At 43.4% G+C, this 288,358-nt stretch overlaps 1 protein-coding gene and 2 long non-coding RNA genes across 10 annotated transcripts; 1 reads left to right on the top strand and 2 right to left on the bottom strand.

Annotated features, from left to right (window-relative positions):
• The first annotated feature begins 49,809 nt into the window (after window positions 1-49,809).
• On the top strand, window positions 49,810-146,820 carry BCAS1 (brain enriched myelin associated protein 1). Of its 8 annotated transcripts, XM_036901927.2 has the most exons (13): window positions 49,811-50,318; window positions 60,293-60,369; window positions 63,036-63,114; window positions 83,786-84,357; window positions 101,988-102,146; window positions 103,096-103,140; window positions 105,714-105,848; window positions 112,133-112,309; window positions 121,336-121,377; window positions 128,452-128,625; window positions 136,176-136,241; window positions 141,370-141,633; window positions 145,684-146,820. In XM_036901927.2, the coding sequence occupies exons 2-13, from the start codon at window positions 60,298-60,300 to the stop codon at window positions 145,756-145,758; spliced, it is 1,860 nt and encodes a 619-aa protein (XP_036757822.2). In that variant the 5' UTR covers window positions 49,811-50,318; window positions 60,293-60,297; the 3' UTR covers window positions 145,759-146,820. The 8 variants fall into 8 exon arrangements, with proteins under 8 accessions (XP_036757823.2, XP_036757822.2, XP_036757825.2 ...); XM_036901928.2 differs by lacking the exon at window positions 121,336-121,377 and having other exon boundaries at window positions 49,810-50,318; XM_036901930.2 differs by lacking the exon at window positions 128,452-128,625.
• Window positions 146,821-146,946: 126 nt separating this feature from the next.
• LOC130683909 (uncharacterized) lies at window positions 146,947-171,701 on the bottom strand. The gene is made up of 4 exons (XR_008998029.1): window positions 171,571-171,701; window positions 158,159-158,264; window positions 149,389-149,570; window positions 146,947-149,009 (listed from the first exon to the last, which is right to left on the bottom strand). It is a non-coding gene; the product is annotated as an uncharacterized LOC130683909 (long non-coding RNA).
• An 87,015-nt stretch (window positions 171,702-258,716) lies between these two features.
• Window positions 258,717-268,063, bottom strand: LOC118920680 (uncharacterized). The gene is made up of 4 exons (XR_005028013.2): window positions 267,973-268,063; window positions 265,204-265,281; window positions 260,534-260,790; window positions 258,717-260,137 (listed from the first exon to the last, which is right to left on the bottom strand). It is a non-coding gene; the product is annotated as an uncharacterized LOC118920680 (long non-coding RNA).
• Between the last annotated feature and the right edge of the window lie 20,295 nt (window positions 268,064-288,358).

Here is a 288,358-nt window from a genome sequence, read left to right as displayed (position 1 = left end):
CTCATCTGAGAATGAATGGTGAGCCTGCCAAATTTTACCATACCAAAGGGGAATTGTTTATTACAGGTCTGAACTTCTGGAATTCTGAATATGCATTACTAGGGCTCATCAAGACCACCAAACTCACTGTTCCTCCCATCTATACTGATTGTCTGCTTGGCTTCCCAGAAGTGTCACCAAACTTTATGAAACTCTTCAAGGAATAGCTGCATTGTGTAGTAATAAAGAAAAGAGTAAAAGCAAAGGCAGTGGCAGATAACAGACTGAGAATTTGTTTGCCAACAAGTATGGCCAAGTTTGTTATTAGCATTACTTCACTTTAATCTTTACATAGATTGTGAGCTGTGAGGTAGGATTACCTCCACCATTGCAATGTGGAGCTAGAAGCTGAGAGAGGTTAAAGACACAGATCACAGAGCTAGTAAGTGATAGACATGGTCTTTGAATCCAATATTCTCTTTGACCCTTGAGCATGGGTCACCAGCACTGTGATTTATGCCCTCAAATAGTATCTGGAAAAAAAAGACCCACATCAAAATAGTAGACACCAGATAAATTTGAGTTCACAACTAAAAGGGATAGAAAGACTAGCTGCCCTTGTGTGCTCCCCACCCCTCACCAAGCAGGGATGACCCATGTGACCAGTGGATATTATGAAACAATGATGTGCACTTTTCAAGCTGAGATAGAAAAAGACATTGTGATTTTCACCTTGTACTCCCTTGGAACGTTCTCTGGAGGAAGCCAGCCACCGTGTCATGAGGACACTCAAGAAGTCCTATGCAGAGGCCCACATGACAAGAAGCTAACGCCCCTGCTAACAACCAGGACTAACTTCCCAGGCATGTGAGTGACTCAACATAGAAGTGAATCCCCAGATCCTGTCAAGACCTTAGATAACTAAAGGGCTGGCTTGACACCTTGACAGCAATCTCATTGGAGACCCTCAGACAGAACCACCCCAGTGAGCCATTATGGATCCTTGTCTACAAATACTATGCGAGATAACAAGTTCTTCCTGTTTTAAGCCACTGCTTTGTGCGTGTATAATTTGTTACACAGCAGTAGATAATGCAAAAGGGGAAGATATTTTCAAGGGAATGTCTGTAACGGTGAACCGTGGAACCTAAGACGAAGAAGAGGGAAGGGAAGAATGTAGGATATACCAAAACAGTTGGATGGGTATCATTGGATTAAAACCTCAGCCTCTCACCATGGCTACATAGCCAGCCCCTGACGCACTCTGACACGACCTCTGACCTCTTATTCTCTTGCTCACTAAGCATCGCCACAGACTGATTCTATTGGTGCTATTGTTATTGTTCCCTCAATAAACCAAGCTCTTTCCAGTTTTAGGAGTTTAGCCAAAAAAAAACAAAATCCCTAATTTGAAAAGATATATGCACCCCTATGTTTAGTGCTGCATTATTTACAATAGCCAAGACATGGAAGCAGACAAAATGTCCATCAATATAGGAATGGATAAAGAAGATGTGCATATACACAATGGAATATTATTCAGCCCCAAAAGAGAAAGAAACCCTGCTATTTCAGACAACATGGACAGACCTAGAGGGTATTATGCTCAGTGAAATTAACCAGGCAGAGAAAGACAAATACCAAATGATTTCACTTATTTGTGGAATCTAAAAAAATAAAACAAAACAAAATGAACAAAATAGCAGCCGACTTGTGGACACTGAGAAGTGACTGGCGGTTACCGTGGGGGAGGGGTTAGGGGGTGGGTGGGTGGGGAGCGTGAGGTGGATAAAGAGGCACAAAAATTCTCAATCATAGTGTAAGCTGGTCACAGGGATGGTAGTGCAGCACGGAGAACACAGCCAATGATTTTGTAGCACCTGCCTGTGCTGATAGACAGTAATCTCATTAGTGGGGGTGAGGATTCAATAATGTGGGTAACCGGTGCACCACTGTGTTGTACTTTTGAAACTTACATAAGATTGTGTATCAACTATACTTCAATAAAATACAAGTAAATCAATAAGCGGGGCTCGTTGCTGCCTGAGGACTTCCTGCTGCCTCCGTTCCTTTGGCCAGCACACCTCCTCCAGATCCTTCCCAGGCTGGCTCCTTAAGTCTCAGCATAAAAACCACTTATTCTAAAAGAACGACATCTAAAGTCGGTATCCTCCACATTCCTACCAAGCTGCTCTATAACACCACCTTGTTTTATTTGCTTCCTATTCCTTAGTGCTACCTACAGTTATTTTATTTGCTTGCTTATTTGTTCAGTTATTTATTTCCTCAATGAGAGTCTAAGAGCACAGGAGACTATCTATCTTGCTCACTGCTGTGTTTGTTCATCTGGGCCTGAAGTAGTGCCTTGGCCATGGTGGGGTCACACTAAACAGTGACTGAATGAATGGATGGATACAAAGAAGCAAAGAGAGCAAAGCCAGAACCCTGACTCACACCGACAGGGCAAAGTACCCACAGCAAGGAAATGCCAGTTAGACAGTAACTGAGAACATGGTGGGAATAGCAACAGGCGCCGCTCAAAGGCACCTTCAGCCTGGGAGGGTTGTAACCATCATTCATGACTCACCTCTGGGAAGGAAGCCAAGCACAACGAATCCAGATCCTGGCTTCTGAGCGGAAATGGCATTTTAGCCACACGAGCAAGGGCTTGGATGTCTCAGGGAAAATGTGGGAGGGAAACTCATATAGGACCGGCCCTCCATCCCTTATACTCCATTCAGTCCTGTGTTGGGAAGCTTTGGGAGCACCCACCCTCAGTTCATCACCATCTCTTCGCCCTCTGAATATGGCCACATGGCAGTCAGTGTTATCCGGGAAGCCATTCCTCCAATTTCATAGAACACATTGAAGCTTTGAAGAAAATCCCACCAGAACGTGAGTGATCTCGTATTCATTCGCTACCACACATTGTTTCATGCTCCACCCTCACCCCACACTCCGATCCTGACATTAACACCTTCCTGGCAACTAGAGCCGCAGTAGCCTTGCCCCAGATGTGAATGTACAAGCTGTTGACACTTCACAACGCGGCATTTTAAATCATTAAAGACAAACCCAGGAAGGGTTTGGGGTTTATGCCCAATTGCCTATTGCTCAATGTCAACAACTGGGCAACTTAAGACTTCAAAGGATGTGAAACCTAATTCTGTGTGTTTATGAATCACTCTCCTTTCGAAGTAGACCTCAGCACATTACAGGGCTGCTAAGTAAGTTTGATGCTTTAACGTGAAAAATAAATTTCTGTTTTAAAAGGGAAAGAGTTTTTCCCTCTTTTTGATGAAAGGCATAAGTCTGTGCTTTGAAAACTGTTACCAGAGCAATCATGAACTCACTTTCATATTTGGGAAGTGGGGTAATGAACAACCAATAATGCTTAATAAGAGGCTGATTTGTGTGGTGTGTGGTACCTTCACCAGCCCATCGGCATTGTGGGGAGCAGGTGGGATGGCTTCATTTCTTCTGACCTGAAATCCAGCTTTGGGATGGGTCCCAAGAGCCGCTCGAGTGCCATAACCAATGCTTAGCATTAGAAACAGGAAACAGCAAACACAGAAATAATGGTTAAAGAAAAGGAAGAAACATGCCAATGATCGTCTTCTGAGAAGAGATTTACAGTGTTTATGAAGTGTCTTTTCTTTGTGGAGGGTATTTTTTTCTCTTACTACCTGATATTAGCAGTACTCACTTATCTAAAAGAACTTTATCAAAAATCTTCTCTCCTTTTGATAATCAAGACCGATGCTCATATCCAGAGAAGAAGTCTCGAGCAATTTTTCCAGTTTCAAAATTGGAACTGTCCTCTTCAGTCTTCCTGCTTTAGATTGGGGAAAAAAAATTCATAGAAGAGCTCTTTGTGGTTTTCAGTGGAAGTTTAGGACCTTGGTGAGGCTGAGAGAGGCTCCAAGAAGAGGAGAGGGGTTCTGCAGGCGGCGAGGAAGCATAGAAAGAACAGAAAAACAGGTGAGAAGAAAGTCAAGAAGAGTACAGATGCTCAGCAGAAGAGGAGACTCTCTGGGCCAAAGCAAAACAAAGCTGAAGAGGTTCACGTGTAGACGGCGTGGCTCCACTGACTGTGAGAAGCTGTGTAGCCGTAGCTGGGTTACAGGCTCAGGGAAAGGTACCCTGGGTGGAGGGGCTTTTCTGAGGTCACATCACCCTTAGCCATCTGTTTGCCTCCCCAACCAGACCCACCTCCACCCTCCTCTGTTCCTGAGGGGCTGACCTCTGTGGACCACACCACTTGGACCCCAGATCCTTGGCCAGTGGCTGGTTGGGTTCAGCCAGTGAGAGGCAGGCAAGAGCAGGGTATCAGAGGACGAAGGCGAGAGAGGACAGAGGATTGCTTCTGTCACTGCTCCCGCCACGTACCCAGCACTCACTTCATCCCACTGGACCACAGCTCCTTCCAGGTGGCCTCTCCTCCCCTGATCAGCTCTCCCTGGGCACCTGCAGGAAATATTTCCTCTTCTAGCCCTTCCAGGCTATAACCTTGTCCTGAGCACAGGTAGCGTTTCAAAAAGATCTCTCAAATGAATAAAAGAAAAGAAAGCAACAAACGTTCATTTCTGAATAACCAATGGGAGAGCATCCTATCATGTGCTCCCAACCTGTGCTCATTTCCCCCTGGATGAAAAACAAAGAATGGATGCCCATTTCCTACAGTGGCAGATAAACGGCATCATCATTATACAGTAGCTGCAAGTTAGCAAACTAATTCCCTTGTTTGAGTAAAGACAAAGCATTCTAGCAGACGAAAGCACTTTAAGCCCTAATACCCTTTCTAGAAATGACTTCTAAGAAAAAAGAAATGATTTTTGATGGGGGGAAAAAAAAGAAAACAACACTTAGAAATAAAGCAAAGGAGAAAACTGGAGCCCCAAACCAGAAGGTGTCGACTAGAAGCACTGCTCCACGGAGCTTCGGTGGGATCCCAGGCCGTCCTCTGAACCGACATACCAACTCATTGCTCACGCAGAGAAGCAATAGAAAGGGAAACAAAAAGACTTCTGAATTCCTCTGCTGAGCATTTTATCACCAAAGTATACGGGCCAAGGGTCGTCAAGCATACTGATTAGATATTTTCTCCCACACATTTTGGCCCATAGCCCAGTAACAAAACCCCTGAGTTCAATTATGGCCTAGGAATCATCGTCCCCAGCAGGGGTTATGATAAAATTGCTGGGTGAGCTCAGCAGGAGCTTTGTGTACACACACACACAAAACAAAATGAAGAAAACGATGTCCTTTTGTGGATGGGGCCAAAATTCCTTCTTCTGAGCACTTTATCACTGGATATATTACCTACTTTCCCCTCAACCACACCCTCAACTAATTCTGGATTTGAATACTGAGACTGACCACATAGATTTAGGGAATAGTTCATTACCCCATGCTGGCAATTTTGTGGAGAAATGAAACTAACCAATTAAAAAAAAAAACAGCCAATTGGCCAACAAGTTGAGAAAATGGAAGCGAAAGGGAAGGGAATAAATTGTTTCCTACTTTGGGAAACAATTTTGTGAAGTCCAAATGTGCCTTTAAGCTGATGACTCTTATATGTCAGAATAAACATCTGAAGGCTTGCAAAGACTGATTTGACAGTGATAATATTTCTCTTGAAGAAAAGGCTAATCAGAAACTGCTACAGGCAGGAATCTTTGAGGCTCACTTCCCAAAGACAGTTACCATCTGCAGTAAACTGAGATTGTGGGGTAACGTCATGTTGTTTCTATGCTATTTCTTAAGCACAGATTGGGATCATTACACAATATTACCCTGAAACACCTCAAGTAAGGAATGTGCTACACATGAAACTGGCTGCTCCGAGGAAATCCATGTAAGTACACTGTGTCCAGTCTCCAGAACATTCAGATTCCTTCTCAGTCTACCTGGGCCAACTCTATACTGTTTGTGTGGGGAGAGGAATTCATTCCTGACCTAAAGATGATCGGAAATATATGAGATGAACATTCCTGAGGTGTCTCATTCTCCTTAGCTACCAGCTTTGTACACAGACACAGATGATGCAGCTCTTTTCAAAACGTGCCCCCCAAGCACTGACCTCCATGACCTTCTGCTAAACTGCTTTCACAGGTACCATTTTTTCCCCTCTGAGCGTTCTTTGACTTCAGACACATATCGGCAATAATTAAAATGCACACAAGTTTCCTGTGGCTGAGAAATTAAAGGTACTAGTTTGGGCCCTCATTTCTTTCTCCTCTCTTCTGAAAGTGTCATAATCTTTCCAAAATCCCATGCTGCTAAAAACATTGCCAAGATACAATTTCTAAGATGAAATGTGACCCTGTTTCTACAATCTAACAACGCGCGGGCCACAAATAGTTAAAGACTGGCTTGACACAGCTTACCATCAACTTTTTAAAAATCACACATACACACGCACACGTGCACACACACATATGCATTCTCCTTTTCCTTGATAATGAATTTCTGGGCTGCTTATTTGTTGGGAAGAAAACAGCCAAAATCACCAGTCATACATTTTGACACTGAAAATACAGTTTAGTGCATTAAAAATAGCTAAAAGCATCAAGTCAACGAGAATCCAGAGAGGATGATGTATTGGAAAATGGGTGCATATAAAGGAAACACCTCCCCATGAAGCAGGTGCTTTCCGTAGCCTCATTTTACAGATGAGGGAATCAAGCCACAGCAGAAGGAATCTTCTGGAAGATAAGCAGCCGAGCTGGGGCCCAAACCCCACAGGCAATGCCCACATGATAATGCCTGCTCCAACCAAACAGCCCTAAGAGAGTTTAGGGCCATATACTACAGACCTGGCACTGTGTATGGTTATAAGACAGGTGCAAAAGCAGACACAGATGCTGCCTCCATGAAGCTTCCAGTCTGGTGGGAGAGAAGGACATTGATCAGACATCACCTGATCACGGGGGGCGCGTGGAGCCGCAAGTGCCTTGAACGGTGGCTTGGTTCCAGCTAGGAACGAGGGTCTTTGGTCATTAAGAGCTGCTCCTACAGAGACCCTCTGACCTGCTGCCCTCCTCTGAGGATGACGTTTCTAAGAACATCTTGCCCAAATTCACATATCATCTGAAGCTCACACTTCTCAGTTCAAAACTTCCCTTTCTGAGTCTCAGCGCACACACTGGGTCTTTCCATTTCTTCTGTGGTGTTTGGAGCAGGAGAAATTACTTCCCTCCCTTCACAAAGTCAGAAACAGCGTAGTATCCAGTCAGCCAGTTACGGAAGGGAACCACCTAAGTTTATCAAGTATATAACCTCAAGTACATAAACTCTGAAAATCTTGGGGGTTGCTGAGCTGTAGAGGAAACTGAGGGAGACGTTCAGCTATCAAAGGGGCCATAAAATGTACATGCCCATGAAGGTTATTCATCTGAGCTGCACGAGGACTGTGTGAATTAGGGTCACTGCTGTGTTTTTCACGGGGTCTACAAAAATGGCCGAGATTTGGAAAAAATCATTTCTAACATGTAAAAGCAACATCTAAAATCACATATAATAGATGTTGAATTAAATAGCTACAAAACACAAAACTATGTCAATAATAAACTGTTGCTCAAATTAGTGCATGCATATATACATATCTATGTGTGTATACATGTGAGTGTGCATGTACATATAAAGATATGATTTAGTGTGGGATACATTTGAGGTAAATCTGTTAGGATTTGTGGTAGAATATTCCAGAATATTCCAGAAACTTGATTTTGAGGAAAAGGAAATTATGAAGAATAGTTGGAGAGTAGTAAAGATTTAACTTCATTTTGGACTAGGCTCCTGCCATGCAACCCCAAGCAATTATGTTCTGTTTGCTATGCCTAAGAATTTTTTTTTTTCTTTTAATTAACTGTCTGAATCGAGTGGGCCATTTTTCATGTCAGTGGGTCCCTTGTATTCATGGCCCAGGTATTTATTGAGTGCCTACACTGTTGAATGATAGTCACATTCCTCTTCAAGATTTAGGCCAAATTCACATCTTCAAAGCACTCCTGGGTTCTGCTCTGGCACCAAGAGACAGAGACAAAATCAACAGTGTCTTCTTGCCTGACTCTGGCAAGAGACGACATGACTCCCTTCCTGGTAGGGGTGAGAAATGCTGTCCGATGAACCTGTTGACCTCAGCTCCCTGCATCTGGCCTGAGTGATTCAGAGGGAGATCTGCCCTGTCAGTTCTCCTAACTGGGTTTGGCGAGCCCGACAAACAGGCAGTTTGCCTTTTGATGTGTCTAGACACAGAAATGATTCAGAAGGTCCTTCTCATGCGTTCCTATAAGGAGTCCTGGAAACCCCAGGACAGGGGAAAGAGGGCTCTGGCTGGGATAAATGCTTTTCAGCTTCTCACCCTTTCTTTCCCTGAAGGAAATAAATGGTGAATCACCCTCTTGAGAGATCCTGTTCTTTCCTTCCTAATAAACAAAAATAAAACGTTCAAATGCCATTACCCAGTTCCCTCTAACAATACCTATTTCCCTATTTATGATGCCATGGGCCAGACATGTTTTACCATATCCTAAGAATAAATAAAGTGGTTTGCATAAGTACTCACACTTTTCCATGTCTTTTCTAGGTGTTTTCTAGACAGAGGTTCTTGAACTGGGTGGTGGTTAGGAGGTGGGCGCAGGGGAGATCTGTGAACCCCTGAAAGACCACCAAAATTCAGGTGCATATGCGCATGAGCATTTTCAGGCTAGGGTCCATAGCTGGGAGCTCAGAAGTTAAGAATCTGCTGGCTCTCTCAACTGGCTGAGCTGGTATTGCTCATACTTCTTGAATTTGCACTTGGGGCCAGGCATTGTTTAAGTATTCATTTAATCATCCCAATCAAGTGATGAGTTGCCACGGTTCTTTTCATCATCCCCATCTGACCAACCCCAAATTAACCAGCTGATAAAAGTGGCACCGCCAGACCTCAGACCCAGCCACTCTGGGTCTAGTATCCATGCTCCTGAGCCATGCACGGAGCTGCCTCATGGATCTGAGACACGTAAAGTGGCAAATTTATTCCGATTTCAGCTGCACCTCATCAGAGTGGGAAACAATGAAGAAAAAGGCAATCCAACAAAAAAAAACACTGAGTTATTTGGATTGGTTGTTGATTATCCTACCAGGATATTTAGCAAACTTTCCTGTGCATTATAGGCACGGCTTATGTAAAAACTCATGAGCTACAGTCACCTCCGAAATTCACCTCATACCTCCAGGAACTGTTTCTTCCCGTGGGTCTTCCACGCTCCCAGAGATTCTGTGTTTCCCCACCAAGTCCTTTCACAGAGAATATTCACAAGGATGCACACAACTAGTGACCTGGGGCCTTTATAGTCACACACACATTCACATTTAATGAGATCAACATTAATCAACATTGACCACTTTTCTTTCCCAATGTGATGCAGGAAGTAGACTCAGACTGTGAATTCTGTCCTATTTTTCCTAGTCACACTGTGCTGTGAGAGCTCCCTGTTTTTATTTTCACAACACCTTTCTGAGGGAGGTGCTTTATTAACCTATGTTTTGCAGTGAGGAACAGAGACAAATGAAATTGAGTAAGATGTCTAGAACCACACAGATAGGAAACCTCAAAGCCGAGAAATGAACTGGCCACATTAAATATTTGCTTACTATCTTGTGCCTTGGAATTACATGTGTGTGGTACAAGTGGAGCACGTTTGTGTGAGCAATTTGTAAGCCCAGATGTTTACAAGGAAAACTCAGATTTCTATTCCCAACTATTTGATAATAATGTGTTTTCTTATTCTAAAGTGTTCGAAACAAGGTAACTATTTTGGCATTTCTTTGAAAGATGATGACATCTGTTTAATGAGATCATTGGTTAGTATTTTTAAAGGAAATACATTTGTTTACTAAAGAGGAAAAATAGTCACTTGGGGAAATTCTTTTGTTTTAAATGAACGGCTTAACCCCAAACTGAAGTTCATGGGGTTTCTGACCCCTTTTCTGGATTTGCATGAAATCCAGGAGAAAGACTTACAATAATTGGGTGCTATGCTACTGTTTTTCTTGTTGTTGCCTTAAAGATGATCAAGTAGAGTCAAGAAACAGAATCAAGGCCACCAAAAAAATGGAATTAGTCTCCTGGTCAGTGTCTCATTCCAAGAGCAGAGGTGGAGATCGTTCCAGTGGCTGCTCAGTTAGGGGAAGGAATAGTATCAGAGCATTAAAGATTTACCAAATTGTAATTTTGTGTTTCTATTTTGGGGCTCTGCTGTGCAAAAAACCGTGTACTTTATTAACCTGGACTTTGAACATCCTCTCTCTAGTTTACTATAAAAAGAAGACTCTTTAATAAAAAATAGAGCTGGGATGGGAGTTTTAAAAGTTCTCTAGTTCTTAATAATTTTCCTTGTGGCTCCTGAATTTCTGGCTGAATGAGCATAAACCAGTAAATGGTAGGAAGGAAACAAAAGTGAACTATTATCTTTATTTAAGGTCCTTACTGAGAATGAAGAGGCAAGGAAATGATCACACCAAGGGCTTCTGACTAGAGAAAACAGTGCCTGCTTGGAAGAAAAATCATTTGATACGAAGTAAAGTGAGAACTATGTTGTCAGCAAATGGGCGAGGTGCTGGAAAATTCTTTAACAAAAAAGTCACAAACTGGCAGGTTTTGACCCAAATGTGGGCCTCAGAAATGCTTTGTTTGGCTTGCATGGCGTGTTACAAACTTTGAATTACTCAACAACTTTTTTCAATTGGGTAATTTCATCCTCAAATTTGGGATTTTTTACTTCTCTTCAAAAGTTATATCTGTCTACCATGGGCCTGCTTCCTGCCTGGCACAGTTGGCTACAGCTGGGTAACAAAAGTCCCTTTGGGCAGGCCAGGCCCACTCTAGTCTGCCCTAGTCTCTTCCATTCCCTGTTACACCCCACTGGGTCCAACTCACTCATTTAAATCCCCTGCCTTACCATCTATGCATTTGGGGACTTAGCATGTGCCATGGGCAAGTCCTTTATTTATTCCAGTCTCCATTTTATTTGCCTTTAAAAAAAATGTTGAAAAAGTAAAGGTCTCTTTAGTTCTCTTCAGCTGCAAAATTCTCTAAGGGAAGCACCTCCCTAACCCCCAGCCACATGGTATTTGAAAGTGGGCCTTTGGGAGATGATTAGGGTTAGGTGAGGTCATGCATGAGGATGTGATGGGATTGGCGCCTTTATGAGCAGAGGCTAGAGATTTTGTTCTCTCACCCTCCCTCTCTGCCATGTGAGCACATGGAAAGAAGGTGGCCGTCTGCAAGCTCCAAGGAGGGTCCTCACTGGCACCAGACCATGCAGACCCCTGATCTCAGACCTGCAGCCTCCAGAACTGTGAGAAATAAATGTCTGTTGTTCAAGCCACCCAGTTTATGATTTTTTTTTACAGCAGCCTGAGCAGACCAAGACTTATGTTCAAACACAGAAGAGTTTTCTTTGGTTATTAGCATTTGGTGCCCACTGCCTGGCATTTACCTAACTCGGGACTTCTCAGCCTTGACACTGTTGACGTCTGTAAGTTGACATATTTGTGCTGTAGTTACAGGGTCTGTCCTCTGCAGTGAGGGGTGTTTAGCCACCTCCCTGGCCTCTACCTGTTCAATACCAGAAGCATCCCCTCACATCCCCAGCGGTGACAAACAAAAATGTGTCTCCAGACATTGAGGCATGTGGTCTGGGGAGGGGGTGGGGGGAGCAGGGTTGCCCCTGTTTGAGAACCATTCATCCAACACAGTTCACGCCACAAAATACTCAACCTCAACAATCAACACAGCTCAGTGCCAGCAGCCATCTGTTTGTTCTTCACTTACCAGGAGGCCAAAGAGAAAAACTACTGTCCTGGGTAGACTGTGTTTCATTTTCCCACCTATTAGCACCAAGCATTCTCTCTGACATGTATTTTTAATTGAATCCTCTAGGAAGAAGCTCCCCTGACTTTGTAATTTTCCATGATTAGAAAGCAGTTATTCATTAAGATCTTGATTTGTGAATACAAAAGAGTCTCTTGTTTTTGCCTGGAGAGGCCCCCGTGTCCCCACCATCAGTGTAGAGTAATGACCCTGGGAGGAGCGCGTAGATCAGCCGGCCTCCCCGACATGCCCCCCACCCCATACAAGGACATCTCCCTGTCTTGTATGACTTTTAAACATGTCCTAGGATATAACACACCATCCCCACACTGCAGGCACTCAAACCCAGGTTGCTCCAGAGACAGTTTTTAAAAATCTTAAAAAATTACTGGAGGCACCTACACTGCTGGTGGGAATGTAAATTAGTTCAACCATTGTGGAAAGCAGTATGGAGGTTCCTCAAAATGCTCAAAATAGACTTACCATTTGACCCAGGAATTCCACTGCTAGGAATTTACCCTAAGAAAGCAGCACTCAAGTTTGAAAAAGACAGATGCACCCCTATGTTTATTGCAGCACTATTTACAATAGCCAAGAACTGGAAGCAACCTAAGTGTCCATCAGTAGATGAATGGATAAAGAAGAGGTGGTACATATACACAATGAAATATTATTCAGCCATAAGAAGAAAACAAATCCTACCATTTGCAACAACATGGATGGAGCTAGAGGGTATTATGCTCAGTGAAATAAGCCAGGCGGAGAAAGACAAGTACCAAATGATTTCACTCATCTGTGGAGTATAAGAACAAAGGAAAAACTGAAGGAACAAAACAGCAGCGGAATCACAGAACCCAAGAATGGACTAACAGTTACCAAAGGGAAAGGGACTGGGGAGGATGGGTGGGTAGGGAGGGATAAGGGGGGGGAGAAGAAAGGGGGTATTATGATTAGCATGCATAATGGGGGGGTGGGAGAAAGGGGAGGGCTGTACAACACAGAGAAGACAGGTAGTGATTCTACAACATTTTGCTATGCTGATGGACAGTGACTGTAAAGGAGTTTTTGGGGGGGACCTGGTATAGGGGAGAGCCTAGTAAACATAATATTCTTCATGTAATTGTAGATTAATGATAACAAAAAAAATAAAAATAAAATAAAACAAAATTTAAAAAAAAGAAAGAAAAGGGGGATTACTCCCTGATAGGATAAAACTAACTACAAATCACCAATTAATGCATGCTTTAAATATCCTTAATTTTGATCATTTAAAGGGTGTCAGATGATCAGCTATGGAAGTACATTTTTCTGATAATATTCCTTTCTCTTAAAAAAAAAAAAGCAGTTCCTGTGTGGTGATCTCCAATAAGTTCTTCACAATGGTATAAAGGGCATATCAAAGGCTGGGCAAAGGGTTTGTTTGTGATTACACAGAGGATCAAAGCCTAATTTGGCTACACAGAAAACGAATTAAGATATGATATGAAGAAGAACTTCCAACATCAACATCCTCTGGAAGAGTCATTCCAGAAGATGAACATCAAAAAACTTCAACAAAGATCCTGGCGCTGTTGCAGTTGTAGCTGCATTCATCCCACCAGTTCCTGGAGTTGCCATTGGAATGAGGAAGGAGATATCTAAGCTGGCCTGTGCATACAGTAAAACAACAAATTTGACTGGATCTATACTGTCAGAACTCAACCAAGAATTAGGAGAAGTGCAAGTTGCAGTGCTCCAAAATCTTGTGACTATAGACTATCTACTGTTAAAAGAACATATGGGATGTGAACAGTTCCCAGGAATGTGTTGTTTTAATATGTCTGATTTTTCTCAAACTATTCAAATTCAGTTAGACAATATTCATCATATCATTGATAAGTTTTCACAAATGCCTAGGATGCCTAACTGGTTTTCTTGGTTTCACTGGAGATGGTGGGTAATTGTAGGTCTGCTTTGGTTATGTAGCTATACTCCTATTATGTTAATGTGTGCATGCAATTTAATTAGTAGTTTAAAACCTATACATGCTTATGTTACTCTACAAGAAGATATGTCAAAGAAATAATCAATCTTCCCATGTTTTCTTCCATCTGCTACTTCTATAGCTTTTCTTCTTCCTTCCTAATTACAACCCTTAAGTAGAATTCGTGCCTCATATCGAAATTACCGAGTATCATAATTCTTCCAAGTGGTAAAGACACCTCAAGACAAATGCTGGGCATAGAAGCTACAGGGCATAAATCTGCAAAGAAGTAAAAAGCTAACCTTTTCAAACAATATTGCTTCTCTCTCACTTACCAACTTTACATTTCCCTGTATGGCCCTGGAAGATGACTGGTTAGCCAGAGACGGGTAAGATTCCTCAAGGGAGGAACAACCTAAGACAGGCACAGTCGCAGGGGGGCCATCAGGTGAGAAAATGGGGAGCAGCAGAGGTGAGGCTTAGAACCTCACCCCCCCTGTTCTGAGAGAAATCTTCTGCATCCGTGGACGTTTTGTTGCCCTTGTCTAGCTTGGATAAATACTTAGTCTATAGGCACACACCTGATCATCTACATTTGCCCTCTTACAGCACTAAACTATGTTTTCTACCTTTATCTTGCATCTACCTATCACTTCAGCATTTTATTAAAAATAACAATAATAATAACAATAATAGTAATAATAATAATAAGGGAGAAATGTGGGATTCACATATAAATCAAATATAAAAATCAAACGAATAATCATATTTGACCTGATTGTTTATAGTTCATGATGCATGATCAAAACTGAAAGTTTCTGTGATGACTGCCCTTGCACTGTTCACCATGTAAGAACTTATTCGCCATGTAAGAACTTGTTCGTTATGCTTCAGAAGATTGGGAACTGTTGAGAACTAGTCTTGGGGTTGATTAATGATTGTGCATTGAGTCCCCTATACAGAATTTTATTGTTAACAATCATATGATCAATAAACATGAGAGATGCCCTCTCAAAAAAAAAAAAAGTGAAAAAAATAACTGGAGGCAGTATAGCAGAGCAGTTGGGGGCTCACCTCCCTGGTTGAAAAGATGAACAAACAGGGAGATAGCCTTGACCTCTGCTCTCAACCTTCCAGTGGCTTCCCCATCAAATGAGAACAGTGAAGTACTTACTCAGCAGGATGGTTTAAGTGCTAAATTAGGCATGCAATGCAGTTAGCAAGACCTTTGAATATGGGCTAATCATGATAAGGGGAGCAATAATAACAACCCCTATTTACTGAGTACTTCCTATGCGCTAAACTCTATGACCTGCTTTACGTGCATGACAATGTGTAACTCTCACAACAGCACTATGCAGTGGCTACTGTTATTACCGTGCTCATTGTATGAGAGCCAGAAAGACTCAGAGACATTAGGAATTTTCCCAAGGTCACACAGTAGCTAAGTGTTGGAGCCAGAATTCGAATCTAACACAGTTCTACATTAGATAAAAATTAGATAAACATTAGATAAAAATCTAATGTTTGCCATCCTAACCACAACTGCTGCTGACTCACTCAAAGTTCATGAAAACCTTCTCAAGTGGATGCTATTTAGAGCCCCATTTTACAGAGAAAACCGAGAATGGAAAATTTCATCAACTCATCCCTGCTTGCCTAAGTCAGGCAGTCACCTATCCAGGGTGCCAGGAACTATGCAGAGTCCTCTGTGCTTGGTCCCACTAGATGATCACTCCACAGTATCAATCAGGACACCAAGACTTGAAGCCACACCATGATCAATTGCTTCTGGTTTCACAGAAATTGCACAGTGTCATTGAGAGTCAACTCTGGTCCCAGCCAACCACAGAGCCCGGGCCCTTCCCTGTCACAGAACCCTGGAGGCTTCCTTCCCTGTCCCAACGGCCTCTTCTCAAGTGACACTTCCCCACCTCTTTCATGTCTCTTCTTCCCATAAATCCAAAAAATTAGGAGCCTCTTAGGTCTAGCCTCAAACTGGGACTAAACTTTAATCTCAAGAACCCATTTAAAGGTCACAGCTGCCAAACAGAGAAGCTGGGGGTCTGGCAATGATTGCCCGCTGAGCTTCCTCACGCCACGACTCGCTGCCAAGTCATTCAGTTCACATGTTGCAAAATCAAATCAGAGACATTTTCTTCTATCCCTTCTGGGCAAACAATTAAAAAAGTGCTCTCGCACTAAGTATCTATAGAACTCAAAAAGAACTGTGCTCATTCTTTTGAAAAGTCCTGTGCATTTAGATGAGAGGTATTGGTACCAGTAGAGCTAAGGGATCAGTCAGTTAGTTATATTTACAAATTCATCTGTAAACATTTAATAGTTTTTCCCTAAAACAGAAAAGTTCAAGGCACTCCAAGGTTGATCATCAAATTTAATCTGTATCATTTAGTGTCTATTCGAGGCAGCAGAACCATGATGAGTGAGGTAGAAAAGGGATTTATTATGGGATTAGAACTTATAGAATTGTGGGATCTCAGTAAGGACTCTCAGTTCGGTTGCTCCTGGTGTTGGCACGGGTCCTGAAGTAGCAGATCTGGCAGTTGGCAAGAGGGGCATGAAGTAGGGGAGGCGACGGACAGCCTGAAATGCCCAAAATATACTAGAACTTTGTCTTGTCCCACTGTCTCTGATCTCAGTGACATGTGTGACCTGCAGGAGCCGTTGTCCCATCTCACCGTGGAGTTACGCACATGCCTGGACCAGGCTGTCCGACTAGAATGAGCTGACGGGCAGGGCTGGAGGAGACGCTGTCCCAGGCCAGGGTAAGCCAGCAGACCAGTGACAGCTCGTGTGAGCTGCAAACGTGTCGGCACTACACTGACCTTCAGTGTTTAAAAATGCTGCTCCTTCACTTCCATCTTCTAAATCATGTCCAAAGACCTCTTGTCGGCAGCTCTGCTCTGGAAATACACAGGCAAGCAAGTCTGGGGAACTGTCCTATGTAAGTTAAATTGACACAGTGAGAATCCACCATCCATCTGATGAATTTCTGTATTTGAAAATTAAAAATAATGGGAGCCGATGTGTCATCTCATCCAATCATCCATTCACTCATGCAACAAATACTGAGCATCCCTTAATAGGCATGGAGGAGGCACGGGAACAGAACGAGGCTGCAGTTCTCCTGAGCCCAATTCTTCCACCTGGAGGCTGGTCCCCAGCCTGGAAAGCTTCTGTGGTCTGGTCCCGGCCACCTCTGGGCCCCTCCTCCGGCCAGCACCTTCTGTTCCACATCACCAGCGGCCTCCGTGCTTCTCAGACGCACCCAGCAGGGCCCTACCTCCGGGTCTGTGTGCCCGCTGTCCCCTCTGCCTGGACCACTCTCCCCGGGGCCCCACGGCACTGGGCCTCCCTGGGTTTTAACCTCTACCCAGACAGCACCCCCTGAACACAGTCTTCTGTGTCCCCCTACCTGGGGCCCCCAGGACACTCTCCCTGCTGACCAGCTTCATGTCGCATCGTGGCATTATCACAATCTGACTCACTATAAATCTGTTCATTTGCTTTCTCTTGGTCTCCCCCATGGTGAATGACACTCCAGGAGGGCAGGGACCCGGTTTTATCTAGAGTGACTTTGTTCCTGCCGGACTCTGTTCCATTTCCTTGTTCTATTTCCTGCACAGCACTTACCATGAACTGAATCGACTTAATACTCACAGCATTTACTTAGCTGCTGCCTGTCTGTCCCCACTAGAAGGAGAGACTGGCCTGGAGGGTGGGGGGTGGGGGCAGAGCATGGGGGGTGAGGGGTAAGGGCCAGGGTTTGGCTTTCTAGGTTCTAAGGCAGAGGCTGGCCAACACTCTACGGAAGAAGGGCCCTCGCTGAGACAGGGGGTCTCTGAAGCAAGCTTTGTGCTCAAGGAATTGCACCTTAAAAATGTCAAAGACCCACTTAACCAAGCAATCAAAATTCACATCTCCAATCAGGGGACAATCATACATCACGTGCTTTCTGGTATGATGCATTGATAGAAACACACCACTTACTGGGTGTTTCTGTCAAAATGTTTAATCCAATCAGGAGGCAGCAATCAGGAAAACACACCCAAAATGAGTTGTTCTACAAACAGCTGGCTTATGCTCTTCAAAACTGTCAGGGTCTGAAAAGACTAAGTAGGGCCTCTTACAAGTAGAGAGTTGTTCTAGCATACAGGGAACTAAAGAGACATGACAAGACAATAAGTGACTCTGGATCCTAGATCAGAAATGATAGCATTTGGAGTTGGGGGCAACTGGGAAGATCTGAATATGGACGGTACTGATGATAACATTGTATCACTGTTATATTTTCCAAATTTGGTAATTGCATGTGCCTATGTAAGAGAATGACCTTATTCTCAGTTGACTCTTGCTGAGGCTTTAGGAGAAAAAGGGCATGCTGTGTGCAATTTGCTCTCAAATAGTTCAGCAGGAAAAAAATAAATGTATATATTTATTATGTATTGTACATATTACATAATCTATAGCATGTTTCATAAAGAGAGAGAAGGCATATGTGGCATAACATTAACCATGTGAAAAATGTGGGTGAAAGTAAAAAGATATTTTTGGTGCTATTCTTCCAGTGTTTCTGTCATTTGAGATTTTCAAAATGAAAAGTTTAAAAATTTTTTCAAAGCACCAAGGTGGATGGATGGATAAAGAATATGTGGTAGATGCATGAATTGAAACATCATTCACCCTTAAAAAAGGAGGAAATCTTGCAGTATGCCACAACATGTACGGAACTTGAGGATGTTTTACTAAGTGAAATAGGCCAGTCACAGAAGGACAGATACTGCAGGACCCACTTACATAAGGTATCTAAACCAGCCCAACTCATAGAAGCAAAGAAGACAGTGGTGGCAGCCAGGTGCTGGGGGAGGGGAAATGCAGGGTTGCTAATCAACTGGCATAAAATTCCAGACATGTTTGATGATAAGGTCTAAAGATCTGCTGTACCACACTGTGCCCAGAGATAATACCGTATTATACGTTTAACATATTAAGAGGGTGGCTCTCTTCCTAAGTGTTCTTATCACAATAAAATTAAAAAAAAATTTTACAGCCGACCCACCACAAACCCATCTACCCAGCAAATTGTTTGTGTTTCCACCTGGCTTCCCTGGAATACAGGCTCTCTGAGGGACACACAGCCCTCACTGTCTCTGCTGAGCCATTTCACTCTTATCCATGGTTAGACATGTCACATTTCAGGGTCCTGACTTGGAAACTTACAAGATATTATATGCCAAGTTGTTTACTGTAGATTTAATGCATTTATTTTAATGCAATGCTGCACTTGTTCACACACACACACACAGGCACAGTTGACCCACAGGATTTGCCCAGGTTGACACCATGTCATCCATGAACTCGATGCCTTGCCTGCCCCCATTGTCCACCTCACCTTCCCTTGGTGAAGTCATACTTCAACCAGAAAGTCACCAACCACCTTGCCTCCGGAGGCCAGTAAGAACTCCGCAAGCACCCGGCTCCCTCAGTGAGTCTTATCTGCAGTGTTGACTAGGTGAGGCGAGCAGCAGCAACGCTGACAGGTGTCAGGGAGGGACGCTGCTCAGCGAGCCTGTTGCTCTTGCCAACCACCACCCCTCCGGGGCCTTCTCCTTCAAGGCCATGGCACGTGGAGGAGCCGCTGCCACAACAGCTCCTGGAGCTTACACAGACCAAGTGCAAGCTGCATGGAATAAAAAGTCAACCCTGACCCCAGCTCGCACTTTTTGACCCTCATCGGAAGGAACACAGGCTGGAGCACTAAGCACTAAAATGCATAAACCCAAAGGCTTTTCACGGAAGGTTCATCGCAGGAAGAAAATGCTCTTCCAAAAAATGCCTATCTAAGAATAAGGTGCTAAGGGCACTGAAGCTCTACAACAGACAAAAAGAAAATGGAATGAGGGCAGATGAAACGTGATAAAATAGAATTATGACATACCTCAAGCATACAGAAAGAAACACCACCCAACTTTGGCAGATTCTAACACTGGTCATTCACGTGCCAATACTTCATAAGAAGTAAAAGATTACAGATCTGGTTGGATTGCTCTGATTTCTTTTCAGCCAATTTGGTCCCATCCTTCCTTTTCCAGAAATAATGGCTATTCTTAATTTCTGACTTTGGTATTCATTATCTCCAAGTATGTCTTACGTGATTGTTATACAGGAACATTCATAATCAATAGGTGGTATTGTGTGTAGGCTTCATTCAGCACATATCTCCCTGTGATTTACTTTTTATTCAATGTTATGCTTCTGCAATCTTACCTTGTTGGAACTAAGAGCTCCGAGTCACTCATTTTTAGCTTAGCCATAATATTCCATGGAATTACTTTGTCCCAATTGATTTGCCCACCATCTTGTTGCTGGACCTTGAGTTTATTTCTGTGTTTTACTCTTTCACATCCTCCTGACATCAGTATCCCCGCCCACAGCTCCTGTGCACGTGCGGAGGGCTCCTCCATGGACACGTGGGACTGGCAGGCCACAGGGATGGGTACCCCCATCCTTAGGAGGGCTGGCCAAGCTGCTCTCCCAGATAGCAGCTGCCCTTTATGGCTCCCACCAGCTCTCAGAAAAAGTTCCCACAGTTGTACAGTCAATGCAATTTTATTCTGAGTTTTTAGTTCACTTAAAATTCTTAACGAACCATCTTAATAATTAATACAAAAACTGTATAAGCTTCACATAACTTTGATCCCTTATCTCACATATACCTAATGATACATACATTTTTTACCAAAAGCACCTGCCTCTGACATAGAATAATAGCCTTCTAACACATATGTCAATATAGTAATAAGAAGTGATTAAAAAATAATAGCTAACATATACTGAATACTGACTATATGTCATGACCTTTCTGATTCCATAAATATAGTTCACAATCATCCTGTTGTTTAGATACTTTTATTACTTTATTCCAGTGTTGCGAGGAGCTAATAAAGCTTAAAGCAGATAAGCAACTTGGCCAGGCCCAGGGCTAGGATTGGGTGACTGCAGGATCTGGACTGACCCCCTGTAAGCTGCGTAACACTGGAAAACTTACTTAGTTACCCTTACTCCTTTCCTCACCTGTAAAAATGGAAAATAATAAGGCTTGTCTTATAAGGATGGGGCTGATGGTACAGTAAGACCAGAACAGTAAGGAGCATGTGGTGAACACTTTAGAAATTATTAGCTACCATTTTTCTGTTTATTTGTTCTATTATTAAGAATATTATGGATAAAGATAATGTTAAAATGAAAGACTAAAATTGGAGACCTTTGCTGTCAAAGATGTCATGTTCTAAGGGTTTCAAATGATGCTGTCGCCGAGTGATCTGTGTTCCTTAATACGCTCAAGACGGTGCTCACGTTGAGATTCGCTTGTAACCGTCTTCACCAGTTTTTCCAAATACCATTCTCACCTGCCCCTTCATTCCAAAGCCAAGCACAATCCTTTAAAATCCGTGGGAGCAAGTGATACACTTGGATGTGTATATTCAGTTTAAAAGAGGGCACATGGCCAAATACTTAGATGTGCCGCCAGAGAGAAAAGGTACATACAGAGGCTTTGCCTCCTCAACAGCCTAAGTCATAAGGAGAAAAACTTTGTTGCTGTCCTCTAAAAAGCAGCCATCCGCATGACCCTAATATTAAAATCATAGAATTTCACCTCTAGAAGAGCTTCAGAGATGACAGAGTAAAATGGTTCCAAAGGGTCTTTCAAATAAGTTTGGGGGATGCAGTCTACCACACCCCATTTGGGAGACCTGCCTCATACATGGGCACCTTAAAGCTCTGAAAAAATCCCATCATGCTGTGAAAATCTGCTTAATTCACTTACCACCTTGTCTGCCTAAATAATTGGGTCACGGCATACTTTCCTTGCTAAGGCCTCTGTTCCCATCCTTAGGAATTGATACCCCACAGCCCTCACTCACCTTAGGGGTCACTGATCTAAGGAATCTTCATTTACACAATGAAAACACGGAGGCCCAGCGGCTAGTGTGCAGACAGTGGACAGGGCTCTCCAGCATGGCGTTTAATGCTTTCTCCATGACCCCCACACGTTTCCCTTTCTTAGAAAGAAGAGCTACCTACCTGACACTCCCCTTCCCACTGCCCAGAAAAAGACAAGCCACATTTCTTACAGAACTCAGCATCTGTGCTTGGAGGCAATAGATGCCTCCTTCCTCTTCTACACTAAGGATGATATTCTAGTCATCATCTGTTGAGTACCTACTAAGCACAGAGCCAAATGACTTCAATCACTACTTTAATTATTACAGTCTACAGGTTATTATCCCCATTTGACAGATGAGACAACTGAGGTTTAATGGGAATACCAGCAGCGCTGGCATCTGCCTCTTTGAAAGCCTGCTCTTTCCATGTATGGCAGTAAATTAACTTAGCCTGCTTATCAGTGATGGTCAGGAAGGTTTACAGCGGGACTCTAGAGGCACAAAGAACTTGACAATTGTTTACTAGTTATTCTGCCAAACAAAAAGAGAATCATCTCGATCTAAAGGTGACATAAAGGCTCAGAGAGAGTAATTCTGAGGTTTCGGGAAAGTAAAGGCACAGTCTGCCTCTTCCTCAAAAGTGCTGCTTTTCCAGCATGACGAGGAGCACCGAAGCTGTAGCGCGGCCATCTGCTTGGCCAGTCCTTAGCGTCATAAAGAAGCAACCGGAGTTTGGTGTTAGGTCTAGACTTACATCCTGGTGCCACTGCGTCCTAGCTGTGTGCCCTCAGGTGAGTCACAGAACCTCTCTGAGATTCAGTTTCATCTGCAAAGGAGCACCCAACACAATGCTTGGCACATAAATGACCTTCAATAAATGGTAGTTGTTTCTATTTTTGTGTCCCTGGTGATCTGTGCCTCACTGTATCATCCACCCATTGGTGCTGCTTGCAGTGCCCCAGCCAGTTGCCATTTCCACCCCAGGATGGGCACATTGGCAGCGAGAATGCTTTCTAATGCGCTTAATCTAGAGCAGTTACCAGCTGTGGTGCTTCACAACCTATGCTCTTGGTTGATCCCAGTGACCCCGAAAAAAATGATTACTCAAAAACCCTCAGGGCCCCTACCTGGGGCTGTGCCACATGCCCTGCTGGAGCATATCCACTATGAGGAAATCCTTGCTGGCCCCCAGCTCCACACCTGCAGGAGGAACACAGACTATCAGCTACCATCCAAAGGTCAAAGGAAAGTTCAGCAGTTGTCAGGTGCTGATCCTGTTGCTTTGGGAGTTGCCTGCCCAGAATTTTCAAAACAAACCTGCTCACTCTCCTTGTTTAGCTTACCCAAGGAATTAATGCCACGAGGTATGATGGGTCTCAGAAGCTCACAGGTCACTCAACTTGCAGCTTGGTACAAATACAATCACACCCATACTGCATCTCTGGGTGAGGCTGCACTCAGTTGAGGGTCTTTTATTTTCTCTTGTTATATAATCCGCAAGGTTCATCTTGCCACTTTGTGTTAATGAGAAGGAAGATGGGGACAGAGGCAAAGGGAAATAGCTACTGAGGGACATCAATGGGTTTTTGTGCTAGGACATATTATACACAGTTAATCATATTAACTCACTGGGGTGGGAATTGTTATCCTAATTTTGCTCAGATCAGTCAAGTAAGGTGCCCAGAGACACAGCTAGTAGTCAAGGTTCTGAGGACTTGGCCCAGGTCCACTTGACACAGAGTCTGAGCTCCTTCACCACCCAGAGCAATCAGAATCTCCAGAAGTAAACTATGGATTGGGTTCTTCCAATCTATGTCACTATGAGGATGCTGATGCTGATGATTGAAACAATACAGTGTAACCCCATTGGACCATTACCTGTAGGCCTCAGTCCCAGAATGGAGTATAGTACAAGAAACACAATCTGCCATCAAAAAACACTTACACTATAACTCAAGATTTTTACATAGGTTTCTCCACAGCAATGAGAGAATTCACAGTCAAAGGGTGGGGAATCAGAAGTAAAGTTGGACTCAGTATCATAAATGCTACAACATGGAGCAGACGAGCCAGTCAAGTACAGGGGTTGGAGAGATTAATCCCATGTAGAGAAAAGCAGGAGACTTTCAAGCAAGACCCTACTTCCTCCACTCTGCCCATCTCCCACCTCACCTACTGAAGTCTTTGCAGTTCTCTTTGCATTGCACTCATAGTCACAAAGTAGCTGCAGAAGTCCAAGAAGTATGTCCTTTCAACAGCATCCCAAGGAGGAAGGGAAAGAGCCTTTCATGGAAGAGCCAGGAAAGGAACTCTTTCTCAGAAGCACCCAGCAGACTTCCCATGTATCTCTTGGCCAGACTGGATCACCTGCCCTCCTCTAGACCAGCAAGCTGGATGTCTTCCATCTGCCCCCCTCCCCGCCCCCTCTCCAGATCTACATTCTACTCTTCAACATCCTGTGCAAGCCAGTAAGGACTTCAGGTTTCCCACATTCCCTGACTTGTTTCAGCCAATGGGGGAGTGGGGGACAATTCCACCAACAGCTGCTCTGGGCACGACCACAGGCTGGCTGTGAACTTCACTCTTCTCAAGAAGTTTCCTCTTCCTTGACTCTCTCTTCCATTCTATAATGACTCCCCGATCCCTTTGGCCTAAGGAAGATAACAGCTCTATTGTTCCTTGTCTGTGGTTACCTTGCTATCCCTTGGGTTCCCACAGATTTACACTTTCATAAATATTCTAGATAAACACCTCCTAAACCACGTTGTGCCATCTGATGCTTCTTAGGACCCTGATTTGCTACAACCAGTCATTGCCAAGGAAGAACCAAGACTGAGCAGAAGGGTCTTCTCTTTCTGAGGGGCTAAACATGCAAGACAAAACAGTGTGTGTTATGAGCTGCAGACCAAGAGAAGGGAAGGACCCTTTGGGGCAGAAAGATCCATGTCTGAAAGCTTCACAGAGAGGGTGGCAGTTGAGCAACGTTTGGAAATCCAAGTAGAAACCTTCCTTTGTTTCTCTCCTTCTCCCTCTGTCATCTGTTGCTCTTTTTCTACTTCACCAGTTTTCACTTGAGGGCAGTTTATTCTTACAACTCAGCATCACAAGGATGATTAGAACCTATGTATCAGTGGTTCTCGAAATGTAGTCCCTGGACCAGCAGCCTCCAGCATCTGCGGACTTGTTACAGATGCAGATCCTCAGGCCCACTCCAGACCTACTGAATCAGAAACTGTTTAACAAGCACCCCCAGCGCCGAAGATTCTGATGCACATTTTGGCTACAGAATCCCACCTTCAGCTGATGGCAGAAACTGCCTTCAGCTGCATAGCATTAGTGATGGCCCTCCTCGCCAGCAGCATCGGATGGTATTCACAGATCAGGAGGGGAATGCTGTTCTCAGTCAAGTTCTTTCCGGCCAGGAAGCTGAAAGTTCTTTTTTCTCCCCTCTTCAGTTCTTTTCCTCCTTTGCACTCAGCACTACAGGGATTCACCGGCAGACTGGTCTTAAGAAAGTACGAAGTATAGACAACAAAGAAAGAGGAGGAGAAAGGAAGAGAGATTGTGCAGGATCCTAGGGATCTGGTTAAAATACAAATTTTGGTCCAGCACATCTGGGAGGGCTCTGAGATTGCATTTCTAACAACCCCCCAAGCCTGTCAAAATTGCTGGTCTGCAGATTTACCAAAGGGCCCTGTTTACTTACTTACATTCCGAGTCAGAACTGAGACCTGGCTGCTGTTCTCGCTCTACCACGGAGGTTCTCCGTCCCAACCACATCAGGGTCACCCGAGGGCTCGTGCAGCGCAGATGGCTGGACCCACCCGCAGAGTTTCTGATTCAGCCCTGCTGCGCTGGGGGCTGGAGGAATTTGCATTTCTAACAAGTTCCCAAGGTGGTGCGAATGATACTGACTCTTTGAGAACCTGGTGTTCTAACTAGCAGAACTTTTTGATATCGCGTAGCACGAAGGACAAAATAGCTTTTATTTATTCCTTATGCTAATGACTCCAGGTATGGATAAATTTAAAAAGACAGTTATGTATCGTTTCACATAAGCCCAGCTGACGAGTAGCAGGTGCTGAGCATCTAAAATACAAGCCAACGCCACCACCTGCTGGCTGTCTCAGGCAGGGCACAGGGCGGCTGCCGGTCCTGGGTGAGACTCTCTGGGAGGGCGGGTCTCTTCCGGGACTCGTGACCGACACTTCTCTTGCTCCAAGAACAAATTGTTGGAGAAACTGCTCAGAATTCATATGGAGAAACCGCTTAGAATTCATTAACTCTTCAGTCTATTCAGGAGTAGAAAATTCCATTTTTATGCCTTTTATGCTACAGACATGAAAATGAGGCAGCGTTCCAACTTAGAGAACCTTATGACCCAGGGCGTTGATATAATTATACACAAACAGAAAAGTCAGAATTATTAAAGGAGATTCAGATTCAAGCTACAAATGTCATTCAGTGGGGGCTATTGTTCTTCTCTCCTTGAGGGAAAGTGGATGATTCCAGACAAAATCAGGAAAGCACACTCCATTTTTGTCTCCCCACAACCAGTTACGCTGTGGAATCACATACTTGTGAGCCAGCTGGGGAAGAGGAAACGATACTGCAATTGAAAGAACGCTGTGTTTTACACACATGCTTGCTTTAATAATATGCTTTGTGCTCCTGCTTGTACATATTAGTTGATCTTCTCTGGTTATAAATTATATAAATTTGCCCCAGCAAATCAACAAAACTGCAATATCAGCTGCCACCAAAATAGAAAGTAATGAGAGCCTGACTTGGCTCCCCGTCTACGGATTCTCACCCTGGACGCCCATTGAAACGACCTGAGTCGCCTTAAATGATTACAAAGTACCTCCGCCCACTCCCACCAGGAACCTGTGGAAACTTAATCCCTAGGAGGGCAGCTCGGGTGGCCGCTGTGCAGCCAGGGCTGAGAACCCCTGAGCTAGCCCACAGGGGAGTGTACTGCACAGCCCTCCATTACCAGGCAAGCTGGCCCTCGCTGTCCTCAGGGATGCACTGTGAGAGGCAGCAGGGCATTGTGGTAAATTCTCAGGCATCAGGAGACTCATTGGTCCAATTCCAGGCTGACTCTGATTGGCTGGATTTCTCCAGGCATCTTTTGTAGCCTGATCGAACCTCTCTAAACTTCTGTGAAATGAGGGTAAGAACTTGATCTACTTATAATTTGTGAAATCAATACTGTGGCTCACCAGAAATAACTTTTAAATGGACCAGGATAGAAAGCAGTAGAATATAACTAAAACAGAATGTAACACATAGAGTAGACATCGCATGTTTTTCAGATGTGTATGTGCATGTGAACGCATGTTTCTATGAACTGTATCCTAATGAAAAAATGTATGACTTTATTGTAAGTCTTAATTGACCATCAAATGTCTTAATTGACCATCAGAAAAGTTGGAAGCCTCTGTTCTAGCCTACAGAGTTTTTGTGAGTATTGAATGAGATAAGGCTATGGTGCATGTCACATATGAAGCACTAGATAGATTAGGTAGACAGACAGATAGATCAATAGACTGAGATATTGAGAGAGACAGGCAATCTAAAGCACATTATGTCTAATTTAGTAGAGACATCAGAAACAGATGGATGAACAGTGACCAGTTCAACTGTGGTACCATTAGGGGTAGAATTGGAAGGTCTGTGCTTCTAAGAGCATGATTTCTGAAGGGGCTTGAACCCTCCATCAATTCCCCAGTGTAATGAATGGGAATTTACTCCACCATATTCAGAGTCAAGAAATGTCACATATCTTCTTTTACTCTTTCTCCAGTGAACCTAACTGCAAACCTTCACCAACTTGATTGCTGAGAAATACAATCTCAGTCCTGGTTATGGGGTCTCTGCTCTTCTTCAAAATCATACAATGTTAGAACACAGTAATAATATTCTAATAGCTATTATTTATGAATTTTGTAATATGCCACACACATGCTAAGCACATAAACACACTGTATGGCTTAATCCTATCTATAAGGTAGATACTACCATAAATCCCCATTTTCCAGGTGGGAAACTAGGGCTTCAGTGACCCCAAGGATTCACTGAAAGGTCACAACTTCTGCTTCTGCTAATCACCTCCATTACTGACCTGTCTTGTTTCATCTGCAGAATCCAGATGCTTCAAGTGGACTCAGATATGTTCCTCTTGACATATATTTTCCCTGACCACAGGCTCAGGGTCCAGACCCTCATTGCTACTCTTAGAACCTCTGCTCTCAGAGGCTGGATTCCACTGGTGTCCCACAGTTACCCCAAAGGGACCACAGAGAGCAAGTGTGGCACTGGTCCCTGGCTTTCACAGAAATACCAGGCCCCTAAAAGAAGTGTTGTCCTGTCTTGATATTGAACATCACCCTCCATCCACCAGGGTGGAATCACTTCCCCTTTTTGACCACCAGCCCCAACTTCCCTTCTCTGACCTTCAGTCACCTCCATCTCCCAAGAAAGTCCTAAATGCTGTCCTTTGCATGTTTAGAAACCTCTCTCTTTGACTTTGAGACATAAAAGCTGTCCCTGAGAACCACAAACACTGAACACAGATAGTTTGGTTAATTTCTTGAGGGACCTCTCTTGATTTCAAAACTCCTCTGTTGAAAGTAAGTATCTCAATATTCGAGATACACCATGGTAACAAATAACGTGCAGCAGACACTGTTGGTTCCCCATTTCTTTGCAGACAGAACCCTGTGTACTTTTCCAGACAATGGTGCATCCACCCCTGGGAAATGGGCCACTGTGGCTTCCAGTCATGACACACGTCAAGCATTACAATTGGCCAGGGAGGAATCTGCAAATGCACAATTTACCCTCTTGCCTCAGGTCTGACCAGTGAAGGAAGGGAAACTGTGCTAGGAGTTCTTGGAAATATGTTCCTCCCTGCATCAGAGAGCCACACGAAGAAGACATCCCATCCTGCTTTAGATGCTTTAGATAAGCCTAAGAACAAAAGCCAGTGTTTCAAGGGTAATTCAAAGGAAAGATGGAAAGTAGCACTTGGTGACATTATTAAACTATGGTATATATTTTCCCTGACCACAGGGAATTCTATGAACTTCTTAAGTAATAAATAAGTGTAATTATGGTTTAAACCACTGTTTGTTGGGCCTTCTGCTATTGTGGCCGAGAGTATTCTCTACAGATACATGAGTCTTCCAGGTAAACAGGAGAAATAAGTCATTAGAAAGAAAATTCTGAACAAACTTTAGGGTGCACTTCCTTGACCTAATGGTGTCTCAATCTTTTCTGCCTTTACTTACTTACTTATTCGGAATTGATCTTCAGCAAGCTCAGCCCCCAACGTTCCTTCAAATTTAAAGAGTCTGGGTAATATGTTATTACCTATAGATGCGAAGTTCTGTCCTTGGGCATCTCTGGCAACACTTCTCAATACTTTTAAAAACTTTTCAGATAATCCCACAGGCATTTACTGACCACTTAGAATGTTCTAAAGGATGCTGAGCAAAGAGAGGAGTTGAATGTCTGAGACATATCCTCAGTCGTCATGGGCTCCTCTGGGTAGCAGAGAGATAGATATGGAAGGAAAAAGTTCTCAAACATAACACAAGTGAAAAAGATTCCAAGTAAGCAGAGACTCACAACATTCTCCATTCCCTCTGGGAATTTTAGTATAAAGCAGAAATGGTCAGAAGCAAGGAGCATGTCCCATCTTAGTAATGTTATAATAAGACCAGTGAAGAAATTTTTCCCGGTGTCCCTGTAGTATAAGAGAAGAAGGAGAATGAGAAAAGTCTTTGGATGAAAAGAAAGGGATGTCAGAGATTCTAGGAAATTACCAAGGCACAGGACCTCAGAGCAGAAACCTCTGCCCTTCTTGAAGAATCCCCCAAGGCCAGAATATTAAAAGCCTGGCCTTTAGCTTGAACTGGAGACAAGCAGAAAATACAGAACTAACAAGCATAAATTATAAACAGATCCTTCTAGATTCTTTGGTTTTTTCTCTATCATTCACTATTGCCTTGTTCACAACTAATTTGACAGCAATTTGTTTTTAAAAGTTGGCCTCTACTGAGTGTTTCTTCTTCCCCTGTAGGAATTTAAGTGAATTTTCACCAAAGCAACAACTCTTTTTATTTTTATCGATAAGTTTTATTTAATTATTTGTTATTTATTTCAGTTATCACCTAAAGATACTACTGGTGTAAGTTAGTGTGGGAATAAACACAACTGAGTCCTGGTAAACATAAAAACCAGCAGGTGGGAACAAAGGGTGCCCAGACCACAGCATGACCAGCTCCGGTGCACAGTTGGCCGCTGAGGGCATCCGCAGTCCTTTACAGGCTACGTGTGTGCCAACAAAGGAATCGCATGTTTACAGAGGGAAGGGAGGAAAAGTTAAGCAGGTGGATAATAAAATCTGTTTTACTTCAATCATTCGGTTGTCTGGGCTTTGCAATGTACTTCCTGGAGAAAGACATGGGAGCTCGTGGATCGGAATGCAGGGTCATGTTCTTGTTGTTGGAAGATTTGCCCAACTTCAACTGGTACCTTGGGTTGGAGCTCCACAGTTGATCAATAACACCACGGGGCTTATAGGACCAGCTTCTCCCTGCCTTCCAGTCCAGGCCACCTGTTAGCTACACATCTCCTGGGCCATTTCTTCTCTGTACCATCCGATCCCCTTTCCACCCCTCTCGACCATGCTCTGCCTCCCAAGGCCGGCCTGTGCGGGCTATGTCAGCACTTGATTGACATAGTGCCATGCCATTGGGCTTGGCAGAAGCAGGGAATTAGAGGAAGGGAGGGGTGTGAGGTGACCTCAGACTGGCATGTCCTTCCATGGAAAGTCACTGTCCTTAATGAAACAGCTGTTCCTGCTTCTTCTGAGTTTGCTGCTAAGCCCTGGGTTCCCACGTTGTCCTTGTCCTTCTGCTAAGCCCTGCCCACACCTTGGTAATCAGTTTCTCAGGCGATAAATGCTCCCTGAATTTTCCTCCTTGACTGTGCCATCTGTTTCGTCTTGATCCTGAAGGATACACCAGTGGGTGGCTCTTATAGATTCTAGCCACTAACTTATGAGCCCTTCATCCCAAGAGGGGAAAACGATGGGGGAAGATGCAGTGACTGAAATTCTGTCCTTGTATAGTAGATACTGTCAAGACTCGAAAGCTGCTCTTCAGGGAGCAAACGGCATACAAGGGTGTGGGATTGTTTGAGGACCTCCTTACAGCACATGTTCTGTGAACAGCTGTTCTTGGCTGTCGAACAAGGCAGTGCCCTTTAATGAAAGTTTACACACTGTATCCTAGACAAGAAAAAATATAATTCTTAGGAAATTGGCAGCAATAAATATGTCATCAGGGATGGCACGGTAGGGCAAGAAAGCTGTGGACCCAGGTTTTCAAAAGCCCTCTTCTGGAATCTCAGAATAGGGTTAAGAATGTGCTAGATCAGAAGGCGGCAAAAATTACAGTAATTATTGCAAACATCCATCAAGTGAGTACTGTACACCCACTCAGTGCACTTGCCCAAGATCACATAGCCTTTCCAATTTCAAACCCACTTTTTAAGTTCACAAATGAAAAAGTGAATTTACAATTTCAGGTACTCTAGCATTTTGGGAGTGACAACCTTGAGTTCCCAGATGTATGGATGTGTACTGACATGCTGTAAAGTCATGTCCTTTGCAAAAGGGTGAAGGACACAGCAACTGGTTTGCACTCTCAGCCTCGCCATAAAAAGCTGGGGGTGGATCATGGCTTCAGTGGAGATGCCAGGAAGGTGGAAAAACTGGTTTAACCTCAGACATACAAGACAACCTCTGCAAATGTCTGCAGGCAAAATAATTCTGCCTTAAATGTCTACCAACAGGCAGCCCTGGGCCAGGAGAAACGAGCTGGAGAAAAGCCCAGTCTCTTGTTGGACTGGGATATGGTGGATATGCTGGTCTGAATACCAAAGGTTAATTACTCTTAGTAATACTGTGGCATTTAATCCTGGTGCCAAATGAACTGAGGCAATATTGACCAAAATTCAGCCGACATCGGCATGCAAACACATAGGAAAATCCAAGTCCTTAGGCAGAGTCCAAGCAAGAATCTGAATACCCAGGAAGACCAACCACGGGTGAGGCAGTCCTTTGGGAACCTAAAATTTGGGGTCTTGCTTGCCAGCACTGTACTAGTAGGAGCATGTGTGTGAAAGGCCTTTGCACAGGTATCTATCTGTGCTAAAAAGGACTTTCTCCACCCTGCCAGACCAATGCCACCTTCCTATTCAACTCTCATGTGCAAGACGTTTCCTTCAGTAAGCCTTTCTCCTCCCCCTGGGCTAAGCTAAAGCACCTCCTCCTCAACCTCAGAACCCCCCTTTTGAGGACTGCTATTTGAACACATGTTTCAGATAGTCACATATGTTTCTCCCTGGCGATCTGTGGCCCAGACAGGAACTAACTTTGAATCCTTTTGTAATCTTAACACTGAGTAGGGGACCTGGCATAGAATAAGTGTTTAATAAATGTCAAAAGGAAAGATGAGTGGATGGATGGATGGTTGGGTACATGGATGGATGGGTACGCAGGTCAGTGAATGGACGGTTGAATGGACAGATGGATAGGTGCCTCTAAGAAGAATTCAAGGAAATTCAGTCTTCTCTCACTATAATTGGCCTGTAAAATTCTGTAAGCCTATCCCCGTGGAGGAAGGCACAGGCCACACTTCTCCTTTCTCAGAATGTATGTTGTCTGATTCTTGGATGCCTGTTCTCCTTCAAGATGGACTAGTTGCTAATTTGAATCATATTTCACCTGGATAAAAATACAGTTCAATGTGGATCTCATCTATGATTGACCCCGTGAGTCTGAAGCCACACCTGCCCTTGTTCCTAAGGAAGAACAGCACTTCTAGGCAGTTTTCTATCTTAGCTCTCTGGTGGGGGAAAGGCACTGGAACACCACTGGTTTCTCAAGTTGTGGGGCTGTGGGGGCTTTAAGGGGAAAAAGTTCAAGTGCAGTTGCCGGTTGGTCTGAAGGGCGAGTAATATTAGATCTGTGTTTGTATTTCAACTCTATCACTTACTAATTATGAGAACTTAGCTAAGTTGCTTCTCTGAGCCTCACTTTCTTTGTCTACACAATGGGGAGTAATAATGATTCAAACAGAATAATTCAAAGAGTTGTCTCAGGGTTCAAGAAAAATAGCAGTTTCTAATTGTTCAATCAATCATCCGTTGACGCAGTAGCTGGTAGTTGAAAGTAACCCAAGTACCAACACAAATATTTTCAATTCAATTAGTAAGTGATAAATAGTACACTGAGATAGAGTTTCACGAATTATGGAATACTTACCAGTGTTGCTAGAGAAGAAAATGTTTATTGTTATGTACAGTGAGCTTTAAATAATGTTAAATCACAAACTAAGATGGAAGGAAATTTATTCCCTTGTACCCTTCTTTCAATTATGAACTAATGCTTCTAAGTGCACCTAGGAGAAAGTCTTAGTTTGATGCCAGAATTTCTTTTAACATCTTTTAACAACGTAAGCAAGATTCAGGAGTGGATTTAGCTAAAATGTAAGAACTTTCTTTAGATTTGTTGCATTATTGTTTAATGTTACCTTTTATTTGTGGGAACCAGTACTGGTTTTCTTTTTGTGGCCATCCCATCCAATTTCCTTTTAAAATACACTACAGTAAAATTTGAGTCAATTTAAAGAAAATAGGTACATAAGAGTTTGGGTGGTATGGGAACATGGCAAAAACCATAAATGGATATAACTGAAGTTTGGGAAACCGCGCACCAGGAGGGAGAAAATACAAACATGGCTATACTGATAATGCTTAAATCCACCTGTGAAAAACTTGCCATTTGTTTTTTTTTTTTTTTTTGCTAAGTTTCTGTTTAAATCCATCAGAGTACCACATATTATTGCTCCATAGAGATAGCTTCTCACTTTCTCAGCAATAGCTCTCTAGAGAGGCTAAGATGACCCAGATGTCTAAACACTATGGAGGGAGTCAGGAAATCTCCCAATGGGAGGAAAAACACAAAGCTCAGCTTAAGACTTCCACCCAGTTACAACTGGAAGATGAATGAACAGCACTTGACATTTCCGTCGGGACTCACAGACTCATGTGTCTAGAGGGGTCAGAAAGACCCAGGGAGCACACAATACACACCTCCGTGGGAACTCTCCATCTAAAAAGAGTCTGATGCCTGGGCATTTTTTCAGAGGCTATGTGTAAGGAAAAAAAAGTTACATATTGGATTTGAAAAATCATGCTTGTTGCTTCAAATACCAAACACTTTGTGCATTAAGTATATGCAACTATATATACATATGATGTATAATGTTATATTAAATACATTGCATTAAGTATGTAACATTAAATTACATTAAATATGTAACATATATGAAATATATTAACACTGCTTTCACAAAGATACTTTCACATTTTCATGGAGACACTACTCCATGGGGGCTTATGGTCCCCTACTCTTCTTTTTTGTACTTTGGATGGACACTTGGACATAAGAAATGTTCGTGATTCTTTTCAGCTTGCCCTAACAAACAAAGCTGCACAAGGATGAGGATAAATGGCGAATGAAGCTAGGGCCAGGGGGCAGAGAGAGGGGGAGTGAGGGGGACCCGGGTGACCTGGGAAGCACGTGTCCCTTTGAAAGGTGCAGCCAATATCCAGTCGCCATCAGCTGTGATGAGGGAATATTGCCAAACCCTTGTATTTTTAATGGGAAGTTAGAACTGTGAACTTTTATGTTGATTCCCTGATTATTAAATGTTCGTGATTATTCCTATTTAAAAAAAAGCACTCTTTTCTCTAGCACCATCATGGAAGGTAATCGCCAAGATGGTGCCCCTCGTGCTATTTATTTTTACCTCTGCCTTGCCTGAGTAATAAAAACTGATCAGTACGGAGCCCAAGTGCCAGAAGATGAAAGGAATTGGGTGTCAAGAGTCAATTGTTTTGTCAATCGACAAGGAATAAAGACAAATGTTCAATGAACACGTGACATTTTCAACCACATGTCACCAAGGGGGGGAAATATTACAAGAAGGAAAACTGAGGAGAGACTCTCTTTTTACTAAACAAATACAAAATAATTTAAGTGCTAATGGCCACTTTAAACCTGGGTACAAAGAAATTGTCCCACTCACACACTGAATCATTCACTCATCCATCTATCCACATGTGAAAATACAGATCAGAGTGATAGAGACAGCTCTTGGCCTCCCAGAGGACATTTAGTAGCAGAGAAGTTTGACTGTGTATGATCAGATGCCTTTAAAACATGACTACCCTTTGATCCAACACTTTAACATCTGGGAAATGCTTCCAGGAGAAAAACCTAGGAAATGACTGCAATAACGCTGCTGCAAAGAAGTTCATCACTGTCGTGTTTGCAACAGCAGAATATGTCAAACACTTATATGTACAACATGGCCAAGAAGTTCATTCATCTGGAGCACAGCCACTCAAAGGAGTTTGCAACCCTATTTTAAATGACACATTGACATTGTATATGATGGTCAAAAAAAGAAAAAGAAAAAGTTATCTTGGCTTCAAACAGTATTTCAGAATAATTAATGTATGTGTGATGTTGATATGGAAGGAGAGAAATACCAAAAAGGAGCATTTCTCAGTGATAGGATTATAGGTTGTTATTCCTTCTTTATGTTGATTCCCTGTAAATTATGTAAGGACCATCTATTCCTTCTAGAATGAGAAATAAAGGAACAATTTTCAAAGTTTTGTTCTCTAGAACACTCTATACTGTTAAAAATTATTGAGGACCCCCAAATGCTTTTATTTATGTAGGCTAGCGCTATCACTATTTACTATATTAGGAATTAAAACTAAGAATATTTTTGAAAAAGTATGAACTCATTTAAATAATCATAATAAACCCATTTCAGGTTAACAAAGATAACATTTTTTATGAGAGATAACTATTTTTCCAAGAATTTCCACCAAAACCATTTAGGTTGTTCCAAAACAGAAAAAAATAAAACAGATTCTGAGACAGAGATGCGCCTGCAGGGAGATGATCAGGGCATGACATGCTCTTTAAGCCACCCCGGAAGGAGGCAGGCTGGGCAGAGAGAGGACGCAGACAGTACAACGCAGTCTCACCAAGGCCTCGTTCATCTAGCAGGGCTGAGAGCTGAGCAGACCCCAGAGCTGTCCCCACTGGTGTGCAATTCCCCTTGAGCTCACACAGGATGTATTCTGGGAAGTGAGGTGACCAGGTCCTTCTATTTCCATGTCAACAAGTCACTGGATGCTGACTCACTTGGGTAGGGGCCTGATCTGGGAGACGACAAGTTCCAGAGAGAGAGAAAAAGCCGTCTATGGCCAACCCTTCCAGAATGGTGGATGAGCAGTGGGTCTTGGAGGCGGTGCGGGCTGCATGCTGAGGCTTCCACGGCAGCCAGTGAGTGATTAGTCAAGGCCAGACCTGGGCTTAGAAACCCTGTCCCTCTGTGTCACTCCAGAGCCTCTGTAAAGGGACCCTCTGACCCCTTTCTTCATCTAACACAGCTTCTTCTCATTGATAAACTGTGGAAGAGCACAGCGCCAGGTCAATCCTGAGGGAACGGCAACAAGAAGCCAGGGTAGGGGCCAGTTCTGCGTGAGCACAGCAGGCGCCCTGCTCTCTGTTCCTCTTGCTGGAGTCTGACCCACTTGCCATCTGCAGATATGATAACCAGCCTCTTGTGCAATTTCCTCTGGACTCTCACAGGATGTATTCTGGGAAGGCAGAAGACTTTCCTTGAAGATTCACACACTTGGCCCAGGGGGAGGGAAATAAACTACATGACCAGAAAGGGGAAAAGGGAACTATAGAAACTATGCCTTGAAAAAAATCATCTTGAATCTGAAGTGCTAATATTAATAAAGTCAAATATTTGCCATAGAGATATCCATGCCATCATGTGAGGCTTCAGGGGTGAGGGGATACCCAGCTACTGGGGCTCCTAACGCCTCTTACACCCACAGAGCCATAGTGAGCACAGTAATGCCCTGTGCCTCTGACACAGTAAGATTTTCTTTATTCTGGAAGCCCCCACATAAAGAAATCCCTAGTTGACTTTGGTCTCATAGTTCACATTTGCTACGGAGAGGAAAAACTGAGGTAGTTTTCTGACATCACTGCTCCTTCCGGGAAGCCCCATCTACCTTCCGGGAAGCAGGCAAAGAAAACAAACCAAACACCCGTCTGTCCTCGCCTCTGTATTTTCTGCCTCTTACTTCTTTTGCTACAAGAAAGAAAACCCCATGGGAATCCCACATGAGGAGGGGAAATTATTAGCACTCCATCATACCATATTTCCAACTCTATTTGCAGAAGTATTTACAGATGCTTCTAATTTAAAACAGCTTTCTAAGTTTCCCTGTAGCAGAGAAGGTTGACAACATTACAATGTGTGTATGGTTTTGTTTTACCCTGTGTTCACTGTAATGAGGTCTTAGAATAAACTCGAAAAATGGCAGAAAATAGATTCCTCTTCTCTTGCCACCCCAAGAACAGAATTTAGCATGGAAGCCATTCATTCTAATGATTAGACTAAAGAACTGAAGACTGAAATTGTCAGTCTAACGTGGTTGATTTCCCCACTGGCTGAGTAGATGAGTCCACTTTCTCAGGCGCCTCTCTGTGGCTGTGCTGCCCTTCGTAGGGATCTCATTTACCTGTAGATTCCGAATAAGCATGGGGGTGGGGAGGCCACCTTGGAGCCGGTATGGGAGCCCAGTCTTCCAAAATCAGGTGTGTTAGACTGGGTGGGCTCCCTGACCCTGTCCTCACTCTGAATCTCTACTAGGTCCATGAAGTCAAAATGTCCCTTCTCATGAGCACTGTCACTTGGAGGCTAACATGGCTCCTCTCTTTTCGAACCCAGAACCCAATGTGGCAGGTATTCTACCTCCAGAGACTGTTGGATCACATGAAAGTGAGCCACACCTAAAAAAAATATTGAACATTTCTTGAGACTCTTTTCTAAGTCTGAAGACAGGGAAGCTTGAAGACACTGTTGAGCTGCTGTGCCCGTAGAGAAAGCACTTCCTGTGGATGGGTTTCCTGTTAGTTAAAGAAATGTCGTGGCATCCAGGCCACCATCAATCAGGTTTCCTGCTCATTGGGGCTAACTGCATCCTCACGGAGTTGCCTACCACTTCCATCCCCCGCCCCAGTCCATTCTCAGGAATGACCCCAAATTAAAGTTGTCAGATTTAGCAAATAAAATACAGGACACCCAGTTAAAATTTGAACTTTTAATAAACAACAAATAATTGTTTAGTGTGAATATGTCTGCAATAGTGCATGGGGCAAATCTTGCTACACCTATGCAATATTTGGGATGTATTTATACTAAAAATAATTATTCATTGTTTAACCTGAAATTCAATTTTAGCAGGCATCCTGTATTTTCTTATTGTCATAAAATACATAGACTATAAAGTTTAACATTTTTAAGTGTATGTCAGTGGTATTGAGTACGTTCATATTGTCGTGCAACCATCACCACCATCCATTCCAGAACCGTTTCATCATCCCAGATTAACTCTGTTGCATTAAACAACTACCCCCTCCCCTCTCCCCACAGTCCCTGGTTCCAACCATTCTATTTTCTGTCTCTATGAATATGACACATTAAATTAAATTAAATTAAAAGTGTAACACATTTAAGTGTCAGACACAAACCTGCCCTTTTGTTTCTGACAGTTCACTTAGCATGAAGTCTTCAGGGTTCAGCATGTTGCAGCACGTGTCACAGGTTCATTATCTTACCTGCCAGCACTGTCCCCAATTCCTCCCCAGTATCAACACCCTTGGTGGTCCTTCGGGATAAAGCCCAGACTGCATGCATGAAAATCAAGCTCTTTCAAAATCTGGCCCTGGTCACATCACAGTTTGTTCCCTGGTATGAGTGGTGATAAGAATAGCTACATATTGGAGGATCACAGGAAGATGGCGGCATGAGTAGTACAGAGGAAATCTCCTCTCCAAAACATATATATTTATGAAAATACAATAAATACAACTATTCCTAAAAGAGACACCAGTGGATGCAGTACAACAGCCAGGATACATCTACATCTGCGAGAACTCAGCATCACATGAAGGGGGTAAGATATAAGCCATGGTCAGGCGGGACCCGAACGCTCCCCCACCCCAAAACCTGGTGGGAAGAAAGGAGTCAGAATGGGGAGGGAGTGAAAGCCCAGGACTGCTAAACAACCAGCTCTAGAAATCCGCACTCAGAACGCAGACACAAGGTGCACGGGGTGCTGGATATTAGAGAAACGGAAAAGCAAAACCTGTGGGCAGGTCCCTGCAACCGGCGCCCCTGAGACAAAAGAAAAGCGAGTGCTTTTTGCAAGTCTTAAAGAGACAGGGACCCCATAGCTGGACGAAGTCGTCCTGGCAGCTGGGAATACCGGGGAAACTTAGGCACCCTAAACCCCGGTGAGGCAGTGCAGCTCTGAAGCCCCTCACAGGACTAGGCAGCTTGCCAGTCATTCCTCCAACTGGCGCAGACGCTGACACACGGGCCCAGTAGCAGGAGAGTGGGAGCACGCGCCAGGGGCAGAAGTGCTAGAAGGAACCGAGAGCAGATCCGTGCGCCACAGGGCTAGCCCGCAGCAGCATGACTGAACAGCCCAGGTGCAGCTCACACACACCGGCGGCAGTGAAGCCAGAGCCCGGTAGAAGCCTGCATGGAAAAGCCCTGCGTGCACCAGCAGCAGAGCCAGAGGGAGCAGGCGCGCTCCCAGGAGCCAACTGGAATCCCAGGCCAATGCACAGCTGCCCGGGCCAGACACAAAGGCCCCTGCTGCCACACAGCTGCCTGGAAGGGTCACCACTAGCACAGAGGAGCACACCTGGGGTGCCTGCCACTCCCCGCAGGGCTCCGCGCTGCTCTGACAGACACCCCGCCCACAGCAGCTTAGGGAACTAACCCGGTGGCTGCTCCAGGAGTGCAGGTAGCCATCACAGGCAGCAGAGAAGGGCAAGGCATCCAGCAAGCAGGAAAGGACTTTCTTCTCCCAGCTGACACACCCGCAACCTGCCTACAGCCACTGCAATCACCATGAAAAGGCAAAAAAATCTGGTCCAGACCAAGACAGTTACACCTGAGAAAGGATCTGCAGAGGCAGACCTAACCAGTCTCCCTGAAACAGAATTCAAAATAAAAATCATAAACATGCTGACAGAGAAGCAGAGAAATATGCAAGAGCTAAGGGATGAAGTCTGGAGGGAGATTACAGAAGTGAAACAAACTCTGGAAGGATTTATAAGCAGAATGGATAAGATGCAAGAGGCCATTGATGGAATAGAAACCAGAGAACAGGAATGCATAGAAGCTGATGCAGAGAGACATAAAAGAATCTCCAGGAATGGAACAATATTAAGAGAACTGTGTGACCAATCCAAAAGGAACAATATCCGCATTATAGGGGTACCAGAAGAAGAGAGAGAAAAAGGGATAGAAAGTGTCTTTGAAGAAATAATTGCTGAGAACTTCCCCAAACCGGGGGTGGAAATAGTTGCTCAGACTATGGAGGCACACAGAACTCCTGAGAGATGAGATCCAAAGAGGTCAACACCAAGACACATAATAATTAAAATGGCAAAGATCAAGGACAAGGACAGAGTATTAAAGGCAGCCAGAGAGAGAAAAAAGGTCAACTACAAAGGAAAACCCATCAGGCTATCATCAGACTTCTCAACAGAAACCTTACAGGCCAGAAGAGAATGGCATGATATATTTAATGCAATGTAACAGAAGGGCCTAGAACCAAGGATACTGTATCCAGCACGATTATCATTTAAATATGATGGTGGGATTAAACAATTCCCAGACAAACAAAAGCTGAGGGAATTTGCTTCCCACAAACCACCTCTACAGGACATCTTACAGGGACTGCTCTAGATGGGAGCACTCCTAGAAACAGCACAGCACAAAACACCCAACATATGAAGAATGGACGAGGAGGAAAAAGAAGGGAAAGAAATAATCATCAGACTGTGTTTATAACAGCTCAATAAGCGAGTGAGGTCAGACAGTAGGTAGTAAACAAGTTAACCTTGAACCTTTGGTAACCACAAATCTAAAGCCTGCAATGGCAATAAGTACATATCTTTCAATAATCACCCTAAATGTAAATGGACTGAATGCACCAATCAAAAGACACAGAGTAATAGAATGGATAAAAAAGCAAGACCCATCTATATGCTGCTTACAAGAGACTCACCTCAAACCCAAAGACATGCACAGATTAAAACTCAAGGGTTGGAGAAAGATATTTCATGCAAACAACAGAGAGAAAAAAGCAGGTGTTGCAATAGTAGTATCAGACAAAATAGACCTCAAAATAAAGAAAGTAACAAGAGATAAAGAAGGACATTACATAATGATAAAGGGCTCAGTCCAACAAGAGGATATAACCATTATAAAGATATATGTACCCAATACAGGAGCACCAATATATGTGAAACAAATACTAACAGAATTAAAGGAGGAAATAGAATGCAATGCATTCATTTTGGGAGACTTTAACACATGACTCATCCCAAAGGACAGATCCACCAGACAGAAAGTAAGGACACAGAGGCACTGAACAACACGCTAGAACAGATGGACCTAATAGACATCTATAGAACTCTACATCCAAAAGCAACAGGATACACATTCTTCTCAAGTGCACATGGAACATTCTCCAGAATAGACCACATACTAGCTCACAAAAAGAGCCTCAGTAAATTCCAAAAGATTGAAATCCTACCAACCAACTTTTCAGACCACAAAGGTATAAAACTAGAAATAAATTGTACAAAGAAAGCAAAAAGGCTCACAAACGCATGGAGGCTTAACAACATTCTCCTAAATAATCAACGGATCAATGACCAAATTAAAATGGAGATCCAGCAATATATGGAAACAAATGACAACAATAACACAAAGCCACAACTTCTGTGGGACGCAGCAAAAGCAGTCTTAAGAGGAAAATATATAGCAATCCAGGCATATTTAAAGAAGGAAGAACAATCCCAAATGAATGGTCTAATGTCACAATTATCGAAATTGGAAAAAGAAGAACAAATGAGGCCTAAGGTCAGCAGAAGGAGGGGCATAATAAAGATCAGAGAAGAAATAAATAAAATTGAGAAGAATAAAACAATAGAAAAATCAATGAAACCAAGAGCTGGTTCTTCAAGAAAATAAACAAAATAGATAAGCCTCTACCCAAACTTATTAAGAGAAAAAGAGAGTCAACACACATCAACAGTATCAGAAACGAGAAAGGAAAAATCACGACGGACCCCACAGAAATACAAAGAATTATTAGAGAATACTATGAAAACCTATATGCTAACAAGCTGGAAAACTTAGGAGAAATGGACAACTTCTTAGAAAAATACAACCTTCCAAGACTGACCCAGAAAGAAACAGAAAATCTAAACAGACCAATTACCAGCAATGAAATCGAATTGGTAATCAAAAAACTACCCAAGAACAAAACCCCCGGGCCAGATGGATTTACCTCGGAATTTTATCAAACATACAGAGAAGACATAACACCCATTCTCCTTAAAGTTTTCCAAAAAATAGAGGAGGAGGGGATACTCCCAAACTCATTCTATGAAGCCAACATCACCCTAATACCAAAACCAGGCAAAGACCCCACCAAAAAAGAAAACTACAGACCAATATCCCTGATGAACGTAGATGCAAAAATACTCAACAAAATATTAGCAAATTGAATTCAAAAATACATCAAGAGAATCATACACCATGACCAAGTGGGATTCATCCCAGGGATGCAAGGATGGTACAACATTCGAAAGCCCATCAACATCATCTACCACATCAACAAAAAGGACAAAAACCACATGATCATCTCCATAGATGCTGAAAAAGCATTCGACAAAATTCAACATCCATTCATGATAAAAACTCTCAACAAAATGGGCATAGAGGGCAAGTACCTCAACATAATGAAGGCCATATATGATAATCCCACAGCTAACATCATACTGAACAGCGAGAGGCTGAAAGTTTTTCCTCTGAGATCGGGAACTAGACAGGGATGCCCACTCTCCCCACTGTTATTTAACATAGTACTGGAGGTCCTAGCCACAGCAATCAGACAAAACAAAGAAATACAAGGCATCCAGATTGGTAAAGAAGAAGTCAAACTGTCACTATTTGCAGATGACATGATATTGTACATAAAAAACCCTAAAGACTTCACTGAAAAACTATTAGAACTAATATCGGAATTCAGCAAAGTTGCAGGATAAAAAATTAACACACAGAAATTTGTAGCTTTCCTATACACTAACAATGAACTAATAGAAAGAGAAATCAGGAAAACAATTCCATTTACAATAGCATCAAAAAGAATAAAATACCTAGGAATAAACCTAACCAAGGAAGTGAAAGACCTATACCCTGAAAAGTACAGGACACTCTTAAGAGAAATTAAAGAGGACACTAACAAATGGAAACTCATCCCATGCTCATGGCTAGGAAGAATTAATATCGTGAAAATGGCCATCCTGCCCAAAGCAATATACCGATTCGGTGCAATCCCTATCAAATTACCAACAGCATTCTTCAATGAACTGGAACAAATAGTTGAAAAATTCATATGGAACTGTCAAAGACCCTGAATAGCCAACGCAATTCTGAGAAAGAAGAATAAAGTGGGGGGGATCTTGCTCCCCAACTTCAAGCTCTACTACAAAGCCACAGTAATCAAAACAATTTGGTACTGGCACAAAAACAGAGCCACAGCCAGTGGAACAGAATAGAGACTCCAGACATTAACCCAAACATATATGGCCAATTAATACACGATAAAGGAGCCATGGACATACAATGGGGAAATGACAGTCTCTTCAACAGATGGTGCTGGCAAAACTGGACAGCTACATGTAAGAGAATGAAACTGGATCACTGTCTAACCCCATACACAAAAGTAAACTCCAAATGGATCAAAGACCTGAATGTAAGTCATGAAACCATAAAACTCTTAGAAAAAAATATAGGCAAAAATCTCATGGACATAAACATGAGTGACTTCTTCATGAACATATCTCCCTGGGCAAGGAAAACAAAGGCAAAAATGAACAAGTAGGACTATATCAAGCTAAAAAGCTTCTGTACAGCAAAGGACATCATCAATAGAACAAAAAGGTATCCTACAGTATGGGAGAATATATTCATAAATGACAGATCCGATAAAGGATTGACACCCAAAATATGTAAAGAGCTCACACACCTCAACAAACAAAAAGCAAATAATCCAATTAAAAAATGGGCAGAGGAGCTGAATAGACAGTTCTCTAAAGAAGAAATCCAGATGGCCAACAGGCACATGAAAAGATGCTCTACATCGCTAATCATCAGAGAAATGCAAATTAAAACCACAATGAGATATCACCTCACACCAGTAAGGATCGCCATCATTGAAAAGACAAACAACAACAAATATTGGCGAGGTTGTGGAGAAAGGGGAACCCTCCTACACTGCTGCTGGGAATGTAAACTAGTTCAATCATTGTGGAAAGCAGTATGGAGGTTCCTCAGAATGCTCAAAATAGAAATACCATTTGACCCAGGAATTCCACTTCTAGGAATTTACCCTAAGAATGCAGCACTCCAGTTTGAAAAAGACAGATGCACCCCTATGTTTATCGCTGCACTGTTTACAATAGCCAAGAAATGGAAGCAACCTAAGTGTCCATCAGTAGATGAATGGATAAAGAAGAGGTGGTACATATACACATGGAATATTATTCAGCCATAAGAAGAAAACAGATCCTACCATTCGCAACAACATGGATGGAGCTAGAGGGTATTATGCTCAGTGAAATAAGCCAGGCGGAGAAAGACAAGTACCAAATGATTTCACTCATCTGTGGAGTATAAGAACAAAGGAAAACTGAAGGAACAAAAAAAACAGCAGCACAATCACAGAACCCAAGAATGGACTAACAGTTACCAAAGGGAAAAGGACTGGGGAGGATGGGTGGGAAGGGAGGGATAAGGGCAGGGAAGAAGTAAGGGGGCATTACGATTAGCATGCATAGTGTTGTGGGGGGGCACGGGGAGGGCTGTGCAACACAGAGAAGACAAGTAGTGATTTTACAGCATCTTACTACTCAGATGGACAGTGACTGTGAAGGGGTATGTGGGGGGGACTTGGTGAAGGGGGGAACCTAGTAAACATAATGTTCTTTCTGTAATTGTAGATTAATGATACCAAAAATAAAAAAAGAATAGCTACATATTAATGTCCTATCTTCCCACTGGGTGACCCGATAACCCCAGAGCCCGCTACCTTGCGATGTGCTTCCCCACCTCTTGCTCCTCTCTGGAATTTCTGTCTTTCATCCTCCAAGCCTCTGATGCTTCTCAATGTTCAGCTTTCCAGAGGCAGTGCACACCCTGCAAGGGGTCCCCAGACTCACCCATCCTTCTACCTCCGTGATTCTCAGATGGGCAGATCTTGCCCCTGTTGGCAATGTCCAGGGGCATTTTGCATTGTCACAACTGAGGTAAGGAGATGCTTCTGGTACCTGTTGAGGCCAGAGGTGCTGCCAAACATGCCAGGGTGCACAGGACAGCAGAGATTTCCAACATATGAGTCTGGTCAAGTGATCAACATTCTTTCCACCTGCATGTGGCTTCTAGACTTTGTAAGCATTTTGTTACTGTTTTTTCCCCCTCATTAATTATATGTATTTGTGGGGTTCTCTTTATTTATGCGTGTACATATACATTACACTTTTATATATGCACACTGAAAATTTGGATTTTGAAAACACGGGTCCTGAAATCAGATACTATGTGTTTAAATCCCAACCCTACCCCTAGGAGCTATATTATTTTATTAAGCATAGTATATGTCAGGCACTGTGTTAAGTATTCCTGTGAATTATCTCACTTAGTGACTTGGGCACTGCCAATAGGCCCATTTTACAGATGATGAAACTGGAGCACAGAGAGGGTAAGCCACCTGCACAAGGTCACCCAGGTCATCAGCAGCTGAAGCCAGGATTCTTCTTTAGACTGTGTGACTCCAGAGCTTTGGTTCCTAACCAAGGCAGGGCCCTGGGTTTAGCCTTGAGAGACTGATTCTGGCTTAAGGCCATGGTTTAATTTGGGGAAATTTTCTTTTGGCCTCTGTTTCCTCTTTTACTCATGTTGTAGGATTATAATAAGGAACATCTCTGGATCACGTCTAAGAGAAGGGTCTGAAAAATACCAGGTGATGGGCGTATACAAAAAGCAAAGGTACATCTTGGGGCTACTCCCTCGGCCAAGGCAGGGTGGGCATGCATGGCTACACCGTACTGACTCGGTTATGCCTGCCTCTGGCTCCGTGGCCAAGAACTTGGCTGGAACTGGCTCAGAGTAGTGAGGAGCCTGAAGGGAGGAGGAAGGAGTGTCTGCAAGGTTGGCTGGGGAGAGGCTTGCAAAGTGGTGCTGAAAAGACTTCAGATTTCAGATTTCCAATGATCCCTCCACATGGCCACCAGCTCCAGCCTGGATCCCAGGGAAGCAGGCTGTTAACAGGAGCTGACAGCTTCATGAGGTTGTCAATATTTGAAACGGGGTGGAGATCGTAAAGTGAGAAGATTAGGAGGCCAGTCAGGAGATAGGATGCTGAACATCACCTAGAGCACATATAGCTGAAGGAACTGTTCTTAGTAGACTCCTGCAGTGTGGACCCTAGGAAGTAAATGCTTCTGCCAAGTTTACACATCTGAGGCCTCCCGGCTGCCTCCAGCCACAACCCTGAGCTTGGTTTCACGCTCTGTGGTCACCTTCTTAAAATTCTTAATAATTTTATTTTTGGATTGTGTTGTCAAAGCAAAATCTGATGGGCAACCTATTAGAATGGCCAAATTTGGAACCCTGACAGCATCAGATGCTGGCAAGGATGTGGACCCGCAGAAGCGCACATTCAGCACCGGTGGGGATGCAAAATGGTACAGACGCTTCGAAAGACAGTTCGGCAATGTCACGTGAAACTAAACATACTCTTCCACACGATCCAGCAATCCCGCTCCCTGGCATTCCCCCCAAGGACTTGAAAACCTATGTCCACGCCAACACCTGGAAGCAAATGTTTATAGCAGCTTTACTCATAACTGCCAAGACACGGAAGCACCTAAGACGCCCTTCAGTAAGTGATGGATAAATAAGCTCGTACATCCAGACAGTGGAGGATTACTCAGTGCTAGAAAGAAACAAGCTCTCCCGCCATGCAAAGATATGGAAGAAGCCTGAGTGCAAATGCCTGAGTGAAAGAAGCCCGTCTGAAAAGGCTCCATACAGTATGAGCCCAACCACATGACATTCTAGAAAAGGCAAACTGTGGATCCAGTAAAAAACGATGACGGGTTTCCAGGGGTTAGGGAGGAAGGAGCAATGAAAAACTGGACCAGAGGATCTTTAGGACAGTAACATTAGTCTGTATGATACTAGGATGGCAGATACGTGTCTTTATACACTTGCTCAAACCCATAGAATGTATAATGACATCAGCTGTAAGCTCTGGACTTTGGGTGATGGTGATGCCAGTGTAAGCTCCTCGACTGTAACTAACGTCCCACTCTGGTGGGCGATGTTGATAAGGGGGAGGTCGTGCATGTGTGGGGGCAGGAGGGATACGGGGAATCTCTGTACCATCTTCTCAACTTTGCTGTGAACCTAAAAAGTTAAGTCTTAAACATATTCTGACAGACAAGGAGGCATGGATGTGAGCAGAGGAGATACATGCAGTACACACGTTTATCACCGCCCTGTGTACAGGTAGCATTTGTGATACCCACAGGCAGAGTTTCAGGGCCCCACGAGGGCTGGGTGTTCAGAGAGCCTCAACGTGAGTATAAGGAACTGTGCTATTTCTACATCTGAGTGTGCAGGGGCACTCACAGCCCCAAGAAGCCATGCTTTCCATTCAAATCAGAAATCATCTCAGATGCAGAAAGAAGGCAACGCCCCCTAAACAGCAAGAACTACTTAAGAACTCCCTCATATCCTTTCCTGCTCACACCGCCTCCCTGCCGTAGCCAATGTGCTGAAAACGACAAGAGAGGGGAAGACAAGACAGGCAACCCAGTTTCTTTTCCTTTCAACCCTTCCTTACTCATCAATGAACTGAAGGCAGAGAGGGTTGGTAGAATGTGTGAGTATCTAGATGTGAAATAAAACCAGTGGCGTCAGTTTGCGTGCCTTTGACTGTTTTAATAAGAATGAAATACGTGTGCACATTTACAAGCTACAAAATAGCAGCTGTGTGATTTCAGAGATTCTGTACATGAATTCATTGTATTTAAAAGTGGCATTGCATAGTACACAGAAGAAGAGCAAAATTAAAATTTTTAATTTTTCCTGTGTAGAATGACTGAGGAATAAGTAAACTGCGTGACAAGTAGGGAGAGAGAGAGACTGGAAGACAGGAGAATGCTTCACAGTTAAGTCCCTCCATCAGCGCTTTTCCCTGTTTTTTAGAACAAGGGGCTCACCATTTCCCTTCTGCCCTGGGTCCTGCAAATCATGCAGCCGCCCTGCCCCCACTGCTATTATTAAGTTAACACTTGCTGGGAGTCTTCGATGTGCCAGACACACCACGCAGCGCCTCCCCTGAATGATGTGCCTTCATGGCCTGAGTCACTCAAATCCCTAAGCCTCATATTCTTCCCCTGTAAAATGGGCACAAAAATCCTAATTACAATGTGGTTCACACTGAGATGGATGGATGCAAAATGCCTTGGAAAGAGTTAAATGCCATCCACATGGCAGCTATTGTCACAGGCAATTAAAAATGAGCTAGTTCAACCGGAAGTGCTGCCCAGCACCTGCCCCACTGCAGGGAGATGCCATCTCATTTCGCAGGCTGCTGGGAGACGGGGACACAAGAGTAAGCATGACCTAAACACAAAGATATTCTCAGCCAAGAGGGGCCAACGGGGACTTAGGAAGGTAAAGCTGCCAGCTCCCAGCCACATCGCCAGTCACTGAGAGTCAAAATCTGAACCCAGGCCCAGGGCCCGAGCTCTTGAACCGCCGGGACAGATTGCTTTTGCACTAGTGTTGATAGGGTGTGTGCACATGACAGCTACTTAATAACTGTGTTTATTACACTCCAGATTTAAAGGTACAGCACTGAGCTGGAATCAGGTTTACAGCCGTAATGAAGGTGCATCCGATTGTGAATTTAGTACTTATTTAAATAGTATTTTTGTCTCTTAAATGTTGCTTCCCGAAAGGGGCCTTCTCTGACTCTATTTCTCTCTCTTAGCAGCCTTGGCATTTGTTTCATAATGAGGATCACACTCTGACTCTATGTTTACTTATAGAACTCTATGTTCAGTTACAATGAGCCCAGGAAGGGGTGAGAGATAGGGCCTTTTTTCCTCCCCTCTCCAAACTCAGTCCTATTTATAGCCTGATGCTCAACAGGTATTCATGATGGGTGCTTGGATGACCATATTAATTAATGAATAAAGCCATAATAATTACTAGTTTGCATTTCTCCTGCATGTCTCCTCAAGAACACTGAGTAGTATAATTTACCATGTTTCCCTTTTTGCCCTGGCTGTTAGGAAGCTCAAAGCCATCCATATCTGTGAAGTGTTCATAAAAGGTCTGTAAATCAACATGCATATTTATTTCTGCTCCTGTTCCCATTGATGTACCCTCTCTTGTTTTCCTAGCTTCTTTTGCTATTTGTAATTGATGCTCTAATACTCTGTTGCTTATGTCCTTGTGAGACACTTGAATAAATATCCTTATTGTACTTAAAGAAATTAAACAGTCTGTCTTGAATTTCTAGCCTGCAGAGAAAAAGAATGCCCTTTCCAATGCCATGGTCTGTCTCCAGCGCAACAAGCTACCCTTAGGTTACCTGCTTTCTGGTGTCCAGAGACCTTGGGGAGTGACGTTCACGTGACTGGAGGTGGTGCGGTGGGTCAATGCCATTTCCTTCCAGTTAGGCGTCTAGGTGGTGGTGGAGGCGGTGTTCTGGGGTAAATGAAGGTGAAAGGCTGACAGAGCTGCAAAATCTTACAGAACATGTTTTCCCTGCTCTGACCATGACCCATGGTTACTGGGGAAGGGGATTAGCTGCCCAGGTCAACCTGAGCGTCAACAGTGGGTGAGGGGGACTAGACAGCATGCTTGGAGCACCCAGGAGGCATTCGCGTGAGAGAAATCAGGTGCTCGGTTTTTACTGGAGAGGCGAGAACAGTCCCCAAATCCAGGAAGAGAACCTGTTCCTACAGGAAGCTCAGGGGAGAGGAGGGCTCCACCCAGACTTGTGTTTGCCCTGCTCTGTGTATTCAGCCAGCAGGCTCCAGAGGAGGAAGCAAAGGGCAGGGAGCTGGGCTCAGCTGATAGCCTGGCACTGGGCAGCACCAGCTGGAGACCGGGTACCGTGAGCAGGAGCAGCTCCGGGAGACACCAGGGGTCAGGAGACAGCCCCCACGCCCACCCCAGGGGCTCAGCAGGTAAGGGCCTCCAGACCCTTTGAGCATGATGCAGAGGTTTGTTGTTTGTAGCAGACAGTGAGATACAGAAGCTGGGGGCAGAGGGGACTGAGTCTGACCCTAGCTGTGCCATCGATTCACTGTGTGGCCTTGGGTATATGTGAGCCTCAGTTTCACCATCTGTGAAATGGACCCAAAGATAGCTTTTCCTAAATGGGTTATGTAAGGATTAAACGACAGGGTGGGCGGTGTCAGGTATAAAGCAACAGAATAACTCTTGTTTGCATGGAAACTTCGTGGGTCATTTCAAGTGCAAAACTGGGGTTAAAAGTCAGCAAATGGAGTGGAGTGCTATGTGATTTAGGGACCACTGTCAGCACAAGAACCCTACAGCAAAGCTGACTTTGAGTCTGCCCTAAGGCACAATCTAAGGAAGGGGTGGGGTGCAAATAGAGAGAAGGACTTCCAGAGTGTCTTTTGTGAATCTGGTTCTTCATACCAACTGTCTTATTTGACATTCAAAGCCCCCCTTTGAGCTGAGTGCTGGATTCAAATTCCAGCCGTAGGCTCCAGAAATTTGCGTCACCTCTGAAACTCCATTGCCTGCCTTGAAGAGTCAAGGTGAATCAAGGGGGGTGCCCTTGACCCAGATTGGATGTCAGTGACTGGCTGGGTGTCCCGGGCAGGTTGCTTCACCCCTCTGGGCTTCAGTACCGAGATCAAAGTGAGGGCCGAGAGGCTGAGACAACCCCCAGCACAATGCATGGGATACACCTCAGCTGTTGTGCCTCCATTTCACCACTAGGAAGACCAGGCTGGGGGACGGGATAGGAGCTCCTTCTGCACAGAAGGGAAGCCATAGAACTGAGATCCAGTCACGGTCAGGACTGGAGAGGACCACTCACCTCTCAGGCAGAAGACTCCAAAAACCTCAGCCATCAAAATAAATCATATTTGAAGGCAATATTTAAAAAATGTAAAAGTAATGCCAAGACATCCATGGTGGACAAAATCACATGTTCAGTAAAGGGAAGATCTGTAACAACACTCATTTTGGTGTTGAAGTGTTGTGTTAAAGCACGTTATTTCTCTTGGTGGCTGAGTGTTTGACGCCCCCTTAAATTCTGAGCCAGGGCCAAATGCCTCCTCCATCCACTCCTCTCAGCACCAGCTTCTGGGCCTGGGGTGAATGTCTTGCCTTTTCTCTAAATAAAAGCCAAGAGAGGGGGCCTGCTAAAGTATCTTCAATGCAAGGGGGAGCTGGGAGCAAGCCAACGTCCCAGACCATGGGGGAGTCTTTCTTCCCAAGACTTCTGAAACTTGGGAAGGATTGTCTTTTTTTTTTTTTATTGAAGGGTAGTTGACACACAGTATTACATTAGTTTCAGGTGTACAACACAGTGATTCAACATTTATATACATGATAATTCTAGCTACCAGCTATCACCATACAAAGTTGTTACAATATTTTGACTATATTCCTTATGCTATACATTACATCCCGGTTACTTATTTATTTTGCCATTGGAAGTCTGTCCTTTTTTTTTTTTTTTTTTTTTTTTTGTGAGGGCATCTCTCATATTTATTGATCAAATGGTTGTTAAAGACAATAAAATTCTGTATAGGGGAGTCAATGCTCAATGCACAATCATTAATCCACCCCAAGCCTAATTTTCGTCAGTCTCCAATCTTCTGAAGCATAACAAACAAGTTCTTACATGGAGAACAAATTCTTACATAATGAATAAGTTACATGGTGAACAGTACAAGGGCAGTCATCACAGAAACTTTCAGTTTTGCTCATGCATTATGAACTATAAACAATCAGTTCAAATATGAATATTCATTTGATTTTTATACTTGATTTATATGTGGATACCACATTTCTCTCTTTATTATTATTATTTTTAATAAAATGCTGAAGTGGTAGGTAGATGCAAGATAAAGGTAGAAAACATAGTTTAGTGTTGTAAGAGAGCAAATGTAGATGATCAGGTGTGTGCCTGTAGACTATGTGTTAATCCAAGCTAGACAAGGGCAATAAAACATCCACGTATGCAGAAGATTTCTCTCAGAACAGGGGGGGTGAGGTTCTAAGCCTCACCTCTGTTGATTCCAAATTTCTCACCTGATGGCCCCCCTATGACTGTGCCTGTCTTAGGTTATTCCTCCCTTGAGGAATCTTACCCGTCTCTGGCTAACCAGTCATCTTCTGGGGCCATACAAGGAAATGTAAAGTTGGTAAGTGAGAGAGAAGCCTTATTGTTTGAAAAGGTTAGCTTTTTACTTCTTTGTGTATTTATGCCCTGTGGCTTCTATGCCCAGCATTTGTCTTGAGGTATCTTTACCACTTGGAAGAATCATGATGCTCGGTAAATTCGATATGAGGCACGAAGGATTGTCTTTTTTAGGAAAAGGCTTTAGGAAAAAGGCATGTGCTTCTGGAGAGGAACAGGCCTGTAAGAGCCCATTGTGTCTGCTTTCCCATGGCAAGAGATGCACAGGAACAGGCTGGAAAAAGCCCAGGGAGGGTGAGTGATCCTGGTCCTGCAGGAGGGAAAGCCATTCACCGAGTGTGTCACTGAGTTGGCTGTTTCTTCTGCTCCCAGAGCTGGGCAGGGATTCGGTTAAGGACTTGAGTGCCTGAGTCACGTGGACCCAGGTTCAAGCCCAGCTCTGCCTCTTCCTAGCCTTCTAATCCGGAATGGTTACTCTTCTTCCTTCACCTAATCACCACGTGTGAATTGGGGATGCTCAACATGCCTGCCCTCACAACCTTTGCGTTCTAGGGGTGGGGACAGCATCACTCTGCCTCAGTTTCTTTATCTCTGTAATGGGGAAATAATAGGCTGCTGCAAGGAGAATGGCAGACAATGTAAGTAGAGTACCTGGCCCCAGGACAGGGCGGGCAGGGTGGAGGTGGGTGGGGGGAGCAAGCAAGCAAGCAAGCGAGGGGCCTGGGAGCACAGAGCAGGAGGCCTGGCCCTGGGTGCTGATTCTGAAGTTGCCCCATCCTGGGAGACGTGCCTTCTTGCATTTTGTACCTGGGCGCCTCTCTTGCTTTACCCTAATCCTGGCTAATACTACCTGCTATCATTATGAGCTTAAAGATGTTTGGTGCAACAGGAAGAATAAGATAGTGAGCTCAAAACCTTCTAGGAACCTGAACCATTTATACAGACATAATTGAGTGTTCCGACAGCAAGACACCAATTACTGAGCATTCCTAGAGCACCAGTATGATTTGGATACAGTGGCTCCCCCTTTACCCTGAGCCCCACACAGTCCCACACCGGGGCGCAAGGCTTGGGGAGTGCAGTGAAGGACGGATTTCAGTCCTCACGTGCCCCCCTGTGAAGAGGGCAGCCAGCATAGTACCCATGGCAGCCCTCACAGGCTCTACCATGCCCCCAGCACTCTGCAGGGGACCACGGGAGGTGCAGGACCAGGGCACCTGGCAGAGCAGGGCTCTTTTCTTCCCTCATAGGGGTCTTGCCTCTGGAGTTGGGGGCAGAGGACTTGTGCAGGGTGTGCCAGCCTGGCCATGTCGGCACTGTCCTCAGCTGGATGGTGGGGACAGCCCACAGTTTGCCTGCATTACATTGCATTGATCGAAGGTGTTTCTGTCTGCTCAGTGACTCATTCTGTCACCATTCCACCCTTCCAGACCTCTCCTTCCATGTGACAGTCATTTAGCTGCCTGCTAGCAAGGCAGCTTAGAATGCACGCATTTTCTCCAGGGCAGTCTGTGCTGTGTCAGTATTCTATCTGTTCCCAGGAGGAAGGCTTAGCATTAACCTGTAACGAAAGTGAGGTGAGATGAACACCCATCATTTGTATAAAAGAAGAGAGATTCATGGGCAACTTGCAGATTGGAACACGGAGCTAATGGGCTGTAACAGTAATAAGAGAAATAAGCAGCATTAGTCTGAACTAACATTTTCTCACCTCACTACTGCTATGCCTTTGTGCCAAATCCTCAAGCGACGACCGATGACTCTTTAATTATACATTCCTCACTTGAGATCAGATGAAAAGTCTTAGGTCTGATTAGTTACAACTTTCATTTCTTATTGCGAGAACAGAATATGCAATGAATATTTTATATTTCATATTATATTACATTACATATAAATAGTTAATAAAATACAGCATAACTTACATAGCAGAGGAAGCATTAGAAGGTAAGAAAACAAAATGAAAGAGTTTGAACTCTGGAACTAGTTGCCACGGGTGAAGTCCTGAGTCACCCACTTCTAGCAGATGGACTGTATTAGCCGGCTTGGGCTGCCGGAACAAAAATACCATACTTTAAGCAACAGATATTTATTTTCTCACAGTTCTAGAAGCTGGAAAATTTGGGGGAAAACACTTCAATTCACAGCGTGATCTCAGGCAAGGAGCTTAATCTCCGTGGGCTCAGGTTCTGCATCTGTAAAATGGGACAACAGAAATACCTGCCTTATGGGGTTCTAATGAGGATGTAATGGCTAAGTACAGGGGGGCTTTGAGAGCAGTGCCTGGCATAGCACAGGCACTGTGGCAATACAGGCATTATCATTACGGAAGCATAGCATGCTGTTTCCTCAGTTCTAACCATAGCTAATCCTTATTCCTCAACTGCCACACACCAGCTCTTGGCCTGAACACCGTGCGCGCTGTACTCTCTTCATCTTCCCATGAGACAGATGTGGAGGGTCCTTTCTCCTCCCCTCACCTTACAGCCCAGGAGCCAGGGCTCAGGCACGGCCGCTGTCAGCAGGATGGGGCCCAGATGGGAGGGTTTGCTAGGTTTCCCTCTGTAGACAAGTCCTCTAGATCACTAGGGGACACGAGGCCATAAGCATGATGAGAAAGTTGTTAAGAGCAGCCACCAAAGCATGTCCCTCAACCTCCCCACTAGTGACATTTGGGGCCAGACCATTTTCTGCAGGGGGCTCTCCCATGCCCAGTAGCTTGTTTAGCAGCACCTCCAGCTTCTATTCACTGAATGTCAATCACAGCCCCCCACCCTGAGTCATGCAATCAAAAATGTCTCTGGACATTTCCCAGTGACCCTGGAGGGAAAAACTACCCCCAGTTGGAGAAACCACTCCAGAAGTTGGGTAGAACCACTCTCAACTTACTATAAGGAGCAAAGAGGAGTAGCTTTTTAGAGAGCATATTTTAATATACTAATGTAACTCATCCAGAAAAAGGACAATATCTAAAATATGAAATATCAATATATGGTCCTGGCTAACTGGGACCACACACCCAGGTGTTGTGTGTATATATGCATCTCGCTCCCACTGGTCACATGCTTACCTCACGCCAGGCATGCACCCACCTCACTGAGGCTTCCCCACCATCCTTCTAAGGACTGTTAGGTACATCTCTGTGCCTCAGTTTCTCATCAGAAAATTGAGAAAATATCACGTGACCCAGATGGTTGTTGCAAGGGCCGAGGGAAGTCAGGACACAGATCAGGAGGGACACTGCACAGAAAACACTCTGAGGTGCTTGTTATTCTCCTCATGAACACTGACATTTCCCACAAGAAAAATGCCTTCAGTGCCTTGCCCAAAACCTCACAATCATGTCTCACTCCAGAGCTTTTTCTCGGGAGGCAAGGGGGCCCAGACAAGGACAGCGATTGCACCGACTCAGGCAGTCTTTCACCCACCTGCCATGGGCATGCACACCTCACTTCTCAACAGCCAACTAGAAAGGTGAGGATACTCTGCACACCCATTTTTGGGAAAGGAAACCTGGAGATCTAGGTTTCTGTTGGTTTACAGGCTGACAAAACAGAAGGCCTCAAACGAGGGCCCTGAAAGGGTTGTAAATGTTTTCAGCTGCCTGTGCCGATCATGATTGCGGGCCCTGCAGGCCAAGGCCCTCCAGCCATCTCAGAATCCCCAGCCTGGTTCTCTGTGGCAGGGTAGGCAGCATCAGGAGAGACCCCTGGCCCCCTGGGACACTCACCCCACAATACCCAAAACTATGGCTGTCAGCCTCAGGTGTCACAGAAATCACATAGAGATCTTGAAAATATACCAATGCCTGGGTTCCACCCTTGGAAATTCTGATGGAATCTGTTTGGGTAGGGCCCGGGAACCCGGATTGGTGACTCTGACGTGCAGCCCAGTTTGAGGACTGGCCTCAAGGACACAGCCGGGAAGCAGAGTAGAGGGATTTTCTCATCTGAATGACCCCCAGCAAAAGACTTGCCCCACATTCTCAAAAGGCTGAGAGCTCACCTGTGAGTCCGATTTCAAAAACAAAACCCACTGATTGCCATATGGCCACTGGTGTTTAATGTCAGATAAAGTCATTGAAAACAAAACAACTAATATTGTCGGTTCATGAAAGAAAGGGCATTTTGACATTGCCTCCAAACATGGTTTTTTTTTTTTCAAAATAAAGTCTAGCTCTTTCAAATGAATATGTTTTTCTTTCCCAAATGCACTTTATCTGATTTATTTTTTTCGTTTGTTTGAGACAGGAGAAACTTCATCACAGACAGGAATTATTGTCTGAACCACTTTGATCCTCAGTGTTGCCATCTGTTAAATGGGGATAAAAAAATGCTTTGCCTTACGGAGTCCTTGAGCAGCTTATAAAGGTGATTAGCTCATCCTGGTTTGCCCAGGACTTTCCTAGTTTTAACATGAAAATCTGGCATCCCAGAACACCCTCATTCCCAGAACAACCAAGACAGACACGCATCATCATGCTACTTTCAGTAAGTGCCTGATTTTGATGGTCACCTGGGCATTTGCTAAAAATACAAATGCAAAGCCCAACCTGAATTTTTGAGAAGATCATGGAAATCAGAAATGCCAGATTCTTCCGTTGATTTTACCAGGCGACTCTTGGGGGAGCTGACTGGAAACAGCAATGATAATAATGATGATAACCCTAGTCTGGCTAACACTGGCATGGTACTTATCATGTGCCAGACCCTGCTCAGGGCACCTTGCATATAGTAATTTATTTAATTCTCACAACCACCTCTTAGGGTGAATGCTACTATTCCCATTTTATACAAGATGAAACTGAGTCCCGGCAAGATTCAGTAAATTTCCCAGGGTCACTTATTTGCTATGTGGCTGATCACGGACTCCTGATCTGAGCAGTTTGTCTCCAGAGCTGGAGCTGTTATCCTGTATGCTAACTGCTCTCAACCCAGGGGGCTCAGCTTTGGATTGGCACAGAGCAAGCTCTCTGTATATGTCAGATGTGATTATCATTATTGTTTTATTCGTTGTATTATCTTTTAGACATTAGAGGACTTGCCATTCTCTTGCCAAGGTTTCATTGCTAAACATTAAAGTGTTCCCTTTGATATTCCCAGGCATCATGAGCTAGTACAGAAGGCTGAATGTATTCATTTCTGCTGTTACAGACATCAGCCAATAGGTGGCAGTAAGCCTTTATCTTTGTGCCATATAAACCCAGCTCTTTACATTAGAAGGAAGACCAGGAGCAATTTCACAACACATACGTTACAACTGCAGGCGAAAAGCAATACTACCTGAATCCAGGCTGTCTCTGCAAAAGATTTGCAGATGGATTTTCCGTCTTTCAGTCCATTTGGCCCTAAGTTTTCCAGGAGGCTACTTAAAAGGTGCAGTGATTGGGAAAATGTAACCCCTACTCCGTGGAATGAAAATGTTTCATGTTTCTCTCCTGCCTGCACACATCACACTTCTTCCAGCACAGAGATTTTTCATAACTTCAAACATCTTTATCAGAAGTATCCCCCACATAGGACTGAATTTAAATTGAAGAATAGAAGCATTAAAAGTTTGTAAACCCATTGGCAAATAACTTAATTTTGCAAAAAGCAGGATTTCGATGGAGACACAGTCTAGTGTGTATATATTCTTGCATGTGGCCTTGGTCAAGGCATTTAACCTATGTACCTCGGTTTTATCATCTATAACATTGGAATGATGGCACCACTGTCTCCTTGGTTTGCTGCAAGTAAATTAGTTTTGTTTAGAACAGCTTCTCACCAGGTGGTAAGCACTCACCCAATTTGTTGTTATTGCAGTTTTTACTATTTTGTCATTACTCTTGTTACATTATTATCCTCACTATTTTTATACACAGTAGGTTCAAATCCTGGTCAATTTTACTACAGGCAACATTTAATCCCTTGGCATGTAGACCGTATATAAATGCTAGAGTGTGGCTGTCTTCCAATAAAATATAATTTATGGGTACCAACATTTGAATTTTGTATAATTTTGATGTGTCATAACTTATGATTCTGCTTTTTTTCCAACCACTTATAAATGTAAAGCCCATTCTTAGCTCACCAGCTGTACTAAAACAGGCAGCCTGCTGGGTCTGTCCTGGAGCTGTTGTTTGCCCACCCTGGTTTTGAGGATTCAGTATTTTATTCAGAATGCCCCATTTATAGATGGAAGTGATGGTCTATCATAAGTATGAATATCATGGGTTTTATAAATAGAAAATATTGCAAAATAACTAGTGTCCTTATGTTTTAGTCCTGCACAGCTTTATTGCATGGTATGTTAGAAAACATAAAATCCCCAGATTCTTTATTTACCAAACTCCCCCCAAGAGAGCAGGTGGTGACATCCATGACCCTTTTTTTGCCTCTGTAATTTCTGATTTCTCAATGTGTCTATTGCTGGGCACTAAAGACTCACACCATGGGGGACTCCTAAAGGGTGCATTGGCTGGTTTCAGCCAGAAACCAAAAGCCTTGGCTTTTATTCTGAAAGCCACCAGAGCAGATGAGCCAGGGGCCAGGTTTTTGGAGATGGGATACATTACCATCCTTTGTGTGTGTGAAAAAGAAACTTTTAAGTAGCAAGGCTACAGGTTTTGGGAGTTACTGGTAGAGCCTTACTCCTGGAACCAGACCTACTCTGGGTCAAATCCTGTCAGCATTTTCTGAATCTGTGTCCTGGGTGAGTGTGGATAAAGTGAAGATTCCTATGGCCAAGATTCTCACCTGGCCCTGATTGGCTGGCTTACTACACATGTGTGGGCAATACGTTGTTATTGACTCTATATAAAAAGCTCCGCCCAGTGCTCTGGGTGGCACGGTGGCTGCACTGCTGCAGGAGAGCAGAGGCTGGAGTGGTGGCAGTGCTGGGGACAGAGACTGAGATGGCTGTGGGGGTGGAGAGGCCCAGAGGCAGAGACCGGCTTGCTGCACGCAGACTCGCTCTGAGTGGACAGGATTCTAGTGATTGACCTGCCACCGTGGGAATAAAGTTGGATATAAACCCTTTCACCCCAAGAACATTCCAGTGTCATTTCTTTGGCCTCATTGAATCCATAGTGAGGTTGTCCGGGGCTGAAACCCATTGGCAAGATAGTGAGTTTGGGAAGCTCAGTTCCTTCCTTTCCAAAGGGAGGTGATAAACAGGTAGGACGGTCCCGTGGTTAGGAGCACAGGCGGCCTCTGCTTGGATCTTGCCTCTGCCATCATTAACCTGCCGAACTTTGGAAAGAAAACATCCTTGTGACTTGAAATCTAAAACGAGATGACGAGGACATCCATTTCTCAAGGGTGCTATGGCTACAAGAGATACAGGAAACATCCTTGGAAAACAGTACAGGGAGCTGAGAACATGTGAAATACCTGTTGACTTGTATCGAGGCCCTTGAGAGGTTCGGTGATGATGTGGGTACCTGCCCAGCTTGGTGCCTGCGCTGAGGGGTAGTTACCCATAGTTATCCCCTCTTTTCAACCACTAAACAATCATTTAACACCTGGTAAACACAAACACAGTGTTGAGCAATGAAATGCAGTTGAAAATTGGGGCTGTGTTGGACTTCCTGTTGAATATACAAGCCCAAAATATCCTCTCATTCCCCCAAATAAGTATAAGCAATCTGTCTAACTGGGGCTTGTGATAACACACCCATGGTAACCTGTCAGGTGTGCGCCTGAACTTCAGAGGCAGGAGTAAGACTTTTGTTTGTCCCACAGTTTAATTTTACTCTCATTTTTTTCTCTATTGCAGGAACAATGGGTAACCAAATGAGTGTTCCACAAAGAACTGAAGATCAAGAGAATGAATCGGAGACAGACACATACAAGGTAATGTGGTTCACAGTCACCGGGTTATTAGCAACTAGCAGGTAGAGTCGGGGTGACAGCCGAGTAAACAGCCTGTTCAGGCTCATCACACAGGTAATACTGAGGATGCTCTGCTGTTCCTATGGGAACCCATTGCATTGCACTCAAACCTCCAGAATTCATCAAGGACCTTGTTAAAATGCAGACTCTAAGGCCCCACCTAAGACAAACTGCAGAGCTGGGAGCCTATGGAATCTGTGTCTGTAAGAACCTCACAGGTGCAGCCTATTGGGCCAACTTGGTACCTGATCCCTGGTGGGTTTGGACCCTCTTTTCTTAGCTGTGAGTGATGTGGCCTGCCGCCGCCCTCCACCTCCCCCCAGGGGACACTTGGCAATGTCTGGAGACATTGTTGGTTGTCACAACTCAGGTGGTGCTACTGGTCTAGTGGGTACACATCAGGATGTTGCTAAATGTGCTACAGTACCCAGGACGGCCCCACAACAAAGCATGATCTGGCCCGAGATGTCAATATTGCCAAGGGTGGGAATCCCAAGTTTAGATCAGTAATTTGCAGCCCTGGCTAGATTAGAATCATCTGGGAAACTGAGAATTCATGAGGCCAGAGTTGTACCCAAGACCCATTAAGTCAGAATCTGTGTGGGAGCAAGGGTGAGGTGGGGAACTACCAGTTCAGGAGCCCCCCTTTTAGCTCTGGAGGGCTGAGGCTGGGACACCCAAATGCTTCTGCCTAGATCTCCAGCTCGTAGCAGAAAGTCTAAAGTTCTATATACCACGTGTGCCTCCGAAATCAGTTCAGTTTAAGACCTGGAGCCCATTTGTGGATAAAGTGAAGGTTCCTGTGGCCAGGATTCTCACCTGGCCCTGGTCGGCTGGCTCACTACACACGTGTGGGCAATCTGTTGTTATTGATGCTATGTAAAGAGCCCTGACCAGTGCTCTGCATGACATGGTGGCACAGCTGCAAGGCTGCAGGAGAGCAGAGCCTGGGGTGGTGGCAGCACCGAGGACAGAGACTGGGATGGCAGCAGGGGCAGAGAGGCCCAGAGGCGGAGATCAGCTTGCTGCGTGCAGACTCGCTCTGAGTGGACAGGATTCTCGTGATTGACCTGTCGCCATGGGAATAAAGTTGGGTAATAAACCCTTGTCTTGCCAGTGGGTTTCAGCCCCAGGCAAGTTTGCTATGGATTCAGTGTGACCAGAGAAACTGACAGCAAAATGTTCTTGGGGTGAAAGGGTTATACCCAACTTTATTTCCAGGTGGCAGGTCAGTCACAAATCCCATTCACTCAGAGCAAGTCTGCATGCAGCAAGCTGGTCTCTGCCTCTGGGCCCCTCTGTCCCCACAGCCATCCTTTAGGCCTCTGTCCTCGGCTCTGCCACCACTCCAGCCTCTGCTCTGCTCTCCTGAAGCCTTGCAGCCCTGCCACCGTGTCGCACGTGAGCACTGGGTGGAGCTCTTTATATAGAGTCAACAGCCATGTATTACCCACAGGTGTGCAGTGAGCTAGTCAACCAGGGCCAGGTGAGAATCCTGACCATAGAAACTCTCATTTTATCCACACCCTTTCACCCCAAGAACATTCCATTGTTATTCCCTGGTCTCACTGAATCCATAGTGAACTTGCCTGGGGCTGAAACCCATTGGCAAGACATCACTAAAACGGTAATCCCTACAGAAGGAAGGTAATACCTGGGAACTAATATTGATCATATCACACAGGGAATTCCTGCTCAGAATAGAAAGCTGAATTTGAAGAAATGGGCTTCAAAACACTCAGGGGCCTACATAGTGGGTGTCTGACTATGTATTAGAACTACCTGGGAAGCTTTGAAAACTCCTGACGCCCAGCCCCAGCTGAGACCAACGAAAACACAACTTTTAGCTGTAGGCCCAAGCAGTGGGAGCTTCTCAAGCACCCCAAATGTTTCCAATACTGGGAGCCTCTGGCCTCCAGGGGCCAGGCAGGAACAAAAATGAGCAAAGCAGAAAGGTGGACCCCATGGAACTATGGCCATCGATGGCCTGTTTGCAGACTGCTGGCTCTGGCGTCATATACCCACAGGATGTTGCAAGAGTCTTATTTTTCATCATGAATTAGAAAATGGTGGTAATGAAATCTGATCTTTAAATGTCCCAAAATACTTTTAAAAACCCTGTGAGCCAAATAAATCAAGCATGCCCCAGTACTGTCCCAGAAATACCAGTTGTGACCTCAAGGCTGAATGGAAACATGGGTTTGATGTATAAATTTTATGATTTCTTGGGAGGGTTAATGATATATTCAAGAACACAGGCTTACTTTAAACAAAACCATTACAAAAATGTAAAGAAAGTCGGTGTCTTCTGTATCCCTCCAGGAGGTTCCCACTTTTAGGAGCTGCTATTCAGTCTTTTTTTTTTTTCTCTTTGCACTTAACACAGGTGGTACTCCTAATAGTATTAGCAAAATACGATATGCTATGCGAGGTACTTAGCACATAATCAGTATTCAGTTAATGTCAAATATTACTCCTGTAATTTAGATTATTTTATTCCCTAAATGAGCTCTTCTTTCGGCGCATGTGTACTTGTATGTGAGTGTGTGTGGGTATCTGTGAGCCCTGAGGTTCTTCCCTGAGTTCAGAGTTTCCCGGAAGCCTTAACTACACGTGTTCTGTTCCAGGTGGCATCTGAGCGTGAGTGTGGTCAAAACGGGATGCCGGTGATCGTATCGACCCGCACGGTTCAGCTGTATGACGAAGGTCAGTGCCATGCTGGCAAGGGGGCTGCTGATCCTATGTATGGAGAAATAAAATGGAACGGTGGAAGCCACAGGCTCACTTTGGAAACATTTGTGTGGGTTTCCCGTATGTGTGTGCTGTAACAGTGTTGCAAACTAGGTGGCGGGAACAACAGAAATTATTGTCTTATTGTGCCGGAGGCCAGAAGCCCTTTTCTTATTAAAACCACAGAAAAAAAAAATTTGAATGCACAGACAACAAGAAAATGAGGAAATGGCCAAGTAGGAGAAAACAGATTAATACAGTGACAGTGCTGGATAGTCCGGCTAGGAGTCCATCCTCATGGCCACAGACAAGCGTCGGCCCCTGTTGGTACCACATTGGCAGGGCTGGTGCCTTCTAAGAACTAAGCAGGGGAACCTGTTCCCTGCCTCCATCTGAGCTTCCTTGGCTCCTAGATACTATTCTCTCTGTCTTTACAACCTCTTCCGTTGGTCTCTGTGTCCAAATTTCCCCTTTTTTAAGGACACAGCCATGTTGGATTGGGGTTCACCCTGAGTGATTGATCTCTTCTCAACCTGGCCATCTGCAAGCACCCTCTTTGCAAATGGAGTCATGGGGACGGGAGGTTAGGACTTCCTCTTTGGTGGGGCCCAGAAGCAGGGGTCTCTATAATTCAGTGCCTGACAATGCTCATCTCTTCTGAGCATGTCTGACAGCTGATGAGACAAAAGCAAGAGTAAAAACACTTTGGAGCTTGGCCTTTGGAGTCAGAAGACCTAGGTTAACGTCGTGCTCTCTGCCTTACTAGCTGTGCGACCTGGAACAAATCATTTGATTGCTTAAGCCTTGGCTTCTCGTCTCTAAAGTGGGGATAAGAGTACCTACAGCCCAGAATTGCTGAGAGGATTAAAGGAGAGCATTCATGGAGCACTTTACATTCTATGTAGCACTTAGGAACTCCCCAGAGAAACTAGTAACGTACACAAGACAGCAGAATCTTCCCTTCACGAGGGCAGTTTTAAAATGGGACAATATATTTACCTATTTTATTTTATCCTGTGGTATAAGACCATAAATTCAGTGCATCAAAAGTGGGTTCTACTTTGTGAAGAATATTCTATTCTATTCTATTCGACGAGGAAATACGGTCTAATGTTTGAGGGTAAGAACTCCACAATCAAACTGCTGGTCTGCCACCTACCAGCTGTATGACCTTGAGCAAGTAATTTAATCTCCCTGAACCTCAGCCTCCTTGTGTACAAAGTGGGATAATCATAGTGACACGTACAGCATAAGTGTCAGATTTAATAAAAGCACATATTTCAGTGTCTGCCACAGAGGTAGCACTCTATTAGCTGTCATCATTATGGCTCTAGTTACTGTCATTTGCACATGAGATTCTGGGCTTCAGTTTCCTCTGCTGAACGAGGAAATGAGTCATATCATTGGTTCCAGAGGTTTTAGAATTTCCTAGTGTAAGGAAAAAACTGTGTTGCCCGTCTCTCTGCTCCTCACAGCACATCTAACGTCAGCTGTGTGGGTTTTCTGTGCCAAGCAATTCTGTGACGCCAGCTGGGTGGCCACAGTTCGGCTCAGTTGGGGCGCTGTCTGCCTGGAGTTGGCATCTGATCCCAGGGGCTCCGGGCTCAGCCTCACAGGACTGCCTCCTGCTTCAGGTGCCAACCTCCACTGGTGGGGCCCCAGGTTACCCACAACTTCTGTCCTACGTGGCTACCAATTAGATAGTCCCATGACTTCCTCCTCACATTCAATCATTTGCTGGAATGGCTCACAAAACATAGGAAAATGGTTTATTCACTAGATCACCAGTTTATGATAAAAGGATACAACTCAGCAGAGTCAGCTAGAAGAGCTCCATAGGTCAAGGTTTGGGGGAGCGTCCATGGCCTCTCTGCAAATCCCCCCCTCCTGGCTCCTCTACATGTTCTCCAACCCAGAAGCCCTCTGAATCCCGCACTTTAGGGATTTTGTGGATTCCTTTTGACATAGGCATGGCTGATTAAATCATTAGCCATTGGTGGTTAACTCAATAGCCAGCCACTCTCTCCTCCCTAGAGATAGGGGGATGGGGGTGAAAGCTCCCTGGCAACCAGGGCCCCCATCCTTAGAGGCTTCCAAAAGTCACTTCATTAACATAAATGCAGATGTGGTTTAAAAGGGCTGGGTTAAGACATCTTCATGGCTCTTATGAGGGATGTTTTAGGAGCCCTGTGCCAGGAACAGGAAAGAAGACCAAACAGAAATTTTTCATTCTATGTCCCAATAATATCATGCCTAAGGAGTTTATTAAATACTTGGGTTTCAGGTCCCATCCCCTAGCCTCTGTCTGGAATAATAGCCTACGGTTGGGGCCTGGGTACCTGAGCTGTTGGAAGCTCCTGAGAGGATTCTGATGCACAGCCAGGATTGGCAACCGCTGGGGGAGGTGATGTCCCCGGCCTCTTCCTGCCTTTAAAGCATGTGGGTCAGACTTACACTTTGATGCACACAAAACCAATCATATGTAGAGCAGCAGCCTTTGACGAGAACAGTGTAAAAGCTGAGCATTGAGATGCACAGGCTTTGAAATGCAGATCATTTCATTTTCTGTAATTTGCAAACTGTAGGTGTGTGTTCTCAATGAATTCAGAGTCATTGAGAATCTAATACACCCTATAGAAATGGTTTTCTTCATCATCCTTATAATTATCAGTATTCCCCTATTTTTAATATAGGATCCAGGGACAAGGAGCCCGTAAAAAGAAAAACATAGGAAAAAAGTTTGGGAATTGAGAAAGCCACTCTCTCTCTCTCTTCGTTCTCCCCTTTTCTCCATTTCTCTCTGTTCATCCTCCACCTCTAACATTTGTATGCATGTATATGAAATATCTTCCTGGAAGAAGGGAAGCAGGTAACAGAAATGATGGAGTCTGGAATGGTACACTGCCCGTGCATGACCAGGGAAAAGAGAATCCTATTGGGTGAGCCGTGGGTAAGGTGGCCCGCAGCCCCAATACCCTGAAGCCTTGCTTGCAACTTACTCAGCAGCTGCTGGAGAATCTCTAGAGTTTCCCTGCGTCCTCTTGAGGTCAGGATTCTGCCTGTCACTCATCGACAGCTCTAGCCCTGTGCAACTCGCGTTGGAGTGAGTGGCCCATTTAATGAGGAAGGCCGCTTGTTATCACCCCATTGCTCTTTTCCCCAGGATGCTGACTAAGTTAGAATTTTCAGTGCAGTTCTTAAGGGGGCATAAAAGATTCTGGGGGGCCTTTTTCAATCCCTGGGACAGAATTCTCTGACCACGTGCTTTGATCACATCTGTATTTGTCTCTGTTGGTCTCTACACATATGTATACACATAAAGAGAACCGTCATTGGAAAAATAGATGAAAGGGGTTCTAGGTGACTATTTTCCTTCTTTTTATCCCTACTTTCCCCACTTGATTTTCTAATCTAGTTGAAGCACTTCCCTGGAATGCAGGAGCAGCTCCTCGGGAGGCTAACTGAGAAGCAGTCGTGGCTTGTGGCTGAACACTCAGCCTAGGAAGCCAGCAGGCTACGTTCGAGTCATGGCTCTGCTGTGTGAGCTCAGGCAAGTTTCTGAGATCGATAGATCTCATCTATAAAGTGGGGGCTATCACAGTGGTAGGACCAAGCTTTTAGGAGCACCGTGAAGCTTAAGTGAACCCATACACCTAAACCACTCAGAGTAGTGTCGGGCATGTGCTAAACACATGAGGAAAGTTGCTTTTTCTGTGTTGGATTTAATGTTCATCATCAAGTCTTTCATTGTAGTTTGAACTTAACTGTATGATCTCTGTTGTCTCACACAACTTTTGCAAATGTAAAATCAGATGTTAAAATGTTGCTTTTCTCCATCCCCTTATACTTTTTGAATTTTTATTTGTCTTCCAGACACCATGAGGGAGATATTAATCAGGCAACAGTCTTCTTTTAAATTGATCCATGAAATTACATCTTGTTTCCTCTTAGAAGTAAACATATTTCATACATTGTTTTTTTCTTTGTCAAAGCAAGAGACCCCAGGGAATTTTGATATCAAATGAACATTTGTTTGTACCTGAGAAGGACTGTCTAAGAAGCTTGGCCATATAATTCATCTTAAATAATAGTATCTTAGAAAATCAAAGTGTCTCATTTTTATTACCATATTCTATTTCTAACTTAATTTGCCAATGTCAGCTGCTTTTCAAAAGTCTTGTTTTGGGGAGGGCTGCTAATGAAGGTCAAAACCACATGCAATGTGATTTCCTGCAATGCCTTCTAGGGCTGCTTATTTTCTCGCAACTTTGGGCTAGAGGCTAATGTGTCTGGTCAGCCAAAACATAATTATTTAAACTCATATCTTCTACTTCTCTCTTTGTTTTCCCAGTAGATGCTTGATTTTAATTCCAAAATAGCTAAGGAAACATTTCTAATAGAGCAAAATGTCCATCTGCAGAACGCTTAAACCAGTTGGGGCATATCTACACGAAGGTATGCTCCACAGTGTAAATAAGAATGACGTACTGCCAGAGGCAGCTATTAGGCTAGGAAATGGAAGCCAGACACAGAATTCAATATACTACATGATTCTAGCTAAATGAAATTTGAGAAAAGGCAAAACCACAGTGACAGAAAGTTGACAAATGTGATTGTATGTAAATCATACCTCCACCAGATAAATCCGATTTTAAAACACTAGCAAGGCACAACGAGGTCTTAAGAAATCAGCATTGTCAAAAGCAAGTCATATTAAGTCAAGACAGAAAAAGTTAAACTCAGTAAAGGGTCCTTTCTATAAAACAAAAAAGGATCATTTGATGGTGTAGTGGGGTGTGTTTTGCTCACCGCATTCCATTGCTTTGCCTGAACTTGACGAGGGAGGGGAGTGCGGAGACAGGAAGGTGTTTGTGAAGGGCAGCGTCTCTTAGCCGGTTTATCCTGCTGTCCCACGGCTCCTGTGCACAGCCCAGGCGAGGGGACCGCAGGAGGCGCTCCCTGACGCCTCTTAGCTTCCTGCCCACGTGTGGGATGTGTGAATGCATTGCTTCTCATTGCATCACAGTCTTTGAGGTGGACCCCGCCTCCCAGCCTCCGGTCCCTACGGCTCCCGGCACATCATGCCTCCCGGGACATGCAAAGATGCCCTGTGTGCTCTGCTTACACCCCGACTTCGGTGAAAAGTGGAGGAGGAACTAAAGCTCTGATGGTTCCACGGCCACGCACTTACAAGGGACAGAGCATGTGGTTCCTCATGCCCACGTGCAGGCCAGACCCAACCAACCATCCTAGAAAGAGAGCACCTCATTCCATTTAGAAATACCTTAGTGGCAGAGAGGCCACACCCCCATCAGTAGCCAGCCATCACCTCTGAACTGTCCAGTGGAATAATGGCAGCCCCTGCTCACCCCCTCCACCCAAAAGGTAAACGGAGAAGGTACAAGCTAAGCCCGGAAGTCCTAGGGAAGAAATGCCAGAAGAGGCTTTTAACCACCTGGGGAGTATAGTTGTTTTCTAGTTTATTTTTTACAAAAAGATCCTAAAGAGATCACAATATGACATGCATTAGCATGTACCCAAGCCCTGTGAGAGCACAGATAATGCTGAGATGATTTACTTAGCACTTTCTTCTTTAATAACAAAAAACACAGGGTAAGAGGCACAGCTGTTACTGAGGGGGAGCCCCAGCCACTCTCTGGCTAAGGACTGGGTGGGAGAAGAGGGCCCCGGGGGTGCGGCGGGGGGTGGACACTGGAGCCCAGAAAGGGAGGTGAGCAGGCAGGACAGCTGATGCTGCAGGTGGCTCCCAGGACCAGATGACAGCGTGGATTAAGAGCTAAATCCAAAGCGGGTTTCACAGGAAGCAGGCCCGAGACGTCTCGGCTGTGTTACTAGATGCAGAAGCACATTCTGAAAGGCGGCTTCTCGGCCCAGCATGCAGGTGGTGTAGAAGTTTCTTTAAAAAGGAGGAAGAGGGAGAGGAGAAAGAGGAGGCATAATGCCTCCTCATTCAGGGCCAGCACCCCTGTCTCCCACCCCTGTGGTTCTCTCTGGGCAGTGGAAATGTGCCCTGATTGTTTTCCCGTGACTCTCCCGTCTGTGAAGTGGAGCAGCAAGAGCCCTCTCACCCATGTAATCCAAAGCTGGAAGTGGGGGTAGACGTTCAGCAGATTTGGGAAAGGACATGTCTATAAACGCTTTTAAATGCCCAAGAACAGTGTTTTTCAACCTATTTTTTAAATCATCACTCCTGCCCGGAGTCCTGATTTCCCTAATCACTCCCCACCCCATGAAACTGTCCTGTCACGGGTCCGTGGGATAGCTGCTGTGTATGACGTGTGTCTGCGCTCTCTTCATCAGTCCCCCGGGACGTTTTTGTGCCATCTGGGGCAGTGTTGCCCCTTTGGGGATGCATGCCCTAAGAAATGAAACTTATTTATACTATTTATTGATTTATTAAGCTCAGAGTAAATAACTGAGTGCCTGTGGTGCACAGAACAGTGGCGCTACCAGACGCCCACATCCTAACCTCCAGAACCTGGGGCACGTCACCTGCCATGGCCAAAGAGACTGCGCAGATATGATCAAGTTAAGGATCTTGAGATGGGGAGATGACCTTGGGTTACCTGGGTGAACCCAATATCATGACAGGGGTCCTTATAAGAGGGCGGCAGGAGGGTCGGAGCCAGAGGAATGCGAGAATAGGCACAGACGTCACGGAGAGCCAGACTTCAGGAGGCTGCAGCGCTGGCCTTGAAGGGGAGGAGAGCCTGTGGGCAGAGAGTGCAGGTGCCTCTAGAAGCTGGAAAATGCCAGGAAGCAGGTTCTGCCCTAGAGTTTCCAGAACTAGACCAGTTGTTGGCTTTTGACCTTCAGAACTGTAAGATAATATATTCATATTGTTTTAAGGCACAGAAACGGTGATTCGCTCGAGCAGCAATAGGAACACACTCAGGCTTTGGAGCGGTACAGACCTGGGCTTAGTCCTGTCTCTGTCACTCGCTGCCTACCTAACCTTGGCAAGGGACTTTGGGTTCTCAGAGACTCGTCTGTGAAACGGGAAGAATCATAACCTAAACCTTGTAGGGGAACTGTAAGAACAGTGGCTGGCACAGACTTAACGTGACAAAATTGCAGAGACAGAGGAAGCTACGCTCAGAGTCCGTTACCATGTGTGTCCTTTGTCAACGGCCTCCTGTCAAATTACCTGACCGGGTTTTCCCACCTGTGTATGTACGGCTAAAACCTCACTGATCTTCAGGGAAATGAAAGTGCCTCATTTTTCTCCTCCTCTGATTCCTGTCTATCAAATTTATAACATTATTTCCCTCTTTAAGGAAAGTGTTCAGTCCTCGCTGCCGATGGATGGCAGGACCTCATGCGTGATTTATCTGCCTGAGTACATCATTTTTCAGAAATGCAAAACTGTCTCTAGTTCACTTGGATTAGAAGTTTCTTAAAAAGTAAATATCTTCCCTTTTTGTTCCTGGTCAATTGTTCATAAAAAGGAAGAATTTTGCTTTTTTTAAAAAAAAACAAGTGGAATCATCTTTTTGGATGAAAATTCTTCCTTGAGCAAAGTGCTCCTGCCCAGGTTCTAATGCCACGAAAGAGGCTAATAGTGATGCCTGGGCAAAGTGTCGGGGGAGACCCAGTGCCAAAACTCACAGCTACCTGATACGGTGAAAAATATGAGACCCAACATGTGTGGCTGGGAGGGGAGCTAATAGATGCGTCCTTTCAGCATCCACCATTCATCCCTGCTTTGTAAATCTGTTTCTCCCCCTCAGATAAAATCCCCTGAGAACAGAGCATTTGCCGTCCTTCATTGATGCAATAGTTCCAGAGCTTGGATAGAAGCCCAAGGTACACAAAGGGCTTGGAAATGGTTGAATGAATTAATGGTGGAATCTCAGACCAGCGATCACTCAGGATCTAGAAAATGAGGCTGATGAGGGAGGTTCTGGATCCCAATGTGGCAGCTGCAAGGATTATAACCCTAAGTCGATGCTCTTTTGGAAGAAAGTACGATCTTTTCCAGAAGCCCTTGCCCCTAAGTAGGCGTCACCTTAAGTCTCACCAGCAGAGCTGGGTCCCTTGGCACCACTAGCTGCACGGGATGCTGGGAAGCCAAGCATCTGTGTGGGCAGCAAGCAAAGAATGCAGGGCCGGAGTGGAGTGGCTGGTGGAGAGGCGGTCGCCAGCGTCTGCCAGGGTGGATGGCAAGGAGTTCCAGCCGAGCAACCCAAAGTAGCACAGATCTCTACTCAGGCCTTTCAAAAGACATAAAAGGGGCCTAGCTCATTCCCTGAACTCCCCTCCTGTCCTCTGGCTGTCAATTTCTCGCCTCACAAGCTCTGAACCCTCAGCTCTGTATGCGGAAGCCCTGCTACACACCCGTCCGGGCAGGCCTTGCCCTTCCTCCTTTGCTCCTTCCCTTCCTGCGCATGGCATCGCCTCTGAACAGAAGGTAGTTACAGAACGTTCTCCAGACCGGCTCTCCAGAGGGCCTACCGGCTCCTTAGGGCCCCTCTGTCTCCCAGGGAGGATGCAAGAATCCCTGGGAAATCTAATCTCCTCAAACTCCTAGCGCTTTTTCTCACCGGAAAACGTAGTGGGGAATTTCTCGTGGATAAAATTATCTTCTCTGTCACACTATTATGGTAGACAGCCTCCAGATATGCACACCCCTGTCCCCTCCCCAAAGAATCCATACGCCTCCCAGTATTCACACCCCTGTGTGGCATTCTCCTCTTGAATGGGACTGGCCTTAATATAAGCAATACTACTAGTGGAAGGGGTGACACACCCCAGGCGAAGCCCTAAAAAGCCTGGCAGCCGCCGCCTTCGTCTCTTGCAGCCCCGGCTCTGGGGGAAGCTGTCCACCATGCAGAAGCCCAGCTGCTCTGAGCCTGCCATGCTGGGAGGGAGCCCAGGCTAGTCACACGAAGAAGCCATGTGGCAAGGGAGTGAGAGATGCCTCTCTAGTCCCCGAACATTCCAGCCGTCTCAGCGCAGGACAAATCCCTGAGCTGCACAAACATTTGCAAATGCCTCCAGTTCAACTGGTGTGTCTTTAATTCACTTTTTTTTTTTTTTTTACCAATTACAGAGTATTGTAAGGTGTCGATATGCTATGACTCATTCAGTTATTGCCCTGATGTTGGACATTCATTTTTTTCCCTCCAAACAATGTTGCAATAAATATTCTGATATATATGTTTTATCTTTTGCATTTCAGTTTCTTCAGGAGGGAAGCTGTATAATAAGGAGGGTAGATTAAGTGTTTTTTTGCACAAACCACTTGGATTTGAGGCCTCACTCCACCTCTTAGCAGCTGTGCGAGCTGAAATGAGGGATTGCACTTCACCTCAGGGTGTGATGAAGAGAAAATAAGATACTACTTGCAAATCCCTTTATTTGGTGCCTGCAACAGTAAATGAGGGCCATTAAAATTTTGTAGACTACTGCAAATAGTGGCTCCCAGTTTTGAATGCACATTTAGTATTACCTGGGGAATTTTTTAAAAATTCCGGTACTTGCCCCACCCCCTCCTGAAATAATTAAATCAGAAATTCCACAGGGTAGGACTCAGGCATAAGTCTTTCTCGAGTTTCCCTGGGCATAAGTATTTTTAAAGCTCCTTATGTCGACAGGCATTTGGAATGCACTGAAATAAAACATTGCTAATTCACATTTTTCAAAAATAAAACAGGGACATTCCTGTTTTAAATTCTTTGAGGTCTTTTTTGTCCCAAATTATGGCCAACACTCTGGACACAACTTTTTGTTCCAGGAGCGTGCAGTCTGATTTCATTAACATCCGCACAGCTGCTGTTGAGAAACACAACCCGCTCCCCGCCTTTCTGTACTGAGAAGAAAGCAGCACACTCCTAAGTATACAAAATCAGCATGGTTTCAAGAACGTGAGCAATATCCACCTGTCCCTCTCTTAAAGGGAAGAACAGGACAGCCAGGGAGAGACCAAGGGAAAACGTGAAAAACAGAATAAAGGGAAACAGTACTGTCTTGTGACAACTGCGTGTTATCTCATGTCTCTTCCCCAGAGTACCTTTTAACCAGACCTTAAAATGGAATAAACACACCCCAGTTTCAGTCTAAGGAGGGGACATTTGTTTCAAAACCTGCCAACACTCTCATTTAACAAAAGTATAAATAATAAATCAGCGAGACCAAAGAAATGGTAAGGGGCCCTACAAGTTTTTGGAAGTTTAACAATGAAAGCAACATAATAGTGGGTGAGCTCGGATATGTGCAAAGCATTTACCTCAAAGACCAAATATTTCCAAGGCTCAGAGATGGAACATCTAAGCAGAGTCCGGCTCCACCTGCAGGCAGAGAGCTGTGATGGGTGACAGGGAAGGGGCCTCTCCCAGACCAGCAGCATCCCTTCACCTCGGACTAGTTAGCCCTGCAGATTCCAGCGCCGCAGCCCAGGCCTCCTAAATTCAAGGGGTGCGCCTTAAACTCTCACAAGCCCTCCAGAAGATTCTGGCACTGCCTAGGCACAAGGACGCTGCAACTGGTACCTGGTGTGGGGCTCTAGGAGATGGTGACATTACGTGGAACTGGATTCCCCCTGTGCAGACGTGGCTGCCCTGTGGGAATTCCTCAGTAGATAATAAGGTATTTCAGTGAAAGCCTGATTTTAGTATTTTCAAATGAAGTTTCCCAATTCAAAAAAAATCTAAACTTTCAGCTGGACAAACACCGTGCTGGTCTCATCAGCAGGCCTCACAGGCAACCTCAGATTCATTGTGTTTTTCTCCCTCCACATCTCTCAAAGATAGCTTGCTTGTTTTTATCTTTTTTCATGGTCATCATTACCATCAGCATTGAAATCTATAGCCAACTCTGAGTGGGCTTGCTTGGCCCCTGGGCTGCCCAGGCGTCCTGTCCTTGGGAATGTGCTCCTGTGTGTTTCCCACAGAGAGGGACCATGTGGGTGGGACGTCACCAGCCATCCTGTCCCCTTTAAAGCTGCCTGTGGGGTTAATTCATGAGTCCTTTTTAAAATGACCTCTGAGAGGTACAGTGACCCCAGGTGACCTAATAGGTCAATGTTCTGAGCTTGCTGAGCAGAGGGTCAGATTCTGGACTCTGGAGGTGCCCCCAGGGTCTTGTTGCTCCCTGCAAGATGCAGCCCATGTGGCCCATGCTTGGTAGTGAGCCTGCCCCCACCCTTGGGTGGCCCCAGGCAAACGGGAGATGAATGAACTGTGCCTTCAGTCAGCCTTCGATGCCTTTTAGACCTCTCCTTGCCTTTGATTTTTTCTTAAACCTCCCCACCCAAACTCTGCTCCTCACCTCTGTCCCCAAATTTCCTTCCTTAGAGGCAAACACCCTACCATCTCTTGTGGCCAGAAGTATTCCAAGTATTCTCAACACCATTTTTTTTTAAACCAATGGGAGCACACCATCCATACAGCTGGACACGGCTTTTTCTCACCATAGGTCTTGGAGAGTGCCCCTGCCTGTGGCGTAGTTCACTGTATGGACAGATGCCAGGAGACCAGGCCCCTGTGGACATGGGGTTAGATCACTTCCGGTCCTCTGCCACAATAGCAGGAGTCCAGCAGTGTGTATGTTCCATACCTTTGTGCCGCTGTGCAGTTATATGTCAAGAATAACCTTCTAGAAGTAGAAACGAGAGCTCACCGAGTTGGTGAATTTCTAACCCTTGGTATGTATTGTAAGTTCTCCTTCAAAGACATTGGCGGTGATGCGCCTGCCAACAGGATATGCAGCTGTTTCTCCTGCTCTCCCCCCACCGCAGTCACTGCATGTCTCCCTTTTTACCAGTTTGGTAACTGGAAAGCTAGGTCTCATTGGAATTTTATTTCTCTTGAAGTTTACAACTCACGAGGTTGACCAGTTATAGTTCCCTGCTGTGAACTGTTTGCGCAGGTTTTGTGTTGGTGTCTCAGGCCTGTGTTGATGTTTGTTTGTAGAATATCTTTTCCCAAATTGACATGTAATGCACATATCATAAAATTCACTTTTGGAAAAAGATACAATTCAGTACTTTTTGGTGTCTTCAAAAGGTGGTACGGCCATCCCCGCTACCTAATTCCAGAATAGTTTTGTCACCCAGAAAGGAGACGGTTGAGCAGTTTGCTTTCTCTCTCACCCCCTCCCCACCCCTGCCCTGCCAGCCCCTGGCCACCACTCTTCTACTTTCTGTGTCTATGGATTCGCCTTTCTGGACATTTCCTGTAATCAGAGTCATACAATATGTGGCGTTCTGTGTCTGGCTCCTTCCACTTAGCGTATTTTCAAGGTTCACCTATGTTGTAGCACACATCACTATTTCATTCTTTTTTATGGCTAAAACTCCATTGTATGATATTTAATTTTTCCACTCATCATCTGATGAACACTTGCGATGTTTCTACTTTTTAGCTATTATGAATAAAGCTGGTGTTTGCATTTGTGTACGAGTTTTTGTGTGGACGTAGTTTTCATTCTCTTTGTTATATACCTAGGAATGGAATTACTGGATCATATAGTGACTCTGTGCATAACGTTTGGAGGGGCTGCTAAATTGCTTTCCCAAGCAACTGGCACCAGTTTACATTCCCACCAACAAGGTGTGAGGGTTCCGATTTCTCCACATGCTCACCAATGTTGGTGACTGTGTCTGTTTGATTAGGGCCATCCTAGCGGGTGTGAAGTGGCTTCGTGTTGTGGTTTTGATGGTCTTTCCCTGCTGACTGATGATGTTAAGCATCTTTTGATGTGCTCATTAATCATTTGTGTCTACTCTGGAGAATATAGTGCCTTCTTGTTTTGACTGCTTTCCCCCATCCTTCTTCCCTGAGCCCCTTGTACCAAAGTACTTTCTGGCTAACTATTCTCAGTGCCCTGGAGTTCCAAGCTAAAAACTGTCACTCATCAGCAGTGTTCTATGTGGCATAAATTCGTCCTACCCCCACCTGCCATGTCCAAAGCTTACCCTCTGTGTGCTAACAGCTGAGGGCACTAACGGAATGATATATGACCTTCCCTGTACATGTTTTACCATTTAAAAGGTGCATTATATTGTATATCTCACCAATGTCCTTGCTTCTTCACGTCGTTGCCACATTCAGGGGAGGGAGGAGAGACACTGTATCACACTGTGTTCGGAAATGTGAATCTCTAGAACTTTTTCAGGGAAGTGTTGATTTTTAATAGTAAATGCTCATTAATTTGGGAAAAACAACCCTACATCTGTGCCTCTATTCTGTAGAAATAAAGCACTAGTTTAGGAATTTTGAATGTGGACATTTATCCTAGCATTGTTTGTAATGGAAATGGAAAAAAACTCTTTGGGAGCTGTGCAAATGTTCATTGATTGGGCAATGGCTTAAATATCTTTTAGTATATCCATATTAAGGAATATTATGCAGCTATTAAAAATTTAGATTTGGGTATACTGACCAGGAGGGATAACTCTGGTTGTCTTAGTCCACTCAGGATGGTCTAATAAAAACACTGTGGACAGGGGGCTTTAACACCAGCCATTTACTTCTCAGAGTTCTGGGGTGAGAAGTCTAAGGTCAAGGTGCTGGCAGACTTCTCCGGTTAGGGCCTTCGTCCCCAGTCATAGGAGGTTGTCTCGTCATTGTGTCCTCATGTGGTAGAAAGAAGGAAACAGCTCTCTGGGGTCTCTTTTATGAGGGTGCTATTCCCATCCATGAGGGCTCCACCCTCCTGACCTAATTACCTCCCAAAGGCCACACCTCCTCACACCATCACTGTGGAGGTCAGAATATCAGCATATGAATGTTGTGGGGATGCAAACATTCAATCTATAGCAATAATATATAAAAGCAATCAAAACCTGTACCTAATATGATGCAAGTGTCATTAAAACCAACAAGGACAAATACAAGCTCTGTGTGGGTGGACCCAGAAAGCTTGCATGTGCTTGTGTGAGCTTGGACAATGTTTGCAGCCGTGCTGAACTGTGGCTGTTAGTTACATGGCAATGAGGATAAAAGGTAGAGGCAGGGAGAGAAAAGGATTGAGAGATTAATCGTTTGGGTAACATTAATCATATTAAATGTGTATTATTATCAAACAGAAAAAAAAAACAAGAACCAACATCAAACATCCTATGTATCTTTGAATGACAATATTTGCCCATGTTGGAGCAAAGCTGATTTTGTTTTTGAATTCTACACTTTTGTAGGCCTATGAATGATAAGAAATATGTGGGTAAAGTGGAGAGTGGCAATCATGAGGGTCATTAGTACAGTCTTGTCCTGTAGTGAGGGACAATTGCCACTGACCTTAGAGGATGCTTTCATGAGCGCACCAGGTAGGCGGGCACCTATTCTGCCTACGTAACATTTGAACCCAGCCTTGTCATCTCAATGTTCAGATGTGTGTATCAAGCTGATATCAAGAACTCTTTCCACATGCCCCCCAAACCTATTCCTTTCTTTCATTTATGCTAGAATTTCATGGCAAAGACATCGTGGCTTTTTAATATTGAGATGGAAAGCATGAAACCTGATCACTCAATGATAGTTTCAAATCTAACATCTTCCTTCAAGCATAAGCATCTGCCACATGAATCCTTATTTCAAGACCTTGAGCACAACAAATGCATTTTCACAACGCAGAAAGCCTTGTAGAAGGGTCATTTTTGCAAAACCTTCTGAGGTCTCCATCAGTTTTCCCAAGGGCCTGTCATAATCCTTTTGGTATTCAGATATAACGCTCTTTTGAGGAACTTAGCATGTCCTAATCTACTTTCCCATCGATTTTTCTCTTCTTCATTGGTGAGCTCCTTTAACTCTCCTGGATCCTCACCTGGGAATAGCCATGTGTGGGATCTGAGCCGTTACTTTACGTGACTCTGATAACTTTTGTATCTTCTGCAAGGTTTGCGATCTCCCTTTGCAATGAGGGCGGACTCTATTTCCACTTGATCCTTTATCCTGGTGAATCAGGGTGTTGACACACAGGGCAGCGTTGCACAAGAAGGGATGTGCCAGTGAGGAGTACCTGTTAGAAGTGGACATTTTGCTTGTGAATAAAATAAGATGGCAATTATGCTTCCTTCTTGAACCTTAAGGACTAGGAGGATTTGGACAATGAATTTTTAGAAGAAAAGAACTCCACCTCTGCCCCCACCATTTATGACAAAGCTTGCTGTTCTCACTGCTATTACCCACGTGGTCGATGAGTGCTTGCTGTGCCCCAGGCTGGGCTGCCTTTCCACGAGCCCAGACTTAACCCTATTGAACACCAGGCACTGCTGGGGGCACTGGAGATGCATCAAAACAGACCAACTCATGGTCCACCTGGGGCCTCCATTCTAGTTGGAGGAAACGAGTAAATATTTCAGAGACCACGCCATGCTCTGCAGAACCCAAGGCATGAATGGGGATGAGGAGGAGGGATTATTTCCTAGAGGATGGTCAACAAAGGCCTGGCCTGGGGCCTGCGAGATGACAAGGGAAGAGCTTAGGGGAAGCATCCCCAAGGAAGGAGCAACCAGTGCCAGGGGATCCGAGTAGGATGCAGGTTGGTGTGTTGAGAGCTGAGAAGCATTCTGCATGAGCTGAGGTTCTCCGGGACGTAGCCCATGGTAAGGTTTGGACTTGATCCTCATTGTGACGAGGTCCTTTTTGGGTAGTTTTATGCAGACGAACGACAAGATCTAATTTTTATTTAAAGAAAACACACAGAAAGTCACATACCAATGCTTCCTAGATGTGAGAAAACACAGGCTTTTTTCTCTTATGCATTTCTTTTTCATCAAGATCCACAAATTCTGTTAACCAAACTCTGCTTTGTTTCTTTCCTCTGTCCCTCTCTCCTGCCCTTGCATCTACCCCACGTCAGGAGTTGGAGCTTTGGAATCTGACAAACGTGGGCTCAGCTCCAGACTCCACCATTTATGAGCAGGGTGATGTTAGAAAAGTGACTTGACTTCTCGGAGTTTCAGTTTTCCTCCCCGTAACTTGGAAGGGATGATGGTACCTAACTTACAGATTTGCTGTGATACAGAACTAACATGCTTCTTACTATATACAGCATTTGTTGTAATGCCTGTCGCTTGGGAAGCCTTCAGTGAATGTTAACAGATTATTGTGTTTACCACTGAACCAAGTGAAACTTTTAGCTTTGGCCCATGAAAAAGGCAAAGCAAAAGTCGATCCGTCCTTCCTCAGGAGTGGTGAATGTTGTAACACAAATGTGTGTGTGTGTGTGTGTGTGTGTGTGTGTGTGTGTTCTTTAAACATACAATAGAGGTCTGATGAAGCAGACTGTCTTGACTAAAGATTCTTTGTACTTAGAAAAATGATAAGCATTCTGGAAAATTCTCTGGCCCAGATATTAGATTTTTTTAAGGTAAATTAATTCATATCATTACTATTTTTAAAAGTCTTTCCAGAACACGGAGCCTTGTAGGTTAAATCATTGGAATGATTGCCTTCCTTATGACTCATTTTTAGGAATATAAAATATCAGTTGTAGTAGTAATATATAAATATAACAAAAAACAATATTTATCAAGTGTCCACCACATACCAGCCTGTGATTAGCACCTTGTAGGGAGAACTGCATTTAATGCTCACAATCACCCTTTGCAGAAGGCACTATTTTCTCACCCATTTGATCAGAAAATTGAAGACTGAGACATAAATGAAATTTCCTACATCACGAAGACAGATCGTTCTTGACTTATGATGGGGCTATGTCCCAACAAACCATAATAGGTTGAAATTATAAGGCAAAAATTCATTTAATGCACCTAACCCACTGGACATCAGAGCTTAGCTTAGCTCATCTTAAACATCATCAGAACACTTACATTAGTCGGCAGTAGGGCAAAATCATCTATCACAGAGCTTATTTGATAATAAAATGGGGACAATCTCATGTGAGTTATTGAATACTGTATTGAAGATGAAAAACAGTAAGATTGTCTGGACAGGATGGTGATCGGGGTATCGGCTGTCCGTCCTTGTGGTCGTGTGTCTGCCTGGAAGCCGCGGGTCGCTGCCCTGCCCCCAGCAGGAGAGAGGGATGGACCACATATTTCAAGTACGGTTTCTTCTAAATGTATATCAGTTTAGCACCATCACAAAGTCAAAAAATCATTAAGTTGAAGCATCATAAGTCAGGAACCATCTGTATTTCATATTGTGGAGTTAAACCCAGGTCTTCTGATCCACAATTTAAGTTCTTAACAATTACACTAAGATGCCACTGGAAATAAGTTCCCAATCACTCAATCACAAAGATTAAATGACTTTCTTTAAAACACACACACACACACACACACACAGTACAAAATATCTTTTCTGAATTAAGGAGATCAAGATTTTCAACTCCTAAATATTTGGGAGCTGTCTTTTGCATTCTTACTTGATTTCTTTTTATCTTTCTTAAAGTCTTACACATTTTTGGTCATGGAAAGTAAAAATCTGTTTGTTTCCTTTGTGAGAAAAATTTTTATTGAAACCAGATTTAAGGTGGCTTCTCCCAATATTTTTCATAGGAACTGAAAGCTTAGTTCCAGCTGTCTAGAAAAATCTTTTTGTTCTTTCCTCCGTAACATGAGGAAGATGTGCAAATGAGCCTCATCTTTTCAAGAGTATAAACCTATAACTCCAATAGGTTGTCTTCCTATTCATTCACATAGAATTGAATTCGTGTGTGTATATGTTTTAGAATATATTTTGTTTTGCTTGTTTATCTGAAGTCTCAAATGACTGTGTTCTCTTTCCCAAAGTGAATATTTTTCCTTTGCTTTTACTGAGAGGACAAGGTGTTGGTGCCTGGTTTTTTAATTTCTATCTAGTTCCCAGAACTCATTTCCTTTTTTTTTTTCATTCTTTTCGTCCTTCTTCCTTCCATACTAAATGCCTCCTAGATAGACTTGAAGGGCCTGGAGACAACTCCCCGAGGAGAGGATTGATTGCTACTCCTTGACAAGTGACATAGGCACTGACCGATTCCCTGAAATTCTTTCCAACACAGCTGGTCCAAATGCTATCACTGGGCATCTGCTCCCTGGACCTCTCGGTTCTGCTTTCAGCCATGTTGGTTCTCAGGCAAACATGATGTGATATGACGGTCAAGACCACTGGTTCCAAATGTATCCCCAACAGGTTCGCCAACCCAAGCACAAAAAGTGTGACTCTTAGGTTGTTCAAAGGCATAGAATTTATGTTTATTAGTTTAGCTTAGGTAATTTGCTCTCAAAGGCAAGCATTTTAGCAAGGGAAATCGAAGCTCCAAATGATGGACTTGAGTAGGCACTCGTCAAGTTTGGGGGGGCAGAGCTTCAAGGTCATGCAATGCCCCATCTAAGAAGTCCTGGTTCTTACAAGTTGTTAAAAACACTTCACCCATTCTCTGCTGTCAAGAGCTGTGCTTTGCATCTGCTGTAATCTCTAAGCGTAACCTAGAGACCTGGATGTAGGAAATGAATCCTTTATCAAAGCAATATATTGGCACTTAAAAAAAAAAGTCTATTCATGGGCAGATTTTTTTTTCAAAGACTTGTCTCTGACTGTAGCACTCTTACTACTAGTTCCTTTGGTTCCCAGGCAGAGAATAATAAGGAAGAGAGGAAAGAGACTGAAAGAGATCAGTCGATACTCTCTGCATTTGGAAAAAGCCCTTCCTTGTTCTGAACCGCTGCATCTCCCTATTTGTCAACAGTCTCCTCTCCTCCTGGCCTGGACCATCCCAGGATTCATTGACATCCGCCCTGATACCTGGGCTGCCTCACTTGCTTCCTTAGAATCCTGACCACCCATCTGCCCTTCCTTATCCCCATTCCCTCCCTCCCTCAGGATAATATTTGCCTAGAAGGTATCTCCCATGTTTGTCCAGGCTGACTCCCCTGAAGTCCAAGTTTAGGAGGGAAGCCTAGTGCTTGTCCCTGGATTCTGTACTGTTTCTTCTCCTCTCCTCGATGCTTAATGAGGAGGCGGTCATTCTGCACAGGAATCCAGCGAGCTTTCTCTCCTTTGTGTTTATTCCTGACTCTAAACACTGGGAGATACAGGAGTTTGGGAAAAACAACTGCTGATGGATGTTGTGTGTGTTTCTCACTCGTTTTTATTAGCAATATAAGCCATATCAGACCAAAAGAAACCCCAGTTTTCCCCTTTCTCTTTCTGTCTGTCTCCCTGCAAACAGATTATTAAGGAGTGGCTGACTACAAATGTATAAGCAAAATGCAGTGTTTGGCAAAGGAATGGACAAACCTTAAAAATAATCATGGTATCTGTCAATTATTAAGCACCTGTTTGGGAAAAGGCAGTGTGCCAGATCCTTTGAAGGAGCTTCTCCTTTAAACAATGAACCTGCAAGGGAGCTACTATTATTTCCATTTTATTGTAAGGAAGTTCAAAGATTTTTATGACTTACCCTGGGTCACACAGCTAATCACTAGAGAGCCCTGACCTTTAATTGTGGTTCCAAAATTTGTGGCATATCTTTTTTCCCAAATATTGCACTGCTTCATAAAAGGGACTTAGAAAAGAAAGCAGTTCAGGTAGGTCAATGCAGAGGTCAAAGCAGAAGCAGGTGAGTGCTGGGAAGAGTGCCCTTCCCTGGAGGAGGCCCAGCCTGTATCCACATGTAGCCTTGGACAGCTAACGCCACCCCACTGATTCCAGGCGGGCCTGGGGCCTGATTTGCCTTCCTGTGTGGACATCTGTTCTGCCAGCCTTCAAATGGGAAACTTTTTGAGTATTACTTTAAAAATCTAGTATTCTTACAGCCTATGCTAATCTAGGTGTTCAAGTAGAGAAAGCGTGAACTTTGGCACCAGATTTCTGCCCATAACCAGACTCTGCTACTTAACCAGCTTACTGGGCTGCGTGGAAAGGTGGGTCAATATCTCTGGCTATCAGTTTTCTCACATGAATGATGACGGTAGCTAACATTCACGATCTTTAGTGAGCACTTACTAAATTCCAGGCATGGTTCTGGGTGCTTTTTGCATATTACCTCATGGAATTAGCATAACAAAATTATGAGCAAAGGCTCTACTCTTTGCTAAATTTTATCAGAAAATTGAGACCCAGAAAAGTGAAGCAACTCAAATTTAAATAGACAGTCTATCTCACTGGTTCTCAAACTTGAGTGATTTTTGTCCCCCATGGGCCACTTAGCAATATCTGGAGACTTTTTGGGTTGTCACATCGTGGGGAACTCCTGGCATCTAATGGGTAGAGTCAGGGATGCTGCTAAACCCTGCAGTGCATAAGGGGGACGCTCCACCCCTTAACAAGAATAATCTCTCCCCAAATGCCAATAGTCCCAAAGCTGAGAAACCTTGTTCTGGCTCTAGAACCCTGGCTCCCAGCCACTGTCCTGCCTCCCAGTGGACGTCCTGACAGTTTGCTTCTCACAGGGTGCCTGTGATGATAGAGGATACTTCACATGAGTGTCACCAGCACAGTGCCTGGTGTGTGTTTTCCAACAGCTGGCCTCCTTCTCGCTAACCTTCTGCTCCTTTATCCCAAGAAAAGCGGGCTCAGAGGTCATCTAGATGACTGGCTCCTGCTTTACAGAGTGACCGGAGGACCACCGAGTCCCAGCTGGCATTAGGGCCTTTGTTTATGAAAGGTTTGGCGTCCATCACCCATCCTTGCATTTCCTCGCCTGGTGGAATAACCACTGTTCGTGTTTGTGTTTGCAGTCGATTTGGGAATAAGCATCAAGGAGGATAATGCAGCCACTTCTTCCCGCAAGACAATGGAGATAAGCGCTGTTGCCGATGCCAACGGAAAGAACCTTGGGAAAGAGGCCAAAGCCGAGGCACCAGCTGCTAAATCTCGCTTTTTCTTGACACTCTCTCGGCCTGTACCAGGACGTACCGGAGACCAAGCCACGGATTCATCCGCCGGACCAGGGAAGCTTGATGTCAGCTCCAGTAAAGCCCCGGGGAACAAAGAGCCGAGTGAGAGCCGCGGACTTCCAGCAGCAGCTGCTCAGGGGCCCGGCCCCGATAAAAGCCCGGGGCCCGCCCAGGCCGCAGACCAAGCCTTCAGGGCCACCTGGGAAGCAGCGCCTCTGGCCCCCGAGTCAGGGGGAGCAGCCCCCTCCAAGCCTAAGGACTCTGGCTTTTTTGACAAACTCTTCAAACTGGACAAGGGACGGGAAGAGGCGCCAGGTGACAGCCACCAGGAAGCCAGGAGCGCAGAGCATCCAGACCTGGCTCACAAAGTCCCTGGATTATCGAGGCAGCCCCAGGATGTCCCTGCAGAGAGGGTAAGTACTGAACAAGGACACCCCACTTTGCTCTTGCTGCCAGCTCCGGGGATGGGGCACGGGTGGGGTGAGCAGTCACACACACGCACACACGGCCCTACAGTCACCCAGGGGCCCTGACAAGGTATCAAGCCGTCGACCCCTCTAGAACAAACAGCACACACAGCATCTCCCATGTTTCTGTGGGCAAAAACATCTGTTGAAGAACAATAACAGCTGTGGCATCTGTTTTATGTAAACGCAAAGAGGAGGTGAGGTACATGCAGATGAATCCGTCCTTCTATTTATCAAAGGTAGAGAAAGACAGGTCATATTTACGATCAACAGAGTCTGGAGGGAAAGGCATTTAGCAGATAAAAATGGTTCCTGAAGACACAGGTACCCTACCCAGCGTCAGTAGCTCCATTTCCGGAAAGTATGTTTAAAGGCTTTTGTTAACACATTACATTTCCTACTTTTCATAGCCTGGATTGATCTCTGTCTTTGGTGTTGAAGTGTGGGTAAAGTATAAAAGAGCTTTTAGTACTCTTTTATGTACTAATTATTTCCCAACAAACTGGAGTAAAACCTTTGTAAAAACTAGATTTTTTTTAAAAGAAGTATCCCAAATCAGTTGCTTTTATTTCCTGTGCAAAGAAAGGCAAGTTCTTTGATTTTAAAAAGGGTGTTTGCTTTTAACCTTGAGAAAGTTTGTATTTCTGGTACAGAACTTCTTGAATGAAGAAGGAAATACAAGTTGACACATTGTAGTGTAAGACATTTGTAACCTTAGTTGTTGAGCTTTAAAGAACAGTGGTTTTCAAAATTTGGGAATAAAGTCAAGTGCCTCTAGTTGAAGTGAGAACCAGGGAAAAATTAGATGGGCTCAATTTTTTATTACATGGTCTCGTGTTGTGGCTGTCAATATATTTGCCTTAATAACAACAATTGCACTGCCAGTTTGCTAATAATAATACTGGTGGTCATTTATTGAACAATATTTCCAGCTCTGTACATATATTATTCTCATGGAGGAAAATGAGTATCATTAATCTGCAGTTTTAATGTATCCCAGGTGGTATCAAGAATTATATCATAAATATTATACCAGCTGAAAATTCTCAACAGTGAAAATTGGGAAAAGGTAGAAAGGCTCATGTGTTTAAACTCTTACTATCAGCATTCTTGCTGTTTCTGTAAAATTGTACTCTAAGAATTGATTTTCAAATCTTCTTTTAAAAGTTCAAAAAAATGTCCTTTAAATGCCACTTCCCCAAATGTATCACCTCAGGAGGCAATTGAATAGCTTTCTGCATAATTCACAATAAGTCTTGAAATGCATCCAGGCACCAGATGTTTTACAGGGAGTGACACTGCCAGGTAAAGGTGAGGCAAGGCCAGTGGACAGGACAGAGTCCCTGGCCTCAGAGAGTGTGCAGTCCAGCAAGAAAAGGGGTACAAAACCCCACAATTATTATGCAGTGTGCCAAGTGCTCTACTGGGGTAGACTGGGTGTTGGAGAAGGTGCCCAGATACAAGGAGAATTAGCCTGACTGGCCCAGGGAACATTCCATCAAATGTATAAACCTGGAGCCTGCAAGTTATTTGTCTTGGGGCTATAAATGGGTCATTAATATTCATGAATATTTGAGAAACTATTTACTACTTTATTCTGAGTGGGGGAAAAAAAACTCTTGTTGAATTCTCAGTATTGGTCATACTGAGGTTGTGATTTTTAAATAGTCACATGTTTGATTTGCATGGGCATTCAAAGCCAGCCCATTGCCTAAGTTAAGAGCAGTTTGAGTTATTTATGGGACCAGAGCGAAGGACTGGGCTCTGCCCATCTTTGTGTCTGGTGACTCATCCAAATCCCCATCCTAACTAAGCAAACCAGTTCAGCATCTGATAACCAACCCTTGAATGTATTTAACTGTAAAACCCTAACACAATCTATTCCTATTCTAAGAAAAGTTTTAGAGTTGTGATTTATCAACTCAGTCTCTTTCTTATGGAAGTCTCTTAGGGACAGTCCCTCAATTTGAGTGGAATGAGTTCCATAATGAGATGTGATTCCGAAGAGAGGGACTTGTGTTGGGAGCACGGCAGGTGTCTAATACGGTCAAGCCCACAGGTGATATTTTGAAGTTAGAGCAACCTCTCAGAAGACTCCAAAATTGTAACTAATCTTCCTTTTGGAATAAGTGAGTTAGCTTCCTTACAGTCACCAGTGAAATTTGCATCTGTTTTTGTTACACTGTAAATTTCCATTTTCTTGATTGGTAGATCATTGGAATTTGAATTATTGAGTGCCCACTTTGCACTATAGGCATATAAAACAGGGAAACGTTATGAAATAGCCATTCATTTTTTTCTTCAGTCTGTGAACTTGTGGATATTCAGATATATATATCTGCAAAGATTTTTAACAAAAAACAGCCCTTTGATTGTTAAGGTTTCTCATCTGATGCCTGGCTTCACAGTTGTACTGGGGGGTAGGGGCATCAATTGTTCTGTAAGTGTAATGAGAGAATCCAGTCCTCAGACAGTAACATGAATACAACTTCTCAATCAATGGCTTTCTTGGTGGGAGTACCACGTTAGGCATAAATGGCTGTCAATGTATTGATTCAGAATTCTTAGGGCAAATTATGTTTTGGGCTCTGCCTGTCAGCTGGCCCTCTCTCCCAGCCACACAAACCTTTCCCCATTTCACTGCTTGCCTCTTACTGAATCGGCATTCCAGCTACAAACTCACAGAGATGTGAATTGGGAAAAAGATGCCACCATTTCATTCTGGGGGAAACACACAAATCTTCTGTGTTTTCAGAACCACAATCTTATTTTTGTGCCTTATAAAACTACATTCAGAGCATAGCATAATTAAAACAAGGCCAGAATTCATGAACAAATGAAGCATTTATGACACGGGCCAAAGAAAAGATAAATTATATGCCTGAAAGGTTTCACTGAGCTGCAGTTCACATAAACCAACTTGTTGGCAGGACTGAGTTTTTTTAGTTTTTATTTTTCTCTCCCCCCAGCAATTGAACCAGAGCTATCAGATACACTTTTAAGAAACTCAATGCAGAAATATTGGTGACATAATCAAAATTTGACTTCCACTAGTTAAAAAAAAAAAAATTCTATTGTCAACTGGTACTTCCAGAAGTGTCTTTGTGAGATGGGTAGGGAGGGTTGCTTCAGTGTTACCAAGCACAGATTCAGAAGATTTAAGCAAAAATATGCCTTTTCGTTGAAAACTTTCATTAAATTCTGCAATTGTTATGTAAACGCCAACGTTGTGCAAAGCATTTAAAAGATAAATCAATGGTCCTAGTCTTCAAAGCATCGTCTGTAAGAGGCATGTTTGTCTAAGAGAGGTTGATAAATGCACTGATTCTCGTTTTCACTCAGGCTACAGATACTAAGAGAAATACTCAGTGTCTTTGCTTTCTCCTCTCTGTTCTCTTTTGCACACACTCCATTCAGGCTTTTGTCCTCCACAAAAACTGCTCTTGTCGAAGTTGCCACCACGCCTCACCCCCCACTCCGCCACCCCTCCCCGCACCTGCCAAATCCGTAAGTCTCAGTCCTTTTCGTACTGGCCTGTCGTCACATCCGACAGCGGCCACCCCTTCCTTCTTGAAACGTCATCGTCACCCGGGCTCCAGCTGCCCCCATCGCCCTGGCCGCTGCTGGTTAATCTTCTCTGCCAGATCTTACCCTCTAAATGTGGTCACTCCCCAGAGGTCAGCTCTCAGCCATCTTCTCTGACTGTACTTCCTTCCATGGAGGGCTTCTCCAGTCCCAAGGGGTTACATAGAACTATCTGCGGACATGCCCCAAATTTCTGTCTCTAGCCTAGCTGGACCCTGACACGTAGCTTTCCTGTTGCTTCTTCTACGTGTCTGCTTGATTTTCAGCACGTCCATTTGAATTTCAACGTCTCCATTTGAACGTTCGCGGAGCATCTCAACCTCAGCCTGTGCAAAACTGACCCCTTCGTGCCCGCCTAACATCAACAGCAGCCACAAAAGGCCCACCTGTTAAATCCACAGGCCTCCTCAGCTCAGCAGTAACTGCATCCTGCCACTGCTGTTTAGGGGCAGAACGGGAATTAAAGAACCCAGATCTCCAGGACCCTTTTCCGCATGGTATAAAGTAGGGAATGAAAGCATAAGTATGGCGATTAAGTAGCCTGAATTTCAACTCTGCCTCTGTCTCCTACTGGCTGTGGGACGTTGGGCAAGTTACTTAACCTCTCTGGGGCTCAGTTTCTTCATCTGTAAAATGGGAATGATGATAGTACTGAGCACATTTTCCCATTCTTCACACTTGGGAAAATTCAATGAGATAAGCCATGTGACATGCTTAGCTTTTGAGAAAAAGGAAATGTGGCCGTAGTCGTGCATTTTCTCCTTACTACTACACATTTTAATCTTTTTTCCCTTCCATAGTCCTAAACCAAACTCCCAGAGATAGCACAGCTAAATCTAATTTTTAAGTCAAATAACCAAAGGCAACTTGGGCTAAAAAAATTAAAAAGGTACTGAGTTATAAAATTGTTTTACAAACAGAGTTTAAACGTCCATGCCCACAAGCTCCATTTCTTAGTCTGACATTCAGGGGTGTCCACAAGCCTTCCCCTGTCTACTTTTCCAACTATGTTTTCCACTGTTCCCTTGAATCTGTCCAGTCTCAATGGCTAGCATATGACCTGGGCAGATGCCATCTGCTTCCCAGTATTCCTCTGCCTGTATCTTTCCCTGAGCTGTTTTGCAAAAATTGACTTCACCTTCAAGTGCCAAGTTCTCTGTGAAGCCAGATGTCCCCATTCCTGGGTGGTTTCTAATGACGTGAATCCCTTCATATTTTCTTCTTCTTCTTCTTCTTCTTTTGTATGCTATGTAGTAGGTCAAATTCTGTGATAAAAGCATTTTGAAGCAACCATCTCACTGAAACATCCAGACTTACAAGGGAATTCCTATCTCTTTACCTTTCAGAGATGAAAAAATGAAAGCTTTAGAGAAACCACTTACTCCAAGCTACACCACTAAACAGGAATTGCCCATCATGAAAACCCAATGTTATGTGTTCACCAATTAGTTGAAACTTGAGCTATAAGATTGCAACCATGCAAAATTAAATATCAGTTAGAGGAAGTGCTATTCAAGAATGTTAGTACGTGCAAAATTGAAAATACCAAGTTAATCTCAAGTGAAAAAATAAAAAAATAGAGTCACCTAATTCCAACATTAGAATTATAAACTGTGCTTTCTATTTTGTTTTGCTCACCACAAGGCTATGCCATTTCAACAAATAAAGAAAACTATGCAGCCAGAAGACTTTGTCAGGACAGAGGGAAAGTCTATCTTAAATTATACATTGTTACAGAGTAAGGAAAGTTTCCAGCTTTAACAGTGATTTTTATGAGCTGTATGAATCTGACATGAAATGTCTGCAGCAGCAGAACTGATGTACAAGTTTTAGGAGCCCGGGTGACCCAGGTATGAGTCTGGATTCTACCATTTGCTAGTTAGGTGGTGGAGTCAAATATGCACAACTGCCCAGTTTTAAAAAGTCATGATTCCAAAGCTGTACGGTACACATTTTGCATACCTGATCTGTTTTGATTCTTTCAACAATGTAACAAGGTAGATGTTTTATTGCCATTCAACAGATGAGGAAACCAGGACTCAGAGAAGTTAAGTTACTTGCCCAAGGCACACAACTAAATTAGTGCCAGAACTGGATCAAGATCCATCAGTTGCCAAACCTGGTTACACTCAGTCATTTCCAAACCTTGTGAAGACATCTATGAAAGAAAGATCCTGCCTGCCTTAGGGGCTGCTGTCAGGGTACAGGATGATATAGGCAGTCTGTAATAATGATGCTAAATAAAACAGCATATTTTCTAAATTGCCAGAAATTTAGAAATGGAGAATTATGAAATAGAGCAAATGGTCTTCCACATGGTGAGTTCAGGGAGTACATCATTTAGGATCCTTGGCTGCAACAATTTCAAAAAGATCAATAATGCTTAGTTAATGAGGAGAATGTAGTCTTGCTTGTACATAATAAGACTTCTGGAGACAGGGGGTTAGGTCAGCTCATCCTTCATTGCCCCAGGATGGGTCAGGCCCCAGTGCCCTCTCTGTATTGGTTCACAGGCTCGGCCCCTTGCGGTTTTCAGATGTCTGCTGTGGTTCCAAGTAGTAAAGTCACAATGTCCGCTCAAACAAAGGAGGATTTTCCCAAGATTTACCCCTTAGTGAAATTGAGTAGCATGTCTGTGTAAAGGTACAAGGCGGGTTTGGAAAGTTTCCTCAGTAGAAAGCAGGCTCTGGTAGCAAAGATGGTATGCCACAGAGAGAAACCAAACACATTTTTTCTGTCTGACATTATATCAGGAAATCAGAGAGTGAACAGAGCTCGTAGAGGCCGCTACAGTTTCCCTTCATGGTAATTTGTTGGAAGGTACTCATTGCACTAGTGTTCTAACATGCCTACAGCAAGTATATGCTTTTACATCTTAACCTGATATACACGCATACATGTGAAACAAAGAATTCACAAACTAATACTGTGCTTACAGCATGTAACATGTGCTAGTATTTTCTATTCTGTTTGGTTTGCTGTTTTCTTAATGTTGGCTCTGACCCACTAAATGATTTTCTAATCCACTAGTTGTCACAATCTGAAGTTTGAAAAACTCTATTGTATCATAATCACCCTTTCCATAGAAGGAAATGGTGGTCTGAAGAGGTGTAACTGTTTCTTAGGCAACTGGATAGCCCCAAACCTGGCACACTGCCTGGCACATGTTGGCATGCAGTGATGTTCGTCAGCTGACCTGACAAGAGTAAAGATGGTACACATCATGTTACAGATTTTCAAAGAATGTTAGAATTGATTATCATGATCTAATTATCAGCTCTGCCTAAACAGAAAATGTTTTCAGAATATATGTATGATATAGATGTTGTCATTTAGATAAACTGTGTAGAATCATGTATTTTATTTTTATTTCAGTCTTTGATGTGCCATTGCGCTGATCATCATGGTTGAATAGCAAGTGAATTGTGTTTTGTAGTGAATTTGCAAAAACTTTTTTTGAGTTAACTTTCCCTTGAGTGTTATCCAGTTTGGTTCACTCCATTCAAGTTTATAAGAACAGCCCTAATGTATTGAGTGCTTACAGACTCACAGAGGTGAAGCAACTTGCATAAGATCATACGGCTTGAAAGAAGCAGGAGCTTTAATTTGTCCCCAGTGCCCACACACTTAGCCATTGCACCTCTAAGTTCAAAAAGAGGGAATACGCCGAACCTTTTGAAACATCATACTTTTATTTAGACTTGCTGAGGCTAGAATTTCTCAAACTAATGTTCTATGGAACACCTGTCCAGTAAGCCAGCCTAGAAACTGGGCTGCACCAACAAAGAGCTTGGTAAATGCTACTTGCTTTATACTCTTTCCCGATGATTCACAATAGACATCAGCCCACTAAAGGCTCTGAGAAGTCCTACGGCACACAGGCCTGCTTCAGTTTAACTGGGTGTTTCTCAGAGTTAATTATCCGTATAACTACCAGCTGTCTGACCAGTTGAGCATAGCTTCCAAGGAGCGGTTCTTCTAGGAAACGCCAAGCTAGGCGTGTAGAGCAAAGTTGAGAAATAGCCTCTTACAGAATGCATCAAACCACAGATTTTATTGGACCTACACAGTATTTTAAATAATATTTTAATAAATTGATAATGCTTTTCATTTGACAGTATTTTAGAACTATGAGATTGCAATTCCATATTTCAGATATTTCTGAAAACTGGGAAGTTTCAACCTACATTCCCAGATGGGATGTGAGTTGGGATGGCCCCTCGAGATGGAACATTCACTCACCAGTTCACCCAAGGCCCCCACCCCTCCCTATTGTTCCCAGCAGTGCAGCATGTGCGTGGTTCATTATAACACTTGGCATTGCTACTTCTTGTGGTGGAGTTGAAAGTAAAAGAAACTGTTTCCATCACAGACCACTTTACTCCCTTCATAGCGCTTAACCATAATTCAAAGCTACTTAGGTGACCAGCTGGTTAATAAACTGCAAATCCAGTCTAAGAGTCAATCTGTTGGCAGGTGTTGAACAATAAATAGGAGGCATGAATACTTTCATTTATTCATTCAACAAACATGCGAGGGCTTTCTTTGCGCCAGGAATGGTTTTAGATTCTGCGGTGGATAGAATGATGTACCTGCAGGGAGCTTTCATTCTATAAACAATAAACAAGAGAATGAATAAACAAACAGCTCTGGGGTATAAAAAGAGCTATGAATAAAATGAATATAGAGTTTTGAGGTAGAAAGGAGAGGGAAGGCTAATAACTGAAACTGAGTAGGGTTGGGGTCAGGAAGGAGTTTGGGCTCATCTAAAAAATCAGGGAAAAGGATATGACTTTTTTTCTTTTTCTGCACAAGTCTAAATCATCCTTAGAAAGTCTGCATCCTCATTTTGGCAGCATTCAAAATCGTTTCCTCACTATTGAATGTACTTCTTAAGCAAGATGACGACCTGTGCTGGGCCAAGGGTTATCAGCTTTTGGATTTTGAAATCGTTTCGTTTCTTTAATGTTGGAGATTTTGTCTCTGATAAATGTGAAATGCTGTTATCTGTCTGGGGGTTGTACATGTTGGAACTAATCATGGAATGGAAGAATCTTCACAAATATCTCTTTTGCATGATGGGACTTGACCCTGGGAATCACTTTCCACCCGCTCTTTGCCCACAGCAACGGATTTTTCTCCATTTTATATCACACACGGAGGACTTTATTTAAGAGTGTGCCAACTTGTATGTTCTTAGGAATTTCCCCCAAGTAATGACTGTTGCCAAAAAAAAAGGCAGAAGAAGCAAGAAAAGAACATTTTATTGCTTAATTCTCTATCCACATTTCACTTGCCATTGGAAATCAAGTTGACAAATTCCCCTGCCTCTCAAGTGGAGGAGCTGCTGAGAGAGAAAATGGAAAACCCTTATTTATAGGAAGCAAGTGTGAGTTGCTTTCTCTGATAGATTTCTTTCCACTCTCCACCTAGGACCACAATGAACAGCTAGTTTATTTAATCTTATAAATATAACATCCCTGCATCAGCCAAAACTGTGGATTAATAAGGTGCTACCATGGAAATGTGCTGTGCTGGACTTCCACTGCTAAGATATGAGATGAGTATTTAATAGCCTGGGATTATGTCCACCAAGTATTAAAAGAGGTGGTGATCTTATGACTGTAATAAAGAACATCATACTGCATAATTGGTCCAGCCTACCTTGATTCAATTAATATGTGCAGATAAAATGAGGAAAGAAAATGGCTAACTGGGACATTTTTAGATCTGTGTCATGAAGGTTAAATTCCCCTCTTAGAAAACATGCCAGAAGACAATGAAAATCTAGGTTTCACCTTTTAATAATTTTATTTTACTTTTACTGCCTTTCTTAATCAACTACCTGGGTCACTAGGAAACTTGTTTCAATCATAGCAGTTTGGCAGAACACAATTTAAAGCCTTAAAACATGCATGCTTTTTTAATGAGAAATTTGACATCTAGGAATTTTTTGAGAAAATGAGCAAATTTTATCCACAAGACTTTTTTTTTTTTTAATTCCAGCACTGTCTACAAAAGATCTAAAAGATCCATTAGGAGGACTTTTATTGATTATGGTGCACTGGCCCTCATAAACAAGGATGCCATAGAAATGGAATTATTGACATGTGAAGACAGTCATAATAAAAATGTTAAATGAGAGGAGCAGGTTTCAAAATAGTATATACAGAAAGATCCCTTTTGGGTAAGAATCATGTTCGCCTGCCTGCCCACACATTTTCACCCTTCCACCCAAGTGAAAAATTGCAAATTGTCAGCAGTAGTTTCTTTCAGTAATGGAATATTGGGTGCATTTTATACCCCTTGAGTATCTATATATATATTTGTAAAAGGAGCAAATAAAGCATGCTGCCTAGCTAAGCAAAAGAAAGAAAATACTAGAATCTAGGTAATTCCTGGACTCCTCCACTAGACAGCGCTATGAAGTTGTGACATCCTGAGTTGTATTAGAGACTGCAGTAGGCTGCTAGTAACAGCTTCAACAAGAGGTTATTTTTTGCTTACAATAATCCCAGAACTATGCAATCCAAAGCTGGCATGGTAATGCCCTGTTCAGAAATAACACTGACTTTTAAACACATTTATAGTTAGTGTAAGATTGGAAAGAGAAATTTTGTTGTGAACGGGCAGTTTTTGAAGCTCTTTCCTTCGTGCCATTTCTTACGGTTGTGCTATTTGTGTTCTTTCCTTATTTTTGCCACAGGCTTAAAGTATGTGAATGCTTTCTTATCAGTTGCTATGAATTGGTGGGAATAGTGGGAAACATAAAAATTAGCTACAGTGATAAACCCTCCTTTTTTATATATGGTTTTGAGCTTGGGGGTAAAACTAAGTTTAAAAAAAATCCTGATTTGCTTTTGCAATTTTGAAGTCACACAAACTGTTTTTAATAGACTGTGGTTTTGGAGTTCCTTCGGCTTGCTTATTATTTTGCTTTTCCTTCTAGGCAAACTGGAAGATAAATTCTGTCTTCAAGAATTAACCAAACCCCATTTTCTTCCTAAATCTGACAGCAGCTGTGTGCAGGTGAAGGTGCTCCCAGAAGAAGAAAAGTACAAACTTAATGACTTGTCTGGAGTCCGTTGTTGCCTGGCAAGCGATGCCTTTTGTGCTGCTGGGGCATCCGAGTGGGAGAGGAAACAGAGCTTTCCCTTTTATTCCGGACAGCATGCAGCTCAAATTTCTAACAGATGGACAGCAGTGGAGTAATGGCTTTCTGTACTGTTCAGTATTTTTCAGACAAATTTTCCTATGTTAAACTGTACCTTAGGCACTGATTCTTGGTGCAAAGGTTCAAAACGAAACCAGCGATGTGCAATCAATGAGGAAATCTAGGTGAGGTAGACATTCATCAGAAACAGTTCCAGACAAGGGTTTGTCAGCCTGGATCGTCCTGCCTTCACTTATATTTTCACTTTGACGATTGTGCTTAAGGAGGCCGAAATCCAGTTGACAGTTGACAGTTGAAAGAAAGTGCCAGAAGCTCCATATGGGTTTTATTATAGACAATCAAATTATGATCAGGCAGCATTCTTTTTCAACATGACAAATTGTGATCATTTAACTAATGTTCCTGTCCGTCTGTCCTTTGAAGCCAACAGAAAGAAAAAATATATAGGCTTCTCCCACACAGATAAAAAAACAAGCTGGCACTATGAACACCTGTTTGTTTAAAGGAAGTTTCCGGATATTTCCTGAAGAACATCTGTGCTTCTGTCTAAAATTTCTTTTGCTGAGAATGATCTGGAGGCCAGATGAGAATAGCAAAGACATGTTTGTAGTTAAGAACAAAGATCATTGTACAAATAACTCTATATTTAAGGCATAGGCCACACGCTTTGTTCTGGGCCATCCTCCTGTGTTTAGTTTGGTCCTCTGGACATTTTTTAAAATTTAGAATTAGTCACCCATGTGTTGTTTTAATTTTAATTTTCTAGTTAATACCTGGCTCAAAATAAGAAACTGTAAAATGGTATACCAGTGCCCCTTCCCAATAGATAATTACTGTTTGTGTTTTTAAATGTATCTTTCTAGGGTTCCTTTGGGCATGTACAAGTAAATACAAGCATAAATTCTTAGTCCTTCTTTTTTACACAAAAGGCAATGTTCTAGTCCTTTCTTTTTTTGAGTTAATACTACTTTCTATGTCTGTAGAGTGTCTTCTTTTGTACACTTGCATACTATTCCATTGCATGGATATACCATTATTTATTTAGCCAGGATCCTATTAATGGACATTTGGCTTGTTTTCAAACATTTGCTGTGACCTCACTGCCGTGAATAACCTCATGTATTTGCTATTTCACAAATGTGTGCATTGAGGTTTAGAATCAACTCTTACAAGTGGAATTTCTGGGTACACGAGTCTACTTAGAAGAAAAAAAAAAAGGTGGCTGATGCCAAATTTCCCTACATCAAGACTGAATTAATGCCTGTTTCAATCAACAATGTATGAGAGTCTCTGCTTTTCCAGTCAGCCTCATAACTTAATATCTTCAAACATTTGGATTCTTGTTTTACTTTCAATCTTCCCATTCATGCTTTTGGATTTGGAGTTATAATTACAAAAGCTTTCTCAATTCAAAATTATAAAATATTTTCCATGTTTTTTTCTAGTATTTTTATCCATTTGGATTTTATCTTGGTAGAGGGCTGAGTTATGACACCAAATTAATTTATTTTCAGATGGCCAACCTGTTGTCCCTATGTCTTTTATTAAGAAGTCCTTTTCTTTGATAGGTTTGAGGTTCATCTTCATCATACACTGAATTCCTACGTCTTTGGGTAAAGTGGCTCATATGAGGATAGTGACAAAAATAGAAAAAGATGTAGCGGGGAACAGGAATAAAGTTGAGGGAAATTAAAATAGGAAAATTCCTGGTGAGATGATATCTGAGTAGACACCAGAAGGAAGGCGGGATCTTCAAGGCAGTACAGCATGGCTCTTAAATGCTTTTTGCTTCTGAAATCATTTGAATCTGGGGTCAAATCCCCATGCCACTTGACCCTAGGCAAGTTATTTATTCTTTTCATGCATTGATTTATTCAACAGTAAAAATGGAATTGCAAACAGTACATATTTCATGGGATCATTGTAAGAATGAAATGGGATCTTTTTAACTAGCCTAGAGTTGACCTGATGCATGGAAGTTGGTCGTTTCTATTATTTCATAGATATGGTTCCCTCTCATTATACAATTCTCAAAGAATTCATGGCTGCAAATGTTCCATCACATACTCACAGATTCATTTCAAATGTTAATACCTCATGCTAATTTATACCAGAATTTTAGGGTTTTTAAGGGCTCTTATTACTCTTCTAGAACTACCCTGGCATGTTTTTTTAAAAAACTTTAAATCTTGAAATTATTGTAGATTCACATGCAGTTGTAAGAGTTAACACAAATAAATCCCTTTATCCATTGTTCCACATTGGTACCATATTGCAAAACTGTAGCACAAAATCACAACCAGGATGTTGACACTGATTCAGTCCAATAGAGAACAATTTAACCAGGGCAGGGACACCTCACGTTACCCTTTTATAGGCACTTCTACCTCCCTGCCACCTCCACCCCTTTGGTAACTTCTTCCCTCATCTGTTCTCCTTGTTCATCCAACTTGTATGGTTGGATCATTTCAGGAATGTTACATAAATGGACACATAGCGTCTGTACCCTTTTTAGTCATCCTTTTTCCTTCAGCATAATTCTCTGGAGACTCACAGAGGTCTGAGAGTATCAGTACATATCATTCCTTTCCTTCTTTTCTTTTTTACTGCTGAGTACTATTCTATACAATAGGTGTTCTACATTTTGTTTAACCATCCATCCACTGGAACACATTTAGCTGTTCCCAGTTTTGAGCTACTACAAATAAAGTTGCTATAAACCTTAGCGCACAGGCCTTCATGTGAATATAAGTCTTCATCTCTCTGGGAAAATATGCCCAGGAGTGCAATTGCTGAGTTGTGTTGTAGCTGCACATTTAGTTAAGAAACCCCACCCACCCACCCCCATCCGCAGCTGGAATTTCAGCTCTCTGAGGACAAGGACTGTCTGTGTCATTTGCTGCTAGTTTCCCAGGCTGCCTGTCCCGTTTTACATTCCCGTCAGCAATGCATAAGTGATTTGGTTTCTTTGCATCCTTGACAGCACTGTTTTTATTTATTTATTTTGGTGGGGATGGGTGGGGGTGCGCACATCAGTGGCCCTGAGTATTTCCGGGTTGCCAGATTCCTCAACTCCAGGTCTAAGATATATAGGCAAAGAGACCCCAGGAGCTCACCACCGTGTTATTCTTCTAGTCCCTCCCTTGTCTGCCTTCTCTCCACCTTTCATAGTCCTTTTGTTTGTTTTCCATATAATTTCTGACATTTTCCGTTGTGCTTAGTGGGAGGATAAGGAAAAGTACATGTTCTCTACCTTTCTGGAAGCAGAAGCCTTATGTTCTTTTTAAAAGCCAATCTAAGACGAAAAAATATTTCAAGGAAAGGGCTCCAGTTCAAGCTGAGGATCTCCATTTGGAAAACCGAAACTCTAGCTGGGGGGAAGCACCCCAGGCAGACAACCAGTCTCCTTGCACTGAGCCAGCAGGTCTTGTCATCCCGCAGCTGCTGTCCAAAGCTTGAGACGCGCTGCGCTTGGGAAATCCGGGAAGCAGAGGCCAGAAGCATCCTCAGAGACTCCTGGAGAAGATGCCGCAGAGCCGAGCAGAGAGCTGGGGAGCTGCCCCACTCCTGGAGTCCCTCTGCTCCGTGCCTGCTGCAGTCGGAGCCCCTGTCCCAGTGAGGAGGCACTGATAGTCGTCTCCCTTCCTCAGACGAGACCCAGCAGGGCAGGTTCTCCCTCACAGGGACCACCTGATGTCCTACCAGTTTATTTCCCCTTCAGCTGACGTGGCTGTTTTCCACGTTATGTCCAGGAAAGTCAGTAAATGTCCCCTGTGTGTCCAGCCCTGGGATCGCAGAGAACAGTCATCTCCTTTTGCTCCCTGTAGGGGACACCCAGTCTGGGAGCTGGGGCACACCCTGATGCAGACCCATCCACCCACTGCAGTGAGCACTGGGGAGCCCCCAGGCTTGAGACCAGGAGGGCTCAGGGCACTGACCAGCCTGAGGGCCAAGGCCCCCCAGGACAGATGCCACCCGCCCCTGCACCCTTCCTCAGGGGACGTCACCCGCTGCCCTCCAGCACCCTGGTCTCCCCCCTGCCCCTGGTCATTTCCTCTCCTGCGGTCTTCGCCCCCTGAACTGGTTGCATTTAGTGATTTGTCTGTATTTTGGATGGTTTGGTCCCCCCTACTCACCCCCCAGATGGAATTTCAGCCTGAGGACAAGGTCTGTGTCTGGCTCATTCGCTCTCTCCCGGCTCCTCCTCCTCCCTGCTGGTTTGTGGGTCCAGAGGGGAGAGCTGAGGGGAAAGAGCCCTCGTCTTTTTGCCTTGCTGGTGCTGCGGTCCCCTCTTGACGGTTTTCCCTGCTGGGGGCCCCCACACGTTGTCTCCCTCCGGGCGTAGCTGGGGCCTTCTCCACCAGAAGGGTCCCTGCAGAACTCTCCACCTTCCGCCCTCAGGCCTTGCCGCCCTGTACCCCACCCTCCCACGGCACCTCCTTCATGAGCAGGCACTCAACTCCCTTCCTCCATCTGCCTCCCAGGGGTGTTTTTCTCACCACATGCCTCTCCTTTCCCCTCTACCTAAGTTGAACTGAATAACCCAACCCCAGTCTCTCCCCACCACCAGCCCCACTTCATCCATCTCTACATTTTTTCATGTGCTTTCTCTGACTAAAATCCACCTCCACCCCCTCTGCATGTGCACCTGAACTTAGCTTCATGGCCAAGGGCAGACAGTCCTTCACCAGCAAGCCTTTCCTCAACCCTCTGCTAATGTTGTCCCCAACCTCGGTGCCCACTGGAATCACCTAGGGAGCTCTGCACTGTCAATACCTGCACCCCACCTCCAGAAATTCTCATTTAGTTGGTCTAAGTGGGTCTGGGTGTGGGCACTGGTTTAAAAAACTGCCCAGGTCATTCTAATATGTATGCAGTCAGCCTGAGAGCCAGTGGGCAAGTGACATTCACTTATTTTTTTAGGAGAATACTTACCCTTCTCCTCTGGCCCTTATCCACGATGAGACTGTTAGCATCTCACATCTGATTCATTTTTGCAAATCGCTCAGGGCTCCCTGTAGTGCTCAGCAATTAAAAAAATAGTTACAGCTAACATGTATCAAATGCTCACTTAGGGCTGCCCATTGGCCTAAATCCTTTATGTGGATTATCCCATTTGCTCCCCAACCCTAAGGGGCAGTCGCTACTCATTATCCTCCTTTTATAAACGAGCACACTGAGGCACAGACCTAGGGAGCATGCCCAGGACTGTGCTGTTGGGAAAGGTTCAGCGCCAGTGGAGTCGGCCAGCCGCCTCCAGAGCCTGTGCTAGTGCCGTGTGGCCTCTGCAAGGCTGATGCATAGGCAGATTTCCTCCACGCAGTCACTGAATGAAGATGAGTACATGAGGGATGGAAATAAATCACTTTTTCTTATTCAGCACCTTAATTAGGCCTAGTGGGGCATTTCTCAATTAGATTTATTCCTTGTACCACTTTCATAACAGTTCATCTTCAAAACAGGTTTGATTATTTATGTAATATTTTTTATTTAAACTTAACATTTTCCTTTTATTCAGCTTCACCTCAGCAAAAATACCCACAATACCAAAGGTTCGGTGCTATAACTATCTTTCTAAAGCACATTGAAAGAATAACCTTATTTGTGTGTGTGTGTGTGTGCATGAATGCACCACATAAATTAGAATCACTGCACCAGTAGATATACCAGCTCCTCTGCTATAAATAGGATTTTCAGCCATCTTTCTTATCAACCAACTTAACAACCTGGATCTGAATTATACTTTGGAATAACAAAAAGGTCAAGTCATTATTTGAAAATGTTGTTTAAAAGTGCATCTCTTCCAAAGCAAAGGGATGGATTTTTGCCTGAAATTAACCAGGAAACCTTGTGAGCTTGTTAAGGCTGTGGATCTTATCTGCGTTTAGTTTTATGGAGTTCCAGCTCTTTATGAGGCATTTCACAAAAAACACTTCCCCATTTAGAAAGTACGTGGGGCCCTAGAAAACCTTCATGTTATTATTACCTTTTAAAATATCCACAAAAACTGTTCATGTAATTTTACAGCCATTCCACAAAAGCCCCATTTTTAAAGCAGACTATTCTGGCCTGGTCTTTGGCATTAGGCTAATGTAGCTCCGTGACCTATGTGCCAAGTGGGTGCGGAGGAGAACAGGGAAGGGAACTGGTTCCATGGATGGCAGGAGCCAGAAAAACTTCAGTGGCAGAAAGTACACTCAAGCTCCAGGCCGAAGAATGGATGGGTTTGAGTGACCTGACTTGGCCCAGGGTCACAGAAGGGGAGACGGGAAAGGAGCACAGATTTCAGCCCACCCTCCCAGCAGAGCTATGGGAGCAAATCAGTCCCTGTATCACATCCCTTGCACCGATCAACTCCCAGATTCCGGAAACGGAATTATTTTAAAACATCAGTACATTTCTTTAAGTTGACATGATTCACCACTGTGGGGATTGTGGAGGAAATCAATCAGAGGCGTCTCTGGGGGTAATGTACAAATCATTAGACTAGAAGACCACAAAGATGGAAAATATTGGCATCATACACAACCTCTCTGCAGAATTGGGAGAAGCGGGTTTTTGTTTGGAATGCAACGTGCACTGCTGTGTTTATTACCCTCTGCCCCTCCAACTAACTGCAAATGCTGAATATGTTAGAAAGAAGGGGAGGGGAGGGAAGACTGACTTCTCATAAGCTCCTGATTGTTCTATGCACCCGTGGGCAGAATAAGTATGGATGGAATTAGGGGGTAAGGGAGAAAGGGGCACGAGGCAAAAACATTGCTTTGAGAGTCCACATTCAACCATTGCAACTGTAAAAACCCTGTTTTGCTCCTAGGACATAGTTGACAGCAAGGAACAAGAAGGACAGGAAATCACAACTGTGACTTGCTCTGCCTCAGGGGACCCTGAAGAACTAGAGATTGCAAAGGAGGACCCCCAGACAAGAAGTACAACAGATAATAATACTTCCATCATGAGCTTTTTTAAAACTCTGGTAAGTCATTTCCTCCTCCTCTTCCTCTCAATTCTATTGCTCAAAAGATATGTGAATTCTAAGAATAATGCGTATTTGGATATTATTGTGCTGAGTAGGATATCAGCCTGCTGCAGTGAACACTGGAGAGCAGGGACCAATGTGCTTGTCAGGGAAGGGTTACATCAGCCTGTCAGGGAGGGGCCCTCGGAGCTGGGAACCGCGGTGTGCACAGCGGGTGTCCAAACTGTGCGACATGAGCTGTCATAATGGAACTCTATTGCAATTGATGTCTTTTGGTCATTGGTCATAAAAAATACTTGGGAAATACCTCCAAGAGTTGTTGACCTATCAAAGTGGTTCTGACGGTCAAATGGCAAATAAACCTTAACATCGTTTAGATCTTGTGACATCGAAATCTACTACTTTTCACTGGAAGGAAGCAGGGATCCGCGTCTGGCATTGCTAGCTTAATTCTGATGCCTCAGTGTAGAGCCCACAGCCTGGCACATGCCAGACACTTGAAAAAGGGCCCAGTGAATGAATGCATAATTAAACAGATGGCTCCAAATGTGTTTGGGCTATGTCCAAACAGAAGGACTCACTTAAAAGATAAAGCAAAAAAGTCATCAGAATATACCACAAACACCAAAGGTTGTGAGTTTGTTTGGATTAGTGGTAAAATTGATGGAAAGCCTTGGCCTTCCAGGAACCGATTTTGAATGTGGCTGAGTTCTGTGGTGAATGTATAAGATCTGATTCATTTCATTGTAAAACATTAATTTTTTAAACTTTTTTTTGCATACCTAGGTAGTATCCAGAAGTCCATGGGTTTCTACTGAACTGAAAGGACTTCTTAAATTTATCTGTATAGTGACGTAGCCCACCTTAAAAATATCTATGTATCTATGAAATAAAATCGCCCTAAGGCACTATGATTTTTAACCTTTGGTTTTCTCAAACTTTTAAGGTTTCACCTAACAAAGCTGAACCAAAAAAAGATCTGGAAGACACGGTAGGTAGTTCGAAGTGTGTTTATTGTTTGAGTTTGTGTACAGAATTGAATTTGAATTTGCATCTGCTTGTTTGTTTCTTGGATTGTGTGTGTGTATGTACACACATACATACATATTTAGCAATTTAATAGTGCTGTTAGATTGTCCTTAAAATGTTTCATTTAACTTATTCACTATGTAAGAATTTTTTCACCATGTAAGAACTTGTTCGTTATGCTTCAGAAGATTGGAGACTGTTGAGAATTAGGCTTGGGGTGGATTACTGGTTGTGCATTGAGTCCCCTATACAGAATTTTATTGTTGTTAACAACCATTTGATCAATAAATATGAGAGATGCCCTCTCAAAAAAAAAATGTTTCATTTACATTGATGATATTTCTATGAAATTTTTAACTAGAAGCTTGAAATATATGCTAATTCAGGTTAAATAATGGCACAATCACTAATTTATTACATTGACTAGGAAGAGAATACTCATAATTATATATCATCTTAGTGTTTTTAGTTGTGTGTAGAGAGACCCAAGGAATATTAGCCACTGGAAATTAAATTTCTGTGAATAAGAGGTGAGACTTAGATTATGGTAGAAGTAAGCTGCTGTATTTGTGGTTTATAAAAATGTGTTCGTTTGTGTTTTCAATGTAATTAAAAAAAATAAATGTCAATCGCAAAGGTGATTGTTTGGTAAAATGAACTGGTCACCCTTGGACACTTGCCGAGTGAAGGAACCTGTAGGGGAGTCAGGATGCCCTAGAAAGCTTGAAGTTTTCCACTGTCATCCTAGAAATTCAGCCAGTTTTCCCTTTCAAGTAAATTTTGTTTGGAACAACTACGTCCTAGAGACGTTTTCCCTTTATACTTGACAGAACTGATTATCTCTTGTGGAACACGTGGTTTAAATTTCATGGGAATCGTGAGCAAAGTCTAACTTGGTGACAGAGAAGTGTCTTGCATCCTTCTCTCGGTACCTGCAAGTGCTTCGGAAGACACTGGGCCCAAATATATGGCTCGGCCAGCCCAGTACATCTGCTACCTGTATTTGAAGGGGTTAAACTGTGGAAAGGGTCCTGAAATTTGTCTCAGGATACCTGTGTTTGAGCTACTTGATAGCTGCGGGATCCTAACCGGTCTGAACCCCAAACTCAACATCTGTAAAACCGGAAAAATAAAAATTCTATCTCCCTGATCCCAGGGTTGAATGAAGGTGTGACAATGTCTGGTAAACCAAGGCAGGTGACCGCTAGTTCCATAATCACTGCAAGACAGGTTGAACGCCATGAGTGCATTTGTATTATACTGATTGTTTCCTCTAGAATTCTCTTCTTCCACTGGAAAAAAATACATGTATCTGAAGCATTGACCCGGGTTTTCCTATAAAATTATTCATTTGCCACAAGGCAGCTAAGGTCACATTCAGTGAATGGTCGGATCCAAACATTTCTTTGGATTGTGTGTCTTGCGTTGTTAGAAGTCACATAGCACCATAGGCTAAAAAAAGTGTGGGTATGTGGGTGTGTTGTATGGCTTCCCAATGACCTGATGCACTTAACACTCATCAGCTGCCTATACAGACTGTTGCCCACCCAGAATGTGGTCCCGATGGAACACACCTCGCTGGTAAAATCTCCCTGCCCTGCCCACAGAGCTGTGGGTCACTGCTAGCGGATCCGAGCCTCAGAGAAGGTTCTGGGAATGGAGGTTGTCGATGACACCCACAAACAGATCTCTTTTTCCAAACCTGCCTTTTTAACATCTTTTCTACTAAAAGTTTTGGAGTCACACTTTTGGAACATCTACACCCTTTGTCCATCTTCCCATTTGGCCCTGGGTGATTCTTCGTGCACTACACGCCCCCCACAAAATCCTCCACCAATTGTAACTTGAATCAACGATTCTGAAGGATTGTAGGTGGGCTATTTCAGTTCCCACTCCCCTCCCTCCTCTTTGGCTCAGTGCACTCATTCATACCAGAGACTTCTTTTGCCTGGGAGAAATGACCATCTAGAAGTCAGTTGAAATTTTTGTGGGTGAGGCTGCCTCCCTTAAGTTTCTATTGCTGAATAAAAGGAAATCCGTTTGAGAAACAAATCAACTAAGTGGCAGTATGTGGCTTGACTCCGGGATGCTAAAATAAATCGTTTGTCATCAGGTATTTTTTTCTTTCCTATGTAGCAATGGCATTTAGATACTTAAAACTATCAAGTAGGGACTGTGCTATCTGTTTTATTTCTTAGATTTTTCATCTGTGTATTTTATAGCCTATGGACAGAGCTTCAATGTCCTGTCATTGTCTTTAGCAAATGGCGCTGTATTCATCTGGGTCACTGAAATGGGTCGCCTTGTTGGAAATCAATGTGCACTTGAGAGATGGTGAATATACTCTTCAGCAAACTGCCTTTCAGAGTTTAAAAAAAGATAAACATTCCCATGATGTCTTATGGTTGGGGAGTGGAGGTACTGTGCCAGCAGTTAATTGTCAAAGTATTTTAATGCACTTAAAAACAACAGGAAGAAAGAAATGGATTTTGCTTAAAAACAAAGTTCTAAGCTGTGACTGCTGTTGCCCAAAAGGCATCCAAAACAGAAAGTGTCTGTGATGGACAAGCTGGGCCCCCGACCTCTGAGACCCGGGCGAAAAGCACCAAGAAAAAGCACCTGCAGAGCCCCAGGCTAGGATTCGCCTTTAGACAATTCTTTAGGCATAAGGTCTGTATGTTGTTAAAGGAGGAGGGGGAAAAAAAGAGCCCTGGTCCTCACATACCCTGCCCATCCTGAACCCGCCCAGCTCTGCTCCTGCAAGACAGAGCCCCAGGTGGTTGGGATCCTTAGGGGGCAATTAAAGATTATGTGAATCAACTGTCAATCATTTTTCTTATAGCCTCCATAGCTATAAATAAACATTTCAGGAGAGTTTCTTCCCAGTGTGGACCAGGGTTCTGAAATTGCTATTCTAACCCAGTGTTTCCCAAAGGTCAAAAGCATGCATACCATCTTCACCATTTTTGTCCGATAGAGAGAGCATTCTTTACTTGATACTTTTATATGAGATAGAAACATTTCCTATCTAAAGCCTTCACTAGAGGAAGCTTTGTATTATATCATACATGGAAAACCAGATTCATTTTTTCATAAGAAGAAGATAACCATTAATATAGCTAATAAAAAAGATAATTCCATTCTAGCTACCTTGTTTGTGTTAAGCCCCCAATCTAATGCTCTTTCTAGATTTATTAAAAGGTAATTAGCCAGCAGTAAAGAAATGTTAAAGACATACAAGCATCAGACCAAGCTTTTCTCCCAAATGTTCTTAGAAGGATTAAATGACAGTTGAGACAGGAAAAGTATTTTCACTATTTCAATGTTTGCTGTCATATTTCTGCACAACCTAAAATAATCTCTGGTCCCACCCATGGTATGCTTCCCACAGTTTGGGAAATACTCTTCTAACCTCAGGATAACAGTTTTATCTTTCTGCAATCTGTTCCATCCATTCTCAGTATTAACTAAGCTTATACCAAACCCAAATAAAGTCCAGGCAGAACAAAACAATGAATGAAGGCAGCGCAGTTCCATGCCCATGCCCTTGGGAAGTGGGGACAGCATAGAAGTCAGTTTGGGATATTTCACACGTCTAATGTCTAAGAAGATACCAGTGTTTGTCTGAAACCATCAATTAAAATGATCCCTGAATTGGACCAACAAGAAATTTGTTTAAATTATCAGCCATTCTCCACTAACTTGAATGGACTTATTAAAACACTTCCCCAGCTAGATGTTAGCACCCCAGGATTGTGCATGCAAATGAAAATTCCATGAAGAGATCTACAGGCTGAATCTATGTTTTGCATAAACAAACTATCTTCTGAAGCGACCTTCAGTTTCCATCCAAGCTTATTTTGTTCTGTGAACAGAGAAGTGGGTGGAGTGATTTGATATTACAAAGTGGAAAGGAAAATTTAAAAATTAAAAAAAAAAAAAACAGTGGCTCCACTGCACATGAGAGACAGTTTGGTAATGGCTAGCGAAACTCATCATAGATCTGCAAAGGAATCTAGCTGATTCCCGTTTGCAGCTTCCGTGAATAGGAAGCCTCAAGACTTTAAGAAGTGTGATATTTCCCCCTCATATTTACATTTCATGCACTGCAAAGTGTCGTGTCTCCAGAATCTCTTTGGCTTGCCTAAGCGGACCACCCACATTCGATAGTCCTAGGGCTGCCCCAGGTCATTGGCATCACATCCTGCCACTGAGGTGCATTTGGGGCAAGGATAGGATTCTGGAAATACTGGGAAAATGGAGAGGAGGCATCCCTTTCTGGGATTCTGTAATACCAACATGAGGAATTCAGGATTTCGCCTTGAGTTACATTTGGTCTATGTTCTACATAAAAGTAAAGTAAGGGGACAATCCCCAAATGTCCTTAATTCTCATTTATACAGAGGTGGGTAGAGCTCATTGCCTTTTGCCTCCATGCCTATGGCAGTGTATTTCCTTCCTTACTGATTATTCTGTCATACAAAACAATAGGAAAAGAGAGCCATTAAAACTGACCGGCCTGATTCCATCAATGATGGGATCTGCCTGATTCTAGGAAGTGTGATACTCATCCTGATTTCATTGTTAAGCTGTGACTGAAAAGAGTAAATCCAAAGATAAAACATTATCTTCTAGTTTGGCTACATTAAAAAAAATAAATGTTACCATTTCTGGCTACCTCTTTGGTCCAGTTCTTTAGATCTCAATTTTCCTTCCCGTGAAAAGCATTTTCTTAATTTAAAAAAGTGGGGAGGCCTGGAATTAATACATAAGTTTATTGTCATAAATAATAAGGGCACCAGCTTTCCTTTGCTGCGTCTGAATCTTTTTCTCCTGGTTTAACCACATGCGATGCCTCAGAATCACACATCACACTTCCTCTGAACACTTGACATGACAACATGCACACAGGCAAGTCATTGTTTTAGAATGCTTTTGCTGTGCCCAGAAATGTTCCTCTCCCCTCTCAGGTTTTTCCGACGCCCACCTTCTTTGAAAGGCAGCTGAAATATTAGCAGCTGGCTCACGCGGTTCCTAAGCTCTGCCACGTATTCATTGTTTTCTGGTTCTCGGTGTAATGCTTACATTTTACTAATCCTTCCCCTCTCCCACAGCCAAGTGTGAAAACAGGATGAAACCTTGTTAGGGAAGATGCTAAAGTCACTTGATCTGCAATCTCCAAATCGAATACATTAGGTAGGGTTGCCAGGTAAAATACAGATATCCAGTTAAATTCAAATTTCAAATAAACAGCAAATCATTTTTTTGGCAAAAACAGAACTAAGTCCCAGCAAAATTATTCTTTGTTGGTCTAAAATTCAAATTTAACAGGGCATCCTGTATCCTCGCTGGTATTTGCTAAATCTGGCAACCCTGTCCACGAGACGGGCTCCAAAAAACCTGGATAGGATGTTTGTAGTCTCCTCAGTAATGCAGACAGAGTGGTAATTCAGTTGGTGCTGGCAGAGCACCATTTGGGGCGCTCCTCCGGGTGGGCAGGGGGAGAAAGAGCTGATGGTGGCCTCTGCCTTCAAAGCCCAGTAAGGAGGGGGTGGGGGGGTGGAAACGGGACATGGCAGGATCCCATCTGAGTGTCTGTCTCTGGCCCGTTTCATACAATTTTTTATTTAATCATCTACTCAATGCCAGTTTTGTGCCAGACACTGGGCCTGATGGGCTCTAGGCACATAATGGTGACCGAGACGTGATAGCTCTTACCCGAGATGCGCATTCAACAAACAACTACCCAAATACATCAGCATTATATTCCCATACATCAAATAGTTATGTCCTTGTAAGGTTTTCTAAGGGTCTCTGGGTATGTTCCTAGAGCAAAGAGAAGAGAATTGTCCATTTCCAAAAGACACTGATAAGTGTAGATATGTTTCTCAATCATTTTCTCATTGTTAGCTCTCCACCATGAACATTTGTTAGGATATTTTCTCCTAATTGCCCTTTCCCTTGATATTTTCATGAAACAGATACACTGTACATCTGTTCATGTCCTATGAAGCGCCATGGACAATGTTATTATCTATTTTTTTCATAATACACCCCAAGAACAAGGGCAATATTTCCTCCAATTCTCTCCCCTGGAAGACAGTATTGCCCTGTCGGCATGCACGGTGCGGACGATTCTATCCTTCCGTGGGAAGAACAGCACAGGGAGTGGGGAGACCTTGGCTGGCTGGAGGCAGTGGAGAATAGAGGAGCCCTTAGAATTTGTGTTTGGGTATCTGACTCCCTGGATTTTGATATCAACTCAGTCTATTAGTGCAATCATGGGGAAGTTTTTTAAGTGCCTGGGACCCAAATGGACATGATGACTAGATCCTTCCTCATAAGACTATTATTAGAACATCCAATTGCTCAGAACAGTGCCTGGCACTGGTGGTACCTTTAATTGTTATTATTAAATCAAAGTTACAAATTGGAAATTATGTCTTGAAAACATGACTACAGTCCAATGGGACTACGCAGAGAGAGGAGGCTGAGGGCAGCAACAGGAAATGCTAAAATCAGCCAAGCCAGATGCATGGGATGGACTAGGTAAACTGGCCCTGTCCTGGAGAAAATTCTAGAACTCTGGCAGGCTCTTTCTGTCACCCCTACAGGGCTTTGGCTGAGTAGGCTTAGCACACATGAAGGGGCAGCCATGAGCTGGACAGATGCCGCAGCATCTAAAGTGTCAAAAGCCAAGCAACAGGTTTTAAGTCACAGCAGCGTGGGGTCACTGAGCAATGGAGCGTCTACTGTAATGAATTGGCAAGATGGAACTGACTTAAAGCTCTCCTTTCCTGGAAATAGAAATGAGATCAGCTCTAGTTCCCCAGGTTCTTGGTCCAAAATGGACCCCTGAGCAAATGGCGATTCTCCTGAGAAGGCAGAAGGGAGACTGATGTTGGGAGGCGACCAGCCTTGGCCATTTGCTCTTTCTGCTTCTGTCTGCCCCTCAGATGCTCACCACGGTCCGCTGTGTGGGGGACACCCTGCCTTCCCAGTTAGCGCCCCATCACCTTCAGATCAGGCAGCCGTCCCCTCCTCAGGAGTGCCTTCCCGGCTGGTCTGGTCTGATCTCATTTCCTGGGCTAGACTTTTTTTTTAAGCACCAAATCCTACTCCCCATCTCCACCCCCAGCACTTGTTACAGTTGAAATTTTACATTTATTTGTGGGACTTTGTTTAGAATCTTTCCTTCCATGAGGACACAGAGTCCCAGAATTTAATACTCACCACAGCTCTTGGAAAGCACACAATCCTTTCTTCGTGACTAAATGAACAAATAATACTTTCTCATATTTTCTGAAAAAAGAAAGCCAGCTACTTAGTGGAGGGCAGGTCCTCTTTAATTTAATTAACATTTAGAGCAAGAATAGCAGCAGTGCCCACGACCATTTGGACACGTGTAGCATACACATGTGAGCTCGGTCACTTTGATGTCACTGTTTATAAAATGCAGAAGTTAATCTCAAATCCTGGTATTACGTAGTTATGTACTCTTTAAATGGAACTACGGTTACTCCAGGATCAACTACCACAAAAGTAATTTCCATATTTTGGCCCTTTATCTCCTCATTCAAACTTGAAACATGCTTGATAAATGACCCCATCTTAACATCAAAAAAGCCAGCACAGAAAATATTGTGTCTTGCTTCTAAGACTAAAATTCACGTTACTTGCAAACACGCTTTCAAGAGGCAATGTGCTGGGTAGAAAGAGCATCAGACAGGAGCCAGGAGTCTAGACTGGAGGCCAGGCTGTGCCCCTGATTTAATGTTGGGCAGATCAGGGGCCTCAGTTTCCCCATCCACGAAAATTCAGGCATTGGACTAAGACTCTTTTCCAAAATTAAAAATACTAAAAAACTTCATGAATTTTTCCACACCCCAGTTTTACATCCAATTTTTTTTTTCTTTTAGTCAGATAGTGTAGTCAAAGGTGGGACATCCCTGGAACTTAAAGATTTGTTTCACGAGTCTCCAGAGCAAAAATCAGAAGACCAAGATGTGTAAGATGAAGAGGTTAGGGGAGGTGAGCTTAGGAACATTTTCAATGTCAATAGTTACTCGTGTTGAGATAAACTGAGACTCTAGTCCCCCTAACTCTTCTTTTATTCCAAGACTCAGGAGGTGGCAGAACTTGGGGAGTAACAGCCCAGTCACTGCGGAAGTCAGATGTCCTGGAATTGGACTTCAGCCTGGCGATGGGGTGGGATGGGGCCGGGGGAGAAGGGACAGAAGGAAGGGGAGGGGAGAGGAGAGAGGGGGAGAGAAAGAGAATAGGGATCAAATGGATAAGACTTGAAGTTTTAAGTCAATTATCATCTATCCAGTTACATCTAGTTTTGATGTAGAGGCTGCATCTGAAAGTGAAGAAATAGGGCTTGTGGGTACCCTTCTAGCTCAAGACCCCTTCGCTGAGTTCCAGCCTAGCTGCCCTACACATACTTTATAGCCAAGATCAGGGACCACTAAGTGGAGAGTGGGAGGAAATTTTCAGAACTTCTATGTGAAATTATAGTTATTTTAGCCCATGTTTAACTTCTGATTTGGATTAGTAAAATCATTCACATTTCTAATATAAACAAATATACTTACATTGGAGGTGCATGTTCAAATGTTTTTACTCATGGGAACATGAGCAAAATCATTTGAAGACCAATGACTCAATATGAATTAACATTCTAACAGCCAAGTGCCTCTTACCATCCCTTTGTTCCTAATGAGCTACTTACATGAGCATGATAAATAATGCTTCTATGTTTTTGCAAAAGGAAAATATCTTGACGGTTTCCAAGATTTCAACACCAGTCCACATTTGCATAGAGTGTTTAAAAAAATACAGAAAATTATGAAGAAAACTAACATGCATAAAACCCTAGCTCACATGTATAAAGAAAGAGATCTCTCACTTTGGAAACCCTGAGATCATTTTAAACTTGTTTAACTCCCTAGGGTGCCGAAAAGTCACCCACCACTTCAGCTGACATCAAGTCAGACAAAGCCAACTTTATACCCCAGGAGACCCAAGAGGCAGCCAAGAAACCTACACCCACTGAAACAGCAAAGGAAGGGGCCAAGGAAAAGGGGGGACCCACCTCTCTGCCTCTGGGCAAACTGTTCTGGAAAAAGGTAAGTCCTATTTTCAGGATTTGCAGAGTGTTTGGGGCTAGGAGGACAGGAGAAATGGTTTCAGTTGGGCTAATGCATGTACTCAGCAATGTGTGAAGATTCTTTTTCTTCTCCAAAATGATTCAACTAGCCATTGAGTTGAAAACTTCTAATTTACTCTGGGGAAGGGTGAAATGCCTGACCCGTTATAAATATGTTTTGTGGGAAAGAAAGGAAATGAGCAAGTAGGATGTTTCGCTCTTGGAATTAGCCTGGTTCATGACAGAGGGCTGTGGTGTTCTCATGATTTTATTTTCTTTCTCAAATGCTTTCTCCCTCTGGCTTCTGACTGATTCCTTCTGGACGCTTCCACCCTGGCGAGACGAGCCACTTCTGGGCTCACTGCTGCCCTTCCCCCAGCACGATAATCTCAGCCATGAGCCCCGGAGCTCAGTCTCCTTTTGGGAAACCAAGGCGTCCACCAGTCACCATCAGGACCAGCACGCAGTGGGCTCTGTGATAGGAAAATTCAAGCCGCTGTCTGATCGATTCCCCTCTAGAATAAAGGTGCCATGCAAGGAAGTGGGGTGGGGGGAGCTGAGTAGTTCTGAGAGCTGTTCCTTGATAACCATCGCCGAGCAAACGCCAGCTGCCACACGTGTTCAGAACTCTTGCCTGGTTTAAATGCGGCCAAAAAATGAGCAAGAAGCCGTGGGGTGAGCAGGTGGAGTAAAACTCGGAGAGCTGAGCAAGACTGATTTAGTAATTTCAACAAAACATCCTTCCACTTGGCTAACCGGGCAAGGCAGGTGACTATGACAGATGCCACTGTGGTGGTGGTTTTATTCTTCTGTCCAGAATCTAGCTGGATTTCTGAAACTCCTTCCTGTTTTACAGGAATACCCCTTCTAGGCTCTGCCCAGAACACAGATACCAAAACTCAGTGAAAACTTTGGATGATGTCCTGTGGCATTCTGTTTTAATCCTTCTTCCTCACCAACCAGCACTTAACTCATTTCAAAAAGTCTTTTATCAGCAATGTAATGTAGGGAGTGACTCCCAAATGAGTTATATGTGTATATCAGGGCAAGGGACTTAGAAAACCCACATCAAACATACTAATTTAAATAATTATGTCTTTTCAAAGTGTATTAGGAAAATCGAGCTAGCCCATGAAACCCAAGATTCAATGTTTACTTTGCTCAAGGTGAGACTGTATGAATGTAGTGTTAAAAGCAATCCAGTTAAAAGGAAAGTGTTACAGAATTAATGGTAGTGATCTTAAGTAAATTGTCATAACTGTGGGCCCTCCAGGAAGGAGACACCAGGACAGAATTGATGTGCAAGAGATGTACTGGAGGAAAGCAGCTGTGGTGGGAAGGGACAGGAGTGGGTGGAGAGCCTTCAGACCACAGGGAGGGTCTGATGCCTATGAAGGGAGGGAGGGGAGGAGAAGAGGGTCGGAAAGCCCACAGGGCATCCAACAGCAGAACTTGCCCCTAGGAGCCCCACATTGGGCTGGAATCCTGAGGGGCTCAGCCATTGCCTGGGAGCAGCCAGGGAGGGCATGGCCTCAGCATTAGCACTGCAGATGGCGGTCGGAGGCTGTCCTTCCTGCGGGGAAATCTCAGCAACACGCTCCATGGTTGCACGGATGGTACCTGCAAGACAGCCCAAACCATAGAGGAGGTGGGCAGATGCCTGGCGTTTGAGGAATGCTAACCTAAGGGCTAGAATTTTGGCATCAGATAGACCTGACTTTGAGTCCCAATCCACCTTGATGAGCCTGAGTTTCCTCATTTGTGAAATGCAAATAATAATAACACCAATGCCATAGAGATGAAGTGAGATTAAATGAAATACTGCCTGGAAAACCCCTAACACTGTGCCTAGCACAAAAATAACCAGTAGATTGTTGCATTTATATCCTGTGTGCTCAGAGGGGTTAAGGCATAACCATGTCTGCATCTTCACCTTCTGCACCATCCCATTTGGGGAAGCTTCTAAGTCTCACATACTTTACCTTTCTTATCTTTGGGATCTCTACAGGGTAGGCTGGTTCTTTCCATTGGAAATCAAGGTCAGGATCACTTGACATTCATTTCCCTAATGGTAGAATCTCATGTATTTTGGTCTCACTGCTCTTCACCACTCTCTGGCTTTATTTCTTTAGTTGATTATAAAAATAATGAAGTTAAGAGAAATACAAAACCAAATCACCTGTAAATCTTGCTTTTCCTTCTTTCATCCAATCAGAAAGAATAACTCTGTAAGGAAGTGAAATAGGGACAATCCCTTCATTCGATTGTATTTTTAATCTCTCTTTGGACTGAGTTTTTTGTGTGCTAAATACTTTGTGCTAAGTACTAGGCATTGAGAAGACAACAGTGAACGGGTCATGGACCCCTCAGCTTACATTTTCACAGCGAGCTTATGTTCTAGGAGGAAACAAAATGAAGACTTTTGTTTCCTTTAAATTAAAATAATCTTTGGTTATAAAAATCACGTGTAAAAATTTTGAAAAACAAGGAGGAGTGCTGGAAAATTCTGATATATCCACTAACTAATCCTAAGCTCTCTTTCTTCTCCTTTAATTGAGAATCTATTAAGCAAGCTAGCTGTGAAGTTCATAAGTCTACAGTTATGAACATCAGAAATGAATATTTTCCTTAAGAGGCTGTGGATATGAAACTGTGTTTATTTGATTTATTTTCTTGCTGAAGTAGTTCTTATTATAAAACAAAAACAAAAATAACCTTTCAGAAAATTAATTTCAAATTATGTTGTCCTTGCCAAAAAATGTTTAAAATCCAGCTACATATAACAATGCCCTTTATAATTCTGGGTTCACTGGGGTACTGTTTGCTCTGTGACTTCACAAAAGTTACTTACCCTGTCTGAGTTTCTTCTTCCTCATCTGTTAAATGAAAGGGTTGGAATAGATTATCTTGAAAAGTCATGTATATGACAAGTTTTGCCTAATAGCTAGAATCAGAAAGATGGGCTGTGTAACCTTGAACAAATTACTTGACCACTCAGAGCTCCTATTTTCTTACCTACAAAATGGGACATGTTTATCTCACAGGGCTGTTATGAGAATCCAATAACCATACATAGGGAGTACCCAGGGTACAGTAAATGCTCAATGAATGGTATTACCATTTCTTTAAGTATGAGCAATTGCCGGTTATCATCTAAATATCCATGTGTGGCTTCAGTGCCAACAGCACTTTAGGTACAAATAAGTGTAAGACTCATATACTGTCTTGGAAATACTTGAAATCCATTTGTAGGAACAAGGAATACACACATGCATGCACATGCATGCGTGTATATGTGTGCAATGCACACAATCAGTACATGATACATGTGGAATATCTTCAAAGTAACACTTTTCCTGCTTTCCTTTGGGGAGAAAGAAATGGAGTGGAAAACAATGTGAACTCTGAAGTCAAAGAAACACATAGTCAAATCTCAGCTCTGACAGTTACTGGCTGTTTGAATTTGATCAGGTGACTTAAACCCCCAGGCCCACTTTCTTTGGCTTGGAGAGTAGGCAGTGATACCTCCCCTTCATGATTACTGGGAGGACTGAGTCAGAGGTGAATGCGATGTGACTGGTGGCCTGTTCCAAAACAATAAACTAGAACTCTGTGTGAATCTGTAAAGTACAGATTGCAAGTGCTATGAGTGTCGAGAGAAAGAAACAATTACCAAAGGTCAAAATAGACTAACAGAACTTATGATTTCCTCTGAATCATCTGGGTTATTTGTTTCAAATGCAGAGCCTTGTATTTGATCCCAGAATCCATGGGGATCCTGATTAGGAAAGTCTGGTATATATGGCTGGACAGTTATAGGTGCACTTGAAAGATGGGATGAAATATCTAGGCTTGATGAAAAAGGTCTCAGGGCTACAGTGAAGTCAATGAACTCAGAGCAGCTGTCACATGATCAAAATGATGCTTCCAGGAGACCAGCTATTAACAGGATGTCTTGGCTTAAGTGCTACCATGTGATGGTATTTCAAAGAAACGTTCCTTTAAGAGTTGAATGTGCTCTTCAAAAAAAGGAACCCTTGTTATTCAAGTTTACCCTGATAAGTTTACGTGCTGTTTAGACCCTTATTCTCAGCAATACAAATATCCAAATAGGATCCTTTAGATTTCCAACTGGACATTTATGGCTGTTAATGAGGCTGGATAACTTTTTGAGTCACCAGATAACAGCCAGATGACCAGGTCGCTGAAGAAGATTGGAAGTTTCTGGTTTTGAGGTTTGAATGAGAATCCCATGCTCTGCGTGTTTCCTGACAAGCCCCATTACATTCCTCTGACTGGAGAGCCTGAGAACCTAATAAATGCATGTTGGTCTGCAGAAATGGAACATGCACTTTAAAATCATCCTCTCATTTCTTTGAAGTGAGCTGCTTCGTCAACAATGCTGTCCAATTTTTCTTCTTGTCTCTGAAATTCCCTTCCTGAACACATTCCTGATGTGAAAAGTTCAAGTCCTCTTCCCTCCACTTCAGAGGTTATCCATCACAACGGACTTATTGGCAGTGGAAAATCATGAATTGGAATCTGCAACTGCTGGCTCCTCGGCTCACAGGCTTTCTGCTGGGTGGAAACTGTAAGGAGAAAAGGAACAAGTTGCCTGGGGTCTTCATTTGTCATTTGTCGTTGGGCCTGGAAACCAGACTGGGTACAAATATACATCAAGTGTGAGATCCAGGCTTGGCTCAGAGAACTGGTTGATAGGGATGCTGTAATACATCAGTCGGCCTTGAAGGAGAATAAAGACACACCTCCAGCTTCAAAGGGAGGCATGGTTTTAGAGTAGGAGCACAAGTGTAATAGATGTTGGAGCTCAGGCCTAAAACTTAGGAGAGATCTGCTTCCATTTTGAAGACTGACACAGAAAATGAATGCAAAACATTCACCCACTGCCTTACTCATGACCCAGTAACATGGGCTGTTATCATCAGTATCTTTGTCAGCATTACTGTTCTTTTCATTTCCGTAGAGTTGCATCTAACGCATATTCACAAGAAGGAGCGATGCAAGCCAACAAAGAATGTTTATTAAAGGATCAAAGCTACATACAAGAAACTCTCTCTGGGGAGCCCTCTGGAATCTGGCCTCTATTCTGTTTATTCAAAGTTTGTATCAGTAACTTGTTCAATGAGCTAGAAAGCATACTTATCCTGTTTACAAGCTGGCCGGGCTCCTAAATGCAGTCCAAAACATAAACACCAAAGACCGCAAAATACTAGCACCATGGGCTGAACTGAGCATGTTCTAGAATTTTTGTTTTACAAAGGTCAGTGGGCTACTATGCACTGGGGAGCAGGTCCTCAAGATTTTAACTGAGAACCACAGCATCCCAACCCCACTGTAGCTTTGGAACCTAATAAAACCTGAGAGCAGGGTGGAACATGTCTGTTCATAAGGGTCTCAGGAGCCAGCATATCTGGCCTGAGCAGCCTTAAGGAAATGCAGAAGCAACACGGAATAAATGCAGTAAAGTCTTGACTAGGTCTGAGAGGGCTAGGTTATGCACTGCTCTCTAACTTTCGTAAAAACCACCACCATTAATTAAACACATACTATGTGCAGACACCATGCTACGTGCTTTATGTATATAAAGGAAATATCAGCAGCTTTCCCAGATGGATGGACATAAATAAATCTGCATCCTACTCATCCCACCCAGATCATTCTAGGAATTTCTAAGAAAGGTGATCATGAATCATCCGTCCCTACTGGGTGGTCACTCCTGAGCTACACCATGGATACGAGGGCCACCAGGGAAAATAAATCCATGCTAGTTCCCCTGACCAGTCACTGCTCTAGGTCCTCACAAACCTGCCGCTTGCAAAGCGGGGGACACAAAGCTCTCTTTCCGTGCATGTCAGCTCTGGGGAGAGACTCCCACTGCTCCTGCTTGGGGCACAGATGTCACCTAAGCAGAGCCGTCCCTGGCACCCACAGCACCCCTGTCTCCCCAGGGTACACTCAGCTCACGGGTAGCTCAGGTGGGCCCAGTTGTTCTGCCAGCACCAGCACGCCACCCAGAACCGCTGCCCCACGCTGACGCTGCAGGCAGCCGCTTCACCTCCAGCTCTTATGTCCGCCTGATTTCTCTTTCTGATGTCCGTCTCTCAAAATCTTTATTTCTGCTCCACCCCGTATGCCTGACTGTTGGGAAAGACCAAAGACACTGACAGCTAATGACAGACAGGGTTCGTGTAGCTCCCCCGCACCACACCCCCGCCTCCCAGGGCCTCCAGCTCCCGGTGAGGAGGGGCGGTGTGGCTGGACCCCAGCCACCAGATGTCGGGGGCTCAGCTCTGTTCCGGCCGTGACTTTCCCTTTGCATGCTTTATTTTATGTATTCCTTAAAAATACCCTATGATTGGTAAACAGTTCAATAGTGAGCCTTTGGGTTGAGGCTCAGAGAGGTGTCCTCAGCTCACCCAAGGTCGCACAGCTGAAACAGTGAATTTGAATCTGATCCCACAGACGAGGATGCTCCAGACCCGGGTTCCAAGCAGGTTTCCTCTTACATGTGTCAAACACTAAAAGGGGGCAGGGAGCTGGCCTCTTATTACCTATTTTGGGGTCCTTAAACTAATTGGATATTTCAGCCACTGCTGACATAAAGCTACACCCATAGACCAGTGTGCAAATATATGAAAATGTACAAACAATTTTGAGTGGTTCTTGGATACAGCCCTAAAAATTTAATTGATTACATAGTACAAAGTTATCTCCTTCTCCATTCTACCCCAATTTCTCTAACAACATCAGAAAGAAACTCTCTTCATAAGCATTTTTCTCTGTGCTAATACTTGCTGATCTCCTTCCTTAACAAAGACTTAAAATCATTAGAATCGAATGAACATTTTTGCTTTGTTCATTGGTAGTTGTTCTATATACAGCAAGAATGTCCATGTTACAGTCACAATAATGATAAGGTGTTTCTTTTTAAAATATATTTATTTAAGTAAAAACATAGTCGATTTAAAGAAAAAATATCATGTAAATACAGATGGTACATGGACAGGTCAAGCATCATGCAAATGGAGTGCAAATTGCTGAAGTTTGAAAAATGCTCAAGTGGACTAATTCCTAAAATAAGGAATGTCTTGCTTGGTGGTATAATCTTCAAAATATGAAATAGCAATTCTTTTTGGTACAGACAATATTTATAATGCCAGTTTTTGAAACACCAGGAAGGTCTGGAAGTCTGAAACCACAATGATGATCAAGGAAACATCAGTGTTCAAAGTAGCTCCTTCTGATTCTCTCCCACCACCTACACCAAGGTCCCCGTGTCCTCTGGAATGAGTGTGCAACTGATGGTCAAGAACTTTCCAGACACAGGAAACCAAAGACACAAATGTGTCATTACAACCAACTGGAACAGAAGAGAGGCTTTGAGAAACAAAAGATCCTATTCTGAAACAGGGAGAAGGTCTTCTCAGCCTCATGCAGACAGTACACTGAAACTTTTGGAGGTCAAGTTTAAAGAAATCTAGCTTTTAAAATATCGTTTAATTCTTTACCTGTTCATAGTGTTAAACACCATCCAACTGGTCACAGGAACAGAGAGGTTCAATTCCAAGAAAGCTAGACTATTTGCAGTTCCTTCTGAATAGTCTGTAATTTCCTGATAATCAAAAGCTTCCAAAAAAATAAAAACCCACAATCCATTTTAGGGACATTTTTGAGCCCAGGTAAGCTTCAGAATGAGAAGATAAATAGAACTAAATGGTCTGAGTTGAAGATCTCATCTAGAGAGAAAGCAGTCCTGGTTGTGGAGAAAGGACCTCATACAGTCACCAAAAAATGTGTCCCTCATCCTTGACGTCATCACGGCAGGGGCAAAGTTGGCTCTTGGAACCCTTTCCACCTCTTTGTAGCTGTACCACCTTGAGCAAGCGACTCCACCTCTCTGCACCTCCATTTCTTGCTGTGTAAATGAGGCTCACCATGCCGACCACTAGGGGCTACTTTACGTGAGATAGGGTACACAGACCTCCTAATGAAGAGGATATGTTTGTAAAGGCCAGTTCCCTTCTCTCCTTCCCACGGGATACTTCAAAGACAAAAATAAAGGCAAAGCTTGGAACAAAACAGATATATAGAAGAGTTCTTAATCTGGAATCCAGGAGAAAAGATGCAAGGTCTAAGAAAACTCTGGAATTATTTGTAAAATATTTTGTTTAAATTTATTTTTCTGGGAAGAAAGTCCAGATCTGTCAAGTGTCACCACCCAGAAGAGTTTAAGAATGACTCTAGGAAATAACGCCAAGATAATCTCCAAAGTTGGACCTTTGCAAACTGATCTGATGATTGTGACATTGACCCTCGGTGGAGTTGGGATAACTGCTCTCTTCTGTGGGGCAGGACTGTGTTTGCCAGAATTACTGCAGGGAGTGATGCTGGAACCCGGCCGGCCGGCCCTCCACAGAAAGGTTTTAACCAAATTGAACTTTGGCACAGTAAAATAAGCAGCTTCTGATGCTGGCTACTGTGCTTTCGTCTGGATAAGGCTGAGGACCCTGCTTATTACACTAGTGTCTGATTGCTCTGAGGACCGTGGGGTGAATTTCTCTGAACTTACTAACAGAGTTTTCCTGAGCAGCTCGTTTGTTCTTACCTAACAGTGATTGTGGATTGTGCGATTGATCGCATTTCCCTCTTTTCATCAGCTACCAGAGAAAGTCCAGGCAAATGCGATGCTTGTCCACAGCCAAAACTGTGGTTTGTGTTTTCTGTAGCAGCCGCTCTCTTCACTCCGTGTGTGTGCTGGCTGCATCGGTGTGTTTATTTTCCCTTTACTGCATTTTAAAATACATAATTTATATTATCCTGCTATACTGTTGACATGTGCCTAAGCCTCCTGCTAGTTCTTTTTGCAACAGGTATGCATAAGCAGTTCGATGTCCAAGAATTGCATCAGCGGGCTGTTAGCCCAACTAACCCTTCATTTTGGGGGTAACATCCTGAATCTTACTTTTGTTTTTATCTTCCCTTTAGTCCGTTATAGAGGATTCAGTCCCCACAGGTGCAGAGGAGAATGTAAGTCCTGCATTGAACAACGGAATCATTCTATTCTCATCTTTGGCTGTTAGGCTACTGGGCATTCCAGCTCTGGGAGCCCGGGCTCTTGCGTGCTCCAAGCCTTACTCATCTGCTGTGGGCTCTTTCACCCTCGCACGTGATTGGGCACCCCAGGGGAATAACACTGGATGAATATTTGTAACCCCCATTGAATTGATCAGACACAAAATTGGAGCGTGCCTTTTTATAATCACAGGGGCTGAAAGACTCTACTGAACACAAGCACACCCTTTCACTCCTGAGGGGGCAGCGACCCTGCCTCCTCTGCTTCCCTCAGCCCTGATTGCTCCTTCACCTTTCTTTCCATGGTGACTCAGATTCTCTACTAACTGGGGCCGTGCCTTGGACAGCCAATGCATCAGACGTGAGAGCATCTTGCTGCACTAGATGCCGAGACTGTTGGCCGTGGGCCAGAGAGGGGCTCTAGGCCTGAGACTCTGGGTCTCTGCACCGAGAGACAGAGCTTGACCTCCCCTGCCGAGACTGTCAAGACAGTGCCTTTCTGTCCGAAGGGCAGGGCTCCGCAGGAGACGCCACGAAAAGGCATCTTGCCAGAACATCTCCAGGCAGATGAGTAAACTGGCCTCAGGAGTTTCAGAACCCAGATCGTAGCTTTCTGCTCTGACAGAGGCACAGATTTTGGAAAACTTTGTAAGTTGGGGATAAGTGAGTTCACAGCTCCTTAAGATAGAAATGGATCATCATTTTGCCAATGGGTCTGGCTCGTTCTAGGTGGCTCTTATGTGCTTGTCATGGATAGGGCCTGGGTTTGTTTTTTTTTCCTTTCATTTTTCTTTAATTGCTGTAAATGAACAGATGTTGAAAATCCAGATGTGTTCCAGAAATGTTGTCTGTGATGTGGAAAGAAAATTAGAATGTCTATGTTACAACTCTGGTTAAGGAGAAAGATCGTTGAATCTGCTTTGTTGTTATTATTTTTCTTTTCTTCCCTCCTTCCACTTCTCTGCCCCCTCCCTTTCTCCCTCTCTCCTCTCTGAGCCAAACTTAGTAGCTCAGCAAGCCCAGGTCTCATAATTCCAGAAAATCCTCATGAACATACTGTCTATTTTCTAGAAAGTCAAAACTCTATTTCAGCAACCTGTGAGAAGGGACTCTATGAGCCTTCTTCCCTCAACTTGAAGTTTGAAACTTGCAGGTTAATCTGGAGCATCATTAGATTTTGAGGTTTTGGGTTTTTTGAGAAGGTTCCTTTCAGACATTCATGTGCTGCTGCCTGCCTGAGCAACCCTCTGTCTCTTGCACATCACTTGCTGAAAACAGAGTTGATCTCTAACAGGTAAATGAAAAGTGTTTCGTTTTTGAGTGTGAAAGGTAAAGCAGAAATATAAACATGAATTAAGATTCATTAAAGTTAAATTATTCATACCAAAAGATAACATAAAAGCTATACAGAAAACAAAATATTTTCTCAAGAAAATAAAGAAGCATTTAAGAATTCCTTTAAACTGCTCAGCCCTACAAATACCATTTCTATTTCTAAGCTTCAACATTTCATCTTCTAATAGCTAATTAGTTGGAGGGAATGAGGCAAAAAATTTATGATCTTGGCCCCACTATCCCCAGGCCCTGCCACTTCCTAGACCTCAGTTCACTCATCTCTTAAATGGCCATAATAATATTATCTATACCTTAAGGTTCTTATGAGAATTAAATGAATAATGTTCATAATGTGCATACTTCAGCAACTGAAATGTAGAAAGAACTCCATAATTCAGGGGTCAGCAAACTACAGTTCCTGGGCCAATTCCAGCCCATCGCCTGTGTGTGTAGGCTAAGAGCTAAGAATGGTTTCTGCATTTTTAAATGGTTGGAAAAAATTGAAAGAAGACGAATATGTTATGACATGTAGAAATGATACAAAATTCAAATTTCAGTGTTTATGAATAAAAAGTTTTATTAGAATACAGACATGCTCATTGCTTTGCATACTGTCTATGGCTGCTTTCCTACTTCAAGGATAGAATGGAGTAGCTACACAGGGCCTTTTGCAAGCAAAGTGCCACCCTTTGCAGGACCGGTTGTTGCATAGGAGTTGTAACATCCCAAGTGAGTGCCTCCCAGTAATCAGTGATTATAGTTTCTTGTGAAATCACACATCTTGCAGCTGACCCAGTGCCCATGTGGAGGGAAGGAACAGGTAAAACAATTAGTTTAATCCTCCCAAATAAGAGAGGTGGGAATAATCAAAACAACATATAATACTCTAAACCTTCAAAACAGGATAACTATGTGTGATTAACCATACTACGAGAGTTTTTAGTAACCAATGGCTAAACTATGGTGATGGTTGGTTTTTTAATTTCTCTACCCCAAATTTCCAAAACCAATCTATCAGCCAATGCAAAGCAAAAGACAGAGTGATTTCAACATTTCGTAAAGATTTTCATGAAAAGAGAAATAAGGCTTTTAAAGTCCATGGAAGTTTAGTGCTTTTCCCAGAATATGCTTCCAGTCCTATAAGAATTGAAATCCAACTGCCTTAGCCACAGAAATTACTGGATCTTTCCACTGCAGTATGAAAATGTTTTGGTCATTGATTGAGTTACTGCTCTAACTAACGGAGAAAAAGAAATTTCCTTCCCAATTACCTATAAGATGAAGGAAACAGGTCCTTCTCTCTCTCTTAATAAATAATCTCTCAATTGGAAGTGAAAGAAAGCCCAATGCAACCTGGATTAAACAGAGAATGGAATTTACTGGTATGTGTCACTAGGAAGTAGATTTCCATTGGCTCAGCCTCTGGCCTGGTTACATTTTCAGCTTTCCCACATCACATCACTCAGTCCAGGGTACAGGAGAAATCGGTCCAGTGGCAAACCTGCATGTCCTGGAATTTGTTCTCTTTCATTGGCTCGAATGGGTTCACATGCTTCTGCAGCTGTAGGTTGTGTTGCAGTAACAATGAAGCCCCCAGTTGTAGTGGCTTTCAGTAGCAAAGGGTCTTTTTTCCTCACTTTTGCTACAAGTCAGCTTATGTTGGCTGTGGCTAATCTGGACTGAGAAAAGCAGACCCTTCAACAAGGCTCGTGCAGTTGTAGTGGCAGAGAGAAGACAGTGCCATGGGTGAATCACTCAGTGGTGCTAAAAGTGTCTACTTAGTTGTACTTTATGTTATGTCTCCTCACGTTCCATTTGTCAAAGGAAGTCACATAGCAATGGGCACAGTTGTATAATTCTTTTACAGGAAGGCAGAGTGAATGATTGGGAAAATATACATTCAGCCATAGATGACCATCCCTGAACGCACGAGGTCAAAGGGCTGGACCTTGATTGGCTTAGACCTGCCCAACCAGCATCAACCAGATGGTGTGCTCTTCGAGTTAAGGTTGTTTCCCCCAAAGCAAAACTCGGGAACTGTCAAGAGAGTAGGGAGAATAGTTACTGGGTAGAAAAACAAAATGTTTACAAGGTCTTTATAATCAAATAATCATGTTACAAACCAAACCAGAATGAACCTAAAAAATTCTAAAATAAAAACTTTCAGTCTTGTTATGTTGCAGGTGAAGTTTAAGCAGAAGAAATCTATTTCCCTGTAAATGGATTTTCAAAACTCAGCACTCTAGTGAAAAATGTCTAAACCAAATTTCAAGAGTAAGCATGCTGTAATATTTGAGGCAAAAAGTGAAAACTCTTGCTGAGATACATCCTGTCTATGTTAAATGGACTAGCCATTCTCATGGGATGTACGGTATTGCCTACTGAAAGCAAGCAGAGGGCATTTAATTCTAAAATAGAGCCCAAATCTGACTTTCATTATGTCTGTCATACCGAAAATTAAAATGTACAGATGCAGTCATATATTCTAAATAAGGAGTGACTTTTTCCAAAGCCATAGCCTAGAAGGGAATTGGGAAACTGTCCTAATAGAAATCAAATTCTTACGTCTGTGTATGCAGATTGGATTCTCACTTAGCTCACATCCTTCTAGATTTCCTCCTTGGATGTCAGTGGATTTTCCTTGGCTGGTGAAAGCCAAATTCTTGGCCTGACTTCAAAGCTAATGAGAGTCTCTAGAAATTCCCCCTCCCCTGCTTTTTTTTTTTTTTCCTGCTGAAATAGTTGTGTTTTGAAGAATGGACTCAGGCCTGGGATTTATGAGTTCACACCTCTCAACATTTGTAAAGGCCCACCAAGAAAACCCTTGGCAATTAAAGTTGGTTGACAAAGTTACTGCCACACAACTGATTATTTTATTATGTGAATAATCTTCCCTCCAGGCCCTGCATACAAAAAGAAAAAAAAAAAAAAAAACCCTTGTTGCTTCAACGACAGAGTCATATTCTAAGCCCAGAGTCAGCGAGTCGGACTCTGTTCATATCTCCCCACGGAACCCCTTCCCACCCCTCCACCCTCCTCCCCTTGGTTTCAGTCAAGGTGGGTAACTACCACCCCCCAAAGTATTTGTTCATGATTTGGCTAAACAAATACTCCCATTTTCTCTACCAAGAATTAGCCGAGGGGCAAGGATGTGACCACTTCTGGCCAAAGATATATATCCTGAGGTAAGGGATCAAAATTACAGAAATTTATTTGGAGCAAATCTTGTGCTGTGAACTTCCTTCTTGTTCCAGGACATGGGGTTGAGGATGTGATGCCTAGACCTGTGGTAGCTACATTATAACCATGGGGTATCAAATCAAAGGATGAAAATCTGAAATGCAGATATAGCAGAGCCAATGGAAAGAGCCCGGGTTTCCAGAGACACTGTGGAGCCACTGAACCAACCCCAGAACTTCCTGCTTTCAGACTCATTGTTCCATTAAGTTATTGATTAAGTCACTATTAAATATTCAGTAGACAACTCCATCCTCACTGAAATGGCTACTTACCTGTGGTGTGACTTTGGCCAAATCATTCAATCATTCAGATCCTTCATCTGTGGAATAGGAACAATGGGGTGTATTCTGAGCTGTCTTTAGTAACTCAGTAAGTATTTACTGAGGTAATACATTAAAAATAACATGAACAATGTTGGGCATAGTAAGAGAGAGTTGTTCATATCAGTGCTAAAAAGTAGACATGTGTAGAGTGGGTGACTCCAGATAATTCATGCCCATGAAGTAATTCTCACAATAGCCCAAGTAACAACCACTTGTATTAACTGAGTATTTATTATGTGTCAGGCACTGTTCTAAGACCTTTACATGCATTGCCTGATTTAACGCTAAACATGACTTTCTGATGTGTATACTGTCCCACTGAGAAATGCCAAAACACGGCCAGAAAGATACTTGAGTAGGGGCCTTGGTGTAGAGCCCCTGCAGGGGCAGAGTGAAGATTGACCCAGGCAGGCTGTGCTCACAGTCATATGTCAGACTGCCTGTGTTTCAGGCCTCCCCCAGGACGCTGTGGGTGAAGCTCATTTTTCAGCGAGGCAATTGAATTAAGTTAGGCCTAGATAGGGGAATCCATGACCTCATCTGACCACCAATCCCAGACTCTTACTGGGCTGCTGTCTCAGCCCGGTTTCCTAAATGTAAGCCAGGGTCAGGAACAGGCAGCCCAGGGCAGAAGCCTCCCCATGCACATTTGTTTTTTGGCCGTTCCAGGGCTCCCATTCATTCAGCGTCTTCAGATGAGGCCCCTTGACGGTGCTCACTGCAGCCACCACTGCTTCTTTTCTGTCTTGCATCTGGTCAGTCCGGGCTGCTATTTCATGCCTTGCCTCCTGCAGATGTTTGAGTTTATAACTCCCCGACCAAGATCTTTGTTTACAAAGGAAAAATACTAGAAGTGGTTTTGATAAAGATGGGAGAAAAGGGTTTGTCACGGGAACCTTCCTGTATCGGTTGACGACACAGAAATTAAGAGTCCTTCTCAATATGAATGGCTTGGGTCATTTGCAAACCAATGGTATGTTCTGTATGAAGGAAAGGAAACTGATTTCTTCAGAAGCATCCTGTGTTTTTGAAAATACCTAAATTCCTCTCCCCTAGCCCCTGGCAGCAAGAACAAGGTTCTGAGGAAGCTGGGGTCTGGCACCAGCAAAGACAAATGCGGAAGATGCCTTTGGCTCTAAAGTGCTTTTCTCGGAGGCGGGGACAGCAAATTTGTTGTGTAAGGGGTCCGATAGTGAATATTTTAGACTCTGCAGGCCACATAAAGTCTCACATTTTTCAACATTAAGAAAAAATGAGAATGCTTTAAAAATGTAAAATCCATTCTTAGCTCAGGGGCCATTCCAACACAGGCTCTGGGATAGATTTGCTAATAGTTCTCCAATCCCTGCCTGAGAAAACAAAAAGGACATTATAAAACCCCCTCCAGGCCAATTAACTCTGTCACATTGCAGAGACCAACACAAATGCAGAAACGGGCCCAGATGTGACCGGCACGGCATGAATGGAGTGGTGCAATGCAAAAGGAAAAAATTTGGAATCCGAGTTCAGGCAAATGGGCCCTTCCACCCAAACTCCACGCTGCTGACCATCCCTTCTGCCTACAGATTTTCAAGGGTGCTGAGCTCACTGGGTACCCCGCAGGAGGTCATAAGGAACTTAGCTATAGTTTTCTTACCAAGTTCATTTTTCTTCTGAAAGTGTGAACTTCTGTTGAGTACCGATGGCAAATGGCTGGTCTGGGTAAGAGGGGTGATGAGCTAACGAGGAAGTCAAGTCCATTAAGTCACGTGGCTTTTGCACTGTCCTTTCTGCAAAGAGGACAGTGTCTCCACAGACACAGGGGATCTAGGACATGGCCTAGAACATGTCATGGCCACCACCTCCTTATTTTGACCCAGGCCAGGTGTAACTGACCTTTACAGTCAACCAAAGAGGAATTTTACCACTCCTGAGTCAGTGTATTTGACAGTTGCTCAGAAATTGGCTGTTTGAAAGCACATTCTATGACATGAGCCCTACTCGGTGAAGACGTGCCTGTGTAGAAATGGTCATAGATTCAAACCCATAGCTACTATGTGAACAAGGGGGCAACTGGAACCCCACTTTATAAAATATGTTTAGGGGAACATTTTTTTTTTCCACTGTCTTATTACCTGGCAAAATCATCCAGGAGGTGTGTGAATCACCAGTAGAGGTGGTAAAGTCCAAGGACGTAGAATCAGCCTTACAAACAGTGGATCTCAATGAAGAAGGAGAGGCCACAATTGAACCCGCAGAAGCAAAGCTCAAGAGAGAAGAGCAGAAACCACGGAGAACCTCCTTGATGGCGTTTCTCAGACAAATGGTAAGCTGCTTGCTTCTGGTACAGAAAGCTGACATGCCTAGGTCAGCTTCCAAGAATAAAGGACCTGGGTCACCGGTGGTATGAGACATAATTATAGGAGGTAGACATGGAATTTGAGTGGAACACGAATTGTTCGGTGAGAAAATTCCCTTTCATCTTCTGACTCAAATGGAGAGTCTCAGTTTATTGCAAAGGTATATTAATCTTTCTTTACCTCCTTTTTTAACAAAGAGAGAGCTGGCCTCGGGTCCTGAGTTTTGGCTGACAATGTCAGCCACCTAGAAGTTAGTATTGTTTACTTTTAATTTTATTTATGTTTGAAGTTTCCTTCTGCTTTTGGAAAATTATACTGTTTTGCTCATTATGGTAATGATAGGCAGTTTCCTTTGAAAGTACATTTATTTACATAAAGACCATAAGCCATTTTTTAAAGGGCAAAGTAATATACTCCAAGATAAATACTGACATTGAAAAAAATTCTGAAGGTGACATGTGAGTGACACAAATTTGGACAAAACTGATTTACACATCATTCCATAAGGAAATGACAATATAATTGTCTAAGAGTGGCTGTGTAGAGTTGGTGAATTTGCTGTGCTTTTAGTGTATATAGAATGGAAAGAATGTGCATAGACATATTTTTAGTGTCTGTGAAGAGTCATGTACATTAAATACCTAAACATCCAGGAATGTAAATCATATAATGCAACAAAACCTACATTGGTTGGAAGACAGAAAACAAAAACCCATCTGAAAGGTCATTGGTTTAATTCTCTTTTAATGAAAAACAAGAATTTCATTAGAGTGAGCTTTTATTTTCAGGAGTCTTTGGGAAGCTAATCCTTTGAGAAAGCGACTCTAATTTCACAGGCTCGGCCTATTAAGGAATCCTTTCTAGTCCACAAAACAAAACAAAACAAAATCCTCGCCAGTGGTGCTGAGGCATATGAGAAATAACTGTGATAGAAACTGTTTGCGAAAATTGTTCTCTTTCTTCACTGGGTTTTCGTAGTAAGCAGTGTACAGTAAGGAGGGGGAGGTTTGTATGGCTGGAACCTCTTCTATATTCCTGGCCATTTACTCTGCAATTTGGCACTGAAAATGGGAATCAAGATGTGAGTTTTTCAACCAGTTTTTACACAATATCAGGACAGAAAAGAACATTTAGCCTGCTTCTGGCAGCACATGTACATTCCAAATTGTATCCCCAAATCGCTCATCATAACACTGATGATGCAGCTTTCTCATTTCTGGATGGAGCAAATAGAATGAAAAACAAAGAAAAGCAAATAGAATGACGTTCTCTTCCAAATGACCAACATGAGACTACACATAAAAGATTGGAAAATACAAAAGACTCCAAATCCAGCATGAAAGATGTCTAAACCACCCAGTGCATCCATTCAACATACACTCATTCACTTAAACTCATGTTCCAGAGCTAGACCTTGGAAGTTGCTTGGGGATATTATCTAGAAGTAGAAACTGGGTACGTTTAACTGTTAGGGAAACAAATTACAGACAAGAGTTCTTTGGAACTGATTCTCCTTAGGTTTGAAATTGAGGTAGAAGAGAACACATTTTTCCCAAGCAACCGTCAAGGGATTCATAGAGTCAGGTCTCCGAATGTCCATTGTTCTTATGACCTGTTTTCCACTGGAAGGGTTATGCCTGGGAACTTGAACATTATTCCTTCTTTTCAATGTTTAACCTCCAGAATTTCCATGACTGTGGGGATTTCCCTAACCTAATGATGCTTGGCTGGCATTCTGTTTGGTTTTCACTGTAACATTTTATTACCGTTGTGAGCAATTCAAATACACAAAAGACATGGACTTTTCAGTTTGCTACAATCCCTACCACTCCCTATTGTCACAGGCAGCCCAACTCACTCATTTATATTACTAGCCCTATCCCTGTGGTATTTGAGTTTGCAAGCTGATATAAAGCCACCTCATTCTCTATAACAACTTCATTGAATCACATTGTCTAGATTTATCATACTCAGATGAACCAGTGCTCTATTAAGGACATTTAGTTTGTTTCCAATGTGTTGCATTTCATTCATTCACTTATTCAATGAATAATTATTGAGCACCTACGATATGCCAGACATTGAGATATTTATTGTGGAGGATGAGTCGATGTGGTCCCTATCCTCATGAAGAAGAAAGCCTAATGAGAAAAACAAATGCTTATTTTTAACTTGGCACCATATTCAGTGAGCATGCACCATGTGTCTTGCACACACGGTCCAATTGCTTCCCTCACCAGCAAGCACATCCTTACACAGCTACATCTATGCAGAGGCATAGACAGCCCCAGAGAGTAGATTCCCAAAAGTCAGTTGCAGCAATTATTTTCAGGACACTCTTCTGGGTTAACATGTCATAACTTCCAAACTCATTTAAAGTCTTTGGATTACGCAGGAAAACAAATAAACACATACACATGCATATACACAAAAAGAAAAAGAAAAAAAAACCTCTAAAGGCTTGAAAATAGAGATAGCATCTGGCCCACCACTATGAGTATTTTTTTTGAGCCAAATAAGTGAATGTTTTGAACCAATTTAGGATATTGTTAGCAAAATACAGGTTGTTGGGTTTTTTTTAAACAACTGATTTAATAGAAGAGAAAACTCCATTGCAAATGCATCACCTTGTTCTGTAATCAGTGTCTCCATTCATCAGATCATGGACTTTTTACCTGCTAGCCTTCAGTTCCCTTAAGTTTCTTTCAGGAAACCTGTTTTACTATCCCATGAACAAGTAACTCTTGGCTGAGTTTTTTTTTTTTTAATGAGTGCATTGCCCAGTTCCTCCTAAAGAGATCCTTTTCTTCCCAGAAATTAACCTCTTCTAAAAATAAAAATAGAAAGAATATTATTTTTCAAATAATTACATTTTAGGGAAAAGAAAATAGCATCACACAAGCCCTTTCACTGCATTTGGCACTTGTAGAGGTACCACTTTACAAAAATCCTATGGGCTCCTGCAGATTTTCAAAATAATTACAAGGAATAGCTAAGACATCTGTCATGCCTTAAATAGAAAAAGATTCTTATAGGTATTAATTCGACTGTATGTCAAGAAATTGGATATTTGAAGTGCTAGCATATTTTTATAACATGAGTGGGTAGAGACCTATATTCACGTACCCATAAACCGGGTAGATTGATGAAATCACAGGGGTGGTAGAGAGAAATACAGAGATATAGATTTATAATTTGTCAGTATTAATAACACCTTGTACTTGAAAAGTGCTTTCCTCCCCCGAACTATTGTCACATATTGTTTCATTTAATCTTCCCCCTGTCTCTTTCTTTAGGCCATTAGTTTTATAAGAAACTCTTTGGTGGAATAACGTCCACAGGCTCAGAGACTGTGAGCTTTCATAATGGGCAAATTAAAGATTCAAATGAGGAGACAGCCATGAAATTGGAGCTTTTGTTGATTACATCCAACCTAATAAGTCTAATAAAACCTGTTGAAATTGACTTGGAGGAAAAAAGAGGGTGGTTTGTAATGGTAATTATAAAATAGAAAACAGGCCCTTCTAGCCAAAGTTCTTGATCTCAGAATCTTTTCTGAGTATGAAAATATGAATATTGAATTGCTCTTTAAGGGAAGATTTCAGGAAACATCTGTTTGGGGAGTTTCTGTCTCCACCAGCAGCTTGCATTCCTTTCTACTCTTAAGGGGATTCTGTGGTCACTTGGCACTTCTCAATTATTAATACTAATAATAATAGCTCCCATTATTTATTGCATGTAAATGTCATGGCTGGCCTGCTGAGTACATTGCATGCATCATCTCATTTATTCATGTAAAAACCCTGTGTGGCATGTTACTGCCCCACTGCTCAGATAATAACATGAAGACAGTGTGCTTAAGTGATCTGCCCAAGGTCACAGAGCCGTTAAAAGGCAGAGCCAGAATTCAAACTCAGGTTTTTGTTGATTCTAAAGCTCACCCCTATACTCAGGTTATCGCTACTTCTTATGCTGTCAGCAGCTAGTTTGTTTTGAAGGTCATTGGAGATAGAATAACCATAGCTCCATTTTTTAGATTCTTTTAGCATTGTTTTATGTGGGAACATTTTTATGTGTTGGGCTTCTCCAAAATTACAACATGGCAAAAGAGAGGAGAATTAATACATGACTTACGTAAAGCTTGGGCGTAAGTTTTCTGAATATACTTGTCACTAAAATGACATCTACCTCCTCTGTGTAATTTTGTCTGAATTGTCCAATTCCATTTCAAGTACGTGTCTTGGTAAAACACAAAGCTTGGACTCATAGCCCTTGTTCATCCCGGAAATGTCTAGTGGTTCCTTGGATTTGTTACAGTGAGGCCAATCTAGTAAACAATCTTGCTGATATACTCACACTAAATTAAAATATCATCTCAATTCTGTTTCTTTTAAATCTCCACTTCTGTTGGATTAGATCTCCATCAAAATACATTTACATTCTTTTGAAAGAAATGTGTGCTGACCCCCAAACATGTCCACAGGAATTCTGAATATCCAAGTGACTCACACAGGAGAGGGTTCCAACGCATAACACAAAAAAGACATAAAAAATGACTTTATTAATGTGCAAGGCTTGGATGTTACAACTAGATACCATCACAACACTGAAGGCTAGAAGCCCTAAGATGCTTCACCTTCAATGCTCGTGAATAAAGTCCACAAAGAAATATGCCCAGTATCACACAGAAAGATCTCTGAGATTGAAGAGAAACTGTTCTTAAAAGTATAAAATAGTCTCTGAAAGAATTTTAGTCTCTTTAAACAGTAACTCTGCTATTTTTGACAGCTGGAAAAAATAAGCTTCTGTGGTTATGATCCTTTGAATGCAAAACCCAACATAAACTATTCAGATTTGTCTCTGAAAGAGGAAAGAAGAGGGATAGAAAAAAAATGAAACAAAGACGGGAGGGAGGGGAAATAGAGGAAGAAGGAGAGGGATTGTTAATAACTGCTACGATTGATGAGACCTCAGATGGACTTAATAAGACCCTTAATCTAAACTCAGCATACCTTTGATAAATTAGCTTTGCACGCCTCAAAATGAACAAAAAAGAAAAACCTTAGAAAAGCTTGAGATATTCTTTTTTTTTTTTCAAAAGAGGTTGAAAATCTTTGGGTGTTCTCCCTTTCAGCCTGAGGATCTGCTTTTAGGATGCCAACTAGACCCACTGTTTTCCCAAGAGCCTTTTGGTTTGACCCAAATTCTCCCCCAAGAACTGGCAGAGAAAGAGAGGGGAAGCAAGCAAATCTAAGCCTTGCACTGCAGGGTACCTGAGAGACACCGGATTGAAACAAGTAAAGAGAAGTCAGAACTCCTCTCTTTTAGGGGGTGAAGGTGGCAGCAGGGCTGTGCAGGACTCCTGGTTTCCATTCAGGTTGGGCTTAAAAAGCCATTTCGTTTCTTTGGTTGTTGCCATTCAGCATTTCTCAAGGGCAGCTAATGAAGATGTGACACCGCAGTCTAAAGGACGCTGGGGGATGTGGTTGAGTAGGAAGGGATCTTACAACAGTGTGAAATTCTGGAGGCCTTATGAAATCCCAAAGAGGCAAAACATGTGGGTGAGATGGGGAGGCTGACAGCTGGTTGTAAGGAGAGAAATAATAACCAGGAGAGTCCATTTCTTTTTCTAAATGTTCTCAAGAAAGACTGGCCCTTGTACAAACAGTGAAGATGCTACCTTCCATATAAATGGATCTAAAGTTTAAAAAAGGACAGACAGATTCCTTATTTGCCTTTGGGTTGAACACTTTGGTGAAACTCAAGACAATGATGTCCCTAAGAATAATACATAGAACTTCCAGGCGCCAGTTCAGGCTAAAGAAAGACTTCTTCTATTCCTAACCAATGGAGAAGAAGCAAGTGTTGAGGTTCTTCCCTAGGCCAGGCTCTGTGAAGGTTGCTTTGGGGCTAGGAAAGGTGTAGAAATTCCCATACTGTGTCACACCATCAACAGAAGCAGTCCAGTCCTCTGAATCAGAGGCAGCACCGAGCAATGTTTAAAGGCAAGCAAGGTGGACCTCCAAGGATGGGCATATCCCACAAAAATCCCTATTTGAAATTTATCAGCATCGCTCTTATCCAAGCCCTTAGTATTTTTCCCAATTGGATAGCTTCATGGGAGAAAGGCCAGTCAATATTTGTTGACTGAACCGTACCTCCCACAGCCTAGGGGCAATATGGGGAAGTGGTTAAGAGTGTAGAATACAGAGCCATTGTCTGGTGTCAAATCCCGACTTCCTTAGCAGCTAGTTTCATGACCCATGTTTCTCTGAGCTTCCATTTTCTTGCCTGTAAAATAAGGAAAATAAAAGTATTCCTCTGTCTTACGGTTCTATGTGGTGAATAAATGAACATGTGCTATTATCTCATTTAGCACAGTGCCTAGCCCTTGGTGAGCATTCTGCTAAAAATTAGCCTTCATGAATAATAGTTTTTATTATCTCTACTAATAGGAGTACCATTCATCAACTTATAGAGACACATAATATTAATCAAAAACATATTTGAGTTTCTTAAATGTTTTTCTTTAACTGTTTTTAGTGCCAGGGTTGCAGATTCTTGCTGTCTGCTAGCAGAACAGCTAAGGTAACAGAGGGATCTGAAGTCCTCCTCTTTGCCCTGCATGCTTACCCCCATTTCCTATACTCCCCTCCACAGCAATGCTCAAATATGTGAGGATAAGACCCGAGTCAAAATTATTGATAAGAACTGAATAACCCATTACTAGACTTCTTAGGTATTTTATCAGTCATCAAGCATAGAACATTACTGAATCCACCGCTCAGACTACAGACCCAGTATTTGGTCTGCACTTGTCTATGGCCTGTTAGCTTAAAGCAGTGATGCACGTCAGGATCACCTGGAGGGTTTGCTGGGCCTCCAAACACAGATTACTGGGCTCCACCCTGAGAGTTCCTGATTCAGTAGATCTGCAGTAGTTCTCAAGAATTTTTATTTCTAACAAATTCCCAAGGGATGCTAAGGTTGCTAGTCCCGGGACCACAGTTTCAGAACCATTAACTCAGAGTGTGCACTTAAGGGCCAAAGCTGTGAATTCAACCTATTCTAGTTTGGTTCATTGGTGCCACTGGCCACAGGGGGCGCTACTGAAAGAAAATAGAATGTTCAACTCACCCCGCCTCTCCCCTAACAGAAAAACACAAACACCCACCACCCAAATGTTGCCGGTAGAAGACCATCAATGGTTTGCCTGCTCACTCATGTTTCATTCTTTCGTATGTTCAGCCATTTATCCCCAGAATTACCCAATCCCAAGGGTCACGACTTTTGTTGTTCTTGGAGACCAGTGCTTGAATTTAACCCGACTCTGGTTCCAGACCGCATGGAAATCGTGTATCTCATGAGTGATACGTTTCTAGTTGGTCTTCCTTCCGTTTGTCTTGAGCCCAAACTCAATGGCATACGAGTGAGGCCACCCATTCCAGAACTTCCCTTGCATTCCCCATGCTGTGCTTGCAGTAGCTGAAAGGCCATTGTCTGTTTGTTATTTTAGTCAGTGAAAGGGGATGAAGGGATCACCCGCTCAGAAGAAATAAATGGGAAAGACTCCAGCGGCCAAGTAAGTAACCTGTCAACTCGATTCGGTGGTGGGTTCAGCTCGCACGTTCTCCCTTCTTTCCAGGCTTATTTCCAGTGCAATTCTCAACCACAGCGAACTGACATAACATCTTCGGGTCAAGCATCTACTGCATACACCAGGCACTCTCTTGGGCCGGGCAGATACAAACATGAACAGGCTAGGGTTCCTCAGCTATTTCTTTTTATTATTATGTATTTTATTATTTCTTATTTTATCTTATCATTTTACACATGCTCTTCTGTCTTCTCTACAAAGGAAAGTCCTTCCTGTCCTTCAAGTCTTGGCCCAAATGTCACCTCCTCAAAAAGACCTTCCATTTCCATACATGATCATTGCGTCTTACTCTTACTTCACGGCATTTGTCAAGCATTGTAGTAAGTCATTTGTGTAATAGTTTTCTGTGCCCCTGCCCCTTCCTGCCCTCTCTGGAGCATCTGTGGAGCCATGGGGAGCCTCTTCTATTTTTCTATCACACTATGTGGTGCCTAGCCCTTAATAGGAGCTATTCCTTGAGTGCATGAGTGAAAGATACGGGATCACATGCTTCTTTTCCATTATTTTCTCTATTCTAAAGAAACATAGCTATGACATTTTTATAACTATATGTATTCTTTTTTCCAGTGGCACCATCTCATGCTCAATACCCTAACTTATAACCTACACTCTTTCTTAACTTAAAAATATACTTCCACCAAAATGTCATTAAAATCTTCTACATATTTTGGCCATATAGTGAAGTGGTTAAGAGCATGAGTTGCAGACTCAAACAGCCTGGGTTCGAATCCTGGCTCAACAATGTTTTGCCCATGTGACTAAAGACAAATTACCAACTCTATCCATTTCTGTTTCCTTATCTCTACAAGGGAGCTAGGAGAAGTGCTGTCTGATAGGGTCGTCCTCCTTAGATGGATCAATACATGCCAAGCACTCAGAACATGCCTGGTACAGAGGGATCAATAAATGTTAGTGGCTGAGCTGCCATACAAAATATCATAGTGGCTTAAACAGCACAAAATTATTTTCTCCTAGTTTTGGAGACTGGAAAATCCAAGATCAAGATCAGGATGTCTTCAGGGTTGGGTTGCTGATGAGGAGGGCTCTCCTGACTTTCAGACAGCTGCCTTCTTGTCCTTAACATTGCAAATGAAGAAAGAGTGAGCCCTTGGGTGTTTATTCCTACGAGGACACTAATCCTGTTGGGTCAGCACCCTATCCTTATGACCTCTGCTAACCTTAATTACTTCCTTGCTTCAGACACTTTCACATGGATTAGGCCATCAAAATAGGATGCCATAGAAATGGTTATTGTTTGGTTACTATTATTATATGCTACTGATAGGAAATTAGCACCCTATAATGTTCATGTCACACACACACACATGGGCAGCAATGACTATAAATCAATTATTATATTTCTATTTCCATAATAATTGGGTTATCCCATATATATATATCAACAGGGAATATATTGATTTTTACTGCATTTGAATTATTTTTGCTCCTCTTTTTTAACTTACTACCATGTCTGTCCCCCAAACCTAATCCCTAGACCACTTTGGAACCCCAAATCCCAAAGGTTACTACCTGGGAAACATGATATACTTATTTTAGTCAGCATGAAGAACTTAAATATGATTATACATTTTGTCTAGAATCTGGGGATAAAACAGTTATGCCAGTAATTTGAGTGATTCTAGAATCCGGGAAGTTGGTGAAAATCTGAATGAGCTGGAAACCTTGTCCTAGTTACACTTATCTGGGAGTGTTGGGAATCCATTCTATTGCCAGGGCCTCAATCCAGACTTGAGAGGACAGATGTGCAACCTTTGGGACAGGGAAGATGCTTAGTTTAATTTTGGGGGGTGGGAGTAGACATTCTCTGCTCCTTCAGATTTGCCTTCTCAGACATGAAAGCCTCAGTTGATGTTTCTAGGAAAAGAAAGCCAAGACACCCCTGGATGAAGCTGGCTTCTAGCGTCTGAGTCAAACGGGTGATTCCCATGACCCTGTCCTCCAACTTCCTACCAGCATCACTGGGTCCTAGGAGAGGAGACACTCAGATGTTTCAGATGTGAATAACTTTTGTTATAAATTTTGAGACTGAGCCAAAACCCAAGCAGATGTTAAGTCATCTGATTTTAATGACAAAGCAATCATCACACAGTTCAAATTCTTAGCTTACTCAAGGCAAGGAGCCAGCTCTGTACTGGCCCCCTTAAAAAAATCAGTGTCCAATGACAGCTATTGGCTAGTTAGTACTTCCAACTTCCCACTCGACAGTGATTTTGACAAGGGAAATATTTTGGAAACATTTGGAAAGTGAGCTGCTAGCCATTCATTCAACCCATTTCGATGCAGACTTGCTATGTGTCAAGCGAGGTGTTGAGGATAAAGGTGGAAGAGAAAGAAGAGTTTGCTCTCTGGAGCTCCCGTTCCACCTGAGGGAGACAGAACATTTTCAAGGGAGCAAAGAAATCACTGAGATGAATGGAAATATAAGAAAACACAGTAATGTCCCCAGGAAAAGGGTTCAGGCTTCCTGAGACCATCTGCACAGGGACTGCATCTCCAAGGAGGGACAGCTGAGCAGAGACTTGGTAGGGCATCAGTGGAGTCACCCAAAACCTAGAGGCATACCAAGAAGTCACAGCAAATGTGAAGCTCTGTTTTGAGAGGAAGTTTGTTCAAGGACAAAAAGGATGCTTTTCTGAAACAGAGTGAGCAGAGGTCGAAGGGGTAGGAGACACATTTGGAAAGGTACAGGGCACTCAATGCAGCAACTATTTCCTGTCTCGTCTGCACCTGGCACTCGGATCCACGCAGTCTCTCAGGAGTCACCACTGGTGATGTTACGCCAGGATGACCAACTCGACCCAGTCTGATTAGGACATTCCTGGTTGTAAACATGTAAGTTCTACATCCTGGGACCCCCTCACTCCCAGTTCCCTTATGTTTGGCATTTCACATGAGCCAGACACCGAGCCGAAGAGGTTTTCCATTACTAACTAATTCCATCCTCACGATGTCATGACATACGATTTCTTTCATTACTGCCAAATGGCTGAAGAAACTGAGGAATGAAACAACCTATTCCAAGTCGCCCAGCATGGAGAGAGGAACCCGGTCCACACCATGTTCCTTTGACTCCAGTTGCTAAGCTCTTAGCCACTCACTGTATCTTACAATCTGCACAACAAAAAAACAGTTAACAAAGTGTTTGAAAGGGGATCCCCAGTTCCTGGCGTTTCTGAACAGCATGTTGGTGTGAGTTTCTGTCTCATTCTAAAGGTGAGTATCTGCTCTGGGCTATGTATCATACCTGGGCATCCATAGCTAGGCATTTGCTACAGCGTTGAGCGCTGGGCCCTGACAGAATATGCAGGAAGTGCGATTTCAAAACAGCTCCCTGGGCTGCCCTGGATGTCTGATGCCTCTTTCTCCAAGGAATTCTGCCCTTCAGAGGCTGCAGTCTATGGAGGTCTTCAGGACGGGAAAATCTTCTCGTCTTCTTGCTTATTTCTAAGGCATGTGCTTGACTCATTTATGTGAAATGACAGTTCTCTGGTTACTGCCTTCTCAATCAAAACTGCAACTTTGTTACAGAACTTTTTGATTTGGGGACAAGATATGACCTTTATGAGTCATCAGTTGTAAACATATATCCAGTGGGTCAAAGGTGGTGCACTGGGGTACTTGTGGGGTAGTTGTTTGCTATGAACAGGGCTTTGCAACTTTTGAATCCAATATTTAAAAAGGGATATATTTTGCCTTTAAAATAATTCAATTTCAAGTTTATATTGAAGACATAGAAGATCTGACAGCACTGGGGCTGTAATTCTACATAGTATCTCTCAGTTGGGTCTGAGCAGCTGTCTCCGCTTTAGACAGGTCACATGACATCTAGTGAACCACAATCCCCTCTACTCCAAATTGGCTCCCAAACATCAAAGCCAGCTTCATTTGAACTGGTGTTTTTCTTACACTAGAGAAATATTCCTTTGGCTTTCTGTTGCTTCCACAACTGGGGATTGTGATTATTCTTGCCCATGATATCTTCTGTGTTTTTATTTTATCTGTCTGGCCCCCATAGTTGTTTCAGTTCAAACAAATTATGGGGAAAAGGCTGTTATGTCCTAACAAGCTTTTTATAATCTATAATTTACCTAACATTTCCTAGAATTTTTGATTTTGTAGCTCCATCCTTCCAAATTGTAGGAACCAAGTAGAAGTGCAGACATTTCATTTCAGCATGAAAGGATGTATGTTCAAAACTAAAATTAAAATAGTCATTTTCTCTTGCTATTATTTTATGAAGTGAAAGGACACTTTCAAACCAGGAATTAAGATAGAGGTAATCATGAAGAAAAGAACAGGCATCCCCAAGTGGAGTCACATGTGACTGCAAGTGGGGGAAACCTTCTCAAAGCTGGCTTAGACACAAAAGGTCTTCAGGAACAGCTAGATCCAGGGGCATACACAATGCCACTGGTACATGGGCTCTTCCCCCCCTTCCTTTTATCTCTCAGCTCTGCTTTTCTCTGTGTTGTCTTCCTTTCCAGGCAGATTTTTCCTGGAAATGGTGGTGGCTCTGGAAGCTCCAGGCTTGTATATTCACACTTAAAATCCAACAGAAAGGAACAGACCTCTGTCTTCCTTGTTTTAACAAGGATCTGAAATTAGTATCAGTCTTATCCTGAACCAGTCACAGGAGCCCCATCACAGGCAATGCTCTGATTGGCCAGGCCTGAGTCACATGCCCTTGACCAGGGGTTGAATTAGTTTGTTTGAATCACGTGGAATGGATGACAGAAGGGTGGTTCCCCAAGGAAAACCCAGGTTCTACTTCCAAAAGAAGTAAGAAATAATGCTTGCTAGGAAAACATAAATTAATTGACAAATTATTAGATAAACAATCAAATGTCCCCTACTGTGGCCTTGTACCATAATAAGTATTTGCACATTTTTCTTATTTCTTTTTTCATTTCACCCAGGACTCATGAAAACGCCATCCAACATTTGAACATCTCTATTTTAACATATTTATTCACCTGCTATTGAGAATTGTCTTGCAGCCACTAAAAACGCATTTCGTTTGAACTTGCTGCAGACAGCGGACTCGGCGGAGAAGGCCATCACACCGCCAGAGGCTGCACCAGCCGGAGCAGGCCCGAAGGGCAAAGAAAGCTCCTCTAGGGACAAGAAAGCAGCGGCAGAGGCGAGCAAGCAGAAGGGCACCAAGCAGGAAGCCCAAGGACCAGCCCCGAGCGCGGAGCCCCTGAACGTGGAGGTGAATTCGCTGCCCAACGGAGAGAAGTCCCAGAGGAGACCCGAGAAGCGGCGGCAGTCCCTGGGGGGCTTCTTTAAGGGCCTGGTAGGTGGACTGCTCACCTCTTCCGTCCGTCTGGGCTCTAGGGCCGGGGGCGATGTTCCCACCTCTGAAGGAGACCGGCTAGAGGCTGGCTGGACTTTTGTCAAACAAACGTTTATTGAGCATCTGCTGTGTGCCAGGCGCTGTGCTAAGCGGAGAGCAAGGTGGACGCAGGCACTGCTGTGCTCGCAGACAGTCAGCGCAGGGTTGAGGGGGTAGGGCTGCTGGGCGTAGGAGCAGGAGTGCGACTGAGGACGTGGCCTGGGTTGGGTTTGAGAAGATTGCCAGGGAAGGCTTCCCAGAGGAGGTTCCATCCAGAGTGGGCCTCACACTAACCTGTGGAAGAGGGCAGGGGCGGCCTGAAGGCAGAGCGTGCAGGGTGGTGGAGCAGCAGGTGCATAGGTGTGTGGGAGAGACAGCACAGAGCTCACGTTCAGCCGGGCTAGAAGGGAGAACACGGGGAGAGGTGGGCAGGAACAGGAGCCCCCCTGTGCAAACGGCTCCGAGCCTGACCCTGGGTAGTGCGCACAGACAAGGTTAAACTGAGCTCCGTCCCTCCAGGGACGCCCAGCCGGGGGTGAGCAGAAGCCAGAGGCATCAAACAATTATTTGTGCCTGTATTTGTGCCTTTTTGCTCCTTTCTGTCGGCTCCCCTAGGCTGTTCACTTTGGGAGGCCGGGTGCCATGCCTGTCACGGGGCAGACCTGCTGTCCTCCCCGTGTGGCCGCTACGGCACAGTAGACACCCAATAAGTGTTTGCTGGATGAATAAATGGATGGAGTGAAATATGACACTAGTAAACTTTTCCTTATATTTGGCATAATATAAACCCTGGCAAACAAGGAGAGTGTGAAGGTCATCACTCAGTTGATAAGCAAGGTGATCAAACATCAGCTAAGAGGAGAAAACAATGAAGTCATACGCAGGCCCCATGGGACTGTGGGTTTAGCCAGAAGGACAAAGCAAGGAAATGACATGGATTCCAGCTGTGCAGCCAGGGAATTGGGCCTAACTTTGCTGTTGCAATAAAGACAGGGTAGTTGCTGAAGCACACGGCTTTCACCCACCTGATCATTTGGAATTACCCCACTCAGGGAACACCTGGAGGCACTGGTGACCTCTAACAGGTGGGGCAGGTGAGGGCACTGGTTCCCGAGGCCCATGTTTGGTCTCCAGACCAGCATCTCTAAGGACCATATTGGAGATGCGGAATCTCAGGCCCCAAGTTTAAAGTCATATGATAAAGGCCATCGTATTCTGTCTGGCCTCTGGGTGCTTGAGGATGTGTGTAGGTAGAGCCACAATTTGAGATCAGGTTAAAGTCACGATGTGAGCTTGTTTGAAAATTCGAAGCCCAGCACAGTGCACCCCTGGCTCTCCCCAGCACCCCAGGTGCAAGGCCCTTCTTGGGCTTTAAAGATGCGTTGAAGGAGGTAGATTGGCCATCCAAAGAGGTGGGCGTGTAAAGACTGATCACACTTGGGGTGGTCGATTTAGAGATTTGTCTCTGTCCTCAGCTCTGGCTCCTTAAAGAGGAACATAAACCCTGATCACACTTTTCTCAGACATTTCCAAATTACCTGCACATTTTTTCTGCCCAAAGTTGTGGCTGACCCCTTACCTGCTGAGCTGTGGTGCCCTGGGTGGCATCTAGCCTGAGGAGGCGCTGTTCCAGAAAGGCTCTGGCCACATAAGCCCCAGTCCTCTCTCCCTTGGGTGGTTCTCAGTTGGGTTTTTTTGTTCCTTTGTTCTGGGGTTTTGTGTCAGAGGCCCACAGGGCATTCTCTGCCTGTCTCCTTACCCATGGAATCCCTAGATCTAACGGGATGGATCTAATGCAGTGGTTCTGAACCAGGAGGGATATTGTATGCGAGAGACTAGCTCGCAATTCAGGCGAAGTGGAGACAGAGCTCAGATCCACTGCTTACTAGTGGAAAAACCTGATTTAAGTATCTTATGCCCACTGATCTTTCTCGTCATAGTGACAGTGAGAGTCATAAGGGGCCAATCCATAGGGTGCTGTGAGGAACTGGTATGGCCACAGCTCTAAGACCCGTGACACAGATGGAACAACAGGATGGGAATTGACTAGAGGTCATTAAACCTGAGAGCGACAAACAGCCCTGAGACCCAGTTACGGCTGACTCCCGAGCCCACGCTCTCAACATCCCGTTTGTCCTGGTCACCTTTCCGCTCCCAAAGACTAATGTGACATATTACATAGAGCACACACTCCATACATGTTGCTGATGAATGAATAACAATGACAAATTACAGTAACAATAATGCTTTCATAGCACTATGTGACAAATAACACTCTGAACACTTCACATATACTAACATTTAATCTTCACAACCACTCTCTATATCTCCATTTTCCCAGTGGTAAAATCAAGGTGCAGAGGGTTGAGCAACTCAACCACAGTCAGGCAGCTAGGAAGTGGCAGACCTGGGGTTCAAAACCCAGGAATCCAGTGGTAAATTGCATGTCATAACATGCCACTATAGAGTGCATACTTAATACTATACTGCTCTGTATTATGCTCTGCTGTGTATGCTATCCTACAGGGTACTACATATGTACTATATCTACCTGGAGACATCATATATATTATACTATATTCAACTATACTGTATTCACTATGGTACACTAGTATACTGCATGTTATCCTATATATGCTGTGCTATACTACAGGACACTATGTATATACTGTGTATATTTTATAACAACGTATTATACTACTCTACCCTATACTATATTGTACCATATATACTATGTAATTTACATGTATATATGCATAGCATATATACTATGTAAAATGCATTTACTACCCTATACCATATGTACTATATAATATATTATGCTGCACTGTACTAGCTATATTTAGCACTGTAGGCTTCACTATATTTATAATATACTGTACAATGTATACCATCCTATATTATAATATCCTATATTACAGTGCTATTACTATAGGTTTACTATCCTATACCACATATACTAAATTTTACTGTCTACATATACTATATACACTTATTACACTATATATTATACTATATACTATAGAACTACATATAGTTTACTATATAATATTACTCTCTAATATATACATATATAGGCTTTACTGTGCTGTATATGCTACCCTATATTATCCATCCTCCCTATCCTCTATGTACCACACTGTAAAACAGGCCCCGATAGTACTCCTGATCCACACAGCAGCATGGATGACTCTCAGATCCATTAGGCTGCATGAAAGAAGCTAGACTCACAGGCTGTGTATGATTCTTCATGGATGTGCCATCCCGGAAAAGGCAAAACTCTAGGGATGAAGAACAGATCTACATCTTCATTTTGGTTACATGACCATTTGTGTTTGTCAAAGCTCATAGGCCTGCACACAAAGAGTTAATTTTACTGCTTGTACATTACACTGGACAGAAAAGGTAAAATGATGATAACAATAGTGATAATAGTTCTTGACTCATTGAGTTTATTCAGCCACACTCAGTCAATACTGAAGAGTACCTGCGAGGCACCAGGCACCTGCCAGGCTCTGAGCAAACACTAGACAGAGTCCACAGAGCTTCCATTCTGGTGGAGGAGATAGATCACATAGACAATATCATTTCAGATATGATATGTTTCATAGGAAAATTAAAGAGGGTGGTTTGGTTAGAAAGGGGTCAGAGAGGCTGGCTAAAGTGAGCTATAGTTGTGGAAGGTCTACACCCCAGGCACTGTTCGAAGTGCAACACATGTATGAACTCACTTTATCTAGGAACAACCCTCTGAGATAAGGCATATCACCCCATTTTAAAGATGAAGAAACAGAAGCACAAGGAATTAAAGCACAAGATTTCAAAAGCTAGAAAGTAATATAACTGGGGCACTGAACATGGGCATGTGCTTGGAGATCACTGTCTTATCCACCACCTGTGAGCAAGGTCTAGCGATTTAGCACAGCGCCCGCATAGAGTAAGTGCTGAGTAAATGACATTGTAGCTGTGATGCCCTGAATCTTCATTAGGATGCACCTTCTTTTTCTCCAGGGACCAAAGCGGATGCTGGACGCTCAAGTGCAAACAGACCCCGTATCCATTGGACCCGTTGGCAAACCCAAGTAAACAAACCTCTACAGTTCCCACCAAGTTCTCCTGCCACCAAGATGTCTTCTCCCAGTTCACCTCCTCCCCAAGCCCACTCCATGTATATATTTTTCTTCTGATGGCCATTGAATGAATGAAATTCTGCCTCCAAATTAAGCCTGAGCTGTTGTATATTGAGGTGTATTATTTACGTCTCTGGTCCAGTCTTTCCTGGTAAATACTGTAAAGATGGTTTAGCAGGTTAACTAGGCAGGTCAGAAGAGTTGAAGGTTGCCAAACAGAGGAGGGAAGGGGTGAAGGAATGCATTCTGGTTAAGTTGTGAAAACAGCAGTGACAAGTATGTGGCAGAAGAAAAATGCCTGCTGGAAGGAATTAAGCACTGCAGTAAATTCATGCTCATCCACTAAGTTTGAGGAGGAGAGACGAAAATCCGTTTGCTTAAATTTGAGTTTCAAGGGGGGAGAATATGGGCTCTGTGTTGGGAGATTGCCAATTTCCTGGAATGGAATGTGTGGGGAACGAAAAGGAATTCTTAGAAGTTGTTTTTCACATAGGGCCCTGGAAAATTGTTGATGGGAGGGAGAAGATTGACTGGATTTGTGGAAACAATTGCGTTTTGAATCTCAGTGGCAGGGGCAAGGATTACAACTTCAGAACAAAACGCACCAAAATAAATGAAGTTGCAAGTTTATTTTTCGACACAAGGGGGCGCTGAGGTCTCCATTTCCGCCCTGCATCCTGTATCCCTAACAAAGATGGGGTCTCCGCAGTCTTACATTATTAATGTTTCTCAGATGGCTGAGGGGCTTGCTTCATCTGTTCTGTCTGACACTTACCTCAAGTCTGTCTGTAATTTCCTAATGTTCTCAGAATGTGTTCCGATAAAACCCTCCCCATAACCCCTAGTTAATAAAAATGTTCAGATTACTCAAATACCTGAGGTTTTTCTTTAATACTTGTACAGAGGAATAAACAGGACCTCGAGTCTATTAAAATGTAATTCAAAGTAGCATATGATTGAATTATATCATGTGTACTGTATCTTTCTGATTTAATAAAAAAATGCATTTATATCAAAAGCATCTTTTAATTTTTAACTTTGGAAGCAGTACTCTTGTACTCTTTGACATGCCTTTATCTTTGACTGTAAAATCAGTGTTCTTCCCCCGCTTGTCTTCCCTTCCAGATCCACCTAGATTTCCTCGTTTGTGGGCACCCACACATATGCATGCGTGCACACATGTGTATACATATGCACTCACATACACATATATAAAAGTACTGCCTTAAGCCAGGCTGCCTAGAGCAGAGCCTGAGACAGGGATTCTGATGCATGAAATACACTTAGGGAGGGCCCCTGGGGGGCAGGGATGAAGAAAAGAACAGGGCAGCCGGGAGCTGAGCGAGGATTGGTCTCAGCTGGAGGCGAGTCATGTCCTGATCTCCAGAGCGTGCCTTACACCATACGGTCGGTTCTACCTTGCAGAAAGGGGGCCAGCCTTTGTACCTTGTTGGTGAGTGATGGGGCACACTGGGAGGTGGTGGGACAGGCAAGCTGCTCGCTTGGAGCTGAGAAGCTGGGATCCTTTCCAGACGGAGGATAAGGGCTTCACCAATGTCCACTCCAAATACACATATATATCATCAGATATGTATGTATACCCACCAGGAACACGTTCATACATAGAAATACATTATATACAGGAATAAATAGGTATATGCACACATTCAAATAACACACTTACAGACAGACACATGGACAACACAGATCCACACATCCACACTGGCTCACAAACCCAGCACACATGTGAATGGAGGAACACTGCCTATAGTCTCTTGACAAGTCTGCACCTAAGGCAAATAAAACCATGGCTTTGGCAATGAAGCATTTGGAAAATGGGTTCAGGAGGAAGAAAATCTCTCTAAAAAACCAGATTTGAGGGGCCCTTAGATGGCTGGTGCCTGCCTGTTCTCAGCTTGCCCTGCCCGGGTGCTAGGTTTCAGATGAAGACCATACACAGGTCGTGTCCTTGCAGCTACATCACATTCTTCAGCCCAAACCTGGAGATGGCTTGGTGTCTGTGACTCACGCAGTTGAGCATGAACTCGTGCTGCTTCATGTCGGAATGCTTAACTTGGCACAAATCAGGAAAAACCCCTTCAGGGGAGCTCTTGGCAGGCGATGGCTTTCTCTCCACCAAAACCATCAAAGAACGTGGGATAATTCAAGGAAGCCAGGCAGCTGGTTATTCCTTTGTTTCCAAACACTAGCCAGGTTATGTGGCGCAACCTCCGGTGAGCTGGTGAGCTCTGGGCCATACTAGTCCATTGAGAAAGGTGACAGTGTCATTTGCAAGTTTCACCACACTGCGCATAGGGGCTTTTTGCCCAGATAAGAAATGCCTCCAGGCAGGACTGGGTCACTAATGCACAGGGAACCCTCCCATTCCCCACCTCCCTGGAGTAAACTTTAAGAGGTTTTTTGCTGAGATTCTCTTTGCAAAACATGCCAACAGTTTCTGTAACTGGTTTCCTATCCTCCTGGCCAAAAAAGGGAGCAATCGTTTAATGAAACTGTGTTTTGGGGTTTTTTTAAGGCAAGAAAATTTAAGTCAGAGCAGAGTCAAAAAATGACTTTACTTGGGGGATTCTAAACCCAACTGTAGCCTTTAAAGCAAGTTAAAATTCTATCTTTTAGTTTTGTTGGGGAGGGGTTGCTTGCTTAGTTGAGAGCCCATGGCCAAAGCATTTAGAGTAAATACCAATTTCTACTCCTCTTTAGCTGAAATAATGCAAAAAGAGCAGAAAAGAAACTCTCCAAATGAGCTTAGGGAAGCTCCTGGGGCACAGAATTCACAGGGATCGATGCTCCTCATAACGCAGAGCCCAGAAATACTGCTCAGACAGCAAAACAGGAAAAACACCTGAAACAGACAGAGGAATTAAGACTGAAGTTGGGGTGGGGGGGGGTCACAGGGGCCTTTTTAAAGACGTATATACTCATTAACTTGTTTCCTTATTCAATTTTAGACGTCCAGGGAAGTGTATCTTCTCCAGAGTCAAGAAGAAGAGGCTTTTCCAAGAACTGAGCTGTTGAGCTGAAATGGACGCCATTGGGAAAAACAAAACACAAACGATTCTGCTTCCCAGTTCCAGCTGATGGTGATGTTTGGACTGAGCCACACGAGAATCCATTCAAAAGCGAGTTGTTCTCAGCAGCCCATGCGGCCCCTGGTGAATTCATCATCTTGGGGAAGGGGCCGCATACCTAAAGAAATGCCAGAAAGACAGAAAAGAGGAAAATGAAGTTCTTGGGGTTTTGGTGAAGCCCTGCTCTTTAAACAAACGATAGGGGATTTACACACACACACACACACACACACTCGAGCTGGATTGTCCTTGTTTGTTTGCAAACAGTCCAGATGCAATGCGGGCCCATCAAATTAGACTCCAAGAGGCGAGAATCTAAGTCCTCCTGACTCCTTCTCAAAGTGCCTGGAAGGGAGATTTCTATCATCCGGATCTGACTAAAGTCATTTCTTACGTCAAAAAGTCCCAAGTTGATGTTAAGCCACACAAAAATAAAGTCAGCTAACCTGCCTACTTTAAAAAGATGGAAAGGAAAATGATTTCAATTATTAACTCACCCAACCTGCAGACGCAGGGCACGCGGTGTAGAACTGTAAAATGATGAGGGTCGCTTCAGCCATCCTCTCAAGGTCCCTTTTGAAGCCTTTTAAAAAGGCAGTTCGCATCGTGAGTAGAATTAGGCTCCTCTGCGGTCCAGATTTTGTTCATTCCATCAGTGGAAATCAAGTGCACGGGTCCCCTGAATATTACCAGCTCCGTTAGGAAGAAAAGAAATTACTGGGCAGCAGATCCTGTAAATCTGTAATTCAGATCCTGCACGCTGGCCTGGAAGCCGCCAGGATCCAGCCCTCTGCATAAATTGGTTTTCTGGGGGAGTTTAACCCTCGCACCTCCGCCTCCCTTCCCCAGAGGACTCCTCCTTCCAGCCTGCCCAACCCCTGGCCCTTTAACTTGCCAGAGCCACGTGGTACCCCATGCAATTTCACAGAAGTGAGGACAATAATAATAATTCCTTATATCATCACACTGTACAGTTTATAGAATGCTTTCTAAATACCTTGTCTGCTTGAAAGCTGTATGCCCCTAACTGAACTGAATTGGCTCCTTTGTTACAATTATGAGGGGCTGCAATGCACCCGTATGGCTTTTTATTTTACTTTTTCCAAAGGAGTGCTTCTTCACAAAATGGCTCCCAGCTGCATTTCTGGCAATGATTGCCATTGAGGAAGCTCATCGCTTATGTGACTTACTCTCAAAGAAGGGCGTTTTTTGTTTAGCTCCGGCCACATGGGGGAGTTCCAGGACCGAGGGTCCTACCGTCTCCAGCTGGGCCCTCTGACTGCCCTGATCGGCTCACCTGGAGGTTGGGCCAACAAGCTCTTAACAATGTGATTGTTGATTAACTTCTAGAACACGGTCAAGTTTAATGAAGAAAAAGAGAACAAGAGAGCCAGACTGGGCAAGTCATTTGCCTTCTGTGTTTCCCAGCCCCCAAACAGTGAGAAAGTGGGACATTTGATTTTTCCATCCTTATCTGCTCAGTCTTGGAAGGTGCTTAAGGAAGGAGAGCATAATTGCCAACCATTGTCCTTGCAAAGCATTTAAGTCACCGTCAGCAGCTCGTGGTGTTCCACAAAGCCGCCTTACCTCTCATGAGTACGCACCCCGCCAGGTGGCAAATGACACAAACTCTCCACTTCCTCCCTAAAAGATGGGATAACGACTCGTACTGGGTGGCTTTGCTGGGAGCCCGGAGAGAGAGAGCATGCCAAACATTTCGTACAGTGGCTGGCATATAATAAGCACTTGGTAAAGGAGAGCTATTATAGGGAATTTTTAGCACCCAGTAACAGAAAAATCCTACTCAAACTGGCTAATAACAATGATAATAACAGTAAGGGTATTTATCATGTCACATAACAGGTGTCATGTCACAGCCTGGCTCTAACGCTCTGGGGCTCTGCCATGTCCCATGGGTTGTCTGCATTAAACGATGGCTACAGTTCCAGACAAGGGGATTATGGGGTTACCATATCGGTCTTGATTTATCATTTTGGTGAAATCGAGAAAACAACTACAATGATACAATACACAGTAAAGTAATCATTAGTATCAGTATTCTTCAAGTTAACCATTCCCCAGACCAACCACATCTCTTTGATTCAGATTGAATTGAAGACATGTGTGGTCACAACGCCCCAGCCTCCAAAGGGGACATTAGACGGTGACTCATCAACCTCAGAGGCCTATTGTCCATGTCTAGCGCCTGCCCAGGCAGAGCAATACTCAATAAATATTGGCTGGATGGATGAACCGATAAATATTTTATGGTCACATCCATTGAGAATGGGCTGCCTTATGCTCCAGCAGGAGTTCATTTTAGCACTGTTTGACCCCTCTCATCAGACATCCAGAGTCCACAGGTGGCCAGCCCAGTGGTTCTCAGAGTGTGGTCCCATAACGATCAGCATCACCTGAGAACGAATTAGAAATGCAAATTCTCAAGCACCACGCCAACCCACTGGATCAAAAGCTTTGGGGCTGGGGCCAAGCCATCTGTGTTTGAACAAGCCCTCCAAGTCATCCTGCTGCAGAGAAAATTTTAAAACTACTGCTTTGGGTAGAGTCACTTCACTGAGCAGTAACTAAAAAAGAGCAGACTTGAAGGTACGAAGATACTAACAGCTAACACTGGACCTTGCTACCTGCCAGCCATTGCACGTCACACGACTTACCTTGTTTCCTACCCATTTTACAGGTGAGGAAACTAAAGCTCAGAGAGAAGCAAGTTTTCCCAAGGACATGTGTCAGACCCAAGGTTGAAACCCAACCTGAGTTCCTAAAGGCATGTTTTCATGTCCGTGGGAGAGACAGGCAGGCAAAGGACAAGAACAAGGTAAGGTAAGGAAAGTAAATACGAGGTGTTGCGGGACTCAGAGGAAGGTACTGACATAGGACTACAGGGGCTGGAGCCTGGCCGTTCAAGGAGGCGACAGTTGAGCTAACCCACAAAGAATCAGTGAGTTGGCCAGATGGGTTCGCAGCGCACCAGGAAGTGCAAAAGCCGAGTGTACAAAAAGAATGGCAAGTAGTTCAGCGTAGCTGGTATGAGGCTGCTGGGAGGAGAGGTAAAGTGGAGGAGGCTGGAGAGAAGGCACAGGCCAGATCATCAAGGGCAGAGGGCAACAGGGAGCCTTGGGAGCAACCTGAGCTGGGTGGACAGTCAGATGTGCATTTTGGTTGCAGGCAGGATCTGACACTAACTCGATTCAACTGGTATTCATTGGTTTCATTGAGTGACCTGAACTCTCTGTGAGATATAAAGTGTAATCATTTTCTCCTTTACACCTTGTTAAAGAGTATAAGAAATATGCAGTTAGATAAAACCTCTGCATGGCTTTGGCCCTTAAAATGATGTGTAAATGCTCATTTGCAAATGTCATAAATGTAGATGGAATTTGGCCCCACGATCCACCCAGGTGACCCAGGACTGTGAGGTCCCGAGCAAGGTACTCCACCTTTGGGAGCCCTTGTTTGGTCCTCTGTAGGATGCGGTAAGAACAGTACTTGCAGAGAGCTGCTGAGAAGAGTAACTGAGACAATGTGTCTGTAGCTTGTCAGTATAATGCCAGCGAGTAGTAAGGGCTCAGTAAGCATCGAGGAGGACCACCTACCTGGGGCAGGGGTCACGTGCCCAAGGTTGATTGTATGTCTCCTCTGTCGTGGTCTCAAAGGTCACCCAATGTGTGGGATACCCCTGTAACTGTGTCCCAGTCTTTCTGCATCCTGGTAACCAGCTGACTGGTCGGCTTATCCAAGAAAAGAGAAAGGATGGGGGAGAGCAGGAAAAGGAAACTGTCAATTTTCTGTGCTGTGCATCCCACCCCAAGTGATGTAGAATTCTGGGGAGGGGGCGTGGCTCTGCCCTCGGCTTTGGTTAGATCTGTACGAGGCACCAGGTCGTCACGGCAGGCTGCTGTACCCCCTCATTTCTCTTCAACCCCCCCTCTGAGCTCACCTGCAGCACAGAGAGCACCCCCCGACCCCCACTTCAAAGGTCCCTTCACTATGTGCTTTCCTTCTTGGTGGCTTTCTGCAGAGGCTGTGGGGACTTGTTCAGCCCACATGCAGGGCGTTCTAGAAATGCCTGAAATTGTATGCCCGCACCCAGGAGCAACTCTCAAGCAGCTATAGAAGATGGCAGATAAACATCTCAGCTTCCCCCTCTCTCAGACGGACAATTTTGAGGTGTTCCCACAAGGGGCCCCCACCAGACTGAACCCGAGCTGCCCACAGTAGTAACACACTCACGAACACACACACACACACATACACACTCTCGATTGTGCTTCCTGGAGTAACTCCCCAAATAAACTATCTGTATGCAAGGTCTTGTGTCGGAGTCTGTGTCTCACTGAGGGTCCTGTTACGGAAACCTAGCTTGTGCCAAGTAGTTTAATAGTGGTTTAAACGTGGGCACTAGTTTTCAAGGTGCTAGAAGTGCTGAAAAGTCAAGCACATGACAAGGAGACCATCCAGAAATTAGGCCAGAAGGAAGCTGCAACTACCGTCAGGACCAGACAGGCCAAAGGAAGAGGTGATGTGAGGGAGCCATGGAGGCTGGGTGCCCTGTGGGAGATGGGGCGCCACGGGGAGGGGCCGCGGAGGCTGCCCAAGGGGCACCGGGGCCAGGGGGCTGTCCGGAAGCCCTGCACTTCTGTGATCAGGAGCGCACAGGAAAAGTATCTTCGGGCCAGTGCCTCCCATCAGCTGAACTAACCAGGAGCCGGTTGGTGATGAAACCTGGGAGAGGCAGTTTGAAGGGAAAATAGAAAAAGGAACTAGAAGCAAACAGACAAATGCCCTGCACAAGCTGGGGCCCTGCTCTGAGAGAAAAAAAAAAATCAGGGAGCAATTTAGGTAGCCCCTCCTGCCTGGGATCTAGATACGCGAACATGTACATCGCGGTCCCAGTGACCACCCCGTCACCTGTACCGTGGGCACGGAGCAGCCGTTAAGGACCACAACCTCTGGGTCCAAAACTGGTTGGCATTCCAGCCATCAACCTCCCCCAGCTCCCCTTCCCGGTCTGTCGGTGCCAATGACCGTGGAATCCGCCCGTGGAGCCGCTCTTGGGGGGTTAACGACGTGTTCCATGCGCGGCAGTTGGCGCTGTGCCTGCACCTAAGCCCCTAATGAGTGTTCGCGCTTATCAGAACTTTCGGAGAGTCAATTGCTCTTTGGGTATCTGGCAGCCCATTAAAATTCCTGCTCAGACTCGTTCCTTCTCCCCTTTACCACTCAAAGCCCCGGCTTCAGTGTCTAGAATCCGCCCCTAGTCTCTGTTTCATTTTTTTTTTTTTTTTTTTTAAGTCTTTCCACTTTCACAGAAGTTCTGCCAGAAGTGAAGGGGGAATGGCCTTCGCCTCCTCTCGGTTCACAACCCTCTTTCCTCAACCCGCAGCCCCTGCCTATCTTCGCTGGGCAGTTGTTCACAAGTAGCTGAGCTGTGTTGAGGATATAAAAACAGGAAATTATGCAGCACTCCTGACTGAGGCTAAACACTCATGTGCAAACCCTTCCTCAAACAGATTTCTTCAGCTCTCCAAAACGAGGGCTTTGAAAAATCAGGTCCTCTCGCCAAGATCTCTGGATTTGCTTAATCATTTCCTTTGCGATTTTATATCCTCTTTAACCATGAAGAAGAGATGGTGAGAAAGAAGGAGGTGGGGTCTGAAATGGTTTAAGTCGACCGCAGGATGGGGAGGGACGTCCTGGAATGGGGGGAGGGGGCATCTTTAGCCCCTCGGTGCTGCAGCGGCCCTGGGAGAGCAGCTCCGGGGAAGTGAGCTTGCAGGGAGATTCTTTCGCTGCTGAGTGTGGCGCACGGTGAAACCTCGTAGCTTTCTTCATTCAGGGGCAAAATAGAGGATGTTAGAGCAGAGGCCACCTCTGACCCTTGATTTGCCTCGGGCAGCAAACATCTATTGAGTGCCTTCTGGGCCCCAGAGAGGACAAAGCTAGGCTCCCAGACCGGCAAAATAACACCTCCGTTTGCTCACTGCCGGCTGAAAGTTGCAAGTGCCTCCTGGAGGCTGCCTACTATGAAAATAGGAAGTGGGTGACCCAGAGGTATATTCTGTTGTTAAAATCTCTGCAAGACAATAATAAGTGGCTCCTTCTGCTCTTCCTTCTCACTTTCTGAGCTTTCCCTGGCTAACCAGAGCCATGCACTTTATTAATCCTTAAGGCAAGTCATTGTCCTTAGCAGTGATTCTTATCTGATACTAGGGACCAACCCATTAATGTTGGTCCAGCATGAAGAATGGGGTGGGATGAGATGGGATAGGATAGGAAACAATAGAATAAAGATGAGAATAGAATATCTCATAATGTATTAAAGGTAATATGGGTAATATTGATCAGTGAAAGTTTTGATTATGTGTGTATAGATTCAAGATGTATTTCTTACTGTGGTTTACAAACAGAAAAGTTTTAAAGTCTCTGGGCTTTAGTATAATTTAGTTTGGTTAAAAGTGTGCACCCTGGGTTCAAACTGACATGGGTTCAAATCTCAGTAAGTGTACAGGCTGTGTAATATTAGGCAAGTTGATTAACCTCTCTGGATCTGTTACTTCAAGGAAGTAACACAGTAAAGAGAAACATAAAAATGTAATATTGGATATCACAGTCTCTGAAGTTCGGGGACCATTTATTTTCAGGAAGTGTCATCCTGTCCCCTCTATCTTTCCTCTGGCCATGGACTGCTGCTAATCTTCCAGGGTCCACCCCTCTTCAGTAAAATTACTACTTCTATCTTAACCTCTCTCTGTTTCTCATGGCCCAAACTTCCAGTTGCTATCTCCAACATCATGTGGGGAAAAACAGAGCTGTTTGACATGTAAAGCTAATTAGTTACTCTAGATCAGATTAACTAGATTTTAAGGTAAGAAGCAACGTAATAGACAAAAAGATATGTTTTATAATAACAGAAAGGATCAGTCCTACCAGGAAGATAAAACAATTCTAAATCTAGCAACACTTGCTGAGATAGCTTGATATATATAAAGCAGAAACCACCAGATCTAAAAGGAGAAATAAAGAAATCCACAATCATAATGGTAGGCTTTAACATTCCTCATCCGTAACTAATAAACCAAGCAACAAAAATAAATCAGCAGGAATAGGAAATGTAACCAACACTATTTACACACTTGACCAATCGACATTTATAGAACAAAGCAACCAATAATTGTGGAATATATATTCTTCTTCAAATGCACATGGAACGTTGACCACAGTTGCCATGTTCTGGCCCCTAGAGTAGGTCTCAGATTTAGGAGCCAGGGCAGGCAGGGCTTGCTGGATGGGAGGTGAGTATTAGAGAAGGAGAGAGTCACAGCTGATGACGGAGGACTCTGTGCTCTTAAGTCAAGAGTGACTGATTCATCTGCATAGTTAGCATTTGGGAAAGACGGGATGTGTGTGTGCGTGTGTGTGACACACATAAATCAGTCAGGAGTATTTACACGTGTGAGTCAACATGGAAATGCACCTGTGTCCAATTGAACATGAAGCAGTTATTCAAATTTAGTTTCCAGAATATTCCCAGGGCAAAATAATTCCCTGTTTTCATTGCTGTCTTCTCCGTTTGAGTGTTTGCCTGACTTGTGAACCGGGTTGGTGTTATCTACCTCTATTTGGAATGGTGGGTGCACAAAAAAAAGACTCTGTGAGGATCCTGGGGCATTGATGGATACTTCTGAAAAAAATGAAGCGGACAACCCAAGTCCTGGATGTTTTATCAACTAACTGAGTATCAGCTGAAAGTCTGAGTCTGGGACAGTAATAAGCAAGAAAAGCAGAGAACACTCCAGTTTAGATGAGGAGGCATCCCCTCTGATGGCCAGAAAATACTGTAGGAAAAGCCCACATGCCAAACTGCACTATGTGTCCTTGTGCGGTGTGTTTGGAGGGGTCAAAAGCATCTGGAACTCAGTTCTCCTAAGAACAACTTTTAAGACATTGGGCTTGACATTAAATGTCATGTCCCCGTGTTTTCACTGTAAAATGGCAGTGATGTTACAGATAATACCATCATCACAGAAGTAAATTAGATAATATACACAGGCTGCTCAGAGCAGTGCCTGGGAGTAAGTTCACACAACATTAGCGTTTGCACCTTTTATCGTTATGGTGTTGCAAATGTGTCTTTCCTCTTTTTTTAATTCTGAAAATATATTTTGTTAAATGTTAGGGGAGAATAAAGAAAAACAGTCCATCATAATCTCACCTCCCTACCTCAACTTTATTTTTATATAGCCCCTTCAAATTGATCATTTCATAGTTAGAAAAGTGCCTTTCACATAGCAGATGATCAATAAAATGCATACAGGCTGCCTGACTGTCTGATTCAACACAAATACTTTTGTTTTAGGCTTCGTGTACCCAAGTTATTTTATTTCATTCTACTATATTATGATACTATAACTATGTATTATACCTTCCCCTTATGGTTTTTCATAAGCTGCATGCTCATAATTTTTATGGCTTGGGTATCTCATTGTGCCAATGTGTGACCCATGCCACTTCTCTTTTTGCTGTGCTGTTGTACATAGAGTTACCACAGACCACACTACCTTAGACACCACCACAGTGAACAAGTCTATATAGTGTTTTGCCCTTTTCGTAAAGCTTTTTAAGATGATCATAGAATATGGAACTAAACAGTCCAAGCTAGACCATTAAGGTAGCTGAGAAGGAAGCTCAAAAAAGATGAAACCAAAATGATATGCCTTCCATGAGATCAGGTTGAAATAAAATGAATCCCACAAGATGATAAAATCATGTGGCGATCCTATTTTCGTTCTGAAGCACTGCTTTTCACCCTCATAAAAACCCACAACTCCTCCAACACAGATCAGTGAAAGATAGTATTTTGATGTGTTCCTGAACAAAAACAACGATCATTCTTGGTAGATAGGCATAAAGAAAGATCTAAAAGGCCTCTGGTTAATACAAAGACTGGCTTTTAAAAGCTGCAGGGAAAGATTTTCAGCTACAAATTATGTTTCCTGAGGCAGTACCTCCAAAATCTTAAGATGTGTGGGATGGATAAACTTCCCCCTCTTGGTGCTGGTAAAGCAGGAAGGGATCATAACGATCTGTTTCAGTGAGAGGCACATACCTAGTAATGCAGACACAGCCGGCTGTGCACTAGAGCTGCCGTCTCATAGCAATGATGGTGAAGCTCCAGAGCCAGGCAGCCAGGGGCATGAAGAAGGGCTTTGTCATTTGCTACCGTGTGGCTGTACCCAAGTTACTTACCACGGCAGCCTCGGTCCCAAGTCTCCCTGCCTCCCAAGTCCTGGGCTTCCACACATAAAGCTCCTCTCTTCAGATCGGTTCCTATTTTGGTGAATTCCAAAGTTCCCTGGAAAAAAGAATGAAAGTAGGCAAGTCAAGGAGAAGGCTGCTCTGTCTCTTCGGAAGAGAGGATGGTCGCGTAAACTGGCGTGGTTGCTGAAGAGGTGGCAAGAAGTGTCTGTTTTCAGGACTGATTTGAATAAAACATGACAGGATGATAGAATCTGTGTGAAACCTAGTCCCGCCCCTGAGAGCACCCTGACTGGAAGGTAATAGTGCTCAACAAATTCATTCATTGGCTCCAAAGGGACACCAACCCAGAATGAGCAGGCTTCACTTTTCAGAGGGAACATTTACAGATTGAAAAGACTACCTTTCTCTCCACACTGTCCTATCGGAGTCCATCCTGCCTATGAAATATGGCCTTAAGGCAGAGTGAGAAGAAAATACAATTTAGATAACCTGGAAGAAAATACAGTTTAGATGACCTGGAGAATACAACCCCCTGTTTCAGTGATTGTCACACGTCCATGCTGTGTGTTTTATTCCATTCAGCATCCAAAGGAGCCCAGTGACGTAGGGACCTTCATTCCCTTTTCACACGTGAGAGAAATGAAATGCAAAAAAGTTACAGAATTTGCCAGAAGCCACTGAGCTGTTAAGTAAAAGAGCAAGGATTCCACATGGGTTTGTCTGATTCCAGAGTTCACAGGCTTAATCACGAGGCTGCATTGCTTCCTGCGATGCTGGTGGGAAGAAGGGGGGATCGGGCAAGAGGGAGACGGACAGGGTTCTTGTCTGCATTTTACGTGACTGTCAGGGTCAGCCTACCGAGACAGGGACAGACCTCCATGCCAGTGGTGTCTCCAGCCCGTTTGAGTTTTATGTTTTCTCTCCTAAATTTAAGAACCCACAACAGGCTTTGGTTTGGGAGGGAGGAGAAATTGACATTTGTCACCCAGCCTTGAGGAACTTGGTCATTTTAGGTCCTTTTAACCGTGTGAAAGCCTGACATTTGACATTTGGGCAAAAGGGGGAAAAAAATCTCCAACAGGCCGCTTGGGGCCTGCCTGCCTGCCTCCTTGCCAAACAGGAATCCCTCCTTGGCTGAGTTCCCTCTTAAATGATTTTCAAATTACAGTTTTAAAAGCAGTTCCTTTGGGGAATTATAAAAGCAATAATGTTTTCGATAGAAAACTGTCGTGTCAACAGAAATGCACAAAAAACAAAACCACTAATTTCCCCACCACCTAGAAAGAGGCACTGCCAACAAATGGAGGCTTCCCTTCTTGTTTCCCTTATGCATATATTCTTATTTTTGTAAGGGCGGTTGGACTCGACTGCACAAAACGTTCTATAGCATGCAGTCTGGTATTATCAGCATTTCCCTATGTTTTAAAATGTAAACAGTTTTGATTTCCCATCCATCAGAATCCTTCTTGATTTTTCTACGTCAGAAGAGTCTGGATTCAAATTCTAGGTGTGCTCTGTAATTTGCTCTAAAAAAGGGTTCAGAGGCAAACCCCATGCTCTGTACTGTAGAAGCTATGCTCTAGAAGGAGAGGCCAAAATGCCCTTTATTTGAGCCTCTCAGTCACCCCCATTAAAAAGCAAACCAGCAAACAACTTTCCCTTGCTTCTCTCCCCCTGCCCCCAGGCCTTTCTTAGCCTCCTGTTCCTCTTTCCCTTCATCTGGCTTCCTCCTCATTCCCTCCCCTCTACTCCTCAGGATGTTGTAATCTCTTCTGCACTCCCACGGCTGCTGAGACGGTCCTTGCAAAATGCCAAACGCATTGTCCTGTGCTTTCAATTGAGTTTCAATTGCACAAGTACGGAAATGCATTTTCCTGGTTAGACTAATTAACAACTTACAAGGAGAGGACCTTCAACCACTTATCCCCGATCTTGGAAACTCGCCTTCGAAAAGGGCATCTGGCATTTTAAGTGTGGTGGGGTGCCTTCCAGTCCTACTTCTGCACAGAGAAAATGAGGGAGAGAGGGAGACAGAGAAGGAGGAAGGAGGGGAAGGGTGAGGGGGACCTGCTTGGGACTGTTTGTTCTGTTTGGAAGTTTTTCAGTGTCCCATCTTTTCAACTGTTCCTCAGGTCCCCACAGCACCGATATACCATTGACTGTTTATTTACCTGAAATGCTACTGATGGACATGAAGGAGCTTTCTGGTTCACTGTAACAGACAAGGGTGAACAAAGACCCCCTTTACCATCTCTGAGTGCCTGCGTGGGAATTTCCCCTCTCTAGGGCAGGTACAGGTGCAGACCTGGACCTCCAGGCCATGGAGTGTGCTTTCTCCCTGTAACGTGCATGGGCACTGACTGGTGCCCTCCAAGCCGGGCGTACACGCATCCATCAGCATCTCTTCCAGTCCCTTCCCTTCCCAACTCCTGGGAAGCCTTGAGTGGGCTCGCTGCTCCTGTTTCCTGCTCCATTTCCTCCTGTGGCTTCCCCGTTCTCCCTGTTTATTTTATCTAAATCCCCTTTGCAAGGTTCCCTGAAATGGGAACTGGGTCCTGAAACGTGGGTGGGGCCTGGGATTCTTCCCCTCTTGCTCTGCCTGAGTGACCTCGTATATCCCTACGGCTTGCACAACTGGCCCCCTTACAGGTCACAGACACAAATACTTATTTTTTGCATAGAAAAACCACAAGGATAAAATAAATACTAGGGAGCCCATACCTCTCCCCGACCCAAGCCCCTACCACCCACCCTAGCACCAGCATTGTTACTCTTTTGGGATATATACCTGATTTTTTTTTAAAAGGAGCTGGAAATCTAGATGTGCATATAAATTCTCACTTTTTTTTTTTAAGAGCTGGAAATTAACTGAAAAGGAATTTTAATCCCATGTGGTCCACAAAACCCACCTGGGGACCAATTCAGCCTCCAAGATGCACGATCTTAACTTCTATCTCAAACTCCCTTCCTCAGATCCCCCCCTTTCCTAACATAGGCCTGTCCCTTATCCAGTCGGTCACTAAACGTCTGATGCCGCCTGAGAGATTGTTCCAGAATTCAGCCCATGCTTCCATCCTCAAGGCTGTTGCCTTAGTTCCAGTGCTCACCAAATCACATCCTGGCTGTGACTAGAGCATCACAGTGACTTACTGGCTTGCTTGTTATCAGCTGATCCCTCCCTGCTTCCACCTTTGTGTTACCCTCCTTTCCATTCTAGAACATTCTCACTGTGGCTGCCAGAGAGAGAGGAACAGGAGGAGAAGCAGGGGGCCGTCAGCACGTCCCTTCCCTGCTCTGCCCACCTTATCAGAGCCGTATTGCCCATAATGCAAAGTTGGTCACCGTGGCCACATTTGATCTGCACTTGGCCCAGTGTTACAATATTTAATCCAACGCCATCAAATCAGATTTCATATGAACATTTGGATGTTGGGCTTTTCCTGAGGGATCTGACTGGCTGGCAGCACGGAGCCCGCGGGTGCACATGGAGGCAGGTGAGTCTGAGTCCAGTTGCGACCGGCTGTCGTGGGGGGCAAGGAGTGTTGTCCCCTTCCTCATCTCCTTTCCCTGGCCGGCCTCATGCACCCATGTGGCTGCCTGGCCCTGAAGCAGTTTGCAGCCCCTGAGCCACAGACTAGAATTCAACCTGTTCCTGTGCACAGAAGAGCCTGGGCATCTGACCCTTCCGTCCCCAGAGCCTCACCTCTCAGCCCTTCCCTTCACCCTCTCTCTTTTTCCAGCCAGTAATAATGGCCGACTCGCAGAGAAATAGTTTCAGACCCAAACCTAACCACCACTCAACGCTGGTGATTGTTTCAGTAACTTAAATCAAGGGAGACACACTCTCTTCGGAAAGGTCTTCCCTTTGCCTCAATAAATCTCTCTTCAAATCACTAATGAAGTTGAACTTGCTCCAGACAATGTGTTTCAGGTTTAAGAAACTCCTCCTGAGGCTCTTCATTTAGTTCTCAGGAGTATCCTAATTCACCTCAGATTCTAATAGAGGGAGGCTGAGCTGCTGACAAAGTCACACCTAATTCATTTAAAGCCCTGGGAGAGGTACGGAAGATCGTCTGGTGCAAGGTTGCTCACCTTCGTGGAAAACACACACAGACACACACACACACCCCTACTTACCTGGTAACTTGATTTCCATATTTAGTTTAGTTCGATCATTGCTTTACTACATGGTAACTAGCTATAAATAAATATAGTTCAGAAAGACTATTGAGTTAGGATTCTTTTTGCAAAACTTGGTTTAAAAGATTTTTTTATTTTAAGATTCTTTGAAATAGTAAAGTCTTGATCCTTACCCCATATACAATCTCCCTTCTTTGTTAGTAATAAAATATCAGCTTTTAAAGGGTGGGGTGGGGTTGGGCTTAAGAATTTCAGCTTTAAAACTACATCTCGCAGTCCTCTTTGCAACCAGAGGTGGCCATTTAACGTGGCTCTGGCCAGTGAGATGTCAGAAGGCACTGAGTGGCCTTCCCAAAAGGCCCCTTAAGGGTGTGTATAGGGAGGCGAAGACTCGAGAGATCTCTTTTCCCCTTATCCTTTTCTGCTACCTATAAGGCTATACGACAATGAGAAGAAGGACAGAAAGTCTGGCCTTAAAATCCATACCACACCCAAACCAGCAGCCTCTGGATTTCTTACTGAATAGGAAAAATAAATCTTACTTAAGCTGCTGACATTTGGGGTTTTCTCTTATAAGCAGGTAAACTAAATTCCATTCAAAGCTACTTTGAACAACTGAGGAAGAAAAAAATCACATTTACCCCACTGGCTTGCCCACCAAAAATCACAGGAAGGAACTAATTCAGGGACAGCTGTAAATAATTTAACTTTATTCATACTGTCTCCAAATTCTTAATGTGCTGTTTTACCATTTTCTGTCTTTTGGCCCAAATGCAATCCAACCTGAAATGAGTCAGTGGTGCATGTAATAAACAGCGTGGTGGAGACCTGAACTATCTGAAAAATTCAAACCCAAATCTTAATTTCCATTTTGGCTGAAAGCAAGATATTCCTTTCGGTGGTGGGAGGCTCTCAATTTCCCGCTTCACTCTGTATGACTCAACTTGAATGCACTCCCATTGACATTCTGGATTTTCTGTAATCTCCTTTCCTTAATAAATTCAAGATCCCTTCACAAATCACAGGCAGCTTATAACAGGGTTACTGTTTCTGGGTTAAATCAGGGAGGCACCCCTCGTCAGTAGCTGTGTCTGCAGATATCTGAATAATTGTTTCAATTCCCCATTTGTTTCTGAGTGAGTGTGGGCCTGACCTCTGGATATGGCTGAACGTTACGCAGTCAAACTGAGAGTTTCCGCACTAAATGTGACAGTGTGTGCTCTAGCTGTGTTCTCTGTGGCAGATTATTCAAATACCATCAAGTTGAGGTCAAGTTATCCCAGAGCCCCCCTGAATCTTTGCCCCACAGGTCCCCGTAGGAGTCTTTCCTTGAAGAGCTTCCTTTGCTATACTGTAATCTGTTTCTCAGTGAATATGTGATGATTGGATGTTTTCAGCCTGATTCTTTTCTCCTGCCTGACGTCCCCTGGAGATTCTGCTGCCTTCGTATAAAAAGCCATGTGTATCTTATCTTTCCAGTGCAGTTGCTAAAACCAGAAAGCCGGCTGGAAAACATTTCCCCAAACTGCGCTGCTTTTCATCATTTCTTTCTGACACGTCCAGATAACTTATTCGCATATTGTGTCTCCCTATTTCGTAGAGCCCCACTGGGTGTTTGGGGACTGAATGACATCATCCAGGAATTTATAATTAGAAACAAAAAAAAAAAGGTCTCTTTTCAAATCTATACTACCAAGAGACAAATGGAGACATTTAAAAAGTGGCTGGTGAAACCCCAGATGAAACACGTCTTTTCTGACCATGCAGAGACTCCACTGGCTTTCAGGATGCCACCAGGAAAGCGCTGGAAGCAAGTGGCAAATAATCCTTCCAACTGCTGGTCCTGGAGCCACATGCCAGGGTGGATACTCAAGACCTGGGGTTAGCCTTGGACACTTGACAGGAAATGTCACTGGGCTCTTAGCTCTCCCCAAGCAAAGTTATGTTTCTGGAAGTTTCTGGAAATCTCCAAGAAGTGGTCTGAATTTTTGTCACTCTGGAGATGGAGTCCAAGGACTTTTGATACTAAGTTTTTCTTTGTTCAACCAATTCTTACTGAGGGCATCTCCTCAACACGTCCTATGGCTTGGGGACCTTACTTCCTGTCATCCAGGGTTCTGGTCTTTTCCTATGAATAATATGACCGGAGCTCTACTATCTAATACGTTAGCTGCTCGACACATGTAACTCTTTAAATTTAAATTAACAAAAATGAAAAGAGGATACAAATTCATCTCCTTGGTTGCATTAGCCGCATCTCAAATGCTCAATAGCCACAGGAGGCTAGTGGTTACCATGTCAGACAACACAGAGCCAGAACGTACTGATCATCTTGGGAAGTTCTTTGTGAACACTGCTAGACTTAATAGTCTGGTTTGCCTGGGACACGACCAGATGACACCTATGGACCTGGTATAGTCATTAATGGCACCCCTTCACTCTCAAAGTGTTCTGGTTGGGGAATAAAATTTAATAATGAAAACGAACTCGGCCACAGTCTGTGCCAGGACTTCCCCAAGACCCCAAACCCTTTGTCTTCATGAAAAAGTTGGCCATGTCAGCAAGCCCCCTGCCCTTTTTTCCTGATTCTCTCCCACCTATCAAATCCAACACCACTGGTGATGGGGGAAAACAAGATCCAGGAGAAAAACTCCCCGAGTGAATGACTTACTCGTAAGCAGTTTCAGTTTTGTTCATTTCCCATTCACTGAAAGAACTCAGATTGGCCCCTTTGCCCCTGAATGATGCCCGGGAACCACTCAAGGAGAGGGCAGCCCCCCGCTGTGGCTTCTCCCCTGATCGCCAGGCTCGGCCTGTGGTCCAGGGCGCATCAGCTCCGTGCCCGGCTGCCACCAGCGCGCCTTCGCTCACCAGCCTTCCCCCCTTACCTGTCTTGCCCAGCAGAGGGCATCTGAGTTTAAAATTCTTGGGAAAGACTATTTACACAATCATTAGGGGATTTTTTTTTTCTTCCAGCAATACTTTTTTCTTTTTGCGAGCAGCAATCTGAGATGCCAGACAATATAGGTCATCTTAAGGACATGTCGTCAAAACTTGGGGATAAGAGCCGCTCAGCTGTGAGGAAACCACACACTCACTCCAACTCGGCTGGGGAGACAGCAGCCGCCAGTGTCGCAGACACCATTTTGCAGAACTCTTAAGAAAGGAGGTCTAAGCTGTGCTTGATACAATCTCTGCCGCCTGGCAGGTCGGGCCTGGGCTGCTAGAGAAGCTCCCCGGTGGATGGCACAGCTCCTGGCGGGGCTCTGGAGATAGCCTGCATCTCACGTGCCTGCCAGGCAACAAAATGGTGGGGACTGTAAAGGGGGGCTGCAGGGACCAGAGGTGGAATTCCATGCACCTTGCTCAGCTGCCCTCTCGGCACGGTCAGGCTCCGTGGCACCGTCCGCCTGCCTGTCCTTGGCCTCTCCTCATTCTCCCGCCTTAGCCTCTGCAGGCGTCTTCCCCTCCCCCATGGAGAGGAAAGGGGCTCAAGTCCCAGCTGCCCTGCATTGGGCTCTCAGCCCCTGGGTGTGGATGATTCACTCTGGAACATGGTTATGATTTGCTTTTATGTATCTAAGGGGTGAGGTGCTGAAGCAGGTGATGACATCCAGTTATTTTGTTTGCCTACTTTGTTGCATTGAACATATTTAAGAGATTTAAAAAGCACCTTTCTAAATGGATGTTTGCTCTTCTTGAGATAACCAGGAAAGTTTTCGAAGAGGCTTCATAATGGCAAATGCCCGATGTTCCCACATTGCACCTTTTGGGAAGAAGGCAATGTGTGGCTGGTCTCTGGGGCCCCAGAGCTGAGTAGCTGTGGGTGATCTGTCCGCTGTGCCCTCATTTTTCTTCTCTCTAGTAATCGCAAGTTCCTTAAGGAATAAATAAGTCAATGCATGTAAAGGGCTTAGTGAAGGCACATGGCGTGGGGTCAGTGAACACCAGCTATTACTATTTTATTTCTTTGCCATGAGCTCCCTCCAGGAGGCCTGAAGCTTACTTCTGTGCACAATGCTGGCCAGAGGGAGCTTTGTATTACCTGAAAAGAGGAATACTGTGGGAGAGGTTGGGGCCCCACCTTGCCCGTGACTTCCTCTCAGTGATTTTGTAAGTCATTGCTTTGTGATTCAGTTTCTCTCCGAATAAAGCAAAGAGTTTTCTTTACCAGCCCTTCTGAGACTCCTGATAAAACACACTCAACACACCTTTACGGAGTGTTTGTGATGAACTAAGGACTGGGGAGAAATAAGACCCGCCCCCTCTGCGCATCCCAAGGTGCCTGGGGCAGTGCCCATGGATGCCCAAGTGCTGACGGTACCTCCTCTCGGTCCCCAGCATCCTCAGTGGATGACAAATAAGGTCATGCGACAGAACCCATAACACCAGCCCTGGGTAAGTTCAAAGTCAGAGGTGAGAGACAAACTTACGCAGACAGATGATAGGCGGGGAGATAGAAGAGAGGGTTACAGATGGATGACTGATGGGCAGACAGGAGATCAAGAGAGCTGGCTTGGAATCCCAGCTCCAGGGCCGAGCAGCCATGTGCCTGTGGACACATCACCTCACTTCTCTGCGTTCCCACTTCTGCACCTGGGAAACAGGGGTCCCTGAGCAGCACCTGCCTCCAGGCTGTGGAGCCGGCAGACAGCAGCTGCTTCAGCCTGTGCTGGGCGCAGTCTGCTCGGCGATAGTCAACAGACAACTAGTGGGAAGTTGAGGCACTAGCAAAGAAGGGGTTCACCTCCCCAAGAAAGAAAGAGAACATCTCTAAAGAACTTAATTGTAGCATACAATGCTGTGTGTCATTTAGAAAAATATCCTTCTATCGTAGGGTTTAATGTTTTTTCCTTGTGCATCACATGTGGGGCCGGGGAGAGGCCCCCAACTGGTACATTAAGGCTTCTCAGATGTACCTAAGGCTCAGCCTGTCACCAACTGTGAGGCTGTGTGTCATTCAAGTGCCGAGAACTCCACAGGCCAGAAAGGTGAGGGCTGGGGTGCAGACCGTACTCCATGCAACAGGAGCAAAGAAGACCGGGCTGTGACTCCTGCAAGTTTGGAGAACTGAGCACCTTGCCAAGCCTAGGAATCAGCGCCCACCCCTTAAGCCAGGATTCAGGGTCAGCCCCTCAAACCACATGAGGGGGATGCAGGAGTGGCAGTCATCCGAAGGACAACCAGGGAGCTTTTTAACCCATAGAAGAGAACGTGGACACTGTGGAAACCAAATCCACGGATCTCCATGTCACCCAGCAAGTATTCAAGGGAGCATTTGACCAAAAGTTAAAGACTGCTTGGGGATCCTTCAAGCTCGGGAATAATCTGGGGGTTCTTTGCCTTGGCAGGACACTAGAAATTCCCGAAGAGCTTTAAAACTCCCCCACCCCTGAGCACCACCATCAGAGGTTCTGACTGAGTTGATTTGGAGTGGGGTCTGCGCTGCACTGGGTGTTAAATGCACCCAGGAGAATTTAATGTGCTGACAGAGTGGAAAACTATCACTTTAAGCTAATGCAGATGATTGGCTAGTGCCCACAAACCTTCTACCCATAACGCCAAATCCTTTAAGACCCCAGGAATCACTAAGAAATCATAATTATATGTGAAGCCTTAACGCAGAATTTGAAAACCTCTACAAATTATTTCTTGCAATGCCCCCTTTTGCTAAAACAGGGCTTTGGTAGTAGCTAAAAGAAAAGCAAAGGGGAGCTGAGCGTGAGCCTGCGTGTGTGTGTGTGTGTGTGTGTGTGTGTGCGCGCGCACGCGCGCGCGTGCACGCCTTGCCCCTTGTGATTACACAAAACTTTGCTTTGGGTGCTTAAATCAGTAACACGATGACTCAGGAACTTGACTAGTGCTGAGTCATATGCTTCCTGGTTTTTTCAACTTTTTTCCTCCCTCCCCCACCTCATGTTGTCCACACACATTGGATAAAAGTTTGGGGGTATTTAACATCCCCAGTGACAGACAGATGGATATCATGTGCCTCCAGAATTGATATGCTAGGAAGGACACACCGTCCTCTATGCCAAGAATGCGTAGTCATGAGAAAACAGCAAAGAAATACAAATAATGAACATCCCTTATGATGGGGCAGGGGGCAGGGGAGGACCCTTATTCTTCAGATATACGATTATCACAAAAGACAAGGAAAAGCTGCAGAAATGTTCCAGGGTAAAGGAGGCTAAAAGCACAGGAAAATGAAATGCAAATCCTGCCCCTGGACCCTAGAGGAGGGAATGTCATAAAGAAGATTACCACGTTCACTGATGAAATTGGAATAGGGGTGATAAATCAGATCAAAGGGTTGCATCTGTGTACATGTATGCAATTGTTAACTCTCCTGGGGTAATGTAAACACTATCCCATTTTTAGCAAATACAAACTTGGAATGTTAGGTATAAAGGACAGTGAAGAATAGAACCACCACAAATGGTTCAGAAAAAAAATGAGTGGAGAGAGAGAGAATATCCAAGTGATTGAACAAATGGAGTAAAATATTACTAAGTAGACCTGATAGAGGATATACAAGTATTCTTTATATTATTTCTATATTTGGAACTTTTTTGATAAATTTGAGATTATTTCAAATAAGTGTTTTGGAAGCTGGGGACAGAGAAAGACTATTAACAATAAACAGAATGATCATTTAGTTGAAAAGTGGGAATACACTGCATGACTCATCAAGGTCAAGAATTCCAAACACACATGCACGCACACATACCATATATCAAAACTCCTTCCTCACTCTAATAAAATGAGGAGTTCCTGTTTGCACCCAAGACAAGTCAACAGTCACAATGTGAACTATTCCTGAACAATTCATAAATTCTCCCAGATTAGGGGGTTTACAGGAAACTGCCAGATGGCATAGCCACACCCCAGCGGTTTCTCAGGACTCTAGAAGTTTTTGAAGTACAGGCCACAAAGTGACACTGAAGCACACAGCCCTTTAAGAACAGAAATCAGTCTTGTCACTCCCCCTCCTTTGAGCTCCCAGAGGTATCCCCTGCCCCTTAGACTAAGACCCAAACTTCCAGCGGCCCACAAAGCCCTGGGGGCATTCGGTCTCTGTTTAACTGTTGCACTTCCTCTCAGAGACTCTCCCGTATTAGCCTGCTTGCTGGTTCTTGAACACACCAGGGCTTTACATCTGCTGCGCCCTCTCCTGGGAAGTTCATGTCCCGTTGCTTCACTTACCTGCCTTTAGCTCCGCATTTACACGTCACTGAACTGCCACATTGGTGAACTGTATTGTGTGTAAATACATATATATATATACATATTTCTGATTATCATTTCAACTCCCTACTCCCAACCTCCAATAGACTGTAAACTCCATGTGGGCTGGGCATTTGTATATTTTTATCACCACTCTATCCCAGCACCTAAAGCCAAGTCTGCACAGAACAGACACTCAAGAAATATTCCTTGCATGAATTAGTGAACAAATGAGCAGGGATACATAGTTGGCACTCCATAAACAAATGCTGAAAAGAAGAACAAAATCAGAAGACTTCCACTACTTGAGTTCAAGACTTACTGTAACCAAAACCATCGTAATTACAACAACCAGCATTACTGGTGTAAAGATAGATATATAGATCCATGGAACCCCCAGAAATATATCCACACAAATATGATCAGTTGATTTCTTTAAAAGTTGTCAAGTTAATTAATGGGAAAATGTAGTCTTTTCCACAAATAATGCTGGAACTATCGGAAATGCATCGCAAAAATAGTGTACCTGGACCCTTTCCTCACAGTACATATAAAATATTAATTTGAAATGGACCACAGAGCTAATTAACCTAAGTGGGTAAGATGAACTTACAAAATTCCAAGAAGAACATAGAGAAAAATATTTGTGACTTTGGGTTGGGCAAATATTTCTTAGGATATAAGATCATCCATGCAAAAGGAAAAATGGATAAATTAAGCCTCATAAAAATTACAACTTTTGATCTTTAAAAGACTCTATTAAAAAAATTAAAAACACAAGTCACAAATGGGGAAAATATTTGCAGAGCATATATCTGATGAAAAACCTTGTCTAGAATATATAAAGAACTCCTTACAAATCAATAAGAAGACAAACTATTTTTTTAAAAGGGCAAAATATTTCAATAGATGCATCACAAAAAAGATATAAGAATATCAAATGATAAGCAAATGTACAGGTGTTCAATATCATCAGTCAATAGGTTTTAATGCACATTAAAACCACATGAGATATTACCACATACCTCCTAGAATGGCTAAGACTTAAAAGACTGACTGATAATACCATTTGTTGGCGAAGATATGGAGTAACTGGGACTTCCAAGCAATGCTGGTGGGAATGGAAAACAGGCAGCCTCCTTGTCAACCCGTCTGGTGTCTCTTATAAAGTGAAATATATGCTCAGCTTACAACCCAGCAATGCCCCTGTGAGGTGTCACCCAGGAGAAAGAAAAGCATGTGTCTACATCATTCACGGCAGCTCTATTCATAATAATCCAACACTAGAAATAACCCAAATGGTCCATCAACTGGGGAATGAATAAACAAATTGTGGTACAACCTTTCAGTGGAATATTACTCAGCAGCATAAGGGGAGGAATGAGTAATAGGCTCAAGAACATAGGTGAATCTCAAAAACATGAAAGAAGTGTATGACTTCATTTACATCAAATTCTAGAGAAGGCAACACTATAGAGACAGAAAGGAAATCAGTGGTGGCCATGATTGCAGTGAAGGGGACGTGGCTGTATGTACTTGTCATAATTCAAAACGAAACTTAACATAGTGAACTGTGTTGTAAATTGTAACTCAATAAAATACATGCCCACTGGGGGGAAAAGATGCATTTCTGTCAAAGATGGGATTTCTTCACTTTGTTCCAGAAAAGCACCTGCCTCAGTGACAGTTGCCTCGCTAGGCTGACTTTCTTGTTAAGCTGTGGGGTCATCGTCACCTTCCGGTGTTGCTAGAGGACATAATAATGGTGACTAGCATTCATGCCTTGGCCTGAATCATCTCGGCCTCCTCATCAGTAAAATGGCATCATAATAGTGCCTGCCTGCGAGGCTCGTTTGGGAGAGGTGAGACGAAGTAATACATGTTAGGTATGACTTGGCCACGCTCTGTAAATATTAGCAAGCACTATACTCATTACAGGTTGGGTATTTATTAATGGGTCTGCTTCTGTGCTAAGCTCTTTGGAGACATCCCATTTTACCCTCCAAAGCGGGGCTTCCCTATTTCCTACTTACAGATGAGAAGGTCAGGCTGGTGAGGGGACAGAAGGTCACCTGGCTGGTAGGTGGTTAGAGTCGGCATTCAAGCCGGAATCGGGTGACACAGGAATCACGTCCTCATCATCCTGGCTCTCTCCTTTCTCTTCGTTGCCCTCTCCTTTCTTGACTCACCAAGGAGTCATTTCCTGTATCCATTAGGTCCTCCGATAATCCTTCTGCTTCCTCGGTCCTCCACCCACCTCTAGGGCACGTCCTCGGTTGGTACAACAGCATCGCATCAGCTGGAAAACGTTCGTGGTCTTGTCCCTCAAGAGGCCTTCCGTGACCGCTCCGTATCTCCTTGCATTGCTCCGGGGTTCATAGCATTCACCCTCTCTGTCAGCTGACACCCCCTCCCTATTCCCCTCCCCACCCCTCACTCCACGTAGAATGTCAGCTTCCTCTAGGCAGGGACTGGATCTCTGTGGAGTGCTGTTTCTGCTGTGGCTGTTTTCCACCATTGTATCACTAACCATTCACATGGAACTGGTACAGTTACAAGTTTATAGAAGGAGCCTGCAGGAAAAGTATCCAACAATTGCATTTTTCTAGATAGGGATATCCAGAGAGGTTAAGTGACTTTCCCAAGGTCACACCGCTGACTAGGGCAAAGCCACAGAACAAGCACTGAATTCCTTTGGGTCCCCATCAAGTGATGGTTCTGCTACTTCACATTGCCCTTCATTTCCAGGTCTAAGATAGAAGGAGGCCTATGACACAACTTAATCATTTTTTAATCTTAATATTAAAAATTAATTTTAATGTATGTAAAGGAGGTGGCAGTGAGAGTCTACAAGGCATTTGGCTTAAGCCTCATAGCGACTTTCCAATGTCATCCCCAGGAAGGTCATAGGCCTTCAGGATAAACAGTAACAGGACAATTTTATTCACTTGCATCCTGTCCACAGATCATGCTGCCTGTAGTTCATTCTAAAATAACATGTCTTATAAATCCTACAATCCCATATACAGCACAGTGTCATTACAATGAAGAGTAATTTGTGTGTGTGTTTAAGCTTTTATTTTGTTCAATATAAACACTGAAACTATTCCATAACTTTTGGTAACCCTTGTTTCGGCAATTCTTCATTCTCACATCTTGAGATTCCGGAAGGCTTCCTGAGCGGGCATAGCCTCTCCCAGCCTCTGTGTGATCCTGAGCCCTGTAGCTGTTCAGTGTGCACATTCTTGGAGGCAGATCCCCATCCTACTCTCTCCCTGGGGGCACACAGCAGTCTGGAAGGCTGGGAGATGAAGATGGTGTTCTTGGGCACAAGCTCGAACAGGACATGATGGTTATGCAACTGGCTTACAAAATTTTCCTTTTGCATCTCTAGGCAGCTCAGCCCTGTCCCTGTTTGCATGCTGTTCTGTTGATGACTTAGCATGAAGCATTGTTTCTACAGGAAAAACAAGTCGAAGGCTTATGCCCCTGATGGTGCAATCACCACTTACTCAGTGGGCAGCCATGGGAAATGGGTACCTGGTTATACCCAAGTCACAGGATTACGAGACAACATCCCACATGCCAAAGTATTACATGGAGGCTCATTAAGGACAGATATTTGGGAGTGTTTGTTTGTCATAAACTCCAAATGTGGGTGAGTAGCCATACACAGCGGGGGGCGGGGGGGCGAACTGTTAGCCACCCAGTGACTCAGAGGGTGAGTTTACACTTCTATGATGAAAACTGATTCTTAAAGAAATCCTTTATCAATAGATATCAACACTTGATAGCATGGCTGATCCCAAGTTATGCCGTAAGTGACTATTCAATAGCAATTAGAATAACTTCTTGTTTTCCCTTGGACGAATCATCTGTGATTAACACAGGCCAATTCCTAAAGTGAAAGTCAACCTGGAGCACAAATGAGCCTCAGAAGCACGTGATTCTTGGATTAGTGCCTTTTCTCTCTTGCAAAGTTTGCTCATTAACCGAGATAAGCATTTACCTACCCGTTTAGACTTCAGATCAGAAAGAGCATGTAGCCCAGACTACTTTAGTTGCAAGTAACAGCAACATAAGTTAGTGAGGTTTAAGAATAAAAAGTAAATTATCATCTTATGCAACTGAAGCATCCAAATTTACGGCTGACTTCAGGCATAGTCGGATCGAGGTGTCAAATGTTATAGCAGCCGCAGGTCATTTTCCATTTCTTGGCTGTCTTTTCCTTAGCATTATTTTCAGGTAGGCTTTCTCCATGTAACTGAAAAGTAATTATCTTCAAGCCTAGATGATCCTCATGAGTTGTGAGTCCAAAGAAAACACACACACACACATTTTTGCAATAGCTCTAACAAAAGTCCTGGGTAAAAAAATCCCACTGACTATAGTTGGAGACATACCCAACCCATAATACATTCTCTCTTTGTTGGCCATTTCATGTATATATGTATATATCATGTATATATGTACATGTATACACATTTCCTGTATATCCAATCTTTTACCATCACAAACCAGGCTGCCATGATTCTTTTCTAGGTTTCCCTAGGCATTCAGATAAGGTTACTCTAGAGCACAGAGGAACTATTTCTGTGACATAGTAGTTGGCTTATATTTAGATACCATGGTCTAAGAAAAAAATATGAATGTATAAACCATGTTTGCATACAAAGGAGTAGACAGCTCTCTCTCCCTAAGGGAAGAGCAGGCATGGTCCTGCCAGCTCAGGTTCCCTTGAGAATTGGCAGGTACCACTGCCAGAATCATGGAGATCATTATTTTGCTCTCTCCTATTACTGCCCCTGGCCAACCCTGGGATCACAGAGTTGGAGTAATGTAAGTTCAATGGGCATGATGATGCAATTCTGTTGCATTGATGAGAAGAATATGAAAGGAGAGAGAAGCCTTGAATGAACTCTCAAGTCCCCCTGTCCCTTTGTTAGGTACCGAAGTCCTGGGCCTCATTTGGCGAATGGAGCAAGTCGCTGCTCTGAGTACTTCTCTCTGCACCCGTGGGAGGGATGGCCCTCCCTGAGTTGTGTCAAGAATGCTGGGAGATAGAGACCTCAGCCAGGACACGTGTGTCCAAATGACCTTTACTGTATATCAATGACACCTCAATTTTAAAAAATGACCTTTACACTCTGCCTCTTTCCTCTACAAGAAAATTGTCCCTGAAGTGGGTGCTTCACTTTGACAAATTCTATGCACTAGATTTCAGGTCTCGAGAATATCTTAACACCGGTTAATATGAGCAGCAATAACAAAACGTCTTGGAGCCTAAAGAAAAAGTTTATTAACAGCCTTCCACTTTTCTTCTCTCCCTCTTTTTCTCTTCATATAAATAAATTTTGTAAATGACAATAAATGAAACTTTTTAAGAACCAGAGAGTGAAGCACCTCTCGAGATCCTGCCCCATCTTTTTATTTTTTTTAAGTCTACAGTCCTCAGAATAACATTTCAGGGTTAGGATATTCATCCAGATCAAATCCCAGATCTTTTCATCCTGAGTCAGACACAAACTGGACACCTGCCCTCATTCTAATTATGGATCTTCTGACCCAGCTCAAGACATGGGATTAAAAACTGCTGTGGAATTTGAACTCACAGACGTTCGTCCTGACTCAGCTGCTTTGGACTTGGCTGTACCATGGGATCTGGGCATTTCCTTCTCTCATTCTCTCAGAATCTGCTCGGGAGTGTCCAGGGGAGGGTCGCCATCAACAGACTTGCAATAGAAATAATTAAATCAGAGCATGTCTATTTCCAGAATTAAACTTTTGTCATTGTAAACACATCAAATGGGGGTAAGGGGCAGGGAGAAGTCAGGTGAGTCCAATATTACCATGCCCACGTGCTTACATTTCACTCCTGTGGGATCATGGTTATGAACAATGGTCCTTTTAGCTATGAAACACAGAGTGGCTAACCTTTTTCCAGCCTGTCAGTGAGAACTACCACCATATATTGGTAAGTATTTCCGTACAAACTTCACTTGGAAAGGATATTATTTCAAGCCTGGACAAAGTTCATATTGTTGTGTTCCAGTTTCAGTTATTTTAGGCAAGGAAGGGGAATTTCCACAGCTCCCTGTAATCAGTTGTGAGCACTCCACTCTGAGTAACCACTTCCTTGTGATATGTCAGAGCCTGAGATATTTAACAGAAAAAAAAAATCCCCTATTATGCATAAAATTCCTAGCCAAGCAAGCCAGTGTAAGAACACATTCGAGAGCTCATACAAGAGCAAAGATGTGATCTCATTCACAGGAGGAAATGTAAGATCCTTGATTCTAAAAGGAGGGAATAAAATGGGCCAATGCACATTCTCAGGTAGAATAGAGAACTGACACAGTCATTCAGCCTCAGTGATGATGGAGATAATACCTCTCATTTTTAGCCAACTTGCCATTTATAGACACTAGTTCATCTGAATCATTATTACACTGATCTTATTCAACAGTTTTAGAGTTTAAGGTTTTCTTAGTGCCAGTCAATGTATACTACATAAATAACAAAACAGCAGGCAAATCATCATTTGCACATCCCTTTGGAGCCTAAAGAAAAAGTTTATTGACAGCTTTCCACTTTTCATCTGTCCCCCTTTTCCTCTTCATATAAATAAATTTTGTAAATGACAATAAATAAAACTTTTTAATGGCAAAAATCCAAAGGGATGAATAAATGATGATTGAGAAACAGTACCTGAGACAATACCATCTATAAAAAAAAAAAAACAACCACAAGAAAGGACAAAAAGGGGAAAAAAATAGCATGTAATTAGGTGCCAGACACTGTAAGTATTTTATAAGCATTAACTCTAATCCTCACAAAAACCCTATGAATTAAGAAGCTTTGTTATCCCCATTTTACAGATGAGGAAACGGAGGCTCAGTAATGCTAAGCAATAGGCTCAGGGTCGCATAGCTAAAGTGACCGAACTAGGATTCAGCACCACTGCCACTGGACACCAGAGCCCCAGGCAGGTGTTGCCTATGACATTACTGACACTTGTGCCAAGCTCAGTGTTAGATCATCAGGATGATGCCACTTAATCCTCTAGGCAAAGGAAATGCCACAGGCCACAGGGAGAGAAGCTACTTCCTGTCCTGCAGAACGAGCACATCACCAGCAAGCTCCTGCCATTCCGGGGTTCAGCCTCTAAGCTACGCCGTTTACCTTTGGAGTGACAGAGGATGACTCAGTCACCCTGCCCCTGCCCTCCCTGTTCTGATTAGTCAGCTGTGTTTCGGGGAAGGGTTAGCGCCTAATAACCTCAGCACACACAGGCTTTTACATGACTCGCAATGGTCAGGTGCCATTTGGAAGGCTGTCCCTGTGGCCCACGCCTCCCTGCCGGGCAGAGCACCTTCCTGGAGTCTGTGTTTGCTGCGTCAAGGCAGCTAACAGCTCCCAGCTGGTCTTCTCAGAGCTGCGCTCAGCACGACAGGAGCCACGTCACCTGGAGGATTGTTCCTCACCCTGAATGGGGACAGCCCGCAGCCAGTAACTGACTATCCCTGGAGTGAAAGGCCAGCCCCTTTGCCTCCAGGTGAAACTGATGCCGTGGGGCAATTATTCTGCAGAGACCCAGGGTCAGGGGGACTCTGACTGAGAAAAGTCTCTGCTCAGGATCTCCCCTGCTCCACTCATCTTCCTTCACACCCACATCCCTATCCCCGCTTCTGCTTTTACAGACCCAATGCTGCTCTGCGCCAGGCATAGGCCTTGGGGCACGTGTTAAATAAGACATGGTCCCTGAGCTTCAGGAGTTCATGCTAGTGGCGGAAACAGTTACTGAACGTCAAACACAAGGGCCTAAGAGCCATCACAAAACCTGCATTCTTGGGCTTTACCTTGTTACAATACTTCTCCGTGCCCAGGCCTATGCTAAATACTCTTCAGGCATTCTGCTATTTGATTCTAAGAACAAATTCATGAGAATTTGTTCATTCTCATGAACCCCCTTTTGAGAGTCAGGAAAAAGGATGTTCAAAAAGGTTGATTAACTTGCCTGGCGTCACACTACCAGCAGGTGGTAGAGAAGGGATTTGAACCCAGATCTCTCAGAGCCTCCTTCTCTAGATCGGAGGTCAGCAAGCCATGTTCTCTGGGCACCATCTGTTTTTGTAAATAAAGTTTTATTGAAACACACTGCCATGGGCTTTATTTACATATTATCTATGATGTTTGCAGCCTACAAAGGCAGAGTTCAGCAGGTGACCCAGAGCCCGGAGGCCTGCATAGCCAGAAATATTTACAACCCACCTCTTCATAGAAAAAGTTTGCCAACCCCTAAATGATGAATTATTTGGTGTTGTTCTTTAGCCTCACATAAAGAGAAAATGTGAATTCTCTTCCCTCACAGGCAAGGTTCTCTGCTCAACTGCGGTTTATAGCAGTGGCGGTGTGTACTGCTCACCCTCTGAGGAAGAGGGAACCTTACCTGCTCTGGTAAGTTCTGCAGCAGTCACGGGAGAACAAAGTCACATGATCTGATTAGCCTGCTTGCTGGTTTACCCGCTGATTCTTGAAAGCAATTCTATCATTTCCTCAACAGATGATTCTTTTTGAGAACCACAAGGAAGTTTCCTCTTGAGATTTTACTCTGGAAGTCTCATTGTTCAAGTAGATCCCATTACCTTTTGAACCTTGCTCCCCCCCCAAACCCCCTCCAAGAAGTTCCTCTTCTAGCCTTTTATTTAGGGAATTTCAGTGCATGGAAACAGTGATCAACTTCTTCAAGAGTTTCTGTCACACCGCTTCAGACTGTGAGCTCTTTTCGTCTTTTCCCACCAGTGAGTGGCTTCTTAATTATGTTTTGTTGCCCTGTCTTTGAACTATATCCAATCTGTTTGCATTCCGTGACGATTAAACACAATGAGTACCATGGGACTGACTGAGAAGAAATACATCCAATCCACTCAGGTTCCAATGGCAAGTTGAATTCGAACCCAATATACTATTCTCCTCATTCTGGAAGCTTCTTCCAGTCACCAGAATTTTCTAGATGGGTTATTAGTAGCTTGAATGAGCTGTGTTTGCTACTTAATACATATGACCCCTGGATTTTTAAGTGTAAACTCCTACACTAAGTACAACTTGGGACCACCTCTCTACAAAGTAATTCCATCATGTACATCAAGCAGTTTTTTAAAAATGTGCCCCAGTCACCTTGCTTCCACAATGAACCCCAAGCCTTAGAATCTAATGGATTCTAATCAGAAATGTCACCAGCGATGTAGATGTCAGGATGTTTATTCATCAAAGAATTAGTTTAAATACTAGGGAAAATGGGGGGAAAAAAGTCCATTCTAATATAAAGGAATGGCTAAAAAATAATTGCACATCTTCTAAAGGAATGTTTTGTAGGCATCAAAATTACACACTTGAAGAGGTTTTGATATTACTGTAAAGTGTTCATGAAACAATAGTAAGGGAAAATTATATACTGAATAATACCAAATTTGTAAAGCACTTACACTTGTGTGTATATATGTCATATGTATTTTATAGATGCATAGCAAACAGGTTACTATTTCATAGTTTCGTTCACTGCTGCCCGCCCAGAACCCGGCCAGGGTTTCTCAGTCATGACACCTTGGACATTTGGAGCCAGATCTTTCTTTGCCGTGGGGACCGTCCTATATGCTGTGGGACGTCTAGCGGCATTCCTAACCTCTACCCACTGGACACCAGTAGTACCCTTCCCCCCACTCAGCTGTGCTGACCAAAATGTCTCCAGATACTGCCAAATGGCCCCTGAGGGACAAAACTGCTCCTGGTTGAGACCTACTGGTCTAGAACATACAATAGATATTCAATAAGGTTATTGACTAGTTCAATTAATTAGAAAAGATGCATGGAAATGTCAGTAGTTGTCTCTTAGTGTAATTATAGGGGACCCTTGAACAACAAGGGTTTGAACACATGGGTCCCCTTATAGATAGATGTTTCTCAAAAACACATTGGAAGATTTTTCAGGGGGCACTGGCAACAATTTTGCAACTGTTGCAGAAAAACATTTCCTTTTCTCTAGCTTACTTTATTCTAAGAACGCAATAGAAAATACGCAAAATACGTGTTAATTGACTGTTTATGTTGTTGGCAAGACTTCTGCTCAACAGCAGGTTATTAGTAGCTAAGTTTTAGGGGACCCAAACCTTACATGAGAATTTTTCGCTGCATGGGGCTGGTGGGGGAGGTGGGGAGTAGGCACCATTAACTCTGCGTTGTTCAAGGGTCAACTGCATTTTCTTTTGTATTTTTCCAAATTTTCCAACATACCATAAACTTCAATTCTAAAATCCACAAAGCTCATTTGACAGCAAATCTGGACACAAACTCGGAGTGTATGTGAGGGCTTTAATGATCTACGTGGTGTGAATATTCACACATTTATCTGAAAATGTATTAATGTGTTATTTGATATTCAGTATAAGCAAAACACATCCAAAATCTGAAAAAAAAAATCTGGCCTACAGAATGCACCTGGCCTCTAGTTTTTGGAACATAGGATCATGGGCCTGTCTTACTTTTACAATCAGCAAAACAAACAAAAACATATGCAAAGCATCATGATATTCCTCTCTTCAATGGCAAAAAATGAATTAAGGAGGTATTATTAAGTAAACACCCCAAAAATTCTCTCCAAAAAGTAAATTATGGCAAAAAAAATATGTTAGGGACTGTTGCAGTCTTCTTGTTTTACAGATGAAGAAACAGATGCTCAGAAGGCTTTGACCCCCAAAGTCCCACAGCTGGAGAAGCCTGGCCCCAGGCACAGGTCTTGGGCTGTATGAGTTCAGCGTACCTATCTGAGCCGTCACACACAGCTGCCTTCTTGTTTCTGTGACTCCTTAAAGTGCCTGGCACTGAGGAGGCATCTCTGATGTGGGCGACATGAATGAATGGACAAGCACCTTCCTGGCATGAGGCTCATTTCTTAGAAGGCCAAGGTCATTTGATTTCCATCTTAAACAGGAAATAAAGTAAGGTGTGGCTTGGCAGGGTCTAGATAAGACCTGGGGCCGACTGATAAATGTTCAGTTGCAGAGTGAAAACTGTATAAACTGTTGTGCCATCTGTACGGGGCCTTTATCAGTAGTGGGGACAAAGGTTCTACAGCCAGATCCCTTGGGTGCGATCCAGGTTCACCGTTTACTAGTAACAAGTTGATTAAAGGTTCTGTGCCTCAACAATCTCATTTGTAACTTAAGAATCACAATAAAACCTCCATCACAGGTCTGCTGTGAGGAAGATAGAAGTTAATACAAGGTGAATGTTTAGGAAAGTGTCTGGCCCAGATTAAGCACCCATTAAATACCCTGCCCTCATTCCCACCCCCTCCAACTTCCTAAGCATTAGCTAATGAGATTACTCTCAGCCCCTTAGCACAGAGGTAGAATTGGGTGATACTCAAGGTTTTGTATTCAGATGCACTTGGGTTCACCTCTCTGATCTCCCAGTCCTGAGCTGGACAAAATTATGTATTACTTTTAATAGTCATTATTTATTTTCCAATTTCTTTCTACCTGTGGCAAGCAAATCAGTCTCCCATTTACTATAGTGACAAAATGTTTCCTTTTTATATAAATCTAAGGTAGTGGATTCATTTAAAGAAAATATTAAGTAAATATTAGACAAGGCAGCATCAGATATGGTGAAAATCATAAGGTTCTTACATGAACAGTTGTGTGAGACACGTTGTAGTTGACCACATCTGGTGATTAAGAGTTCAGCAAGATGGTCAAGGGACCTCTTGGGGGCTGCAGGCAATGGTGGTCTGAGTGAGTCACCCTACATTCTTTATTAGTGAATCCTTCTTTTGTGAGTACACAGTGACCTCATCATCCATGGATTTCTTAACCATGAATTAGAATCGTGTTATCAACTATCTTCATCTCCAACTTTCAGTCCTTCATAATTCCATGTCATTAACAGATGTGTGTGTGTGTGTGTGTCTGTGTGTGTGTGAAAGAAAGAGAGAGAGGGATCCTTGTGAACCAAGGTCATACTTTTTTTCCTTACACTACCTTCTTCAGTAATATACACACAGAAGTGACTTAATCGTAATAGTTTACTATGTGTTGTGTGCATGCATGATAGCTTCTAATCCTCCCAATAGCTTGGTAAAGTAGACATAATTACATGTCAATTTTTACAAATGGAGAAGAATCTGAGGCTTACAGAGGTGATGTGGGCCCAGTAGAAGCAGCAAAAACTAGGAGCTGAAGCCAGGTACCCTGAACTTTGAACCTAGCTCTTAACTATTACACCACATTGCATCCACTTTAAACAAAGCCTTGGGTGGATGATGGATGGATGAAAGGGAGGGAGGGAGGGAAGGAAGGAAGGAAGGGTGGACGTTAGGAAGAAACACCAAAGGCATAAAGGCAAGATTACCTTTGAACTACCTATAAAATTCCGTGTCTTAGGTTCTCCTCTCTGCTAAGCATTGGACAGACATTTTCTTTAATCCTCATAAGAAATCTCTGCTCAAGGGGAAGGGTGACTTGGAGACGTAGTAGACGTGTGCTGGTAAGACATTTGCCGTTAAGACCAAAGACGCTAGTCAGACAAACTAGGGTTGCAATCTGGGATCTGCCATTTAAAAGCTGAGCAACCTCGGGCTGGGTATTTACATACCACCTGGGCTTCAGTGTCCCCATCTGTAAAGGGAATAGTGATGTCTACTCCACAGACGTCCTACAAAGATCAAATGAGACCGTGTGACGCTGTGCCTCTATGTCATGTCCTCAATGCGCGGTCACTGTAATTCTTGCTGATGCCATTGATTGCTCTCATGAAACAACTTGTAAAACTCAGGACCACACTGTCAGTCCACATCCATTTTAAGAGAATGAGGAGATTGTGAGTTGAAGTCAGACTTGAGCATCAGGGAGTGTAGCTGGCAGAATAACAGCTCCCCATAGAGGCCCAAATCCTATTTCCTGGAACCTGGGATTATATTGCCAGGAATGGCATCGGGGTAGGAAAGCTGCATAGAACTAAGCTTGCTCGTCAGCTGATTTTAAAGTAAGAAAATGACCCTGGATTATCCAGGTGGGCCCAGTGCAATTCTGAAGACCCAATCCTAAGGCTCCTTAGAAGCGGACGGGGGCAGCAGGAGAGGAGTGGGGCGCTGTGACTAGGCGGGAGGCTGGGGACGGGCCTGAGGCTGGAGCTGGCCGGGCGCCGGATTCTCCCCTGGCTCCCCCAGAAGAAACACAGCCCTGCCAACACCGATTTTAGCTCAAAGAGGCCTGTGTGGGACGTCTGACCTCCAGAACCGTAAGAGAATATGTTTATATTGATTTAAGCTGCTCCATTTGAGGTCATTCGTTACAGCAGCCCTAGGAAACATTCAGACTCCGGTCTCAGGTTTCCAAGGAAATCAGAGGCTTGACAACGTGCCTCATGGAGGCAGCTTTGTCTCACTTGGCCTCTAAAAATACCTTCCCGGTGCCCTAGGGCCTGGGTGCTGAGCTCACTTAGGGGGTCTAGGCAGCCTGCTGGCCGGAGCCGGCATCCGGCTGGTCCCAGGCAGACGAGGGATGGCCTTCAGGTGGCCCAGCGTCAGACAGCTGCCGCCAGGAGCAGGTGGAAGCCGTTCCCAGCTGAGCAGAGGGAGCTGTCATTTCGCAAGGCCGGGAAATGGCGTTCCAGGGCTCAGAGGAGCTGTTATTTCCTTCACAGGAGAGCTCCAGTTAAATAAAACAGGAAATGGGTTGTCGGGCCACTTGCAGCTGACAGACAGCAGGGCACCACGGTTTCTCCCTTTCCTTTGCACATCCGACTGGCCCCACGTGGGCAGAGGGGAGGCTGACACTTAGACACTGGTCCATCCTTAAAGGGGTATTTTTTTTACCATTCTAGGTCGGTGGCTCCACTCTCATTATCTACATGGCGGTATAGTTTACGCACAATACAGTGCACAGATCTGGAGTGTTGAGTTCTGAGTTCTGGCAATTATATACACCTCCGTAACTAATGCCAACCCAAAACAACTTATGGAACGTGTTCAGTAACCCCAGAAAGCTCCCCCGTGCCCTTTTCTAGGCAGTACCAACCACCACCATCAGCCCCACAGAGACAACCACTGACCTGCTTTCCGTTGTTTCTAGAATTGTTCATAAATGGCATCGTACAGCATGTGACCCTCTTGTCTGTTTCCTTTCCCTTTGCATAATTTTGAGATTCATCCTCATTGTTGTGTGTATCAGGTGGTTCATTTCATTACGAAGTTATATTCCATCACACGGATGTACCTTGTTTTTTAAAATCTATTCTGTTGTTAATGCCACTTGAGTTATTTCCAGTCTGTGGCTATTATGAATAATGCTGCCGTATACATCCATGTGAAGTCTTTGTATGGACGTTTGTTTTCATTTCTGTTGGGTAATACCTAGTAGTAGAATTGTAAGACACCACCAAGCAGTTCCCAAAAATATGTCTGCTTCCTTCAGCAAATAAATAACAGAACCATCGTAGACTTTGGGCTGCTTCTCTCTTCACCAACAATGACTATATTTATGGGGTTCTTTTCTGGATACTCTGATATGTGTGAAATTGTATTTCCTTGTGACTTTAAATTGCATTTCCCTGATGAGTAATGATGTTAAACACCTTTTTGTGTGCTTATTGGCCATTCTTTTGTGAGATGTCCCGGTCTTTTGCCCATTTTTAATATGTGTATGTTTGTCTTTTTAGTATAATTTGTAGGAGTTCTTTGTATATTCTGGATACAAGTTCTTTAACACATACATGTATAGCAAAAACTTTCTCCCAATCTGGCTTGTCCATTTTCTTAATAGTACCTTTGGAGGAGCAAACATATAAATTTTTAATGTTGTCCAGTTTATTTTTATGATTAGTGCTTTTGAATCGTTACTAAGAAATCTTTGCCTAACTCAAGTTTGCAGAGACATTTTTCTATGTTCTAGAAGTTTTCTGGTTCTATCTTTTACATTTGGTTCTGTAATCTATAACAAATTTGTTTTTGTGTCTAGAGTGAGTGGAGGGGAAAGGGACCAATAAATTCCATGGCCAGTACTGGGGAGACATCAGGATGACTGTTCCTAGGTTCAGGGTCTAGTGCAGGATTCAGCAAATCTCTTCTTTACATAGAAACAGGGCCAGATCGCATTTCCAGGTTTACAGGCCATATGGCTCCAGCTGCAACTTCTCAAACTTGACTTTGTGGCATAAAAGCAGGCATAGGCAATACATAAACATGTAAACACAAGGGTGTGGCTCTGTTCCAGTTAAACTATTTATGGACAATGAAATTTGAACATCATATAATTTTTACATGTCATGAAACATTCTTTCTCTTTTCTTTAATAACCACTTAAAATGTAAAAATAATTTTTTAGCTTGTGGGCTCTACAAAAACAAACATCAGCTTGATTTGACCTATAGCCTCAAGCCATAGTTTGCCAAATCCTAGGCTACTCAGCAAGGCAAACATTCAAGAAACAGAAGTACACACTGTAAGAACAGCATGAAAATAAAGAGCCGTGTTCTGGGGGAGAGAGTATAATAGACAGTGGATAATCCACTTTGCATGAGATCAAAAGGAATTGTAACTAAACCTCAGGGCAGGACCACTTCACACTCATTAGGAAGGCTATTGTATCAAAAGAAAAAAGAAAAGAGCAAGTGTTGACAAAGAGGTGGAGAAATTAGAATTTTTGCTGGTGAGCATGGAAAAAGGGGCAGCCACTGTGGAAGAGAGTGAAAAGGTAAACAGTAAAAAGTAGTGCAGCCACTGTGAACAACAGTGAACATATGACCCAGCAATCCTGCTTCTAGGCATGTATCCTAAGAATTGAAAGCAGAGGCTCAAACAGAGGCACACAAATGCTCACAGCAGCACTATTTGCAGTAGCCAAAGATGGAAACAACCTAAACGTACATGAACAGATGTAAACAGGTACACACACACACAGTGGAATATTATTCAGCCATAAAAAAGAATGTATTTTTTTTTTAATTGAAGTGTAGTTGGCATGCAATTATTATGTCAATGTTCAGGTATACAACATAGTAATTCAATGCTATACATTATGAGTTGGTTCCCACACTAAATCTGGCTACTCTCTGTCACCACACAAAGTTGTTAACTATTAATTACCTATATTCCCCATGCTTTATGTTGTATCCCCATGTCTTATTTACTTTATAACTGGAAGTCTGTGCCTTTTAATCCCCTCCCCCATTTTGTTCCTTCCCCTTCCCTCACTTTTCCCCCTCTGACAACCACCAAATTGTTCTCTGATCTGTCTTTCTATTTTGTTTTGTTTGTTCATTTGTTTTGTTTTTTAGATTCTACATATACATGAAATCATGTAGCAATCATCTTTCTCTGACATTTCATTTAGCTTAATATCCTCTAGCTCCAACTACGCTGTCATGAATGGTAATTTCATTTTTATGGCTGAGTAATATTCCACTGTATATATGTACCACATCTTCTTTATCCATTCATCTATTGAGGGACACTAGGCTGTTTCCATATCTTGACTATTGTAAATAATGCTGAGATAAACATAGGGGTGCATATATCTTTTTGAATTAGTGATTTTGTTTGGGTAAATTCCTGAAAGTGGAATTATTGGGTCATACAGTGTTTACATTTTAAGTTTTTTGAGGAACCTCTGTACTGTTTCTATAGTGGCTGTACCAATTTACATTTGCACCAACAGTGTATGAGTTCCTTTTTTCTCATTTTCACCAACACTCATTATTTTTTGTCTCTTTGATACCAAGCCTCTGACTGGTTTGGGATGATATCTCATTGTGGTTTTGATTTGCATTTTCCTGATGATTAGTGATGTGCAGCATCTTTTCATGTGCCTGTTGGCCATCTGTATGTCTTCTCTGGAGAAACATCCATTCAGATCCACTGCCCACTTTTTCAGAAAGAATGAAATTCTAATGCATGCTAGAACATGGAAAGAACTTGAAAAGAGATGCTAAGTGAATAAACTAGACACGAAAGGATGAATATTGTAGGATTCCACTTATATGAAGTACATAGATTAGGCAAATTCATAGAGACAGAAAGTATTATTGAGGTTATGAGGAGCTCGGGGAGGGGGAATGAGGTGTTTTTTAATGGGGACAGAGTTTCTGTTTGTGATGATGAAGAAGTTCTGGGAATTGATAGTGGTGATGGTTGCACAACATTGGAAATATACTGAATGCCACTGAATTGTATAGTTCATACTGGTTAAAATGATTAATTCGGTATTAGATATGTTTTAGCACAATAAATACATCTTTTTAATTTAAGAAGAAATTATAAGAACAGGTCTTACTATCAGTCTGTCTGGCACTGTGCTAAATTTTCACATATGTACACAGTTAATCCACATATTAATTCAAGGAATCCTTACAACACTATGAGGTAGGGTCTGTCATTATCATTATACCCGTTTTATAGATGAGGAAACTGAGGCACTAGGAGTTTTGATAACTTGCCCAAATTCACACGGCGAGTGAGTCACAGAACCTGGATTCCAACCTCAGCAGTCTGCCTCTAGGGTCTGTACTTTCCCCCCAGATGCTTCCAATGTGCAGCCAAGGTTGAGAGTAACTGCATCAAAGGGCAGCCTTCACTCAGGACATGACATGTCAGCCTGGACCTCAAAACTGCACAGGAGGCAGCCAGGGGGGAGGGGAAGAGCATTCCAGGCCATATATTTCACTAGTCATGTGTGTTTATCAAACCACGTTGGCCTTTTTCCTGTGTGAAGTAATGACATGTGTCCTAATGGTAACAGCAGCTAATATTTCTTGAGCAATTATGCCCCAAGCATGTTACTAAGTGCTTCGCATATTTCATCTACATTAACATTTGTGATAATCTCAGGAAGTAAATGCCATCATCCCTATTTTACAGATGAGACAACTGAGGCCCAAAGAGAGTTAGTTGCTTGCCCACAGCCACACTGGCACTGTGCTGCCCAAGCTCACCCCCCAGCTTTCTCTCCCAGTGAGGCTCAGAAAGGGCAGCCCAGACAGGAATGGTAAGAAAGGGTGTGGTGCCGACTTCTGGGTAGTTTTGTTTCATTTTGTTCTCTGTAATTGCCTGCCTATGGTGAGGCCCCACAGTCATCGCTGCCTTTCAATAGATTGAGTCAGAACCTTGGTATCCCTTTAACTCCATCATGGCTCAGAGGGAGCTCCGAGGAAGCTTATTAATGCTTTGGAATAATCTCACCCTGGATTGAAGGAGGCCTGAGGCTGGGGAAATGCAATATACTATTGGCTGGAATCCAATAAGCATTTCCCAGAGAAGGGTATGTGTGTGTGTGTGTGTGTGAACGTGTGCTTCTAGGTCTGGATCATGTGTGGATTGTGTCCACAATGGAGAACAGGCCTGACTGGGGCGAGAAGTTCACCCTGGGGGACCCGACACAGATGAGAGTCCCTTGACTTTTCCCTTCCAGTTCTGAAAGCCTGAGGGCCTATCTTGCTCATTTGTCGCTCTGATTCTAGAACATTGTCTGGCAGCGAGAGCTGCCTGTTAAAGCGTGTGAAGCAAATGAACATATCCAGTAGGATGGAGAGAGGCCACCTTGTGGAAGATGTATTTGATGGGCTCCACGGGGTTAGTGATTTTTGTCAATTATCATGCAACTGAAAAGTACCGGAACTGGGACTAGAACTTGGACCCCAGACTCTTCTCCCAGTGCTCTTTTTATTGTACATTAACAGACAACCAGACGAAGTGAACATCTATTCAATGCAAGTGAATAGATCTGTAATTCATGGCAATACAAGAACCCTAAGCATCAATCACTGTCAATGACAAAAACCATAATATAACAGCATTAACCAGTGCTTATTGAGAGCTTACCATATTCCAGGTAGTGGCCTGTGTATTTGAAATTCATTTTCTCAATATATCTTCACCAAGGAAATTATGCAATGGAGGCTATTACCATCCTGAGTTAATAGTTGCTGAAAGGAGGTTCAGAGGCATTCACAAGCCTCAGTTTACACAGCCGAGGAGCAGAGCAGCTGTTCCGACAGTATCAGACTCCGGAGCTTAGCCGCTGTTCTCCCAGCCTGGTTGTCAGTTCAGTCCTGACATTAGACAAACTGGCCTTTGAACTGCCACTGAGTTGATGAGGATAATTATTCCTCCCTTACTGAGGCTTTTAACGTTTCTATTTTAAGAGAACTTTCACACAGTCCTTCAACAAAAGTCTCTACTTTTCAAAACCAGGTGTTTTGATGTGATGGCTTAGGTGATAGAAATTCTTCTGGTCACAGCTGTGGAAACATAGTCCGTAGACAGCCACAAAAACATGAACATGACTACAGAGCAGATTATTATCCGCTCAGGGATGTCAAGCCCTGTGAACTTTCCCCAGACCCCATGGTGCCTGGGCAGGAGGCTGGCAAGGGCTTCGCCCCATCCTGGCTTCCCTCCGTGTGAAGAGAGACCAGCTCCTAAAAGTCCTGGCCTCCCTCTGTCCATCAGCCATTCCACTCCAGGAGAGGAGTGGTGTATCTGGTAGCTAAATTTGGGAAGAATAAAGCTGTCCTCTGCCCCTTGCATCCTTGTGAAGGAGGGAACTATTCTAAGCTTGTGTTCTCTGCTCCTGTATTGAAGTTGGAGGGATCATTGTATTGCAGGTCGGTGCTAAGCCCCCTGCCCATAAGTATCTGGACTTCTTAGCAAGTAAAGTGACATTTCGGCTCCCATTTATGCTGTAGACTGAGTATTTGTGATCCCCTGAAATTTATATGTTGAGACCTAATCCTCAAGGTGATGATATTAGGAGGCAGGGCTTTGGGGAAATAATTAGGTCTTGAAGGTAGAGCCCCTATGGATGGGATAATGCCCTTATAAAAGAGACCCCAGACATCTCCCTTGTCCCTTCCACCATGGGAGGAAGGTGAGCAAAAAGCAGGTACAGTGGGTATCAGCTATTTCTGGGGAGCCCAGCATCCATCTCCTGTTCTTTGGGTTACAGCACCCTGATTTTCCTTTGAGGGGTTACCTTCCATGATGAGCCACCCCCGTGGGACTGTCAGTCAAGGCAACCTGCCCTCCCCTAGCTGGGGGATGAATCCATGGCTAACATAAATCATCAGACTCTAGTACTGGGACCGAGGGCTACAGGGTGAAGCCCGTCGCAGCGCACCCATTCCAGAACATCTTTGCAAAGTTGGCTTGCTCCTTAGGCACATGGTGCTGCCCTCTCTCATCGCCCTCTCATCTCCTCCCTTTCTCTATTCCTCCTATTTCTTTCTTTCTATTTCAGTTCCCCAAATGCAACTTACTCAAATTAGTCCACTAAACTTTTCTCTGCACAAGTTAGAATTTGGTGGCCTTTGCAAGAAAATATACCAGTATGTCTGCACATAGACTGTAAGAATTAGAACTCTGGGGTCAATACCTTCATCTGGCAGCTGGGGACACTGAAGTTAAGAGGAAACTTTCACACTTGGGTCAAGCAGACCTTGTGGCTCACCGATTAAGAGGACGGGCTCTTGAGCCAGCTGGTCCGAGATACAAAGCCCACGTCCGCCATTTTTTGTTGATCGATTGGTATGGGACACTGTTTACGTGGTGGGAATCAATCCCTTAACATCCCAAGCCTTGGGTCTTCCTCTGTGAATATGGGATAACAATACCTGGTAGCGCAGTGAAGTAAAGCACATAACCTTTGGCTGTTATTTCAGTGATTCTTCTTCTAAGAAGTCACGTCAAACAAGAATGTAAATTGCAAAAAAAGATGCTGAGCAGGAAGGCGCTAGCGCAAGCCCTCCTCCAAAGGGGATGTTTATTTCAGAGGCACACAGGGGGAAGCACCACCTGTTTTCCAGGAAATCGCCCACAGCCCAGGATGCGCTCTAAACTGTCGGAGCCAGTGTCAAAGGACTGGAAAAAAGAAGAAAACAAACAAGGATGATGTACAATTCCAACCACACACTGCATAAACTCTGAGGTCTCCAAGACCTAATCAGAATCCTGAGCCTAAAGGTGTTGTCCATCTCATCGGGAAAAGAATCAAAACCATCAGCAACCATCTATTGGCCGATAAAAAGTGAACTTAATAGTAAAACATCAAAAGCCCAACACCAAGACTTGCTAGGGTCTTAGAAACAGTGAGATGTAACTAATTAAGCCATTCCCAGGGGCTCAGGGCCTTTGCACTGGAAGTTTCTTCTACTGCAAATGTTCTCCCCAGCTCCCCTGTTCCCTCCTTCCCTGGGCACCTCAGTCTTCTCATCTCAGTTCACATGTCACCTCCTCCAAGAAGCCTTCCCAGGTCTCCAAATGGAGCTATACCCTCAGAGTGTTCTCTACTTTTCCTTCGCAGCAGGACCATGTTTATAATGAGATGTTTCTGTGATTTTTGGATCAGAGGCTCTTCCCAAGTAGACTGAGTTCCAGGTGGCCAGAGATCTTGTCTGCTGTATCTCTCCTAGAGATAAGGGCAGATCGGTTCCATACCTACAATAGAGGTTCTACATCTCTTTGTTGATTTAATGATTTTGGTAAATTTTCATTGCCACTCATTCGCTCAGTGAGAGCTTAAATCTTTACCACGTGCTATTCAGTGACAACCATCATTTGTCCGTTCAGTTAAGTGTTAATAGTCAATTAGTAATCTGAGTGCTTACTACCTGCCAGGCTGGTAGTCACTAATGTGGACAATGAGGACCCAGCCACGACAGACAAGTATCCCCACCTCATGGAACTTCCACTGTAGTGGGAGGGCACTGTCATGTGACATTTGAAACTATTTTTATGTATCTAAGTGGAGATAGTGACAAGACGGACACAGTCCTTGTCCCTCTGGAAACCTATGACCTAGTGAAGGAGAAATGCAGCCCACCGCAAAACAAAGAGAACATCGTCTGTCAGGCAGATGAAGGTGACAGTGAGTGGCAGCAGTGTCACAGGTGAGCAGGGACAGCCTTTGTGAGAAGGTGACATGGGCGCTGAGACCCAGGACAGGGGACAGCAAAGCCAAGTCCCTGTGGAAGGCATGAGCTCAGTGAATTTGAGGAACAGAAAGAACGCCAGGCTGGGAGACAGCGAGCAAGACGGAGACAAACGGAGTCGCGGACAGTGGCTTGGGGTTTGAGCACCCTCCTCAGAGGGCCTTTGGGCAGCCCGATCCTGCTGGAAGTGGATGGGAAGCCAGCAGGAGGCTTTGAAGGAAGGACACCCTTGTCGCCTGATTTCCATTTTTAAAAAGGGTGACTTTGGAGAATGGACTCACGTAAGAGGGAAGCCAACAGAGAAGCAGGGGAACCGATCGGGAGTCTGTGACCATCGTCCAGCCACAATACGACAGTGACTCGGAGAGGCCCGTGGAGATGGGGTGAATCCGGGAGATTTGGGACCTGTTTGGAGGTTGAGTCAACAGATTCTGCAGGTGGGTCGAGGGGAGGAGAGAATGAAGAATCCAGGCTGATGCTGAAGTTGCCGCAGTGGGTGACTGAAGGCTACCTCGAGGGGACGCAGGCTCTCTTCGGTCACATGGAGTCTGACATCAGGGAGGAAGTAGGAACAGGGAGATGCAGTCTGGCATTCTTTTAAAATGTTGGCAAGCAATGACATACATGCAGAACGGTGGGTGACTCGGAGGTGCCCTCCCCGGGTGACCAGCGTCCCAGAGGTCCCCCTCTGCCCCCTGCTGCATCGTTCCCCCCTCCCCAGGTGCCCGCCGGCAGGTCGCCCAGACTGCGCCGGGGACATGAGACCCCCGCGGGCGCTGAGCCCGCACAGCCCTCCTGCCCGAGCCCGCCGGCCGCCGCCTCGCTGCCCTCTCCTTCCCTTCAGGGGCTCACTTCTCTGGTCCGGCCCTACCAGACGCCTCTTCTTAAGGCCTCGTGGTCAGGCCATAGCTTTTGCAGTGTTCATTGTAATGTCTTAATGAAAATACAGAGAACGTCATTCTGTCCTAAAAAATAATGTCTTTGTTCGCCCCTCCCTCCCTCCCTCCCTCCCTCTCACTATTCCTGTGATTCTTTCTTTTGGAGATCATTCCCCGCACACTCTGCCTCCATACATCTCCAAATCCCAGCAGACGGAACAAGGCTGCTACGAGAATGAATGGGATCAACAGGCAGCAGCCCGTGGGAGGCGAGCCTTCCTCTCTGTTTGTGACCTGCTCGGAGGAGGTGGGAACACCTACCGAACAAAAGGTCCATCTTTTTCATTATTTCTACTTCTCAGAAGACCCTGGTCCCATGATCTTTTTATTAAAGAACTGTTTTCTACTCCTCGGCTCTGCACATTTTTTCTACATAATATTAAATAGTAACCTCTGAGTCTCCCACATCCTGGTGTGCTCTGGACTTATCTACCACATTTTTCCAGCACACGCACCACACACGCGCATGAGCGTGCGTTTCAACTCTGTGCCGGCTGCTGGCAAAACAAAACAACTTCTAACTTTCAATTTGGCTGTTGCTCCTTTTCAGAAACAGCTTAATTGAGATACAATTTACATGCCATGAAACCCTCCCGTTTGAAGTGTGTATGTAATTCAATGGTTTTCAGTTTATTTACCAGGTTGTGTATTGCCTGTTATTTTTTGAGAAGGAAGCCTCTGGGTGAACATTTTGACCCCACATGCCCCCTCCCCACTTTGCAAGGTGACATCTGAATAGCAGAGAACAGATTGTTTCTTTCACACACACACACACACACACACACACACACACACACACGCCACCAAATCGTTGTTTTATTCATTATGCCATTTACAACTTACTTCCTGTGTTGTGATTCTGAGCCGCTGGGGCCTGTGTCTTAGAAGTCTTGTTGATGAGTTCTTGTACTGTCAAGAGATTTCTTTTGCATTACAGGGGTTTTCTGTCTGTCTGTCTGTCTGTCTGTCTGTTCTTCAGCTCTTTGCTTTATCTGCTGGGCTAATTAGAAATGTGTCTTTGCAGCATGACAGACCATACAGAAACATTTGGCATTAGGAGCTAAGCTTAAACGTTCACAGCTTTCTGACTTTTGAGACTGGTGAAAAGGAAGTTACTTAGAAATATAAATAGGGCACAGAGGCCTAGAACTTTCCCTAATATTAAAATCTCAATCTATAGTCTGGCTTTCACTTCTCTGAGTCCCATCTCCTCTCTCGACAGACAGGAATTAAAACAAGATGTGCCTAGGGATCGCACGAGATAATTCATGTGAGAACACCTAGAATCCAACTTTAAAAAAAAATTTATAAATGTTCATTGAATATGCATCTTTTAAAGAACTTCTAGTGGTGTAAGAATTCTGTCAAGGCACCCTAATGAAAGCATAGTACCTGCTGTGAGAGAGGTGTGTAAGTTTAACCATTCACTCCGTGAATACGTAATAAGGCTTGCTGTGTGCCAGGCACGGGGATTGAATGGTGGATAGGGAGGTAGAATCAAGTGGACAGAGAGAAGTTGAACATATAGTTGAACAAATAAATATCTAAGTATAAACTGTGCATGGACTATGGAAGACATTCTGGTGTATGTGTATTTAAAGCAATTTAAGAGCATGTATATTTTGGTAGTAAACTTATACCTATTGGCACAGAAAAATTTTCTGGGACAATCTATGAGAAATTGGTTGCAGGGGTTTCTCTTTGTGATAGAAAGCAGAAAGTAAATAGGAGAATGTCTTCTACTTTTTATTCTATAACATTCTATAAAATTTGAAGTTTCTAAATATAAGCATGTGCTTTTACTATTTATTTGCATGTTAAAATATCAGTAGGTCCTGTGATCAGTAGGTTGAAAATCCATTTTTATTTTCTTCATTAGACTTTGCTCCATTAAAAAATAAAACCTGTTATTTGAAATAAGTGATTAACTGCTTAAAATATTTTACTTGTCATGCCAAACCAATTAAATATTAAATATGATATTATTATATTTGTAAAGGCAAAGGTCACTTACAGGAATGCAAGAATTCATCAGCCCACACCAAATTGTTACCAACTGGCTCATGCCCAGACAATACCACTTTTATGCAACATATATTTATTGAGCACCTACTGTGTGCCAGGCTTTATTCTGGGCATTGGTAGAGAAAACAAAGCCATGTAGATATATGAGAGAAGAATGTTCTCTGCCAGTAAAGCTCTGAATTGGGAGAACTGGAAACCAGTAACTCTTAGAAATGAATACACAACTGTCACATTCTTCTGTCCACTTGTCACAGTGTTGAAAACATTTCATAATTTAAAACTTATTTTTAAAGTAAACGTTAAACACTGATAGCTTTATTATCTTTGTGTACATAGGACTCAGATTATGTGGTTCCGGGCATTGCTTCTCTTTTTTAGATATTTAATAAAAACAGTCAATGTGTGTTGTACATACTAGAGAAACATATATCTTTATATATCAAAACATCTTTAAAATTATAGATAGCCACATTCTTTCAGTCATTACAATATATTTTTATCTATTACCCTAACAGGATCTCATGAAAAATGTGTGTATTTTATTATTGCAGTTCATGCCCATTTTTATCACTGAAAATTAAATTAGCAAATATTACTTTCAAGATCTTAAGGAAAAGGATTCTGAGACCTGTTGTTTTCATCCTGCTCTGAAATGGTTACCAGTAGGAGGGGCACCATGATAGCTGAGTAAAGCCATGTACCACTTAAAATTACAAGAAAAATAGTAATATAACAAGCCTTGATTGTGTCCCTTGAAATGCCCTTTCTGCTGTGGGCCCCACCTATACAATAAAGGGTTAGCTATTAAGTTATCTCTAAGTCCTTTGATTTATTCTCTTTCCCTTTCTCTCATACTTTCATTTCTAACCCTAGCTAAAATTGCTACATTGAAACCAGTCATTTTGACTATAACTGGTTGAGCATGAAATTAATCTTCCCATCTTTCTTCAGAGTATTCTGTAGGTAAGCTGACCGAGAGCGATGGTTCTCAGCCAGAGGTGATCCCACCCCACTAACAGGGGACATCTGGCAGCATTTGGAGACATTTTCACTTGTCACAACCGTACAGAGGGTATTGCTGGCATCTGGTGGGTAGGTGCCAGGGATGCTGGTAAATACCCTGCAAAGCACAGGAAATCACAATGAAGAATGATCCAGTCCAATATGTCACTAGCACCAAAGATGAGAACCTCAGGTCTAGAAAAAAAATTGGGACAGAGGAAGAAGGGAGAAAAGGAGCAGAGGGCATTGTGTAGGTATGATGTCGGTGTGGGATTTCCCACTAGAAATAACACAGCGACTTCTGCCTGTCTGGCGCTGTTCTCTTCTGCTGATTACTCTTTGTAATTCCTGACGTCCTGGGTGTGTGACTGAAACAATCCATGTTAGACCCAAGCACAATGGGGTAACTGAAAGCCGGAGGGCAAATTCAAACATGTGCCATTACTCTAAGAGTATTCTTTCTGTTGTAAGACTTGAAAAAAGTCTTCAGATCCTTGGTTTAATTTAATCAACAATACATTCATCTGCATATGGCATTCAGCAGCAAAGTAAACTTTTTTTCCGAGTCTTTTGTTTCCAAATCAATGGGAAACAAAGGATATCCTCACTCCATTCAAGCAGTTTCAATGATTCTCAAATAAACGTGGGAGCAATAGTCAAGCCATTTAAATACACAGTGATGAAAAAAAGCAGTTATTAACCTTGTAAACATTCTATGAAAGTACAAGGGAACCTTTTATAAAGAATATCTAAGTGTCCTTTTTATATAATAGCCCTTTGTACTTGGAAATGTTCATACATCTATAAAATAGAATTGAGCAGAATGGACTAGAAATGCAATTTCCAAGTCGTGAAAGCATTTTTCAGTTTCTTAACACTCAGAAGATTCTGTTTCCTCACCCCGAGATCAGTTCCACTTACGAAAAGCACTCTGAACCCCTATTTAACCAGCCGTCAGAAGGGATTCAGAAGGGATTCAAAAGAAGGCTAATTGAACACTGAGTGTTTGAAGCTCTCGAATGATGACCCAGGTTTTTTCTTGGAACCACCAGCAGCTTGGCAGGAAGCAGGAATTAGACAAGAGAATTGATCAAGACCTACCTTCCAAATGGGGGGAGGGAAACAAAACTTCCCCTAAGAAACTGTGAGGTTTGCAATCACTGCGTGTTGTATCATTCATCATTCAAATGGCCTCCAGCCATAACGCATGGCATTTTCTCTGGCTTCTGAGCTGCCGCAGCGATTCACCAGGAAAGGTGCTTTATTTAGTAAGAAGGAGCCACCCTTTCAGAGGACAGGACAACCTCTTTATCTCTTCGTTCTGTCTTCCTTTCTATCTCTGTTCTCTCTCCCTTTTCCATCTGGGTGTTCTGTGATCCCCCAGCCAGTGTCTCAAAAGCCAATGAGATCAGCCTCCAATAAGGGTTCTCAGCCAAATATATTCACTGCTTAATTGTATTTTTCTTTCTTAGCCTTTTACCCACTGATTTCAAACTTGTCCTTAATAGGCCAGCTACGGCAGACCTCAGCTGAATAAAATTATGAAAAGGCAAGATGGAAAACGAGCAGAGAGAAGATTTCATGAAGCAGAGAGCGGTCTGATGTTTTCCATCTAAATCCTTAGGCCAGGTTCCAGCCTGGAAAGACAAGTGACAGGAATCTAACAGCCGTAATCAAATGAGCTCCGAGGCTTTGAATTGTTTTTCTTTTTTTTAAAGGTGAGGCTGGGGGAGAGATCTGGGCATTCTGCCCGGGAGAACCTAGAGAGAGAGGAAACCTTGCTCCTAAAATCCCTGAAGTTTGTTGCCAGTGGTCCAGTACATACCTGATGGGGGCGAAAAAAAAAGTTGCCTGACTGGTTTGACTGTTTCAGCAGCTCCTAGCAGGAGAGGTAAACAGAATCTTATCATTTCAGTGACATCTGACTTGGACATTATTTTCAAGTAAATATTGATAATTTTGATGCTATCCCGTGGCTGCCACTGCTATCTCTGAATTGGATTGACTGACACATGGTCTTGGGTGAAGCTGACGCCATAGCAACAAGCTGAACGTCCACCGAGCTGCCCTTTCCGCGGCCACTGGGAGGCCAGGTAGGAAGCATTTGGTGACACGCTGGGCCCTCGGACTCGTGCAGTTTTCCTGGCAGACTGCAGCGGAATGAGAAACGGTCTTCCTTTTGCTCTCCGGGCTCCTCCTGTCGGTCGGGATCTCTGCTGCTCGCTGGGCACAACTCAGTGAATCCGATACTCAGGCATTTGTGTCTCTTGTCTTCAGTCAGGAAGTGGCCAGCAAGCCCTGAGATTCTTTCTGCTCTGATGATATAAACAAATTGCAGAGGAAGTCAAGTCAAACTTTCCCTTGCTGCTTTTGTCCTCCCAACCGGCAATTCAGAAAACAGAGCCAACATTTTCTTTTTGGATGCCTTAGAAAGATTGCTCTTAACTGGAAAGGCCAAAACCCACGTGGGTTTGTTTGTTTTTTTTTTAAACAAAGATACTCCTAAATTTAGTTTTTCAGAAAGGCAGCAATGTCTTACAAGGTTTTCCTTTTTAGGTGGTTTTTCGAGACTTTTGAAACCAAATTACTCCCTTGACATTGCACAGTTCTGAATCTTTGTTCTTTCCTTCCAGTGTCGACCAGGAGAGCAATCAGGAGCTTAGCGTGGACAGTGGTTAAACTGGAATGAGGCTTCTGGTGCCCTAATTCACAGCCAAGGAGAGCTAACAGTCATGATTCAATCAAGGTGTCAGCGCAAGGCGTGCACCAGACAGAAAGGAGACATCTTATCTGGTTAATCTACAGATACTGCTTGAAAAATCGCACATAATTAATCCCTTCTCAGAGTGGAGGTCTATTTGGAGCTTTATCACCAGCTTGTAAAATCTCATCTTTGGGTTTCTCTGATGACGCTGAGAGTGAACCTTTTCCACCAGAGGCACCTGATGTTGCAGGCATGCTTACGACGCCTACCCTAGTCATCAGAAAGAGGCAGCTGTGCATTAAATAACTGAAAGAAAAGAGAATGGAGATAGACGACATATTCGCCGGGGTGGCCTCAACGTGGCTCCCCAGATTGGATCTTCTGTTACATTAATTCTGGTGGAAGAAATAAGATGTGGCGGCCATGTGGATATCAATATCCCTCCCTTGTCCTCGAATGGCCCTCTCTCTACAGAGGTGGGGAGTCAACTTTCAACACAGCCCTATTTTCTACTGAAGCATGTTAAAGTTCGAATACAGGCTCAAGCTACTTGGTTTCTGTGTTCCCTTGAGTAGAATGGGGATGCATTTTAATATGGCACTGCTGTTACATTGGTTAGGAACAATATATGTGGAGATGTAGAGACAGAGATATATCTCACTTAACCTAATTAACATGTGGTGTATGGAAAGTTCTCAGTTAAAGGCAGTTATGATTATTAAAATTCATAGCAACTATGTGAGTTCTTCTGAGACAGGAAAAACTAGCATTGGTCGAATCTGCACTTCATAGTATTTGCCAAGTCCCTTCTGTGTCAGAACACGTTTTCTCAATCATGGTCATCTCCTCCCTCTTTATCTATAAATATGTATATACTGCAGATATTTATAGACTACTAATATAAAATCATTTATGCAACTTGTAATTGACTGTGTAATTATTGAATAAACAGTGGATGAAAGGGAACATGAGGCTCTGAAAGCTGGAATTGGTTCACATTTTATCTTATGTTCATTAAACTGTTTATTTACTTGTCTACTTCTCCTCTCTGTTGATTATTTTCCAGGCCTACATTTCCCTTGAGCAATATCAGATGAGAAAATGATTTCATTTGCATCGCAGAGAAGAAGAGAGACAATGAAAAACCCAGAGGCAGTGGTTTGCTTGGAGGCCTGTAAGGTACTTGTATCAGGGTTAGAAGTTGTGTTCACCTCCACACCCTGTAACTCTTTTTGAAGCTTTGATGTAGAAACATGCAAGAGCTACAATGCTCCTGAATTTCAGTAAACCCAATACAGCCATTGCACATTTTGCCATCACTATACGTTTATAGAATTTAACAAATGCCTTCCACAACTATTATCAAATATTTCCTGTGTGCCAGGTTCTAGGAAAGAATAATAGTCATCAATGCTGGACTGACCACTGTGTAGAATAGACACACACTGAAAAGTCCAGAAAAGCAGGGATACCACCATAAGCCCTCCTTGCCTGCCACAGACACAACCAGAAAGTTCAGAAATTTATTTTTAATTTTAACACACATGTGGTATTTTTTTAACTCTTTGAAAACCACAATTTCATTTTAGTTTGGTTTTTATTTGGGTATAGTTCCTGGGATAGTATGAATAATTGTTCAGAAATTTCCTGCTTTGGGTGAAATATACTTGCCTGCCCTGCTGAGGTTGGACTTGGTCATGTGACTTTTGTGGCAAACAGGCTGTTAGCAAGCATGATGCAAGCTAAGCCTTGAATGGTGTGTGAACAGTGGGTCTTACTTGGAGGCTTGTGAGAAACACATGCCTGCTCATCCCTAGGTTGAAAGATGCCTGTAGCGACCTGGATGTAACCTACAACTTGAAGCCAGGCGCAGGGCAGCCTAGATCATCCAGACACCAGCTGACTTGCAGATGCTTTTGTGAAGTTAAATAATGACTGTATGAAGCCACTGAGTTGTGGGATGATTTGTTACATGGCATTATTGCAGCCATAGCTGACTGAGGTAGGCCCCATAATATGTATGTATAGGTCTTCATCTGGCCATGGGCACCCCAGTACAGATACTAAATGAGGAAGAGAAAAGAAAAGTCTATTTAATTTTTTTAAATGCTTCAAATAGTTGCCTTACTGATGTGACTTTGTTATGTAAATCAAGGTCAATTATAGTTTTTCATGTACTTAAATGAAACTCGAGGCCCATGAAGTTTAAATGAAGCAGCATATGGTTAAATAGATGAATGCAACCCTCGTTTAATTTATTCAGCAGCAGATAAAGCCTTCTTTGCACAAATGCTCCATTCCAAAAAACCTTGTTCACTCTTTAAAGAGACACTCATTGAACTCTTTTGTGCTAGACCTTGAAGATACAGTGTTGAGTATGAATAACAAACCCTTGCCACAAGCCAGGCACTGTTCTTAGTGCTTTATGTACATCAACTTATTTGATCCTCAAAATTTAATATTGCTGTTACTGTGATTATCCCCATTTTACAGATGAGAAAAATTGAGGAACCAAAGAGAATACATGACTTCACCTGAGCGCCCACAACTTGTAAATGATGAAGCTGGGATTCAAACAGGTCGTCTGTCAGAGCCCACACTTTTACCCACTACGGTAAGACATGCCCGTTTGTTTCTGTTTTTTATTGAAGTATCATTGATACACAATCTTATATTGGTTTCAAATGTACAACACAGTGTTCAACAGTTATCCATATTATTAAATCCTCACCACCTCTAGTGTGGTTTCTATCTGTCAATGTAGAAAGATGTTACAGAATCATTGACTATATTCTCCATCCTATACTACCATCCCTGTGACCACCTTATATTATGATTGCAAATTATTGTGTCCCTTTATCCCTCTCACCCTCCCCCACCATGCCCCCAAACCCTCCTTCTTAGTAACCACTAGTCACTTCTCAGTGTCTATGAGTCTACTGCTGTTTTGTTCATTCTTTTTTGCTTTGTTCTTATATTCCACAAATAAGTGAAGTCATACAGTATTTGTCTTCCTCCATCTGGCTTATTTCACTGAGCATGATACCCTCTAGATTCATCCATGCTGTTGTAAATTGCGGGATTTCCTTTCTTTTTATGCCTGAATAGTATTCCAGTGACTCATGGACAGGAGATTGCTAGGAGACTGCTGGGCAGGTTTATGGTCTTGGAAAGGGGAAGATGTCCCTGATACTATTTGTCTCCCTTTTCCCCAATTTGAGAGTGAAATGGGGGAGACATCCTGCAAACATAAAGAAGAGCTAAGAGAATCATAAAGCTCTGACACACTTGAGCCATTGAAGCATGATAGTAACTGCCTGCCACTGCATTCCTTTTAAGGGAAAAAATAACATGTTTGTGTAAGTCTTTGTTGGCTTTTTGCTGTGGTGGGTGCTACTCACAGCTGAAAGCATTCCCAACTGATTCAATGAAGTTGAAGTAGAGAACTATTAGACGACCAAGATCACAAAGTGAATGAATGAATGGAGTGATCAGAAATCAAAACCGGATCTTATTGACCCCCAAAATTATATTTTAATAATAATGTTATATTGTCACTATGGTTTCCACAAGTAGGGAAAAAAAACTGTAGCTAAGGTATTTATTTAGTTTCTCTGGTTTGATCCAAGCCAAGTAACAAGGTTCTTTGATATTGGCTCAAAGTATAAGACCTTAAATCTACATGCCAATTTTAACAAATACTTACCTGCAAATTTCTGGGAGGTCAAAGAAAGTACTCAAGAGTTCCTTAAATACCAATGGTCGTGATGGAAATAGGCCAACCATGGCTATATCTTTTAGAAGACTGAATAAAGATAGGTCCCATTCCTTGAGGGTCCCTTCCACAAAATATGGGGCACCCACAATGTGCCTCATGATTTACTTCTAACATCTCAGTCTGTCACCCAGGAAGTTGAGCCCGTGCACCTCATTGTAGAGATGAGGACACTGCAGCCCAGAGAGGTTAAGTAGCTTGTGCAGAATTATTCAGCTCCTGGTCGAGGAGGGTTACACTCAGCTCTGCAAGCCCAGAGCCTGTGCCATTGGACGTCAGGGAGAGGCAGTGGGAAAATGTATCCTGTATGTGATAGGAGAGTAAGTGATACTGGACATGGCAGTGACTATGACAGTTTATACATGAATGAACAAAGTTGGGGAGAGCTCTGGTGGTGGATATCGGTGTGAAAAAAACATGGGTCCGTTCCTGTTCCGGCCCCGTCTAGCTGTGACATTCAGCAAGTCTGACAATATCTCTGAGCCTCAGTTTCTTCCTCTGTAAAATGGAATAATACTAATATCAACCTCACAGAGTTGATCTAAGGACTCAGTGGGGCAAAGCTGTGGGGCTTGAGGCAGGCTGCCCAGTCAGCCCTTGAAAAAGGTTATCATTTTAGCTGCTGTCCCACACCTCCTCCTTACAGGCCAAGGAGGCAGTTCTCTTTGTGTTGATCCGGTGTCCCTCCGCCACGTACTCCCAGTACTGGAAGAAGCAGCACGTCATCCCCGGAGAGCATCTCTGCCAAAGCTATGTCCTGAATTTTGCCTAAAGCGATTGGCCAGTCTTCCACACCCATGGCTTAGTACTCATGGAAAGGGACCCAGGAGGGCCCGGGGGAGACAGCAGAGGGCTTGGCTGCCCTGGCTCGGAGCTCCCCTGTCCTCCCCTGGCTGCTCCCTTCCCTCTTGTTTTCATTGACCTGGTTCTCCCCATCCTCTTTGTTCCCAATCTTCTTCTGCGGCTACACTTGCTCTTGTTTATGCTTTAAGTCAGATCCCTGACCTCTCCCCTCAAAAGCAGTTTCCTGGGTTAGACGAGAAAGATCAAGCACGATCGGGGTCTTCCCGTTTCCCAAGAAGAACCCTGAGGAAGGCAGGGTCCCAACACAGTCCTACGATCCCCACTCTCTGGGCGAACCTCGCCTCTTGAGTGTGGGCCGGCCTAGTGACTCTCCAACACGTAGAATACAACAAAGACGATGGAAGATCGCTTTTGTGATTAGCTTACAAAAGATCTGGCTTCCATGTTGCTGTGCCTTCTCAGCTTGCACACTTCCGTGAAGCAAGTCACCATGTTGGAAAGTCCCATGTGGCAAAGAACTGCCAGTGGTCTCTGACCAACAGCAGGGCAAGACCTGAAACCTTCAAACCAACACCCCCCCAGGAGCCCAGTCCTCCCAGTAGCCGCATGAGCCTGCGGTCTTCTCCAGGGGAGCCTACAGGCGACCCCAGCCTAAGCTGACGCCTCGAAGGCAGACTTGTGAGAGACCCAGCTAGCAGGGTCCACATTCTGACCCGCAGAAACAGTGAGGCTTAAATATGTTTTGTTATGAGGGGGGCTGGGGCTTGACTTTGTTTTTGTTTTTGTTTGGTTATTTGTTATACAAAAATAGGTCACTAATACAGACCCACATAGTCCATCCATAATGAATAGAGAGGGAGAAAGGAAGAAACTGGGTCAGGAAGAGCATCTCTGGCTTCTGGCCACATTCTACCACATACACATGGGTGATCTAGGGAAGGCACTTCCCTTCCTGCCCCGATTTCTTCTTCCGTCAGATCAAAGGTTGAATTATGGATTGAAATTCCTTATAGTTTGTCTCTTTAAAAATCTAATGATGTTCAACCCCGGGCTTACATTCCAATTCGGCGACAGCCAGAACTAGGGAGAAGCTGTCCTCACGAAGCGGGCTGTGGGGTTTCAGTTCACCTCTGTCCTCACCTGAACCGCTTTACTCATTCACATTACCTGCCAGGCACGGCAGGTGAGGTAGTGACTCCCAAAGCAAGTGTTCCCCTGTATTCGATTGCCTCTTTTGAGAAGCAGACTAGCAGCTGCCAAGTTGGGAAAAAACATATAAGACATTCACTGGGGGGAACTCCTAAGAGGACCCTACGGGGGGGATGCCAGAGGGGGCTGGGAGGAGAGTTAGGCCACAGGCTGCTCTCACGCCCACAGAGGAGGAAAGGAAGAAAGAATCAGTGGGCAGGAAAACTCTGAGCTTGTGGCGCCATTCTAAGAAAGTTCTGGGGAAGCCCCATGACTTCCAGAAACGAGCCTGCTGTGGCATCCCTGTCTCGTGCAGTCATGTAAGGACAACCTGAGAAAACATGGCTTGGGCACAAACATGGACTTCAGAGCGTAGCACCTGGTGACTTGTCAACACAGTCCCGGGTGGGGGAGACCCAAGGGGCACATTTTCATCGCTTCCATATCCCCTGAGTCTAAAAACCCCACCCAAATGTGGGGCCTGCAAGGTGAACGGGACCCACAGATGCATTTCAATTGGCTCAGAACATCAGCTACGACACCAAAACCTCCACCCACAGAAGAAAAATTTCATAAATTGTACATCATCAAAATTTAGAACTTACTCTTTGAAAGACACTTTTAAGAAAATGAAAAGACAAACCACAGACTAGAAGAAATATTTACAGATCACCTATCTGACAAAAGATTTGTACCCAGAATATATATATATATATTTTTTTTTAATTAAGGTATCATTGATATACAATCTTATGAAGGTTTCACATGAGGAGCATTGTGGTTATTGCATTCCCCCCTATTATCAACCAGAATATTTTTTTAAACCTTCAAAATTCAATAATAAGAAAACACCCCACCCAAAATGTTTTTCAATGGACCAAAGATTTGAACAAATGTGAATGAAAGTATATACCTGATGACAAGCAACTGAGATGATGGTCAGTGTTTCTGGGCACCACAGTGAGATCCCAGTACACACCTGTTAGAAAAGCTAAAAGTCTTAAAGACGGGTATGTCAAGCACCAACTTCCACGGGGCGGCTCTGAGGATTAGAGTGCCGAGTGCAGCGGCCTGCATCCCCAGGATGTGTGTTACTGGAAATTTCAAAAGAAAACCAAGAGCCAGAGCTTTGGGAAAGAGGGGGCTGGTAAAGAGATGGGGGGACCAAAAGCTGACAACAAATGTCAGTGTGTAGATTTCACCTCAGGAATTGATTCCTCTTCCCCAAAATTTCCACCACTACTGGGTCATCTGCCCTTTGACACGACCAGGAGGAGGCTGTGGGATGATTTCACCTTTACCAAACATCGCTGTTGCTCAGGTACTTTACACAGTCCCACAGGCTAGCCCCAGATTGTAGATGCAGCTCAGAGAGGTCCGTGGCATGGCCAAGCCCACACGGAGCATGAACGGCAGAGCCAGAATTCCCAGGGTGCTGCTTCTGTTCTCTCTCTGCAGCACAGCCTTCCGCACGGGCAAGAGGAAGGAGTGAAGAGGATGATTTTGCTGCATTAGGGGAAACTTCGCCCTCTATTACATGTGTTTACTGTGCACACACAAAATCCCTTCTCCTACCATGCACCACTCCCTTCCCTCCATTTCTAGTCTCACACTGGGTGCTGCCCCCTCCCACACTCTCCCCATCCCTTTGTAGCCGTGTTAGCCAGTGTAACTCAACACGTTTCCCATTGGCACCTCACCAAGGCACCTTCTTAGACATGGTTTTCTACATGCCCCGTGAAATGTTAATACCACAGCTGTCCTGTGCATCTGCTTGTGCACCATACATATCTGTGTGCTTTATCTGTGAAAGGAGTACGAGATATGTCAAGCACCTGCCCCCAAGAACCAGCGTGATGCCCCTGAGGGCCATTCAGTCCCCCTTGAGAATGTGAGCGGCAGGCATGGTGGCACAGGCAGCATCTGCACAGCACGAGCAGGGCTGGGTTGGTGTGCCGTCGCGTGAGTACGTCCCATGCGCTCACTCATCCCGCCCGCTTTTTACATGCTGGCCTCCAGCTTCTCTCCAGAATTGAGAGGCTGCCTAGCTGGACTGCCCCCCTCTTGAAAATGCAAGTCTGTTCCCACTTCCATTTTGCTCTTCCCCAATCTCTTTCCATCTTTGTCCATGTACAGGCAAGATACAGAAGTGATCCTGGGAGAGCAAAAACCACAGAAGGGCGTGGGCTTCTCTTCCAGGTGGCAAGATGACCCCTGATCATCCCAAGTCCCTTATTTTCCCACCTTTTCAAACTTGTTCTGAATTGTCTCTTCAATTTCAGCACAGTGTTTCTGTCTCTGTATCAGATAAGCATTTAGACCTCAAAAATGTACTAAACCAGCTCTTTTCTAGAAATGACAGTTAACTTCGCCCCATGAGCTGAGCTAGATTTTTTTCAGGGATTATCAATATTTCTGCCACTTTATAGGAGACTCAGAGAAGCTGGTTAATTCCCCCCAGGGCACAGGAGGGTAATCGGTGACTAACCCAGGCTGCATATCCAGAGCAGCCAGCCTCCAAGTTCACGTTGCTAATCACGATGAGAGGCCAGCACTTGTTTAATTTTAGTGTATCACTTCCCTCAAACTGAGGAGGCCACAGAAGTTGCAGATTTTCAAACGGAGAGGGGGCATCTTTGTGCCTTGTGTAAGTTTGTTCTCCCAGCCACAAAAGGGTACCCAGGCACAGTACATAGAGTTTTTTAGGGGTGCATCTGATAACTGATTAAGATCTGATACCCAGCCATTTACTTTACTGCTTTTAGCAAGAGATTTCTCTCTTACTACTCATTGCTGTATTACCAAATGATTCCTTAAGAAACTTCCCAGTGAAGACAAGGCTCCAGGAAGAAAGTTCACCCTCTCGTACTTTGCCAGATGTGCCCAGAATCTTTGATTCGAATGATGAATTGTATTTTCTACGTTGCCAAGTCTGCTTTCCACATAACATTGTCAGCTCAGTTTGCCTTGTGTTAACCTTGAATAGCTTCCTGTGTTCTTGTAGAAGTAAGTGAATATTCTTTCAGTTTCTTTTCATAGTTAAGAAAAAAATGTACTTCTAGAATGATCTATGTTTCTTTTCTATTATGCATAGACTATGCCTTCCACTATACACTTCATACAGATTACTGCTAATCCCCACCACAACTTCCTATAAATATCCCAGTACCCAGTTCCTGGGTAAGGAAAGGCATCTCATAAAAGTGAAGTGACTGGCCTGGGTACCGAGCAGCAAAACCCGGCTCCAGTCCGGCTGGCCCCAGCAGCCCCGTGCCTGCTGCAGTTTCACTTTCCTGCAGGTGGCCAGCCCGTCAGTCACAATTTTCTCTCTCAGGCACCTTTGAAGCTCCTAGCAGAAGCCCAACACTTCCATTTCTAACCCAACAAATGCCAAAAAATACAAATAAAAATCCTTTACTTGACATTTTCAGGCAGTCACTGTCTTGGTTCTTAACACTGGCAGGCAGACTTCTGGCTTCAGGTCTGGCTTGTGAGGAGCTTAGAAGTCGCTACGGCCTCCCAGAGACAAGTAGGAGGGTAAACACAGCCAACCACACCTTGCTGGAGCCTCAGCCGCTGTGGAAACCAGCTCCAGAACAGGAAAACTGGAACCGTAGGGACGAACTCCTGGAAGCTCAGTGCGCAGAGATTTCAAAACACCCAGTCATTGGGCGTGAGGTGGGGGCGTGCACCACGCTTTTATGAGTTTTGCCTCCAGGAGCTTGACCAGATTTTCACAGTGAATACCAGAGAAATCTCCTTGTGCTTCCAGCAGGAGAGGAGAAAAGGAATTACTTTGAAATAGCTCAGAGCACACTTAACAAGGAGTAACTAAGTAGTGCCTAATCTGGTTAGTTGCCTGCTGTGGCTTTATCAGCACCTAACTGACCTAGGGCAAGGGGAATGCCTGGTTCCAGCCCACTCTGACCAGGTGAATTGAGGAGGACTCGTGAGTTCACAGGCTCACCAAGACACTGAGACCTAATCCTAGGCTATAGGGCACTGCCCCCCCTCCGCCCCCCCCCGGGGGCCCCTCAACCCCATGCCACATTGCTAGAGGACTACTGACCATAGTTCCTTTTACCTGGCATATCATGTCAGGCTATCAGTAAAAAATTAAAGGCACACTAAAAAGCAAAAAACACAGTTTCAAAAGCCAGAGCAAGCATCAGAACCAGCCTAAAACGTGGCAGGGATGTTGGAATTATCAGACCAGGAATCTAAAACAACCTTGATTAAGACACTAAGGGCTGCCATGGATAAAGTAGACAGCATGCAAGACCAGGAGGGCAATGTGAGTGGAGAGATGGAGCTCCTAAGAAAGCACCCAAAAGAAAAATGCTAAAAAAAAAACCACTGTAACCAAAATAAAGCATGCCTTTGATTGGCCTACCTGTAGATTGGGCGCAGCTGAGGGAGGACTCTCTGGGCTTGTGGGTATTATAACAGAAACTTTAAAAACTGGAAAGCAAGGAGAACAAAAACTAAAAAAAAACAAAACAATATCCAAGGGCTACAGGATCCCTATAAAAGGTGTAACGTCTGTGTCATGGGAATACCAGAAAAGGAAGAGAAAGAGAGATGAACAGAGAAAATATTTGAAGCAACAATGACTGAGAATTCCCCCCAAATGAATGTCAGATGCCAAACCTAACATTAACTTCAGAAACAGCAAGAAGGATAAATGTGGAAAAAAAAATGTATCTAGGCATATCCTATCTCGACTGCAGAAAATAAAATACAAAGAAAATTCCTGAAAGAAGTTGGAGGGAAAATGCCTTGCCTTACCTAGAGAAGAGCAAAGATAATAAGGACATCTGACTTCTCAGAAACCATGCAAACAAGAGTGAGATATTTAGTGTTGAGAGAAAAACCTCCCAATCTAGAATTCTGTTCCATGTAAAATTATACTTCAAAAATGAAGAAGAAATAAAGACTTTCTCAGACAAACAAAAATGGAGGGGATTTGTTCTCGGTAGACCTACCTTGCAAGAAATGTTAAAAGTTCTTCTTTTTGGATCAAGATGGTCAAAAGATGTGTAACTGTCCAGTTATAAGATAAATAAGTAGCAGGGATGGAATGTACACTGTGGTGACTACAGCTAACACTGGGGGATGGTATATTTGAAAGTTGTTAGGAGAATAGATCCTAAGAGATCACATCTCAAGGGAAAAAACATATATTCTCTTTTTTTTCTTACTCTCTTTTTTTGTAGCTATATGAGATGATGGATGTTAACTAAACTTAATGTGGCAATCATTTCATGGTATATGTTAGTCAAATCATGCTGTACACTTTAAATTTAAACCATGCTGTGTGTCTATTGTATCTCAATAAAACTAGGGGAAAAGTTCTTTAGGAAAGAGGAAAATCGTGTAGATCAGCAACTCAAATCTATATATAGCAAGGAAGAGGATCAAAGAAGGAAAAAGTAAAATTTTTATTTTTTGTATTCTTTATTGATCTGACAGATAGTTTGCTCAAAATAATCACAACAATATATTCAATTATGTATTTATATATATATATGCTTAGGTATACTTGAAATGAATGACAACAATGGTACAAGAGATGGGCTCGAGGGATTAGGATAATTTTGTTACTATAAGGTACTGGCACTCTCTATGAAGCAGTACAGTGTTATTTGAAAGTGGACTCAATCAGCTGTAAAGATGTATGTGTGTGTATGTGTATGCATATGTAGATATGTATGTGCATGTGTATGTATCTATGTGTATACATATGTATATGTGCATGTATATGTAATAGCCCCTGCCCCAAAAATTGAGTTAACTTTTTAAAATCAACAGACAACATGTGCAAGTTCACTTTTTGGACTTTTGTTTAAAAACGGACATCACTGAGTATATGCAATCCCACAGGGCAATCGCTGCTGGCAGTACGTCAAGGCCACCCGTTTGCATAAGTACTCTCTTCTCCGCGAGTCCTACCAGTCCAGGGCCGCAGGTGTCCATTGAGACCCAGTCTTCCAGGTCATGCCCTTTATCAAGCAGTTTGTGGTTGTTTCGGTTTAAGTTTTGGGTTTTTTTTTTTTTTAACACACAGAACACTTTAGCCCCATATTGAGCTAAACCATGGTCGCTTGCCACTCCTATGGTCTGGAAATAGCCAGATATCAGCGATTTCACGTGGGTCAGCCTCACATGTTCTACCTGGGCCCCAGCTGCCTCTGGGCTCATGCTTTCGCCGGCTCCTCCAACTGCCTTCTGAGCTCTTGCTACTAGGCCTTTACACACACAGTTTCTGCCCCCTGAAACTCCTTTAAACTTCTGGCCACAAGGGAAAAAACAGGTTTCAGCAGTGATTGTGTTTCCCCCAGGAAATATCACCTGACCTTTCAGTGTCTGGGCTGGTGTGCCCCCCTGAATTAACTTGAAGGGCCATCTTCTTCCAGTATTATTAATAATGGTATTAATAGCTAACACAATTGACTATATGCCAATGCCAGTCTTAATATGTTATATATCTGTCTCTTTACCACAGCTGGCAATGATCCAAGGACCCCCCCTTTAAATGTGGGGTGTAATGGTGCATGAAGATGTAGATATATATCTATTTAGATCCTCGTGACACCATGTGGCATAGACTATTATTATCCTCATTTTCCAGACGAGAAAACGAAGGCATAGAGATGACTGTGACCAGCCGAAGCGGCTAGTCAGTAGCAGCACCGGGATTTGAACCCCCTCTGTCTGTCTCCAGAGCTGGGCCTTTGCCACCACACCCTCTGTTAGCACTATAATTACTTTCTACTTGTTCTTCTCCCCCACTGAACTAGAACCTCTTCAAAGGCAGGGCCCAGTGTCTGCCCTCCCCTGGGGTGTATTGGCAGTACCTGCTTCAATGGTATCTGGGCAGAAGGAAGGCACCAAATGCATGCATTGTGTCCTGAACTTGACGGAGGGAAGAGAAACGAGCAAGGTATTGCCAAAATATCAAAGCATGTGCAATCTTCTTTTTAAAAAAAATGGTATGAACCTGTGCTCATTAGGCACATTAACCAGTGCTCAAGAATTGATTAACAATTCACAATTGAGTAACGATTCGGGAACAGTACTTAGAGGGCAGGAACAGTACTTGGCAGGAAACAAGTACGATGGAACTTTAATGGGTCCATTCTGAGGGGTGTGTGGGCAGAGTCACCATGGGCTACTGCATCTGGCTTTTCCCAGCAAAATTAGCTCAGAGGTGAAATAAATGATTACAGGGACATTTCTCACATTTTGCTATTCTTACCATGGGCAAGAGGGAAATGTTAGGAAAAAGAGAAACCAGGAGAACGGCAGCATGCTGGGTGACTTCTAATACTCGGACTCAGGCTAAATAGTGGTGGGCCTTGTGATTCCAAAATTCATTTGCTATTTCATCAACTATTTACCTCGTACTTAGCATGGGCTTAGTGTTCATTTTCTCTGGTGAATGAAACAAAGCCACTACCCGCCTGGAGATTATATCCTAAAGCTGTGCTGGCCAGTATGGCAGCCACAACACATGTGGCCGCTGAGCACTTGAAATGTAGCTAGTTGGAACTGAGATGTGCTGTGAGTTTAAAATAGGCATCAGATTTTGAAGACGTAATCCAAAAAAAATGAATCTAAAAGACCTCGCTAACATGTTATATTGATTTGATGTTGACATCATATTTTGGAGCTACGGAATTTAATAAAACAATTGTTATTTTCACCTGTTTCTTTTTACCTTTGTAATGTGCTTCCTAGAAAATTTTTAATTTCGCATGTGGCTTACATTGCATTTCTATTGGGTAGCACCATTCTAGAGGTTTATAAGCTAGTAGATAAATACATGTATTAATATAATATCATGCATTAATGAATGCTTTGAAGAAAAATGAAACAGGGCAAGAAAATGGGGAGAGATGGGAGGTGGGGACACTGGCCAGTATTTCACAGAGGTTGTTCACAGAAGGCCTTTCAGAGGAAGTATTATTTGATTATCCAAAGATAGATAAATAGATATCTATATAGGTGTATTTGATTACCCAAAGACAGATAAATCTTGATTTCTGGAAAAACTGCTCAGACCCTGTTTTTTCATTGTATTATCAGCCAAAATATGGAATCAACACTCACAGGTAAACTGGGGAAATAAAAGCAGGTGTAATATCCATGCGTCCCTCCTTGGATGATAGATTCTAGATTTAGAAGCCAGGAAGAATGAGTTTCTCTTATAACAGTCAGCAGATGATCAGAGAACAATCTTATGTAGGCAAAAGTAATAAAGATCTTACAGATTTTCTCTTCCCTATAGCAGTTTGCAACCACATCATCCATTTTTATTTAATTCTGATAAAATAAAACCCATGTCTGATAATAGGAGGAGGAAAAAAACAACGAGGGCTTCATGTCCCTCAGGGTCTAGTTCAACTCCAAACAACAACTGCATTTCCTGTATCTATAGGATCAATGCACAGTAGTGGAAATTCTGTTCGAAGTAGGCAGAGACACTAAAAAATCTCTCATATTAAGAATATTGCTATTACTGGAATAGGGTAACCGGAGCACCTCTCAAAAGTACAGTATAGAAATTTAAGCCCAGATTTGAGAGCTCTGCCTGGAAGAAATGAAAGTAAACAAGAATTGAAGCAATGGGGCTGTCGAAACTACAAAATGTGGTTGAACTTTGATCATCAGGAAGCCCTTAAGATGTCAGGTGCGCACAACCAGAGAGCTGTTCATTAGCTGATGGTTCTATCATACACAGTTGCCACAGTTTCGTGCATATTAATTAAACTTGACAGTGGATGCAACGTTTGTTTGATAGTAGAACAATGCGATTTTGTACATGACTCAAGGACTGTATTTACTGACTATCAATCCAATAAAATAAATCATTTCAGGGTTTTTGCTTTCATATTTAGGGAACCCTAGGTATACCACAGATCATATCTTGTTGACGCCAAACTCCACTCTTAAACCTTGATGGAGAGCAGATCCCTAAACCGTGGGAAGCAGGACTGTGCCTACAACTTAGGAAGGAGTTCTGCCATATTTGTCTTATCCCTAGATCTTGGCTGTACATGAATCAAAGACTCTGTCTCTTCTCATCCCCCAAAAGAAAAGGCCAAAAATGAAGGAAAAAGAGAAGATGAAGCGTATTTCCTGTATTTTCTAAATTTATTTCCAGTTTTTCCTAGTGATTTTTAAAAACAGAAGCATGGCTAGTGGTTTAACAGTCAGCTCCTGAGACTGACACATGTATGAGACATTCTTGAGGGAGGCTTTATCCAGGGGAGCCCTAGGAAAGAATTTTGTTCTAGTCACTCATATGTTAGGCTTTAAAAAAATTAGGTTGTGGTCAGATACCCTCAAAGAAGAAGAATGACTTGGGGTATCATTTCTGATTATTGGCACTTCAAAACTTAAAAGCAGTTGGAAAACCAATTCTGCACAATGTGTGTCCTCAGCCCGGTGTGTTCGAGGACGCATTTGGAAAAGCAGAAGTGATTCCTTCCCTTACACCAAGCGCCCACATAGATCTCCGTCTCTCTCACTCACCCACGATTCATGCATCTGCAGTGGCCGGCAGACAGAAGATCAGCTCTCCGGTCCAATTAACACCACCAGCAAAGGGAATCCCAAAGGACCCAGAAACTAACACTTAAACAAGGTCATAGCAAAATCTCATTTAAAAGGAAATAGGTCCTTACGACAAAACAAAACATAAACCATGGGGTGATGCAAAGAGAATAATATCAATGCTCTTAGCTAGAAAGCAATTAATCAGCTTCCTTGCTTCCTTAATTTCCAGCTGTAGAAATATGCCAAGGAAAAAACATCTCCCCGAGTCCTATTAAGTGTAGGAAGAGTGCTATTTTGACTCCCAAGTCAAGGCTGTAGATGGGGGCGTGGGGGTGGGACGGGAATGCGGGCCCTCCCTGACAACAGAAAGACTTCTGTTGTATCCGTTCCCAGACTATAAACATTCAGAAACTCCTCGCCAAACACATAATAAAATGTTCCCCTCTCTCTCTCTACGATTTCCTGTAGTTTGTACTCTTCACATGTAAATCGCGATGAATATTAGTGTGGTCTCCGACTCAAAGAAAGCTGGCTCTTTCCGCAAGTCTCCACAGCTTCCCACTGAGAAGAAAGCATCTTTTAAGAGAGATTTTACTGTTCGAGAAACGTATGTGTTCATTTCAGCAATTGTCCGATTTGAAAAATGATCCGCGACAGGGATCGCAAGCAGGGATGTCACCCAGGAAAAGCCGGTTTCTACCAACAGAAAGGGGACAAACCCAGCATTCTTCACCGAAAACTCTAAAGAGGGTCTTGCCTAATAAATCGTGAATCGAATCCAAAAGTCAAACACTGTTTGCTCCAAAAGGTGACACTCTGAAATTTTCCTACAACTGGTTTGGATCAAGAAGCAAATTTTCTCTCCTTAACTTGGGAAGTAAACACTGCCTATAAGTCTCTTTTAAGAGATGAATCATTGAGCCCCTGCGTCTGACGTGGGATTAGGTCATTTGTTTGTTTCGGGATATATTCTACCCTTGACTACAACTGGGCTCCACAGTTTATTCAAACGTTTTCTGGCAATTTCTGATTTGTTCAGACAAAGACCAGAAGCTTTAATCCCACTGAATTAACCAGTTGGGTTATTACCAAGGTGAAACAGAGCCAGAAAACTGAGAATATACACACCGTTCGCTGTTGGGACATAATGTCTGCCTTCATAAGGATGGTTTCGTTTCTAGAACTCTCACCCACCAGTTAGCTCAGTGAATTGGAAATGTTTTTTCTTTCCTATTTTTTTTTTTACAGCAGAAACAGAAGAGATTGGTGACTAACCAGGTGAGCAATTCTTTTGCCTCTTTAAATATACTAGAAAATAAAAATAACATCCTCTTTCTTATAATTGACATTTCTACACTGGCCAACAAAACAAAAAGAAAGAAGAAAGAGGAAGAGAGGAAGAAACAGGAGGGAGAAGGGGAAGATGGTAGAAAAAAAGGAAAAAAGAAAGAAAGGCAGCAAGAGGGGAATAAAAAGAATAATAATATGATGTTTAATATTACAGACTAAATAACCCAGAGACAACATCCGGGTGGACTATTCTAAAAAATTAGAAAACGATCTAGTAGCTTCCATATTCAATTAAAATTGAAGAGTATGTTTAAATAAGACCTAATTTGCATGACATTTGCAGTTTACCCAGGACTTTCACACACCTTATTAATTGGTTTGTCTGCTATCATTAATCATCTTGTATATCAGAGGAAGCTGAGGATCACACATTAAGAACAATCACACACCTAGTACAAGAATGAACCAGAATTGACCTAGTACTTCCGTCTTGGTTCACAGTTCTTACCATGACCCCAGAGAGTTTTCCGTCTCTTCTGGTTCTGCTGTGACATTGATGTATATCTCACATTGTCACAGGGACCCCCCCGATTTTTATGAACCCTTGCCCCAAACTGTCTTGCTAGAATTAAAGCACTGCACTAAAGTGTAACCGCCACAGTGTTTCACAGAACAGTAACGGACCCAGCGGTAAGCCCACCCCACTCTGCTCTCAGAAAGCGCACAGGAATGGATGGCAGGCCCATCTGCCTACCAGCACCTCTTCCCATAGCAAACCCTCACTTCCCATAGAAAAGGACACTTGGCAACACCTGGAGACATTTTTGGTGTCACAGTGGGTCAGAGGGGGAGTTAGTTGGCACTGGCATCTAGCAGGTAGAGGCGAGAGATACTGCTGAGCATCTTACAAGGCCCAGGGCAGCCCCCTCAACAAGGACCCACACAGCCCAGATACCAGTGCTGCCAGGGAGGAGAAACCATGCTCCATAGGAGTCCTGTTCAAGATACATGGCCCCGTGGGCCCGACCTTCTCCTGACCCACACCACGGGTGGCCAGTGACCAAGCCTGGCCAGTGGGGTCCCCCTCCTGATAGGACTGTTGCCAGAGATATTGGCAAAAGTGTTCTCTGTTTCTTTCTGTGATCAAAACCTCAAGGCCGACCAAAACTTAGATCTGCCAAGCTGAGAATGAAGACAGGGAGAGGCAAGTAGGAAGAAGAGGGAGAGACTGAGAGAGACAGAGAGACAGAGAGACAGAGAGACAGAGAGACAGAGAGCAATCTGAAGACTTTGAATCAGGCCCTGCCTTTCTACATCTGAGCTTCTGAGCTAAGTGAGCCTACAAACTCCACTTCTGGGGGGGGATTTGTTTTAGAAATTTTGCTTTCTTGAGGAGTTAGGCTACTTTGAATGGACTCCCCCAGTTTGTAAGCAAGAGTCTTGGCTAATGTAGAAGCTGATGAGGGAGAGTGATAATACCTTAAATACTTCCTACCTAATCATTTAAAAAGCGTATCGTTCACCAACATGAGTATTTTAGCTGCTACAAATAGCAAACAGCACTGCAGCCCATTAGTCAAAAATAAAATCTCTTCCATGTATTTTATAAATAAAAGATTACCAGAATTTCTAATTGATTGTTTCCCTTTCGTTGAACAGGGAAGAGACAAAGCTAAGGTTTTGAGGCTCATCGACCAAATCAAAGACCTAGTACTTGAAATAACCTAAGGAGCTACAGATGCCAGTTTGATCCCAATGTCAGATCCAAAATGTCAAGGCGATCCCTTGGCAGGCACTGCTACGTTCCAGAGGGAGGCCTGTCTGTGTCCTTGACTCATCTTGAACATTGGAAGTCCGGTGGTTTATAAGGAACCTCTTCCAGATGACATTTCAAAGAACCTCCACTGGGATGGTTGAGAGGCAGCTCACATTCAGCCTGTGTGGGGAGAAGAAACCTAGAAGGAGCAGGGTAGACTGACTCTTGCGTTGAAGTCCAAGAGTCTGAAGCCACTAGCGTTCAGGTGACAGGTACCGGAGAGAAGCGTGCTGCAGAGAGAAGGCCGGAGACGAGCAAAGGCCCACTGTAGCCGAGCACTGATGGGCACTGGCACCGGAAGAGACTGCCCGAGGCTGCAGAAAGAACCACAGCGGGATCAGAGCTCACACGGGCAGCAGGGACAACCGCACAATGCACGGGGCGCTCGGCCCGGAACTCAGAAGGGTCTTGCCTCAGGAGTGGGGGATACTTAGCCCTAGAGGCTAAATGCTGCTCTGATCCCACCTAAAAAATCTTAAAACAAGACATGAAAGGACCAAAGGTTTAACTGGATCCCAGAACACAGTTCGAGGATATTCATAGAAACGTAAAAACATCCTATACCAAACAAGGTAAAATGCACACCTGGCAAACAATTTTTAAAAACTGCTAGACATACAAAAGCAGAGGGAAAATATGACCCAGCCCACACTTGTGAAGCAGAAGAACTGCCCCGGCGGCCCACAGGACAATGAGAAGTAACAAAAGTTTGATGTTTTAAGCCACAGGTTTTGGGGTCGTTTGTTAAACAACAATAAATAATTGAAAAAAAAAAAGCATCATCTCCCATCTGGATGGTTGTACTAGCCTCCAAACTGGGTTTCCTGATTGCATTCTTACCCACCATAAGTATCTCAGAGCAGTCAGAGGGATCTTTGTTGTTCTAAATCAAGTCATGTAAATCTTTACTTCCAACCCTCCCATGGCTCACCATTTCCCTCAAGTAAATGTAGAATCCCTGCAAGAGCTTACAAGGCCCTCTGTGATCTGTTCTGCACCTGCACAGCCTGTACACACATACATGAGCATATGCACGCACACACACACACACACACACACACCCTGACCACCTGCCGAACCTCATCTCCTCTTGACCCTGTCTCTAGCCATTCTGGGTGTCATTCCCATTCTTAGAATATGTCCCATAGGCTCTAGCTGGGGGGGCCCTCCCTTTGCTGGGGCCTCTTCTGGGATGCTTTTCCCACACATGGCTATCTGCTAAAGGTCTTCCTTATATGGAAGCTTTCTCTGATAGCCTCTAGAATATAGGGTCTCCCTCGACTCACTGGCATCCCCTGTCCCCTCAATCCACTTCAATGTTTTAGGTAGCACTATACCCATTTGACATGCAATTTGACACCAAATGTGCTTGTCTTATTCATTTGTTTTTGCTGTCCCTGAGGACCAGGGGATTTATTGACGTTGATTCCCGCTATCTTCCCGGCACCCACAATAGTCTATGACTTGTGGTAGTAATCAATCAAAATATTTGTTGGATGGAATGAAGAACAGAGATTAAATGAATGTATGATTGATTACCAAATACAGAACAAGATGATGCCTAGTATCAATGTCCTCCCACAGGGGTCTGTACAAAGGGGTTAGAAGGATGTCATTCTTGCAAAGGCTCCTAGCTTCTTAATTTTACGTTGTCATTAGAATTTTGTCTTCTTACACCTGTATCAACAGCTTCCTTATCTACCCAGAGATCCTTTTACCCCCACCTGACAGCTAAGAGGACCTAATGCCCCAAGGCTGGAGGCACAACTCCATTTGCTAAGGCTGAATCTGGAAAAGAAAAAAAAAAAGTACCCCAAATGACCACAAAATGGAGTTCCTAGGGTGCCAGAATATTCTGTGTCTATCTCGTTGGTTTTCAGGGGTTGAAAATTCATTGAGCTGTACACTTGTGATATATACGTACTTCAGTGTATTTATGCATAATTAAAAGTTAAAATAATATCAAAATAGTTCTCAAAATAATCTTCTTAATTTTAAAAGACTGTACATGGTGACTGATGTTTTTAAGAAACTGTAGCAATCAGGTACTACCTGTCCCTGCTTACTTCCCATCTGATCTCTCCACGGAGCACCCACCACATGCTCAGTGTTGTGCTGGGGTCGGGGTGGCTCAAGGCAGGAATGCGGAACTGTCTTCACCCTCAAAGCACTGCTGTGTGACCAGGGTCAAGAGAGCAACGTACTTGTTGGAGCCATCAGCAGCAACAATGAAACTAACAAAAGTTAAAAACTTGAATGTTCAAAGACCTTTTCCCAAACACTATTTCATTTGGTAAAGAGATGCTTTTAAATGCCAAACTGAACTGTAATAAATAGTGACAAATGGAAAATAACCTAAATAGTTCACATTGGAGGAATAACATAGTATAGTCACCCTGTAAAATAGAATACTAGATAGCCCCCAAAATGGGGGTAGTAGAAGTACACTTAATGGCGTGAAAAGATGCTCACATGTATTTGACTAAAACTAGGGGAGTACAACAGGATACCACACACACCCCCACACACACAGCAGTTCTAAAGGAAACACACCATGTCATCAGCACGTATCTTTGGCTGGTGGGAACAGTGTGAATTTTCTTTTCCAGAGCTCAGTTCTGAAGTATGCTTCTTCTTTAACCAACTTCAGTCCCTCTGGAGTGATTTCTACTCCCAAGTGTGTCTGCTGGTTCACACATTCAAAGATGCAGACACCACTGACACCCACGGAAGATGCTAAGGACCCTCCCAAGCCAGGGAGTCCTCGGATCTCCATCCGCTCTTCTGTGGATGAACACACATCCGCTCCACCGTGTCAGATGCCTTTGCTGGCTCTCGCCCACACACTTCACACATGCACACGAGCCCTCCTCCACTTCCTCAAAGCTTCGTTGATGTTCCCTGCCTACTGAGTCCATTGGCACCAATTTCAGTGTCCCACGGCATACCAGATGTTTGAAAAGTAAAACAAGACACCTGTTTGTACACCTTTTAAAATGAAAGGGGTGATGAGAACTTCAGAAGAAATCTGTACGCAGAGCAATGTGATTGAAACTTTGGCTTCTGTGCATCAGAAACTGGGAGAAACACTTGTGGGATCTGGGTACCACATGGCAAAGCCAAGCGCAATATTAAACAGCAATATTACTTCTGTTTCTCTACATCTTTTTTAGCATGAACTCCAGTGGTGGGGCCAGCACTCACAATGCTGAGAGTAAGTAATATTAATGTTGGTCATTTCCGTGACTGTTGGAAGAGTGTAAAGCCTGTGGTCTAAGGTGACCCAATGACAGAACACACTCCCGGTTCAATCCGTTACACCCCCACCCCAAACCTCCCTGTGGAGTATGAAGACACACGCATGCTGCCTCTGGGTGTTTTATTAAGTGAAAGCCACACACGTTTGCCTGAGGTTTCAGTAAGTGCTTCTTGAGCCCATCCGTGCCCAACATTGACGTTAGACATGGAGGATAGAGTTTATTTCTCACAACATGGCTGGGCCCCTTCACGCGGTTCACAGACCATGATAGGGACAGATAACCAGGCAGAAGAGTGAGGTGTGGTCAGCGACTGGGGGGAAAGGGGGAGCGGGGACTGACACCCAGGAAGTGATGAAGGAGGATTTCCAGAGGCAGTAAAGCTGAATTCCCACAGTGTCCCCAGGGCTCAACAAGCGAGGTGGGCTAGGCTAGCCCAAGACCGGGCAAGCAGAGACGTGGAGTTGGGAGGAAGGGAGTGAAGAGAGAAGCCGGCCAGGAAGGAACCACCCAGATCTCTGCAGTTGTCTTTCAGTTATGGAGAGCAAGGGCAGTGACAGCCAACACAAGGCTTTATTCCAAGGCCCGTGTTGTGTCCCAGAAAGGCCACACAGGCTACAGTGGTGCATAACTGGGGGCAGGCAGCACTAAACAGAACAGTGCATACATTGTAATGGCGTATCTGGAATGGTTTTAAAGTCTATACATACAAATGTATGTCAATATAGATGCCAAATGTTAACAGTAGATTGCATTGCAGTTGATTTTTATTTTTGTCTTTTTAATATTCAATGATATTTTCTGATTTTTTTTATAGTAAGCAAAATTATTTATAGAATTGGGAAAAAGTTTTGGACTATTTTTAGTGTGATTGGGAACAGATATAGGTCACTGTTGAGGGGAACGATAGGCCCTTGAAGGACCACCTCCCTTCCTGGCTATAGCAGTAAAGCATAAGTTCCCCAAAGTTTGTAGGGGCCCTGGGAATTACACTCAGATCTAAGAATAACTACAAGCTGTCCTGCCAGACCACAGGCATTTCATATGTGTTAACTCAATTCTGTTCAATAGCTCTACTGGATTGGATTATTATTCCCATTTATTGATGAAGAAACTGTATTTCAGAAAGGTGAAGTCTGTGTACACAGCCAAATGGTGGAAGTGCCCCTTGTGACACCACAAATTCCTGTTGAAAGGGACCTGATGTTTATCATGTCTTTTTGTCATCTTAGGCTTTATCGCAGCTTGTCTCCACCTACATCTGAGTGTGTCTATGTGTGTGTGCACGCATGTGCTCACCACCCTGTATATGGGAACCGTGAGCCTCCCTCTCCTCTTCATCGCTCATTAGAATTTAAAAAGTCAACAGGCTAGCAGCTGGGGGGCCCTGTGGAAATGGGTGTGAATCCCAGCATCGCCTCTGACTTTGCTGTGTGACCTTGGGCAAGTCAGTTAGCCTGAAGCCTCAGTTCCCCATCCGTAAGATGGGAGTGATAGAAGCCCCTGTCCTATAGCATTCTGGGGTGGGAGGGGGATTGCAGGCTATCGTGTGTATAAAGCACTTGGCTAGCATTTAACTTTCATAAAATGTCATGTTATTATTTTTTTTATTCCCCACAAAGAGACTCCATACAAGGAAAAGTTTGATAACGGACCAGTTGGAACTAAGAGTCTATACCATTTGATCCAGGAATTCCAAGGTTAGAAATCTGTGGACAAACTCAAAAAGGGCAAATAAATATTCAATATTCAACCGGCATGACCAGGAGGACCATACTGGCAGGTAAAATACAGGAAGCGTTCCACACTGGTTGGCCAACAGCCGCCTCCCTGGCCTCTCCTGGAGCCATCTGGAGCTTCCTAGGATGCAGCAATTAAAGGGTGAACCTGGGCTCATTTCCAACTGTCTGCTGATTGGTCAAGGCCATGCCAGCTGCCTGCTGATTGGTCATGGCCTGCACCGGCTGAAACTAGCAACCCCTTCTCACCAGCTCAAGGATGGTCCCATGTTTCCTTGGCACAAATCTGGAAACAACCTAAATGTTTCCTAATAGGAGCATTCTGTCCTTCCTACCGAATATCATGCAGTCTCATAAAAAAGGAATGTTTACTCTAATGTGTAGGCATTAAAGACAGCCAGGATGTATATCATTCAGCAACCAAGGCAGGTCATCTATGCATACATACTGTATAATTCCATTATACAAGATAAATTGAACAGACATTTATGGGAGGATATAGCTATATAAAACATGCAATGCACTTAGAATGACAGTAAACAGCATTCAACTTACATCACTTATTATTATTTAGAAACACTAAATATCAACAGAACAAACACTGTGTCTTCCAATTTGGTGCTAAAGTTTAAATATATCCCAAATATGCACTTATGCTTACAGACTTTATACACGTATATCAGTTGTCTGTGTGTAGAACATTTCTTTGCACATTAGAGATCATTAGCAATTTCTAGGGAACCGAGCTGGAAGGCAGGTGACAAGTCGTCAGACAACTTTTAGGTCTTGCTTTACACTTCTTACCTGTTTAAAGTTTTGGCCATGAGTGAATATTGCTATTATGATTACATAATTGTTGTTGTTTTGTAAAGGGCAAACTCTGACCAGACAGGAGTATGTTGGGCCCCTGCAGGGGAACAACTTGGCAGGGAGGCCACATGAAACCTTAGGGCCTGTGATGTGCGTGGAAAGTACAGGGTTAATACCCCTCCCCAGGCAGCCTGCTGCCACTGCCTGCAAACCTGCAATTAGGCTAATTAAGCAGTAGTTCCAGGCCTAGAAAGGAAATGTAATTCGCAGCAGACACCTGAGCTCTCAAAGGTAGGAGCTAGAAGGCTTCTGGAGGGGAGCCCTGTTTGAGGAGAGGAGCTCCTTGCAGGGGCTTATCTGAAAGTATTCTCTTCCCAGATTTCAAGAGATTTGGATCAAACTGGGCCCCTTGGGCCTTCAAAGGACTGCAGCCTTAGGTGAATCAGTACAGCAAAGGGGAAAAAAACAAAGTAGGGGCCCTCCATTTATTGAATTTTTAAAAGGGGGTTTCTCCATTCATTGAATAAAATCGCCATTCAAGTGACAAATATTATTGGGTCCTTTCAGGGTAGGAAGACCTGCCCGAGCCCTGGGGGTGGAAGGGTGAGCCCTCAAAGAGCTACAGGCTGGTGGAAATGGGTCTGTTAAACCGGTTTAAGCTGTCTTACAACAACACCTAACATTGATTGAGCACCTATGGTGTACCAGGTACTCTTCCTCTATCAATGTAATCAACCATATCTCCCAATGAGACATACACTACCATATTTCACTTGAGTCTAGGACACACATTTTTAGCCCTATAATTAGAGTTAGCAAACAAAATACAGGACTCCAGTTAAATTTGCAATTCAAATAAACAATGAATAATTGCCTAGTACAGATATGCCCCATAAAGTATACTCTGAATAGGATAGACTTACCCTAAAACATTATTCATTTTTTATCTGAAATTAAAATGTAAATGGATATCCCACATTTTATCTTGCAACTCTACTTAACATTTCTAAATAAAGTCCGTATAAGTCTCAGGATCAATGATTCATAAGTAGCGACAATTTTTGTTCCTTAGTGATTCATAAAATAATGTTGGATTGGTTGAAATGTGATATTCTTAACCCCATTTGACAGGTGAACAGACTGAGGCCCACAGAAGTAAGTTAACTCCCCCAGGTTACAAAGCCAGTGGTACAGCCAGGATCTGAATCCAGGCAGGCTGCCCTAGGACCACACACCTAACTACCATGCTTCTAATTGAGGAGGCTTAGTCCTAATGTCAAGCAGCAGTTAGCACAATCATTAGGAGCCACCTTGTTACATTTCTGATTTCTCTCTTTTTTTGCTCTAAATTCTACAAAACAATTTTGGGTCTGTATCTTTAGTCTCTTTACCATGGAGAGTCGGGATTCACGTTCAAGCCACAGATTACAGAGTCTTGACTTTAGGAGCTTCTTTGCCATTAGAAAATAAACTGTGGGAAGTGCTCACGTAGAGAAAATGGAAGTTCCTGTGGCTGGAATTCTCACCTGGTCCTGGTCCGCTTGCTGCTACGCACATGTGGGCAATACATTATTACTGACTCTGTATAAAAAGAGCTCCTCCCAGGGTTCTGGGCTGCACAGCTGCAGGAGAGCAGAGGCTGGAGTGGTGGCACCGCCGAGGACAGAGATTGAGGAGGCTGTGGGGCAGAGAGGCCCAGAGGCAGAGACCTGCATGCTGCAGGCTGACTTGCTCTGAGTGGATGGGATTCTAGCACTTGACCTGCCACCATGGAAATAAAGTTGGGTATAAACCCTTTCACCCCAAGAACATTCCATTGTCATTTTTTGGTCTCACCGAATGAAGAGTGAACTTGCCCGGGGCTGAAACCCACTGGCAAGACAGCTCCACAAACTTCAAGTGGATTCAAGTGGCACTGGAACCTGCACGTCAGTCCAGAGCGTGGCCCCAGGACAGAACAGGGCGGGCCGAGGAGCCCCTACGTCAGCAGGTAAGGGATGGCGGTTGAGGAAACAGACTTTAAAATCATCCGTCAACACCTAACAAGTGCAAATCCAGCATTCATGCACCCAACAAGTTTACTGAGGCCTCCTCTATGCCAGGCACAGTTCTAGAACTAGAGACATGGCAGGGAAGGAAACTAGAAAAAGAAAAAAAAAAAAAAAACCCTTGCCCTCCTGAAGTTTAACCTTAGAGTGGTGAAGACAGAAAGTGAAAAATCAAATGATGTAATATATTAGAGATAAGCAAAACTACAGGGAAAGTAAAGAAAGCAGGACACAGAAATAGGGAGTTGCAGTATAGTATTAGATGGGCAGGGGGTCCGAGGGGTCTCAATGGGAAGGTGACGTTTGCACAAAGACCTGAAGGAGTAAATGGGAGCCAGTGAAGGTCTAAGGGAGAGCATCCCCCACAGAGGGTCAGTGCAAAGGCTGAGGGGCCAGCACACATTTGTGGTGTCTGAGGAAGCCAGCGAGGCAGATGAAGGACAGTGAGCAGGCAGGGAGAGGAGATGAGGTCAGAGGGCAATGGGGGGAAGGAAGGGAGAGACTTTGGCCATTTTCTAGACTTTGGCTTCTGCCCTGAAGGACATGGGAAACTTGGCTGGTGACCTTAGGCAGGTGACTTTATCTCTCTAAGATTTATAGGTGTTTCCTTCTCTAAAAGTGGAGAAGATACTAGCACCCACATCTTGGAGTAGCCGTATGAAGCCGATAAACATTACAACGAATCATTGTGCAAAAAAAACACTGATGCTTTGGAATCACACCATAGAAAGTGCTCACACCAAATTACACTCCAGGTGGAAGAGGGGAAAAAGCAGGAGGGAGAAGAATTAAGGAGCGTGGTTTCAGGGTAGGATTATTTCATCAGTGGGTATAAGACCAGCAGTGAGCCGGGGTCTCCTCGGTGGGCCCCGGTTCCTTCCCACCCCTCATGGTGGGGTCATCTTACCTCTTCTTCAAGGTATGGAAAATTGGGGCAATGTGGCCCTGAAATACAATCCACATGCTCAACAGAAGAAAGGGTGAAGTTGTCCAGAATTAGGGATAAACTGGCCATATTAGCATTGTGATCTTACCATTGTGGTTGTTTATTATGAAAGTATAAGGATAAATAGTGTGAAGGAGGAAGTGTGTGTTCAAGTTAGCCTGAACTTGTACCCGTGGGTGAGGCCCCACCTGTTACAACTTCTAGGGCCATGTTGGAAGTATTTATATCCTTTGTTTTTAATATAATTTATGTGATTATGAATTTACATAACCTAATTTTTAACAATGGCTGAGTTTAACAACCAGCTCACAAAACTCCTGGAAATGTAACAGCCAGTTCTCAGGAGCCTGTGTGAGCCGGCTCCAGCTCGCCGTGGTCTGAGCCTGGACTTCTCCACCTCCTCTTTGCCTAGCTGTCACCTACCCATCCTTCAGATCTCACCTAAGCAGTCCTTGGTCAGGGAGTTCTCCGGACATCCCAACGCAGGCCTCGTCACACTTGTGTTAGCTAATCATGTGTGTGATTATTGTTTCACTGTTCTTGACCCTTTACATATCAGCTCCATGAAAGGGTTCTGATCTGTCCTGTCTCATAGGGCCTGGTACACAGTAGATGCCCATTTAATGTTTGTTTAAGGAGTGAATGAATATTTCCATGAAGGCTTTCTCTACTTCCATGCAAGATTGTGGTAATACTATGGAGAAATTATGTCAAATTGTGTGCCCAAAGAATGAACCATTTATTAAATAAATGGCCTGCTTCCCAGCTCTTTGCAGGAGCTTAATCTTTTATGCACCACAGACCCTGTTGGGAGTCTAGAGTGCTGAGATCCCCTTCTCAGAATTGTTGTGGAATACATAAAAAATGCAGAGACTTGCAAAGAAAACCAATCATATTAAAACGTAGTCATAAAAAAAAATTTTAACCGAATGTTTAATATGGTAGTACACGTGTTTTTTATTAACACATTAAGTGACAAGCTCCAGTGGGAAATCTATGAACAACTATCATTTTGAAATGGCAATAACTATAAATGATATTTCAAATCATCTGTAACTCTGATGTGCTATGAAAATATCTGATTTCCACTGGTGACAAATACCTGATTTTCAAGTACTGCTAATACTACTGTGGTTTGCCTATACTGAAAAATGATAAAGTTCAGGTTAGTGTGTGTGTGGGTGTTTATCCTGAAATCTACCAAGGGATTGCTTGGGGAGTCTATGAACCCTACCTTAAGGATTCCTGTGGAAAAGTCAATTAGCTCAAGGGTTCAAGGGGATACAGACCAAAGATGTCCATATATTTAAAAAACCTATATAGATGAAGAGCTAGCCTGTATAGATAATAGCTATTCCCAGATTCCGATTTTTATGTCTGCTTCTTAAAGGCTGTGTTACCTTGAACAAGTTCCTTAACTACTCTGTGCCCACGTGTCCTCATACGTAAAATGGGGCTAACAGCTGCCACCACCATAGAATATTCTGATGCTTAAATGATGTAGACCTGTACACAATATGTAACTGATACTCAGAAAATAATCGCTATTATTTCTATATTACTTTTGACTGTTCTTTTTGACCTGTGAAAGCTCATCAAAATGGCTCATGAGTGACTTAAAGAGATTCCATCCCTGCAAGTACTGAAGCTTAAAAACTCTTAACAGACACAGAGCAGAGGACCCATTTATCTCAACTAACTCTCCTTAGAGAACTTTGAGCTTCTTATCAGAAAAATACTTTGATCAGAGTTCCTAGAGCTAAAAGCTTAAAAGAAACATACACAAGTGCCAGATCCTCCTGATGAGATCCGCCCTCCAGATTGTGCAAAGATGCAGACTGCAAAGCTTCCAGCCCCATTTGCCCAGGATTGTCCTGGATAATGCTCAAAGTCCTTTATAAACAGCATCCTTTTCACTCATAAAAACATCCCAGTTTGGATGATATATTAGATGGTCACAGCAGGTAAGGACCACCCTTCTCTCTTAACTTCTGAGCCCCCAGTGAAATTCTTTTGAGGAGACCATCAATGTGATACCTTTTTTTCTCCTTGGCGGAATTCAGAAGGAAACTTGGCACTGCCGGGGTTCTGGTCCTGCCCTTCAGGGCTCCGCCATCATTATTGCATTTGCCTTGGAGGCAAAGGAACCTGGAATTCGAGTGGTTTGCCTGAGGTAAAGAGGTTTCCCAAGATGACAGGCTTGCAGTCCTGGGCATATCAGGGGACTTGGGCATACTATCTGGAATCAAATTGTGACTCTACTGTTTGCCATTTGTGTGACCCTGGATAAGCAATTTTTTTCTCTCTGATCCTTACTTTCCGAATGTCCCAGTTGGGATAGCAATGTTCACACCACCCTCACAGTAATATTACAAGGATTCAGTAAGGTAGTATTTTATTACAAAGATTAAGGGAAGTAATATATAATCACCCCTCCAATGCCTTCCATCTCACTTAAAACCCAAAGTCCTTACTGTGGCTATGATGTCCTATACAATGTGGCCTGTACGTACACTCCAAACTAATCCCCTATACCTTCTGCCTCCCCTTGTGCCCTTTGCTGCAGGCACTGGCCTTTTCCCTGTTCACAAAGCCCATTCCTCCCCTGGGCCTTTGCAGTTGCTGTTCCCTCTTCCTGGAATGCTCTTCCCCAGACATCTTCATCACAATGTGCAAATGATATTAAATTGAAATTCACTATACATACTACTATGTGTCAGGCATGGTACGGCACTTGCCTTTTCTTGTGATGGTTATGGTGTAGCAGGGTGAAACAGTTAAAACAAAGAGAAAGAAATAAGCTATCGAAATAAAACTGGAGAAGCGCATGAAGAAAACAAAGCCAGAGGAAACGAGTGAAATAAAGTGGAAGGAGGGTCACTTTACATGGAGGGCCAGGGAAGGTCTCTTCCTGGGGGTGATATTTGGGCATCGGTCAGAATGGAAGGATGAGCCGGCTGTACAGGGAACTGAGACACAAGCTTTCCAGGCAGAGGCAATAATAGCAAAAGAGGGAAGAATGAATTTTGCCTGGTTAAGAAACAGCCAGAAGGCTAGCATGGATGGAGCAAAATGATACTGGCAGTAAGTAAATTTAGAGGCATAAAAAGGGCCAGAATTAAGCAAGCTTCAGGAAAACTTGGTCCACACAGGACCTTGTATTATAGGCCACTGTTGATCATTATCATTGGTTTCCAAACTTTGAACCATGGTCCTCAGAGGTGGTGGAAACTGATGGATCTGTAAACATACGAAATTATTATAAAGATCTCATGATTTGGTACATGCACAAAATAGTGTCTGTCAACTTAATACATGCATCTCATATGTCATGTACCACTAGGTGTTAAATGTATTGCCAATGCTATTGTAATTTCCCAAACTACAAATCCACTGCAAAAGCACTTGAGAATCTACAATTATGCATTTGCCATTAGGTTTTTCTCAGTGAAAATGTACAGCTTAACTGTATCATGTGACTATGAAATGTCTTTTGAAAAAAAAGTGTCCTCTTATTCAGCCCTGGAAGAACAAATCTTGGGAATGTCCCTTCTATTTCTAAAATCATGGAAGAAGATTCTGCTACAAGAAAATGTCCTGAGGCAAAAAGGAATTTTTAAAAAAATCATTATCATTATAGCAAGAACTTATTGAGTACATATTATCAACTAGACACTGTTATGTTCCTTCATTTCAGTTAATCATTGAATCATCAAAACAATTTTGTAAAGTTAGCATTATAATTCCCATTTTCCAGATGAGGTACCTCAAGTCCTCGAGGTACAGGCTGGTTATTTCCACTGTATTTTGTGGATCAAAGCAAGACAGGAATCCAACTGATATTCAAGGAGTGGGAAATAGACCCCACCTCTTGATGAAAGGCCTACAAAGTGACATTGCATAGATTTCAGGTCGCATAAAGAGGCACAGCCTTCTTTGCAACCAGTCTACCCAGACAAAGGAAGAACCAAGCTATTGGGTTACCGAAGGGTAGATAACGAAGCACACGGTTTAATCAGGAATCTCAAAACCAAGTGTTTCACTTTGAAGAAGAGTTGGCAGTTTCCTATACATACATTAAACATACCTTCTGTAGTATGGTACCCCATCCCCAGGTATATACCCAAGAGAAGTAAACATACATGCCCCCAAGAGTTACACAGATGGACCCACTGCAGCTTTGTTCATAGTAGCCAAAAACTGGGTAAAAAATAACACAGGAATGGATAAACAAAATGCTGGATATCCACACAATGGACTGTGACCCCAGAATAATTTAAAAATGAACTAAGGGTGTACACAACAACATGAATGCATTTAAAAAACATTGTAATACTGAAAGCAGCCAGACACAAAGTGTCCATTTTGTCTGGTTCCATTTTTATGAAGCTCTGGCATTTGGCAAACCTGAGCCCTGGGGATAGAAATCAAAACCACGCGGGTGGGCGGGTTATTACCGGAAAGAGGTGAGAGAGGATACTGGGACTGTGGAAGGTTCTGTATCGATTAGGGTGGTGGTTACAAGGTTGTAGACATTTGTCGAAACTATAAAACTGAATTAAAAATCTTAACGATTTATTATATGCAAATTGGACCCCAATTAATAAGAAGAAGAATAAAGTCAGGCCTCCAAAGGCTTTCATGGAAAGGTTTGGAGGAACTGGCATGGAGCATGAGACTCCAGGAGTCGCAAAATTAGGGAAGCGTGTAAACATTAAATGCGTCTTCACCTGATCCTGCTACTGTAGAAAGCAGGATAATTCATTTACATTTTCAAGGGACATGCAAGAAACATCAACAAAACATGCACATAAATTCATTGCAGCTAGCTGGGCTTATGGGGCTTTGCCTTAAGTGAAACCAGCTTTATTTTCCTGGGAGTTGGCTGGCTGGAGGAGGCTTAGATGCCATCCTGGAGTCAGATGGCAGGAAGGAGAGTAAAGATCCGCGGGCGCCTTGTGCAGGAGTCAGACCTCACGCAGAAAGTTGTGAATCAGGTTCCTAGTGTTTATGCTGCACAGAAGCCAACAATTCCCTTGCTTACAAAATCACTCCGAATGTCTTCATTTGAACAGGGAAGCTAGGATTGTTCTGCTCAAATGGAAATGCACCAGTGAAAATGAGCACAGATCTTGGTGAGGAACCATAAAACTCCTAAGCCAAGCAGGGTGAAGTGGGGACCATGGAACATGGATCTTTGCTTTTGGGACCCTTTTTTTTTTTTTAAATCATGGTCCCGTTTGAAACGCAGAAGTTCACATTAGACAACAGTCTCAGTCGTTTCGGAATCCCTCAGAAACCAAATGAGCAACTGAGGACAGGTTTCACTCCGGGTTTGCATGTTTTGAACCGCCTCCCTGAGTCACTCTTACTCCATCCGCACCCAGCCTGAGCGTTATTACTATTTGCTCCATTTTACAGATGAGAAAATGGTGGCTCTGACTATGCTCATAGCCTGTTGATCCTGGCTCTACGCTTTCAATTTAGTAAAGTGAAGCTGTTGAGATACCCATAAAAATATAATTTGTATTTTCTGTTCCCTTTTGCAAATAATCTGAAAATAATCATACCATATTCTCTCTGAGCATCTTGCTCGCTCCCGCACGGGCATTTACAATTATTGGCCTCACTGTTTCGATTGCGGAGTGAACGGGAAGAAAAGAGAGGCAGGCGACACACGTACAGGAGACATTGGTGCCTCTGGAAGGCTTTGTTTCTCTCTGGTCCGAGAGAGAAAAATCGGTGGGCGGGCTGAGTCCCTGCAGCGTCAGTCCCGGGACTGGCCGTGCTGCCTGCAGAGATTTCCAGATTTCACTTCTGTGCGGTTGTTTTATCCACCATATTAAATTATTGCTGCCAATTTGGGCTTAATAGTTTTCATAGTATTGTTTGTACAGTGTTCATTTGCAAACCTGCTTTGATCTTAGGACTCTTTAAGAGCCATGAGTGTAAGGAGTATAAGCCTTCTCTCTTCCATGTCATGCAATTAAATGTACTTGTTAACATTTGGCGTCCACAAGATGTTTTTCCCTCAAAATGAGTCTGGATATCCCTCATATTTCAGAGAATCTGTCAACACCGCAGTTTGCTATTTTTTTTTAAGTAAGTTTCTCAGAGGCTTCATAAAAAAATTTCAGACTTACTAGTAGTCAAAGAAATGTAAATTAAAAAAACAAATATTTCCTCGATGGTATCTGCAAGTGCATATGTGTGTGTGCAAAAGGGATTTAAGTTAAACCCTGAGTTTCTTGGAAGCAACAAATATATCCATCCATACAGTGCAGGTCAAATGAAAACCAATACAACTTTTGTAGAAATGCGATTGGACAGCAGGCATCATGAGTTTTAAAAGTATACTACTCCAGCATTCAACTGCCAGGAAGTTATTTCAAGTAAATAACAGAAGGGAGGAAGGGATGGAAAGAAAAAAAATACAACCAGAATGTTTGATGATGGGAAATAGTTTAAACATGTCCCACTAGATTATGGGGCACATAATCTAATATATGTGATACATCAGAATAGGCTATATATAGCCCTTTTAAATGATGCTAGTGAAGAATATTGAACATCATAATGGAAAGTAGTCCCAAATATCAAGAGAAAAAGTAGAATATTAAACATGTCCCATCTTTTCTAAAGTACATGTTTTTAAATGCAGAGAAAAAAAAAAGACTGGATAGATTCATAACAAAATGTCAACACTAGTAATTGCTAGGTAATGAGATTAGTCATGATTTTACTTTCTTCTTTTTGTTCTTAGACTTTTTAATGCCCTACTGTGAATGAATATTATTTTTGCAAATCAGTATGGTGAATCTGGGGCAATCCCAGCTGCACCAATTTTTCTGAGTGACCTTGACAAAGTAATTTAATCTTTCTAGATCTCTGATTCCTTGTGGGTAAAATGGAGATAATGTTTAGGCCTATTTTTAAAGGCTGTGAGTATTAAATGAGGTAAGACACATTAAGGGCCTTAACATTGAGATTGGCAGATATTTTGAGTTGAGTAGGTGTCATCTGTAATGAGAAACGGATGATAAAAATGTTTTCTTTCAATCAACCACATGCCTAAGCAAACATTTCTTGAGCTTCTATGCGTGCTAATCAAACAGTTAGCTTCCATTAGGAAGTTCTGCTCGTAGAGAGAGAGAGGGACAGAAATAAATGTCCCAGTGTGCTCTGACTGGCCTGCAGTCTAAAGGTATCTTTCTGAAGCTCCAGAAGTCATTGTTAAACCTTTGCTCTTCATAAACCAGTGGTCTCTACCAGAGCTGCCCCTTCCTTTCAGGGGATGCTTGGCAATGTCTGGAGACATTGTTGATGGTCACAACAAGGCAACTTGTGGGCCAGGGGACTGCTAAACCTCTTAGAATGCACAGCACAGGCCTCACCACAGAGAAGGATCTGCCCCAAACATCAACAGTGCCTTGCTTGAGAAATTCTGTTCATCGTGTCATTACGTATGATCTGACTGCCGAGGAGTGTGCGACAGTGAGTCTTGTCTTACTTCTATTTGATCCACCTTAGCTTTGTGTGGGAGACTGAAAACATTTTTAGAAACACCTCCTAGGCCCACCCCCAACCCCCCCTCCACCCCACATAGACTGTTATTTTTCCTCTTCAACCCGATAGATCTCAAGGCCTACAGTGTACAAAATCTTAGGTTTGTTATCAGGGTTAAAAGGTGAAGCATGTGTCTAACTTCATCTTTTAAGACAAAGAAAGACAAACTCAGAAGCAATTTATTGAAATCCAGGGTGATAAGTGGGAGGCAGTCTTGAGTTTTAGAATGTGACCCATATGTGTTCAAAACTCAATTTCCTCACCCTATGCAAGCCTGGATAAAATGTTTTATTTCTCCAAAAGTTAGTTTCCTTATATGAAAATATGAAGTTAACAGTTCCTAGGTTGTAGGATTATAAGAATTAGATGGGAAAGCTATGTACAGACGTGGTGAGATATGGTGAATACTCCATAAATGATGACAGTCACTATAACTGAAAGAAAAGAAAAATGGAGGAAAAGCACTTTTGACAGCTATTTTATTAAGAGTTGGGGGTTTGGGTAAGTATCTCAGAATATCCATCAAAGCCTAATGCGCTTGACCTGTAAGCAAGCAGCACCCCTACTTCAGAGATAATAGACTCGATCAAACAAATCACAAGGAAGATCACAAATACAACTGTCCTGACAATCCTGCTTTCTAAACTAACAAGTGCTGCAGCGGCGATCCCAGGTGCCAAGCCAGGAATTCACAAGGCTGTGCTTTGCCGAGAAATAATTGATCGGATCACAAGTAAATGTCACTGGTTCGTCAGCATCAAAACTCAGCTCCAAGTTACAAAGCTGGAAAGCACCTTTGCAATTCATATGAAAGGCACTCATCTAGTAGCCTTAATATATAAAGAGAGCTAACAGATGATTTTTAAGAGGCAACACCCATACGAAGAAATAGTGAGTGCAATGAGGTTCAGCGCATCGGCAAGGCTGCTGACTCCATGCACGCTTCCAGGAGTGGTGTTCACATCCTACTCCGTTTGGACTGCCCTCCCAGAATTGCAGGGTTTGCAGCCAGTCTGACCATACTCTGTATCCCTGCCCAGAAAACAACCATCATATCAACTGAAATAACAAAATATTGTAATGTTGGGGGGATTTTTTAAAAGCAGGTTTATTTACTTGCAATGGACGTACAATACACTGCCCATATTTAAAGAATACCAGTTGCTATGTTCTGTCCTTTTTATATACCTGTGAAAATGTCACCACCGCTTTAGTGATCATATCCTTTACTCCCAATGTTACTTTGCAATCTGTGCCTTCCACTCCTCCCCCAACCCCCATTCCCAAGCAACCGAATCTGCTTTCTGTCACTACACATTTAGTGTATACTTTCTAGAGTTTTATTTAAATGGAATTGTACAGCATATACTCTTTTTTTGGTCTGGCACCTTTCAGCATAATGATTTTAAGACTCGTCCTTATTAGCATATCTATACATAGCTCATTCTTTTTCACTATCAAGTGATATGCCATTGTATGGATATACCATCAGGTATTTATCCATTCATCTGCTGATGGGCATGTGGGTTATTTTCAGTTTGGGACTCTTGCAGTCAAACCCATTATAAACATTTGAACATAAAACTTCATGCATTTCCTTTTCTCTTGGATAAACACCTAGATATGGAATGGCAAGATTATAGATTAGCTGTATGTTTAACATTTTAATAAACTGACAAATTATTTTCCAAAGTGGTTGTACCATTTTGCATTCCTACCACTGATATGTCAGCATTCTAGTTCTTCTACATTTTCTACAATCCTTGGAGTAGCTGAGAATATCATAAATAATAAAGTAATATAACAATGAGAATATTTTGAACCATAAAGTTGGCAGAAGAAAGTTTTCACTGTTAATACCCAGTGTTGGCAATAGTTAATACCCACTATTAATACTGATGGCAAAAATATAAATTGGCATAGTTTTCTGGGAGCCAGCTTGGCAGTATATATCAAATATCCTGGAACCTTTTATTTTATTTCATTGAGCAAGCCCACTTCTGAGAATTTATCCTTAAAAGGTAAGGTTGCATGCAACCATGTATACCACAGCCTTGGTGCCTGTGGAGAAGGGCTCTGCATGCATTGGTCTCCTTGAAAAGCCATAAGTGCATTGAACGTCAGAGATGGAGACCTGGCAGTCCACAGGTAAGATCTGATTTCTTCGACCTTCAAAATAATTTTCAAGTACTTGAATTTTTTGGTCAGTATTTCAAAAGGAGGAGCTGTCACATAAAAATCTAATTTTCAGGCATTTCTCAGAAAGGTAGAGGATTGGACACACCCTGGACCCGGATCTGAAGAAAAAAGCTGGGTGCCATGCATTTCCGTGTTGGTCTACATCACAGAATTGATCACCCTATGGTACAGACCACGTAGGCTTGTCTCAGTCCCTCTAACGGATGGGGGCATATTTGAGGCTAGACACTAGGACTTATTCTTCTCCCTCCCCACCCTGCCTGGTGTCTAACACAAAGAATAAATATTTGCTGAAAAATGAGTGGTTGGAAATTACAATTGGTTTTAAGTGTATCATTACTTGAAGCTTAAGTCAACTACAAGCAGAAGAGCCATATTCTGTTGGTAAAGGTGTTGTTGAGAATGTAAATTACTTGCCTTCGGATGATCTTCGGTAACACCTATCATCAGTTTAAAGCCACATGGTTATGCCACTTAGAGGAATTATCAGACACACTAGTATACGGGCATTTGTGAACAAGAAAAGTCATAGCAATGTTGTTTGGAGAAGCTGGAAACAATCTAAATGTCTCTCAATAGAGGACGGAATAAATAAATGATCCATTTATGCAGCAGGACTTTCTGCATCTTGAAAGGATCTATTTGTACAGATACAGAACAATCTCCATTACGAAGTGAAAGGATAAGATGAAGGAAAGTGTGTGATGTATCTACTGCTTGTATATAAAAAGGGTGCGTGTGTGCGGGTGCTTGTGTGTACATGTATGCTTGTATCTGCTAATATATGCCTGTAACAAGGTTTCTCACCTGCAGCACTGTTGATATTTTGGGCCAGGTAATTCTTTGCTATGGGTTGGCTGTCCTGGGCATCATAAGATCTCCGGCCTCTGCCCATCAGATGCCACTGGCACCCTTCCCTCAGATGTGACCGAAAATGTTTCCAGATATTGCTAATGTCCCCTAGAGTCAAAATCACCCCCAGTTCAGAACCACTGGCAAAGAATATCTCTGGAAGAACATACTAGAAGCCTGTATCTGTGGTTTTCTTTAAAGATACAAATGAGGAGACCAATGCCCAGAAGAGGAAGGGAAACTTTATTTTAACCTGTTTGAACTTTTAACTTTTAAAACATTAATGTTGTAAAAGTTTCATTTACATTTTTTCCAGTGTCCATATGCTTTCAAAACAGAAACCACTTTTTTACAATTGAAATATATTTGACATATAACATTATGTAAATTTAGGGTGTATGAAATGTTGATTGTTGTTGTCTATAGTCATGACGCTGTGCATTAGATCGCCAAGATTTACTCCTTTACTAGATGCAAGTTTGTGCCTTAAACATCTCTCCTATTCTTCATCCCCACCAGCCCCAGTAACCACCATTCTACTCCCAAGAATAGAAACCACTTAGGAAAATGAGAAAAGTTCTAAGACACACTGGCAAGGAATTCCCTTGTCTCTTTTCAGTCCATTTTTTTTATTAAGGTACCACTGATATAAAATATGATGAAGGTTTCACATGAGCAACATTGTGGTTACAACATTCATCCATATTATCAAGTCCCCCCATGTACCCCATTGCAGTCACTGTCCATCAGCATAGCAAAATGTTATAGAGTCGCTGCTTGTCTTCTCCATGCTGTACTGCCTTCCCTGTGACCCCCCACATCATGTGTGCTAATCATAATGCCCCTAATTCCCTTTTATCTCCCTCCCCAACCACCCTCCCCACCCCTCCCCTTTGGTAACCACTAGTCTTTTCTTGGGGTCTGTGAGTCTGCTGCTGTTTTGTTGCTTCAGTTTTTCTTTGTTCTTATACTCCACAAATGAGGGAAATCATTTGGCACTTAGCTTTCTCCACCTGGCTTATTTCACTGAGCATAATACCCTCTAGCTCCATCCATGTTGTTGCAAATGGTAGGATTTGGTTTCTTCTTATGGCTGAATAATTTTCCATTGTACATATGTACCACATTTTCTTTATCCATTCATCTACTGATGGACACTTAGGATGCTTCCATATCTTGGCTATTGTAAATAGTGCTGCAATAAACATAGGGGTGCATCTGTCTTTTTGAGTCTGGGACCTTGTTTTCTTTAGGTAAATTCCTAGGAGTGGAATTCCTGGTCAAATGGCATTTCTATTTTTAGTTTTTTGAGGAGCCGCCATATTGCTTTCCACAATGGTTGAACTAATTTACATTCCCACCAACAGTATAAAAGGGTTCCCTTTTCTCCATATCCTTACCAGCATTTGTTGTTTCTTGTCTTTTAGATGTTGGCCATTCTAACTGGTGTGAGGTGATACCTTGTAGTGGTTTTAATTTGCATTTCCCTGATAATTAAGGATGTGGAGCATCTTTTCCTGTGCCTGTAGGCCATCTGAATTTCTTCTTTGGAGAATTGTCTGCTCAGATCCTCTTCCCATTTTTTAATATGGTTATTTGGTTTTTGGATGTTGAGGCATTTGAGTTCTTTATATATTTTGGATGTTAACCCCTTGTCGGATATGTCATTTACAAATATATTCTCCCATACTGTAGGATGCCTTTTTGTTCTACTAATGGTGTCCTTTGCTGTACAGAAGCTTTTTAGTTTGATGTAGTCCCATTTGCTCATTTTTGCTTTTGTTTCCCTTGCCCAAGGAGATGTGTTCAGCAGTCCATATTGTAACATAACAAAATAGATCATAGATTAGGTGATCTCATCTAATTTGCCCCTTTGCCAGGTGGGAAAACTGAGTCGAGAAGAGGAAAAATCCCGAAGCCCATATCATTAGTGACCCATCTACAGTCGGCACCCACACCCCCTGAAGCCCCTGACTTTGCTGCCACTTTGAGCATGTCTGTACAGTAGAAAGCAGATCTTTACTTTTATGATGAATTAGAAACTCAAGAAGGTAATGCCCATAAATCCTAGGCAGAACTAGAGCTGTTCCCAGCTGGTAAATGTCCGTCTTTGCTCCAGGACCCCTGAAGTTGAGTAATGGGTGCACCCCTATAGCCCTGAGACCTGACATATGACCAGTTCTAGCTGAAAACTTTGCGTCTAATCCCAAGCTCATATGAACGGCATGGGCCACAGTCCCTGTGCTGTTTCCCAGCCGATTCAGTCTTTTTGGTGAGTTATCTGTGAATCACAAGTAATGTTTGTCTGGTGTTTGGAAAGTGCTTCCACTTGCAATCATACCCTCACAGAAACCCTGCCAGAAAAATGAACAAACTTCACAGGTGAGGAAACAGCTTCAGAGAGGCACAGAAACTTGCTCACCATCACACAGTCACCACATAGGTTTGGAAACCACAAATCAACTGGGTCTTTTACTCTATAAGACCCTTCATGGAAGTCTTACGCTTGGCAATAAGAATCCTATAAAAATGAAAATAACTTCCCAACTAGAGAATTAAATTCTTAATTAAGAACATGCTAGTGAGTGAGATACCACACTAAAGCATGTAACATCGTGGCATAACGTAGCCATTATGGTAGCCAGATATCTTCAAATATGCAAAAAATAGTATAAGATTGTGGATATCTTAAGTAGGTAGTATAGGGGTAAAATGTACCTACCAGCTTATATTATTTGGCTGCACAAAGTTCTTTAAACATTTGAATTGGTTTCCAACATTTCAAAACTGGGACATTTCACATGAATAATCCAGATGTATGGCATCTGTTGGAAAACTGGCACATATGGGTTGGAGCCACGGAGCCACTGTCCCCATAAGACAGCGTGAGTCCAAGCTGGTTCACCACAGACTCTTTTCTTGACTGAAGTAAGGCCTGTGGGTCTGCCATTTCTCACTGGGTGTTAAGAGAGGGTTCTGGGGTGAAATGACAGTGTTGGGTCTTGGCATGGCTCTGCCGAGCTGGGTGGCCTAGGGGAAATCCCTACACCCTTCTGAGGCTGTCTCCCAGAAATGTGGTAGTGCTTCAATAAAACGATCTGCACAAAAGCATTTAGCACAGTGCCTAATGTGTAGACCGTAGACCACCTTCAGTAAAGGCGAGCTCTTTCTCTCATTAGCTGTGAGAGACAGGATCATGTCCCCCCTAAGATGTCTACACCTTAATCCTTGGAACCTGTGAATATGGCACCTTATATGACAAAAGACATAATGTAGATGTGATGAAGTGAAGGCTGTGTAAGTGGAGAGATGATCTTTGATTCTCCAGGGGGGTCCAGTGTAATCACAGGGTCCTTGTAAGTGAAAGAGGAGGCAGGAGGGTCTATGTCTCAGGAGATGTGACAAAAGCAGAGGTTGAAATGATGTACTTTGAAGAGACCGGAAGGGGCCACAAGTCGAGGGAGCCACATAGTCTCTAGCAGCCGGAAAAGCCAAGGAAGTGGGTTCTCCTCTAGAGTGTCTGTGTAGCCAAGCCCTGCCGACACCCTGACCTTCGCCCAGTGAAGCCCATGTTGCATTTCTGACCTCTATAACCAGAAGGTAATGGATTTGACCTGTTTGAAGCCACCAAGTTTGTGGAAATTTCTCACAGCAGCAATGGGAAACTCATGCATTAGGCTGTTTCGTCCTTACAACAGTTCCATGGAGAATGCCCATCCTCCCCACCCTGCAGAAGTCAGCTCAGTAAACATAAGGAACATTGCGGAGTGTTCTACTGTGAGAAGGTGGCAGAGCCCAGAGTCAGCCCCAAGTGCTTCTGAAACCCAAGTCCAGGCTCTGTCCTTACGCCTCCCAGTTATCTGGGGTCATTCAGACTCTACTTGAATTAATTCCAGAAACAGAAATATCCTTCCTTCCTGGGGCTACTCTTTTGAAGTGTGAACAAGATACATCATTTTGTCTTTCTTATGCTGAACTACTTTCTGCTGTGCTCTGAAATAGTTAAGACACTTAGTTGCAAATGAAGTGTCAGTTGAACTAGCAGAAGTAAAAAGGGGGGATCATAACAAGGACACACTGATATCTTGGGAGGCCCATGTCCAGGAAGGCAGTGAGGCTTCAGGAAGAACTGAAACCAAGAAATGGGAAGCTGAAAAGAATCCAGTCGGGCAAGACACCCTGTCTTCCCCCTGCGCTGCTCTGCATCTCGGCCTCATTCTTCGCTCTCTGTAGAGTGAGTTTCTCGGCAACTCCATCGTCATGGTGACCAATGGCAGTCCATGTGCTGCTCCAAATCTACACTTACAGGTCCAATCATGTGAACAAACTTGCAGTCCCCGCGGCAACTCCAGACAGAGAGAATCTAATGTTCTGGCTCCCAGCAGGCATCTCACCCTTGTCCGATCAGCATCACCAAGAAGGCAGAGTTGTGAGGGGCATATATGGCTTCCAGGGACTCGCCTCACTTGAAACCGGGGACGCAGGGTGTGCAGAGGAGGGTGGAGGAAGGTTGAACTGAGCTGATACCCACAAAGGTGAGTACCGCACATCTATTTCCCTGAGGTTTGCCAAAAAAGCAACAGAGATAATGAGGCAGCTTCTCCCACAGGGAAGAACATCAGAGTTTTTGAGAAGCTCTCTCTTCCCTTGGGGTTACCTCTTTCCTGGGAATTTCCCTAGATCCGTCAATCATTCCTCGTGACAGTTCCCAGATGACTCATCGACCTGACTATTCCCTTCCTTTTCCCATTCAGCCTACACAACTTTGACAACATCCCCATTCAAATTTGTAATTTGTCTCCATAACTAACCTCCCTTCTCCAAATGCAGGCTGTCTAGCTCATTTAAATTATTTACTTGCTTTACTTACCGTGGGCCTACAAGGCATATACTGAATCTGTTAATGCAGCTTAAGACCATTTCTTTGGCAGCTGTGTACATCTGGCTCAAATTGAACTTGTGGTCAACTAGAAGCTCCAGATCTACTTTCCAGGGACTGCTGTCTGGCCAAGTCTCCCCATTCCCAGACTTAAATAATTGGTGCCAGAATCCACATCAATCCCTGGTAAATATTCTCTTATTTCTTCCAACCCTTCATTTGACACTATGGAGACAATTGTGAATCTTGATTCTATCAGACCAATTTTTGGACTCCTAGAAATTTCATCTGTGTACCTTAATTTTTCAGTGCCGGACCAAAATGATATCCAGAATAGACCAAAGACAGTGCCCCATGGCATACCAGTGGACAATTCCTAAGTCACCATGGCTCTACTAATCAATTCAAATATAGTGAAAACTTGCTGTGAGCATTTTATGATCTTTTATTCCTGGAACAGGAAGGTGGCTTTCCAAATTCCTCAAATATTTTTGATGTTTAATTTTCATAAGAACAGGAAAGACTCAGTATGATTATGATCTAGGGCATCAAGAATATGGGAAAACCTCTGGAAATCTTTAATTAAGATGAGTCATAGTAAGTATCATGGAGTAGGCACTTACTTCTCACACCATCTCAGAAGTGGCCGTATTCCCACTTTATAGGCATGTAACTAAGATTACACAGAAGTAATCTGACCACAGGCTGTTGATTTATAGCCTAACTTGTAATTCCAACACCAAGCGTAGGCAATTGTTTTCTGTAGTGGGCCAAATAGTAAATATTTTAGCCTTTAGGGACCTTATAGTCTCTGCCTTGTAGGGTGAAGGCAACTTAGACAATACATAAAAACTGTGACTGTGTTCAAATAAAACTTTATTTACAAAAACAGGCGGTATGCCCAATTTGGCCCATGGACTACTTCCCCAGCCCATCCTAGAATGCTCTTCCTTCCAAATCTTCATGGTAAAATCGTACTCAAATAGGCAGCTTGAACATGATCTTTAAATTACAAAACTAAACATTTAAAAAAACTGGATTTGGCCCATGGATCATAGCTTGCTGACCCAGCTCAACCATCATGCCTTCTGATTTGGTGGGTTTATGTAGTTCACGGAAGCACCTTGAGCTTTTGGCTAAACGTAGATCAGAGCCTGAGCCAGCAGGACTGATCCCTTCCAAAGTACGTAAAGATTCTTGAAACCAACATAAGATTGTATATCAATGAAACTTTAATTTAAAAAAATACATAAAGATTCACTCATCTCCTATTTAGTGCTGCCCTGAGAAGCATTTAATTTCTTATGAGGCTGTTTGTTTTTATAGCTCTTCCTACAAATGCCCAAAAGAAATTCTTAACAATCTAATGCATGCCCATGCACGCTCATTTGCACGCATGCGCACACACACACACACACACACCCATGCCCTGAGTCCTGGCTTGTCATCTCAGCTTCCTGGTGACCATGCTGGTCCCCTCCAGCCAGGGCATTTTAGCATTCCATGACGCAGCCCCGAGTGCTGTCCCAAGCCAGAGTCCCATTTGTCCTTTCACACGCATTTAAAAAAGAAAGCAAAAAGAGTGTTCTCCTGGAAATTAGAATGCAAGGAAACGGCCTGGGAAGCAGACAGGGAAGATTGATTCAGGCATGATAATCCTGTGGGTAGGAAGAAGGGTTCATGACCATCATGGCAGCCAGGGAAGAAGTCACTCACAATTTTGAAGAGCAGGTGGAAGAAATAGGACCAGAGCTCTAACGTGAACTCAAGCAAGTTGAAAAGAACAAAACAGTCATTTAGTTGGGAAGGCTGCTGTTTCCAGAGATGCATCCCTTGCTAACAGGAAATGCAAATACTTGGAATATTCACTGGGCATTTTGCAGGAAAGGCTATAATATAAACCTCTGGCCAGCTTAACCTTATGTTTCTCAGTGCTAACAGTCTTCAGGCAAACTGTTTGGTGGCAAGCTTTAGCCTTTGGAAACAGAGTAAATATAAACAGTAAAATTTGGCTGGTTTTAAGTGCATAAAAAGACATAGGTAGCAGTAGTGGAAACTCAGACATCTTTTATCAGGTTTATTTGTATTTTTTAATGCTGAAATAAGATTTGTTGCCTAATAGCCTTTGACAGTTGTGCTATGGCAGAGTGCTTAAGAAACAGCTAACATCAGACAGATCTCCATGTAAATTTCAACTCCAAAGTTTTGGGAGATATGCAACTGTGGAGTCAATCCAATTTCTCTGAATTTCACTTTCCTCATCTGTGAAATGGGAATACAAATAGAACCTACCTCATTAGTGTTTTTATACATACCACCAGATGTCCTCAATTTCCCCAGCCTTGCAGATCCCCCCATCCCCCACCGCAAGGCAATGGAATGTAGCAGAAATTCACCAAGCTTCTAGAGGAAATGAAGGTGGTTCCAGAAGCCCCTCACCAATCTCTGCCCCTGGAGCTTTTTTATTAGGTATCTGTGGTCCTCATTACCCTACCTCTCACCACTCCACCTCCCACCCTCCCATCTCTCACCTCTTCTCCTATCTTCCTCTCACCCAGCTTGGAGAGACTTCTGCTCACCTTGAAACTCTACCTTCTTCTCATTCCATTGTTCTAACCAATCTTCATCAATTTTCCCTCTCCCTGCACCCCCCACCCCATACCATGGCTAGATGTGGGACACTTCTACTCAAAGCTATCACAGTATCTGTCCATAACATTGTCTTATTGACACCAGCAATCCTATATCAAATGAGGATTTCGTCTCTGATAGCTTCAGGAAAGAAATGCACACGGAGGCTATTCATGCCAACACTGGTTGTAATAGACAAAGAGGAAACAACCCAAATATGCAGCAAAGAGAACCCATTGACTACATTTGAGTGTGATCAGAAAGTGGAGTATTTCGCAGCTGTAAGAATGAAGGGAGAAGCTCTCCGTGGCACTGCCATGGTAAGACACCCAGGATAAGTCAAGTGAAAACAGCAGGATGCTGAGGATATATGGTATGCCAGTTTGTCTTAAGAAAGTGAAAGAAAGATTGAAGAAGAAAAGGTATGTGTGTGCGCTTCATGCGCAGAAGAAAACTCTGAGAGGACACCCAAGAAACAAATGAAAAGGGATCTATGAAGGTAGTAATGGGTCCACTCGAAACAGAAAGATGACTTCTCACTATATCCCTTTATAGCTTTTTCTTTTCAAACCATGTGATTGCATTAACTATTCAAAACCTTGAATTTTTTAAAGAAGCTATCAAGGTGTTTAGAACAATGATAATTCTCTAAGAGGATATTGCTACTAGATGTTAAAATAATGTTTTTATTTCCTACATTATGTAAAAATTACATGAAATTGGCTACATAGTGTGCATAGACTGGCACCTCCTGCAAAGAATGTAGTATCAATTGAAGCCCTTCACAGTGGCAGTGAAATATTCAAAGGAAGTGTCCAATAAGGAAAAAGCACTTAGGGAGCATTTTCAATGCTTTCTCTGTATATCACTGTGTCCTAAAGTAAAGAGGTTAAACTTGGATTTCAGACTGATCTGATGGAATTCAGCTCCCGTACTCTGGCTGTGTCTCCCCGAGCAGGTCATGTCAATTCCAGAGTCTCAGTAGCTCTGGGTAATGAGGATGACAGCGCCTACGCACAGGGGAGGGAGTTCATGCAGGCCTTCAACAAGTGAACTGTTAGCTGCTAATTATGCACCAGGCACTGTGTTAGGCTGAGACAAGACCTTAGATTTTAGAGCAGAGCAATTTGCTCCCCAGAGACTCTTGGCAGTGTCTGGTGACACTTTTAGTTGTTGCAACTCGGGGGGCAGGGGAAGATGCAGTTGGCCTCTAGTGGGTAGAGACCAGTGATGGAGCTGAACGGCCTACAGCACGGCCCCCACAACAAGTTATCCGACCCTAAATGTCAGTAGTCCAGGGCTCAGAGCTCCTGCTTTACCCTGTTCTAGAAGGAAAAAGAAAAACCACTTAGAGTAAACAAATGAAAGACAATTCTAGATATAGCTCAGTGCTGGGAAGTCAGTAAAGCAGGAAGAGGGACCATCACCTGGGTCACTGTGTGGGCCAAAGCAAGACTAGAAGGTGTCACAGAGGTTTTCTGAGGACGGGACATGTTTGCAGGACACGAACAGTTAGGAAGGAGCTGGGGAAACTCGTGTCTGGGAGAAGAACCCCAGAGGCGGGAGAAGAGCTGGTGCAAAGGCCCTGAGGCCAGGACAGGCTCAGCTTGTCCAAGAAAGAGGAGGAAGGGGGCATGGCTCATGTGTAGGGGAAGCAGAGCCCAGACAGCCCTGAGAGAAGGTTTTATTTTTGTTGGAAGCACAGTGGGAATCCATGGAAAGATTTTAAATAGGGAGCCAGCTCGATCCACTGTGCATTTTTAAAAGCCATTTTGGCTGCTCTATGAACGACGGATGGAAGGAGGACAAGAATGAAGGAGCAGAGCCGGGAGATGTGCCATCACCGTGAGAAGAGGTTGCCATAGAGGGTGGGCGGGCACTAGTGAAACGACCCGAGGTATGTTTTGGAGGTAGAACCCACTAGAACTCTATGGAAAAGAGAATCGATTGGACGGCACAGATCAAGCAAGTCACACTTAGGAGCAGCCCATAAACAGGAGCGCCAGTAAGCCAGGGGAGTTTTACTCCCTCGATCTGAAAACTAAGATGTAGCTAAAAACAAATTCAGGAATGCAATATACAATATCCTGTTCTCCCCGCTCGCCCCAGGGTGATGAAGGGTCAGAGTGAGCTGGCCATTTTTACTTTGTTCTGGGTGAAGAAAACTATAGGGCACTATCAGGGACAATACAAAATCTAAAAATGCAGTCAGAATTCCAAAATTTGGAAGGGTTACAAGGGATGTCGGTTTATCAAAATCCTACTGTTGGAGATCAGAAAACTAAGGAACGATTTCAAATAAGAAAAGGATATTCTAAAAAATGTAAGTCTCTACTTAGGCGTCTGACAGTGGCATAAACAGTTGATCGTCAGCCCCATAGACAGTGGAAGACCCAAGTCAAACAAGGCATTAACTGTAGTCCACAGCAAGTCACTTACAAGTGGCTGTTTAAAGATTTTTAAACATAAGGGATATTGTTTATGAAACGAAATCTCACCCAAGCAAAAATGACACAAATTCCACAGCAACTGTGGGGATTAAAGAAGTGTTTTAAGGACAAAATCCCTTATCTTCCACCCCTCTTATAAATTTACTCACCAAATGAGAGCTGTCAGGAGAAATGTAGGGGATAAAGACAATTCACTCTGCAGAGACAGACTTTCAGAATTCCTGGTGATGCATAAGCACCACTCAACTATGGGATTAAAAAGCATAGTTAGGAGTAACTATGTTTTTAACGGAGTCAGAAAAATAATGATTAGGTAGTAACAGCATCTGCTGCCCTTTAGCGATCAGTCTTATGTGCATCAACTCTGATTCTCAATGAATTTGTGATTTTTCCCATTGTAGATGAAGGAAATGGAGTCCAGAAAGGTCACCTGAATTGCTCAAGACACACAGCCATTGAGCAGTGCTCAGATTTCTGACCCTGATAAATTACTCCCCAAACCATACTCCTTGTCACCTCTTGAGCAAGCAGTCCGGTGCCGTTTGGCAGTGTAGATACCACTTTCAGAGACTAATAAAAAAACTAGACATAACTGAGCACCTGCTGTGTGCCCATTTCTAAGGCTAAGTGCTCTACCTAGATCATCTGATCGGATTCTAAGGGTAACTCTACAAGTAAGTACTTCTATTAGTTTTCATTCTACAGCTAAGGCTGAGATAGGTTCAGTAACTTTTTCAAGGTCACTCAGCCACTAAGTGATGATATAGGAGCTGAAGCCCCTGCGTGGCTTCTACAGGCTCAGCCATCACATTGCAACAGAGAATCACAGGGGGACAGGGGGGATGACCAAAGTCAGATACAGCTCAAATAGCCTCGTTGCTTCCTATGTTCATTTCTTTTCATAGCAAGTATCAAAATGGTAGTTAAATTATGATTTGTAGAATTATTTGCTCAGTGTGTGTCTCCTTTTGACTGTTTTTAACTATTTGTAAGAACTTTGTTTTGTATACTACCTCAGGCCTGGCACCTATGACAGACTCTGCCCAAAATCAGTGCTCCACCCGTATCTTTGGCTTTACTTCTTGTTTGTATGAGGCAGTAAAGTCATGATCGCAAAGGTAAGTGAGCATGTGGAGAGTCACAGAATCAAGGAAATAAGGAATCATTATCCCAAACTAGAAAGCAGGCACATTCACTTTTAGCCTTCCAGAATCCGATCACATTCTTTCTACCAGAATCTTACTTCTAGCTCAACCATGATCACTACATTAAAAATTATTCTACAGGACCCCCATCCAAGAGGGAGACGAGGAAACATCCAAATGAGCACCTCCCTCACACACACAGCAACCAACTTGGGTTTAATTAGGCTTCTTTAGGGTAAAAGCAAAGTTGTGAACTCTCAGCGAGTGACGTCCAGGGATGCCATTCCCCTTATCAGTGCCTGGGATGTAATCCTCCCTGCCTGGGGTGAGAGGACTTTCTGTGGAGAGGCACTGTCGTATTCCGATACTTACTGACCCAGCCTTTCTCCCTGCATCTCTGCAGCATCATAAATCACTTACATTGAAAGGGAATAAGTAGAACGACCAGGGTCAACAACCCATTAGAAGAAAGCTCTCTCTGGGAATCTCACTTGGCCAAGGGGGATGATACTGCCTAGTGGTTAAGTCCGAGTAGTAGGAGACAGACGTAGGCTTCACAACTTAAGGCTTTTGGTCCTAACTGGCTGCCTAACTGCAAAGCTCATATATCCCCCATTCTCCCACCAAAGAAATAAATGGACATGGAGGGAACCCCACATGGATGCACTTCTCTTGATGGGACTGCAGGCTTGGATTTTGAGTCAAATACACCCAACTTCAAAATCTGTCACTTTACAAACTCAGGCGGCTCCCTGCACCTCTCCAAGCCCTGTCTGCAGGGGACTATTAATAGGTCCTCCTTACAGTGTTGGAGCCAAGATAGAAGGAAATAGAGAGTAGAAAGCATTTAGTACAATGGCTAAAAAAAAGAAAAAATGCTTGATGAATGATTGCTATTATTGATGTTATTATTTTTAACAACCATTCACTTCTGGAAAGAGGTTTCCAAGCTTTACACAAAACAGAAATCCTCACTTTCCTTTCAGGGTTTTTTTTCTTCCCCAAAAGGAAACAGAAATTTGCAGCCAAGACAAAAATGATAGACCTCTTCAGGCTGGTGCAACGGTTTACTTTTCAGGTCCCTGTGTTTATAGTGGGGCGATCCTTCTGTATCTGTTCGTTCCTAAAGCAAAGAGTAGCGCAGCGTGGTGTTCTAAATGACACCCTCAATGTTCATTTTTCACAGGGCATTTTGTGTCTTTCCTCGGCCCATTCTCCTAATGATTGTCTGTCGTTTTCAGGTATGTCCTTCTGTATGAATCCCACCACTCCACTTCTTGTAAGCATGAAGATTAAGTGGACAAAGACAAATTCAATTAAGCTGCAGGCTTGGGTGCCCAGCAGCTATTTTTCTTGAGGAACTGAATCCTACCATCCCAGGGGTGGGGACATGTGTGCGGCGCTCTTCAGAATGGAAAGGGGTATAAATCACCAGACAAACGGAGGGCTCCTCTATTAATCTTTTATTCAGAAACAGACGCTGGTTTAAGGAGGAAAATAAAGACAATCAATAAACAGGCTTGCCTGGGCAGCTTCTGAGCTTGAGATGCAAATATTATTCCCAATTCTGGATTCCAAAGAGATACTTTCCATTGATATGTTAACAGCCTCCTCATGTTTCTATGACCTCAGATCCAGGCAGAGCATGAAGCTATACTTACAGGAAACAAAGGAGAGGGCGTTGTAGAATAAATATTTGGTAAGTGGACTTTGACAGTAAACCCCAACTTGTCACGCGTCACAGACAGAATTCCCTATAAGCCAGGTACATGTTTACTATGTTTGTGTGTTTAAAGAGCTGCCATGAGTGTTTCTGTGTCTGGTGTGCCCTGACATTTCAGCCTCACACACGGTGCATGAGAGCACATATTTTGGTGTCATCATCCCAAATAAGGGCAACCCTTTGGTTTATATAGCACGTACTAGGTGGAAGATGTTGTGCTAGGGTACTGGGGATGGACAATCGAACATGTTGGACAAGGAGCTTGTATCGTGAGGGGCAGATGAGTGTTTTTAAAAATAAAGATAAATCAGGTTGTGCTAAGTGCTGCAAAGAACAAAACCAGATCATGAAAAGAATAGGGATGGAAGAAGTCCTGTCTGAAGAAATTACAAATGTATAGAAATTCAAGGAGGCCAGGCTGCTGATGGGTAGTCTGCAGCACTGGAATTCCAGGTAGAGGCAGAGGGAAAGTAAGTGCAAAGGTCCTGAGGTAGGGAAGGGCTTGTATTTGAGAATCAGAACATCACCCAGTGTAGCTTGACTGTGGTGGATGTGATTACATCTCACCACCAAGCAGCAGCCAAATCATACAAAGCCTTGTGGTTAATAATAGTGTATGAAAAAATAAGTGTAATGTTCAAAAAGTACACATCTAATCTCTAATCCTGGCCATACTAATGAAGCTAAAAGTTTGGCCAAACATACACTTTTAAAGGATTTGGATATGCAAATAATTATTAATTGTCTATTTTCTTAGACATATATTAAATTCCAGAACCACATGTGTTCACTTTGATTATCTGTTCATCCAAGTCCAGGTTTCTAGCTAATTCACTTTTCAAGATCTAAATTTTAAAAAAAGGCTAACCTAATATATCCTGCTTCTTACCTTTTACATGAAAGGAGTTTGTAGTATTTCCCAGGAGCATCTTTCCAAGTGAACTAATTATCATAATGTGAGGTTAACTCTTTCATAAAAACTGATCTTCCAGTCAAAGTCTGCCTTCTTTTAAGAATTTTCTACATAGCATAGTTGGTGTGGTAGCCAGCCTCTGAGACGGACGTCAGCCTGTTGGAATTCACATCCTTGTGTAATTCCCTCCTGTCTTCCCAGGTTTGGTCTGTGTGGCAACAGAAAACACAGAAGTGATAGGATGTCACTTCCTGGATGAGGTCATTAAAGGCACTGCAGTGGTCTCAGATAGGGTTGGAAAAAGGCCCCCTTCTTGAATTTGGGGATATTTCTGTAGATTTCCTGAATGGCCTGTTTTCAGCAGGACACAACAGAAATAACTGTCCCTATCGATGGAGAGAGCACCCTAAGATTCCTGGATTATTCCCAGGCAAGAAGATCCCAGCAACGGAGAGAGATGGAACTTTCTTCGCCTCTAGTTTGGGAAGGTTTTAGAATTCTGAGCAATACCAGTACCGAGGAAGCAGGACGAACCCACAGTTGAGAGCACTAACTGCTCTGCTGTTTGCCTGCTTTTCCACCTCCCAGAGGGGAGACCCCCAACGAGTTACTCTCTAAACCTCAGATTCATTACCTATAAAACGCAAACAAAATCACAGCGATTTCTGGGGGTTATTTGATCAGTATATGTGTTCATTTATGGACTGTGTTTGGCACCTGGCATATGCTATTTGTATTTCTGCAAATAGTAAGAGCCCGTGGCAAGGAAACGCTTCCGGCACTGTTCTGAGCTGGGTACTGTGATGGTTCTCATTTACTGCTGAGGGAACTGAGGCTTGGGGATGCGCAGCAGCTTGGACCCTGAGAGGTGGGGCTGAGATCCCAGCCCATCATTTTCTTATCTAGGAGACTCTGTTCTCAACATCTGCGTCTGATTTTTTGATCTATAAATCCTCACATAGGAAAACTAGTTTTCAGGGATATTTTGTAAAACTTTAGTAGGGATAGATAGGAGCGTTTGGTTCTTCGGGGTTGGGTTTTGCTCTGTGCATCTGTGTGCATGGTGTCTTTTATCCTTCCTTTTCCTCCTCCTTGTCTCTTTCTCTTTCCCCAGCAATGAGGGTATGTAATTTAGTTAAAGATTTTTTTTAAACAATAAATTAAAATGTACCATGTAGTTTGTCCCCTAGGGGACATTCAACAATGTCCAGAAATATTGTTGGTTGTCCCAGCTTTTGGAGGGAGAAGAGTGGGTGCTACTGGTAGGGACCAGGGATGCTTCCAAACACCCTATGGAGCACAGGACTGTCCCCCACAACAGAGAACGATCTGTCCCAGAAGAAACCATGCCATAGAGCAAAACACTCATTTGTAAGGGGCAGGTTCTCTGCAGGGTGTCCTGCCATACCTGCCAGGGGTAGTTTCTCCCTCTGCTACCCTGTGGACCTTGATGTACCCACTCTATGCCCTCCTGAGGTCATGCAGAGATGTGCTCTGGGACAGCAGTGCTGGGGCCACAAAAGGCTGGAAAGGGTATGATGGGAAAAGAAACATGGCAGTGTTTCCTGAGTCCTTACACCCAGCTCTCAGGAAACTTCTTCCATCCATTTAATCAATTATGAATTGATGTCTCAATTATCCTCAGGACAACCCTGCAAAGTAGGTGCCCTTTTTATGTCCATTGTGCAGATGTGGATTAAACTCAGAGAGGTTAAGTAACTTTCCCAAGGTTACACTCAAGGAATCAGGAATTTGGAGATTCTAACTCAGGCTGCCTGAGCTCTTCATTTCCTCTTGAATGTTTGGTGAAAATCCCCAAGCATTTTACCCTCCGAAGAGCAATCAAAATGGGCTTCCCTTCTCCTTACAGGGGCAAATGAGTCGAATGTGCTTTAACTATCAGGACCGTGCATGTGTTCTGACTGTTCTACTCAGACTGTTGACCAACTGCATCAATTCTGAGAGGCGCCAGGGCATAAATTTTTGTTGCAAAATATGTGATCATTGGCCAGGCTATTTATTGTTCCTTAACTCAAGCCTTTTATTGACCTGCCAAAGCCATAAGTCCAGAAAGAGTCCCCACTGTAGAGGCTGCACAAAAGACAGTCAAATCTCGATTCACTGAAACCGATTGCATAAAGACAACCTTTTTTCCCTATTTTTGGCCTCTGTGCCCCATTTTTAAAGTCATGTAAATTGTAGGAAAATGACCTAATAATATTCAGAATTTATTTTTAAACCACAAGGGGGGAAGCACCAGTTCAGGGAAGTCTTGAGGTTAGTTTTAGTGCCACTCAAGTTGTTACAAGTTCATTGGAGCTAAACATGGGCCACTGGGTCCAGGGTTGTAACCCAGGTCACAGCACCAATAGTCCCAGAGAAATTCAATTATGTTCAGAGACTTACTAAGGAAGGAAAGATTTTAAAAGGCTTAAAGGTTCAAAAATGCACAACTTTCAGCCACAGGGATGATATGAAATAGGTTTCCTGCATATCCTGAGCTCTGTGACAAATGCCAACCCTACAAGTTCCTGCAAAACCCTGAGCAAGAAACTTCATGGAGCAATTTTCTTTTTTTAATGGCATTTGAATCAAAAGCCACCAAGACCTATCCCCCTACATTTGCACCCTCCATGCCCCACAGTGCAGTGTGTCCTGGTGCCACGGGCCTTTTCTCTGTCCCTGTAATGTGCCACACTCCTTCCCGCCTCAGGCTTTTGCGTTTGCTGTTTGCCTTCTCAACCTACAGGGCTTTTCCCAGGTTGCCAACCCCTTCTCATCTTCCAGGTCTCTGCCTGGCCAACCCGTTCTAAGAGTGGCTGCTCCCCACCGGAGGGTCACCCCACTCCCCATCACCCAGCTTACCCTCCTTTGCGACTTGTCGGCTCCTGACCTGACCTTGTCCACCTGTTTGCTGACCATCTTAGAGATCATGCAGAGGACCGTTATATGGTTACAAGACGCACTCTAAAATCCACATGGCCAGCCTTCAAATCCCAAGGGGTCCTTAACTGGCTGTGGGACTTTTAAAAGACATTTTGGTTTTTCAGTCTCTCCTTTTGTAAAACAGGGAAGCATTTAACGAGTTCCTATATAAAGAGTTTGGGATGCCACCTGCATGTAGTAAGTACTTTATCAGAGATTGTGGTATATTCATATATATGATTATTTTATTAATTATAATGACAGTAAATATAACAGCATTCGATTCTGTATGGATTTATGAATTCATTAATTTTTTATTTATTAGTGCTTTACTTATTCCCCTACTAGAAAAGAAATACCTTGAGGGCAGGGACTTCTGAGTACCTAGCATGCAGTAGGCATCTAATAATTATTTGTTGAATGAATGAATGAGTGAAAATGGCATGCTTCCTCCCTAAGGAGGGCAGTAATGTACACAGCAGGAGATGGGGGAATCCAAACAGAAGGGTTTACAGAATCTGATTAGAAAATCCTGAAAGATCACGTATTAGTGGATTATTGGGAAAGGTCAGAGGAAGCCGGGACCGCTGTCGGGAGGTGGCTGGAGGAGCTAACCGTGTTAGAAGCACCGCAGGTGGCCACGTGCTTATGTGACCTGCAGGGTCCTCTCCGAGGCAGACACACTGGACTAACGCTCCACGGCAAGTGGCCTCAGCGCCTACTCCCCAGAGAATCAGAAAGTCATGACCTACCTCATTTCTGAGACTCAGTTTATTTAGATTGGAAGAGAACTTTGAAAACAAACTTAAAATATGAAATATAAGACTTCAAGGGGAAGCTAAAAATAGCTAAGTGGGGTCATTCTTTCACCTTACTGCTCTTAGGAGTATTTATGCTGGTCAACCTGGGTACGAAGGAGGAGGAAATAGTGCTTTTCTTCAAAGGAATGCGGGAGGATTCGCCATGGCAGACGGCTTGTGATCCCACGCTCTGGAGAACATCATCTTCACTAACATCTGCCTATTGCAGAATGTTCTCGTTTTCTTACCAGACAGCCGTTTTGAGATTTCTGTTTAGTTTTGTATGTTTCACAATTGCCCCACCATTTTGCCTGGTGAATTATTTCCAGTCTCTGTTTCAAAGCACTCACCTGGGAAAAGTGAAGTCCTGGGCTCATGGGCACAGCTGCCCAGGCAACCGCCTTTGCCGCTTTGCTGTGACAGCCCCGACCGCTTCCGGGAACCTCGCTCGGCATATCCTTGGGGCCTCCGGATCTATGTGTCTCTAATGCCACGTGGGTGCAATATATCTTTTTAAAACCATTTTATTGATAAAGGAGTGTAGCTTCAGCACCTTGACCAGGTCCATAGGGCCAGCAAGTGGCAGAGCCAGAGGGCCAAGTCAGTTGGGTTTCACTCTAGACCCTGAGCTCTTAATCCTCTCAGTATGTGGCCTCTGGTGAAATCGAAGTTCTAGAGGTGAAGCTTTGAACACACTTTTCTATATATTCATCGGATGTATATTAAGAGACCACTATGTACCAGGCACTAGAGGAGGAACTGGATCTAACTGTTCACAGCAAAGAAGTACTTGCTCTCACGCACCTTCCGCAGCAGGTGGGTAAGAGACGTTCGAGGCAGAGACGAGCCAACATGTGCTGTCCACGGAGGAGAAGGTCTGTGAAGAAGAACAAAGCAGAGCGAGATGGCAAGGCAGGGAGGGGAGTGAGTTATATTTTAGATACGGTGTCAGGGAAGCCTTTCTGATCATGTGATATTTGAGTAGCGATGGGAGAAAGTGCTGGATGAAGCTACCTGGCTATTTGGGAAGAAAGCAGAGGGAATTCACGCAGAGGGAATAGCACAAGTATGCTGGCCTTGAGCCCTCTCTTGGAGATGGTACAAATATTCTCTGGGGTCCTTGTAAGAACAGGAGCAAAGAGTTATTTCTATTATTTAAAGATATGTTCACACACAGAGGATTAACCCATTCTACCGGTCTCATCATACAAAAATATCAGTTAGAATCCCTTTGGGTTCAAGTAGCAGAAAATCCAACACAAAAGAGCTTTAAACCATAAGGGATGTTATCATCTCACAGAATAAAAAAGTTTGGAAGAAAAGGAGCTCCGACTAATTCAGAAGCTGCATGAAACATGCGTTTTTGCCATCTCTCCAGCATATAGGCCTTGTCCTACAAGGCTGGCTCCCCTCATGTTTGCAGTATCACTGCACAGCTCCAGCCTTCACGTCTTCATGCAACAACTCCCAGAAGCAGAAAACTAACTAACTAGTCAGTCCTTTAACTCTCTCTTTAGGAAGTAGAACCTTTTCCTTAGCACCCATCCCTTCCAATCTCATTGCCCAAAATGATGTCACATATCAGTACATATATTAATTATTGATAAGAGGAAAGGGATCAAACCTGACTAGCTTAAACTAATCAGAGTCCCCTCTTAGAGCTGGTACAAATATTCTCTGAAGCATATGGCCACCCTAAGAAATACAGATTATCTGCTAGGGAAATGGGAATAGTCAGGTGGTAATTGGTAGACAGTGTTAGTTGCTCATCAAATATCCTTTTTATTCCTATCAGAATCCTAGAATTATTCAAGGTGTCACTAAGCCTAGCTTAAAAAAAACAAAAACTTGAGTTCCTCAAGTCCCTTGCAGAAATTTTTTTCCTTGATAAAAAGGCATAGATTCTGTCAGCACCTTTGCTACCTTCTCCTCTTCTTCCCATGTAGAATATGTCCTCCTGCTGGCATCCAGGTAACCATCATGGTAACATGAAGTACAGGGCCATGTGCAAAGGAAGGTGGACCAGGAATGCAGGAGTTTGAGTCCTGGGTGACTTCCTGGAATCTCAGACTTCTTATTATGTGAAGGGGAAAAAAAAATCCTGTTGGTGAACCCACTGTTGGGTAGTTCTGCCTACATGCAGCCACCCCAACCTGTTGCTAGGCAACCAGTAGTGTCTGCAACACAGAGGTGCCTGGATGTTCCACATGAGGAGCCCTTCAAGTGACCTTTTCTAATCCACTTACCTCAACAGAGCTCGGGGGGATATCTCCCTCTTAATGGACAAAAGTATATAGTGGAGTTGCATCGCTCGTATATTTAGCCAACCAAATAAGCAGAGGGAAAGAGAAATCCCTTTACTAGCTTTTATCAGTCTTCCAAGTTCAAACTAGACTTTGGGCTTTCATGTATCCAGAAAAGAAAAGCCATGGCCAAAAAGCTAAGAAACATGTGTCCTTGGCTGTTGGGCTTCCCCAAACCCTCATCCTGGCAACTAAGCAATCAAAAGTGCCAACTGGTCATCTGCCCTTGAGCATCTTCCAACCAACAGAAACTCCCAAGTCTGGAGCTAAACTTTACACTCATCTAGTGGTTGAAGAAGAAATACTGCATCCTCTAAGAAGGCAGGAGAGACAACACAGTTCAATTCTTTCACACGAATTTCTTAAGTACAATTTACCATAAGGCCAAACTTAAGAGAACATAGGAGAATCAGAAAATACCAGTGCTGCCCTTAGGGCCGCATTCTATTGAATAATCGTCATCCGTGAACTAAGCCAGCTAACATTTTGGGGGCACTTACTATTTGCCAGGGATGCTGCAACACAATTGATATGGATTTTTCTCATTTACACTTCACAAATCTCTCGAAAGTTGCTGTTGTTATCCGCATTTTACAGAAGAGTAAACTAACGTGGAGCATGGCTAAGAAATGTGTCCAAAGTCCCACACTTTAAGTGGCAGCTCTGGAAGCCTCGGACGGGCTGCCTGATCCTCCACCCCAGCATGTTTAACATCACACATACTATCTGTGAGCCTGTGCAGACTCAGTGAGAGGCCGCCTGGAGGCGATTCCCAAAGTTAGTGGTATCAACTCTGTTTATTTCAATATAGTCCTCTCAGGCAAGCACCCCAAGGAGGAGAGTTCGAGAACATAGCTTAATTGTACAAGCTAGTCAAGCACTAATATCTTTTAATGATAAGAATGGAAGCCACGACCTATTGCTGATAAAGTAGCCAGTGCCTCTTCTGTGATAGGGAGTCCGTGGCATTTCCAGATGAGTGTCTAAATGTCCATTCCTAGTCTCCCAGGACTTTATGACCCCGCAAGACACCCAATGCAACTATTTCGTGTTTGATTTTGCCTTCTTGCTGCTTCCTGTGTGCCAAAGAAATTCAGTGCTTAATCCACACCACAAGCCTCTGTCTGAGGCCAGCGGCAGCACCTTGATTTTTAAGTGAAGAACCAAAGACTCAAAGACAGGGAGGATGCCGCCTCAAGTCTCAGAACTAGTGCATGTGGGAGCCAGGGCTCCGCGGACCTGAAGTTTGGCCCTACATAAAGTCACCTGGAGCAGAGAATTGAGTGTCATCTGAAACTCCTTCACTTTCCACACAGAGTCCCTGAAGATCACTCCCTGCCCAGAGGGAGCACCTTTTTCTAATTAGCAGAAAGGTCCCAAATGGAGTTGTGTTGGTGGGGTCAAGTCAAACTGAGTTACTAGGTGCCTAAACCTGTGTCCATAATCATCACCAGGGCAAGAAAAGGGGACTGAGGTTTTCCTTCATTATCTCCTTGAACAAGTCTCTTAGCCTCTCTGTACTTCAGTTTTCTCAATGGTCAGGTGGAGATAATGATTGCATCCACGTTATTGGGTTGACTATTAAATACATTAACACTTGCAAAGGACCTAAGGCAGTGCCTAACATACAGCTGTGAGCTATGATTACTAGTTAGTAGTTTTATTATCACTGTTACTTTTACGTGGCTTTGGTAACGTTTCAAACCTATTTCCTGCTCGCCCCCAACACCCCCCCCCAATAAATTCCCGAGTCGCACATTTTGCATTTGGACCAGATTATTTTTACTTGTTTTCCCTTAAACAAAAATCAACAGATCATCTATGTAGACATCTCGGTACTGCTTTTTAAGTCACTGTTGCCATGAAAAAGGACTCTTAAGTTTGGGATCGACCTCTGCCTTTAAGACAACTTAGGGTAAAAGTTAAGCAGGAAATGAGAATCAAAGCCTGTCTTTTGTTTCCTGCTCGAGCCCTGCTGTGTCATAGCTGTTTTCCATTCCATGATTCAGTTTTCCTTTCTGTACATCTGTACATGAAGGGGCACACCCCTCAAGTAAAAGGGAGCCTGCGATTGTCTAGGATAATTAACCATGTCTCGAGAATCACGTCACCACCCACTCCCAGCAATCTCATGTGGTCCGCTGAGATCAACACCTGTACAATCACGTCGGGTATAAACAAAACAAAAATAGACAAGCTCCGGGCAGGGCTGGTAAAAGGTCCTGGTGTGTACCTGATGACAAAGGTGAAATAAGTCCCTTCCCCAAAGTCTGAAGTAGGCATTTTGGAGTGAATCATGCTTAAATAAACCTCTTCTTGGGATTTTTCCGGAACCTTATAGCCCAAGACGACCCAGGAAATGCCTGAACTCCACCTAAATAAAACCTGATAAAAACTATCCCTGCCTTCGCTGAAAAGGTTGAGCAAAAGAGACTGGGAATGCCAAGCACTCTCTGGCCAATTGTTTACATGCATGAGTTAACCTTTTATGCCTCTCTTTCCTCATCCGTAATATGGAGGCTGCTTACTCTGACAGCCTCCAAGTTGCTATGAGGATCACATAGGGTATGACATGATAATAGTTTTGAAAAGCATGGTACCAAAACCTAATGTTTGAGTCAAGCTTTCAAAGGACCTTTTCTTTATCTCACTTGATCAATGAAAACAAAACGTCTTGCATGACCCTCATTCAATAGAAAAAACATTTTCTAAAAGGTGGGTGCAAATAGACTTGTCCTAACACAATTCGGTAAGTCTGAAAACCTCAGGGATACTGACAAATTTTTGCCAACCAGCGGTGCATCCTGTGAAGTAAAAAAATCCCAGCCTTGGGAAAATAATTTGCCCGCTTCACAAATCTTAAGATTCATCCATGCTGAATATTTATCCTTTCAGTGCATACAAGGAAAACTCCAGGAATTAAGCATACTGTCTCCTAAATGAAGCCAGTTGCAGATTCATAGCTGGAAAAGCTGCTACACCGTGGCTCACCAGCAGCCACCATTTTGTTGAATTCCTGGTATCCGTGCAAATGGAGATGTATGGATGGGGTGGGTGTGGAGCCCATTTGGGGTCACCATCATCACACTGCTCTGGATCCTCCTTCATTTCCTATTTTCTGTTTAAGGACTTACAGGGGTATGAATTAAATAAAAGTAACCGACGATCTAGCAAAACTTCAACTAAAATATAATCTGAAAATAAGAAGGCAACTGTAGTGTTTTACACTAGATTAAACAAAGACTAAAATTCTTTTGCACATGATCTAAAGGATGCTCCAGGATCTATAGCATCCCCCTCTTAGTCTCTGAGAAGGGTTGGGTTTTTACATACGCTTTTCTTTTTAATATTCAAAGGTATGATTTGAAGCCTTAATCTCATAGGGTGTGTATTTTAAAGGATAAATTATAAAAACCAGTCATTTTGAATGCTTCCTATCTCTAAAAAAAAAAAAAAAAAGAAATGTTACTAATTTTAATCAGCTGTATGAAAGAGAGGGAACCGAACATTTCCCTTTTGTTACAGGAAGTTTCAGTAATGGTTTTAAGTGACCTACCTGGTTCCACGATGAAGTAGAATTCTAAGTCAGCTTCCAAACATGATTTAACTACGAATTCCCCAAACCAGGACGCATCCGTCTTTTGTGCCTGGAGCTTCCTAATTCTTAAAAGTTAAAAGGCTTTCTGTTTATTAGGAAGCTGATTCCTTGAGGGTTTTTTGTTTGTTTGTTTGTTTCTGCAAGTTAATTTTATTTGCTTTTCTTTATTTTTAGGTCACACAAGCAAAGGGAGAATGCTGAAGTGTGTGTGATTGAAAATGGAAAGTTACCCTTCTCTCTCCCGGACACACACACCTTCCTCCACCCCCGCCTGTTTCTGATTTACTTCCTGTCTTAATGGTGAGTGCATTCTTCTCATCCTTTCTCTGTATTTTTACACACACACATGTAGATACAGGCCTTTTTTTTAAACACAGAGGAAATCATATAGTGTTCACCCATCTACAACCAGGTTTTTAATCCATAGTATCAGCCCTGTGCCAACTTATATCCATTTCACTCCTCTGAGCCTTTTTGAAGGCACTACTGTTCACTTAAAACCACGTTAATTTTCCACTGTCTCCTAGAGGCAACTTCAGATCTTCTCCAGGAAGCTTTCAAGCCCTCGAGGGGAGGCTCACTTCCCCTCTTGATGGGAGGAAATAATGCTTCGTGCTTTCAGAAGCAGCATTCCTGTTCCCCATTGCTCTGTTCTCATCTGAGTACCCCCAGACAAATTACACTTTTCCTGTTAGCTGCGGCTTTAGGTTTTCAGGACCAGAGCAGCTCCCGAAGCTAGAGAGAGAAAACGGTAATTTTTTACAAGGTGCTGTTCCTTGACGGAGGCAGAGGCATAACAACAATGAGAAACTGCTCAACTCAATCCTGCCTGGCTGGAAAAGCACCTGCTTTCTTTCCCCTGCCTGGTTACTAGTGGGTTTTGTCACCTGATTCATAAAAATGAGCTTGCTGAAAACAACTGGCATCCACAAAGCTCCGGAAAATATAATAGTCTGTGGTATATACGCAGTCGTTTCTGAGGTGTGTGTGTGTGTGTGCGTGTATGCATGTGCGTGCACGTTTTGTAAATGTATTTTACAGCGGTAGTGCTTGGCCTGGAAAGATACTCTGACAGATGAAGGCAGGAATCTCCCCAGCAACAGGCAAACCAGCCCAGTCAGCTTCATTTACCCTTTCATTCATCCAATCAGCAGGCACCAGCCCCCTCCTCCAAGATAGCCTAGTGGTTACAGACACAGTTCAGGCCTCAGCTTCCTGGATTCAAATCCGAGCTCTGCCACTCACTGCCATTATTATTCAGCTTTAAAATAAGGAAAAATACAAATCTCTTATCCAGATCTCTGCGGCCGAATATGCTTTGGAATTCGGAATGTTCAGATTTTAGAAATGTCATGTGGCAGTGCCTGTAATCTGCTTCATCAGAGTGTCTGCAGAGAAACGTACAAGGGTGGAATTAGTGAGGTAAAGGTAGGCAGTCAATGGCCTCACAGTCGTTCAAGTCGTATTTTGCAGCCAAACAAGTTGGGTCAGATCAGATCAGGTTTTGTTGCCAAATTTGTTTTTTAAAAGGATGGTTTTAGAGTTTCAGGTTTGTGGACCTTTGATAGTATCTACCTTGTGGAAGGTAAAGAGGAGTAAATGGAATGATACCTATAAAGTGCACTTAACAAATACTCAGTAAGCATTTGCTGAGCATCTGCTATGTGCCAGGCACTGTACTGAGTGGGTGATGAAGCACCACAATCAGGGGTGGCTCATGTTTTCTGAAAAGAGTAAATGTCTTCACTTTCTTGGCTATACGACCTCTATCACAGCTACTTAACACTGTTGTCGTAGAGCAAAAGCACCCATGGGTGATACATGAAACAATGGGCATGGCTGTGTTCCAATAAAACTTTATTTACAAAAAGAGATAAAGGGCCAAAGTTGGCCCAGGGGCTGTAGTTTACAAACCCCTGATTAAGACAGACATGACTAGCTCTTAGTGATGCTCACATTCAAGTGCAGGAGACAATCAATGAATCACTAATAAAATAAGTGTCCCATCTGATAATGACAGACATCAGGAGGAAATAAACAGGCTGTCTAATAGAAGAGAACCAGGGGGCCAGGAGCAGTTTTGCACAAGAGGGTCAGAGAAGGCTCCCTGGAGAGGAGACCTCTGAGCCAGCCCTGATGGACGAACAGGAACCAGCCATTGAAGCAGGTCCGCAAAAGGACAGAGGCGGCTGCCAGCAGGCTCGAGGGAGAGACGGTGGGACGGAGAGAAATAGAAAGTGGTGGTGGACTTGATCTGGGATGTAAAGAGGGAGGGTCAAGGCTTTGGAGAGTTCTTCCTGGTGGCCTCTTCCAGTTTCTAGACCTCAGTACTACCAACATTTTGGACCAGATAATTCTTTGTCATGGAGTGAGGGGTGGGTGGGGATGGAAGCTGTCCTGGATATTGCAGGATATTCAGCTCCAAGCCTGGCCTCCAACCTCTAGATGCCAGTAACACCTCCCCTACATAGGGACAGCCAGAAATTCTCCAGACATTGCCAACATGCCTGGGGCACAAAATCACGGCCCCGCAGCAACCCTGGTTGAGAACCACTGGGTAGCCATCTACCCATCTAGACTCCTGACTCCCGGCAGATCCAAGGCGGGTCTCAGCCACACAGAGCCCCAGGTGTTCCCCTACTCTGTGTCTAGTGCTAAGCTACAGGCATTACAGGTGTTACCTCCCCTGAGCCTCATACCATGCAGCAGGGGACGGACAGTCTCCCCCTCCATCCCACCCCTGGCCCTCCCTGCCTCCGTCAGCCAGGCCCAGCAGGGCTTTTTAACCAGGCATGGAGTTTGGACTTGATCCTAACAGTAATGGGAAGCTCCCAAAGTCTTTAACCAGATTGCACTTTAAAAGAAAACTCAAGGAAGTCCCCAGCCTGGAGGGCCAAGTCTCAAAATGGCCCTGCATGGAGTAGAGGCTCGATTCAACTTTATTCAACAAGGAATGCAGGAACCTAGGTTAGGAAAAAATGGGGGCACAAAATGCAGCAAAAGAAAGAAAAAGGGAAAAGAAGCTGGAAGTTGAAATTGACATTGAAACTAGATGAGAACTGAAGAGCTCTCAGAAGGTTTTCCCGAGACCAGCATTTCTCTGCCGTGTGGGTGGACACCAGGCACCCCTGGGAGCGCGATAGAAACGCGGAGTCCCCGGCCCACTCCCGACCAGCTGAGTTGGAACGTGCATTGAACAAGGTCCCCAGGTGATCCGTGTGCACGGTACAGGGTGAGAGGTGCTGCCCTCATCTACCTGCTTCTCCCACAGAACGAGGCCTTACACTGCTAGCACTTAGTGAGCACCACTGTAATCTTTATAACTCCCCCAAAACCTAGTTAATTAACATGATGATATTAGAAGTAGATTTGCACTGGGGAGATTAAAGGCATTCATGACATGTGGGTTGACCAGAATGCATTACAGGATATCCTTCACCTGCACCTTTCCCACTTCTTCCCTAGTTGATCCAGTGCCCAGCCACTGGTTTGGGACGATCTCTGATTGCATCATGCTAACCGGTGAGCACAGAGTCCTGCTTTGGGGATGTCGTTGTGCCTGCCTGGAGTGACCCTCTCATTCAGGGTGTGGAGAGGACATCAGTCAGACCAGAGTGCTAGGGTTTATAGAGCTTCCACAACAGGTGGTATGAACTGGTCAGCTGTGAGTAGCAGAATTCGGATGGTCTAGATTTTGTGGTAACCTGCAGCTAGGTTGCGGAGCATTAGTAACTCTCACTTATCCCCAAAATAACCCAAGATTTGTTCCATGCCAAGCTGGCTTAGACCACAACAGTTTTTCTGGTACCCAACAGCCATCATCCATGTCTCCCTTCCTAAAAGAACCCCTTATTGGTTTGGCTTTTAGTCAGCAATGTATTCAGAGAAGATGGGCCCAGGACCAAGAAATGAACCATGATTAGACTAAACCAGCACTCAGCAAACGAGTGAAGTCTGGCCCACCACCTTTTTTTTTGTAAATAAGGTTTTATTGAAACACAGCCACACCCGCTCATTTATGTGTCATCTGCGGCTGCTTTCAAGCTGCTGCAATAGCAGAGGTGAGTCAGTGCAGCAGAGATTATATGGCCCACAAAACCTAAAATATTTACTATCTGTCCCATTACAGAGAAAGTATAGAACGGTGCTGCTCAGACGTGTTCTATGGAACAGAACGCATAGAAGAGGCAGGAAAAAGGGAGGCAGGTGCCTTCCTCACACCTCTTTTGATGGGCTGAATGGAACATCTTTCTCAGTCAGTATCCCCAACAGAATTTTGCCTAAACCTCATTGGCCAACACTGGTTTATATCAGCACCCCTAGACAATCACAGAGAAAGCAAGATAGGATTACCATGATTGGCTTAGACCAGCAGGGGTCGGCAAACATTGTCTGTGATGAGCCAGACAGTAAATATTGTAGACTTTGCACACCATACAATGCCTCTCACAAGTACTCCCTCCCATAGGAGTGTGAAAGCAGCCACAAACAATGCATAAACTAATGGTTCTGGTGGTGTTCCAATAAAAGCTTATTTACAAAAACAGGTGGTGGGTAGGGTTTGGGCCACAAGCCATTGTTGGCCAATCCTTGTTCTACATGTTAGTTACTAAAAGCCTCAGAGCTAAGGCCAAATTCAGGCCCTGGCTTTGCCACTTCCCAACTGTGTGACTGTAGACAAACAGTTAAGCCTTTCTGTATTTTAGTTTCCTTATTTTGTAAAATTGAAAATGTTTAGACCTTCTGGAAACAGAAAACCCATCTATAAATGTCATAAATGTCCTCCTTGATAGGGCAGCTCCAGGACTGGTTAATTCAATTACTCTAGTCCCAGGTCCTTTTGATCTTGTTCTGCCCACCTCAGTGCACTGGCTTTGAACTTTAGGTTTGCCTCTCAAGGTCACAAAGTGGCTACCACAGCACCAGATGGCATATATTCACACAAAAAGAATATAAAAATTGAAAGAGAGAAGATTCCTTCTCTTGTTTACATATTCAAGAGCAAGGATAATTTTCCAGGAACATGACCTCATCACATTTACTTCACCTATCATTGGTCAAAATTATGTCACTTACCAAATTCCTTGAGCAATTATTAGCAACAGAAATAAAATCATGTGAACTGCTTAGACTAATTTAATCACAATTGCTGGGGGTGGAGTCCAGGCATTGACAATTTTTAAAAGCTCTGAAGATAATCTGATTTTGTGGCCTGGTTGACAACCACTGATATTGACTAATCAAAACTCCACTCCCTGGGATTGTCAAAGGGCCAGATTTCCCTGAAACATATAGCAATTTGTAAAAAACTAAAATTAAATATATATGTATGTGTGTGTGTGTGTGTTAAGTTGAATTCTATCAGCAAAGAAAATAATAGGCAATTATAAGTATGTAGCTCAGGATCTGTTAAACTAATCTCATTTTTTTCTTACATAATTTTGAGAAAAAATACATAGTCCCTTGCATATTTTTAAGCTGATGCCTTTATATGAAATCATTACATGATTCTAACTAGTTTTAATTAATGTATTGACAAGCAGACACTAAATCTAAAAGAGAACCATACAAAATTTTTATTCTGAGGCATGTCCAGTGTACCCTAAAATATTTGATAGTTCTAGAAAACATTCCAGTTACATTTATAAGAATCAACAGTATTATACTTCTGTGGTTGTTCTAAGAGCTCCCTAGAAACACATGTAAGATGAAGTAATATAAGGTGTTCACATGTCAATGCCTTGATTAATCACTTAAGGAGAGTTTCCTAAAACCAATATTCTGTTTAATCTCTTTGTTACCTTGAAGATTATCACAGCCTCTCCTGCCTAAATGTTCCATAAAGATGCTGGCTGGAGTAGTCCCCCCAACACACTTCTCTGTAATGTAGGAAGAAGGTTACTGTGAATTTAGGAGCATTCCCAGGCAGTTTTAGGGATCAGTGAATGAAAGTAAATTCTAGAAATCAATTCCCTTAGAATGATCAATGCAGCACATTCCTGCTTCTAGACTGTCCTACAATATTTCACTGGGCTGCTTTGCCAATGAAATGAGGTTAACACAGTTAAGCAGTTCATGTAACACAGAACAGGTACTCAGGAATTGACAACCATTATTCTTATTTCCAGTCATATACATGTTATTATTTCCTGTCAAATAATAATACTTGACGAATGAGGGGCATCTTGCTCCCCTGTCTGACAAGGGGAAGGAGACAGCAGGGTTGGGAAATCAGAGCCAAATGTCTTGCATCTAAGGATGTACCCTCCACTAACCCTGCACCCATAAGGCAGCACCCTGCACCTTCCAACTCAGGCAGGCCCTGGCGACTGCTGAGTCGGTGAAGGCCAGAGAGAGAGACAGCCTAACTGCTCAGCGTACCAAGATCTTTCCCATCTCAAGGAACGTGTGTTTGCTGTTTCCTCTGCGTGGAACTTTCTTTCCAAATCTACACCTTTACCTTGTGGCTTCTCGTCGTTCCACTCTCTTCCTTGGCCTCCCCACCCCATATTGCTGCTCCCAACCTGTGACGTTCCCCATCCTAACTGTCTTGTTTAATTCCCTTCCTAGCATTCCTCATCATCTGAAAGTATCCTGTTTGGGGATGTGTTGACTTAGTTCTCTGCTTTGGTCACTGCTGAATCCCCAGAACCAAGTGCAGAGCCTGACATGTGGTGGACGCCAGAGTAGGTCAGAACTGGTTGAATGCAAGAATGAACAATGATGGACTTCTTCTGAGAGAGGAAAGAGTATGGAACTGCGGGAGTGGGGGAACAGCATGTTGAGGTCATTCGGTCATGTATTAGCTGGAACACCTGGACCTCAGTGTCCTCATCTAGAAAATAAAAACAACAGCACCTCTCCTGTACAGTTATCAGGAGAACTTAGCACTGCATATAGAGAACTCCCAGCCCATAGCACCTGGCATGTAGGAGACATAGAAGGTAACCATTGTTAATTTTGTGCACAAATATTTTTTTAAAATCTGGATATGTAGCTACACTCATCAGTCATAGAGACCTAGGAAAAACTAAGCTACAATTGTAACATTGAAAAGCTTAGCTCATATGACAATGCAAATCAATTTCCAAGATCTCCAATTTCTGTTAATAGAAGAAGAGAAAATAGCTGTTGGGTAAGGAACACCAACCGCCGTTAGTTTTCACTCCCCTTTGGTTACATAATGTTTGTATTTATAAACTAAGTTCCAAATGCCAAGAGTTGGTATATTTCTTGCTTTAACAATTTATTTTACCTGTAGTTTTGAAAATAAGATACACGAAAAAAAGTGTATGTCTCCTGGAAAACTGTATTCTGTTTCTTCATTAGTTTGAAAATTACCCTACAAATACAGGTTTTTAGATAAATGTTTGTATGCAGTTTGATACAGCTGGTAAGACAATGAAGGTTTGTTATATTTTTGTTTTAATTGAAGTATTGTTGATACACAATCTTATGTTGGTTTCAAACATACAACACAATGGTTCAACAGTTACCCATATTATTAAATCCTCACCCCCTCTAGTGTGGGTACCATCTGTCAGCGTAGCCAGATGTTTCAGAATCAGTGACTATATTCTCCATCCTATACTACCATCCCCATGACCAACTTATAGACAATGAAGGGTTTTTTTTTGCTTGTTTTAAATTTAGGCTGTAAGTACTTGCAAATTTTGAGACAAAAGGAAAAGGATGGAAAGTTTGGTTTGGTTTGTTTCTTGTTTTTAATATTCTTGGGCCCCGAACAAAGTCAGTTCTCCAATAACTCTTATTTATTTCTGACATCTTAGACTTGGCTTTGGGCTAAAAATGCCTATTCTCTCTATCCTAAGCAATTCCATTCAAGGTAGAGTCCTGGGAGAAAAAAAAAGAGAGAAGCCCAGCGATGCAGGTGACCAAATAGATTGGGCTCTTTGGGGACAGGCTCCTTATGCCCCAGTCTCAGCTCCTTTCCGGAGGGAAACTATGCCCTGGGTTGGCCCCATCTTGTCCTACGGCTCAAGCTGATCTGGAGAGAACCTTTGAAGGCATATCATGAAGCCAGTTCCTTTGCCAAAAGCATCGCTCATGTGGGCATCCTGGCAAAACCAACCTTCTTTACTCCATTGGACCACATCACAGAGGAAAAAAAAATCTCCTAGGATTTCATTTTCTGTTTTTCTTTGGGACATTTTCCTTGTGACTGTGTTTCCCACTTAAGTTTTGAGGACCTCTGACATCAGGCAACTGGCTTGCCCTCATTTTTTTGTGCTGTCAAATGCCCACTTTTATTTACACCCTCCATTCTTTCTGGTGTTTCTAATACCTCCCTTTTTATTACTAGCATTTCTTTCTGGACCTCACCTCTTTATTCCTAACCTGCAGGAGAGCTCTCCAAGCCTCTAGATAAACAGCAAACAAGACTGTGAATTTCAATAACAAATACAGCAGGTGATATATTCCCTCCCCCCATCACTTTTAACTTGGAGATAGTAACTTCTTTGGTTTTCCTGCTCTGAACATTGGCAAGCCCAGTTCCTCTTTCATTTTGGCCTTGTTGCATCTCTTCCTGAGTTGAATGTTTCAATTACCTTGCTTATTACAAGGCGTATGGAGCTGCTCTCCTCTTTAACTCAAACTTCCTTCTTCCCAGGCGAACAGAAATTTGCTGTACACACTGCAAGACAAAGAACAAAAAGACCTCAACTGAGCAAAAAAGATTCCGTTGTCTACATGATTACACCAGGTTTCCAACTGTATAATGAAATCAGACTCCTCTCCCAGGAGGGGAGCACCCTCCCCAACCACTGCACACACAAGATCCCACCCACTTCTTTCTGGGGGCTCACTTTGTTCCAAATCCCCAATGACTTCCCTCTTGCACACCAAGAAGAGCAAGAAGCTGCACCTAAGTTTTAAAAGTGAGCTTCGATCTTTCTCTGAGCCTAAGATGAAAGGCAGTGGATGGGAAAGAATTACTCAGTATGTAGCAGGCCTTCCTAATAAGCAGGCATGGGATGCTAACGCCATGATCTTGGCATGGCTGACTGCTGGGTGGGGGGCTGGGGGCTGGAAGGGAAATGTAACTAAATTTTTTCTTTTTCATGAGCTTCTCTCTCACAAGCTGGAGGAAAGATTAAAAACTACAGGAAAGGCACCTATTCATAATAGATTTTTAGTGGCTTATTAATACTTTGTTTTAAACCCTCATTTGTAAAGAAGTTAATACAATCATTTCTTCTTTTTGATCCAGGCGATTTGAGGACAGGTGTGGATGGAGCAAAGGAGTTGCTTACAGAAAAGAGCGAGTGGGTTTGCACAGAGAATCACAGGGTGGGCACCCGACTGGAGTATTTACTGCGGCACTGTAGAAGCAAAGACCGAAAGCCACCCAAAGTCCATCAGAAAGGACAAATGAAATTCACTAAGGAATACCACTCAAAGAAACATTACACCGCCATTTAAAACGTCAGTTTTTTCTAACAGGAAATGTTCTCCAGGAGATCTAAGTGAAAAATGCAAGGTGAAAGATGCTTGGTAAAGGAAAAGAAAGGTGTGAGCATTTGATATACATATATGCTGATCTATGCATAGACTATTTCTGGAATGATACACTATAAACTGCTTCCAGTGATTGTGGACGAGGGAAACACCCTTCCCCACAAGCTCCTTGATTTGAATTCCAACTCCCAACCTCCTACCCCTCCCACACACACACAAAAAAGCTTGTATTGTTTTCCCCCAAATTTATAGCTAATTTTTTAAAAACACATGTAGACATAGAAAATTGCCCATGATATGTATTTTAAGTAAAAAAACACACAGGTTGTATAATAGTGTCTATAAATATGACTCTAGTGGTGTATTTAAAACAAAGCATGTGTGTGTGTGTGTGTGTGTGTGTGTACACACACAGATGTCTATATACTTGCATATTCATGGAACATGCCTGTAGGATATGTGTCACACTGTTACGAGTAGTTACTAGCTCTCTAGTAAGATCATGAGCTCGTAGGGGTGAGTGTAGAGAACGAGGAACTTTGACTCTTTTTCCTTGATTTTATGCTGTTTGAATCTTTGGGAGAGATTACATAAGACTCCTATTTAAAATCTTAAAAACTGAAGTGAGGAAATAAGAAGGAAATAGTCAAATACTGACTGACAATACATGAGAAATTCAAGCCCTATTTTTTCAGGGAAATGAAACTCCCCAAAACCTTCCAGGTAAATCCCTCCCTTGCCCCCTTCACGGTGGGATATCATGCAAGAGGAGGCCTCCTGGCGTTTCTGCCCTTCCCCTGAACGCTGTTTGTTGGGACTGCTCCAAATAGCTTTCCGAGGTGGCCCAGTGGGGGGCTCTGTCCCAGCCACCCTGCCTGGAGAAGCAGGAACCTCTGCCTTCAGGGAGGTGGAGGTGCAGAGTGGAGAAAAAGGCGGGGCTTGTTGTGAGCAGGAGTCATACCTGTATTTACTTTCCTGCCTTACAATTGAGCTGCACTTGAATGACTCAGTTAAGGAGAATGAAGTTGCTTGACGATAAAATCCTGACTTCGACTCTCTGCTGTTCTCTGTTACATTGCTGCTTTATGAATGGGCTTCCATTTAAGTCGTATTTGATAGTCGGCCTCCAATGTAATCCCGTGGAAATACCCTCTCCCTTCTCAGTTAGCTCGAGGAAGCTGTTACATTTTCTTCTGCCTTAGGTATGTGCAAAAATGATGTAGCAAAAGACACACTTGAAAGAAGATAGTTTAAAAAGTCTTTATGTGAGTCCCAGTTTCCAGGCACTGCAATTCGCCTACTGAAATAAACATAATTTGCAAACGGACAGGATGTGTTTTCTGGGATTGATAATGAACACCTGAGGTTAAATAGCGGCCCTAATCATTTCTGCCCGTGCACTTTTCAGGCAAGGAGCTGCCTGAGTTTACAACCGATCCAACTTCAACAGGGTGGGATTGTGGTCCCTCTTCTGGGGCAGCTGTTTCCTGCTTCCATCACGTTTGTTTGGAGGGCCCCTGCTCACTCCCCACTGTCGTTTGGAAATGGTCAACATTTCATGTATGACCTTTTTAATTATTTTATTCAGGAGGGAGGGGTCAGGTTGGGAAGCCAAGTTTATGCAAATAAGGATTGTAACTGAACAACCTATTATTTGAAATTGGAAGGGGGCTGGGGATCTGTCATGCCCGTCTTCCTTGCAGGCAGCTGGACTTTCTTGTTAATTTGGACCCCTTGAAATTATAATGGCTGCGTCTGCAGGTATATCAGAGACATCCTTTAGATTCCTTTAAATTTAGGAGACCTGTTTAAAAAAAAGGGACTTGACTGTCTCTCGGGATGAAAAAAGGATCTACCAGCTATTGTCTGACCTGCTTAGTGCCTGATTGACTAGTAGAAAACGAATCTCCATGGGAACAGATAAATGTCTGCTTTTCATGCGGTGAAATAACTAACTCAGCCCTCGGAGCCTCACCAACCTAGCACTTTATTTGGGCGGCTGTAAGCAGCCTCTCTCTTTTCATGTTCAGCCAAATTATCGGCCAGAATTTCTTTTCAAGTCTTGGGTGGAGGGGGGAGAGTTTCCTTCCCATCCCCCTTCTGCATGGAGTTAATTACTGTATTTTCATCTGGGAGGATGGGAAAAAAATAGTGCGCTGAAACGGCACCCAGCAACGGCTAGCACGTTGCATCTGCCTGTTGTCTATTAGCTGCTGGTGATTTTTGTGAGGGTCTCACGGTCTGCTGCACTATTTGGGTAATGTCAGGAGGGGAAGGACATCCCGGAAGGCAGGACCTGGGACTGGCTGTTTGGAATTGTTGATAGTTGTACCGCTGTGGGGCTGTGCGAACCGAGGCAAGTAAGTGGGCAGCAGGTCTGTTTTAATACTATATGATCTGAGATGCGGTGGCAAAGGGAAGAGCAGGAAGAATCGCTAGTCTCAGGTACTGCCCTCCCTTCCCCCGAAAAATCCCCCGCATCTGCCATTTTAACTCCCGGATCGCTGCTCCAGTGCTCGGCGCCAGCAAAACTTGCGACCAGCTCTCAGGAGGGCTGGGCTTTCCCGGGTGATCCCAGAACTCCTGCTTCTGTTCCCGGTTTAAAATACTACCGGAGGCAGCATTTCCCGAGGAGATAGCAGGACTTCCAGTGCAATTTCTGAAGCAAAGAAAAACATTTATGAAAGGGTAACACAAGAAAACATGGAGGTAAAATACACACACACACATTTTTGTTGTTGTTGTTTTTCCAACGCCCAAGTTTGAAATCTTAGGGGGTAATGTTTTTAGCCTGTTTGGCCCCGAAACTGGGAACAAGAATGTGCGCGGGTTCTTTATGCTATTGGAATCCATTCACCCGATCCCATTATTCTGTCCTTTGTCATTGAAGCTATTTGTGCCTTTGTGTCTCTCCTCTTCCTCAGCACCTTCACCCACCCACACAACAAGTCTGAGCAGGAAGCCGTTTCAAGACCAGGGAACTGCCCCACTAGGCATTTTCTAGAAGAATCCAGGTTAAAGATACCTGCAGTCGATGCAGCAACCAAGTTCCAGTCCCAGGTCTTCCACGGTCGTGATTCCTAAATATCAAAACCCCAGTGGTCTTTATCTGGACCAGCTGCTTCTGATGTCGGGAAGGAATGTGGCACATCAAGTGTGTGAACACTGCCTCTATTGTATCCAAACAGGCTGATGGAAGCCGGGATAATTGGCATGTAACCTACTCTATTAATAGTGCAGACAGATACGTGAATTAGCTGAATCCCTCCGACATATGCCGCGCATTAGCCAAACGGGCTTACAATCCTCCCAACATCTCAGCTAACTATGACACCAATCATTAGGGTTTAGAACTTGATAACTTTGGGGGGAAATCAATAAATAAGGGGGAAACTCCTTACTGCCTCTGAATAAAAAATGCCTCTGTAATATTGTTAAGTCCAACAGTGACAGCGGGCGCCACTGATTATGTGGGGGGCTGAGGGCTTGGGGGCTTGGGAGTGTGTGTGTGTGTTACTAATGCCGAGGTCCTGGAGGAGGCTGGTGAATTTTGGAGTCTTTGTTCAGCTTCCATAGTCGTCAAGGTATCAAATAGTAGCGCACACATGTCACGTTCCTTTTGAATATCTTGTAAAGGAATATCCCCTGAATGAGGCATGATTGAAATACTGAATGAGACTATTTAGAACTCCAGGTAGTGGTCCTACAATTCCCAAAGCTCGAGGAAGTACCACGGGATGACGGTTAACAGCACACAGTGTGGCAGACTCCCTGGGTTTGAAGCATGCATGTGACCTTGGCTCATTTGTTCCACCTCTCTGTGCCTCCATTTTGATATCGGGAAATGGGGAGAATAAAAATTCCTACCCTGCTGAGACTTTGTAAGGATTAAATAAGTTATTCATAAAATGTTCAGAGTATAAGGAAGCACTTTTCCGTTGTCATTTAGTAAATATTCACTGAAAGTGGTTTTCAAACTGCAGGTTGTAACCCATCAATAGGCGGTGAGAATTTAGTGGATCCCACCTATCACTGCTGTCATGCAAACATAGGAAAAATTTTTGTTTTGTAAAACTTTTTGCTACATAAATGAGTGTGTGTGCATGGTGTGTGTGGGGGGGTCACGGGGAAGACGGTGTAGCACAGAGAAGACAAGGACTGTCTTGTACTGTGCTTGTACGAGTACTGAACTCTGTGGCATCTTACTACACTGATGGACAGTGACTCCAATTGTGTCAATAAATGAAGGTACATCCATTCAATGGATTATCAGGCCATCTTTAGTAAGAAATAGGTCAATTTCCATGTGCTGATTTGTACTGGGCACCCAGAAATATTATTTGTAAAAATAAAGGCATTGCAGAATGTATTTACTTATAGAAATAAAAAGGGCTTCAGTATGTATGTATTTGCTTTGCTGTATTGAACTTCGATCTGTTGACTGTCAGATCCTAAGTGGAGTCTGGCCTTCCTTGGAGTTTGCTTGCTCAGTGATTGGCATGACCATCCATCCAGGAGAGCATGCCAGAAGCCTAGGAGCCATTGTAGACACGCTTGTGTCTCTCACTCACCATAAGGAATCCAAAATCCATTCATTTGGCTTCATCTTTAACCCCCAACCTTGTTCCAAGCTACCCTCATCTCTTCCCTGGGCAACCACATCAAATTCCTAACTAGTCTGCATGCCCCCTCTTCACTAGTTGTTCTCAGTCGCCTAACCAGTCTCCCTGCATGCACTCTTGCCTCTCCCAACTTGTTAAATGCTTGCCATGCTGCCCCATTGCTCTTGGGACAAACACCCAAATCCTATAGCAGCTTTTCTAGTAGTTTCCCACAGACGCTGTAGCAAATGCACAGCAAACTAGGTGGCAAAACAGAAGCATATTGCCTGAAAGTTCTCGAGGCTGGAAGTCCAAAATCGAGGTGTCTGCAGGACCATGCTCCCTCTGACAGCTGCCGTGGAGAATCCTGCCTCTTCCTTGCTGGCCTCCGATCCTCCACATTCCTCGGCTTGCCGTGGCATCGCTCCAGTCTCTGCCTCTGTCCTCACGTGGCCTTCTCCCTGTGTGTCTGTACCTTCATGAAGGATACCAACTCTATGGATTAGTCTCCACCTGCTGCAGTATGACCTCATCTAACTCATCACATCTGCAGCCACAGTATTTCCAAATAAGGTCACATTCTGAGACATTGGGGGCTAGGACTTCAATATATTTCTTTGAAGGGACATAATTCAACCCATAATAGCCTTTGAGACCCTGCCTAGCCAGATGCCCCTCCCTCTCTGTACTTCCCACCCTCCACTCTCTGTCTTTTCTTTTGGCTCCATTCAAACAGGGCTTTTCCAAATAGTCCAGGCTGCCTCCTGCCACAGGACCTTTGCTCAGGTGCTTTGTTTTCCCCGGGTTAGGATGCACGCTCGTTCCCGCCCTCCAACCTCTACTCCCATTTCACCTCCAGAAGTCACTTCCTTAGTCCCTTCCCACAAAGCTACGGTGAGAATGTTGGGAGGTAGAAAGGGGGAAGAATATATCACCTCTGATTATTAAATTATTCCTCTTAATCATTATTATTGGCTATTAATAACAGATAATATTAAAAACCACACACACACACACACAAAAACCCTCTACAATACTCATATTTTAAATTCCAGTGCCTTTATATGTTTAGACTATATCCCACAACAATGTAGAACCCAACCCCTTCTTTGTTTCTCCCAACTGTACCCCATTCATATTTCTATCATCCAGTCAACACTTCTTTTATATTGTTTTCCAGGCTGCCCCTGCCCCACTGCAGACAGGAAGTGTCTTATTCATCTTGGAACTCCCAGAACCCAGCACTCGCCAGACCTGTAATGACTGTTACAAACCCAGACATTGCAGGTGGATTTCCGTGTATTGTTCTAATAATGAAGGGGAGGTCTGAAAAGTGGAGGGTGGAGAAGAAATGTCATCATTAACTGTTCTCATCTACATCCTTATTTCGAAGCAGTGAATGGTCATTATATAACAAACTAATAATAGTAATGGTAACCATAATATTAACTCATATTTTGTGAGCACTTTGTGCCAGTCAGTTTATACATGCATTATCACTTTTAAGTTTTTCAATAATACCATAAGTTATATAATATTATTATCCCTATTTTGCAGGGGAGGAAAATGAGGCATGGAGAGAGCAATTATCCAGAGCCAGGATCAGCCCCCAGATCTGATGAATTCGGTCTTAAAACTACCTCTCCACACTAACAGATGGAAACTCATCCCATGCTCATGGCTAGGAAGAATTAATATCGTCAAAATGGCCATCCTGCCCAAAGCAATATACAGATTTGATGCAATCCCTATGAAACTACCAGCAACATTCTTCAATGAACTGGAACAAATAATTCAAAAATTCATATGGAAACACAAAAGACCCCGAATAGCCAAAGCAATCCTGAGAAAGAAGAATAAAGTAGGGGGGATCTCACTCCCCAACTTCAAGCTCTACTATAAAGCCATAGTAATCAAGACAATTTGGTACTGGCACAAGAGCAGAGCCACAGACCAATGGAACAGAGTAGAGAATCCAGACATTAACCCAGACATATATGGTCAATTAATATTTGATAAAGGAGCCATGGACATACAATGGCGAAATGACAGTTTCTTCAACAGGTGGTGCTGGCAAAACTGGACAGCTACATGTAGGAGAATGAAACTGGACCATTGTCTAACCCCATATACAAAAGTAAACTCAAAATGGATCAAAGACCTGAATGTAAGCCATGAAACCATTAAACTCTTGGAAGAAAACATAGGCGAAAACCTCTTAGACATAAACATGAGTGACCTCTTCTTGAACATATCTCCCCGGGCAAGGAAAACAACAGCAAAAATGAGTAAGTGGGACTATATTAAGCTGAAAAGCTTCTGTACAGCAAAAGACACCATCAATAGAACAAGAAGGATCCCTACAGTATGGGAGAATATATTTGAAAATGACACATCCGATAAAGGCTTGACGTCCAGAATATATAAGGAGCTCACACGCCTCAACAAACAAAAAACAAATAACCCAATTAAAAAATGGGCAGAGGAACTGAACAGACAGTTCTCCAAAAAAGAAATACAGATGGCCAACAGACACATGAAAAGATGCTCCACATCGCTAATTATCAGAGAAATGCAAATTAAAACTACAATGAGGTATCACCTCACAGCAGTAAGGATGGCTGCCATCCAAAAGACAAACAACAACAAATGTTGGCGAGGCTGTGGAGAAAGGGGAACCCTCCTACACTGCTGGTGGGAATGTAAATTAGTTCAACCATTGTGGAAAGCAGTATGGAGGTATATCAAAATGCTCAAAACAGACTTACCATTTGACCCCGGAATTGCACTCCTAGGAATTTACCCTAAGAACGCAGCAATCAAGTTTGAGAAAGACAGATGCACCCCTATGTTTATTGCAGCACTATTTACAATAGCCAAGAATTGGAAGCAACCTAAATGTCCATCAATAGATGAATGGATAAAGAAGATGTGGTACATATACACAATGGAATACTACTCAGCCATAAGAAAAGGGCAAATCCAATCATTTGCAGCAACATGGATGGAGCTGGAGGGTATTATGCTCAGTGAAACAAGCCAAGCGGAGAAAGAGAAATACCAAATGATTTCACTTATCTGTGGAATATAAGAACAAAGGAAAAACTGAAGGAACAAAACAGCAGCAGAATCACAGAACTCAAGAATGGACTAAGAGAGGATCAAAGCCTAATTGGGCTACCCCGAAAATGAACTAAGATACGATATGAAAAAGAACTTCCAACATCTGCACTCTCTGGAAGACTCATGCCAGAAGATGATCATCAAAAAACCCCAACAAAGATCCACGCACTGCTACAGCTGTAGATGCACTCATCCCACCAGTTCCTGGACTTGCCATGGGAACGAGGAAGGAGATATCTAAGCTGGCCTGTGCATACAGTAAAACAACAAATTTGACTGGATCTATACTGTTGGAACTCAACCAAGAATTTGGAGAAGTGCAAATTGTAGCGCTCCAAACTCTTACAACTACAGACTATTTACTGTTAAAAGAACATATGGCATGTGAACAGTCCCCAGGAATGGGTTGTTTTAATTTGTCTGATTTCTCTCAGACTGTTCAAGTTCATTTGGACAATATCCACCATATCATAGATAAGTTTTCACAAATGCCTAGGGTGCCTAACTGGTTTTCTTGGTTTCACTGCAGATGACTGGTAATTACAGATATGCTTTGGTTATGTAACTATACTCCTATTATGTTAATGTGTGTGTGCAATTTAAGTAGTAGCTTAAAACCTATACATGCTGAAGTTACTCTACAAGAAGATATATCAAAGAAATAATCAATCTTCCCATGTTTTCTTCCGCCTGCTACTTCTATAGCTTTTCTTCTTCCTTCCTAATTACAACCCTTAAATAGAATTCGTGCCTCATATCAAATTTACCGAGTATCATAACTCCTCCAAGTGGTAAAGATACCTCAAGACAAATGCTGGGCATAGAAGCCACAGGGCATAAATATGCAAAGAAGTAAAAAGCTAACCTTTTCAAACAATAAGGCTTCCCTCTCACTTACCAACTTCACATTTCCCTGTATGGCCCCGGAAGATGACTGGTTAGCCAGAGACGGGTAAGATTCCTCAAGGGAGGAACAACCTAAGACAGGCACAGTCGCAGGGGGGCCATCAGGTGAGAAATTGGGGATCAACAGAGGTGAGGCTTAGAACCTCACCCCCCCTGTTCTGAGAGAAATCTTCTGCATACGTGGATGTTTTATGGCCCTGGTCTAGCTTGGATTAACACATAGTCTACAGGCACACACCTGATCATCTACATTTGCTCTCTTACAACACTAAACTATGTTTTCTACCTTTATCTTGTATCTACCTACCACTTCAGCATTTTATTAAAAATAATAATAATAAAGAGAGAAATGTGGTATCCACATATAAATCAAGTATAAAAACCAAAAGAATATTCATATTTGAACTGACTGTTTATAGTTCATAATGCATGAGCAAAACCGAAAGTTTCTGTGATGACTGCCCTTGTACTGTTCACTATGTAACTTATTCATTATGTAAGAATTTGTTCTACATGTTAAGAACTTGTTTGTTATGCCTCAGAAGATTGGAGAGTGACGAAAATTAGGCTTGGGGTGGATTAATGATTGTGCATTAAGCATTGACTCCCCAATACAGAATTTTATTGTCGTTAACAACCATTTGATCAATAAATATGAGAGATGCCCTCACAAAAAAAAAAAAAAAAAAAAGGACAGACTTCCCATGGTAAAATAAATAAGTAACCGGGATGTAATGTATAGCATAAGGAATATAGTCAAGATATTGTAACAGCTTGGTAGGGTGATAGCTGGAACCTAGAATTATGTATATAAATGTTCTACCACTGTGTTGTACACTTGAAACTAATGTAATGTAATACTGTGCATCAACTACCCTTCAATAAAAAATAATTATTTAAAAAAAAAAAAAAAAACTACCTCTCCATAGTGAACATAGCCTTAACTTACTACTGCTTCTAGTATTTCCAAGCTAGCTATACATCTATTATCCTTATCAACATGTTATCAGAATTCTGGTTATGCAACAAGAAGAGACCTGACTCAAACAGCGGCTTAAGCATGTGAGGATTGTTTCTTCTACAGAGCAAGAAGTCCAGAGGTCAGCTGCTGCTCACTTTGGTTCGCTGGCGCAAGGACGGACAGGCTGAGGTTTCTGACGTGTTCTTGGCCTCTCAGTCACAAAATGGCCACTTGCATTCTAGTAATCATTCTCACATTCCAGGCAGGAAGAAAAGAGAAAGCGAGAAGGCTAGATAAGAGCTTGGTGAGCTCTCTTGAGAGAGCATTCCCAGATGTCCGTCCCTTCGGTATTTTCTGCTTTCACTTCAAAAAGCACCCCATTGACAAGATAGACTAGGATATAGATAGGCGTACCTGGAGACATTTGGGTCTCAAGACTATGGAGGTTCTGCTCTTAAAAAGGGGCAAAGGGTGGTGAAGAGGCAGTCACATTCTCTGCTACACTTCAAATATCTGTTTATATCTGTTTCTGTCTATGTCTTTAAATATTTATGCTTTATTCCTGGGGTTGACAAACGAGGCCCACCGCCTGCTTTTGTGGATGAGGCTTTATTGGAAAACAGCATGGTTATTCAGTTACCTATTGTCTATGGCTGCTTTCATACTACAGGGCAGAATTTAGTAGTTGCAACAGAGGCCCTCTAGCCCCCAAAGCCTAAAATAGTTAATATCTGGCCCTTTACAGAAGAAGTTTGCCAACCTGTTTACTCTCTCCCTTTTTATCTTTGGAAAAAACACATTGTCCCTCAGTGTGACTCATTCCCCAAAATGAAATAGGCCCAAATACAGTCGGTGAGCCACTAAGCAGTCCCCTGTCATGACTTCAGTGTCTCTGCATCATTCCTGCTGCATCTCCACTTAACCAAGACATTCAAGGAACATCTGAGTTTGAAGAGGCATTTCCACTGGCATCTGCTGCAAGGTCTGAGCAATTCGATGCCATCTTCCGGCATCTCTCATGACAATGGCAGTTATTCACACTAAAGAATAAACATACTTTTTGCCTCCAGATGCCCACAGACATTCCGGGAGACTCATACATGGGGATGATCTAAAATTATCCAGCTTTGTACGCTATGGAAATAGTCTCATTCAAAGGCAACTTTGTGTGTGTTAGAATAATTATGAGTTTTGATAAGTGCAAATTATCTGAGGAATAATTTCTGTGAGAATTATGTACAAGTCTAGAGTATTGGTTAAAGACAATTTTATAGCAAATCTCTATAGATTGAGACAAATAAAAAATACTTATGTACCTACAGGCACATAAAAATTTGCACACTATTCCTTCATTCAGTTCTCAATACAGAGCAGATATATATTTTCTACAAGGGATTTGCACCTGAATAACTCATAATTCAAAACATTTCTGTCTGCCAACTTACTGGTGCTGTCATGTGGCTATACCATATATCACACTTATAGCTCACTCCAAAATGGTGTTGACCAATTTGTAATTTGAGAGGAAATTTACGATATATCACATTTTGTGGTCAGACATTTTTAATATTTTAGTATCATAGCATTATTTTAAATTCATATAATTCAAGTTTTCATTATGTTGATCACATTGTATTAAATTGGAACTTATGGATCCCAGAAAGACAAAGGATACAAATATTGATCTGAAGAGCTTTGGATCAAACTACCTGTCCATACACCATAGGATTTCTCAAACATTGCACTTTTGACAGTTGGGGCCTGGAAAAGTCTTTGCTGTGAGGGGTGCTGCCCTGGGCCCTGTCGGATGTTTAGCGGCATCCCTGGCCTCTATCCAGAGATACCAGTAACATCTCCGCACCTCGTTGTGACAACTGAATCTCAACCAGATTTTCCCATTCAAGACTTGAGGGGCAATAAAACATATTCTCGAGCACCAGCATTTTGTTTTGGAAATGCCATATTCAAAGAAAGGCTTCATTGTGCCACAGAACAGAGGCAAGAGGCATGCTTCAGACAGCTAGTATCTCCAGATATTGTCAAGTGTCTCCTGGGAGGCAGACCACCCCTGGTTGGGAATCCCTGTTATAGTATGTTCCAGAGAATTTGTTTTGGACAGAGATCCAGGTTCTCTCTATTTACTAACTGTGAGAACTCAGGCATAATTTAACCCCTGCAGGCCTGAGTTTTCTTTCTGGAATACACACATAACAGTTTTTATCTCATAAAGTCGTTATAGAATTAAAATTTTACAATGCATCTAAAACAATAAATTCTCAAAACATGGTAAGTGCCATCATTTTATTATCATTATTACTTATCATATCTCTTCTGGTGGCAGGGTCCTTACTCTGGGCTTTGTAGAACAGACACATGAACAGCACAGACAGTTACCCCTAGGTGGGACTGATAGACAAAGCTTGTGAGCTGATGAAATAAAGTCTTTCTTTCCAGGTGAAATGAAAAATTGGATTTCACAAACCGTGGAAAAGATTTTTCAGAACATTTTTAAAAGCTACCAAGGAAAACAAGCCATGTTCTCCCATCAGCAGAGGGAAAGATAGGGAAGCATCTTTCTTCAAGGCTAGTTCAGCCCAGAGATGAATGTGAGAGATTTAAGGGAAACACACAACCTCCTGCCACAGCCCCTAGAAAGAGGGAGCATGCTGATTATTGCTGATGCCAACATGGGGCTCCCCTGGTGCCTGAGGAGCACAAATATATTTGCTCTTGAAAGAAAGAACCAAGCAGATTGCTGCACACCTCAGTTATTTTCATTTCTCAACTGTGTAAACTATTGGTACTATAGGTCTGCCTCTCTGCAGTTGGGAGGTTATTATTGCCAAATTAGCCATTTGAAGCATGCCCTCCTGCCTCTTCTGCTGCAGAATGAAGACTTTCCTTGAACATGGCATTTCCGAAATAAAATGCTGGTGCTTGAGAATATGTTCTATCGCTCCTCAAGTCTTGATTGGGAAAATTTGGCAGAGATTTGCTTTTCCTTTCCTCTAAAATGCATGCATAATTCCTAGGAATTTATTCCTCAGATGTCTTTCCACACATGAAATAGCATGCATGCTATGTACTACAGCACTGATTGTAAGGGCAAAGGAGCAGAAGGGATTTAAGTGCTCATCCAGGGTAGACCAGTTCCATAAATGGAATACTATGCAGCAATAGAAAAGAGAAAGTACTTCACAGCTATGATGCAGTCTCCAAAATATGCTGTGAAATACAAACAAACAAAAGTGCTCACAGCATAGAGATTATTTGTATATTCATGGACTAATTCTGGAAAGATACCTGAGAAACTTGTAAAATAGGTTTTCTCCAAGGAAGGGAATTGGCTCACTTGAGACAAGGTTTAGCAGGAGATTAACAACCTTTTGTACCTGATGAACTTGGTATCATGGCAAGTACTGCTCTTTTGAAATAAATAGGGTGCTTAAAAATGATTTTATGATTTAAAAGTTTAAATCATAGCCTCCAAAGTAAAATATATGATTATCACAATACTGATGTATCTTGATGGGTAGGAAACAGTCTAAATTATACTGTTTTCCTTTATTCCTGCACCCCCTTTGGTATTTTTTTATATAGAAATAATTTGAGATTTACAGAATAGCTGCACAGATAGTACAAAGGATGCTTGTGTAGTCTTCACTCAACCTCCCATTATTAATATCTTACAGAACCATAGTTCATTTATCAAAATGAAAAAATCTGACACTGATGCAATGCTTTTCACTAAACCACACTCTTTTCTGATTTCACCAGCCTTCCTACTAATGCCCTTATTCCATTCCAGGATCTTATCCAAGATGTCACATTGCACTGTCTTCCTGTCTCCTTCATCTCCTACAATCCGTGACAGTCAAGGGGCTGTCAATAATTATATTATTGGCTCCACTGGCAGCCAATAGGAAGAGCTGGAGGGAAAGGAGCTGCTTTGATTTTGCAGTGAGGACATTCATTCGTGTCTGGGCACAGCTGCAGCCAGAAGCCAGCACAGCGGGTCCTCGCAGAGCTCCTCCCAGGCCCGTGACCCTACTGCTCCTTCCCCGCAGGAAGGCACCTTCCGCGGGCTCTCTGCGTAGCTGGCTCCTTCTCTACATTGAGATCCCAACTACATGAAGCTCCGGGGCACCTTCTATGTCCACCCAATCACAACTGGTCACCCACCCACCCTCGTTTCACACTGAATACAAAGGTTCTCAACACTCTTTAGTGCTGTAATCACTTCTTATTTGCCATTTGGCAGATATTAGCACCGTCTCAGGATCATGTTTTTTAATACAGAACATAAAATAAGTAGGAGTACAAAGGAAGCCAAGTCTATGGGGGTATGGTTATCAACACATTTAAAACACAGTCTACAAAAGATTGTGGTTCATTTGTTTGTTGAGTGTAACCCTATGCAGGTGGCTAGAACGGGAAGGGAGCCCAGGTGGAAAGTCAGTGAGGAGTACGATGCAGGAAAAGATTCGGAACTGAACTAGCTGAGCTGCAGCACCAGGTTCTTTTTATTTTCCAATCTGTCGCAGACACCTTTGTAAGATCCGGTAGGAACTGAATGCTAAAAAAAATGACACAAAAAAGAAAAGACCTATGAAGTACGAGTCCAACTTTGTACTAGACTCAATAGACATGAAGTTCATGTATCAAATTCCTATAAAAGTTTCACTGGAATGACTCAATTTCTGCACTTAGCTCCTCAAAAATAGGCAACAGCTGGCAGACCAGCCCGGTGCGTGGGCCACACGGAGAGCAGCTGTGGTTCTAATGAAAAGCCAGAGTTCTGTGGCTGGGGCACCTTGCACACCATTCCGTCCTGCAGAGTGGCTTGCATGAGCATTGCAAAGAGCTGGAGGCACGGGCTCCAGAGCCCACCAGCGGGGACAGCGCCACCGTGAAGACCTGAAGACCGCAGGAGGTGCGCCGGGGAAAACAATGCTCAGCTCCAGGTAGGTTTTTGCTGTGCAGAAAAGCGTTGCCAGGTTTTCTGGTGTCTTCAGAAGAGCTAAAATCTCCCCGTTTTTAAATGCAGTTAAACACTTTATAAGAATAAGAAGTAGCTGGGACAGCCAACCTTGTAAACCACTTCATGATTTGTAGGGCTCAGTGTGAATTGAATATGCAGGGCCCCTGGTTCAAGATTAAGAGTTTCAAGACATTGACTGCAGAGCATTCGAATAAGTGTGGGGCCTGCCCAGGGCCTATGCCCGTGAAGCCAGTTCTGCCCAGGAAGGCCAAACAAAATGTCTTGGAGTCAGTTTTCATGATATTGTGTTGTGCTCCTTGGGAGAAAAGGCTGCGTTTTCTGCAAAGTTTCCATACACGGGCCCTCTCTTGTCTAACAGGGGTCAAGGAAGAGATGGGGTGAGATGAAGCCCGGTGTGGATGAATGAGGAGAAGCAGACATGGGTGGAGTGTCTTGAGCTCTGAACACACACAGTAATCCACAGCTTATGGGATAGGAAGCCCAACAGGCTCTTATCTTGAGGGGTACCCCCAGAAGAGAAAAGAATTACGAACAGTAACAAGCCCTTTTGCACCAGACGCTATTCTGAGCACTTTATATGTATTCACTCGTTCAACCTTCCCAAAATCCTAAAAGGCAGGGACAGTGACTTCACCTGTTTTACAGAGGAGGAAACCGAGACACAGCTCAAATACCATATCCGAGGATAATTCTCTGTCATGGGGCTGCCCTGTGCATTGTGGAATATTTAGCACCATCTCGGCCTTGACCCACTACATGCCCTTAGCAGCTCCCTGCCCAGGCTGGGCAACCAAATCGTCTCCAGACATTGCCACACGCCCCGGGGCTGGAGGAGCAGATGCCCCCTGAGAACTTAGTGTAAGCCTGAGTGTAAGCTGTCCTCCGACTTCCCCACCTCTAAGATCCTGGCTTCCGGTAGCCGAGTGGATCTGGGAGCTCTTGCAGCGCTGCAGCAGAGAACATTTTAGCAAGGCTGGGACATCTGGGTGTTCCCTGCCAAGCCCCCTTCCAGAGTGACTTCTACCGAATTCATGCTCATGGATGTTATATCCATGCTCATGACACACATTTTTTCTTCTGGCTGCTTTTTTAAAATTATTATTATTGTTAACACAGCTGCTTGTTCTAGAAATGAGGACACCAAGGCCCAGAGGCTCAAGTTCACACAGTGAGGTGGGGAGCAGGTAGACGGTCATTTCTAACACGCAAAAACTAGTAGAAATGATGCCAAATAGTAAGTACATTTTTGAGCTGGCAAAGGACACTGGTTTTGCCCCTTTCCCCCAGGACAAAGTTAGGGACTAAGTGAAGTGCCCCAGGGCCCACTTCCTATCCCAGCCACTCCCTGGGGCTTTCTGCTTTGCTAAACGCCTGAGGGAGGCAGGGTTTTCCCCCTGCTGGCTGCAGCCAGTCGGGACACAGGCAGCTGAGGATCTTGTGAAACTGCAGAACAGGCAAGAGAGACAGAGAGACAGACAGACAGAAAAGTTCCCAATGAGCTCAGCCAAGCCAACAGACACCACGAGGCAGTGTTTTTGCTTAAAACAATGGGAGCAAGCAGATGAGGTCAGTTTGTTTTGAAATGAAACTGTCACGTGTCATACTGTCCCCTCTGAAGCCTTACCTTTGTCAGCAAGCATGAGTCAGAGCTGGGTCCGGACCTTGGGGATCGAGGCCATGTGTCAGACCAAGTCCTGGAAAGAGCAAGGCAGAGAGTCAGCAGTTCTCCACCTGGATTGTTCAAGATGACCAAGAATTCAAAAGCTTGGCTCGTGCCTCTGGCTGCAGCGCCCGCACAGGTGTCTGGGCAGTAACTGTGGGGCAGGGATGCCTGATTCTCTCACCCACCTTGTAGACATGGTTCTTGAACTGGGCGGGGGGGGGGGGGGCGCCTGTGGTCCAGAGGTTGTGGGTGGTAGACAGCAGAGGTAAGGCAGCCAGTTGTACCTTTAGCCATTCAGCATCTTTTTATTGAGCATCTACTGTATGGCAGGCATTGTACTAAGAGTTGGAATACAGCTGAGGCCAATCCCTGCCCTCCTGGAATTTGCACGAGAGGTAATAAACAGATGGATACCTAACGGGACTCTCATGAGAAAAATAAAGCTAACTGAAGGCTGAAGAGTGACCATGGGGACTCTTTTAGATGGGGGGTACCCTCTGTATATGTATATTTGCCACAATTTTAAAAATAAGCTGGAAGTAAAGGGGGAGGGGAGGAGGGGAGGAACAGGAACCACTTTCATTGAGTGAAGCTTACTCTGGACCAGTCTGTTCCGTCTCCTACATACATTATTTCCTTTCATCTTTACAACACCCTTAAACATTAGATCTGATCCCAGTTTGCAGATGAACAAACCGAAGCTCAGAACCATTAAGTCCCTTTTTCAGCGGTGAGTGACAAAGCTGTGATTCAACCCCACATCCTGGCTGTCTCCCCACACCATTAACCTACTACCTTAATCCACGCAACAGCACCTTGTCATTTGCTTAAGCCATTTGCAAAAACCACCACCTCTTACGCAACTTTCAGTAGACCTGGTTGCTAATAGGCGTAAAGCGGGCTCAACTGTGTGTGCAGGATGACTTCATGAAAAACATGAGTCCGTGAGAATCTTGAAAGCCCAATAGCATCTTCTGGTTTTGAAAATAATTCATGTCACTCATTCTGAAAACAAATCCAGATGCTTTTCTGGCCACTGGATAGTATCAGAGAGACAAGCCAGCCATTTGATGAAGTCTAACCTATTTGAATAAGGAGAGAAATTAATAGCACCAATTCTGTGTGGGGAAACACTACATAAATGTGACACAGAGATTGGCCCAGAGGATCCCAGAGAAGGGGTTTTGTTGGTCGTAAGAAATCAGAAAGTTCTTCCTGCCTAGAAAATGTTAATCACCCTTGAAACTAAACTAGAGGAGTTGCAGTTTTCTGACACACTTTCACTTCCCCACCCACCTTCCTTCCCACTGGTCAGTTTCCTGGGAGACATCCACGTTTTGAGAGCAATAATACCAATTGCGTGTCATTAGAATGACATCAACATGACAAGAACATTTTGTTAAAATAACTCCAGTCCTGAAGGACATGCGGTGATTATTTTTAAAAGGGATTAGTTCTACATCAGGGAGGTGCTAATGGGATGTTTTGTTTTGTTTTTTAATACAAAAATTATTTGATTTCTCAGGATGCTTATCTGTAGATCGGAACAGTGGTTGAGGTTTAATATTAACTTTGGAACAATTTAAGTAAATTCTGTTACTCGGAAAGAATTAGCTGAGCCCCTGGGATTTTGTGATGGAGACTGAGATAATGGGTGTGACGAAGTCAAAGGAGGGCTTGAGAGGGTGGTGAATGGGAGCCCCTCGTACTGGCTCTGCAGAGCTGAACTCCACATATCCTCCCAACTTTACCTTTAGTGACATCAGGTCGGAAGCCTGAAATCAGGCATAGGAGTATTTACACCACGGAAACTGACAAACACGAATATCCCAACTCCCTCACCCCCGACTTCCCTGAGCCGGTCTACCAGCATGCCGCTGATCTCACAGCTGTCCAGTGGTTCTATTAGAAGTTTCTGCTGATCCCTGAAACTGATTGTTTCTGCTCATGTGAACAGTACTTCTGTGGTTAGAAACAATGTTACTAAAATTTATGATACAACATGGAGCCCTTTTCTCTTGCTTAAAAATGCACTGATAGGGTGCTACCAGCCCCAAATGTGGGTTATCATAGCTTACTTCAAAAGGAGAATTGGTAAGAGGCGATTTCTAGTTCTGGCAAGAAACTCTATCCGGGCTCCCTGTAAAGGATTAAATATCACGCAAGCACATTCTTGCAGTGGACTGAATCGGCTGGCAAGAAAGTCTTGCCACAACTAAGGGGTTTAGAGGAAAATGACAAATTGCTTCTCAGAACTGGGAGAGAGGAACTTTCAATTCCAGAACATACATACGGTAAAGTGCACAGTGTGTAAAGGCAGGATGGATTTTTTTCTTCTTCTTCTTCAGGAAATTGTGTTTACAACATGCTTTGGTTCCATGGATTGAATGCATATTTAACCATGTCTGTAAATAGAATATTTAAGATTCCTGAAATATTTCAAGTTGCCGAAAGAATTTTTTCCTCCATTGATTATGCCTCAGTGGCTGACTTTCAGTCTTAGAAAAGTCACATGTGTGGTGAAACCAAATGTTGCATATTTAACATAGTTAGAAACTTGCCAACTTATAAAGTGAGGTCTCATGTGGAAAACTGACTTACTAATTGTGATCTAGCCAGGAAGTTTGACAATTCAAGGAAACACATCTTTGAGGAAAGAGATGCCTCACTGCAGTTTGCCTAATGTCAGTCTAGCATGCAACTGTGTACAATTAATCATGTGTATGCTCAAACATTAAAATAAATATACTCAGAAAAAGAGACTTGTTTTGGCTTGAGTATCAAACATGGTTTTAAAATACAGTTTCAAGTTCCAGAGAAATTTTATTTTATCAGGACTTCTGAAGAAAAGATTTACCTTAAAAGAAAAACCCCAAACTATTTTTCTGAGTCTCTCTTTCTGAATGTTAACTAGCAGAATTACAGATGGAATGCTTGATAGGAAAGGGAAAAAGACATAATCAATGCAAAACACCTGGGCTGGGTTGTGAGGTTTAGGTGTGGTTTCTTGGGTTTTTTTTTGTCTACCTCTTCTCCTCCTTTTTGGACACATTCTGTTGAAAAATTGAATCAGGTGGTTCCTCAAAAAGTTAAACATAGAATTACCATATGACCCAGTGGTGCTACTCCTAAGTAGAACCCAAAAGAATTGAAAACAGGTACTCAAACAGAAACTTCTATAGCAATGTTCATTGCAGCACTAGTCACAATAGCCAAAAGG

This window comes from Manis pentadactyla, chromosome 5, assembly GCF_030020395.1.
Source record: "Manis pentadactyla isolate mManPen7 chromosome 5, mManPen7.hap1, whole genome shotgun sequence".
Classification (NCBI taxonomy): Eukaryota; Metazoa; Chordata; class Mammalia; order Pholidota; family Manidae; genus Manis; species Manis pentadactyla.
Note: the sequence above shows the minus strand (reverse complement) of the source record. Positions and strands in the feature narration are given on the sequence as shown.

Excerpts from the sequence above, each read along its gene's own strand:
- BCAS1 (XM_036901927.2), top strand. The coding sequence starts at position 60,298 with ATGGGTAACCAAATGAGTGTTCCACAAAGAACTGAAGATCAAGAGAAT. Across the intron at positions 102,147-103,095 it reads TGAGCTTTTTTAAAACTCTG|GTTTCACCTAACAAAGCTGA; the intron begins GTAAGTCATTTC and ends CAAACTTTTAAG. Across the intron at positions 112,310-121,335 it reads GCAAACTGTTCTGGAAAAAG|TCCGTTATAGAGGATTCAGT; the intron begins GTAAGTCCTATT and ends TCTTCCCTTTAG.